The sequence below is a fragment of the Bos indicus genome, chromosome 1, assembly GCF_029378745.1.
Source record: "Bos indicus isolate NIAB-ARS_2022 breed Sahiwal x Tharparkar chromosome 1, NIAB-ARS_B.indTharparkar_mat_pri_1.0, whole genome shotgun sequence".
In the NCBI taxonomy this organism is placed as follows: Eukaryota; Metazoa; Chordata; class Mammalia; order Artiodactyla; family Bovidae; genus Bos; species Bos indicus.
The window spans coordinates 43,731,604-44,019,961 of NC_091760.1; the positions used below are offsets into that span (position 1 = coordinate 43,731,604).

At 40.3% G+C, this 288,358-nt stretch overlaps 3 protein-coding genes and 1 non-coding gene across 13 annotated transcripts; 1 reads left to right on the forward strand and 3 right to left on the reverse strand.

Annotated features, from left to right (window-relative positions):
* Positions 1 to 29,802: 29,802 nt before the first annotated feature.
* Positions 29,803 to 45,572, reverse strand: LOC109564771 (uncharacterized). The gene is made up of 3 exons (XM_070797067.1): positions 45,557 to 45,572; positions 44,879 to 45,433; positions 29,803 to 29,986 (listed from the first exon to the last, which is right to left on the reverse strand). Exons 1-3 carry the CDS (start codon positions 45,570 to 45,572, stop codon positions 29,919 to 29,921), a joined length of 639 nt encoding a protein of 212 aa, XP_070653168.1. The 3' UTR covers positions 29,803 to 29,918.
* ST3GAL6 (ST3 beta-galactoside alpha-2,3-sialyltransferase 6) lies at positions 44,843 to 131,206 on the forward strand. Of its 10 annotated transcripts, XM_070786986.1 has the most exons (14): positions 44,843 to 44,982; positions 68,909 to 69,061; positions 84,727 to 84,815; positions 86,994 to 87,093; positions 91,766 to 91,843; positions 96,299 to 96,402; positions 97,374 to 97,437; positions 119,789 to 119,884; positions 123,244 to 123,430; positions 123,533 to 123,670; positions 127,724 to 127,876; positions 129,036 to 129,151; positions 129,756 to 130,163; positions 131,005 to 131,206. In XM_070786986.1, the coding sequence occupies exons 4-12, from the start codon at positions 87,005 to 87,007 to the stop codon at positions 129,120 to 129,122; spliced, it is 996 nt and encodes a 331-aa protein (XP_070643087.1). In that variant the 5' UTR covers positions 44,843 to 44,982; positions 68,909 to 69,061; positions 84,727 to 84,815; positions 86,994 to 87,004; the 3' UTR covers positions 129,123 to 129,151; positions 129,756 to 130,163; positions 131,005 to 131,206. The 10 variants fall into 10 exon arrangements, with proteins under 10 accessions (XP_070643087.1, XP_070643056.1, XP_070643095.1 ...); XM_070786955.1 differs by having other exon boundaries at positions 129,036 to 130,163; XM_070786969.1 differs by lacking the exon at positions 44,843 to 44,982 and adding an exon at positions 45,267 to 45,406 and having other exon boundaries at positions 129,036 to 130,163.
* Positions 130,797 to 215,979, reverse strand: DCBLD2 (discoidin, CUB and LCCL domain containing 2). Its single transcript, XM_019968390.2, has 16 exons — positions 215,398 to 215,979; positions 192,534 to 192,761; positions 174,248 to 174,385; positions 160,027 to 160,078; positions 157,668 to 157,740; positions 157,240 to 157,373; positions 155,576 to 155,616; positions 153,964 to 154,179; positions 152,453 to 152,577; positions 149,878 to 150,028; positions 148,974 to 149,060; positions 148,703 to 148,828; positions 141,312 to 141,405; positions 137,400 to 137,449; positions 135,216 to 135,353; positions 130,797 to 134,555 (listed from the first exon to the last, which is right to left on the reverse strand). Exons 1-16 carry the CDS (start codon positions 215,612 to 215,614, stop codon positions 134,086 to 134,088), a joined length of 2,340 nt encoding a protein of 779 aa, XP_019823949.2. The 5' UTR covers positions 215,615 to 215,979; the 3' UTR covers positions 130,797 to 134,085.
* On the reverse strand, positions 208,385 to 208,457 carry TRNAE-UUC (transfer RNA glutamic acid (anticodon UUC)). Its single transcript has one exon. It is a non-coding gene; the product is annotated as a tRNA-Glu (tRNA).
* Positions 215,980 to 288,358: the final 72,379 nt, after the last annotated feature.

Consider the following 288,358-nt stretch of genomic DNA (forward strand, 5'->3'; position numbering starts at 1 on the left):
TTTTCTGTTCTGTAAAATAAAGGTTTAGGCAATATGTTTGGGAAAATCCTATGAATGTTTAGCTTGTTAAAAAAAAACAAGGCAAGGAGCTCTCTTGTGATTAGAATTAGAATAAGAAGAACTCAGAAAGTAATACTTTAATGTCTCTGATACTTTGTTAACATTTTTTCATGTATTTAATCATGACTGTTGACTTCTATTTGGTGCCATAAATGAAGAAGGACTTCCCTGCTGGCTCCGTGGTAAAGAATCTGCCTACAATGCAGGAGATGTGGGTTTGGCCCCTGGGTCAGGAAGATCCCCTGGAGGAGGAAATGGCAACCTACTCCAATATTCTTGCCTGGAAGATTCCATGGACAGAGAAGCCTGTCAGGCTACAGTCCATGGGGTTGAAAAGAGTCGGACATGACTGAGTGACTGAACACACATAAATCAGGAAAACAGAGGCACTGTACTCTTAAACATTGGTTTCAATGATTTTTTTTTTTTTGGAAATGTCTCTTAGGGAAGGGAAACAAAAGCAGAAATAGACAAGTAATACCACATCACACTAAAAAGCTCTTGCACAGTAAAGGAAGCTATCAATAAAACAAAAAGGCCACCTGCTGAATAAGAGAGGATATTTGCAAACAGTCTATCTGAGAAGGGTTTAATATATCCAAAATATACAAAGAAGTGATACAACTCAACATAAAAAAAAGAAACATGATTCAAAAATAGGAGGATCTGAATAGACATATTTACACAGAAGACATACAGGTGGCCAATGGACACAGGAAAAGATGCTCACACTCACTAATGATTAGGGAAATGTAAATCAAAAGCACTGTGAGATATTACCTCAGACCTGTTAGAATGGCTATTATCAAAGAGACACCAAATAACAAGTGTTGGCAAGGAGATGGAGAAAAGAGAATCCCCATACACTGTTGCTGAGAATATAAATTGGTGCAGCTACTATGTAAAACAATATGGGGGGATTCCTCAAAAAATTAAAAAGAGAAGTACCATGTGAGCAAGCAATTCCACTCCTCAGTATTTATCCAAAGAAAACAAAAACAGTAACTCAAGAAGATATATGTATCCCTGTGCTCATTGCAGCATTATTTACAATAGCCAAGATATGCAACCAAATAGATAAATGAATCAAGAAGTTGTGGTATATATATATATACACACACACAAAAATAATAGTATTAAACCGTAAGAAGAATGAAACCTTGCTGTGTGCAGAAACATGGTTGGACCTAGAGGGAAATATGCTAAGTGAAATAAGCCAGACAGAATCCTCATGATTTCACTTACATGTTGAACCTAAAAACAAAGCAAATGAACAAACATAACAAAATAGAAACAGAGTAATAGATTAGAGGAGTAAGAGGTGATTGCCAGAGGGTAGTGGAGAAGTGCGAAGTTAAGAAATAGATGAGGGAGATTAACATGTACAAACTTCCAGTTGCAAAATAAATGAGTCACAGGTATGAATTGTGCAATGTGGGAAATACAGTCAATAATTATGTAATAACTTTGTATGGTGACAAATGAGAACTAGTCTCATCAAGGTGATCATTTTAAAATGTGCAGAATTATTGAATTAGGAACTGATTATATCAGGAACTAGCATCATATTGTAGGTCAATTATACTTCAAAAATAGACAAACAGAAAAAAGATCATAGTTTTGGTTACAGGGGATGGGGGAGGTTGGATAAAGGCAGTCAGAATTTCTGGTTTTAAATAAGTGCTAAGGATGTAACATACAGCATAATCAATATAAGTAACACTGCTGTTAAGTATGCAAGCTGAGAGTAAATCCTAAAAGTTCTTATCACAAAGAAAAATTTTTTCTATTTCTTTAATTTTGTATCTATGTGATATAATGTTGTTTTTCAGTTGTTCAGTCATGTTCTGACTCTTTGCAACCCCATGGATTGCAGCATACCAGGCCTCCCTGTCCCTCACCATCTCCTGAAATTTGCCCAAGTTTATGTCTATTGCATCAGTGATGCCATCCAGCCACCACATTTCATATGTGATATAATAGATGCTCACTAAACTAATGATAGTAATTTCACAATGTATGTAAATCAGATCATCATGCTGTACACCTTAAACTCACAGAGCACTGTGTTAATTATAGTTCAATAAAACTGGAAGAAAAAAATAAGACATATTACTGGTAGGTGATAACGCTAAACCTAAAAAAAATAATAAGCCACCAATTTAGTGAATGCTAATACCAATTTGGTGAATGCCATTCACCTTTATCATTTTGTAATAATTTGGTTAAGATATGCCACAGCCAATGGTTTGGTCAAAGCTGAGATAATTGCATGCATTTTACTGATACACATAGTAGGTAGCGATCAGAGTGTTGACACCCAGTTAAAGAGTGTCACAGGGGCATGGAGGAAGAGGGGAAATAATTACTCAATAGCCCTTGGAAGCCATCCTCAATTAAGGTCAAATCGCACTAATAAATCACAACATTAAGATTGTATAGCTTACTATTTATGATACTTTTTCTCAGTTGAAAGATTTCAAAATCTTCAAAAGTGGAAGCCTTGAGAATTACAATTGTAAGTAGCTACAATTACAATTGTAAGTAGCTATATTTTTCAAATCACTTAGTGTGTATTTGGCTTCAAGCAATACATACACTACTTAAAGTGGCTTAAAAATAAAAATATGTTGCTTTACATTCAAGAAGTCTGAAGGGAAATGTTCCCAGATTTCTTAAAGCAGCTCAACAATTGCATTAAGTGGCAAACTCTACAACCACCAGCCCTGGTCATTGGCTCAATGCCTTCATGCTTACATAATGGCCTCCCGTGTTCCAGGCATCACAGGTCCATATGACAATATTTGGACCGCAAAACGATTATTTCTCCCATATGTCTTTTTTATTTTATTTTTTTTTACAGAGGAAATTCTTCCCTAGACTCCTTATTTTCCACTGGCCAGAAACGAATCTCCTACTAGTTCCCCAGCTGCAAGGGGTTTTCCTTGCAAAGCAGCACCTGCCTTTTCCAGGGCAAAAGGCAATACACGCTCACTCTTCCGTGTTGGTATGTGTCCTCCCAAGCATGTCTTTCTTGTGGAGTTTTAATCTACTTTGTTTAAATCATATTGAATATCAGGTTTTGCAACCTGTCTTTATATTTTACCGTAAGCATTTGTTCCACAGTAATAGTCTTTGGAGATTTATTTTAAATGATGACATGATATTCCATGCAAAAAGAGTACATCCTAACTAACGTATAATAAGCAGCATTCTTTTTATTTTTGGAAATCATACTGGGTAAAAAGCACTATATACCAGAAGATTTACACAAGTACCTCTAATCCTTAGAACAATCCTGCAAGGAAGCTATCATCATTCCAAAATAGGAAACCAACCCAGAGTTTAAAACTTACTGGCCAAAGGCGATTCAGCTCTATTTAAATAGAATTAAAGCCACAATGTATCATCTTGCTTTTAGTAAACCATCAGCAGGTATTCAATTCCTGTCAGTAGTTACACTGAACTTACTCTGACATCCTGTGTTTCACAATTCTTGGTAAGGCTTACTCTGATGCTTCATCCTTCATAATTCTTTAACAGTACTTCCTACAGTTGCCCTGACAGTTCATCTAGCACATACAATTAGTTATATTCTTCAACATTCTTAAAGTTAAGTTCAGTCTCTTATAGTACCAATAATAAAAATTCCTGGTTTGATTCTGTGTAGCAAAGTAAATTTCCTTATCCAATATACAATTCTGTGAACAAGATATGCAGATGCTTGTAGAGCAATATAGACAAAAGTATGTAAAGTAAGATTAACAAGTAAAGTTTATATTAATACATCTATATATGTGGGTACTTCCTATAAAAGGCTTGGTCCATATCCTCAAACAGGTGACAGTGTTTTTCTTCTGAAAACACTATAAACAGCATCTGGAGGTGTCAGTCATTTAAAGGGAATACCTAAATAAAAAAGGAAAAATAAGGAGTGGGGAAAGCAGGGAAAGAAAGAAGGAAGAAATGTATATATAGGGCTGCTGCTGCTAAGTCACTTTGGTCGTGTCCAACTCCGTGCGACCCCATAGACGGCAGCCCACCAGGCCCTGCCGTCCCTGGGATTCAACAGAAGGGAAAAACCAACATTGCCATAATTATTGTCAATTTTGCTGTGACAATGAATTCTAGAGCAGACTGGAAAACAGCACAGGGCAAATGTTTCTGGCCAACCAATAGGACTAGCAGAGATTAACCCAAATTCAACTTTGTCACTGGTTGCATCACTGCAGTTTACCTTCTCTGAGTATACACCCTCCTCCCCTCCCATCCAGGCACTTGAACTCTGCATCACAACATACTCCCTGTGCAGTTTCGGGCACTTTGCATGATTTGACTTATTTCCCTAGGCCATACACCAGGGGCTTTCCCATATACCACCGCCTTTCAATGTTCAGGCCCTGCCTCCATGTGCTTCCCCTCCCCACTTGCCATTTTGGCTTTTGGTGAGGGTGGTTCCAGGACAAAGTTGACAGAAACAAGTTTCTTCTGGACTCCACACAGCAGAGCCAAATAGGAAATGATACTGGCAGCTTCACCTGTGAGGCCAGACACTGAAAAGCAGACGGGAACGCAGTCCCTTAGAGGAACTCACAGATCCACCCATGCGAGGAGCTGCCTGTGAGAACGGGGTCCTTTGTCCGAAGGACACAGCTCTGGGAGCTGCCTCAGTCCTTGAGGGTTTGCTTGCAAACATAGCTCTCTGTCCCGCCACCCCAGAGATTAGGCGCTTATTTACTGCAGGCACCTGGAGTTCTGTGCAAACTTCTCACGCACAGGGAAATGTTATCTGGTGTAAGAAATAATAACAGGGAGCCATTCCCATGTTCTCAAGATTTCTTGTGACTTTTTGTAAGATGTATAGGTCAACCAAGAAAAAATGTCAACTGTCTTGTCTTTCTCACGCTCTTCTGTATAAATATAAGATGCTGAATAAAGTTGGTGTCAGACTGCGTCCCTTCGTGGAGACGTGTCTGAACCTCTCGACCCCATCTTTATTGTAGTCTCTTGCTTTAGTTTCTTTCTTAGCCCCGCCGTGCACGTTCTCAGGACCTGATCGACTTTGCCGGCTAGCACCGGCACACCCAGCCACCCTGCTTTGCCCTCTGGCCTAGTTCCCCAGGCTGCTTCAGGGTGAGTGAATCAAAAAGTTCTTCTCAGTTTGTCTGATAACATATTGAATTAGGCTTCCTGGTGGTTTTTTTGCTCTATCCTAGTGGGATTTCTTTGGAAGGAATGATGCTAAAGCTGAAACTCCAGTACTTTGGCCACCTCATGCGAAGAATTGACTCATTGGAAAAGACTCTGATGCTGGGAGGGATTAGGGGCAGGAGGAGAAGGGGACGACAGAGGATGAGATGGCTGGATGGCATCACTGACTGGATGGACGTGAGTCTCAGTGGACTCCGGGAGTTGATGATGGACAGGGAGGCCTGGCGTGCTGCGATTCATGGGGTCGCAAAGAGTCGGACAAGACTGAGTGACTGAACTGAACTGAACTGAGTGTAAGCCTCTGGGAGGGAGAAAGAAATTCAAGAATTTGCTGTGGTTTGATCTATGTAACTAACCAAGAAAAGTTTTGGTTTTATCTTTTCTTCATTCTAGATTACCAGTGTGGTTACTTAGTATCTTGTTAATAATCCAGTGCTACAGATTTAGCATTACTTGAGAGGAAAAAATGATGACTGAATGAAGACATGAAAAATATATCTTATTGATATGCATATTGATTAATAAGTAAATTTTATAAATTTATTAAAAGATAGACTTTTGATAAATATAGATCTGGTTTTCATTCCACCTTCTATATGTCCTAGCAGAGTGGCTTAGGACTAGTTGGCTAACTCCTTCAAGCATCATTCAATTTCTTCATCATTGAAATGAAGGTTATGGTTCCTACCTCAGAGGGATGTTATGTTTGATAAGAAAGGATGTCTATGAAGTGTAAGACATAGAGTGATGAAGCAGAAATACTAGTTCACTTTCCTCTCTCTTTAACCAATCATCCCCAAGAGAATATAGATTTTTTTTAAGTTTTTGAAATAATAAACAAATGCATTGCAGCATTAAAACAAATGCATTTTGAGCATAAAACCCTCAAAAAGTTTATAAACTAGTTGGGGACTTTAATGCTAGTTCACCTAGAACAATAAAAGAATGTTACAGGCTCATAATTTGATTACATGATTGTGTATTTCTGGTTATAAAAATATGATTGTTAAGAAAAAAATGAAGTAAAAATGGACTAGAGTTTTCTGTTAGGCAGGCCTTCTCCTAGAATTTTCTAGGTATTCTGGGGAGTAAGAAATAGATCTGGCGTGAGGTTAATTATGTAAAAATAGTAATTATATTTTTCTATTTAAAAAATGACTAACATATACCTGATGACACTTTTAGGGGTGTTCCAGACAAGGTCCTACTAATCCTCTGAGAACTAGTCCAAAGTCTCTTTCAAAAACAAAAATTCTTTTAAGAGCTCATATTAGAATTAACCTTTCCATAAAACTCTCTTATAAATCCCTAACACTTTGTTGCCACTTTATACCTATCATGGTGATTACAAAAGTATTTCACATGGCCAAATTTCCCCAGGCTTATTCACATTCAATAAAAGAACCATCAAAAATGTGTGACATAAGTAAGAATTCCCACCCTCCTTCCTGCTCCTGCTTATCAAAGAGGTAGATACTGTATCAAATACCAAGAATGACTTGAAAATACAAATTCCCCTTTCATACTTGTTAGCATTTGTCTTACGTACTGTGGTGCTCCCATGTTGGGTGCATATATATTTATAATTGTTATATCTTCTTCTTGGATTGATCCTTTGATCATTATGTAGTGACCTTCTTTGTCTCTTTTCACAGCCTTTGTTTTAAAGTCTATTTTATCTGATATGAGTATTGCTACTCCTGCTTTCTTTTGGTCCCTATTTGCATGGAAAATCTTTTTCCAGCCCTTCACTTTTAGTCTGTATGTGTCCCCTGTTTTGAGGTGGGTCTCTTGTAGACAACATATGTAGGGGTCTTGTTTTTGTATCCATTCAGCCAGTCTTTGTCTTTTGGTTGGGGCATTCAACCCATTTACATTTAAGGTAATTACTGATAAGTATGTTCCCGTTGCCATTTACTTTATTGTTTTGGGTTCGAGTTTATACACCGTTTTTGTGTTTCCTGTCTAGAGAATATCCTTTAGTATTTGTTGGAGAGCTGGTTTGGTGGTGCAGAATTCTCTCAGCCTTTGCTTGTCTGAAAAGCTTTTGATTTCTCCTTCATACTTGAATGAGATCCTTGCTGGGTACAATAATCTGGGCTGTAGGTTATTTTCTTTCATCATTTTAAGTATGTCTTGCCATTCCCTCCTGGCTTGAAGAGTTTCTATTGAAAGATCAGCTGTTATCCTTATGGGAATTCCCTTGTGTGTTATTTGTTGTTTTTCCCTTGCTGCTTTGGTGCACTGGGACGGCCCGGAGGGATGGTATGGGGAGGGAGGAGGGAGGAGGGTTCGGGATGGGGAGCGCATGTATACCTGTGGAGGATTCATTTTGATATTTGGCAAAACTAATACAATTATGTAAAGTTTAAAAATAAAATAAAATTGGAAGAAAAAAAAAAATAAAATAAAATAAAAAAAAAAAAAAAAAAAAAAAAGAAAATACAAATTCCCCATTTGAAATTCCACATGGAATCAAAACTCCATAGGAAAAACTTCAAACCTAGACTTTTCATCTTGTGTCTTACCTTTAGAAGCAGTTGATGAAACACATTTGCAATTTTTAAAGTATTTTCAAATGACTCATGAATCATGTTCCTTCTTGGCTATCTAATACAAATCCAGGGTGTTAATTACCATCTCTGTGGAAACTATTCTTCTGTCTCTCTCTGGCCGATTCTTTTGCCACGTACTAAGGGATTTTATGATGCTTTTCCTCTCAAGAATCAGACAAAGTAATAAGTATACAGAAAGAACTGAAAATATCTGGATAAAAAACAAATAAGCTCAGTCAAAATTAAAGAGAAGAATAAAAGAATTTACATATCCTTCCTCTACTATGTGCCAGACACTGTTCAAAACATTTTCTAATTAACTCATTTAATCCTTACAACAGACCTATGGGGTAGATATAAGTGTCTTCACTTTGAAGATGAAAAAAATGAAGTGAGAGAGATGAATTCACTTACCCAATGTCAAAGAGCTGGTGAAAAAAAAAATGTAAAATAAAATTCCTTTATTTAAAGAATTGGCTCACACAATTACTCAGGCTGGTAAATCCAAAACCTACAGGTTGAAACTGGCAGGCTGAAGACCCAAAAAAGAACCCATGTACCAGTTCAAGAACAAAGGCCTTCTAAGGCTGGTAGAACCCCGTCTAGATCTGAGGAGTTCAGTCTTTTCTTTTCAGGCCTTTAGCTGATTGCATGAGGCCCACTCACACTACAGACGGCAATCTGCCTTACTCAAAGTCAGCCACTTTAAATGTTAATCTGATTGAAAGACACCCTCACAAAAACATCCAGAATAATGTCTGCCTACATCTACATATCTGGGCACCATGGCCTACACAAGTTGACATGAAGTTGGCCATCGTTACATATATACTTCTTCATGAAAGAAGATATTTTGATGGTACCTTGGGGATCATGAGTTGGAATATTTGAAGTTCCTGCTTAAGGGCTAAATATATACAAGACATTGGGCCAAATTCTGTACTGACCACTGAACATAACTGAAAATTTGGTATCATAAATAAATCTTGACTATTATTAATAGCTTCGCTTGCAATTAGCCTCTTCCTCCTAAAACCTGAGGGTAAACCCAACAAAAAAAAGAGATTCATCAAGATTTTCAAATAAAATGATGTGTTTCTGCATATAAGTATTCCATCTATCTGAGAGAATTAGAAATGGCTCTACAGTCTACCCAAGTCTGAGCTGGAAATAGGGCAAACTTGGACAAAGCATTCAGACTTCTTTGTTTTCCAAAAGGACAATGACTAGAACCATCTCTCCCCACCTCCTGCCTGAAACACACACACACACAAGTTATGCACAGTGATTTAAAATTAAATTTAAACAAGTTAAAATTAAAGTGGTGTGATTTCTTCCAGAATGTTATAGGTAGCCCTGGTGATAAATTATCTAAAGCAGGGGATATATCAGACAGCCCACTGGGATGCAGGTAGCAAATATCAGAACCTATTAAATCTCTAATGAGAATGAGTATATAGTTTTTAGTTTAAAATAAATATCTAAACAATAGTCATATCTACATTTGTCCTTGGGATAATCTACCAATCGTTTGTCACATACAGTATTAAAGGGGACCTAAGGAAGGAGTGAGGAGAAGGCAATGGCACCCCACTCCAGTACTCTTGCCTGGAAAATCCCATGGATGGAGGAGCCTGGAAGGCTGCAGTCCATGGGGTCGCTGAGGGTCGGACACAACTGAGCGACTTCACTTTCACTCTTCACTTTCATGCATTGGAGAAGGAAATGGCAACCCACTCGTGTTCTTGCCTGGAGAATCCCATGGGCTGCCGTCTATGGGGTCACACAGAGTCAGACACGACTGAAGTGACTCAGCAGCAGCAAGGAAGGAGTGAAAGGTGTAGAAGGCCAAGGGGTTGACAATGGCACTCTTCTTTGTTGGTTTCCTGTGTATGGTAGACCACATGTACCTGGTTCAGTGGATTTATATATCCTGGTTCTAATTTCAAACTAACACTCACAAAATGAACAGATGACTGAAAAAAACATATCCTGGCAACTAGGTGAAAGGGTGAATAATGCATGCACAAATGAACAATGAGAAAACTGTAGAGATGACACTCATTTGCAAAACAAACTTGTCGGGCACATTATCAAAATATATTGAAATATCAGTTCAGCATTACGTTGTATGATTAGCATTATGTTGTATGGTTAACATAAGGACTACTATTTTTAAACTATTTCATTTTTATTTCATTGTATCAATTTATTGCAAAAGTGGCCACAAATTGTATCCATTCTGTATGCATGTTCCTTTGCAATATGACTACAGTTACTCCCATGAAGAAGGAAAGTCTATTCTTCTATCCATTGAATCTACACTGCAGAAATAATTACACAAGGAGAGACTTAAAAAGTGGTTGTCCACTGGGGATTTTTCCCTTGCTGCTCTTTGGAACCATGAGGCCCCTGCATGTAAATAAGTCTAAGTTAGCCTGGTGGATGATGAGGTGTGGCCCAGTCCCCATAGGAGAGCCAGCTAACTTAACTGTGAAAAGTTGAGAGGTGGAGCATCTAAGAATTTTAAGGCTGCTATCCCACAACACACTGACACACCCACATAATTCGACTTCTAAAGAATTGTGGATGTGGCTTTCCTTACACTGAATAGACTCCAGTCAGATTCAGAGACAAACCACAAAGTTTTAAGAGTTGTACTAATGAACCATGTACTTGGGTCAAAGAAATTAGATTGCTCAAATTACAAAATATGAGTCTTATGGTAAAGGAACAAAGTCTCAGAAGACAGCCAAGAGCTTAGAAGATAGAGCTAAGAGACTTGGAGGACAATGACACAGGGAGATGAAACTAGACTTAATCCAGAAATATTTCCCACCCCCAGAATGGGCAGACCTAGTAACAAATGTCCTATTGGATCTCAGAATTGCTGTAAACCAACGGCTGCTATGTGTTTCAGATACCTCCCCTTTGTGATGGCAGTGTTTCCTGTCCGATTCTGTCTGCCCAATCATGTATATTACTGGGTGTACTGACAAGCAATGTATGATCTAGAAAGCCACAAGCTCTGAGGAGCCTCATCTGATCTGATTTAGATCACAAGATTCCACACTAGCCTGATGCCATAGTGAGACGAGATTTGGGGGATCTTACACGTGGATGAAATGGTAATTTTTTCTGAAGGATAGACTGCTAGATTGTAAAAGTGGCTATAATACATCGTAGCTTCTTCCACCAGGAGATGTCTATTTTTCCACCCTTTGAATCTAGACAGATATTATGACTCATTTCACCATTCATGTACAACAAAATTGATAGCACACCAATATAAGGCACCTTTCATTTCATAAACAAAATGAAAAGACAACCTACAGAAGAGGAGAAAATATTTGCAAATGATGTGACCAACAAGGGCTTAACATCTAAAACAGACAACTCATAAAACTCAACAACAAAGAAATTTAAAACAAAGTTAAAAATTGGGCAGATGGCCAAAATAGACATTTCTCCAAAGAAGACATACACTCTGGGCATGTATCTGGAAAAGATGAAAACTAATTTCGAAAGATACATGCACCCTGATGTTCATAGCAGCACTATTTACAATAGCTGAGACATGGAGACAACCCAAATGCCCATCAATAAACAACCAGTTTAAGAAGATGTGGTACATACACACACACACACAATGGACTATTACTCAGCCATAAAAAGAAATGAAATATTGCCATTTGTTACAACATGAATGGACCTAGAGATTATTATGGGATTTCTTTGGAGAGAATGATGCTGAAGCTGAAACTCCAGTACTTTGGTCACCTCATGTGAAGAGTTGACTCATTGGAAAAGACTCTGATGCTGGGAGGGATTGGGGGCAGGAGGAGAAGGGGACGACAGAGGATGAGATGGCTGGATGGCATCACCGACTCGATGGACGTGTCTGGGTGAACTCCAGGAGATGGTGATGAACAGGGAGGCCTGGCGTGCTGCGATTCATGGGGTCGCAAAGAGTCGGACATGACTGAGCGACTGAAGTGAAGTGAAGTAAGTCAGACAAAGATATATGATATTACTTACATGTAATCTAAAAGATAATACAAATGAATCTGTATATAAACAGAAACAAACTCACAGGCATAGAAAACAAACTTATGGTTACCAAAGGAGAAAGGGAGAAGGAAGGGGAAAATTAGGAATGTGTGATTAATAGATACAAACTATGATATATCATTTAGGTAAACAACAACGATTTACTGTACAGCCCAAGGAACTATATTCAATATCTTATAACAATCTATAATGGAAAGTAATCTGAAAAATCTATATGTATATATAATTGAGTCACTTTTTTGTACACTCCAAATTAATACAATATTGTAAATCAACTATACTTCGATTAAAACAAAAACAATGTAAGCTTTTAAAAAAATTTTATGTATTTTAATTGGAGGAAATTGCTTTATAATGTCATGTTGCTTTCTGCCATACATCAGCATGAATCAGCCATACATATGTCCCCTCCTTGAACTTCCCTCCCACCTTCCACCCCATCCCACCCCTCTAGATTGTCACAGTGCAACACGATGAGCTCCTTGTTTTATACAGAAACTTCCCATTAGCTATCTGTTTTACATATGGTAAAGGCTATATTTCAATGCTACTCTCTCAATTCATCCCACCCTCTCCTGCCCCTACTGTGTCCGTAAGTGTGTTCTCTATGTCTGCATCTCTATTCCTGCCTTGCAGATAGGTTCCTCAGTACCATTTTTCTAGATTCCATATATATGAATTGATATATGATATTTGAAAAACAATTTAAACTTTATGAAATAAAGCATAAGATATATTTCATGTTTCTCTGAGATGTCAAGGAAACTAAGGTATCCATAAGAACCAATATCAGAGTAAAAGTAAAAATGGGCTTCCCTGATAGCTCAGTTGGTAAAGAATCCACTTACAATGCAGGATACCCTGGTTCGATTCCTGGGTTGGGAAGATCCGCTAGAGAAGGGATAGGCTACCCACCCCACTATTCTTGGGCTTCCCTTGTGGCTCAGTTGGTAAAGAATCCGCCTGCAATGCAGGAGACCTGGGTTCTATTCCTGGGTTGGGAGGATCCCCTGTAGGAGGGAAAAGCTACCCACTCCAGTATTCTGGCCTAGCAAATTTCATGGACTGTATAGTCTATGGGGTCACAAAGAGTCAGACACACCTGAGTGACTTTCAGAAAGTAAAAGTGGAAAACCTAAGTGGTAATCAAGAACAAAACCTAGCATTGTTCTGAGGCCATCTCCAGAAACCCTGGTGGCTTTGAGTTTCAGTTTTCATGTCTGGTTAATTCTGGTGACAGATAACAATGCTCAGGGACCTCTGAGACTGAGAGTTTAGTTGGATCACACCCTGCATTGCCTAGGCCCTGTGGACAAATAATGGCCCTCCAAAGATGTCCATGCCACTATCTCCTAAACCTGTGAGTAAATTGTTACATGGCAAACGGGAACGAAGGATGCAGCAGGAATTAAAATTGCTAATCAGCCTACTTGAAGGTAGATTATCCCAGCTTATCCAGTGGATCCAGTGTAATCACAGAGCCTTTTAAATGTGGAAGAGGGAGACAGAAGTTGGAGTCAGAAAGAGGTTTGAAGATGCTATGCTGCTGACTTCAAAGACAGAGGAAAGGGCTATGACTCAAGGAATGTCTATGGCCTCTAAAAGCTGGAAGAGGCAAGAAAACAGATTCTCTCTCACAGACAGAAGCAGTGTAGCCCTGCTGATATCTTGAGTTTACCTTGATGAAACTCCAGATTTCTGACCTCCAGAACTGTGATTTTTTAAACCATGAAGTTGGTAATTATTTGTTACAACAGCAACAGAAAAGTAATACAAACCCTAAAGGGATAATATATTTCCAGAACATTTTCAAACAAGATTAAACATTTTCAAAATAGGATTGCTGTGGGGAAATTATGCCTATGGAGATGACTGAATAATTTCTATAATAAATGTTAAAAATGAAACACCAACATATTCAACCCACTCAGGAATTTAACAAACAGACTCTTAACTTATTGAATTGGATTTAATCAAATGAAAGGTGTTATTTGCCTCTGGGAAAATCAAAGCAAGTTTCTTCAAAAATTATATTTACTGAAAAAGAAAGAGCTGCATCACCATAAGCCTGAAACATGAAAATGACTTCAGTCCTTCTGCTGATTTCAAAGCCATAAGTAGAAATAGATGCCCTTGTCTGAAGTCGTTTCCTTCCTAGTCTTTCATCTGCCCTAAGCGGAAGAAGTGGGTTTTATAAGTGAAGTACAGTGGTACCTTGCTGTCTGAGGGGGATTGGCTCTAAGAGCCCAGAAGATACCGGATCTGCAGATGTTCAAGTCCTTTATATAAGACAGTCTATGATAGCCCTCTGTATAGGCAGGTGCAGAGGACCCACTAACAATGATTCTAATTTCATGGCATTCAAAATATGAATCATGAGGGTTATTTTGGGGCACACTGTACATATAGGAAATGCAACAGACCCAAAAGCTGCCAGAGTGAGAGCCCAGTACTGCTTCTGTCTCTTTTTCTTAAGGGCCACTGCTTCCAGGTGAGAAATCTTTTCATCTCCTTTAAACTCCACAGGGATTTGCTACTACAGCAGTAACCTCAGAGTTTAATATTTTCCTTTCAGAGTTCTGTCCTGTGTTTTAGAACACTTTTGCTAAAGAAAAGCTTTTATGGTGGGTGTGTGTAGTTACTTCAAAAACATTTGAAGCAAAGATAAATTAACTGACTGGGTTGAAAGGGATTCAGTGTTGGGGAGAAAGGAGCTAAAGATAGGATGCAACCAAGAGAACATAATATTGGCTTTATCCAAAGCTAAGAAACAGCAAATTGTATTCCTCCTTAATGCCCTTACCCTTCACTTCTATCCGTTGCTAAGTACTCAGGAACTAATACTGAGCCCTGGCAGCCTTATATCCTGCACAGCTAATCTGCAGAACCCTATCGGAGTGTAGTTTCTTTTTAACATCCTCACATCTCATCAAGACTCAACTGTTATGATTTTTTCATTCTCCTGCTTCCATGCTAGCTCTTACCAGGAAGGAGCTCACAAACTAACATGTGTGCAATAGTGCACATACAAGATTCTGGTATTTTCCTTCCCACACAGAAGTGGGTGATGCCTCGGACTACTCAGTTTATCTCCTCCAGGAATCCATCCACCCAGGGAGTATCTTTTCTGTCCTTGTCAAATCAGTTTATGGAATTGACGTTGAAAAGTGGCAATAAAGGTAGAACCTGAACTATGGGAGGAGAAAGAAAAGATATTATCTTCAAAATAAAGACAGAAAACAATTTTGGAAATTTAGAGTAAATGGAAAGTGCTAGAATGGTGCAGGTACCAGATAAGTGGGAAAAAGGTAAGAGAGTTATTACTGGGGAGGGTTAAAAAAATCAACCTTAATGCATTTCTAAACGCATGAAAATTAAAACCCAACTCCATTTTTACACCTAATGAATATTTGATCTGTACTTTTGCGAATAAGACTATACATAGACTGGTATGTGTGTGTGCTCAGTCGCTCAGTCGTGTCCAGCCCTTTGCAACCCAATGGACTGTAGCTCTGCATAAGCTGTTTGTATATTTTGGAGACTGAGCCTTTGTCAGCTACTTTGTTTGCAATTATTTTCTCCCATTCTGAGAGCTGTCTTTTCATCTTGTTTGTAGTTTGCTTTGCTGTGCAAAAGCTTTTAAATTTAATTAGGTCCTATTTGTTTATTTTTGCTTTTTTTTTCCATTACAATAGGAGGTGGGTCAAAGAGGATCTTGCTATGATTTAAGCCAAACAGTATTCTACTTATGTTTTCCTCTGTTTAATAGTTTCTGGCCTTACATTTGAGTCTTTAATCCATTTTGAATTTATTTTTGTGTATGGTGTTAGGAAGTGTCCTAATTACATTCTCTTACACATAGCTGTCCTTTTCCCAGCACCACTTACTGAAGAGGCTTTTTGCCATTGTGTATTCTTAACTCCTTTGTCAAAGATAAGGTGACTATAGGTGCCTGGGTTTATCTCTAGGCTTTCTATCTTGTTCCATTGGTCAATATTTCTATTTTTGTGCCAGTACCATACTTGATGACTGTAGCTTTGTAGCATAGTCTGAAGTCAGGAAGGTTGATTCCTCCAGCTCCATTTTTCTTTCTCAAGATTGCTTTGGCTATTCAGGATCTTTTGTGTTTCCATACAAATTGTGAAATTTTTCATTCTAGTTCTGTGAAAAATGCCATTGGTAATTTGATAGGAATTACATTGAATTTGTAGATTGCTTTGGGTGACTTTTCTGGTAGCTCAGCTAGTAAAAAATCCACCTGCAAGGCAGGAGACCCCAGTTAGATTCCTGGGTCTGGAAGATCCGCTGGAGAAGGGATAGGCTACCCACTCCAGTATTCTTGGGTTTCCCTTGTGGCTCAGCTGGTAAAAAGTCTACCTGCAATGCGGAAGACCTGGATTTGATCCCTGGGTTGGGAAGATCCCCTGGAGAAGGGAAAGGCCACCCACTCCAATATTCTGGCCTGAAGAATTCCAAGAACTGTATAGTCCATGGGGTTGCAAAGAGTCGGGCACAACTGAGTGGCTTTCACTTTCACTTTGGGTAGTAGTGTCATTTTCAGAAGATTGATTCTTCCAATCCAAGAACATGATGTATAATGCACACACATTCACACATATGTATTAAATATATGCAGCAGGCACTGTCCTAAGCTCTTTGCAGATATTACCAGATTTAATTCTCAGCCTTATAAAGGTAGGCATTCATATCTCCATTTTGTAAATGGAGAAACTAAGCTTCACAGAAGTAAAATTCCCTCTCAGAACTCACAGAGGTCACATAACAAGTAGCTATTAGACCCAGAAGATGAATTCATTATGCTGTCAATCCCCACTAATACTATTTCCCTTAATATGGACAGAGTAAATATTAAAAAATGAGTGGTTATATCAAGCACATGTCATCAACTCCATTTTGTACCTAAGGAAATTGGGATTTTTTTTTTTTTAATTTAGCTGCTCTGCACTGCTTGCAGGATCTTAGTTCCCTCCCTAGGGATTGAGACTAGCCACCCCCCCTCCCCCAACTCCACCTGCAGTGAAAGCTCCTACTGTTGTACTGACTACTGGGCCACCAGGGAATTCCCAAAACTGGGATTTTAGACAAGCTAAATGAGTTATCTAAGATCACAGAGTTTGTTAGAGGCCCAAACTGGGAAAATTTTACTTCAGTCTTCTATAATTCAAGAAATCCAAAACATAGTAGTCACATAAGAAGGATAATACAATTTCTTTGTTCATCCAAGTTAGGGATAAAGTGGCTAGTATAAATGGGAAGGGTTTTCATTTTCTCCAGACAAAATATATAGACAAATTTTACTTTTTTTTTTTCCATTTTGGTTCAAAGTCATTAGCTAAAAGTTCATATTTTAATAAGGAAATGCTTGCACACTTAAACATGCATGTAGAAACTGGCATTTTAATCCTCAAAAATTTTTATATAAAGGATTTCATAACAGCAAAAAAAAAAAAAAAAAGGAAGAAAAGAGAAAAACCTTCCTCACTCAAGGTTTCTTTGTTAATGAGTCAAAATAGACAAAATCTAGAAGAGTTTCATTTATGTGCTGGTCAGATCTTCACAATTTTCTTTCACTGGTAAAGGCAGCCTTTCAGCCACAGACTCTAAATGAAGTGTGGTTCTATCCTGAGCTTCTCAATATATAACCTCCTGGGAAGTACCTTGTATTGGGTTGCTAGAGGCTTTCCTGATTCAATTTTACGACTTCAATATATATAACCTTCCCCTGATGAGCTAAAGGCCATTTATAAAGTTACTGAAAACAGATCAGAATGAGCTGTTTCCTTTACTTACACCTTTTAAAGCTACCATTTTAGCAAGAATCTCCAAATTCTCTATTCATTATTCATGGGTCCTCATTATTCCGAGAAAGTGATCATCTGTTTTCTTCTCCCTTTGTGGACTCTCCCCTTGCTCTCATGGGCCACACATGGGGTTGACCATTGTTTCTAATGACACACAACACTCAGGTCGTCTTCTCTCTTCTTTACTCCCAGCCAGTGTTGTCTACCAGTGAATGAAACTCACCTCAGTGTACCATGACCTCAGAAACCTGCCCACAACCACCTCCCTGCCTTCTGTTATGGTTATTCACCCTTCTGCTTCTTGTATTTGTAGAGAAGGCTATCTGTGCCTCTTCTGGAGCGTGAATTTCTATTAAATTTGCTTTTGTGTCTGGAGCATGAACTCCGTAACGGCAGAGATCTGTTTTTCATCCTTGCTTCCCCTGCACTAACATCAGGGTCTGATGTGACACAGGTGGGCCTGTAGAACTATTGGATGCAAACTGTTTGCTGGGCCAATCCACTTCACTATGTTACATTCCTTCCAAACATGTAGGAGACAGGAAGAATAAAAGAAAAGCAGGCCCTGGCAAGGGCCGCAAAAGAAATTTATAATTATTGATAAACTGGATGCTATAAGGCGTGAATGAGACTCTTGGAACAAGTCCAGAGGGAACAGTTCATAATCTTGAAAACAAGATATGATCCTGGGGTCGTAAAACCGATCCCAGACTGTTTCTCGACTGGTGTCTCAGAGTCACATGTTTTACATATCTGGTGGAAAATCTATAGATCAGTATATTAATTTTAGTTACTGATTTGTTATGATTACTGTTTCCTATGAAACAGTTTATGATTACTCAGTGGTTAATGATCACTTTGTTCTTCGGCCCCGAAGGCCACATGAGTTAGTTTAATTTCCGCATATTCTTTGATTCATGACTGAAAGTAAAATAAAGCCGGCTTGGATTCCGTTTCGGCACCTTCACTTTGGAGCGGTGTCGGTCCCCTGATCCTCGCTTTTCTCTGAATTCTTGCGTCTCGTTTCTCATTCTCTCATCGTATCGCGCTTTCGGAAACCCTGCTCGTCGAGCTGGTCTCCGAACAAACCAAAGCTTCTTAGTCTAATAGAAAGAGGGAAACCTGGGATCCGTTCTCTGGTGTGCTAGATATAGGCCCTTCAGTTCAGTTCAGTTTAGTTCAGTCGCTCAGTCATGTCCGACTCTCCAAGACCCCATGAATCACAGCACGCCAGACCTCCCTGTCCATCATCAACTCTCCGAGTTCACTCAAACTCAGGTCCATCAAGTCGATGATGCCATCCAGCCAGCTCATCCTCTGTCGTCCCCTTCTCCTCCTGCCCCCAATCCTTCCTAGCATCAGAGTCTTTTCCAATGAGTCAACTCTTCACATTAGGTGGCCAAAGTACTGGAGTTTCAGCTTTAGCATCAGTCCTTCCAAAGAACACCCAGGACTGATCTTCTTTAGGATGGACTGGTTGGATCTCCTTGCAGTCCAAGGGACTCTCAAGAGTCTTCTCCAACACCACAGTTCAAAAGCATCAATTCTTCGGTGCTCAGCTTTCTTCACAGTCCAACTCTCACATCCACACATGACCACTGGAAAAACCATAGCCTTGACTAGACGGACCTTTTTTGGCAAAGTAATGTCTCTGTTCTTTAATAGGCTATCTAGGTTGGTCATAACTTTCCTTCCAAGGAGTAAGCGTCTTTTAATTTCATGGCTGCAGTCACCATCTGCAGTGATTTTGGAGCCCAAAAAATAAAGTCTGACACTGTTTCCACTGTTTCCCCATCTATTTGCCATGAAGTGATGGGACCAGATGCCATGATCTTAGTTTCCTGAATGTTGAGCTTTAAGCCAACTTTTTCACTCTCCTCTTTCACTTTTATCAAGAGGCTTTTTAGTTCCTCTTCACTTTCTGCCATAAATTATTTAACCTTTCAGCATCTGTGTTCTGTGAGAGTTTTGGAAAAGTAATAAGTAGTGTATTGAAAATATATAAAGTACCTACCATTGTAACACAGTGTCACACACATTGTAACACAATGTGACACAGTTCAGTGAAGTGTGACTATTATTATAATGATTTTGTTCTTGTGGCCCCTTATGGTCACACCCCTGCTAAAAGATTGTGTGTGTGCATGTTACACACCTAGCTGGAGAGGACAACTCTCACCTGGTCAGCATGATGTGTTCTTTAGAAAATTTCCTGACCCTCACTTCCCACTGGGATCATTCATCAATCAATGCCACTATTTGATCTTGCCGTAATCCCTGTGCCCTTACTTCAGTGATAGTCATAACCTATGGAGGTTATATTTTTCTTTCTTTGTCTGGAGATTTTTTGTTCTGACATGTGTGCTACTTGTGGTGGTTTAATCACTAAGTCATGCCCAACCCTTGCAACCCCATGCATGTAGCCTGCCAGGCTCCTCTGTCCATGAAATTTTCCAGGCCAGAATACTGAAGTGGGTTGCCATTTCCTTCTCTAGGGGATCTTCTTAACCCAGGGATAGAACATGGGTCTCCTGCATTGTAGGCGGATTCTTTACTGACTGAGCCACCAGGGGAACCTGTTTGCTATTTTACACTAAAATATTCTGTACACTTATAAAAGAATCACACTTTAAAATATAGGAAATATTCTCTTTTTATAACCAGCCCTTGAGCACTCACTAAATGCTGAAACTTAAATTTTCTCATCATTAAAAATATATAGTAGCACTCTGTGTGTTAATATATATCTCCCAGTCATATAAAGTGAAGAAGTTTCTTTGCTTTGAACTGAGATACTTTAGTTAAAAGCATCAGTTGTTAGGAAACCTTACTTGCTTTCACAATGCAAGGAACCATCTGGACCTCCAGTAGTTTAGATGGCTTGATAACAGATCACTGATTAAATGTTGAGGGCAAGAATATGATCATTTATTGCAGCTGCCAGATCAGAGAAGAGTGTTTGTCACGAAACAGATAAGAAAGATTGAAGGTATCTTCACCAGGACCAAGCTAGTACTGAGGCCAGCAGGAATTTGGACCTAGGCCTGACTGACCAAAGCCCTCAAAGCTTGTGCCTAAAGCCCGCGATCGTTTTACCATTGCAGGATGCAGTGTGTGAATGATCCTTCTAACATGTCCAGCTGCCATCCCTCCTACCACAAAGTACAAAACCCATAACCTATTCCCCTTCTCATGCAATATAGGTAGCCCAATTTGTCACTCTACTAGACCTACAGAAGAAAGGGAAGGCTTAAAAGAAATCATCCCCCCTAAAGAAATTTCCACCATCTCAAGAATATTTGGAGCTAATTGGAATCTAGAAAGGTAGGTGGTTTTTTGGTACATCTGCAGATAACAGCGACCCTGGTAAACCATTTCCTAGAAATAATTCTTTGGTGGTTATCTGGAAGTGAGTGATTTTGTTTGGTTGTGTTTGGTTTATGGGTGGTTGGTTTAGGAAGGGATGAATAATTTTATGGTTAAGGGGTTAGGGTTAGAGTTAAACCCCCTCCTCAGGCTCGTCAGACCAGTTGGAAGAAATGAGCTTGTCAGTTTCAGACAGTTATTTACAGGCTGTAGAAACCCTAGAAGGAATTTGAGTCAATCCATTATTTTCCAGATCTGACCTCCCTCTGCCAAACTTCTTTCTGGCTAACACTCTAATTTCCCTTGGGCTTTTCCTTCTTTAACAAGATGTCTTTGTTTTGATTTAGCCTAGGACTAGGCTGGGGTCTTAGGGAGGAAAAAATTTGCATTTGAAATGAGGAAGTGAAAACAAAAAAAGGAAACAAAAAATCAATGTTGTGGCCAAGGCAGCTGTTTCCTACAGAACCTTGATAACTTGCAGCTGTTCACTGTCTTTTGGAACCAGTGGAAACTGGCTTCCGCCCTGGCCTTGCCTGCTGCTTCTCCAGCCTCCCTCACCTGTCTGATAGCTCTGACTTCCCCACTGTCATTTCCACTGCAAGGTGACATCCTGGGATACATGTATGAGCTCTGGTACAACTCAATCAGTTCTTCGCTCACTTATGAGCAAAGCTATGCTTTTCTTACAATGGCGATGACAGATGACACTTTACAAATACTCCCTCGTTTAATCCTCAGAGTTCCCCAGTGAGGAAGACTGTATTATTATCCTCATTTCATCGAAGAGGAAAGCAAGACTTCAGCCTTGTGTCCAAGTTGCTTTTCTAACTCCAACGTCTGCTATCTGAACCAAAGGGTTTCAAAATATCTTCCTATCAGCAGAGTGCTTGTCTGGAGCAGAGATTTCCAGGCAGCCAGCTCAGAGATCCTAACTAACTGAGTAAACGTGGAGTGAAGCCCAGTAATCTGTTTTCAACAGACATCTCTGATGAAGGCAGGGTTTAAATCTTCCCAGTGAGCTTCTCCATTTTTATATACCCTTCTTGGCACAGCCCCATCACATGTCTCACTTCTGATTAATCACTCCCTCTGGTTTCTTAGAGCACATGGCTCTCATGGACAGTACAGCAGGAACCACGGTGTGTGTTAAAATTAGCTGGTTTTATTTCTGTCTCCCTCACGAGCTGGGAGCTACTTCATGTCCAGGATACTGTTTCTTTTTGACTTCCTCTTCCTGAATTGCTCCCTCCGCTGATTTTTACATAGCTGGGTTCTCTTCATACTGGGGCTTCAACTTAAAATTCCCTTCAGAAAACCTTTTATAATAATCTTAAGAATTTAAGTCAGAAGCCCACCACTAATTCACTGTTGTATCACTCAGTTTTCATGTAGAGCAGAGCACAGGACTTTGCATAGTCAGTGTTGTTAGAATTCTTGATAGATTATCCAAAGGTAAATTAAGTACATTCTTAGGGCACCAGGAGAAGAGGTACCCTATTTTTCTTTTTAATAGAGGTTGGCGTATAATTATATTTTTAAACTTTAGAAGTCAAGTGCCAAAAAAAAAAAAAAAAAAAGGTTCTTGCTGGTCTCTTCCACTTATATTATGGCTTAGAATTATTTTTATATTGAATTATTTATTGAAAATGAGCTCTGTAGCATGTGGGGCCTTTGAGTTTCTAAAGGTTTAACCTGGCACTGGTATATATTTAATATATTTGTCTTCCAAAACATTTTGAAAATAAATTGGACAGATATTATTATCTGGTCCCATGTTGAAGAACACACTGCTCTCCCCAAATCTTCATGTGTTCACCAACCAGGAAGCTATCTGAACCCTATCTTGTTGGGCTTTTACAGTAGGCACGATTGATTAAATGATTGGCCAATGGTGACTTAATTCACCCTCCAGTCTCTCCCCACTTTGGGGAGGTCTGGGAATGAATCTGAAAGTTCCATCCCTCTAACCACAGAGTCAAACACCCTCTTCCAACACCACAAGAGAAAACTCTACACATGGACATCACCAGATGGTTAACACTGAAATCAGATTGATTATATTCTTTGCAACCAAAGATGGAGAAACTCTATACAGTCAGCAAAAACAAGACTAGGAGCTGACTGTGGCTTAGGTCATGAACTCCTTATTGCCAAATTCAGATTTAAATTAAAGAAGGTAGGGAAAACCACTGGACCATTCAGGTATGACCAAAATCAAATCCCTTATGATTACACAGTGGAAGTGAGAAATAGATTTAAGGGACTAGATCTGATAGACAGACTGCCTGATGAACTATGGACAGAGGTTTGTGATGTTGTACAGGAGACAGGGATCAAGACCATCCCCAAGAAAAGAAATGCAAAAAAGCAAAATGGCTGTCTGAGGAGGCCTTAAAAATAGCTGTTGAAAAAATGAGAAGTGAAAGGCAAAAGAGAAAAAGAAAGATATACCCAGTGGAATGCAGAGTTCCAAAGAGTAGCGACGAGAGATAAGAAAGCCTTCTTCAGTGATCAGTGCAAAGAAATAGAGGAAAACAATAGAATGGGAAAAACTAGAGATCTCATCAAGAAAATTAGAGATACCAAGGGAACATTTTATGCAAAAATGAGCTCAATAAAGGACAGAAATGGTAGGGACTTAACAGAAGCAGAAGATATTAAGAGGTGCCAAGAATACACAGAAGAACTGTGTGAAAAAGATCTTCATGACCCAGATAATCATGATGGTGTGATCACTCACCTAGAGCCAGACATCCTGGAATGTGAAGTCAAATGGGCCTTCAGATCAGATCAGTTGCTCAGTCGTGTCCGACTCTTTGTGACCCCATGAATCGCAGCACGCCAGGCCTCCCTGTCCATCACCAACTCCCGGAGTTCACTCAAACTCACATCCATCGAGTCAGTGATGCCATCCAGCCATCTCATCCTCTGTTGTCCCCTTCTCCTCCTGCTCCCAATTCCTCCCAGCATCAGGGTCTTTTCCAATGAATCAACTCTTTGCATGAGGTGGCCAAAGTACTGGAGTTTCAGCTTTAGCATCATTCCTTCCAAAGAAATCCCAGGGCTGATCTCCTTCAGAATGGACTGGTTGGATCTCCTTGCAGTCCAAGGGACTCTCAAGAGTCTTCTCCAACACCACAGTTCAAAAGCATCAATTCTTCGGTGCTCAGCCTTCTTCACAGTCCAACTCTCACATCCATACATGACCACAGGAAAAACCATAGCCTTGACTAGATGAACCTTTGTTGGCAAAGTAATGTCTCTGCTTTTGAATATGCTACCTAGGTTGGTCATAACTTTCCTTCCAAGGAGTAAGCGTCTTTTAATTTCATGGCTGCAGTCACCATCTGTAGTGATTTTGGAGCCCAGAAAAATAAAGTCTGACACTGTTTCCACTGTTTCCCCATCTATTTCCCATGAAGTGGTGGGACCGGATGCCATGATTTTCGTTTTCTGAATGTTGAGGTTTAAGCCAACTTTTTCACTCTCCACTTTCACTTTCATCAAGAGGCTTTTTAGTTCCTCTTCACTTTCTGCCATAAGGGTGGTGTCATCTGCATATCTGAGGTTATTGATATTTCTTCCAGCAATCTTGATTCCAACTTGTGTTTCTTCCATTCCAACGTGTCTCAAGATGTACTCTGCATATAAGTTAAATAAACAGGGTGACAATATACAGCCTTGACGAACTCCTTTTCCTATTTGGAACCAGTCTGTTGTTCCATGTCCAGTTCTAACTGTTGCTTCCTGACCTGCATACAAATTTCTCAAGAGGCAGATCAGGTGTTCTGGTATTCCCATCTCTTTCAGAATTTTCCACAGTTTATTGTGATCCTAGGAAGCATCATTACAAACAAAGCTAGTGGAGGTGACGGAATTCCAGTTGAGCTATTTCAAATCCTGAAAGATGATGCTGTGAAAGTGCTGCACTCAATATGACAGCAAATATGGAAAACTCAGCAGTGGCCACAGGACTGGAAAAGGTCAGTTTTCATTCCAATCCCTAAGAAACACAATGCCAAAGAATGCTCAAACTACCGCACAATTGCACTCATCTCACATGCTAGCAAAGTAATGCTCAAAATTCTCCCAAGCCAGGCTTCAACAGTACATGAATTGTGAACTTCCAGATGTTCAAGCTGGATTTAGAAAAGGCAAAGGAACCAGAGATGAAACTGCCAACATCTGCTAGATCATTGAAAAAGCAAGAGAGTCCCAGAAAAAAACATCTATTTCTGCTTTATTGACTATGCCAAAGCCTTTGACTGTGTGGATCACAATGAACTGCAGAAAATTCTTAAGGAAATGGGAACACCAGACCACCTGACCTGCCTCTTGAGAAATCTGTATGCAGGTCAGGAAGCAACAGTTACAACTAGACATGGAACAACAGACTGGTTCCAAATAGGAAAAGGAGTTCGTCAAGGCTGTATATTGTCACCCTGTTTATTTAACTTATATGCAGAGTACATCATGAGAAACGCTGGGCTGGAAGAAGCACAAACTGGAATCAAGATTGCCGGGAGAAATATCAATAACCTCAGATATGCAGATGACACCACTCTTATGGCAGAAAGTGAAGAGGAACTCAAAAGCCTCTTGATGAAAGTGAAAGTGGAGAGTGAAAAAGTTGGTTTAAACCTCAACATTCAGAAAACTAAGATCATGGCATCTGGTCCATCACTTCATGGCAAATAGATGGGGAAACAGTGAAACAGTGACAGACTTTATTTTGGGGGGCTCCAAAATCACTGCAGATATTGATTGCACCCATGACATTAAAAGACACTTACTCCTTGGAAGGAAAGTTATGACCAACATAGATAGCCTATTAAAAAGCAGAAACATTACTTTGCCAACAAAGGTCCGTCTAGTCAAGGCTATGGTTTTTCCAGTGGTCATGTATGGATGTGAGAGTTGGACTATGAAGAAAGCTGAGCACTGAAGAATTGATGCTTTTGAACTGTGGTGTTGGAGAAGACTCTTGAGAGTCCCTTGGACTGCAAGGAGATCAACCAGTTCATTCTAAAGGAGATTAGTCCTGGGTGTTCATTGGAAGAACTGATGCTAAAGCTGAAACTCCAATACTTTGGCCACCTCACGTGAAGAGTTGACTCATCGTAAAAGACTCTGATGCTGGGAGGGATTGAGGGCAGGAGGAGAAGGGGACGACAGAGGATGAGCTGGCTGGATGGCATCATCGACTTGATGGATGTGAGTTTGAGTGAACTCCGGGAGTTGGTGATGGACAGGGAGGCCTGGCGTGCTGCAATTCACAGGGTCAGAAAGAGTTGGACAAGACTGAGGAACTGAACTGAACTGAAGAACTAAAGAGCCTCTTGATGAATGTGAAAGAGGAGAGTGAAAAAGTTGGCTTAAAGCTCAACATTCAGAAAACTAAGATCATGGCATCTCATCCCATCACTCATGGCAAATAGATGGGGAAACAGTGGGAACAGTGACAGACTTTATTTTGGGGGGCTCCAAAATCATTGCGAAGAGTTGACTCATTGGAAAAGACTCTGATGCTGGGAGGGATTGGGAGCAGGAGGAGAAGTGGATGACAGAGGATGAGATGGCTGGATGGCATCACTGACTCGATGGACGTGGGTCTGGGTGAACTCTGGGCGTTGGTGATGGACAGGGAGGCCTGGCATGCTGCGATTCATGGGGTCGCAAAGAGTCGACACGACTGAGCAACTGAACTGAACTGAAAATCATTGCAGATGGTGATTGCACCCATGAAATTAAAAGATGCTTGCTCCTTGGCAGGGAAGTTATGACCAACCTGCTGCTGCTGCTGCTGCTAAGTCACTGCAGTCGTGTCCGACTCTGCGAGCCTGTGGATAGCAGCCCACCAGGCTCCTCTGCCCACAGAAATTCTCCAGGCAAGAATACTGGAGTGGGTTGCCATTTCCTTTTCCATATGACCAACCTAGACAGCATATTAAAAAGCAGAGACATTACTTTGCCAACAAAGGTCTGTGTTGTCAACACTATGGTTTTTCCAATAGTCATGTTTGGATGTGAGAGTTGGATTGTAATGAAAGCTGAGCACCGAAGAATTGATGCTTTTGAACTGTGGTGTCGGAGAAGACTCTTGAGAGTCCCTTGAACAGCAAGGAGATCCAACCAGTCCTTCCTAAAGGAAATCAGTCCTGAATATTCATTGGAAGGACTGATGTTGAAGCTGAAACTCCAGTATTTTGTCCACCTGATGTGAAGAACTAACTCATCGGAAAAGACCCTGATGCTGGGAAAGATTGAAGGTGGGAGAAGGGGACGACAGAGGGTGCGATGGTTGGATGGCATCATCGGCTCAATGGACATGGGTTTTGGTAAACTCTGGTAGTTGGTGATGGACAGGGAGGCCTGGCATGCTGCAGTCCATGGGTGTCTCAGAGTCGGACACGACTGAGCGACTGAACTGAACTGAATCACAGAGTTGGTTCCCCTGGCAACCAGCCCCTGTCCTTAGGTTAGGCACAAAATTCACCTCCTTAACAACAAAAGATGCCTTTGTCACTCTAATCACTTAGGAAATATGTGCCAGAAATGGGTACTGAGACCAAATATATATTTCTTATTATAAATCACAATGTCACACTAGTCAGTGAGGCCCCAAATGCAAGAGCATCAAAAGACAGAAAATATAAGAAAAATATAGTTTATTTTGTTTAGTGCTGTAAACTCCCAAAAGATGACTGAAACATAGGTGCAGGTTTCTGGAAATCTTCACTTTCTAACTGGAAGAGTGGCTGAGAGAAGTGGAAACACCTTTTCTTTTTCCATTGTCTTAGATCTGTAATTAAAATTTGACTTGACATTCTTCCTTAGACTTGGGGTTGACAGACCAAATTTTCTTGCTCTGTCCAGTTTTAAAAGAAAAGATTCTTGTAAATGTGTTGTACTTTACAGATATTCTTAGTAAACTTTGGCAAGGATGTGGCTCAGAATGAAACTACTCTGTTCAGCTGTAAATGCAGACTTAAGACTTGTAAAGTAGTTGAAGAAAAGCTATGTGAGAAGAGAAAATATGCACTGTTATCACTGGTGAGCTGATCCTTTCTGGAACCTAAAACTGGCCAGCAAACTGTTTCAACTCATCCCAACTGAAAATGAGAATGAGATGGATGGGATAAAACTGAAAATGGAGAAGTGAGAAGCTTAAGGAGATTGTAAGGGTATGGCAACCCACTCCAGTACTCTTGCCTGGAAAATCCCATGGACGGAGGGGCCTGGTGGGCTGCAGTCCATGGGGTCGCTAGGAGTCGGACATGACTGAGTGACTTCACTTTATGTTTTCACTTTCATGCATTGCAGAAAGAAATGGCAACCCACTCCAGTGTTCTTGCCTGGAGAATCCCAGGGACGGGGGAGCCTGGTGGGCCGCCGTCTATGGGGTCGCAGAGAGTCGGACATGACTGAAGCAACTTAGCAGCAGCAGCAGCATTCCTAAATACCCTTGCTGCTGCTGCTAAGTTGCTTCAGTCATGTCCGACTCTGTGCGACCCCATAGCCGGCGGCCCACCAGGCTCCCCCGTCCCTGGGATTCTCCAGGCAAGAACACTGGAGTGGGTTGCCATTTCCTTCTCCAATGCATGAAAGTGAAAAGTGAAAGTGAAGTCGCTCAGTCATGCCCAACTCTTAGCGACCCCATGGACTGCAGCCCACCAGGCTCCTCCGTCCATGGGATTTTCCAGGCAAGAGTACTGGAGTGGGGTGCCATTGCCTTCTCTGGTATTTAGGAATATATGGTCCCAAAAGGACATTTATCAGAAATCAAAGGGACAATTCTCTTTTCCACATGAGGGAAATCATCTTTTGCTGCTGTTGGCATATTTTTCTGAGTATCTCTTGGCTAAATTTTCAAAATAGCAGAAGAATCAGTTTATCAATATATAGTGGGTTTAGCGCATTACTTAGAAATGTTGATATCATAGACTCTTAGACATATACATTTTAGGAATTAGAAAATTAATCCTATATATATGTAGAAACTGATTCTGAAAACAGTTATATTGCTAATACAGTCAAGTTATTCCATTACTAGACACCATGTGGTGTTAATTTGAATGGCTAGATAAGTATACTGCCCCTTAAAGAAATGCGTGTGTGCTAAGTCACTTCAGTTGTGTCCAAATCTTTGCAACCACATGGTCTGGAGTCCGCCAGGCTCCTCTATCTGTGGGATTCTCCAGCCAGGAATACTGGAGTGGGTTGCCATGCCCTTCTCCAGGGGATCTTCCTGACCCAGGGATCGAACCTGCAGTCTCTTACATCTCCTGCATTGGCAGGTGGGTTCTTTACCACTAGTGCCACCTGGGAAGCCCCTTTAATGATATGGTTTGGTCCAAAAGATAAAATTAAAGATAAGTAGAGAAAAAATGAACTAAGAAACATGTCTAACAGAATTTTCCACCTGGAAATCAAGCAGTAATCTTAATTTAAAATTAGTTCTCAAAGCCTGCATTTTTATAAACTCTATAGAGGGGCCAGGAAGGGAAAGGCTACCCACTCCAGTTTTCTGGCCTAGAGAATTCCATGGACTCATGGGGTCACAAAGAGTTGGACACGACTGAGTGACTTTCACTCACTCACTCACTCATAGAGGGTCCATGGTTATTTTCTGATGAGAGCCCGGATTGTCAGCATACTAGGGTGCTAGTTGTACTGCAAGACGCTTTTCAGGCTGTAAGATGAAAAATGTGACTGACTTTAACAGTGAGTGTATTTTAATATATTACATATTAATATAATATATGGCATACACAATTCGGTAAATTAACTGTACAACAATTCCAGAATTGGATAATTTAGCAGCTGGTCCACCTCATGAAGGATCCATCCTTTCTGTCTTCTTGTTCTGCCATCTCCAGATGCTAACTTGATGGCTCATTCCTGGAAGAAAGACAGAGAGAACACTCATTTTTTTCATTTACCTTCTGAAGAGATAAGAAAAAATTTCCAAAGGCATGCCTGCTATTGACCTCCTCAACCACAGTGGTTACATGGTTGGTTCAAGCCAATCCTGATTTACACCCCTGGGGCTGGAAAAAGTCCAATCTCCCTTAAAGTTTATGGCCCATTGAGTTCTCAAAATACTTGGGTTTTGAGAGCAGGGGAAAATGGATTTCAGACCAACCATTCCTTCAAGAAGGCAGTGTGTCTGACAGTCAGTGGGGCACAAAGAAGGGTTTGTATCACTCCTTCTCCCACCATTTATATCAGCTTCTCCCTGATAGCTCAGTTGGTAAAGAATCCGCCTGCAATCCAGGAGACCCCAATTTGATTCCTGGATTGGGAAGATCCCCTGGAGAAGGGAACAGCTACCCACTCCAGTATCCTGGCCTGGAGAATTCCATGGGGTTGCAAAGAGTTGGACACAAGTGAATGATTGTCACTTTCTCCCACCCCATTATAAAAAGGAATCCTTATTATTCACAAGTTGTTCCAAATACTGAGATGAATGTTGCTTTTGTCATTTTCACTTAGGCTTGGCTATTTTTCTGGATAGAAGTAAAATAAGTAATTACTTTCTGTTGCTTTAACTGCAAGAGGATTTAAATGCAGCTCTCATGTGACTCCGATCCCTATTCCCGAAGCTACTAAGCTTAAATCCCTCAATCGGCTCAGCCAGTCCTTATGGTTTCCAAATCCTTTACTATGTCTTCTCACTACACATTCTTTATTTCTTGTTGATGAACTAGGAGAAACTCAACTTTCAAAACCTACCTCTGGAAAGCCTTTTCAAATTCCTTGTGGTCATTCTGCACCCCCTTCTCTGGTGTTGTCCTCTCATGCCTCCTCAGTATCAACATATACTGAACTCAACATGCAGTCATTATGCCAAAGTCTTCATCGAGTGTCTCACTTAGCCTTCACAGGAACCCTATGGGACAGTTAAAACTTTATCTCAGTTTCATAAATGACAACACTGAGACACAGAGAGGTTAAGTCATTTGTGAGGTCACACAGTATATAAATGGTGAGACCCGGATTCAAAACCAGATGATTAGACTCCAGGGTCCTGGCTCATAAGCGTTAGATTCTACAACCTGCTATGCTCTTATCTCCAGAGTTCTTCTTGCCAAGTGACTGGAACATAGTGAACACTTTACAAATGCTAAATGAATGACTGACGATTTTTCTCTTCTGTAGAATATCATTTATTATGTGATGCCTGGTATTGAAAACACTGCTCCAAATGGCTTTTGACCAGAACAAAATAAATAGCACATGTGGGAAGCCAGATAATGCTCCCTCCCAAAACTGTCTATATCCTAATCCCCAGAAACTGTGAATGCTGTGCTACAGTCCATGGGGTAGCAAAGAGTCAGACAGGACTAAAATCACTCACTCAATGACAGCTAGCCGTCTTCTCGTCCTCTTGATGTTCGGCACGTTGAGTTTTCAGACTACAGACAGATTAATCTACAAATATAGATGCTCTCTTCTCATTTTTTAAAGGCTCTTAGTTGGCATCTGCCCCCACATGTTGTTCAAACCCTCTGGATTGTCACCGCCATCCTATGCCTGTTGTTTGCACTCACTGATGCTGCTACCTTAGAAGTCTGTTTCCCAAGAGCCCATTCACAAGAAAAAACAAATTCCCCCATAGGCTTGGGACTGTATTCTCATCACAGAACCTAACATTATGCATTTGGATGTAGTTAGAAATTGTTTTTAATCTAAATTTCTAAAACATCTGTGTATGGGAGAGAAAAAGAAAATTTATCTGAAGTTAAACCATAAAGCACCTTTAAAGTATTTTGAATCCTGAAAATCAGTGATAGAATGAAATTTCTGACCTCAAGCTAATAGATCCTTGCGTTTATTAAATAGGATATAAAATATTTATTGGATGACTCAATGGACATGAGTTTGGGTAAACTCCGGGAGTTGGTGATGGACAGGGAGGCCTGCTGTGCTGCAGTCCATGGGGTTGTAAAGAGTCGGACACGACTAAGCGACTGAACTGAACTGAAAATATTTATTATTGTGTCTTGCCTACCTATCTACATTTGTGTTTTGTTAAGAACCTTGTTATTCCTCCTATGAATCGGAGATATCATCTGTCTCACAGTCCTTTAATAAAGTCTTTAACTTGGGAAGTCGGTATATTTAATTCCCTAAACCGTTTTTGAAGTGGCATCAGCTACTTCTGGAAACCTATTAGAAATAAAAATTCCCAGGCCACACTCTAGTTCCACAGAATTAGAAACCCTGAGGTGGGGATGACAATCTGGAGCAATAATTAGGCTATTGAGCTATGTTAGGCGGCCAGGGTCAGAATGTAAGAACTCTAAAGCTCTTTTAGGAAAAGTCATTCATATTTCAGCGGCTAAGAAACTTGGGTAAGATTGTCTTCTGGCAAATTCTAAGTAAGTGCATGTCATTTTAAGCAAACACTAGAAAAGAAAAATATTTAGGAAAAAATAGACCAGGAAGATTATTTTTTGCATAAAGCAAATTTCCAAAGTTATCTCTCCAAGTTCTCCCAGGAAGTTGTTTCCTCTAGTTTCCACCAGGCTGTTTATCTCCAGCAGTTACAAAACCCTGATAAACAGTGTTAGTCTACAAGTATGCTCATTTGCAATCATCATCATGTTGGGAATTTTGGACATTCACCACTGTGTTCTTTGAACTTAGCCAATGTATGACACAGAATCTCAGAAAGTGTTTGTAGTCTGAAACTTATGAGCCTATTTCCCTCATATCACTTCACAAGGCAGAAACTCCAGTGTCTAGGATTCTGTATGTTTAATGCCTCAATTGTCATTGTGCTGGGCATACAGTAGGTTCTCGATAAACCTATAAATGACTAAATCAATGAAACCCTGATTGTTCACTTGCTGTCATGTCCAACTCTTTGCGAACCCCATGAACTGCAGTATGCCAGGCTTCCCTGTCCTTCACTTTCTCCTAGGGTTTGCTCAAACTCATATCCACTGAGTCAGTGATGCCATCTAAACCATCTCATTCTCTGCCACCCCTTCTCTTCATGTCCTCAATCTTTCCCAGCATCAGAATTGACTGGTGTGCAGAATGGCTGCGATCCAAAAGTCTACAAATAATAAATGCTGGAGAAGGTGTGGAGAAAAGGGAACCCTCTTACACTGTTGGTGGGAATGCAAACTAGTACAGCCACTATGGAGAACAGTGTGGAGATTCCTTAAAAAACTGGAAATAGAACTGCCTTATGATCCAGCAATCCCACTGCTAGGCATACACACTGAGGAAACCAGAAAGGAAAGAGACACGTGTACCCCAATGTTCATCGCAGCACTGTTTATAATAGCCAGGACATGGAAGCAACCTAGATGTCCATCAGCAGATGAATGGATAAGAAAGCTGTGGTACATATACACAATGGAGTATTACTCAGCCATTAAAAAGAATACATTTGAATCAGTTCTAATGAGGTGGATGAAACTGGAGCCTATTATACAGAGTGAAGTAAGCCAGAAGGAAAAACATAAATACAGTATACTAATGCATATATATGGAATTTAGAAAGATGGTAACAATAACCCTGTGTATGAGACAGCAAAAGAGACACTGATGTATAGAACAGTCTTATGGACTCTGTGGGAGAGGGAGAGGGTGGGAAGATTTGGGAGAATGACATTGAAACATGTAAAATATCATGTAAGAAACGAGTTGCCAGTCCAGGTTCGATGCACGATACTGGATGCTTGGGGCTAGTGCACTGGGACGACCCAGAGGGATGGTATGGGGAGGGAGGAGGGAGGAGGGTTCAGGATGGGGAACACATGTATACCTGTGGCGGATTCATTTTGATATTTGGCAAAACTAATACAATTATGTAAAATTAAAAAAAAAAAAGATTGCATGTGGAAATGGAAAAAAAATAATAATAATAATTGACTGGTGTGATCTCCTTGCAGTCTAAGGGATTCTTAAGAGTCTTCTCCAGTACCACAGTTTGAAAGCATCAATTCTTCCATGCTCTGCCTTCTTTATGGTCCAACTCTCACATCCATACATGATTACTGGGAAAACCATTGTTTTAACTAGACGGACCTTTGTTGGCAAAGTGATGTCTTTTCTTTTTAATCCTCTGTCTATGTTTGTCATAGTTTTCCTTCCAAGGAGCAAACATCTTTTAATTTCATGACTGCAGTCACCATCCATAGTGATTTTAGAGCCCAAAGAGAGGAAATCTGTCACTGCTTCCACCTTTCTCCCTTCTATTTGCCATTAAGTGATGGGACTGGATATTGTGATGTTAGTTTTTTTAATATTGAGTTTTAAGCCAGGTTTTTCACTCTCCTTTTCACCTTCATCAAGAGGCTCTTTAGATCCTCTTTGCTTTCTGCTATTAAAGTGATATCATCTGCATATCTGAGGTTGTTGATATTTCTCCTGGCAATCTTGGTTCCAGCTTGTAACTCATCATGCCTGGCATTTTGCATGATGTGCTCTGCATATAAGTTAAATAAGCAGGGTGACAATAAACAGCCTTGACCTACTCCTTTCTCAGTGTTGAACCAGTCAATTGTTCCATGTAAGGTTCTAACTGTTGCTTCTTGAGCTGCAAACAGGTTTCCCAGGAAACAGTTAAGATGGTCTGATAAGAGTTTTTCACAGTTTGTTATGATTCATACAGTCAAAGGCTTTAGCATAGTCGATGAAACAGAAGCAGATGTTTCCTGGAATTCCCTTGCTTCCTTTATGACCCAGCAAATGTTGACAATTTAATCTCTGGTTCCTCTGCCTTTTAACCCAGTTTGTATATCTGGAAGTTCTTGATTCAAGTACTGCTGAAGCCTAGCTTGAAGGATTTTGAGCATAACCTTACTAGCAGAGGAAGTGAGTACAGCTGTCTGGTAGTTTGAACATTCTACAGTCCTGTCCTTCTTGGGAACTGGCATGAAAATTGACCTTCTCCTGTCCTGTGGCCATTGCTGGGTTTTCCAAATTTGCTAATATATTGAGTGCAGTGCTTTAATAGCATCATCTTTTAGGATTTTAAATAGCTCTGGTGGAACTCCATCACTTCCACTAACTGAGTCCCTTTTAATTCAAAAATTGAGAATAATAGAAACCCTAAAACACCATCACTATCAGGGTTCTGATGAAAATGGTGTACAATCACCCTTTACAACAGAGTTTTTATTGTCACTTCTCAGAAAAACTACTGGAGGAGGGTCAAGCATTCTAAGTATTTTGATATGCTTCTAAGCAAGTTTCTACTGCATGTAAAAAATCCTAAAACATGTTTTGAAATTTTGGTTACAAATAAATAGGTGCTTATTGTGCAAATCAAACATTCAGAAATTTATAATTTAGAAAGAAAAGTCCTCCATGAATACATCCTCCAGAGGTGGTTCATGTTCATGGCTGGTGTGTATCCCCTTAGACACCTTCTGTTAGTGTTCTAACATAAGTTTTATTATAACCATCATTATTTCTATTACTTTTTTTTTTTTTTACATCTCACAATAACAGGATCCTACTAGGCAACCTGTTTAGCAACTTGCTGCTAAAATTTAATAATATCTTAGACATTATTCCAAGTCATTAGATGCAGGACTAGTTCATGGTTTTAGTGATTACACAGAAATCTCTTGTATATGTGATCCCTACAACTCCAATCCCTTAGCAATGGTTGTTTGACTCATTCTGGTATCTCTTCATTATATTTAATAAGCAATAAGAAAGTGAAGTCACTCAGTCGTGTCCAACTCTTTGCGACCCAATGGACTGTAGCCTACCAGGCTTCTCTGTCCATGGGATTTTCCAGGCAAGTGTACTGGAGTGGGCTGCCATTAATAAGCAATATCTAAATGGCAATTCTTAAACACAACTTTGCATAACTATGTAAGGTGTCTGCAACAGAAGTTTCTATCAGTGGAACTGCTACAATAAAGTATACATTGTATACATAAAGTATATATAATGTATACATAAAGTATATATTCTACAGTAAAGTGTTCATGTTTAAAATTATAATTGACTTTATTAAAATATCCTTTGGAAAAACCTCACCAGTTTGCATTTGCACCAAAAGCACGAGAAATTATCTTCACACTAAGTTTTAATAATCATGATTTTCACCAATAAGTGTAAATGATATATAGCTTTAAATTTGATTAGTGAAGTCAAGACTCTTTTCAAATTTACTAGAATGTAAGCTCCAAAGAGCCAGAAATTACTGTCTGTTTTCTTCACTGCTATTAATATATACCTGTTTAGAATGGTATCTGGCACATAGCAGGCATACATATTTGTTTAATTAAGTAATGTTTATTTTTCTCCTCAGACTGCTGTTCTTTCCATGTAGTTTCCCTATTTTTCTACTAAATTCTTGATTTTTTTTTTTTTTTGCCTCCTAAGAGCTCTTGGCCTGATAAGAAGAGAAACCATTTGATATGTGCTGCAAGTATTTTTTCCCAGCTTGTCTTTTTATTTTTTGGTGTATTTTATCTTTAGAAACTGCATTTTTGTGAAGTCAAATGTATTAACCTTTTTCTTCAAGCTTCTTTCATGCCTAGTTTTTCCCACTTCAAAATAAAAGCAAGATTCACATAGATTTTCCTCTTGTTCTTTCAATGTGGGCTTAAGGGTTTTATTTTTGTTTTCATCTGATATTTTTATCTGGTCTCTATTGATTGGAAAAACACACTGTATAGAATAAAGAGCATACAGGTAAGGAATCACCAAGTTAAAGAATTCAAATTTGTACCTAAACACGGATGCATTTTTATTTGACACTTTTTTTACTGTCTTTCCCAAACACAAATAACTTTGTTAGTGTCTTTTTAAAAATTACAAGTATTACTCATATACATTATAAATATCACAAGTTAGAAACATTTAGAGTATACAGCAAAAAATCCTCCTTCCCTTTCTTTCTCTGCCACTGTAATTCTAGAAGAAATCTCTGTCAACATTTTGTCGTGTAGTCTTTAGGACCTTTTCTTATGTACTCACAAATATATACACACGTCAGTGATCCTTTATTTTTTCTGCTTGATATAAATGAATTGCACAATATGTTTTATGAATGTAGAACTTCTAAAGCCAATATAATGGCTGTCATCATATTAGTATATGTATATGCAGATTTCTAATAGTTTTGCAATAGTTGCATTCATTTTTCCAGGCCAGAATACGGAAGTGGGTAACTGTTCCCTTCTCCAGGTATCTTCCCAACCCAGGGATCAAATCCAGGTCTCCCACATTGCAGGCAGATTCTTTACCAGCTGAGCCACAAGGGAACCCCAAGAACACTAGAGTGGGTAGCCTATCCCATCTCCAGCGGATCTTCCCAACCCAGGAATCAAACTGGGGTCTCCTGTATTGCCCATGGATTGTTTACCAAAGGAGCTATCAGAGAAACCTAGGATATACTACCATAATATAATTAATCACTTTCTATTCTTTCTATTATTTTCCTGTTTTTAAACATTACAAGTAATGCTTCTGTGACCAACCCCATACATATTTTTGTGTTCTTATGTAATTATTTCTGCAGGATGGAGTCCTAAAACATAAAATTGCTGATTTGAAAGGAACATGCATTTACAGCAGACTAGAGTTTGGGACGGAGAAAGCAATGGCAACCCACTCCAGTACTCTTGCCTGGAAAATCCCATGGGCAGAGGAGCCTGGTGGGCTGCAGTCCATGGGGTCGCTAAGAGTCGGACACGACTGAGCTACTTCACTTTCACTTTTCACTTTCAGGCATTGGAGAAGGAAATGGCAACCCACTCCAGTGTTCTTGCCTGGAGAATCCCAGGGACGGGGGAGCCTGGTGGGCTGCCGTCTATGGGGTCGCGCAGAGTTGGACACGACTGAAGCGACTTAGCAGCAGCAGAGTTTGGGAAACACAGAGAAGCCTTTGTGCCACTCATAGCCCACTGTAATGACTCCACCTTGCACTCTGCTTCAGGAGTGCTATGGAAAATATTTTCTTTTAAGTATAAATTTTTGAACATAAAAATATAGTTAATTATTTGAGTGTAGGTTTATGTACACTTTGCCCAGCAATTCCGCTTTTAGGGATCCATCCTATAGCAAAACTCCCATGAAATGAAGTAGCAAAAGTTCAGCTCTGTAAACCAGTTATGAGACAAATGTGTTAGTTTAAAATGTCATAATTTTTATCATTAATGGTCTGAGAGCTCTGAGTGAAGTGACCTGTATATTTTGCTTGAATTATCAGTCACAGGACTGGATATTAGCAGAGCATCTTCATAGATAGATGGGGAGAGGGCATATCTGCTAGGACAGTGATCCAGGCATTGAATGCTTCTCAGAATTGAACAAGAGCTCTGAGCAAGCTGCTCTAAGATACAGCAGCTTTGTGCACTGCCCCACACAACTCCGGGGGTGGGGGGTGGCGGGGGGCTACTATCTTGGGGGAGGGGCTGTCCTGCCATCAGGGGGTGCTGTGAAGGGAGTTACCCAGCAATCAGGAAGGCCAACCTCTTCATTGATGGGGTAACTGGGAACTGGTTGAGAGATTTCAGGTCCTTTCCCTTCCGATCCTCATTCCTAAATCACTTGGCTTGAGGCCAGAACTATCTTGCAGGGAGAAAAGTCAAGGAACTTTAATGAGGGTTTCGAAATTCAAATCCCAAACAACTTTTTACATCTGATCAGCTCAGTTCAGTCATTCAGTCCTGTCCGACTCTGCAACCCCATGGACTGCATCACACCAGGCCTCCCTATCCATCACCAACTCCCAGAGGTTACTCAAACTCATGTCCGTTGAGTCCGTGATGCCATCCAACCATCTCATCCTCTGCTGGCCCCTTCTCCTCCCGCCTTCAATCTTTCCCAGCATCAGGGTCTTTTCAAATGAGTCAATTCTTCCTATCAGGTGGCCAAAGTATTGAAGTTTCAGCTTCAGCATCAGTCCTTCCAATGAATATTCAGGACTGATTTCCTTTAGGATGGACTAGTTGGATCTCTTTGCAGTCCAAGGGATTCTAAAGAGTCTTCTCCAACACCAGAGTTCAAAAGCATTAATTTTTTGGAGCTCAGCTTTCTTTATAGTCCAACTCTCACATCCATATATGACCACTGGAAAAATCATAGCTTTGACTAGATGGACCTTTGGCATAGTAATGTCTCTACTTTTTAATAAGCTCTCTAGGTTGGTCATAGCTTTTCTTCCAAGGAGCAAGCATCTTTTAATTTCATGGCTGCAATCACCATCTGCAGTGATTTTGGAGCCCCCAAAATAAACTCTCTCACAGTTTCCACTGTTCCCCATCTATTTGCCATGAAGTGACGGGACCAGATGCCATGATCTTCGTTTTCTGAATGTTGAGCTTTAAGCCAACTTTTTCACTCTCCTCTTTCACTTTCATCAAGAGGCTTTTTAGTTCCTCTTCACTTTCTGCCATAAGGGTGGTGTCATCTGTATATCTGAGGTTATTGGTATTTCTCCCAGCAATCTTGATTCCAGCTTGTGCTTCTTCAGCCCAGCATTTCTCATGATGTACTCTGCATATAAGTTAAATAAGCAGGGTGACAATATACAGCCTTGATGTACTCCTTCCCTGATCTGATAGCAGCCACCAAATTGCCCTCTAAAAAGGAAGTAGTTCTTTACACTTACTTGAATAGATTCCTTGCCACCTTTGCCAGAAATTCATTAACTCACTTATTTAAAAAAAAAGATTCACTTATTTTATTTTTGGCTGTGCTGGGTCTTTGTTGCAGTGTTCAGGCTTCTCCTTGTGGTGGCTTCTCTTGTCATGGAGCATGACTCTAGAGCAGTTGAGTTCCAGTGGTTGCAGCATGTGGGCTGCATAGTTGTGAAACCCACATCCCCTGCACTGGCAGGAAGATTCTTAAGCACTGGATAGCTAGTGGAGCTCTCATTAACTCTTTCACTGCCCCCCCCCCCACCTTTTTTTTTTTTGCTTATCTGATTTCTCATTACTGTCTAGATTTTTTTCACATAGTTTTATTATTTAAAAAAGACACTAAAATTTTTGCAAGTTTTTGGATAATTTGTATTTCTTCAGTGAATTGCTTGCTGATGTTCTGTGCTCTATTTTTAAATGGGTAGTCTTATTTTTTGTTTTTTGATCCATAGGAATTCTTAATTTATTCTGGATATTAACCATTTTTAATAATATCGCAATCATTTTCCATCAGCTGTCTTAATTGTGCCTCCCATCATATAGATACTGACATGCTCCTGTGCTTAGAACACTTTGAGCCCCAGTTCCACCCTCCTCTGCTAGCTTGTTGAAGGAGAGTAAATACAGTCCCTGATAACTACTGAGCCACTAAGACCTCTGAAACCTTGACAGGACTAGCACAATCAGGAGACACTATCATTTATGAAGTGGCAAATAAGCTTTCTGGTAGACTTGAATTCCTTTCTCATGCACTCACAATTCTGGGGAAAACAATACAATGTTTATTTATGTATGCAAACATGTAGCTGATACCCTGCTCTGGAATAGAGATGTTGGAGAAGTTAGGGTTCGCTTGAGAGTACTAACTGCCCTTTTCTACATTGCTGGCAGAGTCATAGCTCTAAGTTAAGATTTACATTCCTTACACACTGGTTTATTATTTTTGAGATCCACATATCCTTGAATTCTTTGTCTTTTTGGCTGCACCAGGCAGTGTGATAGGTCTTAGTTTCCTGTGCTCAGTCACTTGGTCGGCTTTGACTCTTTGTGACCCCATGGACTGTAGTCCACCAGGCTCCTCTGTCCATGGAAGTCTCCAGGCAAGAATACTAGAGTAGGGTGCCATTACCTGCTCCAGGGGATCTTCCGGAATAAGGGGTGGATCCTGTGTCTCTTACATATCCTGCACTGGTAGGCGGATTTTTTTTTACCACTGTGACAAATAATTGCTTGTAGGAGATAAAACCACAAGATAATCAGAAGACAGATCTGGCAGGATCTTTACCTAGAGTTGGAAGAAGGACTGTATGTTGGTCAAGTTCAGTCTTGAGCCAGGTACTGTTCAAAACTAAATCCCCCAAGCCTTGAGAATGTTAAGTTCAGTTCAGTTCAGTTCAGTTGCTCAGTTGTGTCCTACTCTTTGCAACCCCATAGATTGCGGCACACCAGGCCTCCCTGTCCATCACCAACTCCCCAGGGCTGATTTCCTTTAGGATGGACTGGTTGGATCTCCTTGCAGTCCAAGGGACTTTCAAGTCTTCTCCAACAACACAGTTCAAAAGCATCAATTCTTCGGTGCTCAGCTTTCCTTAGAGTCCAACCCTCACATCCATACATGACCACTGGAAAAACCATAGCCATGACTAGACAGACCTTTGTTGGCAAAGCAATGTCTCTGCTTTTTAATATGCTGTCTAGGTTGGTCATAACTTTTCTTCCAAGGAGCAAGCGTCTTTTAATTTCATGGCTGCAGTCACCATCTGCATGATTTTGGAGCCCACAAAAATAAAGTCTGACACTGTTTCCATTGTTTCCCCATCTATTTCCCATGAAGCGATGGGACCAGATGCCATGATCTTAGTTTTCTGAGTGTTGAGGTTTAAGCCAACTTTTTCACTCTCCTCTTTCACTTTCATCAAGAGGCTCTTTAGTTCTTCTTCATTTTCTGCCGTAAGGGTGGTGTTATCTGCATTTCTGAGGTTATTGCTATTTCTCACTGCACTCTTGATTCCAGCTTGTGCTTCATCCAGCCCAGCATTTCTCATGATGTACTCTGCATATAAGTTAAATAAGCAGGGTGACAATATACAGCCTTGATGTACTCCTTTTCCTATTTGGAACCAGTCTGTTGTTCCAAGTCCAGTTGTAACTGTTGCTTCCTGACCTGCATACAGGTTTTTCAAGAGGCATGTCAGGTGGTCTGGTATTTCCATTTCTTTCAGAATTTTCCACAGTTTATTGTGATCCACACAGTCAAAGGCTTTGCCATAGTCAATAAAGCAGAAATAGATGTTTTTCTGGAACTCTCTTGCTTTTTTGATGATCCAATGGATGTTGGCAATTTGATCTCTGGTTCCTTTGCCTTTTCTAAATCCAGCTTGAACATTTGGAAGTTCATGGTTCGTGTGCTGTTGAAGCCTGGCTTGCAGAATTTTGAGCATTGCTTTGCTAGCATGTGAGATGAGTGCAACTATGCAGTAGTTTGAGCATTCTTTGGCATTGCCTTTCTTTGTGATTGGAATGAAAACTGACCTTTTCCAGTCCTGTGGCCCCTGCTGAGTTTTCCAAATTTGCTGGCATATTGAGAATGTTAAAGAAAACATTTTTTTCCCCCCATAAACTTAAAAGAGGATATTGTGTGAAAGAGGTCTCTTGTCACTTTGTATCTCCAGTCCTGGGATTCATCTACTATGATCTGATGTGACCTGCTGAGAGTATGCCCCTACAAGTAGGTATCTTCTGCATAGAGTAGACAGTCCTATGTCAATCATGCCAAGAAAGCCTGCTCTTGGTCTAGGGTGTGAGAATTTGGAAGGCAGATCATATATTGGGGTCAGGAAGAAATACTACTTTCTTGAACTTTAGACTGTGATTCTCCAGAGTGCTGAATGGCACTCCAGGCTGGCGTGGGGAACCTGGCTTTCACCGGTCCCTGGATACCCTGGGATACATCCCATCAAACAATATCATTTTAATTCAAAGAGATCACACCATCTATAATTAAAAAACAAACCTAGCAAACTGGTCCAACCCTATGTGTACACTGCCTAAATATTATGGTTTCAAGGACCTTTAAAAGACCCTGCATGTCCCAATAGTTCTCTATTTCCTGGCCCTTCCCCTCCCGCTTTATTAGAATAAATCATCTATACAAAGGCTGAGTTAATTATCTTTACATTGTGAAAACATTGTAGCCCAGAGACTGCTACAAATTTACCCTGCTTAATTCTTTACCACCTTCCACAAGAATTCAAAAATTTTACATAGTTGCAATCATGTTCCCATGAAATAATGTATTCTGCATTAAAAAAAATCTTTGACATGTCAAAAGCACCTGCCCAGATAGTTACATAATAGGTAAAGCATTCTGGAAAGAGAGCTGATTTTGGTTCTAGGTACTTTCATTCAAATCACAGCTCCAAAATGGGTTGGTATGATCTTGGGCATATTATATAACCTCCTGACTCCACTTTGTCATTTCTGGGATAAGATTATTCTGGTTTGCGTGATGAATTGGAGGAACAGACATGATACATGAAGGGTAGCTGACTCATGGTAGGAAAGAACTGGTAGTTAATATCCATACTTCCTGATTTTTTTTGTGATAAGCATTGTGCCAAGAACTCTCTACCTCATCATCTATTTTAATCCTCATCACAACCCGTGAAGAGAGGTTGTACTCTCTCACTTTACAAAAGGAAGCACGTTGAGGTTAAGTCACTTGTTCAAGGTCACACAGGCCAGAGGAGGCAGTGGAATTTGAACTAGGTCATGGTGAGTAGTGTCTTCTTGGCCAATACTGACTATGAAGAAGCACAAATGTCACCTAAGAATAATGGACTGCCTCTTCCCTTAGCACATGACTTTGCAGATTCAAGAATCCTAGGAAAGGGACTTCCCTGGCAGTCTACTGGTTAAGACTTCACCTTCCAATGCCTGGTCAGGGAGTCAAGGTCTCATGTGCCCTGGGGATGAAACACTAAAACATAAAATAGAAGCAATATTGTAACAAATTCCACAGAGACTAACAAAAAATGGTCCACATCTTAAAAAAAAAAAAGTCCTAGGAAAGCTAGAGAGTAGGAGGTAAAATCACTGCTTTAATTCTGAAGATGATGAACATAAGAAGGGTAATAAACTCAGCAGAACCTAAAAGAGCATAGTAACTTCAAGAAAAATGGGCCCAGTTGGACAAATACCCTCTTCCTTGTGGTTCAGTCAGTAGAGAATTTGCCTGCAATGCAGAAAACCACCTAAAATGCAGGAGGCCCAGATTCATTTCCTGGGTGAGGTGAGAAGATTCCTTGGGGGAAGGAAATAACCCACTTCAGTATTCTTGCCTGGAAATTCCATGGACAGAGGAGCCTGGAGGTCTACAGTCCATGGGGTCTCAAAGAGTCAGACACAGTTGAGGAACTAATCCATCACCACCACTCAGATGTCTGAGGTACCACCTTTGTAATTACAAAATCTGTGTGGGTTACTGCAAAGGCAATTTGTAGAAAGGGTACCGGTTGGGGAATTCCTGAACTCTTTGGGTTTTTTTGATTGTGTGTGTGTGCTCAGCCGAGTCGGATTCTTTGATAAAATTGGGAAAATAACAAGTGCTGCCTCCTAGGGCTGTTGTTAAAATCAACACCAACACCAGAAGGTCCATCACAAAGGACTTTGTTTCAGGGCCTGACACGTTACTCACTCTGAACTGCACCCAAGTCTGTGGCTCTTCTCCCAGGGCATATGATTTATTTCACAAACACTGACATTTAAAAAATACAGCTATCCAAGTATCATCACTATAGTACACGCATTTCTCAAGGGAGACCTATTTTAACAAGCAAATACACATTTCGTCTTCCTTCCCCCTAACGCATCGTTTCCTCCAAAAGACAAAAAGCACTAACACACTTGTCCTTGAAGGGCAGAGCTCAGAAATTCTGGTCTCTCTGGACACTCCCGCCCTTTCTGCTGGGGACCAACCGCCTGCCCCGCCTCGTGTCACAGAAGTCCCCGCCGAGCCAAGCAAAAAGTGTTTACTTCTGCCGCCTGCCAGCCCGGCGGGGAGGAGAAAGCTCCCTAGCCGCCCCTCTCTTTCTCCCCTGCAGCTTTCAAACAAACCGGGGCGGGAAAGGAGTGTCTCCTTGGCTGTGGAACCCGATCCTCCTACCTCGTCCAAAGCCACCCGCCGCTTTCCCCGGGCCTTCCCTTGGTGATTTTCCTGTCCGGGACGCCCGGGGAGGGCGCGCGGCTGGAGTCCCGCCAGCCGGAAAGGTAGGGGCTCGGCCGCGCTCCAGCCTCGCCCGCCCGGGGACGCCGGGCCCCAGCGGCTCTCTCTGCACCTCACTGCCCCGCACCTTCCTCGGCGCACTCGGCGGCGGCCACAGCCGCTGCCGCGAGAGGAGCTTCCCCCCGACTCCGGAGGCGCTCGGCGCAGTCGCCGAGGATCCGGCCCCGGGCGCTGTGGGCAGCGCACGCGCCGCCGGGCGCCTCGGATTTCTCGCTGGTCCCCCGCCGGGTCTGGGAGACTGCCTCCTTCCCGGGCCGCCGCTGAGCCGCGCTACCGTCCTCCGGTTTCCGCCGGCTCGATGCTGCGGCTGCCGCGGGAGAGGCAGCACCCGGCTGGAGAGAGCGGCTGCGGGCGAGCTCCCGGCCCCGGAGCCCCGCGCGCCTCTGCGGTCTTCGCGCCTGGGCCTCGGCGAGTAACTCTCCCCAGCCCGCTTCGCTGCGGGTTGGCATCGGCGGGGGGAGGGTGGGGGAGGGAGGTTGGGGGTGGGGAGATCCGCGGGCTTTGCCTCTGAGGCTGAGGATCAGGGGCCGGGGGGCGCGCCTCCATGCACCCTCCCACCCCCAGGAGCCTGCATGCGCTTGCCCGGCGCCCCGGGTTCAGGGAGTGGGGGGCGCGCGGACCCGGGTGCTCACCGGGTAAGGGCTGCTGGGGCGCTGGGCACTGGAGCGGCCGGCGGGGGTGACGGGTTCCTCGCTCACTATTGTTTCTTTGTAAAAGGGGATGTACGCGACCCGGGGCGAGAGGTCTGGAAAGTTCTCTCGTTTTACCTTAGAAAAAATCTACGAGAAACCCTTCTTCCCGCCACAGTGGAACTAGACCTAAAGAAACCAGCTCGGAGGCGATTTGGCGCAAAGTGCAGGGACGAGAAAATTGCAGGGACTTGGCCTGCCGTTAATTTGGGGGAAAGGGGAGAAGAAGCTAGTGGTTTTGAGGCCGAATGCTACCGAGCTCCGTGGCGATCTCAGCTCCTTGTGTGGTGTTATTTGGGCTTGAAAGAGAATCTATAAAAGGCAGTTTTCAAAAAGTAAAAACAAACCCAAAACACCTTTGCGGGGGTGGGGTGGGGGTGTGGGGTGCAGGTCTTCAGTGGAAGGGCGGGGAGAGAGGTTGGCGACCGGGTTGAGGGTGGGGTTGCTGTTCGAAGATGTTGTTTTAAAAACGGTACTTGGGAGTGGTGATGAAAGCGACATCTTGAATGCCAACGTATCGGAAACTACAGAAGCCGCAGATTCTAAATCCAAAAGTCACACGTGCTTTAAGAGGCCCGCCACCTGAGAACTGTAATTAGGTAGATAGTTAAGAATACTGCGAATCTACCAGAAGCTCCTTGCCCTCTGGCCCCATGTTCACGCTAGTCTCGTGGTTTCTGATAGCTGCTCTTACAAGGCTAGCTTTGATATTTGACTTTCCAGTGATAAAACTTAGTGTCCCGGCTGCAGGCTGAGAAATTATATCTTTTGACTTATATGGAGATGTTACATATTTGGGAAGATCTGGTCAGGTTGCCAGGCTGTTTTACATCTGAAACATGATGATTTGACATTTGTAAATTGATTTGTTTTCCCTTCCTTTTAGTCTCACCGCCGACTTTTAGTACGAAAATCTGTAAAGAGCCACTCTTAGATGATCTAGTTTGTTGTCTCCGAATGAGGCTGATTGGCTCGGAAGCACTTTAGATAATGGCAACTTTGGTTTATGAGAAGAGAACTTTTCTCAAAACTGTGTATCTGTTCTGGCATCAAGTGGTCCTTAAACGTGGAGGGGGAGGGCCTTCTCACAGGCCTTTTCTTGAGCAATATTTTCACCAAGTCCCTCCCTGGTTGTCACAGTTTCAGGTTGTACCGTGTCTCCGTATTACGGTGTAATAGAATGAGATTGCTGTTTTGATTGTTTCAGTAGATTTGTTGGAGATATTCAATTTGTTCTTATGCCCCAAATCAATACAAATCTTTGGAGCTCAAAAGGAATAGAAATAGTGTTGGCAGAAGAATGACTTTAAGAGACATAGCATTTAAAAAAAATCAGTCTGTCTTTTGTGAAGATTGTAATTTTAAGTTTTCTCATTTTAAATAATAGTGGCAGCTGTTTGCTTCTGTGGGAGATATTTCTGTGTTCCATATCAGATGGAATATTATGAGAGAGAAGTGAAGTAATGCTGTGCTTCCCATGTTTCTCTGATAAGCATCATCTGCTAACCATGCAGATTACCAATAGGCTTTTTTCCATTGTGATTGCATTCAGACTGGGGGCCAGAGACCTGTTTAAGTGCATTCTAGGTGATACTTATCAAGGAGGAGAGGAAAGCACAAAACTCAGGTGGTTCCCAGTATGGTTCCCAGTATTATCCCCAGTGAGTTCACCTGTGCTAGTTGATTTACTCTTCACAACCACCCTAGGAGAAAGGAATGCTTGACCTTATTTTATAATTAAAACAAACAAACAAACAAACTTGAGACTGCCCAAGGTTAAGTGACTTAGATTGGATCACAGGAGGGTCGCTTCACTTCTGCCTTGCAGGGGTCCCAGGAAGCCTCTGTAGCAGATGTTCCTCACAGGTTCTTCCATTCATTTGCTTGTCTTTCTCCTGTGCCTTCCACCCGCTCACTTGTATCCCCCTCTCCTATCTGAACACACCTTCTTAATTACCCCTCAGGCTTGGCTTCTTGAGCAGATGCTCTACATACTTTGTCTTTCCTCTTGTTAGTTTCAGACTTTCAAGGATTATCTTCTATCTTCTCCACATCTTTGACATGCCCCTTGGGTGGGTTGTGTCTGGCCAGGTTTACAAGGGCCTGTTATTGCCAATAGCTTATGTTCTGAATGTTCTTTTCATTCTGAATATATTTTCAGGGAAGTTCCTTTTTGCCTGGAAGAAATCTTCACAGGGCTACCTCCTCACTATCACTGTTGAATCTCTCTCTCCTGCTTATCCTAACTACAGTGGATAACAGCATACACCACAGTTTCCAGTTGAACCCTGATGAGTTAAAGTGTTTAATTTGGAGTGCACTTGATGTATAGAACAGGATGTGTGCATTGGACATAACAGTGTTTTTGTAGAAAGCTGTATTTATGGTTCTATGTCAGGGTGTCAGAAGCACAGTTCTCACTGTAGTGGGGTAGCAGGTGTTTTTTCTCCTGATGGTGACTGAATTGGTCAGGAACTTGGCTGCCAGACAGGCGGTCAGGCTAAGAAGCAATGATATTTTGTGGGTGAGGATATGATAAAAGAGAGTGAGGAGCAGTAGGATCTCAGTCTCTTCCCCGTGTTCATATTTCTTTTTTTCTTTTTGGATATCTTTTGGTCATCCCAGGAGGAATGGGCAGCTTACCACTTACTACCACAACCTTCTGCATCTGATCAGGGTTTTCATCTTCCTGGACCTTTGGGAAAAAGGAGAAGGAAAGCACCCAACCTTTAGGAAATTTCTTATCATGAACACTAGAAAGCTGAGTGAAGAGTCTCTTCTGTGTTCTCTCTTCTTCCCCCTTTTACCTGAGATGCAATGTGCAAGGGGGATCATTTCATCCAGTTGCACAGAGTAATGCTGGTTTTTGAAGAATTCTTTAAACATTGACTTACTTTTTATGTGATTGGGGATGGAAAGATCTGTGGGACATGAGAGAATAAGGCCTCCAGGAGAGGAAATGGCAAGGAAGCTGGCGATTTCTCTAAGGGAAGGAAGCAATGTTATTCTCACCCCCGTGGCGTGTGGAAGCAGGCCTGGAATTGGTGTGGTTGTGGGTCATGGTCATGACCATGTGCTTTGATGGGGTAACAAAAGGGGCAGAGAATGGTTTTGCAGTGGCTCTTGAGTGACTTTCTGCAGTCATCTATATGGTGGAACTTGAGATTCATCCAATATTTATTGCGTCCCTACCATGTACAGGAGATGTTCTAGGTAGGGTGTGCAGCATTGAACAAAACACATTCTTTGCTCTTACAGAGTTTATGTTTCTGTGGGAAATGGAATCAATAAATCAGATACAAATATATGGGAAAACACTTTTCAGATAGAATGAGTGTTATGAAGACAGTTCATTGTGGGGGTGTGCCAGACAGGGTCTGAGGGAAGCTGGTTTAGGGCAGTCAGAGAGCTGCCATGAGGGGGTGGTGTATGAAGAAAGATAGGAATGGTGAGAAGCCAGTCAAGTGAAGAGCATTCTAGGCAGAGGAAACAGTGGCCGCAGAGGCCCGGAGGCATAAACGAACTGCGGATGTTTGCAGAACTTGGAGAAGAGTGCAAAAGGGCAAGCTAGGAGGAGAGGAAGTCAGTGAGGTAAGCAGAAGACTGCTTGTGAGATACCTTCAAGTCTTAAGGAGGAGTTTGAATTGTGTTTTAATTAGAATAAGGTGCCACTGGAGGCGGATTTAGAGATTCAGTCTTTACCTGGTGGTTGATGGACTTTCCTCTTGGGCTTTTTCTTGCTCTCTCTCTCTCTCTCTCTCTCTCTCTCTCACACACACGTTTTCATTCTTCACATTTTTCTTCTCCCCATTTATTGGCCATCACTGATTTCCCTTCCTTGCTCTAGGCCAGGGCACAGGCATGTCCACACTGAGAAGCGGTTCTCAGAGGATTGTGTACAGTTTTCCTCTCACTCACTGAAATAAATCCTTGTACTCACTCAAGCATGAAACGCTCCATCACTAGCTTTGATTGCTCAACTTCTCTCTAGGCTGAATATCTAGTTGTCTCTAAGTCTCTGGGTTGGCTGGTGGCATCTGAAACTAGATATGAAAAACTAAGTTAATCATCTACTCAAATTGATCACAGTTGGTATCGTTTGCAAGTGTGATTGATTTGAGTAGATTAACTTAATTTTTCCCATCTAGTTTCAGATGCCACCAACCAAAAGGACAATTATCGTCTGAAGAGGGGATATTCTATATAATGGGAAACTCTTCCCTTTTCCTGATGCCAGCCCCCTTTCCCCCAGGCTATGCAGGGAGTTACAGTTTCAGTGGAAATGAACTCTTGTAATAGTTGCCATGGGACTATACTATGCCTTAGAAATTTTGTTTCTATCGTTCTTCATAGATAATCTTCTCAGTCTTAGAGTAACACTTAAATTATGAAAATTTATGACCAAGGCAGTACTTCCTAGTAGCACTGGTTTATCAGATATGAACAGAGGCATTTTATCAGGTATCCTTTGATTCCAAGATAGCTCATCATCTCCAGTATCCAACTCTCTGGGGAAACTTGGTATACTCTTAGAAAATTACTTTTGAGATTATTTAGCCAGATGCCCTGCTCATTTATTAATTTACATACTTAACTGACATATATATATATCAGTTATCTTTCAGCTTTTGGTATCTGTTTCCTTAATGGCTGATGTGCTGACATAAAATCTGGAACATGTTTCAGTTTAAGCAGGCAGCAATTATGTCTCGTCTTGTTTGCCCCGTGTCCTCCACCTGGTGTGGCGTTCAGAACTTTATAAATAGAACAGACGGTTGCCAGGTGTCTCCATCCGTGCCCATGGATTAACTCACAGTGTGAATAGCTCAGCTGTAACATCTTAATAACTCTTAGGCTTCATCTTTGTAACTATTAGGATTATCAGTGTATCATTTCAAAAACTTGACCCATTGGAGAAAATAGGTGAAATGTGCATTCATTCCTGTGGGTTTGTCTAAATTAATTAAAACTTTTCTGGCTTTGAAACTTTTTTTGAAAATTATTAGGTTGACATGTAAGAGACTGGTATGTGAATATTATCAGATGGCTATTCTCAAATTTGTTTTCATGTACAGTAAACTTTCAGACATGAGTCTGAGTGAACTCCGGGAGTTGGTGATGGACAGGGAGGCCTGGCGTGCTGTGATTTATGGGGTCACAAAGAGTCAGACACGACTGAGCGACTGAACTGAACTGAACTGAAACTTTCAGAGATGGTTAGATAGTATTACTGACTCAATGAACGTGAATTTGACCACCTCCAGGAGATAGTGAAGAAGAGGGGAGCCTGGTGTGCCATAATCCATGGGGTTGCAAAGAGTCAGATGCAACTTAGAGACTCTGTTACAACAAATTTTCAGTTTCATAATTCATAATTTATGATAATTTGAGTTGGGTTTGTAGTTACATTTGTGAGGAAATAAGTGTGCCAAGAGATTAGATAACAAAATCATTTCCCTCTTTAATAGCCCAGCATCTCACATCTATGGTTTCATGCCCTTTAGTAAGCACCGCTTGAATTCCATTGCTTATTATGATATGTCTTAGGTTTCTGTTAGATATCATTTAACCTAGCTGGAGACACAAACAGATTCACTGGGGATAAAAAGCTCTTCTCATCTCTTCTCATCAGGGCCAGAGCTGAGAGTGAGTCCCTGCCTGGGAAAGGAAACTGAGAAGGGCCAGCTGTGGACTCTTGCTGAAACTCAGAGTGACAAAGTTTCTCACGAAGAATGGCGTCTTTAGAGGGCATCTTCCTGGTTAATAGAGATACTCTGTATACATATTTTAAAGGTTCTACCTTTTAGATTTTTTTCCCCCTGTCCCTCAAGGACATGCTGCTATAATACCAACAATATAAACAAAGTCTTCTTGTCTTTGAGCTGATTTTATGGAGTCTGCCTCCCCAATAAGATTTTAGTCCTCAGAGAAGTTATCAGCCCAGTGTTTCTGATAGCTTAGAGGAGTTTTCTTCTTAGGAAATATTTTATTGCAAATATTTAGGCCAGCACCATAGAAGGTGCTGCTTTTATTAAAATAATACAGTACAAAGTGTAATAAAATGAAATGCTTTTATTAAAATCTGTGCAGCCCTTTAGTGTGTAAGAGTCCTTCATGTCTTAAGGGATAGAAGAGGCAAAGATGGGGAATATGCGCATATTCTATGTTCAGCACAGAGCCAAAGAATTAAAAAATCAGGTTTTTTTTTTTTTAATTCCCTGGTTTGTTTTTATGGATAATATAAAGCTGGTATTAGATCATGTAATATATAATTATTATAGTATAATAAAGTTATAAACTGCACTTAAAATGGAAAAAAATGGGTTATCTTGTTGCATTTAGACAAGAGCGATGAGTTGATCCAGTTCCAGATGGATTTCCAGCTGCTTTTCAGCAACAGCAAGTAATTTAATTCATAATTTTATTTAACTGACAGACTCCGCAAGTTATAGGACTTTTTTTTGTGAATGATTTTGGTGAGATAAAGAATACTGCTGTCAAGATCCTTTTGATAGTTGAAGCCAATATCTCAAGTAAATGTCAGAGTAAGTTAGCTAATCACTCTTGTTTGATCCCAGCTATGCTACAATTAGATTAGAAATAATTGGATTTTTTCTTAAGCAGGATGTTAAGGGATATGTGTAATTTCTGATGGTTGAAATATCTGTAAATGTTTTGTAGGCCTGGGATATTTTTGGAGGACAAAACTGGCCCATCTACTGCAAAAAACCTGAAAAGCTTCCCTCCATTTTTAGAGTTGGTGTGTAGGCCTCCTCTGCTTTAACCGTAAATAATGCAATTACATTCTTCATACAGAGCTTCTACCCAAGGTCACCACCTATGACCACCAATATTCCTGTCCATGCACCTTTTATATTAACATTCCTCAAGCATGGTTTTTATTACAGAAATTTTTTTCTGCTCAAAAATCCAGAGAATTCTTCCCACAGGTCTTTGAAGTTTTCTGCTCTCTCCTGTTGCCTTTTTTTTTTTTTTTTTACTGTTCCATTTGCTCCTGCAGTCACTGCAAGCCTCCCTGTGCTGCAGATTGTGAAGGCCTTTAGAACTGGTGCCCTTCTCCTTCCACTCCCCTCCCACCCCCATCCAAGCTAGATGATAACCTGCCTTTCCAGCTTCATGGCTGATAAACTGCCTGACTCTGAACACATTGCCTAACTTCTGTGAAGATCACTTTCTTCATCTCTAAACTTGAATAATGCCCACTTCACAGTTATGATAATTAAAAAAGAAAGCATGTGCAAATAGTTCAGTATAGGGCCTGCCAAATACCTAACACTTAATCGATATTGTTACATTATTATTATAACTCTTATTATAGCTATTATCATAACTCTTGTTCACTGGATAGTTAAAATTTGACTTTCTCCAGAAAGTCTTTCTGTTTGGCCTTCTCTGGCTCTAATTTTTTTTTTTTTTTTTAACCAGTCTGAGTCCTATTAGAACCTGACTTCACTTTCAGTTCATGACTTCACTTTCAGTTCAGTTCAGTTGCTCAATTGTGTCCGACTCTTTGCAACCCCCTTGCAGCACGCGAGGCCTCCCTGTCCATCACCAACTCCTGAGTTTACTGAAACTGATATCCATTGACTCGGTGATGCCATCCCACCATTTCATCCTGTGACTTCAATTTGGACTCTATTTATCTACTCATGTTGTTATATTCTTCAGTTTTCCTTGAACAGTAATAAATATTTGGACACCTTTCATGTGCCAGGCACAGTACTAATTATAATATAGAGATCCATGGGCAAACAGTGGAGGGATGCAGTGTGCAGTGTATGTGTGTACACAAGTGTGCGTGTATGTGCATGTACGCATGCTTCAGGTGGAGTTGGGAGATGAAAATCTGTTGATTGGTACTGTGATTTTTCAGAATAAACTAGGGTTGAGAACAAAAACTACTCTGTTCATTTGTCCATTAAAAAAATGAACATCTGTTCATCTTTTTCTGTAGTTTAAAAAACCTGATAGTTGTATCTTGAAACATATGTTCTTGAAACACTTTACATATACTTTCTTTCTTAGAATCTTCTCTATCCTTATCTCAACATGGGTAGAGGTAGAGAAGGAAGACTTTCTTGAAAAGTGGAATCCCACTAGCTGCCTCCGATTTATGGCAGTTTTCACGAGAAGATGATGAAAACATTTCATGAGAAAATGATGAACATTATTGAACATAATACATATTTGATATTTGATCTCTCATTTTTAATAACCTAAGTGTTTGAAAGAAACGTGAGGGAGTTCCTTGGTTGCCTAGTGGTTAGGATTCCAGGTTTTCACTGCCATTGCCCAGGTTCAGTCCCTGATTGGGGAACTGAGATCCTGCAAGTCACACATAGCACAGCCAAAAAAAAAAGAAAAAGGAGATGTGAAGTATCATTTGAGACTTCTGAAACCTGGGTTTCTATATGAAGTTTGAGAGTGGAGATATCCAAGGAAAACAGTCCACAGGACTACTATAAATGCATGGCCTTGAAACTTCCAGTACCTCCCTATTACATTTCACACTCAAGAAAGCCACAGCTTCCTCTTCTATAATTATTTGCTTGATAATTTTTATGTGCAGTTTGATTAAGATTTTATTTTTATTTGTTTCCTTTGCAGTTAAAGTTTGGCTTCCTTTCCTCCTCTCTGTTCCCCTTTCTTATTCCTCTTCTCCTCCCCATTCCCATTTTTAAGACATCATTCAATTTTTAACACATCAATATGTTATTCAGAGCTTCTTCAATTGTTGTTGTTCAGTCACCAAGTTGTATCTGACTCTTCACCACCCCATGGACTGCAGCACTCCAGGCCTCCCGGTCCCTCACCATCTCCCAGAGTTTGCCCAAATTCATGTCCAATGAATTGGTGATGCCATCCAACCATTGCATCCTTTGTCACCCTCTTCTCCTTCAGTCTTTCCCAGCATCAGGGTCTTTTCCAATAAGTCAGCTCTTCGCATCAGGTGGCCAAAGTATTGGAGCTTCAGCTTCAGCATCAGTCCTTCCAATAAATATTCAGGGCTGATTTCCTTTAGGATGGACTGGTTTGATCTCCTTGCAGTCCAAGGGAGTCTCAAGAGACTTCTCCAGCACAACAGTTTGAAAGTATCAATTTTTTGGTGCTCTGCCTTCTTTATGGTCCAGCTCTCACATCTGTATATGACTACTGGAAAAAAACCATAGCCTTGACTATATGGACTTTGTTGGCAAAGTGATGGCTCTGCTTTTTAACATACTGTCTAGGTTTGTCATAGCTTTCCTGCCAAGAAGCAATTGTCTTCTAATTTCATGGCTATGGTCACCATCCCCAATGATTTTAGAGCCCAAGCAGAGGAAATCTGTCACTGCTTCTACCTTTTCCCCTTCTATTTGCCATGCAGTGATGGGACTGGATGCCATGATCTTAGTTTTTTTAATATTGAGATTTAAGCTGGCTTTTTCACTCTCCTCCTTCACCCTCATCAAGATACTTTTTAGTTCCTCTTCGCTCACTGCCAGCCTGAATTTTAATACGAGGAGCTGATGATTTGAGCCACAGTCAGCTCCAGGTCTTGTTTATGCTGCTTGTATAGAGCTTCTCCATCTTTGACTGCAAAGAATATAATCAGTCTGACTTCAGTATTGACCATCTGGTGATGTTTATGTGTAAAATTGTCTCTTGTGTTGTTGAAAAAGGGTGTCTGCTATGACTGGTGTGTTCTCTTGGTAGAACTCTGTTGGCCTTTGCCCTCTTCATTTTGTACTCCAAGGCCAAACTTGCCTGTTACTCCAGGTATCTCTTGACTTCCTACTTGTGCATTCCAGTCCCCTGTGATGAAAGGGCCATCTTTTTTTGGTGTTAGTTGTAGGTCTTCTAGGTCTTCATGGAACCGGTCAACTTCAGCTTATTTAGCATCAGTGGTTGGGGCGTAGACTTGGATTACTGTGATGTTTGCCTTGGAAACAAACCAGGATCATTCTGTCATTTTTAAGGTTGCGCCTAACTGTTGCATTTCAGACTCGGTTGTTGATTCTGAGGGCTACTCCATTTCTTCTATGGGATTCTTGCCCACAATAGTAGGTATAAGGGTCATCTGAATTGAATTCACCCATTCCTGTCCATTTTAGTTCTCTGTTTCCTAAGATGTCCATGTTTATTTACTCTTGCCATCTCCTGCATGACCGTGTCCAATTTACCTTGATTCATGGAATTCCAGGTTCTTATGAAATACTGTTATTTATAGCATCAAATTTTACTTCCATCACCAGACACTTCCACAACTGAGCTTATGCAATATCTGATGTTAAATGTCTGACTTATATTTAATTCTAGGAAATCCTACATATTTTTACTGCAGAAATACATTTTCTACCAAATCTGAGTGGGGTCCAGTGTATTTTAACTCTGTCTTTTGGTGTTAATCTCTCTTGCTTAGAAATTAGGCAAGAGGATGGAAAACTCCATAACCACAAGAGTTTAAAATTCCCAGAGGAGAATTAGATGTGAAAGAAAAAACATTGGAATATACTTGAGCTGTAATTAGCCTGAAAATGGAATGTGTGGCAGAGGTCCCCAAGAAGGCTAGGAAAACAGGGCAGAGCAAAAACTGTTGTAGCTCATTTCTGGCACTGTTTTGGGAAGCCTGTGCCCTTATTGTGGGTCTGTGGTTGTCAAACAACTTTTTTTAAGACACCCAGAAATTTTGCCTCTAGAAATTGTCAATCTTTTAGTTCAAATATATGTACTCCTTGGCCCTTATATTTTTCTCATTATAAGTGTGTTACTTTGGCATTTCCATTTATACACCAGCACCTGGGAGTTGAACATCTCAGGTAAACTGACCACTCAAATGTCTGAACCAGCAGGGCTGAGTGGCTGACTGTTGGGTTGGGGCTTCTCCCAGGTAAAGCTCCTTTCTGAAGTTACACCTGGGCTGTCAACACCTTTATGGCTTGGACAGCACCAAGTTCTCTAAAAGTAAAGCTCTTATGGAAATTCATCATCCATGCAGAGGAGCATACAAACCATGTACATATGAAGTGAAAGTGAAAGTCGCTCAGTTCAATTCAGTTGCTCAGTTATGTCTGACTCTGCGACCCTATGAATTGCAGCACTCCAGGCCTCCCTGTCCATCACCAACTCCCGGAGTTCACTCAAACTCACGTCCATTGAGTCGGTGATGCCATCCAACCATCTCATCCTCTGTCGTCCTGTTCTCCTCCTGCCCCCAGTCCCTCCCAGCATCAGAGTCTTTTCCAATGAGTCAACTCTTCGCATGAGATGGCCAAAGTACTGGAGTTTCAGCTTTACCATCATTCCTTCCAAAAAACACCCAGGACTGATCTTCTTTAGAATGGACTGGTTGGATCTCCTTGCAGTCCAAGGGACTCGCAAGAGTCTTCTCCAACACCACAGTTCAAAAGCATCAATTCTTCGGCGCTCAGCTTTCTTCACAGTCCAACTCTCACATCCATACATGACTACTGGAAAAACCATAGCCTTGAATAGACGGACCTTTGTTGGCAAAGTAATGGCTCTGCTTTTCAATATGCCATCTAGGTTGGTCATAACTTTGCTTCCAAGGAGTAAGCGTCTTTTAATTTCACGGTTGCAGTCACCATCTGCAGTGATTTTGGAGCCCAAAAATATAAAGTCTGACACTGTTTCCACTGTTACCCCATCTATTTGCCATGAAGTGATGGGATCAGATGCCATGATCTTCGTTTTCTAAATGTTGAGCTTTAAGCCAACTCTCTCACTCTCCTCTTTCACTTTCATCAAGAGGCTCTTCAGTTCCTCTTCACTTCTACCATAAGAGTGGTGTCATCTGCGTATCTGAGGTTATTGATATTTCTCCTGGCAATCTTGATTCCAGCTTGTGCTTCTTCCAGCCCAGTGTTTCTCATGATGTACTCTGCATATAAGTTAAATAAGCAGGGTGACAATATACATCCTTGACGTACTCCTTTTCCTATTTGGAACCAGTCTGTTGTTCCATGTCCAGTTCTAACTGTTGCTTCCTGACCTGCATACAGGTTTCTCAAGAGGCAGGTCAGGTGGTCTGGTATTCCCATCTCTTTCAGAATTTTCCGCAGTTCACTGTGATCCAAACAGTCAAAGGCTTTGGCATAGTCAATAAAGGAGAAATAGATGTATTTCTGGAACTCTCTTGCTTTTTCCATGATCCAGCAGATGTTGGCAATTTGATCTCTGGTTCCTCTGCCGTTTCTAAAACCAGCTTGAATATCTGGAAGTTCAGGGTTCACATATTGCTGAAGCCTGGCTTGGAGAATTTTGAGCATTATTTTACTAGCATGTGAGATGAGTGCAATTGTGGGGTAGTTTGACCATTCTTCAGCATTGCCTTTCTTGGGATTGGAATGAAAACTGACCTTTTCCAGCCCTGTGGCCACTGCTGAGTTTTCCAATTTTGCTGGCATATTGAGTACAGCACTTTCACAGCATCATCTTTCAGGATTTGAAAGAGCTCAACTGGAATTCCATCACTTCCACTAGCTTTGTTTGTAGTGATGTTTCCTAGGGCCCTCTTGACTTCACATTCCAGGATGTCTGGCTCTAGGTGAGTGATCACACCATCGTGATTATCTTGGTTGTGAAGATCTTTTTTGTACAGTTCTTCTGTGTATTTTTGCCACCTCTTAATATCTTCTGCTTCTGTTAGGTCCATACCATTTCTGTCCTTTATTGAGCCTATCTTTGCATGAAATGTTCCCTTGGTATCTCTAATTTTCTTGAAGAGATCTCTGGTCTTTCCCATTCTGTTGTTTTCCTCTATTTCTTTGCATTGATCGCTGAGGAAGGCTTCCTTATCTATCCTTGCTATTCTTTGGAACTCTGCATTCAGATGCTTATATCTTTCCATTTCTCCTTTGCTTTTCGCTTCTCTTTTTTTCACAGCTATTTAATAGTCACTCAGTTGTGTCCAAGTTTTGACGACCCCATGGACTATACAGTCCATGGATTTCTCCAGGCCAGAATATTGGAGTGGGTAGATGTTCCCTTCTCCAGAGGATCTTCCAAACCCAGGGATTGAACCAAGGACTTCTGCATTGCAGGCAGATTCTTTACCTGCTGAGCCATGAGGGAAGGCCATGTACATATAGTTCAATACATTTGCTCCCAAGACGCACACTTGTGTAACCTGCCTCCAGGTGAAGAGGCGGAACATAGCCTGCCTTCCAGGAGTGCACGGAGCACTCTCACTTGATCACTGCTCCTCTCCTACCATGTAACCACTACTCTGACTTTCACCACCATAGGCTATCTTTTTTTTCTCTTTCTCTTTAATTTGAAATGGCACCCATGGTGTTCTGAGTGACTCTAGGATGTCAGAAGGGCTTGCCAGGTGATGCTAGTGGTAAAGAATCCTGCTAATGCGGGAGACCTAAGAGACACAGATTGAATCTCTGGGTTGGGAAGATCCCCTGGAGGAGGGCATGGCAACCCATTCCAGTATTCATGCTTGGAGAATCCCATGGCCAGAGGAGCTTGGTGGGCTACAGTGCACAGGGTTGCAGAGAGTAAGCCACGACTGAGCAACTTAGCATGCACGCAGAGAATCAGAGTCCCTCTAGCTCAGAGGAAGGACTGGGCGTCAAGAGATGTGTTATGGGTTGAGTCGTGTCTCCCTAAAAAGACATGTTGAAGTTATAACTCCCAGTACCTCAGAATGTGACCTCATTTGAAAATAGGGTCACGGAGATGTAGTGGTTAAGATGAAGTCATGCTGGAGTAGGGTGGCCCCCTGGTCCAGTGTGACTGGTATCCTTATAAGAAGCATGTGTGTGAGGACAGAGACACAGGGAGAGCACCATGTGAAAACACTGGGTTGGAGTGATGGCATCTATCAGCCATGGGGTGCTAAGGAGTGCCAGCAAACCACCAGAAACTAGCACGAGGCAAGGAAGTATTCCCCCCTACCAGGTTCAGATGGAGCATGGCCCTGCCAGCACTTGGCATTTGGACTTCTAGCCTCCAGAACTGTGAGATAAACACCTCTGTTATTGTAAGCCACCGTGTTTGCGGTACTTTGTTGCTGCAGCCCTGGGAAATGAACACAGAGTGTCCGTGGTGGGCCTGGTGCCTGAACCCTCCTGTCTCCATTCCCCAGATCCCCCCTAGGCCTTGGTTCTGGAATTTTCCCTGTCTTGCCCCTGGCTGCTGCATGTCTGTGATGTGCCCCATAGGAGGACAGAGGTTTCATGGCAATGATATGGCTTTTTCTTTATTTCTCCACACTATTCTTCCCTAGTGTTTTTGGACTGAACCAGTTTGGTTTCCTGGGATATCCCAGACCAAGCTTCGCACGTCATCTCTCTAGACTTCCCACCAGTGCCTCTCTGGCCCTCTGCTGTGGTGTCCTTAAGCCATTCTCCCAGACCTGGCCTGAGCCACCTCCTCGGTTCAGTTGTCCCCAGTTACTCTGATTCACAATCATCTTTGATAGGGGAAAAAAAAAATAGAACTTTATGCTTTAAATGAAATCTCTATTTTTCAAATAGTACAGCATGCTGTAAATAAAGGTTTCATTTTGCTCTACTTTGACATATCAAAGGCCAGTTCTCATTTTAGAAAGTAAAAAAAAGCCCTCAGATCAAAAAACAGTCCAACAGTTAGGCTTCAGTTAGTAAGAAGGGACTAAGCAGAGGGTAGCAGATGACAGAATGCTTTTTTCTTCAGCAAAGGATTGGGTTTAGACTGCCTGACAGTAACTTCTCTTATTCTGGGCTGAGTTTCTGGGGTAAGGGGAATGCTAAGAACCATACTGTTTTGAAGTCCCCAGGGTGACTTCACATGCCCGGGCCACTTGCTTTGCCCTTCTTTCGTACTCTTGTTTCAGGACCCAGAGATTTGCTGGGGACGTTTGTCTGGAATGCTCTCGGCACAGACTCGCCCTTCACCTTACATGTCCATAGCCTAGCGTGGTTGCAGAGGGCATGTGCCTGTCATGGCCCCTGCTTTCTGTTCAGAAGTCACTGCTTACTGCTAGTAACACCAGGGGAAGCCACCAGACATTTAGAAAAATCACAAAGGTGGGGAAGTTTGAAAAGTTTAAGCAGTTCTACTTTTGGTTTCTGACCTCTTGCTGATTCTCATTCTCTTTATAACTAGTTTCTACTGCTCATACAATATATTTTGTCTTTTGAGGGGGAATGCAAAAAAGTTGCATGTTTTAGGCTTCTATGTTTTTTCTATAAGATACATATTACTTAATTGAAAAACAAGAAAGTAGGGCACTTTGAAGTTATAGTTTGGAAAAGGAAATGGCAACCCACACCTGTATGCTTGCCTGAAAAATCTCATGGACAGAGGAGCCTGGCGAGCTGCAGTCCATGGGGTCTCTAAGAGTCAGACACGACTGAGCAACTAAGCATGAAGCTATAGTTAAGAGGTCAGCATGGGGCAAAGGTTATGTTTGGTATGTCTGTGTTTTTGTGGACTTGCCTTTAGAGCATCTGTGCTCTCAGACGGTTTTTTCCCCCCTGAGATTTTGTGCCATGTGATAAGATGGGCAATAAGTATCTGTGTTGGATGGATAAATGGATAATTGAGCTTCTCCATTTGCTTGGCCAGTTATTTCACTAAACTACTGGTAGGATGAATTGCAGTTGAGTTCTGAGCTGCCTCCTGAAGCCTGGAGGTTTTCCTAAGCCCAGGGGGATTTCTTGGACTGGAGACCAGGAATTTAGAAGTGATATCCCCTTGGCTCTGGCCTGTGAAATGTGCTAAAACATTTTGGCTAATTGTGACCATGGAGCTGACTGCATGGTGATCCCCAGTGCACTGGAGTTACTTCTTTCATTGGAAACCCAGCTTTGTTTACCTTCTTAGGAATGTTGAACACTTCCTTGGAAATCTGCTAAGAGAGGAAACATTTCTCCCCCCTCTCTTCAGAGAAAATACTCTTTCTTGAATTTCCTTTACATCTTCTAGACTAGGGTGGTTTATTTTTGTCTACACCTAGCCTTGTGGAATCTTAGTTCCCAAGGATTGAACTTGGGCCACGGCAGTCAAAGTGCAGAGTCCTAACCACTGGGGCCACCAGGGAACTCCTGAGACTAGGTTATTTTAGCGTGTAAAGAATGCAGCCATTAGTAAACATTTATTCATATTTTAAAACATCTACCTTTTGTGGTTTTCTCAGATTCTTTATATAAAGTGATATTAAAGGTAGAGGAATGCCATTGATAAGTCTTCACTTATTTGTAGACTTGACTTCAGTTTAGCCTGGATAATAAACTTTGTTACAATATCCTTGAACTAAACATTTCCATTAATGTAAATAGATCATTGTGTATGGTCACACTGTTTATGGGTCTAAAGACTTCAGGGTGAAAGACTTGGTGTTTTATTACTTTGCTTCGTTGTCCACTTTATCCATCCTTGACTCTGGTACATGGGAGTACCTCCTAATTGCTCGATTCTAAAGAGAAATTTGAAATTTGAAATTCTGTGGGGTAGTGTCTTGGATTATTTTCTGCCTAAAACACTGAACAAAGCATTCCAGGGAAAGCTTTGGTTTGTTTACTTGCTCAAGCACTCAGAGTTTTCTGCCTAGTCACTGTGGTTATCAGAAAAAGAAAGTGGTTATAAGACTATTTTCTGCATATGCTTTTTCTTCAATATGTTTTGTTTTCAACAGAATGATTATAGATTTACTTTACCTATAAATGTATTTTCTCATTTAAAATACTATTAACTTTGCATTTGCAAAGAGTCATCAGTTCAGTTCAGTCACTCAGTCGTGTCCGACTCTGCAACCCCATGAATCACGGCACGCCAGGCCTCCCTGTCCATCACCAACTTCCGGAGTCCACCCAAACCCATGTCCATTGAGTTGGTGATGCCATCCAACCATCTCATCCTCTGTCATCCCCTTCTCCCACCTTCAGTCTTTCCCAGCATCAGGGTTTTTTTCAAATGAGTCAGTTCTTCACATCAGGTGGCCAAAGTATTGGAGTTTCAGCTTCAACATCAGTTCTTCCAATGAATATTCAGGACTGATTTCCTTTAGGATGGACTGGTTGGATCTCCTTGCAGTCCAAGGGACTCGCAAGAGTCTTCTCCAGCACCACAGTTTAAAAGTATCAATTCTTCGGCACTCAGCTTTCTTCACAGTCCAACTCTCACATCCATACATGACTACTGGAAAAACCATAGCCTTGACTATACGGACCTTGGTTGGCAAAGCAATGTCTCTGCTTTTTAATATGCTGTCTAGGTTGGTCATAACTTTTCTTCCAAGGAGCAAGCGTCTTAATTTCGTGGCTGAAGTCACCATCTGCAGTGATTTTGGAGCCCCCCCAAAATAAAGTCTGCTGCTGTTTCCCCATCTATTTACCATGAAGTAATGGGACCAGATGCCATGATCTTAGTTTTCTGAATGCTGAGCTTTAAACCAACTTTTTCACTCTCTTCTTTCACTTTCATCAAGAGGCTCCTTAGTTCTTCTTCACTTTCTGCCATAAGGGTGGTGTCATCTGCATATCTGAGGTTATTGCTATTTCTCCCAGCAATCTTGATTCCAGCTTGTGCTTCTTCCAGCCCAGTGTTTCTCATGATGTACTCTGCATATAAGTTAAATAAGCAGGGTGATAATATGCAGCCTTGACATACTCCTTTTCCTATTTGGAACCATTCTGTTGTTCCATGTCCAGTTCTAACTGTTGCTTCCTGATCTGCATACAGGTTTCTCAAGAGACAGGTCAGGGGGTCTGGTATTCCCATCTTTCAGAATTTTCCACAGTTTGTGGTGATCCACACAGTCAAAGGCTTTGTCATAGTCAAAGAGTCATAACTGGTATGTTAAATATCTAGGTATTTTTAAACAGCTTGAGTTATCAAAGTTTATGCTTTAGAAAAAAAGACTATGTGGAAGTGAAATTTGAATTTTAAAGTATTTCTAGCAGTTTGTAGGGATTCCCTGATAGCTCAGTTGGTAAAGAAACCACCTATAATGCAGGAGATACCTGTTCCATTCCTGGGTTGGGAAGATACCCTGGAGAAGGGAAAGGCTACCCACTCCAGTATTCTGGCCTCCATGGGATCGCAAAGAGTTGTTGGTAAGATTATCTTAGTAAACTGCTTTTTTTTAGATTGGAAAAAAAAATATTTGGCTCCAAAATGACATTTAGATCTCTGAAAACAGCCTAAATATCTGCTGATAGGGAATGGAAAGAGTTGTGGTGCAATTGATTAATAGGATACTGTACAGAATTTGAATGAATCAGACCTTTATGCATTGGTATGGATGGATCTCTGAGCGTGAAGTGTAGAGTGAAAAAATTCAAATTTCAAAACATTCTGTATTTCGTATGTAAATGTTAAACCATTACTTAAAACAGTATCATATACCACGTATGTGTGTACATGTATGTGAATAAAAAGTAGGCAAATTCATGATTGTGGTTGGATCCCAGAGAAAAAGAGGAGGGTAGGGAGAGGAACACAAATCTCCATTAAAAAAGAATCCCTGAGAAGATAATGGTTATTTTGGTTAATGGGTTTGTGAGCATTTGGTATATTAACATTTGGATTTCTGTTAGTGCTTCTGTAATGAAAAACTTCATGTACTATTTCCTAATGAAATAGGTTTCAACCTAGGAATCTTACATTTATCAAAACTCTGGGAATGAAACTGAAGATTTTCCAATACATCCATATTTCACTATGTCATTCTGTGAAAAATGAAAATTGGCGTAATGAATCTTGAAGATGAGGAAGGCTTCAAGTTGATCTGGTTCCTGGAAAGACAGAGTAGCTGATGGGTTCAGAATAAATAGACCAGCAGCGGATTACCTTACCCAACCCTGGCTCGACATCTAGCTTTGAGACACCCTGGACAAGTTAACTTCTCTATGCCTCTCAGTCTCCTCATTTACAGAATTAGAAAAACAGGCCCAACTCCGCACAGAAGTCCAAATGTTAATATACCAAATGCTCACAAACCCATTAACCAAAATAACCATTATCTTCTCAGGGATTCTTTTTTAACGGAGATTTGTGTTCCTCTCCCTACCCTCCTCTTTTTCTCTGGGATCCAACCCCAGTCGTGAGGATTCTGTGAGTTCATGCATGTGGTAGGTATGCAACAAAGATGAGCTCTTACTTTCATGCTCACTTCTATTAGCAGCAGCCTCAGTCACAAATGCCATTTCCTTTGCCGGGAATGCTTTTCATTTTTACCCTGATTTCATCTGTTTACTCCTCAGAGGAGTTCTCTGTGAATTCTCTCAAATTCCTCTGAGGCTCTCTGTCCTCCCCTACCTAGGTTAGTGCCTTGTCCAATCACAGTTGTAAATTTAATAATTACTACATAGTAATAACACCAAATAGTATTACTTAATAGTAATAACAACTGCTTGTTACTTTCTCCGTCTCTTCCTGGATTGTAAACTAATTTTCTTCTTCACTACTGTGTCTTTGGTGCCTGGAACAGGGTCTGGCATTGGGAAATAGTTTTTTGTTTTGCTTTTTAAAATTGATTTTTGGCTGTGCTGGGTCTTCGTTGCTGCACAGGCTTTTATGCAGTTGTGGGGAGCGGGGGCTACTCTTCATTGCTCTTCATGAGCTTCTCACTGAGGTGGCTCCTTTTGGTGTGGAGCACAGGCTCCAGGGCCCGTGGGCTTCAGCAGTTGCAGCTCCTGGTCTTGAGAGCACAGGCTCAACAGTTGAGACTCACGGGCTTAGTTGCTCCTCGGCCTGTGGGATCTTTATGGATCAGGGATCCAACCTGTGTCTCCTGCATTGGCAGGCAGATTCTTCACCACTGAAATACCAGGGAAGCCCAGAAATTGGTTATTGCCTAAATCAGCAAAGTTATAGTAGAGGTGAAAACTTCCATAGTTAATTTTACCAGGAAATGAGTTGACTCCCTTTGCCTAGAGGATTAATTTAGCTTGCATTCGGAAGTAAATCTAGGATTATATGATTTAATAAAAATATATATCACATGTATGATGGTTTCTTTGTAACAATAATTATACCCCAAGTTAAGATTAGCATCGTATTTGTAATTTGATTTTGAAGGATCCTCTGGTGGATGGTAAGCTGGAACATTTTCAACACTTTAGCCTTAAGATTTGATAGATGCTCTTCTGATTGTTTATCCTCAAGCTTACTTACTTTTTTCCTTTTATTTTTTTTTACTTTTTTCCTTTTAAAAAGAGCAAAAGGGGAATTAAACAGGAAATGATGCTTCTCAGGGAGCAGAATAAGCTTACATTCATTCAGAATACACTGATGTAATAAGTAGCTTGAGGAAAAGGGCTTTTGTAAATCAGATGAAATGTTACTTATAACTTTTAAGCAAACTATAAAACAATAAGCCCTTTGGAAAGGGGACTTACTGAGTAGGAGGAAAGACAGGAAGCTGGTTCCCTCTTAGCTGTGGGCTTATTTATTCTGGGAGAGAAACCTATGAAGGATTTAAAATTTGAGGAAGGGCTGTGTGTTCAGATACCAGCATATTTCTCCAGGAAATACGTCACTTAGGATTTTGAACTGATTAAAAGCCCAAGTTTCTTAGATAAGGAGAGAGCTAAGCAAAATCTGAGCAAGAAGGAAACTTTCAAACCATTGAAGGGATTTTACCACCCAAATGGGGTGGAGGAGAGGTGAAATGTCAGGGCAGAGCCCTACATGGAAAAAGAAGACCACAAGTGTCGCCTTGGGAGTCTTCTGTCCGCATACCCTCACTTTGGAGACACATGATTTTTAATACAAATCACTAGGAAAAAAAGTTATAGCTATGTTTTATCTTATCCTACTTCTCTGTTAACTGTTGTATACGGAAATCATAAGTAACTGCATTTTAAATGCTGAGCGTGCATTCATTCATTCACTGGGACACACTTACTTTGTCAAACTTGGAGTAAAATTGTCCTTTTTTAACTTTTTTTTTTTTAAAGGAAGTTAAAAAAAAAAAGTATTGTTTAAAATTGGGCAAAATTGGTTATTGCTTTAAAGTATCAGCTGGGGGGATATTGGAAGGTACCAACCCATAGCTTTATTTATTTATTTATTTTTAATTTGAAGGTGTGTGCCTGCAAAATTCCAGTAATAACTACTTAATATATAAAATGTATTAATCATCTGCCCCCAAATCAGGGTTGGAGAGTACTTTTGAAGTCATGTTGTTAGAAAACTTTGGGAAATACTGGTTTAAGTAACATTCTAACACTTGTAACCACACTGCATTAGCATGGACATCACCTTGGAGCTTGCAAGAAATGCAGAATCTCATGACCCTCTGACCTTCTGACAGGAACCAACAGTTTACAAGGTGCTCAGGTGATGATAATGGACATTAAAGTTTTTTAAGGACTACTATACAAATCCATCCCAAGCAGTTTTTTAAAACAGTATCTTTAGCAATGAGCGACTCATTGTCCAGAAATGGAACCTGTATTATCTTTAGGTAACCTAAGCGTGTTCTTCCATGCCAACTTCAAAGTTGTTAATTCCTTGAATTTTGCACTCACTGGCCTTGGATTAACCCCCACTAGCCCTCAGAACCAGGCTATGCCTCTTTTTCATGAAGGTCATTCAGACTTGAGAATAGCCATCTTGTTTGCCTTCCATGATTTAAGCTTCTCCAGGTGTAACTAAATCCCCATCCTCTAGCTATTCCTGGTGTGACATTGTTTGAGGTTTCTTGCCTAACCTTCCAGCTTCAGATTTTTGATCGCTTCTTGACTCTAGTAGATAGTAACTAGTATAGGTTGAAGACAATAGAAACCCAGGAGTTGTGCTTTCTATACATTTAGGGAGAATGATTCTGAGGTGCAAGTTTATCATTATCTGCAATTTCCTTAGCTTCAAAATTCTGTCTCATGGTGGAGACTTCTATTATCATAGAATTAGGATAGAATAGAATGGTGGTTGTTTAGTTGCTAAGTTGTGTCTGACTCTTGCAACCCATGGACAGTAGCCTGCCAGTCTCCATTGTTCATGGGATTTTCCAGGCAAGAGTACTGGAGGCAAGAGATCCAGGGGATCTTTCCCACCCAGGGATTGAACCCTGGTCTCCTGCATTGCAGGCATATTCTTTACCAACTGAGCTACCAGGGAATTCCCTAATAGAATAGAATAGAAGTCTTCTATTATAATTGCCACTAAAGAGCACCCCTTTGCTTTTGTTCTGATTTCTAAATGCACAAACTGCTTAGCACTTCACAAGTGAAATGTATATTGAAATATATGAAAATAAGCATTTTCTGTTTCTCCATAAATTTTGAACTTTAGAGAAAAAAAAAATCCCATGCAGTCCACAACTCAGCATATCAACTGATTTCTTTTTTCTCTCTCTTGCAGTCATGAGTCACCACACATAACATCTCACGTATGGAAATGTACTCAGCTTTTTAAAACTTTATTTGGTAGAATCTAAATATTTTTCATGTTACTCTATGATTTTCATAATTAAGTGTAATCATTTTCTTATTGTAGGATATTAGAGTCATAAATGAGTTCTGAAATAAATATTTGCTCTATTTTTAGTGGTTTTGTTTTTGATATTTGTTTCCTAAGAGTTTTTATTAAGAAAAAAACACACACTTTCTACTAACACAAGAAATACAGAACATGCAGGGTTTTATGTTTTATTTGTTTCTGTATCAGAGTTTTTAGTCTTGTATAAGAAAAACGGTAGCAGGAGCAATTTGAGATTTTTTTCTTCCAAAGTTTTTTGGAGAAAGTAGCCTACCACACATTGTTAAAGCAGTTGCTGTTCTCACTAATTTCCCACCCTTCCTTCTGGATATTTTTGTTCTTGATCTCTCCTCCTCCTCCTATCTCCCTCCCTCCCCTTGCTCTTCAGAGTTTTCCAGCAGCTCCTTCTCTCACCTCTGCATTGAACAATAAAGCTGTGTGTATGTGTAGAGAGGAGCTGAAAAAGGAGACAGATGGTTCTTTCATTACCAGGTTGCTCCGGATTAATTGAGTTGGATCTGTTATTTTTTTCAAGGAGACTGAGCTGGATCCCGTGGATAACCAGTCATGAGCTACAGTCATGTAGTACATGCAGCCGGTTTTGCTGTTGGGTTTCTTTGTTTTTGGTAATCACGTCATCCTGTGGAGAATTTAGGGAGGGGCCTGTAGTGACTTTACTAAAGTAGTGTTTTCATTAAGACTTTTCTTTTTAATGGCTTAAGATTTTTCTTGGGTTGCTGAGCCATCCTTGTAAGCATGCTGAATTTGTGTTTTGTTTCAGCACTTGGAAGTGAAGAAGCAGCACAACCTCTTATCTTGGATAATTTCTAGTGGACAGTATAGCAGCAGCCTTCTGGGCCTCTGGCGCCCTTACCACATTCTACACCCTCACAAACAGAGAGGACCTCTGGGAAACAGATTCCTAAAAGTGCAGGTGAGCAAAAGCACCAGGACTGTCATCTCAGACTTCTTAGATGTTTGAACACTTGAAATGTTCTGATACAATTCTTATACAGTTTAAACTGACTTTATTGGTATATAATTGCTTTACAATGTTGTGCTAGTTTCTGCTTTAATAACAAAGTGATCCAGCCATCAGATCAGATCAGTCGCTCAGTTGTGTCCAACTCTTTTCGACCCCATGAATCGCAGCACGCCAGGCATCCCTGTCCATCACCAACTCCCAGAGTTCACTCAAACTCACGTCCATCGAGTCAGTGATGCCATCCAGCCATCTCATCCTCTGTCATCCCCTTCTCCTCCTGCCCCCAATCCCTCCCAGCATCAGAGTTTTCAAATCCAATGAGTCAACTCTTCAGCCATATGTCTACATATATCCTGCTTTTTGTGAACCTCCCTCTCACCCCACTCTCCATTCTACCCCACCCTCTATCCTACCCCTCCAGGTCAGCACTGAGCACCAAGCTGAGCTCCCTGTGCTTTACAACAGTTTTATGCTGGCTGGTGACTTAAAATACCCTCTCCTTCTATGTATACAGCTACCTGTTAATTTATCTCTTACTAGTTTAACATGTAGCCAGAGGGCCTTTGAAACTATGTTATTATGTAACCAGTGACTCTTTCAGTTCAGTTCAGTCCAGTTGCTCAGTCCTGTCCAATCTTTTGCCTCTCCTCGGACTGTAGCACTCCAGGCCTCCCTGTCCATCACCACCTCCCCGAGTTTACTCAGACTCCTGTCCATTGAGTTGGTGATGCCATCCAACCATCTCATCCTGTCATCCCCTTCTCCTCCCAATCTTTCCCAGCATCAGGGTCTTTTCAAATGAGTCAGTTCTCTAGCATATCCCAAAATTGAGCTATGAAAGCTTTAGTTATTATTTTTATTCTCAATCTTAATGGCCTTCTTTGGGACTGTTCTAAACCAACATAAAGTGAAAGAGTAAGTAAACTGAAGTTACAACTAGAATATTACATGCATCACAAGTGCTGTTCACCAGCTGTGTTAGAATGAACTCTAGTTCCTTCTCTGCCTTTATGGTACAATTAATAATATTCACTCAAGTATTTTAATATAGTTTGTAGTTATATTCTCCTTACATTCCTAGAATCCCATTACAAATATACACCAATTTATAAATTTATTCTGAGAAAGCTCTGGAGCTCAAATGTCTACTAGGAATTAGCTCTGTGTTTTACCCATGAATCCATCATCTTTCTGATACGTTGAGATTTGTCAGAGAACTATTATTCATCTAGCAAATTTGTCATCACTTTGTTTACAAATCATTTTGTGAAGGACACTTATTGACTGACAACATTGTGCTTTATGGGTACTGGGGAGTTTGGGCATTTACAGTGGTTTGGGGATTTAGTCCTTGGGAATCTCTTGAGATCTTCATTGTTCCCACCAAAATTATGAGTGGATTCAAAGCCTATTCCTCGTGTCCCAAGCCACTGGGCTTGCAGAACTCTTGAGCATAGGCTGGAGGTAGGGCTGGGTCTTTAGTTTCTTCCTGCCAGAATATTTATGTTTGGCTACATTGGGTCTTCGTTGCTGCATTCGGGCTTTCTGTAGTTACACTGAGCAGGGGCTACTCTCTAGGTTTCTCATTACAATGGCTTCTCTAGAGCATGGGCTCTCGAGCACAAAGTAGTTGTGCCTCATGGGCTTAATTGCCTTAAGACACGTGGAGTCTTCCTGGAGCAGGGATTGAACCTGTGTCCCCTGCACTGGCAGGTGATTCTTAACCACTGGACCAGCAGCGAAGTCCCAGAAACATCTTAACTGAATGAAATCTGGGCTTTAAAGGGCTTCCCTGTGGCTCAGTGGTAAAGAATCCATCTGCAGTGCAGGAGACAGGGGTTCAATCACTGAGTCAGGAAGATCCCCTGGAAAAGGAAATGGCAACCCACTCCAGTATTCTTGTCAGGAGAATTCCGTGGACAGAGGAGCCTGGCAGGCTACAGTCCATGGGGTATCAAGAGTCAGACACGACTTAGCAACTAAACTACCATTGCTGGGCTGTAATCTCTTGGTGATTTGTGGAACTGCCTTTCCTGTCTGCCTATATATCTCCTTCTATCAAGAAGATGGAACTATTTTGAGTCTTTATAGCCTAAGTGTGAAGAGCAGAGATTCTGGTGTGTGCCTGGGTTCAAATTCCAGCACTGCCACTTACCACTTGAGCATCTGTGGGCACATTATAACTTCTCTGTGCTTTAGTGTCTTCATCTCTATGATAGGGGTGGCCTTTCTTAAGGGGTGGTTTTGAGGATTAAGTGAGTTATATACCCAAAGCATTTAGTTTTATTGCCCTCTGTTGCGTTGTTTCTTCTTCTTTCTCCATTCCCAGTCTAGGGCTGACAGATATTCAGCTCTTCATCCTTACCTTATTAGGATGAAGGTGTTAGGTGTTGCTGATTGACCCCAGCATTTGCTTCTGAGCCTCGAACATAGTATTTGAATCCTCAGCATTGTAATGGATCCAAATCAGAGTGTAAGATGAAAACTATTTTCCAAGTCAGATTATCTGTAAAGCTCTTGATTTCATTTCTTGCTTCAAGACATAAATTTGGGGTCGCACAGAGTCGGACACGACTGAAGTGAATTAGCAGCAGCAGCAGCAGCTGATTACAAATCTAGGTTGTTTGGTTTTACTAGTGCTCGGAGCAGTTTTATTATGAAAAGCATAAAACGGTATGGCTTCTATAGCCAGAAATATGGTCTGAGTTTTGCTAATGATTTACTATTATCTTAAATGCCTTTTTATTTTATAAGCAGATGAGTAAGGCTTTCTAATACAGATACTTTGAAATGTTTAAATGAATGTAGAGAAATAACAGCTAGCATACAGTAATGGAAGCTTAACTTTTTTTTTTTTTTTGGTTTTTGTTGTACAACGTCATGAGTTCTGTAGTATATTTACAAGGATGTTATGAAGTTAGTTTTTTAGCGACGTCTTGGTGTATGGGCAGCTGATACTTTATTAGTTTTAAAAGAAGAATTAAAAACAAGATTAGGAAAGTCCTTATCATGCGCCAGACATTTTTCTAAGTGCTTTATATTTACAACTTACCTAGCTCTATTAGGTACTATCTTTATTCCCATTTTACAGATGAGGTATAAAGAGATTTTAAAACTTCCTAGGGTCATATGACTAGACAGAGGTAGAACTGAAATTCAACCGAGGGGTCTGATCACCACACAGGCAACTTTAACACCCAATTGTGCTGCTACCTACGAAGACTAAATTGTATGAAGATGAGAAGGAAGATGGAAGAACCAAATTAAAGATTCTTAAATGCCAGGCTAAGCGATTTTATGTGTATTTGGCAGACAATGGAATGCCACTGAAGGTTTTCCTGTGGGGCAGGTGACAAAATGCGAGCTGGCCTTTGGGGAGTTTATGCCAGCGAGCACGTGGGCTGGTTTAAAGGGAAGATAGCTTAGAGATCATTGCTAGTGGTTTGAGAAGTAATGAGAACATGGGTTTAGGAACAGGATTGAGATAAGAGCTCTAGAACACCTGTATTTAGGTGTGGTGAGGAAGAAGAAAAAGGCGTTAGAAGCTCAGGTAGCAGGAGTGAGACCCTGTGCTGCCCAAGGGAGGCATTTTAGGGACTGAAAACTGTAGAGACTGGAGAGGACTGGAATGAAATGAAGTTCAGTTCAGTTCAGTCGCTCAGTCGTGTCCGACTCTTTGCAACCCCATGAATCGCAGCACGCCAGGCCTCCCTGGTCTATCACCAACTCCTGGAATTCACTCAGACTCACATCCATCAAGTTGGTGATGCCATCCAGCCATCTTATCCTCTGTCGTCCCCTTTTCTTCCTGCCCCCAATCCCTCCCAGCATCAGAGTCTTTTCCAATGAGTCAACCCTTCGCATGAGGTGGCCAAAGTACCCGAGTTTCAACTTTAGCATCATTCCTTCCAAAGAACACCCAAGACTGATCTCCTTTAGAATGGACTGGTTGGATGTCCTTGCAGTCCAAGGGACTCTCAAGAGTCTTCTCCAACACCACAATTCAAAAGCATCAATTCTTCAGCGCTCAGTTTTCTTCACAATCCAACTCTCACATCCATACATCACCACTGGAAAAACCATAGTCTTGACTAGATGGACCTTTGTTGGCAAAGTAATGTCTCTGCTTTTGAATATGCTATCTAGGTTGGTCATAACTTTCCTTCCAAGGAGTAAGCGTCTTTTAATTTCATGGCTGCAGTCACCATCTGCAGTGATTTTGGAGCCCCCCAAAATAAAGTCAACCATTGTTTCCACTGTTTCCCCATCTATTTGCCATGAAGTGATGGGACCAGATGCCATGATCTTAGTTTCCTGAATGTTGAGCTTTAAGCCAATTTTTTCACTCTCCTCTTTCACTTTCATCAAGAGGCTTTTTAGTTTCTCTTCACTTTCTGCCACAAGGGTGGTGTCATCTGCATATCTGATATTTCTCCCGGCAATCTTCATTCCAGCTTGTGCTTCTTCCAGCCCAGTGTTTCTCATGATGTACTCTGCATAGAAGTTAAATAAGCAGGGTGACAATATACAGCCTTGACGTACTCCTTTTCCTAAGACTGCAGGGTTATTACTGTGTACCCACGATGGGCCTGGAATCAGGCTGAAGGAAAACCCACATAAAAATGTTCTCCTGAGCTGCCAACTCTGCTACTTATGAGTGAGGTCACTTTTGGCAAGTCTTTACTTTTTTTCTAAATCCTGTCTGCTTCTCCTGTTATGTGGTGACATAAGACCTTACTCTGCCTGAATGCCCTGAACTCTTGCAGTTTTTCTAGCTCTAAGATCTATAATACTTGGGTTCCAGTTGTGAATAGCAGTCATTGGAAATGTTGTTGTGATTGTTTGGCAATTCAGTTGGCCCTTTTAGGTAAATAAGGTGATGAAGAATGAAGTGTCTGTCCCTTAGGTGTAATCTGAGAGAAATCCTATATATTTTCTCTGAGGCTGTAAACAATATAGGAAAGAAAATGTCTGGGAATTTACAAAGAGACTGCAAACATCTCCTAGAATGGTGAGCAAAATTTTTCTCAAAGCCATTTGTTTTCAGAGAGTCCTCTAGTTTGTTCAGACAAAATTCTGTTGATTAGAAATTTTCAAAGATCAAGCCCAAAGGACTCTTAAAAGTGGTATTATGGAACTTAGAATGAGCTTCCAGTTCCTCTCAGACTGCTTTTTGTGAAGCCCTGATCCTCTTCATGGGATCTAATTCCTTTTTCCTTGGACCTACTCCAGCAATGCTTCTCAAACATGCAGATCACTGGGGATCTTGTTAAAATGCGTATTTGATTCTGTGGATCAAGGAGTGGAGCTGAGATTCTGCATCTCTACCAGGTTCCCAGGTGATACTGAAACTGTTAACCAATGAAGGTTCATGAGCCTATAGTGATACTGAAACTGTTAACCAATGAAGGTTCATGAGCCTATAGTGAGGCCAGATAACTAAATGTCAGATTTTGGAGCAGAGAAAGGTTTATTGCAGGGCCAAGCCAAGAGAATGGGTGGCTTGTGCTCAAAACCCCTGACCTCTCAGTTTATTTGGGGGGAGAAGTTTTTATAGGTAAAATATGGGATGAGAGAGGCAGGGTATGTGACTTTGTTCTGATTGGTTGGTGCTGAGGTAACAGGGTATGTTCCAGAAATCTTGTGCTGAGCCTGAAGTTACCATCTTATGCCTGGGTGGGATGCTGTAGTTTCTGCAGAAGAACTCAAACATGCATCAGTTCAGTTCAGTCGCTGAGTCATGTCTGACTCTTTACAGGAGTGAGACCCTGTGCCACCCAAGGGAGGCGTTTTAGGGATTGAAAACTGTAGAGACTAGAGAAGACTGGAAGGAAATAAAGTTCAGTTCAGTTCAGTTCAGTCGCTCAGTCATGTCCGACTCTTTGCGACCCCATGAATCGCAGCATGCCAGGCCTCCCTGTCCATCACCAACTCCCGGAGTCTACTCAAATTCATGTCCATTGAGTTGGTGATGCCATTCAACCATCTCATCCTCTGTCCTCCCCTTCTCCTCCCACCTTCAATCTTTCCCAGCATCAGGGTCTTTTCAAATGAGTCAGTTCTTCACATCAGGTGGCCAAAGTATTGGAGTTTCAGCCTCAGTATCAGTCCTTCCAATGAATATTCAGGGCTAATCTCTTTTAGGATGGACTGGTTGGTTCTCCTTGCAGTCCAAGGGACTCTCAAGAGTCTTCTCCAACACCACAGTTCAAAAGCATCAATTCTTCGGCTCTCAGCTTTCTTTATAGTCCAACTCTCACATCCATACATGACTACTGGAAAAACCATAGCCTTGACTAGATGGACCTTTGTTGGCAAAGCAATGTCTCTGTTTTTTAATATGCTGTCTAGGTTGGTCATAACTTTTCTTCCAAGGAGCAAGTGTCTTTCATTTCATCGTGCAAGCACCATCTGCAGTCATTTTGGAGCCCCCCAAAAATAAAGTCTACCACTGTTTCCACATCTATTTGCCATGAAATGATGGGACCGGATGCCATGATCTTAGTTTTTTAATGTTGAGCTTTAAGCCAACTTTTTCACTCTTCTCTTTCACTTTCATCAAGAGGCTCTTTAGGTCTTCTTCACTTTCTGCCATAAGGGTGGTGTCATCTGCATACCTGAGGTTATTGATGTTTCTCCCAGCAATCTTGATTCCAGCTTGTGCTTCATCCAGCCCAGTGTTTCTCATGATATACTCTGCATATAAGTTAAATAAGCATGGTGACAATATATAGCCTTGACGTACTCCTTTCCTTATTTGGAACCAGTCTGCTGTTCAATGTCCAGTTCTAACTGTTGCTTCCTGAACTGCAAACAGGTTTGTCAAGAGGCGGGTCAGGTGGTTTGGTATTCCCATCTCTTTAAGAATTTTTCACAGTTTGTGGTGATCCACACAGTCAAAGGCTTTGGCATAGCCAATAAAGTGGAAATGATGTTTTTCTGGAACTCTCTTGGTTTTTCAATGATCCAGCAGATGTTGGCAGTTTGATCTCTGGTTCCTCTGCCTTTTCTAAAACCAGCTTGAACATCTGGAAGTTCATGGTTCACATACCGTGAAGCCTGGCTTGGAGAATTTTGAGCATTACTTTACTAGCATGTGAGATGAGTGCAATTGTGCGGTAGTTTGAGCATTCTTTGGCATTGCCTTTCTTTGGGATTGGACTGAAAACTGACCTTTTCCAGTCCTGTGGCCACTGCTGAGTTTTCCAATTTTGCTGGCATATTGAGTGCAGCACTTTCACAGCATCATCTTTTGGGATTTGAAAGAGCTCATCAAGCGTGCATAATGACATATATTCCTTGAGGAGGAGCCAGGACACTGCCCTGAGGCTGCACTGTTGTTTCTTAACTGCTCCTCCCCTCTCTGTCCTGATTAGCGACTGTTTGCCCTTTGAAACTCAGGGAAGGTCTGCTTCCTACAAACAGAAAGTGGGAGACACAGGAAGGATTTATACCAGGGAGGGCCCCATGGGGTCCTGCTGGTTTTTGAACCACACTCTGAGGAGCTGGGATCTAAAATGTTTCATTCTACTTACCACAGAAGATAATCATACTCCTTTTGGAACAATGTAACTTCTCTCGCCAGACCAGGAGCTCTGTTCACCATGTCTTGAAGTAGAGCACACATCAGTAATAAGTGTTCAATAGTAGTAAGGTAATCCGTTCTTACCCATGTCAGTGATTTGTATGGTTCAGTGGCATCAGTAATGTGAATTGTTTATAGATAGAGGATTTTCCTTTTAACTGAGAGATTGAAGCAAATAATCTTCATGTAAGTTAAGAAATACATTTACTGTGTGACCCATGATAACATGTGTATACCCAAATCCTTAATTTTTAGTGTAGTGATTCTGAAAACTGAAGTCTCTGTGCACCAGTGTCAAATTGAATCTGAGAGACAGAGATTTGGGTGAAGTTAAAAGGAAGAGCTTTATTACTTTGCCAGGCAAAGGGGAACAGAGCAGTCTTGTGCTCTGAAAAACTGTGTATCCCCTCCTGGAAGGGTTTGGTGAAGAATTTTACAGCAGTGGTCCAAGCGTATGGTTGCTGATAAGGGTCTAGATGTGTGCAGGTCCTTCGCTCTTTTAACCTGGTCTCAGGGTCTCCTTTGTATCTGCATCCTCTTCCTTCCCTAATTAGCAACTGTTTGAATCTGCTCTTTAAAACTCGGGGAAGGCCACGGAGGCTGGAGGGTGTTCCGTACAAACAAGGAAAGGGGTGGGGGCACAGGAAGGCCTCTGTGCCCACAAGCCCACAGGGTCCTGCTTGGTTTCAGTAGCTGTATTTATATAATAGTAACTAAATGTCTGTTAACTGGTGAATTGATAAACTGTGATTATAGTATAGACATAAAATGGAAGTGATGTCATCTAATTTAAAAAGTATACAACCTAAAAGTTGAGAATTATGTTTTATTTGGTGGCCTCTCTGAAGACTGTAACTGGAGAGACAGCCTCTCAGATAGCTCTGAGGAACTGTTCCAAAGAGGTTAGGGAGGAGCTAGGATATAGAGGAGTTTTTGCTAAATTAAAGGACTTCCCTGGTGGCTCAGATGGTAAAGAATCTGTCTGCCATGCAGGAGATCCAGGTTTGATCCCTGGGTCAGGAAGATCCCTGACCTTGCCTGGAGAATTCCATGGACAGAGGAGCCCTGTGGGCTATAGTCCATGGGGTCACAAAGAGTCAGACATGACTGAGCAACTAATGCTTGCTTTGCTAACCAAACAAACAAACATAGGTGGACATCAGAAAATTACTGCTAATCACAAAAGGGACATCTTAAGTTAATGATTTTGGTGCTTCTCTGTGTGTGGGAAGATGCAAAGTCTGGGCTCATTGAAATTACTCCTTTGATAGACATCTTAACTGTTGAGGACCCATATCCTGTTTTTCTCCCTCTCAGGGTGTGCTGTCAGAGGTTTTAGGGGTGATAGAGGGAGTGGGGAGAGTGGCTGCAGTGGCCGATGGTTTGATGGTGGGCAACCGTGTTGTTTATTGGGATGGCAAGCAACATTTTTTCCCTCACAATAAGGAAAAGGAAGGAATTCCTGGTAGAAATAATGACATGGGCAATTTTTTTCAAAAGCATTATGCTAATATACATAAGCCAGAAATAAGATATGACCTATCTGATTCCATTTATATGGCCTTTTAGAGAAGTGAAACTACAGTGGTAAACAGATCAGGGGCCAGAAACTGGGGGAAGAGAATTGCCTCCAAAGAGGGACGCAAGAACTTTCAGACTTGATGGAAATGTTAAGTATGATTTTGGTGATTGTTACACGACCTTACAGGTTTGTCAAAGCTCATGAAATTGTATACTTAAAAGTGGTGGATTTTATTATAATTTTTTCCCTGTACACAGTTAATCTTAAAAATTGGCCACATCATTAACCTGTTAACAGTACCTCTTACTCATAGAGTCTACCAAGTCAGTGGAGCACTAATATAAGTAGAGAAAATTTCCACTCTGGGAGAAGAAATGAGTCTCTGGGAGAAAATATGAATGAACAGTAGGAACATAAGAAGTTCCCTTAAAAACTTCTTTGTTTATTTTCAACAAAGCTGAGTCTCAAAGGAGAAATCTTGAAAACAGGAGCTTCAGTTCATTTATTTTTAACATCTAGTATAGTATACTATTAGCTGAATGATTTTGGTGTGTCCTGTTACACTATTAAAAACACCAAAATTCTGCTGATAAGTCATTTCTTTTTATATTCTTTGCAGAGAGCATACCCAGTTTAGGGGGAAAGATTTGGTCATCTGCTTTGGCACTGAGGACTTAGCTTTTATTGGGTAAAAAGATATGTCTATACATCCTAGGGATGAAATCTGGGGAAAGCATTGGCTTTTTCGAAGGATTGAAAGAGGAGGTATGTGTATGCATATAGGAAATAGCTGCATAGCATTGTATAGCAGAAGAACCGAGGGGAAGAAGAGAAAAAAAAATGATACATATTCTTCTTCTGCTATGAACAAAATGCTGTTTAGAAATCAGCCAAATGTATACAGTTGTTCCAATTTGTTGAAACTATACAAATCTTTTGTAGGGGGAAGTGTGCATAAATCAAACTATAATTTTCTGTTTATTTACTCAGTAATATCAGATTTCCCTCCTTAATTTGTTTTAAATAACAGTAGCTCAGAACTTCAGATTTCAGTTTAGCTTTTTAAGGTGATATAATATTACTACTTAATTTTATAGGTATTATTCTTTATTTTAAAATTATGGCCTATTGAAAATTTTCAGATCCTTCTAGTAGAAATCTGATCAACCAGATTTACTAATTCCTTAAGATTTATCTCTTTGTGAATTGAACAGTTTTTCATATTATATTATTTCTAAGTATATTTTAATAGATGCATACTTTATCATTCCCTTGCTTAAAAAGTTAAGTGACTATATTAAGTTCATGCTGTTATAGTTATAAAATACAGTGATTATAGTTTTTCAGAATGTACAATTTAGAAGTTTCCCATAATGTATAGAAAGATCTCTTGAGTGGGAATGCTATCATCCCTGCTTTCATCATTGTGTGTGGAAAGAGCTTAGGGCAAGGCTGGCCATTTTTTAAGTACTTAATAAAAGTGAAAGTGTCAGTTGCATCGGACTCTTTGCAACCCCATGGACTACAGGAATCCATCAGGCTCCTCTGTCCATGGGATTCTCTAGGCAAGAATGGAGTGAGTAGCCATTCCCTTCTCCAGGGGATCTTCCTGACCCAGGGATCGAACCCAGGTCTCCTGCATTGTAGGGAGATTCTTTACCATCTGAACCACCAGGGAAGTTTCTTAATGAAGTGTGCTGTTATTTATACCATCATCAGCGCCAAAGGGTGGAGCTTCTTGGTGTATAAATGAGGGGACACATTTGAATTGTGCCATTCATAATAAGGACCATTACTTGAAAGAGGGGCAGTAAATGAGTTAAAGAGAACTGAGGCCTTTCCGCCCATCACTACAGAGTCCTGTGTGTCTCCTTTAAGGCTTGGACTCTGTGGAGATGGCTGGATCTAGGAGGCTTTGGGGGCCCATGGGGCTGGAGTCAGAGACCTAGACATCAGGGCAGAGATGGAGCTGCTACTCATGCTCACAGGGACATGTAACCGCAGAGGAGTTACAGGCTGAGCAAGCAGTAAACACAAAGAGGAAGGAAGGAAGGATGTAAGATCTGTTGTCAAGTTGAGACGGTCTTGGGTGTCATCGTGAGCTGTGGTCTGGTGGAGCCCTGAGTGAAGAAGGACCTCTCCCAGGGTTGAACGGACACAGGCTGAGAGCAGGGCCAGTTGGTAAGATTGTTGAGACGAGCCTTGAACAGGGGCAGGCAGCTGAGAGGAAACTTGTGGTTGAAATTCTGTCTGCACAGGGTTCTGCGGAGCCAGAAGGGATGTCCTTTTCTAACTTGCACAAGGATGCAAGTTATTTAGTGTTTTTGTTGAGCACTAGTATGCTGGGTTAGAGCAGAGGCAGAGCAGCAGCACAGCAAGACATTGGTCGCTGGCGAAACAGAGGGCGTCGGGACGAGAGTGGATGAGGACACGGTTTAGGATGCTACTTACTTAAAATTGGAAGTTTGGTTGCTGGGCTCCTGGGTTAGTTGTGAGAGAAAGAAGAATGCAGACCCTGGAAAACTAAGGTGTAATTCAGGGACCTGGCAGCAGGAACTCAGGCCTGGTGAATGACATGTTCAAGGTCAGCGTGGGATTAGTAAGAACCTGACCAAACTGTTGAGCTGCTGCTGAAGGCTTCTCAAGTTCCTTTGGGCCAGAATCAGTCTCAGAGGTTGGGGTGGGACTGAGCCTCAGATGGGCTCAGGGATGTGTCTGCATCTGAGCCTGGAGGGCACTGGGTGTACAGAGGCCAGACAGGCTGGGTCCATCCACATGGGGAAGCATGATTCTTCCCTGAAGTCATATAATATTGATTGAGATACCCACGGGGTTTTTGTACTTAGGGAATAGAATGCTGTGTCCAGAATTACTGCCGAATATGCTTTTATCTAACTGGTGGTTGGAAAAACAAGCCCCTTTATATTCGAAAAAACATTAGGAGAGTCTAAAAAAAGAAGAATCTGACATTTTCAAGTGTCATTCCGTAGGGTTTTTGTTCAGTTTTTGTAAGCAACACTGTTATGGTTCTCTGGGGCTCAAGGAAGCACCTTGAAATAAAAACCCTCCAGTTTGAATCTTAAGCATACTGAAGTTTGAGAATTACTGCTCTAGGACACTTGGAGGAAAAAATAACAGGTTTACTGAAATCCAGAAGAATGGGGTAGGGAACAACAAGGTTGTGAATAGTAGAGTTTTATTTCAGCACAGCTTTTGACTATGAACTTGATCTCCATTTCACCAGTTCCTAGGATTGTCACTGCATAGGGGGATGGCAGGATGGACAGATTAGACCTTGTGTAGTGCTTAGTCTGGTATCAGAAGGATAGACCTGCACCCATTCATAAAAGCTCATATCTGGAGAACAACAGTACAGTGTGTGAACTCTGGTCTGATAGATATGGGTTTGAGACCTGTTCTGCAGTTTATCAGCTCAGGAAAGTTGCTGTTTCTCTGAGCTTCAGTATGCTTATTTGTGAAATGGGAGATACGAGTTTACTATAGCCCTTACAAGGTGATTGTGAAGATTACATTAGATAATATACCAAAAGCATTTTATCAGGGGCCTTGACACATATATAATACATATATATCTTAATGATTCTAATCAGCCATTATTCACTGGGCATTGGCCATTTGCTGAGCATTTTGGGTAAAAAAATTAATACAGAACATCTAGTTATGAGACCTGGAACTCCATTCATTGACTGTCTACTTAGCGTCTTCTGTGTAACATGTTTTGTTAGATGCAGATACATACATGGAAATAAAATGATGGGCAAGTCCTGCTCTCATGGGTCTTGCCATCTAGCGGGGTCATCATTGTAACGTCTGTTATGGTCTCTGTATCAGTACATTTGTTATTTGTTTCCTCTGTGGTTACCTTGAGAATCCTAGAGCAATGATTCTCAAATTTTAATTTGGGTCAGCATAAGAATCAGACTGGAGTGCGCTTGTTTGAATACATGTCCCCAAGCCCCAGAAACTCAGGTGTAGTAGGGGCTGAGGAAAGTGCATGTTAACAAGTTGTCAGCTGGTGCAGACCCTTGAACCTGCCATATCGCTTTGGGGAGCCTGCCCTGCAGCCCTCTCCCATCCACTGTGTCTGAATTTGCATTTTGGAACTCTGCCCACCAATGGAGCACTCTCAGGAAGCTGTGTGTCTGAATTTTCTCGTTTGGGTTCCCCTCATGCCTTTTGTCTTGATAGATAGGCATAGAACTGTGAAAAGCAATGGCCACACTTAGTCTGCTTCTGTTTCTTACACCATGTGAGCTGGGACAACTCACCCCGAGAAACTTTCAGTTCCTTCATTCATCAAGGAAATGATACCTGCACATCCATTTATCAAGCTTGTTTTGAGCCTTAAGTGAAGTGATGGCATACAAGCTTTTTATGAACTTAAAAAATATACTTTAATTATTAAAGAGAAGGAAAACCTGTTGCCAAGATTGAGCCCACTTTGGTATATGTAGTGTGTGCTCAGTCACTCAGTCCTGTCTGACTCTTTGCGACCCCATGGACTCTAGCCCACCAGGCTCCTCTGTCCATGGGATTTCCCAGGCAAGAATACTGCAGTGGGTTGCTGTTTCCTACTCTAAGGGATCTTCCCAACCCAGGGATCGAAACCCAGTCTCCTGTATTGGCAGGTGGATACTTTACCATTGAGCCACTGGGGAAGCCTCTGGCATATGTAGATTACTCATCCATTCAGTTATGTATCATGATTTGAGAAGAAATAAGCATTTGATCTCTGCCAGCGATTCCTGCTCTCCCTTGAAACTCTACTCACACTGTAGGTGAATAATTGATTTATGGTTTAAACTTTGTAAGGGTATTTTAGGGACCCTGGTCTTATTAATAGTGGCATCTGCAGCCAAGAATCTGCTATGTATTGTTTAATGTCAGGATTTTGAAACTTGTTTTGGTTATTGGAGCTATGTTGAAGGGCTTTGTTTCCCTTTAAACCAGGCACTCTGTGTTAAATCCTAACTGGTGTTGCTTTGAATCTTTGGCTTAAAGCAAAATGGTTGTGTCATTTATAGACTTACAATTAGAGACTTCACTTATTTCTGCAAGTTTTTTCCTGTGAGCAAGCAGAAGAACTCAACATGCTTATCACACGGATATCCTGGCTGTCCCCAGTTTGCTTCGCAGCTTGAGTATGGATGCTGTGAGTTGCCCATGACACAGGAGAGAGTGAAAAAGCTTCCAAAATTTTTCTGAGTTGGTGTACACAGTGACCCTTCATGAGTAGATTCATTTTACATTTTGAAGGGAAAAAAATGTTTCTCACCCTTCTTTGGTTTCAACTAAACAACGAACTGGTGAGGCAAAAACAACAATCTCACTTACTCATACTTCCTTGTTCTGTAAAGTAATAGGTAAAATTTCCAAGGAATATATTTTGAGGGACAGGTAAGCAAACTGAATTGAAAATACTGAGTTCTTCCTTTAGACTTTAATGTGCTGCTTTACCTTAGATGCAAATTTTTTTTGATTAATTTTAATTATATTTGACTGTGCTGGGTCTTCACTGCGTGCAGGCTACTCTCTAGTTGCAGTGTTCAGCTCTCTGATTGCAGCGGCTTCTTTTGTTGTGGAGGGTGGGCTGGCTTGGACTTCAGCAGTTGCGGCTCCTGGGTGCCAGAACACAGGCTCAGTAGTTGTGGTGTGTGGGCTTAGTTGCTCCACAGCATATGGGGTCTTCCCAGATCAGGGATCGAACCTCGTGTCTCCTGTACCAGGGAAGCCCTAAGTATGTTTTTTTAAAAAACTGCTGTTACTGGTAAGTGGTATCCTTGTTGAGTGTTTGCATAACTGATGTTACTTTGGATGGAGTCTTAAATATTTGAGTATTTAAACAAATTGTTTGGTGATTATTTTGGCCCATGGTAAAATGCCTTCCAGGACAGTCTTAAGCCTGGTATTCGTAATTTCTAAAACTTTCTTGGTCCAAGTCTAATTTGTGCATTTTAGAACTTAGTTGCTAAACATCGCTGATAACTGAAACCATCAGATATGCAACAAAAAAGGCTTAGTTGCGGTGTATTTTTAGATGAGTCACAGGATATATAGAGTTCCTCAGTGTTCTTTGGAGTTTTTTGTATTTATCCTACATTTGTGTTTGTGTGACGCATGAAAAAAGAAACATTTGCCAGGGCCAGTTCAGTCCGAGGCATGAGCCAAGGCCAGTCCAAGCCAGCTCCCTGTATCCTGTCCGCATGAAGCCTGGCTCATGGCCTCTGGCTAAAGGGTTTAATATGATCACTTCTCTCACATGGGCTTCCCAGGTGGTGCTAGTGGTTAAGAATCTGCCTGCCAGTGCGGGAGACGCAAAAGACACGGGTTCGATCCCAGGGTCTGGGACCCCCTGGAGAAGGAAATGGCAACCCACTCCAGTATTCTTGCCTGGAAAATTCCATGGGCAGAGGAGCCTGGCAGGCTACAGTCCACAGGGCCGCAAAGAGTTGGACACGACTGAGCAGACATTATTCTCTCACACAGGAAGGGGAAGAAGTGGAGCCAGCATTTGCTGCACATGTCCTAAAGGTCAGGCTCGCTGTCTCGCTGTCCTTGTTTCCTCAATAAACTAGGTAAGTGATGCATCCACCATCTTCACTGCCTCATTTTCTTGGACTTTCACTCTGATCATCCAAAACCTGAGTTTTCTCCATTCCTTGGATTTTTTTTTTTTTGCCAATTATTTCTCAAGAAACCCAGAACCATACTTTTTTTTTTTTTTACCCACTGGATGATCATGCAATTTATTTCTTGCTTTTTACCAAAAACTTAAGATGATTTCTAAAATAATGCATAATATGTCAAGACATATATTACAGAGGGATGAGGAAGACTGAATAAAGTGGACAGGGAGGCCTGGGCCCAGGAAGATCTGTGCCCTTCCTTGCTTTACTCTCTCTGCCAGCAGAGGGTGTGGCCTTTGTGCCATGGCTGTGCGCAGTTGACTCTTCCCTTCAGTCCAATAGGAATACTGCTCAGGCTGCCCAATGGGTGGGCCAAGTCTCCCTTTGGTTTTCTCAAACCCATGCACTTGACTGTGTAGGAAACAAAACTCAGAGCTGGCTTTAGTTTTAGAAAACAAACAACCATAAGATATACACGCTTCTTCAGCACTCACTTTCGTGTCCTCAGTTATGCCAGATGCCCATCCTTTTGGCTAATGTGTCTACTGGCCCAAAGAGGATGCTTGTGTGCTGTCACTCCTCAACATGTGAGAACAGTCGGGCTGGAAGAGGAAGACTAATTTACCTAAGGCCCTCCCACCCCCAGGCCAGGAATTATGTGGAGTTGGGCCATGATTTCTGTCCTCTGATTTCCAACCAGTGTTGATTGGGGATTTTGTTGCTAAACTGGAAGTATGTGTAAACTAAAGTTTGCTTGTTTAAGGCATTCATTTGCTTCCTCCTGACACAGCCTTTGCTTCTAATTAGTTTATAATAGTGGCATGTGGGGGTGGTGGCTGCATTCATTGCAGTGAGAAGCAACAGCTGACGGCGAGGGTGGTGCGCCTAGCAATCTCCATGGGATCATCACTACAGTTGAGGATCACTTCCAAACAGCCCCGCTCCCTCAATAGCTCCTGAGAGTCTCAACTCTAATTGTGCCCAGAACAATTAATGACACTTGTTATGATGACCTCACATTATCAAGAACAGTTTCGAGTGTAGTCGATTATACCTATAAAGGCAATGGCACTCTTTAAGAATCTAACCGATCACATACATTTCAATAAAATTACAAAAAGAAAAAAGAATCTAACTAGACTCACATGTTCTACACTGCATCGCCCTAATTGAGGTTAGCTTTCTTGGTGGCTCAGATGGTAAAGAATCCGCCTGCCAATGCAGGAGACCTGGGTTCGATCCCTGGGCCAGGCAGATCCTCTCTAGAAGGAAATGGTTACCCACTCCAATATTCTTGCCTGGAGAATCCCATGAACAGAGGAGCCTGGCAGGCTACAGTCCATGGGATCCCAGAGTCAGACATGACTGAGTGACTAAACACTTTCACACTTTGGACAAGAGTGAGTGGAGTGGTACGTTCAAGTCTAGATGGACCAGAAACCTGGTAAGAGATGCAAAGATGCACTGAAATAAAAACATTTTTAAATTTGTCTTTCACATTTACTTACATGTAGAAGTGAGAACATATTCATATCTGCCTATGAAGCAGAAGTGGAAACTAAAGAAAATGTTTTAGGCTTAAAAAAAAATCTATTTTGTAAAGGTGTTAAACTTACCTATGCTGTGACATGGTGCATATAAAAGTGTGTAAAAATTGAGGCTATGGTAAATATTTTTTAGTAGTTTTTTCCCCAGTCTTTTAAAGTGAGGAAATGACTTTTAGCTTATATAACATTTAAAAGTCATTTTGAGCACTGATGAAACAAAATGTTTTTTTTACATCTTAAGGTATATATTCACTTTCTCTTGAGAGAGAGAAAATAGATATTTTTTTAAAAAATGGGTATTAAATGGATGTGTAAAATTTTGTTCTGAATGAATTTTTTACTTCTTTAATATGGGAAAGTATTGTTCTAAACATGGATCGTGTTGTGTTGTTTAAAAAAGATGAGAGACAGAAAAAAAAAATTCTCTTTCTGCATATTTAGTAGGTGTTTCCAAAATAACAGGCTGACATCAGTTTCTTCTGTTCTTCCCTCTATATGTTTCTTTATTCGCTAATGCTTGTAGGTAGGTCATTGTGTAAATCATCTGTGTAATGATCTTGGCTTCATTCCCTGTGTTCAGGTGGGCCAGCCATGAGAGGGTACCTTTTGGCCATCTTCCTGAGTGCTGTCTTCCTCTATTATGTGCTGCATTGTATATTGTGGCGAACAAATGACTACGGGTAAGTCTTATTTTTGCTGCTTAAAAATGGCCCCCGACTGGGTCTTTCACATGGACACACAAATGATATTAGAAGGACCTATTACAAAGCAAACAAACAAACCCTGTAACATTTTGAGCCTTTTCTAGCTTTTCCATTATAAGTTAGAGTTTTACCATCCTAGTATCTTATTCATTACAAATAACCGTTTAAATATTGGTAAGCAACATTGGGTTTTCTTTTTTTTTTTTGGACTTTTCAGTGAAGCAGTGCTCTTGATCATCTTTGGGTTTCTGATTTATGTAATTCATCTTTTTGAATTGATGGAGTAATTCTTAGACTCAGTGGCATTTGAGTCTTCAGTTCAGTTCAGTTCAGTCGCTCAGTCGTGTCCGACTCTCTGCGACCCCATGAATCTCAGCACACCAGGCCTCCCATCACCAACTCCCAGAGTTCACTCAAACTCACGTCCATCGAGTCAGTGATGCCATCCAGCCATCTCATCCTCTGTCGTCCCCTTCTCCTCCTGCCCTCAATCCCTCCCAGCATCAGAGTCTTTTCCAGTGAGTCAACTCTTCGCATGAGGTGGCCAAAGTACTGGAGTTTCAGCTTTAGCATCATTCCTTCCAAAGAAATCCCAGGGCTGATCTAAGAGTCTAAAATACTGGGATAAGATTGTTGATAAATGTGGACACTTACATATGGTTTCCTTTGTTTAAAAATATTTGCTGAATAGTGATATAGGCAGAATTTGAAGTGACTTTGACTTGAAATATTACATGCAAAATTTGGAGAGGCACAGATAACTTTATTACAGAGAAAACTCCTATATTAAGCTTTTTATCCTTTTCCCTTTTCTATTTTGAAAAGTATTTACTTAGTTTGAATAAACAGATTACAAATAAGAATAAACTACAATATGTGACCTGAATAGAAATGACTGGAACAAATACAACACAGAACTTGATTTCCTTGCACTAGTCGCAGAGCATGTAACAATTGAGAAAGCTTCAAAATCAATTATATTTCTTTGAAAAAGGAGTAACGGCAGTTCCTGATCTATCACAACTAATCAACTTAAATACAAGCTTCCGGACATGAATTTCATGAGTGAACCCACATGATCATTTTTTAAAACAAGGAAATTTTGACAAGTTGAAGTAAAGTAAAATGGTTCATGGCTTCTAAGCAACAGGTTTTGTTTTTTTAAAAAACAGAAGAAAATTCAGAGCAGCATTGTCACAGGATAAATTAATGCTATACTACCATATACAAAATTTTGCTAGAGCTGATTAATTACAATGCAACTTTTCAAATTAAAGCAAAAGAAATCCAAAGATTAAAAAAATGATTCTGTCTAATCTGAAAGTGTACTGATTTCTGTAAGTCACAGAGCATGTGATGTAGGGCAACTGTCTATACTTTCCTTGGGATGTGTTTAAAAAAAAAGGGAGGTGCATCTAAAAGCAAAGAACTTACTGGAATTTGAGACTAAATTGACCATGCAAGTATGTCTCTCCATATGACTGTTGCTGGTGCTTATCAGTGCCAACCAGACATTTCCTTGAGTCACTCTATGACAACTGTCCTTTTGGGATTCAAGTTCACAGTTAAGGCTGGGCTGTTAGGTTGAAAAAAGAGCACTGTTGTCATTTAAGCTTTTATACCTCCCTCAATTTCTTAACACCTGAATAAGTCCAAATACAGGATAGTTAATCATTTCTTTTTCTAGAAACAAATGAAGTCACTTGTCTTTCTTGTTAATTGATGTTTTTTCTGCTTTTTCTCCTGGGAATGATTTTTTTTACTTGAAACAGTGAACAGATGAACCTCAGTTTATATCTAAAAAATAAACTTGCCAAATGTTGCTGATACTAAAAACAGATTAGTTATTGTGGGAGAAGAAACAGATAATCTAGTTTAAACAGTGTATTAAACATTTTATAGCATATAAAATGTTTCTTAGCATTAAGTTTTTTGTTATGATGCTACCCTAGGGAGAAACGTTAAGGAAAAAAACTTTCCCGATTTTCTTCAATGTAGTTAACAACAAACACCTCTTATAATGGTAATTAATATGAATTTGTTTTTTATGAAGTATTCTAATTTACCAAATTTCACATTTAGGTGGGGTGGGGAGAGAGGCTCTCTCTTCCTAACTTTCCAAATTCTTGAGCTATACTTTGCTTAACTACCATTCCCACCAAGAGTTTCAGACCATTGATAACCATGCTAGTCTATCAAGAACATTCTAAAATATTTTCTATAATAAAGATAAATAGAAAAGTTAATATACATATTGCTTTATTTTGCAATGTTTGCAACAAACCATGTAAAATTACATGCTTTGAACCAAAAGTATCCTCGGTTACACGAAACTGTTTTTTTAACACTGAGGATGGGTTATTCAAAAATACTAAAATGAAAGCATCAAAATAGATTATGTCTTTTTCTCCTCAAAGTATATCTTTAAAACTCAGAATTCAGAAATTACTTTGCTTGAGTTTCCCAGAGTTCTGCTCAGAAATTGCCTACTGTTTAGTATAAATGTTTAAAAAAAAAAAAACAACTCTTCTGCAAATGACTAGAGCAGAAAAATTGTGATGTGGACAGCAGGTTGGAAAACCCAATTACTTAGCTTGTAAATGTATAACGTAGTTCTGGAGAACAGCTGTCTGTTAGTCTCGAGGTATCCTTTCTTCCTATTGCCAGTCCTTTGGCAAGGAATCAAGTCTTAATGACCTTTAAATTCTGAATGGGTGGTATTATAAGACGTCAAATAAACCACAAAAAACTCCTTCACTTAGACAAAAGTTCAGTATTTTTTGCCAGTGTTTGAATAGTAGATGCTAGATCGTGTTTCTAGGTTTTGTTTTACTAAATTAAAAAAAAAATGGTGCTTCTGCATTTGATTTCATTACTGGTTGGTTGAAAAATCATTGTAAGGCTCTTTATGGAAGGAACTTAGGCAAATCATTGTAATGCTCTTTATCGTCGCTGGAAAACTCCAGTGCCAGGTGCATGGGTTTGGCTGTAAGTTTTGAGGTTTTTGGACAACCCGGCTTTGATCCCTGGGTGGGGAAGATCCCCTGGAGAAGGAAATGGCAACCCACTCCAGTATTCTTGCCCGGAGAATCCCCATGGACAGAGGAGTCTGGCGGGCTACAGTCCATGGGGTTGTAACAGTTGGACTCGACTTGGTGACTAAACCACCACCACCAATGAGTCAGAGATCTTAGAAGTCTGATCCTACACCACGTGAAGCTCCTACAGGCATCTCTCCCTGTATCTTTGCTCCTTCCTGTCTCTGTTCCACACTTAGTAATGGGAGATAAGAACAGAAGAGAAAGCACGAAGTTGGCTAGATTGCTAATTCCCAACAAAGCATATTCTGGCTCACAGGGGAAATGATAAAGAAGACAATGAAAAGGGTCCAAATTCAGCACATTTTTTGGTCATTAGAATTCGAGGCATGTTCATGTCACTCCTAAACTAACACATTACTCCACAGAAAATATCATGAAATTACTTCAGATGCTGTGAACTTGCTTCCTTAAGCAATAATGAATAATTATTTCTTTAAAAAAAACACTCAAAGTTTGGCTTCACTGTATCCTCAAATAGTTTGTTTTCTATTTTAATAGACTTGGAAGCCAAGTAATATTTTATACTTTATTTTGTCCTCTGACTATAATTTGACTTTCATGGCTTGGTGTCATATCCCACCATATTTATTTATCTTCCTTACAAGTAAATCAAGAGGTTTTTGCCATTTGGGGTATTTACCAAAGATGAGTCTCTTCAACTAGCCTTATAGTACGGAAACCTAGAGTTTTAACTGGGAATTTTGTACTAAAAAAGTTTAAAATTGAGTCAATCCCTGAAGGGGTTAGGCTATTTCTGTCTGAATCTGATGATTATAGAAGAAAACTGATTGGTTTTCTTTTTTAGGTTAATTCTCCGTACAACTGATGATCATTCCTAGTTTCTCATGTGAAGCCGTTTTCCTCTTTTCTGGCTGCGTCTGGATCCTGCTGCCCTGTCCCCTTCATCTAGCTTCATTGTCATGCTCTGTCTTGTTTCACAATACCCTTTCACATGGTGGAGACAAGTGTTCCATTCAGGAGACACACAAGCACCTAACCTGTGCCAAGAACAGAGGAGAGTTCGCTGTGATGCCAAATAGTGGGATGGTTGAGTCCCCAGGTCACAGGCAGGGGCTACGGAACCTGCCCAGGGCAGCATCTCTCTGGCATTTACTGCCCATAGGTATCCACGCAGGTGGCATGGAGGACCTTGACAGCCGTGTGCATTTCTCAGGAGTTCAGGAACTTCTAAAATATGAGCCAGGTCATGGCTTCCATACTGTGGGCGTCCTAGTTCTTCTTTCTTTATTTTTTTTCCTAGTTCTTCTCGAAGGGTCCTTTGAGTCGCTGCTCTCTGACCCTTCTGGGTCACTTGTCACCTCAGCCTTTTTTCCACTCTCTCTTGCTTTATATCCATGAATCCTCAGACATGTCCAGGACTAGGAGAAGTTTCTGTCCTACCTCAGGGGCTACAGTGAGGATTCCTATCCCCTGTCTGAGAAGCCTCTCCCTGGTGATACCACTTGAGTTCCCAGGATACCGTTTGCTTCCCTTTGGGCTGGCTGCCCAGTTCTACTTTCTGACTGACACTATTTTTTGTCTCCTAGGGTGACACCTATGGAAATGAAGCAGAGAAATAAGATCCGGTCTTGTTTATCAAAGCCAGCTTTTGCCTCTCTCCTGAGGTAAAAATACAAAAGAAACCGTGGCACACAAAATGTTCAAAAATGTGTTTGTAATTGTTCTCCACACTTGTTTGCTTTTTTTTCTGTGCAAATCTTAACAATGTAAAATGGATACCCTACATTTAAGGAAGAGCTTGACTGTCCTATGTCTTTTTGTGCTTTTAGTCAGAACTCTGCATATATTTTAAGAAAAGGCATTGAAGAACTCAGTCAGACCAGTTTTCTTTTCACACAGGTGAGATTAGAGAGGTCTGGTTGTCTTTGATCATAAGCGTGCACTGTCCTTTTAGGGTTTTATTTTCCCACCCTTGTTCCCATGTTATTTTCCGCCCTTTTTATTTTGTGGTTTCTTCTGCCTTACCTCTAGGTTAAAGTTTACAGCAGAAATTTTCCTTTCACAAACTTTTAATGAACTTCATAGAATATAAATAATGATTATTGATTATGGTTATCAGGACTTGAAAAGAATTTACTTTTCCATCCACAAATATTCTCTTATCACCACAGCTTTGATAGAGTGCTGGTCAAAATGCTTCCAGAAATAAATAACAGTCAGGTCTAGGCATGTTGAATTGTGTCAACACATACAAGCTTTTCAGCATTTTTGTCTGTTACGGATCTAAAATTCACATTTTTTTTCCCCTTATTTCCTTATATTACTGTACTGTCCTGTCAGCTTAAAAAATATTCACAGCCTAAAAGTTGAGAGTTATGCTTTATGTGGTGGGCATTTTTAGGACTTCAAGTCCAGGAGGCAGCATCTCAAGTAACCCTGAGAGAACTGCTTCAAGGAGGGAAAGCTAGGTTATATAGAAGTTTTGCAACAAAGAGCAGGTAGTCTGAATGTTAAAAGATTATTGCTAATTAAAGGAAAACCAGACATCTCAAGGAATTTAGTGCTTTTCTATGTATGGGAAGATGCAAGAGTCTGGGCCCACTGAAATCATTCCTTTGACATACACCTTAGCTATCTGGGGCTAATGTCCTGTGTTTTCACATCCTGAGTTCCCAGGGGCTCACCAGTTCACTGTCAGTGGTGGCTACAATCACTGATGACTAAGACAGTATTTACTGGTGTGGTAGGAAATATTCCATTTCTCAGTACCTTTCCGTGACTGGTTCTTAATCTTTAGAGGCTACCAGTTCCTTTAAAATCAGCCAACTCTGGAATGCTTTAGAAACATAAATATTTTTATGTCTAACTATGGGTGTGCCATGGCTGCTTGTAGTCAATCCATGGATGTGTGTCCGATTAGGACCATTGCAAAACTAGAAGAGTGATTAAAAAAATTTTTGTTTACCATGACCCATAGTAAGAAGTATATCTTGCCTTGGAACTTAGTGTTTGTACTAAGTTTATTTATAATAAAAAATAAACAATTTTTACCTCTCCTACTCCAGATACCCTATAATCTGTTCTATTCACTTTTTAAAAATGAGCTGATCTTGACTTGCAAAATTGACTTCATGAGCCACGAACGGTTGCAAACAGCAGGTTTGGAATGCTTCTCTAGAATCAAGGTACCCTTTTATCTCTAGCTTTAGGGAAGAAAGGTATTTCCTTTCTGAGAAAACCCAAAGGGGTTAAAGTATTTATGAAAGACTGCTCAGCAGATGTGTAAGTCTGCACACCTGTCCTTTGAATAGCATTCCTTGGAGGCAGGGCTATCCTTTGCCAGTAACCACTGGGAGAAGCTCTGCTGGGAAACCTGGCAGTGTTAACCTGTGGTTAACGTGCTAGGACTGGACAGCTTTCCTTAGTGTTGAAGTTAGGCGTAGTTTCAGCTTTGTTAGCTGAAACAAATGGGTTAGTAACTCCAGATAATAGTTACTTCACTTTTTTATAGCTTCTGTTTCTTTATCTTGTCAACTGAATTAAAAAAAATCACAACCTAAAAGTTGAGAATGTTTTACTTGGGAACCTTATTACCTTACTCTGGCTCAGCAGGTAAAGAATCCACCTGCAGTGCAGCAGACACAGGAGATGTGGGTTCGATCCCTGGGTCGGAAAGATCCCCTGGAGGAGGAAATGGCAACCCACTCCCGTATTCTTGCTTAAAAAAATCCATGGACAGAGGAGACTGGTGGGCTACAGTCTATGGGGTCACAAAGAGTTGGACACGACTGAGCGATAGAGCAGAGCACAAACACTAAGGACTGGAGCCTGAGATGGCAGCCTGTCAGATAGCGCTGAGGAATTCTTCCAAAGAGGCAAGGGAGGAGCCGGGACACAGAGTAGCTTTTACTGAAAACGACAAACAGACATGTTGTCAAACATTAAAAGATGACTGCTAAGCACAAAAACAGACATCTCAAGTTATTGGTTTCCATGCGTTTCTATAGATAGGAAGATGCAGGAGTCTGGGTTTATTGAAATTATTCTTTTTGTTATGCACCATAACTGTCGAGGGCGCCAAGACCAGTATTCTGTTTTTCTCCATTGTGAATTTCCCTCTGGGGCAGCTGTAGTGGCTGACGGCTTGCTGGCCTCAGCATCCTTTGTTTACTGAAATAGCAGGTCACCTTTTTTGTCGACAGTCTAAATTGACTAGTAGAATTTACTTTTCTTTCCAGGCTTTCGTAGGAGTACCAAGAGCAGATATGTAATATGATTATTATAATGTAATATAACCCACTGTAATATAATACAATGTCATGTATAATTATTATAGATAAGGGTGATACTTATTGAGCCCCAACTATGTGTGAGACATGGTACTATCAACTGGAAAAAAAAAAAAGAAAAAACACACAACTAAAAGTTGAGCATTATGTTTTATTTGGGGTGTTACTGAGGACTTAAGCTGGGGATACAGCCTCTCAGATAGCTCTGAGGGACTGTTCCAAAGAGGTATAAGAGAAGCCAGGATTTATAGGAGTTTTTGCAAAAACAACAAACCAACATCAGGGAGTCAAACATCAGAAGATTAGTGCTAATTAAACCAGACAGACATCTCAAGATAATGAATTCAGCCCTTTTCTATGTGTGGGAAGATGCAAGAGACTGGATTATTGAAGTTACTCCTTGGATATGCACCATAGCTATCTGGGGCCAGTATCCTGTTTTTGTTTTTCTTCCTCAATTCCCGATAGAGTGCAGTTGGAGTTCAGATGGAGTAGCTGAAGCCTTTAAGGCTTCAACATCCTTTGTTTACTGAAATGGCAGGCCACATTCTTTGCCCACAGTGTTGAACAATTATTTCATTTAGAAATTTAAAATCAAAAGACCTGACACTTTTCCCAGAGCAGATCCCAAGCTTAGAGATCAACCCTGATACAGATAATGACCTTTTGAAATTGGCTGGGATCCCCCTCTCCAGGCTGCTAACACTTGTCACAACTGAATCTGACATACACACTCTTCTCAGGTAGGAAGGGATGGTCTCTCAACTCTTTGCCTCGTTTGAATATGGTGTCAGTTCTCAGTTCAGCTCTGGAGATCTTGAGCTCCTCTGACTTGCCCAGGTTAGTAGTTCCTGAGAAGCAAAACCAGGATAAAGCTGAAGCTAATTCATCCTTATTTGTGCATGCGTGCATGCTCAGTCGCTTCAGTTGTGTCGGACTCTTGTGACCCCTGTGGACTGTAACCCACCAGGCTTCTCTGTCCATGAGATTCTCCAGGCAAGAATACTGGAGTGGATTGCCATGCCCTCCTCCGGAGGATCTTCCCAACCCAGGGATCCAACCCATGCCTCCTGCACTTGAAGGTGGACTCTTTTCCACTGAGCCATTGGGGAAGCCCTCGTTCCTATTCTAGTGCTTCTTATTTCCATTTGTCATGTGGCCTCTGAAAACCCAGGGGCACTCTGGTCTCTGCCTGCAGTTTATTTAGGAAGAACAAAACTGGTAAAGGCGGAAAGAAGGGACCATTAAAAAAACAGAGATGCCTCATGAAGCATTCTTGTCTGAGAGAGTACCCGAGTATAGCAGCGGGGTAGAGAAGCAATAAGACACCCATCATTCTTGAGTATATTTTAATTTAATGACATCAGGAGAGAGTTCAGTTCTAGTTACCTCTAGCTTTTAGTGTATTTTAATTTTCACTGCTGACAACAGCTTTATATATATGGTATCTTTTCTTTGGGGAGTGGGTCAGCATTTATACTTTTATTTTCCCTCCTTTGTTCTTTTGTTTCTTCCTGTAGATGGCTGTCTTTGGGGTTCACTTGTATTTAAATTCTGTGTCCCCTCCCCCAAGCTGTTACATAATTTTGGTTTTACTACCTGGAAAGCATTTCCATTATGGGTGTGTGGTTCCATTGCCCATCCTATTCTATGTAACATTTAAATAGTGTTTAAGATGATTTTGAAAGAATCTTAAAAATAATTATATGCTCATTTTATAGTCAATATAATGATAGGAATGACATACTACAGTTTTTTACAGTTGTGATTTTAAAAACCTGCAAATATTATACACATTTGGGAAAGTCATTCTTCATCCTTATCTTCCAGGTATCATCAGTTTCACCCTTTTCTGTGTGCAGCTAATTTTAAAAATACTGCTTCCTTCTATGGTAGCGATAAGTTTGATTTGCCCTATGGGATGAAAGCATCAGGTCAGTAATATTACTCTTACCCTGCCCTAATACTGTGACTGGTGTTTGATGTGAACCATATGTTTGTATATAATTTTAAGGTCTTTTAATCTTTTTGTTTCATAGTGATTCCTAAGGATGTGATTTTTGAGATTGGGTGAAAGGAATTATATTTTAATATGTAAATCCCCATTCCCTTTGAGTCAGTGTAGAATAAAAGAATGAAGAAAGGTAGATTTTTGTTGTTGTTGTTGAGAAACTGTTTTTCCCGCTTTTGTTTTACCACGGTAATTCGTGAGTTCGATGCCTTACTTTATTCCAGTTGAGAATTAAGAAGACAATTCTGTGGATTAACTTCTTCCTGTCTCCCATTTTGCCTCTTTACCTAGGAGTTTTATGTCATCAGCAAGCTCTAGGTCCTTGGTCAGTCTTTTAATTTAATCAAAGGATATTTTGTTTTTGCTAAATTTAGAGAGAATTGCTCCATCCACTAATGATGAAACAATTTTCCCTCTGCTTACTGACCACTGCTTTGCTTTACATTCTAGATTTTTGAGAAATCCTGAAAGCCTTTTAGGTGACAAGTCTATAGTTTCCTGAGTTAGATTTTCCTTATTCAGCTGATCCTGTGTGTATTTAGAATACATTGTAGAGAGTTCGATAAGTTTAAACTTGCAGAATATTGAGTTCTATATCAATATCATTTTCTGAATCATCTGATATGGTAATTTTTGGTTATGATTGTTTTCAGATTAAGCATATTATTTTTCTGAGATTTTTGCAAAGTGTCCTTAGAGTGTTTATATTTTAGGTGCCCTTGTTAAGTAGTGCTGACTAGTTGCAGTTATATCATGAATTTTCACCAGGGAATAAATCATAGGTAATCATACCAGTTTGAAGTGGATTTGGGGGAGGGCAGAGGATAAAGTGGTTTACCATGTACCTAAGAAGTCATGATTGCTTTTATTCCTAACAGTCCACTTGTTTTCTAGCCACACACTTTCGACTGGCTCTTTGGAAACTGCCGAATTGTGATATCTTTGATGAGTTTGACAAGTGAGTTTGTTTTCTTGCTTCTGTTTTACTTTTAGCTTTAGCTAAATTTTAGTACAAAATATGTACTTCAGTGTAACATATATTCACTCAGGAAGATTCCATAGCTTTTGTGCATAACTAAAATGCCTAGGAGTTATTTCTGTGGCACTTGAAGTAACAAACTACAAATATAATTTAGACATTGCATAATTGTTGGCTCAAAATTGCAGACAGTCTTGATTACACACCACGCTAGTGCCAAGTCAGGACATTTTTAACCCACAGTCATCTTTTCTAAGTTGTTGTTACTGAAGAATTAATTCACACTCCCTGTTGATCAGCTCACAGCCTCCCTCCATGGTCCCCATACCTTCCCATACATACTCTAAATTGCTCAATCATGAGAATCTTTTCTGTTTCACTTGAATATTGGATTTCAGAAACAGCTCTCTTCCTTTTATTCAGAATTATATTTGAGGGAAGTTAATGGTGTGCTTAGACACATTTTCTGGCAACAAAAGGCAGTTTAGTTTTTGGAAAATTTGGGGGTTCAGTTACCTCTTAGGAACTGAGTTGCCTAAGACAGACTTCTTAGCAAGTCAACTTATTTTACAGAGATGGGCTTATTTCCCTCAGTTTTAAACTGAATTTTGGAATTTAGCTGGTTGTCCAGTGGGATGAAAAGGGTGACCTGCAGATGTGAGACCTCTATTGAAAAGGAAAATGGGCAGAATTCCCTTCTTATCCAGGAGAATAGAGGCACTTTTTGGTACATACAGAACTTATGGTAGTGGACAAAAGTGTGAAATTGGAGATAGTTCGCAAGACAGCACTGGAGGAGCAGTGCCAGATTTTGTCTGAATTTATCTCATTTTTCTCTGTCAGGGACCCAGATTCAGTTCAGTTCAGTTCAGTCGCTCAGTCGTGTCCGACTCTTTGCGACCCCAGGAATCGCAGCACGCCAGGCCTCCCTGTCCATCACCAACTCCCGGAGTTCACTCAGACTCACGTCCATCGAGTCAGTGATGCCATCCAGCCATCTCATCCTCTGTCGTCCCCTTCTCCTCTTGTCCCCAATCCCTCCCAGCATCAAAGTCTTTTCCAGTGAGTCAACTCTTCGCATGAGGTGGCCAAAGTAGTGGAGTTTCAGCTTCAGCATCATTCCATCCAAAGAAATCCCAGGGCTGATCTCCTTCAGAATGGACTGGTTGGATCTCCTTGCAGTCCAAGGGACTCTCAAGAGTCTTCTCCAACACCACAGTTCAAAAGCATCAATTATTCAGCGCTCAGCTTTCTTCACAGTCAAACTCTCACATCCATACATGACCACAGGAAAAACCATAGCCTTGACCAGATAGACCTTTGTTGACAAAGTAATGTCTCTGCTTTGTTGAGGTGTAATTTATGTAATAATGTTGATTCATTTCAGATTATACTTTTTTATAATTTAAAACTATTCTATCAACCTAATCACTTTCAATTTTTATTGCATATCCACAGCAGCCATATATATTCTTTCCTGACATTTATATAACTCTTATCTGTATTGTTTTATGACGACTTTTGGCATGTGTGCTTTTTATCAGTTCTCTCCAATTTTTACAACCACTCAGCAGAGTATGCTTGATGATTTTCATTTTTAAAATCGAGAGACTGAGGCTAGGCAAATCCATGTTGTTTGTTATAGTTGGTGAATGTCAGAGCCAAGATGTGAACCTGGATGGGTCTATCCAGGGCTGGATGTTTAAGAGTGATAGTGGTTATGTCTTAAATAATTGTAGCAAGTATCTGCAAATCTTTGAAAAACTCTTTGTCCCTGTAAATGTGAGATACTGTCAGGATTGTAGATGGTACATGACTGGAGGTTTTGTTCTGGCCTGGTTTCTGTCTCAGAACTGTTGTTTAGTTGCTCAGTCATGTCCGACTCTTTGTGACCCCATGGACTGCAGCATGCCAGGCTTCCCAGTCCTTCACTAGCTCCCGAAGTTTGCTCGAACTCATGTTTATTGAGTTGGGGATGGTATCTAACCATCTCATCCTCTGACACCCTCTTCTCCTTTTGTCTTCAATCTTTTCCAGCATCAGGGTCTTTTTCAATGAGTTGTCTCTTCTCATCAGGTGGCCAAAGTATTGGTGCTTCAACTTCAGCATCAGTCCTTCCAGTGAATATTCAGGACTGATTTCCTTTAGGATTGACTGGTTTGATCTCCTTACTTTCCAAGGGACTCTCAAAAGTCTTCTCCAACACCACAGTCTGAAAGCACCAATTCTTTGGTGCTTAGCCTTCTTTATGGTCCAACTCTCACATCTCTACATGACCACTGGAAAAACCATAGCTTTGACTAGACGGACCTTTGTTGGCAACGTGATGCCTCTGCTCTTTAATACATTGTCTAGGTTTGTCATAGCTTAAAACTATCTATGCTTTATTTAGTTGCTTTCAGAGCCACTCTCTACACAAGTGTTCATCATCTGTACTTAGCTCAGCCAGGCTACTTCCTCTCTTCTTGCTGACTTGATCTGGCTCTTCCCCACACTTCCTCTTTTCTCACAGGGAGTGCCCCCCACACCCACCATCAATTCACATCAGGTTCTTAGTGTCACCAGCACTGGGAGGGAGGCGAGTGTGGGTGGTGATAAAGGATTGCAAATCATGCTGATGGTACAAGGGTTCTTGGATCTGAACTTGTTAAGAGATAGAAGTCACATCAGTGTACAGACAGAAACCATTCAGGTGTGGAGTGAATGGCGAATATCCATTCGCCATTTGGGGCCTCCCAGAGCGAGCACAGTGATGCACTGGACACTCAGCACTGCTCAATTGCTTGTTTGACACGTCCAAAGTTGGTCCCTAGAGATGTCAGAAAAAGTGTTTTGAAAGTAAATAAGAATATACTTGTGACAAAATTATCTTCATTTACATATTGACTTTTAGGAGGAGCTCACATGTAATAATAAATTTGACCTACGTTCTAAGTATGGGCTTCCCTTGTAGCTCAGTTGGTAAAGAATCTGCCTGCAGTGCAGGAGACCCGGGTTCAATCCCTGGGTTGGGAAGATTCCCCTGGAGAAGGAAATGGCAACCCACTCCAGTATCCTTGCCTGGAAAATCTCATGGACAGAGGAGCCTGGTGGGCTGCAGTCCATGGGGTCGCAAAGAGTTGGGCACGACTGAGCGACTAACACTTACTTACTTACATTCTAAGTACGTCCTTCTACATTTGTCTGAAACCCACAGTACAACCCAAAGATCATAGCAGGCCTCAGCCCATGCCCAAGTTTATATTTTAAGTAAACTCCAGCAAAGCAGAATACACTAAACTGCCAACTGCTGCCTCAGAGTCCCCTTAGTCTGTCCCCCGAGTGACCTTTATATGGTTCTCATTTCTCCTCTTTGCCTGGGAAAATGCTCTAGAAGAAAGAGGTCTGAGAACAGTCGGGCTTCTCAGGCTGAGGACCTGGACCCCCTCTTAGTTGAGGAGTCCTCCCGGAACCTGCTCTGTGGATCTGGGAGCTGTGGCCCACGTGCATTAGGAGGGGTCTGTGGGTGCACTCTTTGTAGGATTCTGTGAGTCAGAGAGGAGAGGGGCTCAGGTGGAGAGAGGCAAGAACCTCCTTTTCAAGTCCCTTCCCCCTTTGGCTTTTCTATTCACCCTCTGTCCTCTTTGTCCTCCCAGAAAGCTTCAGATATTTTTTCATTGTTTCAGATCTGAATTCTTTACTTACCCATGTAGCAATCACGATCTCTTAGTTGGGGTAGATTTCTGTTTTGTTTTTTTGGCTGCTCTACCTGGCTTGCAGGATTTTAGTTCCCCAGGGAGGGATTGAACGTTCACCCTCTGCAGTGCAAGCACTGTTCTAGGGACATCCTGGGATAGATTACACTGTGAATGAAGAAACTCCAAATATTAGTTCCATTTATAAGATACAAATTTTCCTCTTTCTGACAATTGTCATATAAATGAAGTTTGCATATAAGCATTCTCAGACCAGCTCAGTGACCAAGGCTTCTCTATTGTGACTGTTATTCCTCCCTATGGTCCATTCTGATGGTTGGACTTTGACCAGTCGTATGTCACATTCTAGCAGTAGAGGGGACAAAGGAGGAAGGGCATGCCCCTAGCCATTGAGACTTGCTTCCTTCTTTAAGGCTATTCCCCAAAAATTACATACAACCCATTATTACATCCAGTGATGTGCTGGAGCCAGTTGGTACCAACTTGTGAGAGCTGCTGCTCTTCCCAACTCTGTGTTCAGTGCCATCAAGGTAGAAGATTGAAGTTAGCCATGGTGGGAATGTATACCATTGAAAATGGCAATGCTACGAACCAAGGCTCCCCATCATCTCCCTGTCTCCCAAGGGGGACTAATTGTTAAAAAAAAAAAAAAGCTTGCTAGCAGCCACCAATTATATCCCACTGGCTAGAGGTATAATCACAGGGCCACACCTCACTGGGAGGTGGACTGGAAAGTGTAGCCTCTATTCTAGGTGGCTATGTGCCCGCCTAATGAAACATAATTATTGAGTGGCAAGTAACAGTCTTTGTCAGTGTTGTCTACCATCTTCTGTTTCTGTGCCTGGAAATATTCAAGATTCTAAAGTCAGTTATGTAACACTATACCAACCTAGCTCACTTGAAGCAGCCAATTGTGGTTTGTCTCTTGGAGATGAAAGCTGTTGAAAAATGTTGGTGTTGCAGATCATTCGGAGGTGGAGTTTCTTCCAGAGGTCTTTTTTATGCCATCTTTGTAGGTAACGTGAGTAAAGTAACTCAGTGAGGCAGATCAGCCTTTTTCTAAAGTTAGTACCATGAAGAACTTGGGCCAGAATTAGAGGGGAGGGAACAGGAGTGTGTGTTTGGCCATAACTCTGTGTGGAAGAGCCTTGGAGTTGTAACAATTCCACGCTTGTTCTTTGTTCTACCTCCATGCTTCCCTAACCTCTTTGCCCCCACCACCAACACTGCTCCCCACCAACCCGTTCTGTTTCAGAGTTTTTGGTCACTTAGCAAAAATTGTGATAATTGGCCTCTCCTCTTATAATTACATCTGTTATATTTTTGTTATATGAAAAGTATTCATTTTAGAAAAAATGTTCATTCTAGAAAATTGTCTTTCTCTGTGCTTTTGTGACAGTTCTCAGTTTTTTCCTGTGAAAAGATGAGAACACACAATAGGCCATTTGCATCCCCCATTCTTATTTTATTTGTTTATCTCTTTGGTACGTGGTTTTTTTAATTGAAATATAATTGCTTTACAATGTTGTGTTTCTGCTACACAATATTGTGAATCAGCTATATGTATACATATATCCCCTTCCTCTTGAGTCTCCCTCCCACCCTCTCCCCTATTCTGCCTCTCTAGGTCATCACAGGGCACCAAGCTGAGCTCCCTGTGTTATGCAGCAGCTTCCCACTAGCTGTCAGTTTATACATAGTACTGTATATATGTCAACACTATCTGTCAATCTGTCCCACCCCCACCCCCTTGCTGTGTCCACAAATTCATTCTTTACGTCTGCATGTCTGTTTCTGCCCTGCAAGTGTGTTCATCAGTACCATTTTTCTAGAATCCATATATATGTGTTAATATATGATGTTTGATTTTCTCTTTCTGACTTAATTCACTCTGTATGACAGACTCAAGGTTCATCCACATCACTTCCACTGACTCAACTTCATTCCTTTTTATAGCTGAGTAATATTCCATTGTGTGTGTGTGTGTGTGTGTGTGTGTGTGTGTGTGTATATATATATATACACTGCATCTTCTTTATTCATCATCTGTTGATGGACATCTAGGCTGCTTCCATGTCTTGGCTATTGTAAATAGTGCTGTAATGAACACTGGGGGTACATGTGTCATTTTGAGTTGTGGTATTCTTAGGGTATATGCCCAGTAGTGGGATTGCTGGGTTCTATGTTTAGTTTTTCAGGGAGCCTCAATACTGTTCTCCACAGTGGCTGTACCAATTTGCATTCCCACCAACAGTGTAAAAGGGTTCCCTTTTCTTCACACCCTCTCCAGCATTTATTGTTTGTAAATTTTTTTGATGATGGTCTTTCTGGCCAGTGTGAGGTGATACCATAGTGTATTTTTGATTTGCATTTCTCTGATAATTAGTGATGTTGAGTATCTCTTCATTTGCCTCTTGGCTATCTGTATATCGTATTTGGAGAGATATCTATTTAGATCTTCCACCCATTTTTGATTGGATTGCTTGGTTTTTGATATTGAGCTCCATAAGCTGTTTGTATATTTTGGAGATTAATTCTTTGTTGCTTCATTTGCAAATATTTCTCCCATTCTCATGGGCTTCCCAGGTGGCACTGGTGGTAAAGAATCCATGCCTTCTAATGCAGGAGATACAAGAGAAGTGGGTTTGATCCCTGGATCCAGAAGATTCCCCTGGAGAAGGAAATGGCAACCCCTCCAGTATTCTTGCCTGAGAAATCCCAGGGACAGAGGAGCCTGCTGGGCTACAGTCCATGAGGCTTCAAAGAGTCAGACATGATTGAGCAACTACGCCTGCACACACTCCCGTTCTGAGGGTTATCTCCTCATCTTGTTAATGCTGCAAAAGCTTTTAAGTTTAATCAGGTCCCATTTTTTAATGTGTGTTTTTATTTCCATTATGCTAGGAAGTTGGAGAAGGCAATGGCACCCCACTCCAGTACTCTTGCCTGGAAAATCCCATGGATGGAGGAGCCTGGTAGGCTGCAGTCCATGGGGTCGCTAAGAGTCGGACACGACTGAGCGACTTCACTTTCACTTTTTACTTTCATGCATTGGAGAAGGAAATGGCAACCCACTCCTGTGTTCTTGCCTGGAGAATCCCAGGGATGGGGGAGCCTGGTGGGCTGCCGTCTATGGGGTCGCACAGAGTCGGACACGACTGAAGTGACTTAGCTGACTCTGGGAAGTGCGTCAAAAAGGATCTTGTTGCAGTTTATGTCAGAGTGTTCTGCCTATGTTTTTCTCTAAGAGTTTTATAGTTTCCAGCCTTACATATAGATATTTAATCAATTTTGAGTTTATTTTTGTGTATGGTGTTAGTATTCTAATTTCACTCTTACATGTAGCTGTCCAGTTTTCTCAGCATCACTCAGTGAAGAGACAGTCTTTTCTCCATTGTATATTCTTTCCTCCTTTGTCATAGATTAAGTGACCATAGGTGTGGGTTTATCACTGGGCTTTTTATTCTGTACCTATTTCATAGGTCTGTATTTCTGTTGTGTATGTGTGTGAGTACCATACTCTTTTGATTACTATAGCTTTTTCATATAGTCTGAAGTCAGGGAGCCTGATTCCTCCAGCTCTGTTTTTCTTTCTCAAGATTACTTTGGTTATTTGGGGTCTTTTGTGTTTCCATACAAATTGTAAATTTTTTTGTTCTAATACCATGATGAATACTATGGTAATTTGTTATGGATTGCATTGAATCTGTGGATTGTTTTGGGTGGTGTATTCATTTTCACTATATTGATTCTTCCAATCCAAGAATATGATATATTTTCCCATCTGTGTCCTCTTTGATTTCTTTCATCAGTGTTTTATAGTTTTCTGAATATGGGTCTTTTGCTTTCTTAGGTATATTTATTCCTTGATATTTTATTCTTTTTGTTGTGATGGTAAATGGATTCTTTTCTTAATTTCTGTTTCTGATCTTTCGTTGTTAGCATATAAGAATGCAAGAGATTTCTGTGCATTAATTTTGTGTCCTGTAACTTTACCAAATTCATTGATTAAATCTAGTAGGGTTTCTGATGGAATCTTTAGGATTTTCTATGTATGGTAATGTGTCACTGCAAACAGTGAGAGTTTTACTTTCTCTTTTCCAATTTGTATTTCTTTTTCTTCTCTGATTGCCACAGTGAGGACTTCCAAAACTGTGTTGAATAGGAGTGGAGAGAGTAAACATGCTTGTCCTGTCCCTGATCTTAGAGGAAATGCTCTCAGTTTTTCACCATTAAGAATGATGCTTGCTGTGGGTTTGTCACAGCAAACAGAGTGTGTGTGCTAAGTTGCTTCAGTCATGTCCAACTCTTTGTGACCCTGTGGACTGTGGCCCACCAGGCTCCTCATGGGCCACATGGGGATTCTCCAGGCAAGAATACTGGAGTGGATTGCCATGCCCTCCTCCAGGGTATTTTCCCCACCTAGGGATTGAACCCAGGTCTCCTGGTCTCCTGCATTGCAGGCAGATTCTTTACCACCAGCACCACCTGGGAAGCCCTGGCCTTGTCATATGTTGCCTTTATTATGTTGCCTTTATTATATAGATTCCCTATATGCCCATTTTCTGGAGATTGTTTTTAAAATCAGAAATGGGTGTTGAATTTTGTCAAAAGCTTTTTCTGTATCTATTGAGATGATCATATAATTTTTATTCTTTAATTTGTTAATATGGTGTATTATGATTTTGGGTATTTGATTTTGTGTATTTTGAAGAATCCTTGCATTACTGTGATAAATCCCACTTGATCATAGTGTATGATCATTTAAATGTGTTGCTGGATTTTGTTTGCTGGTATTTTGTTGAGGATTTTTGCATCTTTGTTCATTAGTGATATTGGTCTATAATTTTCTTTTTTGTGATAGTTTTGTCTGGTTTAGGTATCAGGGTAGTGGTCTCACAGAACAAATTTGGGAATGTTCTTCCCTCTGCAATTTTTGGGGAAAGTTTTAGAAGGATAGGTTTTAGCTCTTCTTGAAATATTTGATAGAATTCACTTGTGAAGCCATCTGGTTCTGGACTTTTGTTTGTTGGAAGATTTTTCATTCGTTTCAATTGCATTACTTGCGATTGGTCTGTTTATATTTTCTAGTTCTTCCTGGTTCAGCCCTGGAAGGTTGTCCCTTTCTAAGAATCTGTCCATTTCTTCCAGTTTGTCCATTTTATAGGCATATGGTTGCTTGAGGTAGTCTCTTGTGATCCTTTGTATTTCTGCAGTGTCAGTTGTGATTTCACCTTTTTCATTTCTAATTTTATTGAGTCCTCTCCCTTTTTTTCTTGAGTCTTGGCTAAGGTTTATCAATTTTTTTTCGTAAGAACCAACTCTTAACTTTTATTGATGCTGTTGTTTTCTTCATTTCTACTTCATTTATTTCTGCTATGATCTTTATGATTTCATTGCTTTTAATTGACTTTGGGTTTTCTTTGCTCTTTCTCTAGTCACTTTAGGTGTAAGATTAGATTGTTTATGTGAGAGTTTTCTTGTTTCTTGAGGATTGAATTGCTGTAAATTAGAACTGTTTTTGCTGTGTCCCATAGGTTTTTGGTCATTGTTTTTGTTGTCATTTATTTCTATGTACTTTTATTTCCTCTTTAATTTCTGTAGTTATCACTTGGTTATTTAGCGGTGCATTATTTAGCCTCCATGTTTTTGTGTTTTTTATAGTTTTGTTCCTTTGATTAATTTATAATCTCATAGCATTGTGGTCAGAAAAGATGCTTGATACTGTTTCAGTTTTATTAAATCTTCTGAGACTTGATTTGTGACCCAAGATGTAGTCTATCCTGGAGAATGTTCCATGGCACTAGTGTAAGTTCCATGGCACTAGTGTAAGAAGTGTATTCACCGATTTCAGGTGGAATGTCCAAAATTATCAATTAAATCTATCTAGTCTGTTCAGGAAATGGCACCCCACTCCAGTACTCTTGACTGGAAAATCCCATGGATGGAGGAGCCTAGAAGGCTGCAGTCCATGGGGTCACTGAGGGTTGGATATGACTGAGCGACTTCACTTTCACTTTTTACTTTTTTGCATTGGAGAAGGAAATGGCAACCCATTCCAGTGTTCTTGCCTGGAGAATCCCAGGGACGGGGAGCCTGGTGGGCTGCCGTCTATGGGGTCTCACAGAGTCGGACACGACTGAAGTGACTTAGTAGCAGTCTATTGAGTCACTTAAAGCTTGTATTTCCTTATTTATTTTGTATATATGATCTGTCTGTTGGTGTAAGGGTGGTGCTAAAGTCCCTCACTATTATTGTGTTAACTGTTGATGTCTCCTTTTATGCTTATTAGCTTAGCATTTGCCATGTGTATTGAGGTGCTCCTATGTTGGGTGCATAAATATTTGTAATTGTTATATCTTCTTCTTGGTTCGATCCTTGAGGTATGTGTATCCTTGAGGTATGTGTTTTTAATGGAAGGTTAGTAATCTTGGGCTTTTCCCTTTATATTCTTTCTGGGTTTCTCCTGAGCAGTGGTCCAGCAGGTTGGGATGGGGTGAAAGTTGAGGCTGCTGAACCATTCCCTGAGAATCCCAGTTACCCAGCTCCCTGTCCCTGTTCAGTTGTGTGGACTGGGTCTGTGCTGTGCTCAGTCGCTTCAGTCCTGTCTGACTCTTTGCAACCCCGTGGACTGGAGCCTGCCAGGCTCCTCCATCCATGGGGATTCTCCAGGCAAAAATACTGAAGTGGGTTGCCATGCCTTCTTCCAGGGGATCTTTCCCACCCAGGGATTGAACCTGTGTCTCTTGCATCTCCTGCATTGGCAAGTGGGTTCTTACCACCTGGGAAGCCTGTGGACTGGGAGCCAGACCCCAAAGCATGGTAGAGTCACAGAGTGGGTCAGAGGCAGGAAGGATGGAGATCACTAGTCCAGTTCCCTCATATGAAGATGAGAGGACTGAGGTCCATTAGAGGTTAGGAGGTCTCTAGAGTTGCACTCCTCTCTATTTCCTCCCTCTGCATTTTAACAAGCAGAGCAAAAACAGAAGACTCCACAATTAGTGTCTTAGATTGAGCATCATCTAAAGAGGTAAGGGAAAGAAAACACTGTAACTGAATTCCATTTGAAACATTCTTTAGAATTTCCAGGGCTGTAAGCAATCCCCCACCATTATTTAATGTGGCTTCTGTCTTTATCCTTAACCCCAAACCATTAAAAAAATATATATTTAAGACTGCATTGGGTCTTAGTTGCAGCTTGTGAGGTCTTCTTGCATCATGCAGGATCTGTTGTTGTAGTGCACAAGTTCTCTGGTTGCAGTTCACAGGGCTTCAGAGATTGTGGGCTTAGTAATTACAGTATTCAGGCTTAGTTGCTCCATGGCATGTGGGATCTTAGTTCCTTGATCAGGGAATTGAACCTGGTCCCCTGCATTTCAAGGCAGATTCTTAACCACTGGACCACCAGGGAAGTCCTGACCTCAAACCATTTTTAATACTTTCATAGGGTTAAACTAAAACATCTCTATGTTATATATATATAATCGCAAGGGATTTGATTGAGATCATACCTGAATGGTCTAGTGGTTTTCTCTTCAATTTAAGTCTGAATTTTGCAATAAAGAGTTCATGATCTGAGCCACAGTCAGCTCCCGGTCTTGTTTTTGCTGACTGTAAGGAGCTTCTCCGTATTTGGCTGCAAAGAATATAATCAATCTGATTTTGGTATTGACCATTTGGTAATGTTCACGTGTAGAATAGTCTCTTGTATTGTTGGAAGAGGGTGTTTGCTGTGACCAGTGCGTTATGCAGGAAGTGAAGAAGAACTAAAGAGCCTCTTGATAAAAGTGAAAGAGGAGAGTGACAAAACTAGCTTAAAATTCAACATTCAGAAAATGAAGATCATGGCCTCTGGTCCCATCATTTCATGGTAAATAAATCGGGAAACAATGGAAACAGTGAGAGACTTTTTTTTGGGCTCCAAAATCACTGCAGATGGTGACTGCAGCCATGAAATTAAAAGATGCTTGTTCCTTGGAAGAAAAGCTATGACCAACCTAGACAGCATATTAAAAAGCAGAGATATTACTTTGCTGACAAAAGTCCATCTAGTCAAAGCTATGGTCTTTCCATTAGTCATGTGTGGATGTGAGAGTTGGACTATAAAGAAAGCTGAGTGCTGAAGAATTGATGCTTTTGAACTGTGGTGTTGGAGAAGATTCTTGAGAGTCCCTTGGACTGCAAGGAGATCCAACCAGTCCATCCTAAAGGAAATCAGTCCTTAATATTCATTGGAAGGACTGATGCTGAAGCTGAAACTCCAATACTTTGGCCACCTGATGCAAAGAACTGATTTATTGGAAAAGACCCTGATGCTGGGAAAGACTGAAGGCAGGAGGAAAAGGGGATGACAGAGGATGAGATGATCGGATGTCATCACTGACCTGATGGACACGAGTTTGAGCAATGTCCGGGAGTTGGTGATGGACAGGGAGGCCTGGTGTGCTGCAGTCCATGGTATCACAAAGAGCTGGACACAACTGAGCAACTGAACTGATGTTGCATGTGTAAATTAATTGAAATAGAACTATATTCAAGTTTTTTCCTCTTAAAGATAAATGATCTGGATAGAATCTTCTCTGAATAGATACTACTGAAAAAGTTTTCTCAACTGTCATTCTGAAGATCATGCACAGAAAATATATCAGTTGGCCTTCTCTGTAATTTCACCTCCAGCCAGAGAATCCTAAATGTGGGAAAGAAAAACAAAGAAATATGTTGAGAAACCATTTTTTTTCCTTTAAGGTGAAATTTACATAAGATAAATGAACCATTTTAAAGAGAACAGTTCAGTGGCATTTAGTACAGTCACAATATTATGCAGCCACCACCTCTAGCTAGTTCCAAAAAGACAAACCATTTTAAAACAATTATTAGAGTAACCTTTTGTGTTTGCTTTGATTTTTCATGTTCCTCCTTTTATGGGAATACTCAAACTAGCTGTCTGACTAGAACTTCGGCAGCAGAGAGGTGATGATAAGGACAGAAAAGGATAGGTTAAGAAACAGTTTGTTTTATTCTTTTGTGAGGGAGCGGGGAGGGCAGGTGGTGGGCATGGTCCATCTAAAACAGGAGACAGCATAGTGAAAAATTGCTAGAGCCAGCAGGTCAGTTGTAACTTTCCTGTGATCTTGGGCAAATTTCTGAATTTCTGAACCTTGGTTTCTTATAAAAGAGGAGGCAGAACTGCATATGCACATTATACCAGGGTCAGTTTTGCTAGTTAATCGTTAAGTGAGGGTGACCATTATGCAATAGTTAAGTCAGTGTAGCCGCTGGAAGAAACTGGGTGAAGGGTACGCAGGACTTCTCAGTACTATTTTTGCAACTTCCTGTGAGTCTAGAATTATTTCAAAATAGAAAGCTTAAATTGAAAACATATGACCACCTGAAACTTGTACATGAATGTTCATAGCAGCACCATTCATAATAGCCCGAGTGGAAACAGTCGAAATGTCCAGCCTCTGCTGAATGGATGAATTAAATGTACATCCACATGATGGAATATAATTCAGTCATAACAAGCAGTGTAGTACTGATTCATGCTCTAGCATGAAGGAACCTTGAAAACATTTTGCTCAGTTCAGTGAAGGAGCTCAGTCACAAAAGATCACATATTTGTATGACTGCATTTACTGTACATGACTACCATTTCCAGGTGGTGCACTGGTAAAGAGTCCGCCTGCCAATACAGGAGATGCAAAGAGATGAGGGTTTGATCCCTGGGTTGGGAAGATCCCCTGAATAGGAAATGGCAACCCATTCCAGTATTCTTGCCTGGAAAATTCCATGGACAGAGGAGCCTGACAGGCTACAGTCCATGGGGTTGCAAAGAGTTGGACACAACTGAGCTCAAGACATGTCAACATGTCTACTGTACAGGAAATGGGCAGAATAAGCAAATCAATTGTAGATAGAAAGTAGATTAGTTGAGCCACTGACAAGGGTGAGTGACCCCTACCGGCTATGGGGTGTCTTTGTAGGGAGGTGAAAATGTTCTGGCTTGGATAATGGTGATTGTGGCACAGCTTTGTTAATATGCTAAAAACCTGCTGAATTTTATTATTTAAAAGGGTGAGTTTTGTGGCATGTGAATTATATTTCAATTAAAAAAAGTTTTAAAAAGGGGAGATGGTTGAGATATCCTCTAGATTCCTTTCCAGCTGCTTTGTTCAGAGGGCACAGTGATGCCCCAATTAGAACAAATGTTTAGGAATAACACACTCTAGTTCTCTTGCCATATTTGCCCTGTGCTGTCACTGTTGATTTCTCAGGACTCAAGTTCCTCATTATTCTTCAAAGCACAGCGTGTGCAGGGTGGCTATATATATATTTTTTTCCCCATAAATGTCAGTAATTGAAGATATTTTAAGGGAATTACATCACAAAGAAGCAATACTTAGAATGTGCCCATGTAATGAGGTCCTGACCCTTCCTGGCTATCTGTGGAGCTCCTTAGCACTCGCTTGAACCCTGGCCTTGAGGGCTGTTCCCTTTTCCTCAGTGGGAGTGCCTCCTTCCACAGCCAGAGCAGTGGAAACCCTGAATTACAGAATCTTAGCCCTCACTTAAAGTACATGAGCCAGCTCTCCACTCCCAACCATCACCATCGCATTCTGCAACCATGCCAGATTCTGCAAAGAGTGCCTGAGTCCTGCACAGGTGGTTATAGAATAATTCAATATAAATATCTCACTTAATGGAAGCACTGTGTTAAGTCAGTTGCTTGTTAAACGGATGGGGGATTTGTGAAAGTTTCCTAGTTGCTCAGTCAAGCAGAATGAATTATGTCAGCATCAGCAGAGCTGGGTTAGATTGGCAGTCAGCCAGGACAGGAGCATAGCCTTTGACAACTTAAGATGTCAGCAGTGTATTTATTAAAAAACAAAACAAACAAACAAAAAAAAAACAAGCTCTATAAGAAATATCAATGTCTGCTTCACTACTCTGGACATCTTCCAGTCTCACAGTATCTTTACATGGCAGCATTTTCAGCCAGGAGGAAGACTTGAGACTGAGGGGAGGTTGATATTCTGCTTTAACAAAGTGAACCATACATGGCAAAGAGAAACATAAGTGTGTTTCATAGCAGCTACTGTGGTCAGATGTTGGATAGAGAGAGATACAGAAACCATGGTATACATGCTAGGGGTAATGGCTCCATGCAACATAGATCAGCAACATTCCAGACCTCAGTAAGGGGGCTTCCCTGGTGCACTAGTGGTAAAGAATCTGCCTACCAATGCTGGAGGTGCAGGAGATGTGGGTTCAGTCCCTGGATAGGGAAGATCCCCTGGAGGAGGAAATGGCAACCCACTCCAGTGTTCTTGCCTGGAAAATTCCATGGATAGAGAAGTCTGGTGGGCTACATCCATGGGGTCATGAAGAGTTGGGCTTGACTGAGAGACTGAGCATGCACACAGACCTCAGTGATTTCCTTACTTCATAAAGGCATACTGAGACCCAAGAGGTTCCATCACAAGACCAGGGTCCCAAAGATGCTGACTGAGGGGCCAGAGCTAGCAGTGAGCGGTCCATTGCACAGGGTTTTAGAATCTTCAGGCTTGCAAGTGACACTCTTCCTAAGAGTGATCTAAACTCAGCGGATGTTTATTATATCCCATATCTAAAGATGTGTGGGTTCAGGTCCACAGATTTGTGGATCCGGCTCATAGGGCAGCCACTTATGGCTGCACACACTGGATTGCACGAACCCGGGGGTGCCGACGTGCACATGTAGTTGTCTGGATGGTACCTGTGTATTTGGACTGTGTACCACCTTACATCTGTGTGGACTGGCTCTGGTTACAGGATTGAATTTGTGGCTCAGTGATGTCAGGGCAGCTTCTTGGTGGTTCTCTCTATCTTTTTATCTCAGGTTTGAGATGACTACAGCTGCTCTAGCCTTGTCATCATGTGTCAGTATCTAAGCGGAAAGGAAGGGATGGCTAAAACGAAAGTGTTCTGTTCAAACCGTTCTCTTCCTAAGGGTAAAGGGTTTCCCAGAACATCTAACAGATTTTCCTAATATCTGATTGCCCAGGGATGGGTCACATGGCCACATCTAAACCAACCTTGGCACAAGAATATACTCACCCCTGTTAGACTTGTGAAAGCAAGGTTCTGCCAGCAGGCACAGGGGTAATGGGAAGATGACAAGTGGGATCTGCCAAAGATTGTTACATTGAAGATGGAATGATACATTTTAATGTATATGATGCTGCTGAGGGGACAAATGAATATCGAAAACCATTCAGAAAAGACAGATCATAGATCACTAGAAGTGGACAGTTCAAATTTACTTCCCCTATATTGATAGCTGATGTTTCACTGCATAAGTTAGTAACTTTTCTGGATTTGCCTGACTGAAAAATATGTCTTTTACCTACAGGAAGTGTAAGCTCTTACCATTACTGTCTCAGCAGTTTTCTAGATTTTTCATTAACAGGTTCAGGCAGTCCAGAATTATTTTGTTTTCTGGGTAAGCATTTTGAGGCACATGGATTTCTCTGTTTCCAGGATAGAGGAAGGAAGAACAGATATCTGTTTCTCCAGATACAAAGTCATGCTTAAAGTGACAACCAAAGCAGTTTCTAAAATGTACAACTTGTGAATCAGGAAATTTCAGATTAGAGGATGCAGAAATATAAATGATACTATTCTTGCCCTTTAGGGATTCACAGTTCACTGCAGCTGTTTGTGCATGGTGTGCTCAGTTGTGTCCGACTCTGCGGCCCCAAGGACTGCAGCCCGCCAGGCTTCTCTGGCCATGGAATTCTCCAGGCAAGAATACTGGAGTGCATTGCCATTTCCTCCTCCAGAATCTTCCTGACCCAGGGATTGACCCGCCATCTCTTGCATCTCCTGCATTGGCAGGTGGATTTTTTAACTACTCGCACAACCTGGGAAGCCTGTGTTAATTAAATAGCGTAAAGTTAATAGTCTCCCAAAGGTCACTGAAAATTATTGATTCATGCCTCGGAAACAAGGGAGGCCAGGAGCCCAGGCCAGGGGATGAAGCCATGGAGAGGGCGAACCACTCCTTTGATAACATGAGGGTACCTTCTGGGGAGAGAGGGAAGCGGGGAGTAACAAGGTGTGTGGTTCAGACTGTATCTGTTCCATTGTGCATTTCCTAGCGTCACGGGAGCATTGTGAGTCACCGCTGCAGAGAAGATGTTATTGCCAAAGAGAAGTCTTAGGCACATCCCTAATGAAGTTTCTAGTGTTATATTTGATATGATATTAAAAAAAAAAAAAAGTGTTGATCTTTGCTGTATCCCTTGCTGGGAGGAAAAGGAAAATTCCATTGATAAGGTTTGCTTTTAAAGACATCAGTAAACTATTCCCATGGTGAAGGACCTTCCCCCATTCCACCTGCCCTCTGCAAAGCCAACAGAGAAGAAAACAGTGAAATTTCTAAAATGTGTGACCTTGGCAGTATAAAGCGTCTTTGTAACTGGAGTTCTCTTGGGTGAGGTAGTGTCCATATGATTTGTTTCCATTTTTCCCAAGTGGGAAGAGGCTGAGATGATTGGGTAGCAGAAATGACTGGGGAGGGGAGTGGCTTGCAGCCTTCTTTGAAGGAAAGAGGGTTGGTCTAGATGCCATAAATTATAGATATTCTTCCTTCACCTCTCCACACAGGTGACCTCATAGGAACAGAGCGGTTATTCCGATCCTGCCCATTCCTAGCCACTCCCTCCCCGGTGCCCGGCCTTGCTTAGTGTTCTGATGGGGAGGTGAAGCCAGTGTCTGGAGTTTCAGCATCTCACTTGCATTACTGGCCCTGAGGTTACAGAAGGAAAAGCCATGCAAGCTGTGTGTGTAGGAGCTGCTCACTGCCATGGAGCCCTCATGGGCTAGATCTGCCAGGGAGGATGGCCACAGACCCAGAGAGGACAGGGTTGACCAGCGAGCAATCCCATCTTCTCCAGGCCACCTAGCTGCAGACCACTGTGGACAGAGTGGTTTCCTGGAATTGGGGTTTATGTCAAACGTGTATATTAGAGCAACTAGAAATGTTATTTTAATAGTTGAAGGCAAGCAGATTTAGAAAAGAAACACGTCTAGAAAGTTTAAGGTGTAAAACCATCAAATAGAAATAGATGAACTAAACAAATTCTAAATTAAAAAGGTACATTTACATGTATAGGAATGTGTATCTTGTCTCTTGTTAACCCAACAGGGCCAATGCCTGGCTCCTTTCAGTAGTTCCTGTACTGCTGTGTTCTCTGTGTTTAAGAATTCTACAGCGTTTATGCAACTTTGCTACTTATTAGTTTCCTAAAGCCCTTAGGATCTGGAGTTCATCTGGTCTGCTGATTTCATGGTACTTAGAGAAGCAGTTTTTCCCTCATAGTTCCACGTCATGAGGGCCCTGCAAGGACAATCTCAATAGCCTTACCCTCTGTAGTTTTGTCCCTTGGAGAAGAAGGACATTATCTTTTGTCATTTCTCTAGGCCTAGCCGAGTGGTGGTGAGAGCTTGGAGCTGGATGGGCCAGGCCATAGTTTTTTGTTTGTCGGTTTGTTTTTAATTAGTTTTTATTGGAGTGTAGTTGATTTACAATGTTGTTAGTTTCAGGTGTTCAGCAGCGTGAATCAGTTCTACATATATCCTCTGTTTTTAGATTCTGTTCCCATATAGGCCACTGAAGAGTGTTGAGTAGAGCTCCCTGTGCTATATGGTAGGCCCTTGTTGCTTATACGCTGTTGCTGTTCAGTCTCTAAGTCATGTCTGACTCTCTTGCTCCCAATATTTCCCCCTTCTGTCCATAGTTTGTTTTCTGCATCTACGGCTCTATTTCTGTTTTGTAAATAGGTTCATTTGTACCATTTCTTTAGATTCCATATATATGAGCTATCATCTGGTATTTGTCTTATACTGACTTACTTCACTCAGTAGGCAATCTCTAGGTCCATCCATGATGCCACAAATGGAATTCTTTCTTTCTTTTTTTTTGGTTGACTAAAATTCCATTGTATATATGCACCATATTGTCTTTATCCATTTCGCTGCTGATGGACATTTAGGTTGCTTCCATATCCTTGCTCTTGTAAACAGTGCTGCATTGGGGTGCACGTATCTTTTCAAATTACGGTTTTCTCCAGATTTATGCCCAAGAGTGGCACTGCTGAACCATAACAGTAGCTCTGTTTTTAGTTTTTTAAGAAACCTCCATACTGTTTTCCATAGTATATACCAATTTATGTGCCCACCAACAGAGTAAGAGGGTTCCCTTTTGTCCATATCCTCTCCAACATTCATTATAGATATTTTGATGACGGCCATTGTGGCTGGTGTGAGGCGATACCTCACTGTAGCTCTGATCCTTTCTCTACTAATTAGTGATCTTTAGTATCGTCTCATGTGCCTGTTTGCCTTCTGTGTATCTTCTTTGGAGAAATGTCTATTTAAGTCTTTTGCCCATTGTTTGGGTCTTTTTTTGTTTGTTTGTTTTTTGATATTGGGCTGCATGAACTGTTTGTATATTTTGGAGATTAATCCTTGTCTTTTTGTTTTCTTCATGGTTTCTTTGCTGCACAGAAACTTTTAATTAGGTCCCGTTTGTGTGTTTTTGTTTTCATTACTTTAGGAGGTGGATCAAAAAAGATATTGCTGTGATTTATGTCAATGAGTGCTTTGCCTATGTTTTCCTCTAAAAATTTTATAGTACTGGGTCTTACAATTATGTCTTTAATCCATTTTGAGTTTATTTTTATGCATGGTATGGTGTTAGGAAATGTTCTAATTTCATTATTTTACGTGTAGCTGTCCTGTTTTCTCTATACCACTTATTTCTTCTTTGTAATAGATTAACTGACTATAGATGCATGGGTTTATCTCTGGGCCTTCTATACCATTTCATTGGCCTATATTTCTGTTTTTGTGCCAATACCATACTGTTTTGGTTTTTTGGTTACTATAGCGTTTTAGTATAGTCTGAAGTCAGGGAGCCGTATTTCTGCAGCTCTTATTTTTCTTTCTCAATATTGCTTTGGCTATCTTGAGAAAAAAGAATGAAACTGGAGTGGTCAACCTCCACATGAAAAGCACGTGAAAAGATACTCAACATCACTCATTATTAGAGAAATGCAAATCAAAACCACAGTGTGTTATCATCTCATGCTGGTCAGAATGGCTTTCATCAAAAAGTCTATAAACAATAAATGCTGGAGAGGATGTGGAGAAAAGGGAACATTCTTACACTGTTGGTGGGAATGCAAACTGGTATAGCTACTATGGAAAACAGTGTGGAGATTCCTTAAAAAGCTGAGAATAGAACTGCCACATGACCCAGCAAACCCACCCCTGGACATATACCCCGAGGAAACCAGAATTGAAAGAGACACATGTACTCCAGTGTTCATTAAGGAAAGGAAAGGAAAGTGAAGTCCCTCAGTCGTGTCCGACTCTTTGCGACCCCATGGACTGTAACCTACCAGGCTCCTTTGTCCATGGGATTTTCCAGGCAATAGTACTAGAATGGGTTGCCATTTCCTTCTCCAGTGGATCTTCCTGACCCAGAGATGGAACCCAGGTCTCCCGCATTGTGGACAGACGCTTTACCGTCTGAGCCCCCAGGGAAGTCCAAATGTTCATTGCAGTACTGTTTACTATAGCTGGTACGTGGAAGCAACCTAGATGTCCATTGGCAGATGAGTGCATAAGGAAGTTGTGGTGCATATACACAGTGGAGTAATACTCAGCTGTAAGAAGGAATGCATTTGAGTCAGTTCTAATGAGGTGGATGAAACTGGAGCCTATTATACAAAGTGAAGTGAGTCAGAAAGAGAAAAACAAATACTGTATATTAATGCATATATATGGAATCTAAAAAGATGATAATGATGATCCTACATGCAGGGCAGCAAAAGAGACACAGATGTAAAGAACAGACTTTTGGACTCTATGGGAGAAGGTGAGAGTGGGATGACCTGAGAGAAATAGCATTGAAACATGTATATTAACATGTGTAAAATAGATGACCAGTGCAAGTTTGATGCATGAAGCAGGGCACCCAAAGCCAGTGCTCTGGGACAACCCAGAGGGATAGGGTAAGGAGGGAGGTGGGAGGGGAGTTCAGGATAGAGGCCACATGTATATCCATGGCTGATTCATGTTGATGTATGGCAAAAACCATCAAAATATTGTAATTACACTCCAATTAAATATCTGTTTTCCAAAAGATTGTTTTGGCTATTTAGGGTCTTTTGTGTTTCCATACAAATTGTAAAACATTTTTGTTCTAATTCTGTGAAAAATGCTATTGGTAATTTGATAGGGACTGCATTGAATCTGTAGATTACTTTAGGTAGTGTAGTCATTTGCACAATATTGATTCTTCCAATCCAAGAACATGGCATATCCATCTGTGTGTGTCATCTTTGGTTTCCTTCATCAGAATCTTGTAGTTTTCTGGGCACAGGTCTTTATTTCTTTAGGTAGGTTTATTCCTAGGTAATTTATTCTTTTTGATGTGATGGTAAATGGGATTTTTTCCCCTTAATTTCTCTTTTCTGATTTTTCACTGTTAGTGTATAGAAATGCAAGAGATTTCTGCATGGTAATTTTGTATCTTTCAACTTGATCAGATTCATTAATGAGCTCTAGTAGTTTTTTGGTAGCATCTTTAGGATGTCCTATGTATAGTATCATGTCATCTGCAAGCAGTGATAGTTTTACTTCTTTTTCAATTTACATTCCTTTTATTTCTTTTTCTTCTCTGATTTCTGTGGCTAGGACTTGCAAAGCTATATTAATAGCTTTGTGTGGACATTCTTGTCTTGTTCCTGATCCTAGAGGAAATGCTTTCAGCTTTTTCTTTCTACCGTTGAGAATGATGTTTGCTGTGGGTTTGTCATATATGGCCTTTATTATGTTGAAGGCTAGGTCCTGTTGGCTGAGAGCTGAACAGTAGATGATCCACTGGCTGAAGCTAATACCTGCCAGCAACAGGAAGTTCCACCACATGTCCTACTTTAAAGCTCTTTGGCAGGAATACAGAGTAAACTTTTCATTTGTATACTGGCTAAGCTTTAAGGACCAGTACCTGTTTGGGGAACTGAAGTGAGCATGGGCGGATACAAAGAAGTCACACTTTGCCCACCAGGTTCTATACTGTCTGTCTCCACACTTACAATACATAGCCATAATTCAAAGCTGGCATCTCAGGGGAATGGGTAACGCTGATGGAAAATACATACACTTCTAGTATAGAACACACTTGTATCAATATTAACATGGAGAATCTTATGTTGAGGCATATTTTTGTAGTCCAGAGGCCTGGACTCAATCCTAATTCTACCTCTTTGGAGTATGACTTTGAAATGTTACCTAAACACTTTTTAAAAAATCTTTTCTTCTGTAAAATGGAAATATCAGTCTTACTTATCTCCATGGGTGGTTATGAGAAGCATAATGAAGGGATGTATGTGAACTGATAAGCATTAATAGTTGCTAACAATGATATAGTTCCTATGGAACATGATTTCTTGAGTCTTACTATATCCCTAGACCTGTGAGTTACAATTGATTCTTTTTCTGGGTTCCTCAAAGTATGAACAGGTTGTTGGAATCAGCCAGTTTTGTAAAAGATGTCTCAAGCTCTCACTTATCTATTTGTTCAACAGTGTGCCATGTAAGAAGTGTGTGGTGGTTGGTAATGGAGGAATTTTGAAGAATAAGACATTAGGAGAAAAAATTGACTCCTATGATGTAATAATAAGGTAAATATATTTTCTATTTGCTAACACAGAACTGTTTTAAAAGAACATAGTTTCCTGCTTTAGTATGACCTTTTTAAAAGGAAGTGGAGTTGCTTTAGTATGCTTAAGTACAGTACATATTACTCAAGTTGTTGGCTGGAGTAGACTTCGATTTCAGGTCATTCATTTAGCAAATATTTATGAAATCCCCTGAACATTCTGGGCACAGGTCTAGCCCCAGGGAGCTATTGCAGTGAATAAAAATAATGTTCTTCCTCCCTGTGAAGCTTACATTCTAATGGGAAGAAGAAAACAGTAATTAAGAAAAGAAATATAATAAATGTCATGTAAACAATCAAAACAGTTAAATCATCAAGAATGAATGAATGGTTGTTTTTGAATGGATGGCAGTGCTGAGGCAGAGACATCTTAAACTAGACCTAAGTGGCCATATGAAGACTAGGGAAGAGCAATACAGGCAGAGAAAATGCTGGCTGAAGGTCCTCCGGAAGGCATGACGCTGGGTTTGAGAGCAGCAAAAAGAAAACCAGTGAGGTTGGAAGGCAGCAGACTGGGGAGAGGGGTGCAATTGGCAGCTGAAGATGTAGTTAAGGAGTGGGCTTTGTAGGATTTTGTCAACTTGGATTTGGGCTCGTGTTTAAGTATAACAGAAAAGTTTTGAAAATCATTCAGCAAGAATGCAACTCTATCTGGTTATGTCTTTTTTTTTTTTAATTGTATTTATTTATGACTGCACTGGGTCCTTGTTGCTGCATGCAGGCTTTTTCTAGTTGCAGTGAGCAGGGCCTGCTCTCTAGTTGCGCTGCATGGGTTTCTCATTGAGATGGCTTCTCTTGTTGTGGAGCACAGGCTCTAAAGTGTGCGGGTTCAGCAGCTGGGACGCATGGGCTTAGTTGCCTCAGGGCATGTGGGATCTTCCAGAGCAGGGATCAAACCTGTGTCCACTGCATTGGCAGGCAGATCCTTAACCACTGGACCACCAGGGAAGCCCTGGTTTTTTCTTTAGAATATGCTGATGGTAGCATGGAGAATAAAACATGAAGGACAAAGGTGAAAATGAAAAGACCAGTTAGGTTGCTGCATTTGGATAGAGAATGGTGGCTTGCAATAGGATTGTCATGGCGGGGACAGAGATAAGGGACTAGATTGAGGCATGTATTAGAGTTACAGTTATCAGGATTTGCTTTTTATTGAATGTGAGCAGAGATGGGAATAAAGGAATGCAGGATACTTCCCAGGTTTTCAGCTTAATAGACTAGCTGGATAGTGGTACCATTCATTGAATTGGGGAAGACTAGGGTAGGAACAGGTTTAGGGGAGAATCAAGATTTTGGTATGAACATACCACGTTTGAGATGCTTATTAGATTTATAGTATATACATCAAGTAGGCAGTTAGATAAAGCGGTTAAATCTTATAAGTTGTATGTAAACCATGGACTGGGTGAGATTTCCCAGGAGCAGACAAAGAGGGCTCAGGACTGAGCTTTGAAGTACTGAAAGGTTGTGAAAGGAGTAAAGGAGCTGGAGAGGATCTGCTACTGAAGTAGGAAGAAAGTCAGGAAAACGTGGTCATAAACGCCAAGCCAGGTGATCATAAATGCCAGCCAGACAAAGAGGGCTCAGGACTGAGCTTTGAAGTACTCAAAACTTAAAGGTTGCAAAAGGAGTAAAGGAGCTGGAGAGGATTTGCCACTGAAGTAGGAAGAAAGTCAGGAAAAGGTGGTCATAAACGCCAAGCCAGCACAGTGTTTTAAGACAGGGAGGTTTCAACCATGACAGATGCTGGTGAGAGGTCCTGTAAGATGAGGACAGAGTTCACATTGGACTGCCAAGTTGAAGCTCACTGATACTCTTGACAGAAGACTTGGAGGCGTGGTGCTGGGGAGAAGCCCAAGTGGAGTGGTTTGAGGGAATGACAGGTGAGAAAGCAGAGAAACTAGTAAACTAGTATAAACAACTCTTTGGAGAAATTTCACTGTGGTGTTGAGACATAAGATGGTCACTGGAGATAATTCCAGACTCCTAAAGGAGATTTTCTGTTTTGTTTCCTTTTATAGATAGGAGATTCTAAAACATTAGTAAACTGATGGAAATGAATAAAGAGATTGGCATGGTAACGAGAGAGGGCATGGGGCCCAGAGCACAGTGTGGTTATCTCTGCAGTGGAAGGGAAAGTTGGGGTTGTGGTCACAGCTACCGAGAGTCCCATAGACCTAGTGGTGTGGTAATGAGAACATTTCCGTCTCTGTTTTCTTGTAGTAAAGGCTGAAGTCAGGTCATTCAGTGTGTATGTGTTGGGAATGGCTATGAACAGTCTTCTGAAGAGTGGGAAAACTTCCTGCTGGGCAATGCATTAGGGTGACCTGGCAGTGCTTGGGCGTTTTGCTGGGTTACAAGTTGCCGAGGGTTTCTGCATAGTATGGTCACCTCATTTTCTGGTGGTTATCCATTTTGAGGAAGCTGTGAAGATTTATCCACAAAACAATGTTCAAGGACTCACAGAATTCTTTGTAATTGTGTAAAATCTGCTTGCCTAGAACCACATCAGGCCCTTGTGGGAAAATGCCACTGGCAAGACATTATGAAAGTCATTTCAGGTGTTATTAAGGCTGCTTTATATTACATAGTGCCATAGGGTCAAACAGGATTTGTCTCCTGGGTGACATTATTTTGGCAACAAAGCATTCCTTTTCATACCACACTTTCATGATGTGTCATAAATAGTGCATGTCTAACCTTGGCTTATTTTGAACATCTGCAAACCCAACACTGGATCATTTGTAGTTCATTCACCCCAGCAGTAGTTACTCTTGGTTATGCTTAGGTATAAATATAGCAGTTTTGTTGTTCCTTTACTTCAGAGCACATCAATTCTGATGGGTCTTCAAATCACCTTAACTGTGACTCTTGCCTGTTAGTCACTTAGGCACACATCCATGTGCTCCATGATGGTGTAACCCTGGGCACGGAACTTTATCTCTATGGATGTCAGGGCCCTTACCTACAAACACAAGGGGTTTTATCGAGCTGTCCTCCAAGGTCTGTTTTGAGTATCCTGGGGTTTTATGTTCCCATTTGTTTCATTTTGTCTTCAGTTTTTCTGGAGGTAAGAATGAACTATTGGTGGCCCCACAGTTAATTTTCAAACACAAATGAATGTTTCTGCCTTTGATCAAGCAGCTGTTTCAGGAAGGGGAGTTATTTCCTTGGCTGTGAAAGACTTGGTGGATTGCCACGTGGCTTTAGAGCCCAGCTACGTGGCTGACGATGTTTGTCTGGCTCTGAAATCTGAGAACTGTGATGGAAATGACCCTGACTGCTCTTGGTCTACATGTCTTGTGTGTTTACTACCCACAGAATGAATAATGGTCCCGTTTTAGGACATGAAGAGGAAGTTGGGAGAAGAACTACCTTCCGACTTTTTTATCCAGAATCTGTTTTTTCAGATCCTAATCACAATGACCCTAATACTACGGTGATTCTCACTGCTTTTAAGCCGCTTGATTTAAAGTGGCTGTGGGAATTGTTGACAGGTGGAAAAATAGTAAGTTGGCAAAATCGATCTGTCTTCTGATTTCCTTTATTTTTTAATATTAAAAAAAAGACAACAACAAATTGTATTTTCTATATTCTTACTTTATTTCAGAGCCCTAATGGTTTTTGGAAGGAGCCAGCCTTAAATCTGATCTATAAACCTTATCAAATCAGAATATTAGATCCTTACATCACCAGAATGGCAGCTTACGAACTGCTTCATTTCCCAAAAGTATTTCCCAAAAATCAGGTATGTATTTTCCTTCACACAGTTTCAAACTAAAGACATTACTGCGGTGGAATAGAGGGTCCCTGGGAGTCTTAAAAACTGGGTGAGAATCACAACTCATGAGGTGACTTCTGAGGGCCACATCTGAGTTAGTGAGATTAGGTTATCTGTGGATTTTATCTGTATGTTGTTCAGGTTGCAAGGAAAACAGCCTTTTAAATGTAGTGTTTTTCCTGCTCTTGCAGGGCCCTTCTGGGGTCTCCTTTTAGATGTCCAAGTGGCCCATCTCTCATCGCCTCCTCTTCACTGCTCTGCAGGGAGGAGAGTATTGATGGGGGAAGGGGGAGGGGGTGTGTAGCGCTGATGGCCAGGCTGTGTGCAGACAGCAGGATTCTTTAATTCTTTTTAATTACAAGGAATCTCATTGACTTTGACTCTTGTATCCCTGTTTGTCTACATTCCCTAGGAAAAAAGTAGTTTAGATCCATACAGTGACAGGCTGTATTTTTCATCTGAAGCTTGAGTAAATGTGTAATGTGATATCTCAGCTGAAAGGAGGCTTTCCTTTTTGTAATTGGGGAAAATCCAAAGAAATAAACTTGTATTTTGTTCCTTTTCATTAGCACAATAAAAAATTCTGAAATATTACATGCTTAAACAGCTTTTACAAGGGAATATTTTTTTAAAAAGGAAATCATCCTTTTTTTCTCTGTATAATTCAGATTATCTCCCAAGCTCTTTTGCATTTTTTATATCCTTCTAGACTCTTGTCTGTGCATTTACAAACACAAATACTTTTTTTAAAGTTAATTTTATTGGATATAGTTGCTTTATAATGTTGTGTTAGTTTCTGCTGTACAGCAAAGTGAATCACGTATTCGTATGCCTATATCCCTTTCTTAGACTCCCTTCTCATTTAGGTCACCACAGAGCACTGAGCAGAGCTCCCTTGCTGTACAGTAGGTTCTCATTAGTTATCTCTGCCATACATAGTGCTACTAGAGTATATATGTCAATCCCGATCTCTCAATTCATCCCATCCCTCCTCTCTCCTTGGCATCTGTAAGTTTATCTGTGTCTCTATTTCTGTATAAGTTCATTATACCATTTTCCCAGAGTCTACATACAAGCAATATTTTTCTTTCTGAATTCCATCTGTGGGACAGTCTCTAGGTCCATCCATGTCTGCAAATGGCACTATTTCATTCCTTTTTACAGCTGAGTAGTATTCCACTGTGTATATGTACCACATTGTCTTTATCCATTTCTGTCAGTGGACATCTAGGCTGCTTCCATGTCCTGGATATTTTAAATAGTGCTGCAATGAACATTGAGGTGCATGTATCTTTTTGAACTATGGTTTTCTCCGGGTATACACCCAGGAGTGAGATTGCTGGGTTATATGGTAGTTCTGTTTTTAGTTTTTTAAGTAATCTGCATACTCCTTCTCCACCGTAGCTGTATCAATTTACATTTCCACCAAAGGTGGGAGGGTTGCCTTTTCTCTGCATCCTCTCCAGCATTTATTGTTTGCGTCAACTTTTGTCTATGCAGTTACAAACACAAGCACTTTTTTTGTTGTTGTAATTTGTGATTATACTATATTGTTCTGCTGTTTCTCCTCTCTAACTCTTCCCCTATTTACAGACCTTTAGTTTTCTAGCCAGCTTTTTTTCCTCTATAGGTAATGTAGAAATGCATGTGCTTATAGGGATTTTCTGCACACTTGTGTGATTTCTGTAGGAAAGACACCTGGAAATGGATTTCCGAAGTCAAAAAAGCATAAATGTTAAGTCCTGTCTTGCTAATTTTGAGGGGAAAGGACAGCTTCTGAATGTGTATTTTGTGAATTTTCAGCTCTTACTTTCCTAAGTGAGGTAAGATCAGATTTATCCCTTGATTTTTGCTTTAGGTAGTGCACAGGAAGCCTCTGGTCTTTCTTAGAGGTGGTACTAGAACTAGTTGTAAGTGCACTGAAATTCCACTAGGGCAGTGTCCGAGAAGCCAAGTGAGGGGCACAGCTGTATTTCAGAGGTCAACTGTGTCAGATGCCACAGAGACTGATGGGAACAAGTATAGGAAGAGGAAGAAAGCCCGATTGAACTGGGTGAAAGAGAAAGAACGTGGGACATGAGTGAATGGAGGCAAATCTTCAATGGAGTTTTGCTAGAAAAGAAAGCAGAGGAATGGCGGGAGACATAGGCTCAAGGAAGGGTTTTTTTGTTGTTGTTATGGCTTTTTAGATAGATATGTTTGTATGCTGAAGGGATGATTCATTAGAAATATTGATGATGAGACAAAGGGGATACTTGTAGAAGCAAAATTGTTGAGAAAAAAGATGGGGTAAAATGGAGCGCATGAGTGGAGAGGCTGGCTATGGGTAGAAACAGGGACAGCTCATCCACATAGGAGTGAACACTGAAAATATGGGTCAAGACAAAGGTAGATTTGGGATTGGGAAGATGATGTAGCTCTTGTCTGATCGATTCTGTTTTCTAAGAAAAATGAGGATTAAACTGGCAGTTTAAAGTAGGAAGGAAGTAGAGCTGTTGGATAGAAAGGTATGAGATTGTCATCTTGCAGAGTAGAAATGGAAGTTTACTGGGGGAGTATAACTGGATTGTTGGACATGACTGAATGCCCACTGGAGGTGGTCATAAATGTAACCTGTGACCAGTCAAGTATGCCGTTTTCTCTGACCTTAACCAGGGTTAAGATTCTGTCAGGGACAATATAGGTTCTGTGGGTGATGGGTGCTAAAGGAAATTGAAGGCCTACATAAGGGAATGACTATAATGGTGAATGGAAAACTCTAAGGTGTGAAGAAAGGAAAGAGTGACCTTGAAATGTGATGGCATCAGTGAGGTGGGATGACTCCTAGGTTTTTAACCCTACCATTAGCTTCCTTTCACAGCAGATGGAGAAGCTGTGGTGGAGTCACTAGTGTCAGGGGTAAAGAAAAACTTAGGTAAAAGGCTGTTAGGCTTTCAGACAAATTTGCTTCCTGGAGTTTACCTGATTTTATTATGCTGCTCTGATTTTTCCTGAAACCATAATAATCATATGTAATGTCCATGGGATCTGTAGGAAACATTTAATCAAAAGAAAATCTCCTTGAATTTTTGTGTTAAAAAAAAAAACTTAAGATATATTTTGTTTTCGCTTTTGAAGGCTACCCTATGAGAATTAAAGCTTAGAATGCCAAGACCCTTCAAACATCTATGATAGTACTTTTTAGGATATATGTACATGTGAAGGGGGTGTTTGGTTTCTTTTAGTTAAAATTTAAATTTATCAAGTTAAAAACAAAACTGAGTGTGACTTTACTATGTATATACATTTGGAATCTTTATTTTCTAGTCAGATCCTCACCTTGGCAGTTTGTTATTGAAGTTACTCGATTAAAGCCATCTTTCCCTAGAGCTGAATTATCAGCCTTATGAAACAGAACTATTTTCTGGCTAAATGATTTGAAGCCTTTTCGCATGATTCCGTGGGCTTCCCTGGTGGCTCAGAGGTTAAAGCGTCTGCCTGGAATTCGGGAGACCTGGGTTTGATCCCTGGGTCAGGAAGATCCCCTGGAGAAGGAAATGGCAACCCACTCCAGTATTCTTGCCTGGAGAATCCCATGGAGGGAGGAGCCTGGTGGGCTACAGTCCATGGGTCGCAAAGAGTCAGACACGACTGAGTGACTTTAGTGAATTAAGTGGTTCTTACATTTCATACATGGGTTTAATATGCTCAGGCTTTGCTTTTTCCACAAGTCGCCGGACTTGATGTGTTTTTTAAACAAGGCGGTACATCCTTTTCCTCAAGCCTTCATCTGATAGGTGTCTTCTGGACTAGTACTGCAGTTAGGTTTTACTTGAAAGACTTTCTAAGATTTCAACCAACACTTTATAGAGTCAGGATATTAACTTGGCACTTGAGCCTTGGGGCATGATGAAGGTTGAACTTAAGTTTTTGTCTCGATGAAATGCTCAGAAGATGCTGTAAGATGGATCACGGAAATAGGCTTTGGAAACAAGTACCTTGTGTGGACTTTTTTCCCTAAATTTTCATTTCCTCCCCCAGAAACCCAAACACCCAACCACAGGCATCATTGCCATTACACTGGCATTTCACATATGTCATGAAGTTCATCTTGCTGGCTTTAAGTACAACTTTTCTGACCTCAAGAGCCCTTTGCACTACTACGGGAACGCCACCATGTCTTTGATGAGTGAGGTAAGCTTGTATATTCCGCCATCTCACCCTGTCATTTTACTGAGGGAACAGGTTTTGAGAGGTTGATGGCTTAATAAGGGTTTACAGAGATAGCACGTGCTGAAATTAGGAGTGGGGTCCAGAGTTCGTACTACAGCAGCAGCTCCCAATCTGTTGGCCTCAGACCCTTGGAAGAATCTCATCAAACCGACATAGGGACCAAGCCTTACCTTAGATGCTGTATTTGATGCACGGTTTGAAAAGACAGAAACCTGTTGTTTGAGATATGACAAATTCACCTAAAAGCATGGCCGTGATCATGCTAATTATTTTTATGCAGTTTTTCAGTTAAGTAGATGGGAAGGTCTATAACTTTTTAACCTCATGAATGAATCATCATGGTCAGAAAAGTAGTAAACTTTTATACTAGATCATTTTTCTCTTGAATAGGGATTAATAATGGTAGATTTGATCCTTAAATTTTTACTGTGAATGGGAACGAATGTCCTATTTTCCTAATAGATTAGTGGCACAAGAGATAGGAGTTAAATATGACATGTACATTTTAACACTGAACAATAAATGATTTATTGTTAAGTATATGGATATATCCCATGAAATGAAACCAATCCCCTTAAATCCTCATCCCTAAATACTATGTAAGCTGAATACGTGGAATTATTCAGGTTAGATCTTGTCAATTTGGTTTCTAGATTTACACCATAATTCAGTAGACCAGGGTTGGGTTCTTTACTGGCTCAGAGGTTAAAGCGTCTGCCTGCAACGTGGGAGACCTGGGTTCTATCCCTGGGTCGGGAAGATTCCCTGGAGAAGGAAGTGGCAATCCACTCCAGTATTCTTGCCTGGAGAATCCCAAGGACGGAGGAGCCTGGTGGGCTACAGTCCATGGGGTCACAAAGAGTCGGACACGACTGAGTGACTTCACTTCAGCAGACCAGAAGATGATGTGAGGGAGCCTCTTAAGTGATGGTTTAAGTGGAAAGAGTGGGCTTTTAGGGAAGGCTCTGGCAAAAGAATGAGCAATGAAAAACAATAGACAACAAAAGTTCAAGTCCATGTCACTTGTTACTTGAGTTTTTTTTATATAGCATATTCCATTGCTGCCACTGTTAATATCTTCAGATTGGGATAGACGGTGACTTTCGTTTTTCTTCTTTAGAATGAATATCACAATGTGACTGCGGAGCAGCTCTTTCTGAAGGACATTATAGAAAAAAACTTTGTAACCGACTTGACCCAAGAGTAACCCTACAGACTCAGAAGATAATGCTAACAGTATTAGTTTTATTTTTATACTGCAATTTTTAGTTTATTTTTAAATATGTTGGATGTACTTGTCAAGAAATTATGTGTATTAAGTCTGTTGCTGCCTGGTGATTCATAACCACCAGCTTAATTTCTGTGAATATATTTAATTTATGGAAACCAAGATGTTAAGATATCAGGGAAAGTGAACTTTTCATTGCCTTGTTTAAAAATAAGCTAGTTTTCTGAGGTGTTTTTAACTATAGTTAGTTCATCTTAGACTTCTGAAGGGACGTTGACTTCCTAGTAAATAAGGGGGGGTTAGTTTCCTACAACAAATTTTGAATGTAACAGGACATTTTGCGAGGTTCATCTGGCTACTGTAAATTGGTAGGGAACTGGTGTGCAGCAGTTCCTTGATGTAGTGTACTGGACCCACTTCAAGTGTATAACTCTAGTTCCTTTTAGTTATATCTGAGGAACTGGACTGGAGTCTTAAACCAGACCTGAAGCGTGGATGGTTATGGAAATCTAAGATCATACTGGCTGAATTAAGCATTTTTCTCCTGCAGTTAAGTAAACAATGATTATGATCAGTAGTTTGGTAGAATGAAGATTTTTTTTTCTTTTTAAGTCAAAAGAAACAAGATAAACATGAAACTCTGGATAAGTAGATAACCAAAGACTGCAGTTCTTAAAGCCTGGTGACTTCATTATTTTAAAGAAATAAAGTTTATACAAAGAAGCTGAAGTAGGCAAGCTCAAGAAGGAGAAAATTTGTAAGCAGTATTTTTTGCCTGGCTTATTCATTCATTACATTTTCGAAGCTTATTTGAAGTAAAGTAAAAAAGACAAGACAAGAAACAAAGAAGACAAGAACGAGTAGACCTTTAGAAGAGTCAAGCTGTTTCTGGATTTCAGTGGCACTTTCATGACAAAACCAGCTGTCCACATGATTCAGTCACATCTTCAAATGGAAAGCTTACCTAGGGTGCACCAGAAAAGACTTGTGGGATGCAGACAAGCCAGTTGGACTAAAGTGGTGAGCCAGTCTCCCTTTTCACTTGAATGACTATAATCAATGGTTATGGGAAGGGAGGAGGACAGTGGGTGAAGAGAGCAGTAGAAGTTACATGGCTAGAATCAAAAGCTGTCAGAAGAGGTATGTGTAGAAAGAACTGGTATCACTGGGAGACAGTGATAATTATCACTGACAACCTGCCTCCCTAAAGAGGGTGTATAAATATTAGGTCAGAAACAGGAATAAATGACATACTTGAAAGTGGTGTTGGGGGAGAAAACTAGTAGCTGGTTGAACTCAGACCTACATGTTGAATATGGACTCTGTGCTGTTAATCCCAGCGTATGTTCACACATACCTCTCATTTGATCCTTCTGATAACTCAGGTGGAAAAGGCATAGCTGATCATCCCCTCATACCACACAGCCAGGGGCCACAGCTAGACTGTGGATGCTGCGTCTGGCTTCAGAAAGGATGGTGCTGGCTACAGAAAAAAGTCAAACACTAATGGTGGCATTTTCAAATGTTACTGTGAATACTATAACACTGGCCATAATATTTCTGGCTGATCTTAAAATTGAGGAATCTGGTATTTTGTATAGTACGGGAATTGTTACAAACCTCAAGGTTTAAGAAAAAAAAAAAGGAACAAGACACATATATACAATTTATTAAAAACACATGAACACATTAAAATCTCACTATTTATACAATCAAATTCTAGCAACATATACAAATATTGAGTGACTACAGTACATGCCGAGGTAAGAAAAGTACATTCTGGGAGAATATCACTGACACTCAAAGCCATTTTTATTTCCAATACGTATTTCAATATATGTTTTGTTTCTACCTTTCCCAGTGCCAAAAAAGAAGAGGAGGAGATGAGAAGAAGAAACTAGTTACAAGTTGGATTATATGAGAACTGGTGCCACAGTTGACCTAAAAATATCCAACTCTTACTTAGATATTGCAATTTAGGGATTTCAAGTTCAGAACCAAAAGGCAAAGCCAGTAGGTAATTTTTTTCTTTAAATAAACAGAACTTCACTGATTTCTCTTAAGAGGGTTGAAAAGCTTTTATTGTCCCACCTAATCTAGTTGTTCTTTCTAATCCTATTATCTGACATGGTGTTTTCCCATAACCCTCTTGCTCTCCAGGTAACAATTTGGAGCCCAGGGAAAGAGGTTCAAGCTTTATTACATTCCACAGAATTATGGCCACATGTATATTTAAATAAGCTCATTTTCTGCTCCCTCTTGTGGATGGGAGGGAGAAGGGCAAATGTATACATAACATATTTTCAATTACTGTATAAATCTTCTACTCGAACCATTTCAACAGCAAATAAACCCATTGTTCAATGCAAAGTGCAAATAGCGAAACGTGAACTTAAATAATTGGGCTAGACCCTGCATACACAATAGGATCTATTTAGATTTACAGCTTTTAATACAATATAAATCAGCATTCACAATATCTTACCTTTAACTGTGCTGGTTCCTAAGATCAAGTAACAGCGAAGTCAGTGTAATTTTATGAAACCTTAAGGGCCACATTTCCTGTACCACTGTCTGATTCTATTTTTATAACTGCATTAACAGGAAAAAATTTAACCCAGTAAGTCACAGTGACTTTTTTTTTTTTACATGTTTCAAGCAAAGAATAAAAAATCAAGGCAATTTTGTAAAAAAATGGTTACCTTCACATTTTCAGTTGTTACTTGATTGTCTCCAAAGCTGTATATATATCAGACATAGTAACGTTAAAAAAAAAAAATTGTAATATGAAAACGAATTAAAAAGTACAAACCAGAACAACCTTTTGTATCAGGCTCAGCTCAATTGGAAAGTAAAATATATAATAGTAGTTAAAAACTAGATATTTTATAAAAATTATTGGTAGTTCAGGGACAGCACAGTGGCAACATATGAATCAAGTCTTAAAACATGCATTATTTAAGAAAACATTTGCTTCTCAAAAAAAAAAAGTTCTATGGGAAAACAATCAGGTACGCACAATTAAAAATAGCAAGCATCTTTGGAAAAAAGAACTAGTTACTGAACTCATTTCTCTTAAAGCTTCAAATAGGCATATGATTTTAGAAAGTAGATTTTTGTATACTAAAGATGAATAAAAAAATAAAGCAATTGGTTTACTCTCTTCCCACCTGGAGGGGGATGACTATGTGCTTTACACATTCATACCTGTTTTAATAAAAGTTCAACATCTGTGCTTTTTGTTTCAAATATTTTGAAACAAAATGTGTATTGGTTTTTCAGTGAATAAAATTATGCCTCAAAAGTCTGTTGGAAAAAGGAAAAGCAACTGAAAATAAGACCAACAAAATCATACAACTAGAACGCAGGGAGGCTGTAGAATTTGGCAGTTCTGTTTTGGTTCAACGTTTTACAATACTGAAAGACTCATGGAAGCAAGCAAAATGAACACTGTACATAGTTGGTTAAATTTAGCAAATTCTGCCATCATCTGGCGGTACAGGCTAAAAGAAAAGACTAGAACCTGCTGGGGAAGTACATTTCAATATTAACTATAAACTAGGGGATGTAAAATTGATATATTTTAATTATATGGTTAGCTTCTCATATCATCTTACCAATCTGAAGACTTCTAAAGATGGTTTCTACACTAAGGCTAGTAAACTGCAGATGATTTCTATTTCAGTCATTTAGACTACTTCTGGGTGACCGAAGTTGCCCAGAGGTACCAAAAACAAGATAGGAATTTTCCTTTGCTAGGATGCTAAAACATTTGTTCCCTCTGTTCCCTGTGATACACGAGACTACTCACACCCCCGACCACATAGATGGCATAATCACACAGAGCCGAAAAATACATGCTGGGTTTGCATTTCTTACTGTGGGAAAATATTTATTTATTTCACTAAAAATAATAAATACCTTGAGATTCAAAGAGTCTGTATATAAAACCAAAACAATTTGGTTATTTTTGTGGAGGGGAGGTAATTTATACGATTCCTGAGGAATAATTTTGCCTTTCACGTTGAGAAATATTAAGTGGGTATTGTTTACAGTGTTCACGTTTACAAGTCCTTAACTTTTCACACTCTCCTAGGAAGAATCCCATTGCAAATAAAGTCTGGAGCAGAGGATCTCCTTTATAGCTTTTTTAATTTATAAAATTCCTGTTTCCGCATGAAGACACTAGGGGATCTAAATTAATGAGATTGATAGAGCAAGCATCACGCACTGAAAACACTCAGGCATTTATAACATGAGAATGGGGCAGGCCCCAAGGGCCCCAGGTGGAACAAGCCAGGGATGAGACCAGGTCATGTACTATGAAATGTTTACGTTCATTAGAGTGTCAGAAAGTGAAAAATCACTCTGCTCTCTACAGGTCAGTTTCCCAGCTACAGCTCTTCCTAAGGAAAAGATGGTTAAATATATAATGCTGCAATCAAAACCATGATTATATCAATATATATTTTTTAAATTCAGAAAGCAATACAGGAATAGAAGAGGAAGAAATCACAATAGTACCCACCTTTCACAAATTGCTGAATTTCAAGCCATTAGACATTTTAAGAACAGTACCATGCGTTATTGCCAAAAAGGCTTACAGAGCCATCTCGAGTTCATCAATGTACCTGCAGCATCAGTAATAAATACTCAGTGATTTTAAATTTCTTTGAAGTGCATAGTAGGGAGCCTTTTCTGTATAAAATAGTGTTTTACAGTAGTAACAAACAAGATGTTTGAAATTTCATAGGCAAGCAGTAACTGTGCCACAGTAACCCTTTTAAAGCAAGATGGTAAGATTAGTAGTTTTTTGTACCTCGGTCATCGCACTTCCCCTCAACCACATCCGTGACAGATATGTAATACGTTCTACCACTAATACAACAACAACAAAGGCCATGTGCTTTAAAATGACGCTTTGTAAAAAGCAGCATCACCTTCAAAGGACTTCTTTAAAAACGTCACATTCACCCTCCCTCCCTGCTTCTGACACCTCCTGCGTGCTCTGCGGCACCTGGTACACCAGTTCGTCCGGGGCGCTTGGGCCCGGCTTCCCACCTTTCGGGGTATCATACTGGGCCTGCGCCGAGGAGCAGCTGTCGGTCCTGGAGAGGAGAGTGTTGTATGTTCCCACTGAGGGGGGTGGTTGGTTCCCTGCAGCTTTGAAAGTGGAAGTTGAGGGCAGGCCAGCTGCAGCTGAGGGGTGCCCGGACATGTCCATGACGATTGGTGTTGCGTACTCAGGCCCGGTCACTGGCAGTGGTTCTGCATAGGCGTGGTAAACTTCTTGCATTGGGGAGCTGTAGGGATCGAGGTCAGCATACCCTGCTTCTTTTCCTTCTTCTGGTTTAAAGGTAGACCTCTGATGGAGGGGGCCCACAATTCCTCCCACAAGTGGCTGCGCATACTCTGGGTGTCGCAAAACACAAACAGAAGAGTTCTCTCATTAATGCCACAGGCTTACCCTGAAAACACACACATCTTTATGGCACCTGTGCTATCATGGAGACGGATGGATTTTCCTGTAAGAATCAACTTCAAAATTAAAAAAGATGTTATCTCAAGGTAGTATGTCAATGTGCCAGAAAGCTTCATTCATGGAATTCTGCATAAAGAGTGTATGTGTTCTTCAGATTTACAGATAACTATTTCATTCGAAAATAAATAGTCCATTACTGTATTGGTCTTGAAAAATAATTTCATGTTTTTCTTTTTCAAATATTAGGACATGTTTAAAATATACACTGGGTTAACAGGATAAATACTGAGGCCACTGTGTCTTTTTCCTGCTCTCCTTTTAATACCCCCAAACTCCCAATAAAACCAAATGAAATTCCACATAAGCAGACAAAATACCCAAAGTTTTTAAGAAATGAATACCCTGATTTTATGGATAGAACATCTGAGACACAGAAGTGACTCTCTTGAGGTCTTTTTTAAAAAGTGGTTCTACATTTGGAAACTACCTCATCTCCTACACGTGGAAAAGATAAAGGATACTGTGAATACCCAAGCACTTTACAGCAAGCTCAGCGGTGTGCCCTCGAGCCCGGGCTGTGCTGTGATTACCTGCGGAGTCCGCCTGCAGCATGGTGGGGACCTCTCTTGGACTCAGGTGGTTCACCTCGCTACTGCTGTAGCGAACTGGGGTTTCCTCGTGCTCCACTGATTTGGCGGGAAGAAACTGCTTCATTCCTTTCCACCAACCTTCATGGTGATCATAAGCAAGAGAGACCATTAAAGAGAAAGCTATGTTTGAAATGTAACAGTATACGAAGGGAGAAATTCTGCTGCATTTAAGCCATTTCTGTAACAAAGATATATAAAATGAGCCTTGATGATCAAGAATTTTTTTTAAAAAATGTGGTAAAATACACATAACATTTTCTATCTTACCCTTTTTTTTTTTTTTGGCTGCACCCACACGGCTTCCAGGATCTCAGTTTCCTGACCAGGGATTGAATCCAGTAGTAGGAAAAGCCTGGAATCCTGACCACTAGGCACCAGGGAACTTTCTGAACCACTAATTAAGCAGCTCAGTGATACTACATATGTTTACATTGTTGGGCAACCCTCACTCCAGCCATCTCCGTCTTGTGAAACTGAGGTTTCACATCCATGAAACCGTAATTTCTGATTCTCTCTTCCCCTCAGTCCCTGGAAACCAGCACTCTACTTTGTCTTTAGAATACTATACATAAGTAGTACCTTGTATAAACGGAGTCATATGTTATTTTTCTTTTTGTGACTGGCTTATTTCACTTAGCATCAAGTCCTCAAGGTTCATCCACATTGTAGTATATAGTACAGAATTTCCTTTTTTAAGGCTTAACATTCCATTTTATGTGTATACTGCATTTTGCTTATCCATATACTAGTGGATCGATACTTGGGTTGCTTCCATGTTTTAACTATTTAATACTGCTATGAAGATGGAAGTAGACACATTTATTCAAGACTCTGTTTTCAATTCTTTTGGGTATACACCTAGAAGTGGAACTGCTGGATCATACAGTAATTGTATTTTTAACTCTTTGAGGAACTGACCAAAAACACACACCTACTTTCCAAAGAAGCTGTACCATTTTACATTCCCATCAACAGTGCACAATGGTTCCAATTTCTTCACATCCTTGCCAATACTTGCCATTTTCTGTTTTTCCCCTATTCTCTATTTTCTCTCATTTTATTATTTACTTCTTCCCAGTAGCTCTGGGTTTAGTTTGTTCTTCTTTTTCTAGTTCCTTAAGTTGTTCAAGCTTATTTTCTGCTTTGATAGACTATCCAATGCAAAGCAGAACACGGTACAAATCTCTATCAAAAGCAAACTGAAACAAACCACTGCTGTTACAGTGCAGCCAGACAGTTGTTACAGCAGTGGTTTTTAATACAGTAATAAGTTCAAAGAATTCTAAGATTAACCCTGGGCGGGGGGTGGGGGGAAGCGGCACAGGATCTGACCCCACCACTGCTCTTTTCTGCCCTAGTCACAGTGAACTCTCTGGGCTCCGAACAGTCATTCCAGTGAGGCTGGGGAAGAGGGAGACCCGCAGAAGGGCCCTGCTGTGACCTGCAGCAAGCTGCCACCTGCCACACACAGTAGGAATCAGAAGGAACGACAACTCATGGCAGAGATGGCAGACTAGCTCCACTGGGACAAACAGCCACAGCAGAGTGAGCCACGCTGTCACCAGAACTGCAGTCTCCCACCTCTTGCCTAGCGTTCACGTATACCATGCAGAAAGCTGGTCTCAAGACAGAGACGTACATGGAGGCAAATCAGACACGTTTCCAGAAGGAAAAGAGCAAAGCGTGTGTTATGAGAAATTCTTATAACGAAATTCCATTTCATTACTCAGCGACTACAGGAGATTTTTACAGAAAAGAAAAAAATCAGAACAGAAGAGGAATGCCATTTTTCTAACAGTGCCGGGGAGTTCATGTGGGCCTGAAAATGGCTTTCCTCTTCTACTGTCGCCCCCTACAGGGCAGGGCTTCCCTCTGCTGCTGCTGCTGCTGCTGCTGCTAAGTCGCTTCAGTCGTGTCGGACTCTGTGCGACCCCATAGACAGCAGCCCATCAGGCTCTCCCGTCCCTGGGACTCTTCAGGCAAGAACACTGGAGTGGGCTGCCATTTCCTTCTCCAATGCATGAAAGTGAAAAGTGAAAGTGAAGTCGCTCAGTCGTGTCCTACTCATGGACTGCAGCCCACCAGGCTCCTCCACCCATGAAGAGATATGAAGCTGTAAATTACCTGCCCGGTCCCAGTACGGTAAGTCATAGGTGCCTTTAGTTTTTTTCTTTCTGGAAAAATACAGGAAAAAAAAAAAGCAAATAGAGTGAACTCACTAGTAAGAAAGCTCTGAAACAGTAAGATAAACACTCAAAAGTTAATAATTAGTCAAGAGTACACACTGCTACTTGCTGATCTACCCGGGGGAGACCTCTTTTTCATTTGACTTTCAAAGTTGCCATGGTTGAATTCTGGACTCTCAATAAATATTAAGCAACTATCTGCTGACAGAGTTATTTTGTTAACCAACTCTTTCCCACTCAAAACGGATAAAGAGTTGTTTTTTTTTTTTTTTTTTTTTTAAAGACTGATTCTGTAGATAAAAAAGCTGAATCAAACCAGAGACCCAACCCTGACATGTTAGGTTTATTTTGGTTTCAAATACAAATTTCACAAATCTGTTGATTCATCAAGTTCACAGGACAACAAGAATAACAAAACCCTTACATTTTCTTCTCCATTGTTATTATTTTCTCAACTTACTGTTTTTTCCCTACGGTCCTTTGCCCCTGAGAAGTTTAAAGTGTCACACATACCCTTAACTGCGTAGACCTGATTCCTCTACCCTGCCCAGGACAAGCCACACCATCACTAACAGGGAGAGAGCTGAGGACCATGCGGGCTGTGGAGAAGGTTCTCCTTAGCCCACTCCTCAGAATTCAGAACATCTTTCCCTGGGGAAACTTCCATCCCTCCCTAGCATTAAGAACTGCTATCTACAGAGAAAAATATCAAGCACATGAAAGGACATTTTCTGGTTCAAGAATGTAAATCTAATTAAAATAATGCTCTGCAAGCTAAAGAGAAAGAAGCTGTTGCATTGTTATAAATGAGCTCCAGAGGGTTATGTGATTTGCTCATGATCACAAATGAGGCTTCCTCAAAAGCCCAAGGTATGCGCCTTTCCTACTTGGACACATTCTTCTCCAGTATAAGACTGTGTTTTTATTATTGATACTAAGAGCTTCCTCACTTAAAAGTATGGCTGTATTTAAAATATAATACTTCATTATTTCAAGGAAGTAAAGTGTAAAATTTGTGGATAAGAAGATAGGTGCTGAAGCTGTCCAATGGTTGTACTATAAAATAGGATGGCATATTCTTGATCTCAAATGAAAAAGCTTCAGGTTATTTATTCATGACATGTAAAGTACTTAGAACAGTGCCCGGCATGGGTCAGGGAGTCAGTAAGTGGCAGCTGTTTTTATTATTACTTTTCTCCTGGCTACCTTCCATAAGCCCCTTAATGGCAGTTCCTCTTTGCTCCTTGTCACAAAGCCAGTTGTCTGCAATTTCATTCACTAAGTTCTTAAAAGTAACCTTAATTCTGCAGCTCAGACCTTCTGTCCTGAACAGGATCGTGTTCCATCTACCTCTCTGTGGAGTCTGAATACCCACAGAGTCCTCTAGACACCATCCCAAACTCATCCCAGGACTTGTCTCGGGGCTCTCAAACAGTTCTGCTCACCATTCCTCACCCCCCGGCCCGGGGCTTTAACCGTAGATGATTAGACCTGATCAGCTGATTGTCAGAGGCCTGGACCAAATCCCCACCCTGCCATGTGCTGACCAGGTGACCTCGGCAGGTTACTTGTGCCCTCTCAGTCTCACTTTCCTTTTCTGTAAATGGGATCTGTAACAATACCTGCTTTACAAACTGGTTAAATGAGTTAAACATGTAAGGCATTTAGAATAATGTGTAAAGTCAGCATTTCATTTGATTTTGTATAAAGATTTGCCATTGATGTTCTCATCACCACTATTGCTGGAGAGCAGCATAAACTTCCCTTCCTGGACTCTCCAACAGCCCTGTTCCCTCCTTCCCCTCCTCACCCTCCCCCGCCATGCTAAGCTGTCAGTCCTGCAGACAGGGTCCTTCCTCCCATGGAACACACTGTAGTCAGTCCTGTTTTGATGGGATTTCTTTTGTGTTATGATTCCTACTCCTCTTGTGTGAAACTTACGGGATTTAAGCTATTTATGATGTGTGTGTGTGTGTGTGTGTGTGTGTGTTATTTGCTCAGCTATATCCAGCTCTTTGCGACTGCATGGACTGTAGCCCAGCAGGCTCCTCTGTCCATGGTATTCTCCAGGCAAGCATACTGGAGTGACTTGCCATTCCCTCCTCCAGGGGATCTTCCCGATCTAGGAATTGAACCCAGATCTCCTGCATTACAGGCAGATTCTTTACCAACTGAGCTACCAGGGAAGCCTGTACGACTTGCTACCTAGTTCAAAATGGGAGTCCCAGTGGCCAAGGTGAACTTTCCTAAGAGTTGTTTTGAAACGTCTGCTGTAGGGTTGCCAGTGTCTTAGCATGGTAAACTGAGAACATTACTTTAGATCAGAAGTTTGATGGGCCATGTATAGCACAGGAACAGACAGAGAGACCAAAGGAATCAGGACTCCTCCCCTGGGTAACAGTTACTCCATAAGAGGAGACCACTGAGCTGAGTGACCTGAAGGCTCTTGGCTGGAGGCCCTGACCCCATGCACATGGACGTTGCCTGTGGCCCTGCTGGGGCCAAGGCCTGCAGTTGGACCAGAGACTGCTGCTGCTGGTGCCAAGACGCCTCCTTCCAGACTGCTCCTTGGAGTGGTTCGTTACCCCACTTTCCCTACTCTGCCCAACCTGAGTTCTGTGCTAATTACGTGTAATAAACCCAGTGACTTGTTGAACACGGGCTACTGTTTTATCTCCAATCTTGTGATTCCTATCTGCCCTGAGAGCTCGGCCCTGTGACAAGCAGGTTCCATGGTGGATGGTTATCTGCAATGTATTCTCTCCCACTGGACAGACTTTGGGGCTCACGAGAGGATTCCCACCAGATGGCTCAAATATTTGGTACAGAGTCAGAGCGCAAATATTTAATGGCTAAACAAATGAACTCCCTCCAAACCTGTTAAGTCACCAAAGCTGTCCCCGCTGCTATGTTATCCCTACTGGTCTAACTGCACAAGCCAGAAACTGGAGTGAATCCTAGATCCTCCTCCTCCTCTGGCAAGCAGCCCATCAAGCCCCCCACTGACACCACTGGCAAACTCTCCCCCTCATGTCTGCCCCCTGTCCTAGAACTGATGTGTTATGTTCTTGCCTGGCCTTAGTAGATTCCTAACTCATCTCTCTCTTTTCTAGTCTCTTGTCTCTTCAATCCACCCTCACCAACTGCTGCCACCATTTACCTACAGTCATCTGAGAGTATCACCTGCCCGCTGAACACTGGTCAATGTCTTCCCCATCTACAGAAAGCCTTCCTGGTCCAGACCCAGGCTTCATTTCTATGAGTCTCCCAGTGCTCCCCGATGCCAAGCCCCTGTGAGACAACTCACTATTCTGCCTACATTCCACATCTCTGTGCCTTCTCCCAAGCCATGCCCTCAGTCTGGGCCATTCTCTCTTCCTCTATCTAGCTAAAATCAACTCCTCCTTTAAGGGAAAACTTGTCAAATATGAGGATTACTCTTTTCTGGAAAGAAGGTTTCAGGTAACTCTCAAAGTTCTTGCATCTGTGTTCCTCTGCACTTCACATACAACTCATCAAGCCAAAGTACAGTGGTCAATCTGCCAGACAATCTGGAGATAAGAATGTGTTTCATTCTCTCAGTAAATGTTACTCAGTGTCTGTTATACCTTACTACTGTGTGTAACCCAGTGTGTAACACAAAGTTTGATATAATAAAGGTACTCAATAACTTTTTACGGGATTGAACTTACTCATTTTTTACGGGAATAAAGGAGAAATGTACATATTTTTATTTTAATGACCACCTTAACTCTTCCTCTCAAAAGGGTTCATCTTCTATATTTAGTTCTATTTCATATTTGGAAACATCCCCTCTAGGACCAGTCAGGTGAACTGGTTTTGCACTAACCTGTTTCTCCAATGCCAAGCACACACTAGTATGAGAATGAGAGTGGTGAGCACCATGACCAACACAGGGACAAGGACCGCGGCCAAGGCTACATCTGAAAAACAGCAGCAGACAAAAACACATTAACACCAAAGAAAGAATCATTAAGGAGAAGAGTAAAGATTAACCGTATCATCATTCAAAGTTTTTCTAGCTCAAAAAAAAAAACAACCCCATAATTTATGTCATGAGAGTGGGCACAGGTGGTAACTGTAGAGATTTCACAGATACATGGAAATTTGTTGCATTATTTGCTCCACCATTCTATGTTTTTAAAACACCAAGACAGATTAAAAGACAAATGATAAACCAGGAAATATTTTCTGCATATGTGATAAGAGGTTAATAATAGTTAATCTATTACAGAGTTTACAGTAAAAAATAAACAGGAAGGTCAGTAGAGATAATAAAGCAATGCATTAAGAAGCTAAGAATTCAGTGCTGAGGTACACTGAAAGCATATCGTGGAGCACAATGCTGCAGATTACATGCGTTACCTGATTGAAGAATATGAGGATGCTTACAAGAAACAATTCTCTCAGTACATAAAGAACAACGTAACTACAGCCATGATGGAGGAGATGTATAAGAAAGCTCATGCTGTAATATGAGAAAATCTAGCATATGAGAAGAAGCCTAAGAAAGAAGTTAAAAAGAAGAGGTGAGGTGGAACTGTCCCAAAATGTCATTTGCTCAGAAGAAAGATCAGCTTCCTTCAAGTTCAGGAACAGGCTGCCAAGAGTTAATAAACCAAACCTCAATTTGCTATCAAAATTTTTCAGATAAAGACAATAATAAACTTATTGAACAAGCGAAAAAAAAAAAAAAAAGGGAGCATTAAACATGTTCACCTCACTAGTAATCAGAGAAGTAGAACTCAGACAAGAATAAGATGCTATGTTTGCTTATCAAGTTGGCAAATATTTAAAAGAACAACTAATTGCTGAAGAGGGTCTCAATGCCTATTGAGATCATTCTGATTGGCATTTTGGGGCAAAATTTATAAAAAGGTGTTACTTGACAATTCTCTATGCAGAATTATTCTTAGGAGAAAACTATGATGCCATTCAAAGATGTACCTTTAAAGATCTTTGCTACTGTGTCTGCAGAAGAGTGAAAACCGGGAAGTGATCCAAATGCTCAACAATGAGGGGGAGGAAGTAAATCACTGTATCCTCCTTATAATAAAATATTACCTAGGTACTGGAAGTGACTGCAAAATAGTTACAGATGTGAAAAAATAACAACATAGTACCAAGTTGTTGTTCAGTTGCTAAGTTGTGTTCCACTCTTTGGGACCCCAGGGACTGCAGCCGCCAGGCTTCCCTGTTCTTCACCATCTCCTGGAGCTTGTTCAAACTCATGTGCATTGAGTCAGTGATGCCATCCAACCATCTCATCCTCTGTTACCCATTTCTCCTCTTGCCTCCAATCTTTCCCAGCATCAGGGTCTTTTCCAATGAGTTGGCTCTTTGTATCAGGTGGCCAAAGTATTGGAGCTTCAGTATCAGTCTTTCCAATGAATATTCAGGGTTCATTTTCTTTAGGGTTGACTGGTTTGATCTCCTTGCTGTCCAAGGGACTCTCGAGAATTTTCTCCAACACCACAGTTTAACAGCATCAATTCTCTGGCACTCAGCCTTTTACTGTCCAGCTCTCACACCTGTACATGACTACTGGAAAAACCATAGCTTTGACAATACACATCTTTGTAGGCAAAGTAATGTCTCTGCTTTTTAATACACTGTCTAGGTTTATCATTGTGTTTCTTCTAAGGAGCAAACATCTTTTAATTTCATGGCTGCAGTCACCATCCTCAGTGATTTTGGGGCCCAAGAAAATAAAGTCTATCACTGTTTCCATTGTTTCCCCATCTATTTGCCATGAAGTGATGCAAGCAGATGCTATGATCTTCATGTTTTGAATGCTGAGTTTTAAGCCAGCTTTTTTACTCTCCTCTTTCACCTTCAAGAGGCTTTTTAATTTCTCTTTGCTTTCTGCCATAAGGGTAGTGTCATCTGCATATCTGAGGTTATTGATATTTCTCCTGGCAATCTTGATTCCAGCTTGTGATTCATCCAGACTGGCATTTCACATGATGTATTCTGCAAATAGTATTAAGTATTGAAACCAAATGCATGTATGAACAAGGCAGAAACCAACACAATGCTGGAGCCTGCGGGAACTTGGAGATCACTTAATAAGGGGATTAAGTGATCTCACTCTATAGATAAAGAATCCTGGGTAGAAAATGGTCTGCTTAAGGTCATCTGTATGGAACAACTGATCAAGAAAGGAGTAAGACAGGGCTGTCTGCTGTTGCCCTGTTTGTTTAAGCTATACACTGAGCACATCATGAGAAATGCCAGGCTGGATGAGTTACAAGCGGGAACCAAAATAGGCGAGAAAAACATCAACAACCTCATGATAAGCACATGATACCACTCTAACGGCAAAAAGTGAAGAGGAACTAAAGAGCCCCTTGATGAGGGTGAAGGAGGAGAGTGAAAGAGCTGGCTTAAGACTAAATATTTAAAAAAAACTAAGATCATGGCATCTGGCCCCATTACTACATGGCAAACAGAAGGGGAAAAGGTGGAAACAGTGACAGAATTCCTCATCTTGGGCTCCAAAATCACTGCAGATGGTGAGTCCAGCTATGAAATCAGAAGACAATTGCTTCTTGGCAGGAAAGTGATGACAAACCTAGACAGTGTGTTGAGAAACAGAGACATCACTCTGCCAACAAAGGTCCATATAGTCAAGGCTATGGTCTTCCCAGTGGTTAGGTACAGTTTTGAGAGCAGAACCGTAAAGAAAGCAGAATGCCAAAGAATTGATGCCTTCAGACTGTGGTGTTGGAGAAGACTCCTGAAAGTCCCATGGGCACCAAAGAATTAATGTCTTCAAACTGTGGTGCTGGAGAAGACTCCTGAAAGTCCTGCGGGCAGCAAGGAGATCAAACCAGTGAATCTTAAGAGAGATCAACCTTGAATAGTCACTGGAAGGACTGATACTGAAGCTGAAGCTCCAGTATATTGGTCATCTGATGTGAACACATGACTCATTGGAAAAGTTCCTGATGCTGGGAAAGATTGAGGGCAGGAGAAGAGGGCATCAGAGGATGAGATGGTAGACGTGAACTTGGGCAAACTCTGGGATATGGTGAGGGACACGGAGGCCTGGTGTGCTGCAGTCCATGGAGTCACAAAGAGTTGGACATGACTGGGAGACTGAACAACAAGGTCATCTGGTTCAAAACTGGGAAAGGAGTATGTCAAGGCTATGTATTGTCACCCTGCTTATTTAACCTGTACGCAGAGTACATCATGCAAAACGCTGGGTTGGATGAATCACAAGCTGGAATCAAGATTAACGGGAGAAATATCAACAACCTCAGATATGCAGAGGTTCACCCTTATGGCAGAAAGTGAAAAGGAACTAAAGAGCTTCTTGATGAACATGAAATAGGAGAGTAAAAAATCTGGCTTAAAACTCAATGTTCAAAAAACTATTAAGATGATGGCAAGGCATCTGATCCCATCACTTCATGGCAAATAGATGGGGAAACAATGGAAACAGTGGCAGATTTTATTTCTTGAGCTCCAAAATTACTGTGAACAGTGACTGCAGCCACAAAATTAAAAGATGCTTGCTCCTTGGAAGAAAAGTTATGACAAAACTAAACAGCATGACCTATAATCTTTGAACCACTTTCGTACCTCATGTTTTTATCCAGCACTCTTATTGTAATATGTACTAGTCTGTGAACAATGTCAAATAAAAAAGAACGAACAGGTAGTGTGGTGGAGCTGAGCTAGTGTATTATACACTAGTTGTAAAAATAAAAATGAAGTGAGCTATCTTTTGTTCATTTAAAATGGTGTTTTGAATTTCGTATGCAGAAAACGTTTTGTTACATTGCAGATTTTAATGTATTTAATAAATGCAACATGCAAAAAAAAAAAAACTAAACAGCATATTAAAAAGCAGAAACATCACTTTCCTGACAAAGGTTCAATAGTCAAAGCTATGGTTTTCCAGTAGTCATGTATGGATGTTGAGAGTTGGACCATAAAGAAGGCTGAGCGCCGAAGAGTTGATGTTTTTGAATTGTGGTGCTAGAGAAAATTCTTGAGAGTCCCTTGGAGATCAAGAATCAAGGAGATCAAACCAGTCAATCATAAAGGAAATCAACCCGGACTATTCATTGGAAGGACTGATGCTGAACCTGAAGCTCCAATACTTTGACCACTTGATGTGAAGAGCGAACTCATTGGAAAAGACCCTGATGTTGGGAAAGTTTGAGGGCAGAAGGAGAAGGGGACAAGCAGAGCATGAGATGGTTGGGAAGCATTGCCAACTCAGCAAACACAAGTTTGAGCAAACTCCGGGAGACAATGAAGGACAGGGAAGCCTGGCATGTTGCAGACCTTGGGGTCGCAAAGAGTTAGAAATGACTGAGTGACTCAACAACAGTAAAGGTCATCTGGGAAGTTGGTTTTTTCCCCCACTCCTTAACCTCCTCCTGGCCATGAGGGTGACGATAGCAACAACTGCTGATATTTACTGGGTGGGAAGCTCCAGACCTGCATCTCCTTTACTCCATATCATCATAACCCAAAGAAAGAGCGAGCCTGAAGATTCAGGAAGGGAGAAGATAATCCATAACACCAGGCCTCTGAGAAGTAGGATGGATGGGAAATGGATGAGTATGCAGGTTCCAGAAAAAGGTTCCATTGAAGTGCCCTTCAAATGGCTTCTACTTTGTGAAGTGGAAGATGTAACTGAGAGTGAGTGAGGATCTCTAGGTCAAGGGTTTGAAAAATACAGAGAATGTTTTTAACAACTACTGTTGGGAACAGACAGAAGAACTAACCAGGGAAACAGAAAGACCACCAGCTGGTACTGAGGGAGGACCCTGATGTTAGAGCAGCACAAATCTGACCATGACGTGATTTTCACCAGCATCACTCTTACACTGGATGTAAAAATGGAGAAAGGAGACGGGCATACAACAGAAATCATGACTCAGGATAGAAAGGACTAAGACATTAGAAAAGTATAAGTGCTTTATCCCTAAAATGTGTGAAACTGTAGAGAAAATAGGCTAAGATGGATACTGTTTGACTTAATCAGAGGTATTATTAATACAATATATGCTTAGGTTCAAAAAATAATAAATTCTATACAGTACTATTTCAAAGAAAAGGAGACAGGAGGTCTTCAATCAAAAATGCTCTTTGATTAGTATGCTCTTTGTTAGTCTTTTAAAGATTACATGGACCCTAGTTCCAGAATAAAATGCTTTAAGAACAATTTTAGACCTAAGATTTTAAAATTCTATAATCAGATTTTAAGATGAGCAACACTTAAAAATGACTATTCTTCCATATGGTATGTGGTCTGGGATTCCACCCAAACGCATGGTTTCTGTAAACTGAAGGTCTTTGTGGGATGCTGAAATTTCTTGTCTCTGTCAACTCTTGCTTCTTTCTAAAGTGGACAAAATAAATGTTGCCCGCAATTTCAATAATCAGAGTGTTGCCTCAAGTTCTCAGCCACTACCCCCTACCCATGACCATGTACCCCCAGAGGAATTTAGGATGGAGAAAATTGGAATACCGACTCTAAACAGTTAAGATACATATTAATGAGTAATTTCAGTGAGCTCAGACTCTTGCATCTTCCCCTACATAGAAAAGCATTAAAACCGTTAACTTTAGATGTCTTGTTTTTTTATCTTTTTTTCCCCAGCAAAAATTCCTATATATCCCAGCTCCTCCTTTATGTCTTTAGAACAGTTTCATAGAACTACCTGAATGGCTGTATCCCAGACTACAGTCCTCAGTAAGAACCTGCATAAAACACAATTCTCAACTTTTAGCTTGTAAGTTGTTTTTTTTTTTTTTTCAATCAACACTAGCCTTTCCTGCAGCATGAGAAAGACACAGGTCTCTTTGGGAATACTTTAGAAGATACGAAGGAAACTGATGTGGAAAGTTGTAGAAAGCTATCTGAATCCAGACAAATTTTCAGAAAATTAGAATGATTAAAATTGTATTAAGTTACTCTGAATGAATGCTTTCTCTTCTCTGCACTGTCCCGAAAATTAGGGTGCTTTTTATCTGTCAACACTGAAATCAATTCCTTAATGGCATTGATGTGATGTTTTTGTTCCTGAACTCAACTGAAATTTTGTTTTCAACTAGTAAAATCAAACACTAGTATGCTTATATATTTTAACATTTTATATAACAATAATAAGCAACAAGCTTGAAAGTAAATTGGAAAACAGTATTTGTCATCTTAAAAAGTAACTATAAGCATTTAAAAAAAGAGACCAAATTTTTAAAATAAATGTTAACAGTATCTTTTATTTTTTTTTTTTTAAAAGTATATTAATTTTCACCAAACCTTTTGTTATTTTTCTTCTTCCCTTTTTGCTACCAAATCCCTATCTAACAAATTAATATACAATCAGAAAAAAGTTTGCTTCTTGCTATGGTTTTAGTTATTTTTAGAAAAATTTTCTTTGTAAGGTTGAGGCTCCATGTATTTATAGATATAGAAGGGAAAAAAAATCACAAAATGAATTTTATGATTCCTTTATCATCTAAAGTTAATTATTTTAGATGATAACTTTATCATCTAATTAATGATTGTAATGCTTTTCTATGTAGGGAAAGATGCAAGAGTCTGAGCTCACTGAAATTATTCATTAATATGTATCTTAACTGTTTAGTGGAGAAGGCAATGGCACCTCACTCCAGTACTCTTGCCTGGAAAATCCCATGGATGGAGGAGCCTGGTAGGCTGCAGTCCATGGGGTCGCTAAGAGTTGGACACGACTGAGCGACTTCACTTTAACTTTTCACTTTCAGGCAATGGAGAAGGAAATGGCAACCCACTCCAGTGTTTTTGCATGGAGAATCCCAGGGACGGGGAAGCCTGGTGGGCTGCTGTCTATGGGGTCGCACAGAGTCAGACACGACTGAGGTGACGCAGCAGCAGTAACTGTTTAGAGTCAGTATTCCGTTTTTCTCCATCCTAAATTCCTCTCAGGGTACATGGTCATGGGTGGGGGTAGTGGCTGAGAACCTGAGGCTGAGAACCTAGAATACAGCAGCCAGCTCTAAATATTTAAAGAATCATTTTACATTGTAACAGATAAAAGAACTTAACAATGCAGCCAGTTTTTTCTATAAGGTATGGAGTTGAACTTTTTGCAATACTTAAAAAACAAGGGGGAAAAAACTTTGAGGGTTTAAAAGCTGGAGATGTTCCTGAAAACTTGTTAAAAACAAACAAATTCACTCCTATAAACAGGTGTTAATTTTCGGTCTGCATACCTTTGGTCACACTTGGAGTTACGGTAGTGTTTTTGATTTCAGGAGCGGCAGTTGTCTGCTCTGTCTGTGTAGGAAATTCATTGCTACTTCGAGGTTGTAGTGGTTGAGTAAATTTGGGGGCACGACCTTGAAAAAAATTTTAAAACTCTTTATTCTTTTATCTATACCAACTTGATTAAAACAGTTACTTTATAATGCTTTTAACATATTTATGGAAAATTATACCACAAAACTAGGGAATACTGAATGCTCACTTTTAAAGGAGGCATACCTTTGGCTATTTTTGGAGGGGTTGTAGTATTTCTGAGGTCATTGCTGCTCCGAGGAGGCGGAGGTTGAGTAAGTTTTGGAGGACGACCTTGAAAAATGGTTTAGAAAAGTTTCTACATTTTGCTTATAAAAATCATTGTTAAAAAATAGTAATTTTAAATGTCTTTAACATTTCCCACAGTACTTAGTTTTGCACAGTAACTTTAAATCTCAGAGAAAAATGTCAGAATGATAAATGTACTCTGCAGTAAATGCACAAATATACTTTGATTTCTGAGTTTTTTAAAAAATTAAATTGTCTGAAAAGAATCTTCTTAGGAAGGAGAATATCAGATGATATTGAAAGGATAGAGAACATTGAAAGGATAAAGCTATAAAAATGTTGTCACAATATATATGCTTACTACTCATTCAACTCATTTAATAAATATTTATGGAGGGCGTACTATGTGTCAGGCACTATGGTAGTTTGGGGGGATATAACAGTAAACAAAGTATTAAAATATTATATAATTTTGGTGGAAGTTATTCCTACTTTTAATTTATTCAAAGTAAAATGTACTTAGGCTAAGATGAGTGTTACAATCATCAGTGCTTAAATGATAGAAATATTCTACTACATGAGACCTGATTATAAATGATTAAGGTTGAGACTACATTTGGAAATCCAACTCTTTTCTTTGTCTCATCAGTGATGCTCTTTCTTCTTCCACCTGTAACTTTAGAAACCAGTTTGATATCTAATATGATAGTTAATAGGGATAACTATTTCTTTTTAAAAATCCCTTTAAGAAGATATGATAACTACAGGATAAGCACATTATTATTAGTTTCTCAGAGAACAGCGAAGTCATTTTTAATTAATGCAATGAAAACAAGATGCCTTAAACATATTGTTGAATTACCTTTAGGAATAAATTGACATCCAAGCAGTTCCATTTTCATGGCAATTTTCTGCTGCCATTGGGTAGGATTCACTCTAATAAAACGTGCAATAATTGGTGGCAAAAAGTTATTACGCACATCCTGGTGATAATCTTTGTTTCCTTGAAATATCTTTAAAAAACAACAAAAAAAATTGGTACTTTACATCAACAGAGGCCAGGGCTAAACTGCTCCACTGAAACATGTTTTTGAATTTTGCTCTGGGCCTTAAATGAGCTCTGCAAAGTATGACAAGAAGCATTAATTTGTATGAAAATAAATAATAATTTGGAAAAACTATTAAGAAGCTGCACATTCTTCATAAAAATGTCATAAAAGGAAATACTGAATATAAAAATCATTTTAAATGACTTAAAAACATAACAAAAGTTCTAACTTGGCAATTTGAGGAGAAGGTTTTAGTTGTAGTGCACAATATATTGTATTAATAATTCCTGTGGAATCATCAGCTATTTAAATAAATTTATTTTTAAAGTAAAGAATAATTGAACATTTGAGGTCTTAGAGGAAATGCTTTACTGTATACTTTTCATAATTTTTCTCTCAATAAATTGACTGAAAGTGAACACACTAGTAAACACATAAGGGATATATATCTCCACCTACTGGAGAAACTGTATAAGCACAGTTCCCATTTCTCTGCCAGCGGAGAGTGGGAAAACCTCACAGACAAAGGATACCGGGTTGAGTTCTTAGAACTATACTGTCTCAGAAAGATGAGAACTAAAGCTGCTCAGATCTTGCCTAACAACACAAAAATGTAAGCCTTGAAAAGATCACGATTTCCAAGTAACCTAACTGCATCCCAGAATAGCTATGTGTGCTACAGCAGAAAAGCAGGTCAGAACTGATAAACCAGACCACTTCCTCATTTTACAGGTAAGAACTCTGATCCTATAGGCAGTGGTTTAGTTGCTAATTCGTGTCCAGCTCTTTGCCACCCCATGGACTGTAGCCAACCAGGTTCCTCTGTCCATGGGCTTTCCCAGGCAAGAATACTGGAGTAGGTTGCCATTTCCTACTACAGGGATCTTCCCAACCCAGGAACTGTACAGATGTATCCTGCGTCTCTTGCATTGGCAGGTGGATTCTTTACCACTGAGCCATGTGGGAAGTCCCAACCTAGAACTCTAAACCCAGTGAAATTATCTTTCAAAAAAGAAGTCAAAAATATTTTTTCAGAACTTTGTTAAGACGTTTTTAAAATATAAGCATTGATAATACTTATGATTATAAAAATTATTTCACAAGTATAACAAATATTACTATACAAATAAATATGGATGTGTTAATAGTAAAAAGTTGTCAAGTTTGGGGGCATTAAGCAGAAATAAGTTACATACAGAGACAATATTGTTATTTGCTTCAAGGGGTGGAGGCTCACTAAAGGTGAAGTTCATGTAACATCAAGTAGAAGAGAAGGGGGAAGGCCTTGAATAACAGCTGAAGAGTTTAGATCCAGATGAAAGACTAAAAGGAACCCCTGGAGTTTTTTGAACAGAGATAAGTGGCAAGTGAAAATGTCAGCATACCATATATATGACAGAGAACTGGCAGTATCGTAAAATCAAAACAAAACTCATGAGGAGTTTCATTGAAAAAATGTGCTCGTAATTCAATTCCAGATGAGAGGCAGTCACCTTCCCTGGGGACAGGGACCCCTTGCGGTAGGTGGATCAAGACCGGGAGCCCTGGTGAAAGAAACTGACCTCCAGTTGAGAGCCACCTCTGCTGTTCTCTCTCTACCCCTTAGCATCTGTTCTGGCACACAACAGAACTGCCATTTTTGGCTAACTAAAAAATAAGATGAGGAAATTCTCTAGGTAGGAAAAAAATAGTTGTTTTTTTTACAACAAATGTTGGTAAGATCTTGAAATGATCTTTCTATAATTTCGTATAATTTAATGCCCTTCTGCCTTATCCTCTGCACCCCCCTCACCTTGCCTAGAGAGTAGAAATCTAGGAACAAATTAGGATCTCCACATTCTGTGGATTGATAAGAAAAGTTTTTTAAAGATAAGAAATTAATTAATTGTAATAAATAATAAATTATTTAAACACTGTAATTAATACTGGAAAAAGAAATCAAGAAAGTACTTACCCTTATAATCATCAAAAAGGACCCAGAAGCCCTGAGAATGTCCTAACCATGTTAGAAGGGTAAGGCTAATAATTGTGCTATGCTTAGTCACTCAATCGTGTCCAACTCTTTGTGACCCTATGGACTATAGCCCTCCATTCTCCAGGCAAGATTACTGAGGGGATTCTTATGCCCTCCTCCAGGGGATCTTCCCAACCCAGGGATCAAACTCAGGTCTTCCACATTGCAGGTGGATTCTTGACCAGCTGAGCCACCAGGGGAAGCCCAGTAACCAACACTACCTAAAATAACCAGGAGAGGGCAGAGTAAGACCAAACGATATTTAATTGTTAGTATCACAAAGGAAGAGCTTCTGTGGCTTATTGCAAAGGCCACACCTACCCATCACCCTCTTCTGAAAATGCTCTTTCGAAATACTTTAGTGATCATTTTACCTTATCCTGGTCCACACCAGGCTCTCTGTACACAGTCCACCTCTGCCCATCAGCACTGTATAGAATCTTGTAGGCTGACACGTAGTAATTGTGCTCCACCATGGTGGAGCCAGTAGTCACAATGCCTAGAACAGGAAGGTCATTCATTAGAGCTCACAGTCTGATCCTTGAAGTTTGTTCATCACTGAAGCATTAACACCTAAAATGTACTGTTCAAACAGTTCTGTCTGTGGCACAGGACCATACCTAAGGGCAAGGTTTCATCCTGATAGGAACTACTCCTTGGCTTTGTTCCCTTGGAGGGACAGGAAGAATTATGACCACATATAAGGAAAGGACTATTGTATTTTGGCAGCCTGTATTCATGTCACTGCAAAATACTGCTCACTTACTGAAAAAGAATGACTTCCTGGGAATGAATAAAGATTATTGGCATTATTTTTAGTACCAAAGCAAAATAAATTTTAACAAGCAATCCTAACCAAATATTCTGACCATTTGTTCAGTTCAGTTCAATTCAGTTCAGTCGCTCAGTTGTGTCCGACTCTTTAAGTTGCTGTAAATAATTAAATTTATACTCGGCACGTGGGATATTATCTGTAGCACTTAAAATGGACTCATTGAACACAAACTTCTCTTAATGACTGTTGTTGCTGTTTAGTCACCAAGTCGTGTCTGACTCTTTGTGACCCCACGATTGTAGCCCTGCAGGCTCCTCTGTCCATGGGATTCTCTAGGCAAGAACACTGAAGTGGGTTGCCATTCCCTTCTCCACTTAATGACTGTAGGAGATGGTTATTTCAGATGCCTCAAGATCCCTTTACTCTAACACTACCCTAAAAAAAAAACTTACTACAACAAAAAGAAAAACTAATAAGAATCAAGTACCAACTCCTCTCCTTTGCAATGTTTTATAAAACCTTCTTTGGTCATATTAATACCAGTAAAAGGAATTCTTTGGGTGTTCTTTGGAAGGAATGATGATAAAGCTGAAACTCCAGGACTTTGGCTACCTCATGCGAAGAGCTGACTCATTGGAAAAGACTCTGATGCTGGGAGGGATTAGGGGCAGGAGGAGAAGGGGACACCAGAGGATGAGATGGCTGGATGGCATCACCGACTCAATGGACGTGAGTCTGAGTGAACTCCGGGAGTTGGTGATGGACAGGGAGGCCTGGCGTGCTGCGATTCCTGGGGTCTCAAAGAGTCGGACACGACTGAGCGACTGAACTGACTGACTGACTGAAACTAAACCTGGTGGTGGTGGTTTAGTCGCTAAGTTGTGTGTGACTCTTGTGACCCCATGGACTGTAGCCTGCTAGGCTCCTCTGTCTGTGGCATTCTCCAGGCAAGAACAGTGGAGTGGGTGGCCATTTCCCTCTCCAGAATTAAACTTAAAATCATATAATTAAATTTGCAGTGACCAAATTTTCCATGAAATTCTTACATGTCACCAGGTTTTCAAATGAAATCAGCATTATAAATTGTCTAGAAAATTCTGTCTCTTTTACCTGTGATCTTCTTTTCCTTATTCAGATCTACTTGCAACCACTGATATTCATCAGTGGCAAAAGCAGCCCAAGGAGGTCCAGGTTTTTTCAGCCTGGCCTTTTCAGGTTTCCAGCTGTTCTCTTGTCCTGTGTGGTCCGTCCACTCCAACACAGATGATGCTGTTATTTGAGCATCAGCGATCACGCCAGATTCCATGCCTAGTGTTCCATAACAACCTGAAACAAAGAAGAAAGTAATTCGGTTTCCAGACATAAATTCAAAAAGCTATAAATACTTATTCATTGGAAACTCTGAATTGTACCTTTAATTAACATTCACTATGCTGACAATAGCCTATACTAGAGGATTTCAAAAGCAGGCAAATGCTTCTTGGGTCTGTCTTTGTGTTTCATCAGAGAACATACAGATGTATTTATTCACAGCAATGCATGTGAGTGTGCTCGGTCACATCCGATTCTTTGCTACTCCATGGACTGTAGCCCACCAGGCTCCTCTGTCCATGGAATTCTCTAGGTAAGAATACTGGAGTGGGTTGCTATTTCCTCCTCCGGAGGTTCTTCCTGACCCAGGGATCGAACCTGCATCTCCTGTATCTCCTGCATTGGCAGGCATATTATTTATCACTGAGCCACCTGAGAAGCCCATTCACAGCAATAACCACTAGTTACTGGTGACACCTTACCCTCTCCCTGGGACACTTTCCTCAGTGGGCAACAGGCTCCCCTACTCAGATGTCACCTTCTCCATGAGGCCTGCCCCAACCCACTTCAAACTTCCAACCAGTCCCTCCTGCACTGCCTGTCCTCTCTCCTTGCCTTATTTCCTACATCTTCTATAATGTTATAGACAGTACATTATAAACATTCATTTACTTATCCACTGTTCATTGTCCATATCTCACTACCAGAATGTAAATTCTGCTCACTTTTGTTTCACTAGCACCAGAAGAGTGTCTGGTGACAAATGAAAAAAGGCACTTAATATTTTCTGTTGATTAATTACTTCAGACATATTAAAAAAAATCCCTTTTTCTTAGGAAACTTCCATGGTCACTTGATCATTTCTCTATTAATATAAAACCTCCAGTTTATTCTATTCATTAAATTATTATCTATTTTATCCTAAAGGAAATCAACCCTGAACATTCATTGGAAGGACTGATGCTGAAGCTCCAATAATATGGCCACCTGATGCGAAGAAATCGACTCACTGGAAAAGACCCTGATGCAGGAGATAGAAGGCAGGAGGAGAAGTGAGTGACAGAGGATGGGATGGTTGGATGGCACCCCCAACTCAATGGACATGAGTTTGAGCAATCTGTGGGAGATGGTGAAGGTCAGGCAAACCTGGTGTGCGCCAGTCCATGGGGTCACAAAGAGTTGGGCACGACTGAGTGACTGAACAACAGCTACAATCTATTTTCTCTCCTAGAGTTATTTGTGGTAACTAAATGAGGAAGTGCAAAAAAAAAAAAACCCAAAAAAAACCAAAAAACCCAATACAACAAAAAACAAAACCTAGAAATTGGCAAAATGCCTGACATACAGTGTTCAAAAAAAAAAAAGGCTATTATACAAATCATAATAGTTATGAAGTCCATGAGAGGCTTACCACTTGTCTTAAATGTAAAAAGACTTGTAGATAAGTGTCCCCTGAAAGAGAAAAAGGTTTTTGGGTGACATTCATATACAACACATTACTTGCTCATATTTGTCTTAGCAAAACTTTCTTGTTTTTATTTTACTAAGAATCATCTATGGCTATATATTAGTCAACTGCTATTGTTCCTAGCAAAAAAGAAGTCACATTTCTAATTAAGCAGAACAACTACTGAAATCAGCATAAATAATTTTGTCTTCAAGTATCTAGTGCCTAGTTTCATACATGATTATGCAAGTGTATCCATGCAACCTTTAATAAATACTTATTCTATTTCTTTCTCATATTAACATAGGAGATTAACACATTCCTAAAATGTTTCTACAGAAATTGCTTTTTGGGACTATAAAACAAAAGGTGACCTTCTCAGAGAAAGAGGCTCAAGTTTCCAGGGGCAAACAAGAAAAGCTGGCTACTAAGAAGAGACTGCATTTGTTACAGGAAATCAATGTTTCAGTGCTACAAGGTAGCACTGCATTTGGGTTTTGTAACTGGCAGGAAGGTGCTTGGGGAGAGCACATGGGTGGACAAGTGATTAGTTCACCACATGGCAGGTCCAGGGGTCCTGAGGAACTTGCAGGGATAAAACCATCCAAATCAGCAGTGTATATGTCTGCCTTCAGCACAACATTCAAACCATTACAAGTGGATGTGACTTGTCCTTCATTAAAAAAAAAAAAAATGAAAGAACTCATGAAAAAAAAAATTCTTTCTAAAAGTAGAACAGAGGAAAGGAATGAAACAACTTGCATAAAATTATCCAGAAGAAACCAGAAGAGAAAAGGTAGCTGACTCCATCTATATCGTGGATGGACCAATGACAGTCCAGGTGTCGCCCGCTTTGTGTGGTCAGACAGCTTAGAATGGTTTTTACATGGTTAAAAAGTTGTCAACAAAACGAAAAAGAGTAAGCGACAGAGACGCTGGCTTTCTACAGTAAAACTCTCCACTGTCCGGAGTGTGGAGCTCTGGACTTCTGAAGGAAACTGGCCCAGGACCTACAGAGAAGCTGGTTTCAATTATACTGCAGGATCGGGCGTGTCTGAGATGTAAGGTTTAGGGACAGATCACCCATACTATGTTTCTATTCAGTGTTTCAACTCCTCCCACTTTTGATACCTAGTTTAGGTTTTGTGAAACAGTAGATCATAAATACAATGAAAACACATTCCTACAAAATTCTCTCGGGATGGCAGGGATTCATAATAGTACTATCTCTGATTTATGTCAAAATTTGACTTCTATTCAGTGTATTTCAAATATCTTAATCCACCTTGGGCCAGACAGGCATAAGGAACAGAGTAGTTATGCCTTCTCATCTTTAAAATGAAGTAAAGATTTGGCAGTAAACTTCTAGGCTCATTCTGGGCTCTTTCTACGCTTAGAAAGAAACAAATTACTCCCCCAAGTGACTACCACCCTCTCAGCTGGAGAACAAGCCAAGAGAGCACAACCTTGGCTGTGCGCGTCAGTGCACTCAGACGCGGATATAGCCGTGAGTCCTTATCACACAAACGTTATTTCATGAACACCATCACCAGCAATACCGCTCAGGCCTCATTTGGCCCTAGCCCGCCCCATGCAGCACGTTTATTATAAACAGCACAGGTACTTACACCACGGACGTTACGTTGTTAGCCAGGGAGCTTTCATAGTATGGGATGCCCTTGCTAATTACGACACTGATCTGGCCACCCAAAGTGTTTGACACGACGCCTGCATGCACACCGGCCATGCACAACGGGGAGGACTTCAGGAAGGAAAGGAACAAGATGGGTTCCACATTTTCTTTTGATAATTCATAAACAAGACAGTTACGCTGCCTCTAGAAATCATTTAATCTGGGCAGTTTTCTTAATAAACATGGGGTAGATGACTGGTAATATAACACAGAATAGATTTTTAGCAGAAGAAAAAGAACAAACATTACGTATTACTACAAAGAAGTAATTGTCAGAAAATAAAAGTCACGATAAACAACAGTTACACATCTGTCTACGAGAAGTTGTGGCATCACTTTAACTTAAGTCTACAGCCGACTTACATCTCTATATCCATGAGGGACGGCTCCTGATATCTCAGCAAAGGGGAGCAGGCAACCAGCTGGGCAGTACTTGCTGTGAAATACAAACAAGTTAAATGGTACACGCTGCTGTACTTTCTGGGGAAAAAGACCAAAAAATAACACTTACCATTTTTTAGTTCACTGTAAACACCATAATCTCACCAGCCTGAGAGAACCACCACTTCTAAAAGGTCCTTAAGACTTTCTTCCATCCATCTACACACGTCTTCACCCACATATATACAAAAATCACCTCATATTCTACATGTTGATTTTATTATTTTATTTCATAATGAATGGCAGACATATTTCTACTGTAAAAGCAATTCACAATACTTAGTAGCTACATAATACTTGATTTTGTGGATGAACTGTAATTTGATTCACCCCATCCTCTACTGATTAAATTAAGGTGATTTAAAATGGCATTCATTCACTTACTCACTCATCCACCCACACACTCCACACGTTTACATGTATGTCTGTAACTCTGTCTATTAAGTGCTGGGCTGTGCAAGGGGTGGGGTTCACGAAGGTCAACCAGACAAATGGTGGCGGTCCTCCCTGGGTTTACATGCCCAGGTAGGAGAAGTATTAGGTATTGAGCCAATACTTCATGAAATCAAAGAATGAGATTACGTTTCTGCTGTAAAGAAAAGGTAGTCTGTGAAATAATCAGGACTCTAACTTCACAAAAGTACGATGAACATCTGGCAAACCTGCTATGCGCCAAGCAGCATTCTGAGTTACACTCAGGTCATCCACGTAAAGACCCTACGTGGGGTGCTAGGTACCATCATTGTCCTCATTTTACGGATGAAGAGGCTGAGGAGCTGTGTTTCCACGTCACACAGCAGTGCCGAGGCAGCTGGGCTCGTTTCTGTGTTCACATGTGGGGCTCTGCAACTGCCTCAGCCAGGGGATGGGGCTCTGAGGAAGCGGAGCCTCAGCAGGGAGCCAGAGACCACCACCGCAAGACAGCAGGGACATGCGCCTCAACCAGAAGGGACAGCCTCTCCCTGGGGCAAGGTGGCTCACGTGGGTCTGGACCAAGGACAAGCCACGCAGGCCGAGCGCGGTGAGAAAGGTGCGGCTGGTCTGAAATAAGCCTGGAACAGGAGCCAGGGATCAGATCACACAGAAGCTGGGGGGTCTGTGGTGAGAAGACTTGGGGGTACATTTCTAAAAGAAGTCATTAAAGGATTTTGATGGTGTCTACACATAACCTGATTCATTGTGTTTTATTTTGCCTTTTTTTTAAGTTCTTCTGGCTCCTGGAAAGAAAAGAGACTGTAAGGACCATGAGTGGAGGATAAGACACTGTTAGGTAGTCCACGCAAGAGAGGATGGCAGTGTGCACTTGGGTGGTGAAGATGGAGCTGGTGCAGGGTGGGGTTCAAGACAGCTGACCCTCTGGCAGGGCTGCGTGACACACACTGACACCAGGATTACCTCTGCTGACCAGGATCCCCCTGGAGGGCTGAGGAGTACCCCCAGCTCACACAGAGAGAATCATTCTTGAAGACAAAATGAAACCATTCTTGAAGATAAAATGAAGTTTCTTTGGGAAGTAGTAGCAAGTTGGGGGAAGTAAGTGAGATGGGTCTTTGAAGATAAGAATGAATTTACTAAGCAGCAAAGAGTAAAGTGGTTCCAGACAAAAGTTCGGAGAGCTCAGAGCAGTATAAATAATCCAGAGACGTTTCAATGTAAGACTAGAAAAATGGCCTACAGACTATTTGCAAAGGACCCTGAGAACCAGGCTAAGGAACAGTGATGGTGTTTTGTCATAGTAAGTTTTGAAATAATATTTCAAAGCAGAGGAGTGATAGAACACAGACTTTAGAAAACATCTTGGCAGAATGTGAATGGCAGAAAAAAGCCAGCAAAGGTTAGAAATGGGAAACCAATTATGAGTTCATCCTAGTCCAGGCAAGAGTCAAGGGCGTAATGCAGGGAAATGATAGTAAAAATGCCACCGGGGTGAGAACAGTGAGGAATTCTCTAACAGCCTCAATTGTCTTCCTAACTCTTTTTGAGTAAAAATAAATAGCTCTTCTATCTTTCCAAGGAGTTTTTACTAGATTTTGAAGAGTGACTAGTTCTACTTTTAAAGTATATCCAAATTATATTTCCACTGTGGAGAAGATTTAAATGCTACAGGTAAAGCAAAATTTAAACATGGCAATTGAGTGGCTTTAAATAAGCTCTGATTTATTGATGTTTTAGAACAATGGTTATGAGTCATACAACATACATTATAATCAAGTGCGTAAGATGAGGATAAAGTAGATGAACAGTAACATTTAAGAAAAAAAAGTCACAAATACAGTCATACCTGAACTCAGGTTCCAAAAATTTGGATGCAGTGTCTAAACAAGTAATTAGATCTAGAAAAACAAACAAACAAAAAAATGATTCAATAAAATTAGGTTTACTCTTGCAGAAATACCAACTGTTTTTCCAAATCCAAATCATGTTGTTTTAAACTTCAAAATCTTAACAGGTTGTACTTTTAATTTTTTTTAAAGTTTTTGTTAATTACGACTTATTTCTGATTTTAAGTATCCTGATTTCTGGGGCTATGTCTGCTGCTGCTAAGTACCAGTACTAAATACTGCCACATCACCTCATACAATCACATACCATACACATGGATGGTACACAGAAAAAGTATAATTTATAGCCCTGAAGTAGCTTCTATAATATACAGCTCATGAAACAAAAAATGTTTGTTATTACAAGACTAAAAATGATTCTTTGCTGATTACACATAAGGAAAACAGTAACAAAAGAGAGGTGAAAAAAAAAAAAAAAAAAAGAGAGAGAGGTGAGTTAGTTCCATGGCTCTAAACAATTGCTATTCAAAATCTGGTCCTTGGGTAGACCAGCAGCAGCAGCAGCATCTGCTGGGGTGTTACTAGGAATTCATATTCTTGAACACCATCCACAGCTACAGAATCTCTGGGAGTGGGGCCCCAAAATTTGTTTTAACAAGTCCTGCAGGTAATTCTAAAGCACACTCTGCACAAGATGAAGCATAAAAGTTTTAACATTTTCTATCTCAAAATCAAATCTGTGTAAAAGCTAACCTTGTCCAATTAAGAACTGAGTCACATGCTGTGTATGAGAGGCTTCTGGTCCAAACACTTCAGTGGTTTCCTTCTGCTCTTAAGACAGACGGCAAAATTCTCAACATGGCCCACAAGGTCCCACCTCAAGGAACAACATCTCAAGGTCTGGTTTTGTCCCCATCTTGCCTTCTTGCCATATGAGCCTTCTTTCTGTGCCACGGTGCTCTCTTGGCCAGGAAGGCTTTCCTACTATCCCTTTACCTGGCTGACCCTCTCTAGAGCTCAGCTCAACCATCACATCCTCTCAGAAGCTGTTACTGATCTTTTCAAGTCCAACTGTGATAGCATATAGTAGGCACTTACAGGTTTTCTGGTTTAATGAATGGATGACTATATATATTCTCACAGTCTTATGTAAGAATGGTCTGTTGCAATTCTAGAGTTAGAAGCAACATCATCTTATGTCTAGAGACTGAGGCTGTTGGTCTCTATCTTGGTATCATCAGCAGCTATCAGAGCATACAGTTTTAAGAGGAGACTTTCTACCAACATTTACTGAATAAATGGAAAAATAAAAGTTTGATTGCTAGCATGTTTGGCTAAGTCCAATCATAGACTAACCCACAGGAGGAAAACCTAGAAGGTCGTAAGCCAATCAAAAAGGTGAGACTTCACATACAATATAAATGATGAGGCCACCCAAAACACTGACAGAAGTAACACTTCACATGCTTCCTAGCACAACGAAGGGACACAGATATCTGTTAAATCAGTAGAAAGCACAAAATAACTAAGTATTCTTTTTTACAATTCTGAAGGAAAATTATGTATTTATTATCCAACTGATATGTGTCTTGAAAGAACTAGAGCGTAATAACTGTTAAACTAACAGGAAAGTAGTATTTTGAGAGCGAGTACATGGATTAATATTTACATACCACAGGTACTTGAATGACAATTAAGGTAAATCTGTGTTTAAGGAGTTTGAGGGGATACATGCCTGGTTAGAGTTTCATGACCACCTGGTTGACTGACTGGGAAAAGCAGACAAACTGAATTACCTGTACTTTATAGCTATTCAAGGCAATCTTTACACAGCCTCAATAAGAAATTATTTTCCATTTTCCTGCTCCGCCAAAAGACTTTCCAACTTCTAAGATTAGAAAGTGAACTTCTAAGATTAATAGCCCGGGATGAAAAGGTAGCTGTGTGGTCCAGCATGGTATTCAAGCCACAAGAGGACTGCCAGCTGGCCCTATTACCTTCAGGCCACATGCCAGAACGCTAGTCTACTATGGATATACTTGATCAGAGCTGGGCTTTATTATAGTAAAAGTCCACGCAGTGCTGAAAGTCCAGATTATGCTCGAATGAATGTAACTCACGTGACCTTGCTCCCAAATGCCCTGGGGGCTCAAAAGCGCTCCTAGGAGGAAAACATGAATTCAAAACAGAAGGCTTTATAAGGAGAGTTACGAAGACAACAGACAGAGAAAGGAAGTCATGATTTAGAGATTTTGACCTTTACAACTCCACAAAGGCAAAGGAAATAGCAATTAAGCAGAGAACTGAGAAGTTTTAAAATGTGTTTTTTAGAAAGCATTTCCCAAGTAAATAGCCTTCCAGAAAAAATCACTATTACTCTAAGGCTCCTAGTTAATAAGTACACAGCCTGGGCAAGATGAATACAGCTCAAAGAAAACCATCTGACTCAGGAAAGACTTCACATAGCAATGTAGGAAGTTATCGTAATGAATGGAACAGAACTGAGGGTCCAGAAATAAATCTTCAAATTTACAGTCAATTGATTCCAACAAGGATGCCAAGACAACTTAATGGGGGCAAAAATAGTCTTAAACAAATGGTGCTAGGACAACTGGAATATCCACATGCAGAAGAAGGAAACCAAACCCCTATCTCAGACCATACACAGAAGTTAACTCAAGGTGGAGTCAAATTCAAGACTTCAAACTATAAAACACTTAGAAGGAGATATGGGTATAGATCTTGACTTTGCCTTAAGCAATGGATTCTTAAGACATGACACCAAAAGCATAAGCAAATAAACTGATTTCCTGATTTCACCAAAATCTGAAACTGTTACACTTCAAAGAATGCTATCCTGAAAGAGAAAAATAAGTCAAAGAATAACACAAAATATTTGTAAATCATGTATCTGGTAAGAATCTAGTATTTAGAATACACAAGGAATTGTTACAACTAGACATTAAAAAGAAATCTCAATTTTAAAAGGATCAAAGGATCTGAATAGTCATTTTTCCAATGAAGATATACCAAAAGGCCAATAAGCACCTGAAAAGACATTCAACATGATTAGCTATCAGGGATATAAAAATAAAAATCACAGTAAGGTCTGATTCTGATAAATAGGTACATATATACTCAGAGAGGTGGTTGATGGATGTGAGGTTTGAGACAGAGTCAAAGATAACTTGAAGGCTTCTGATCTGTGCTAATTAAAAGTATGCATTCCAAGTACAGCATATGGGCAGTGGGTTTTCCCGGTGGCCAAGTGGTAAAAGAATCCACCTGCCAGTGCCAGAGATACAAGAAGACGAGGGTTCCATCCCTGGGTTGGGAAGATCCCTGGAGGAGGAAATGACAACCCACTCCAGTATTCTTGCCTGGAGAATCCCATAAACAGAGGAGACTGGCAGGCTACACTCCATGGGGTCAAAAGAGACCGACATGACTGAGCACACATGCACAATTAGTCCCTCAGTATTATCCAACTCTTCGCGAGCCCACACACTGCAGCACACCAGGCTTCCCTGGCTATCACCAACTTCTGAAGCTTGCTCAAACTCATGTCCATTGAGTCGGTGATGCCATCCAACCATCTCATCCTCTGTCCTCTCCTTCTCCTCCTGCCTTCAATCTTTCCTAGCATCAGGGTCTTTTCTAGTGAGTCAGTTCTTCACATCAGGTGGCCAAAGTACTGGAGCTTCAGCTTCAGCATCAGTCCTTCCAATGAATATTCAGAACTGATTTCCTTTAGGATTGACTGGTTTGATCCTTGCAGTCCAAGGGACTCGCAAGTCGTCTTCAACACCACAGTTCAAAAGTATCAATTAAAAAAAAAGTATCAATTCTTTGGTGCTCAGCTTTCTATATGGTCCAACTCTCACATCCATACATGACTACTGGGAAAACCATAGCTTTAACTAGATGGTCCTTTGTCAGCAAAGTAATGTCTCTTCTTTTTAATATGCTATTTCAGTTGGTCATAGCTTTTCTTCCAAGGAGCAAGTGTCTTAATTTCATGGCTGCAGTCACCATCTGCAGTGATTTTGGAGCCCCAAAAATAAAATCTACCACTGTTTCCACATCTATTTGCCATAAAGTGATGGGACCGGATGTCATGATCTTTGTTTTTTGAATGTTGAGTTTTAAGCCAGCTTTTTCACTCTCCTTTTTCACTTTCATCAAGAGGTGCTTTAGTGACTCTTTGCTTTCTGGCATAAGGGTGGTGTCATCTGCATTTCTGAGGTTATTGATATTTCTCCTGGCAATCTTGATTCCAAATTGTGCTTCATCCAGCCTGGCATTTTGCATGATGTACTCTGCATATGTTAAATAAGCAGGATGATAATATACAGCCTTGATGTACTCCTTTTTCAACTTGGAACCAGCCTATTGTTCCCTGTCTGGTTCTGACTGTTGCTTCTTGATCTGCATACAGATTTCTCAGGAGGCAGGTAAGGTGGTCTGGTATTCCCAACTCTTTAAGAATTTTCCACAGTTTGTTGTGGAAGTCAAAGGCTTTGGCGTATCAAGCAGAAGCAGATATATTTCTGGAATTCTCTTGCTTTTTCTATAATCCAACGGATGTTGGCAATTGGATCTCTGATTCCTCTGCCTTTTCTAAATCCAGCTTGAATATGTGGAAGTTCTCAGTTCATGTAGTGTTTTGATGTCTAGCTTGGAGAATTTTGAGTATTACTTTGCTAGCGTGTGAGATGAGTACAATTGTGCAGTAGTTTGAACATTCTTTGGCATTGTTTTTCTTTGGGAGTGGAATGAAAACTGACCTTTTCCAGTCCTGTGGCCACTGCTGAGTTTTGAGTGCAGCACTTTCACAGCATCATCTCTGAGAACTTGAAATAGCTCAGTTGGAATTCCATCACCTCCTCTAGCTTTGTTTGTAGTGATGCTTCCTAAGGCCTACTTGACTTCACATTGCAGCATGTCTGGCTCTGGGTGAGTGATCACACCATCATGGCTACCTGGGTCATGAAGATCTTTTTTGTATAGTTCCTCTGTGTATTCTTGAGACCTCTTCTTAATATTTTCTGCTTCTATTAAGTCCATACCATTTCTGTCCTTTATTGTGCCCATCTTTGCATGAAATGTTCCCTTGTTATCTCTAATTTTCTTGAAGAGATCTCTAGTCTTTCCCATTCTATTGTTTTCCTCTATTTCTTTGCATTGTTCACTGAGGAAGGCTTTCTTATCTCTCCTTGCTATTCTTTGGAACTCTGCATTCAGATGGGTATATCTTTCCTTTTCCCCACTGCCTTTCGCCTCTCTTCTTTTCTCAGCTATTTCTAAGGCCTCCTCAGACAACCATTTCGCCTTTTTGCATTTCTTCCTCTTGGGAATGGTCTTAATCATTGCCTCCTATACAATGTCACGAACCTCCGTCAATAGTTCTTCAGGCACTCTATCAGATCTAATCCCAATCTATTTGTCACTTTCACTGTATAGTCATAAGGGATTTGATTTAGGTCATACCTGAATGGTCTAGTGGTTTTCCCTACTTTCTTCAATTTAAGTCTGAATTTGGCAATAAGGAGTTCATGATCTGAGCCAGTCAGCTCCTGGTCTTGTTTTTGCTGACTGTATAGAGCTTCTCCATCTTTGGCTGCAAACAATATAATCAATCTGATTTTGGTATTGACCTTCTGGTGATGTCCATGTGTAGAGTCGTCTCTGGTATTGTTGGACGAGCATGTTGGACATGACCAATACGTTCTTCTGACAAAACTCTGTTAGCCTCTGCCTGCTTCATTTTGTACTCCAAGGCCAAACATGACTGTTACTCCAGCTATCTCTTGTGTCCATGGGGTCACAGAGAGTCAGACACGACTGAGTACACACACATAACAGTTAGGCAATGATAACTGCAAGAAGAAGCACCAATAAAGCACTCATTGTCAGCTCAATTATGCTGGGTCCACTTTAACATGTCTGGTAACACCAGAAAATCAGTAGTTTGTTCACAGTGAACAGCAGTATATAATTCACTCTGTTCACTAAGAGCTTCTGCATGGGAAATTTTTTTGGTAATTTTAATCCTTAATAAATACAAAAGAATATTTATAACATACACATTACTACACAAAACACCAAATATATGGCGTACTTCATCTTGGTGCTCTGGACAACAGAGTAGCAGCAGTAGCAAGGAGCATGCCACAGGGGTTCTTCCAAAGCCCATAGCACCCAATCCCTCTTTTCTTGCACAGCCCAAAGGACAGGTGGTATCCACAGGGCAGAGTCTACACTGGTCTTAGCAGCAGTGTCTACCCCGAAGTGAGTGTGATCATAATGTCTACACGAAGAGCTGCTGTAACATCTGCCTTCCTTAACCTCAGAAGGCTTCATAGAGGAGGAAAGGGTCAGTGGGGTTTTGCAGGGAGGATAATGTGATTGCGAGGAAGAGCATGAGAAAATTAAAAAAAAATTAAAAGGTGAGCCAATATTCAATAACAGGATGACAGATTCAGGGTTTTCTTAACGAAAACATCAACATCAGATTTTCTAAGACAGCTCTGACTTAGCAATATCACTATGAGCCATAATTGATATCTTATGCATAGGCCTTTCTTTAAATTACAATTAAAAATTTTTCCAATACATAATAACTGAATAGGCTTGGGAGCTTCATAATTATTTCATGAAATAATTTTTAAAAATGACATCTAATGCTAATCCACATAAAATACTATGAAAATATGATAAATATTTTATAAGTTCACATACAATAAAAAGTATCAGCATATTGGTTACTAACTTAGAAATATTTTTGATTGACAGCACTGGTTATTCCTGAGACTACAGACTGTGAAAGAGATTTAGATTTTCCTCCAATTAATACTGTTATGATCTTGAATATATTGAAAATGACTCGCAGCAGTGTTAGTATCTATCACAAGAGTATAACACAAACTATATTAGCTGCAGGGTGTAAGTTTTGTTCACTTGATGCCATTTACTCCTGAGGGAAGTGATGCTTGAGTGCCTGTATTTATTCTAACTCAAGAAAGCATGGAGTAGGAAATGGCAACTCACTCCAGTATTCTTGCCTGGGAAATCTCAGGGACAGAGGAGCCTGGCAGGCTGTAGTCCATGGGGTCACAAAGAGTCGGACATGACTGACTAACACTTCCACTTTTCTTTCAACAAAGCATAAAGCACTATAACTAATTATATTTATTTACCAGAAGTAAGAAAATACATGAAGCAAGACAATGTAGACCTACAGATTCTCCTCCTTTATTTGCTTGAAATTCTTTTAACTAACAAACTCCCCAGAGCCTGAAGGGACATGACACCATGCTTTCCTAATTCTCTCTGTCAGCAACCTTGCACTGTAAGTGTACAGATAGTCCCTCCATTCAAGAGCTAGCGGACTAGGGACAGATTCATCTTTCTACTTGATTCTCATGTCAGTATTATTGCGTGACCCTGGGCATAATTCCTTGTTTCCACAATAGGAACCTGGCACTGATTTGTACCATCTGCAATGTAGTGTCAGGGAAATTTACATATATAATAAAATGTAATTTATCGTGATTGAGAGTCTAACATTAGCAAACCAACATTTACTAAGTGGGAGATAACTTCTGTAGTATTTTACATGGAATCTCCTTTTACATACTGAGAGTAGAGTAAGTCTTATGTTTCTCCTAGAAAGATTATTAATACATCACCATCTATGGAAGCTGAGTCCACAACAGGAGCTCAGGGGAAATTTTCTCAGATGGAAATATTAAAAAAAAAATTTTTTTTTAAACAGACAATGTAGGCATGGCTCAGTTGCCTAAGCAGTAAGTGATACAGTTGAATAGACCACAGACTACTTATGGATAAATCAAATCCTCTTCACACCTAAATGCCTATATACTAAAAAATGAATTATAAGACATGTTAAAATGACATAAGACATTGTATATTAAATATAAAAGACATTTAAAAATATTAAAAATTATAAGACATCTTTTGTAATCTAGTATCGAGGACACGCATAGTATCTAGTGAGAGTTGCAGTGAATGAATTTGTCCCCTGGATGGCACAAGTCAGCACAAATATATATGCAGCCCCTTCAAAGCACTTCTAACTTACTAAAAAGAAAAAAAACAAAAACAAAACCCAAACCACATAGAAAACACTTAAAATCATTAAGGTGCTCTTCAGGTTATCTGTCAGCTTGAAATAAACTTTATCTCACAAAGATAAACTGCCTCTTTGGGTTATATCATCTTAACAAACTAATTCTGTTTATAAATGCTCTTTCTCTGCAAAACTGGTAAAACTATTCATCAGCACCTTAGTTCTACAAATTGACAACAAAATACAGATATTTTTCTGCATGTATACAAACACCATACATACTGATTTGTGTACAAGGACAAATTTTAAAATATGCATGTCAACTGAGACTTCATTAATAAAATCTTACTGAATAGCTTAAAAGTTTTAAACTGCTTGCCAGATACAACAGAAACTAGGTACACAACAGAAAAACTAAAAACAGAAACGTAGCTAACATAGTACTCAAAACAGAAAGGATCCTATAAAATTACTGTACAATTAAGGTAGCAAACAAGGAATTCATGCTCTATTTTCAAAACCAAAAACATCCCAAGCAGGAAAAAAAACAACCAGTTACAGAAATCTGGACTCTATTAGAAAGGAGCTCTCTATTCTGCCCCTATGTTTCATTTATAAGTTAATATAATCTGATGGAAGATGGAAGAAATGGAAAATATCTGCCAAAAAAATGTGGTTAAAGAATGTAGCAATTAAAACTTTTTATACTATTGTTGTTAATTCTAAAAATAATCTAACATATAGCAACAATAACCCTGTCAAGTGGGAATATTTGCCAGGCTCAGCTGTTCCCAAGTCTTATGCACACTGTCATCAGATTCGAAGGTGTTGGCAGACAATGAATAAACAAGTGTTTATGAATTCCACTTAGGGAACAGGTTAATATATCTTCATTGGATTACTTTATTTCACATGAAATTTTAAACTAGTTCCTGTTTCTTTCTAAAAAAAAGAAAAAGGCAAACTTTGACCACTATAAAACTCTGGATTGATGAAATCTGAAGTAATAAGCTTTAAAATTACTTTTCAAGTGATAATTCACATTTTAAAAAAGGAATATCAGACTATCACTTTTCAGCTGGCCATGTACCTAGATATGTGTACACACAGAGAGTCACACACACAGACAACTAATTGATGGCACATGACAAACAGAGGCTGCCTTAAAAGACCTGAAGCTACTGATGCAAATGTAGACATGTCTTCTGAGCTCATTATTCAGTAACTAAAATTACCTAAAAAATTATTGCCCAGAGTCATCCTAGAAATGTTGAGCTTTACTTAGAAACTGGCTAATGTTGAACAGATTCAAAACCAGGAATTGAGAGCACTCATCTATAAAATTTATTTTATTTTCAAGTCCCATGGTAAATGTTTTTTACATTTACATTTTAGGATAAAAATGTCAGCATCATTTATCATTCTGAATTAAAAGACCTAAGTGCATCTGGACCTGTGCAAGGCTGGCTGTGCCTCTCTTGGTAAGACCAGCAGTAACAAGGAGTTTCGCTCTACAGAACTTCTAACCCCAGGATACCTCAGAATCCATGAATATCTTCAACTGTCAGAAAAGGAAAAAGTGTTAGTTGCTCAGTCGTGTCCGACTCTTTGCAACCCCATGGACTGTAGCCTGCCAGGCTCCTCTGTCCATGGAATTCTCCAGGTCAGAATACTGGAGTGAGTTGCCATTTCCTTCTCCAGGGGATTTTATAGACTCAGGGATTGAACCCGGGTCTCCTGCATTGCAGGCAGATTCTTTACTGCCTGAGCGACCAGGGAGTCCCTTCAATTGTCAGATAAAAATTTCAATTTCAGAAAGTCTAGTTCCATCCCTGGGTTGGGAAGATCCCCTGGAGGAGGAAATGGCAACCCACTCCAGTATTCTTGCTTGGAGAATCCCATGGACAAAGGAGCCTGGCGGACTACAGTTCATAGGGTCGCAAAGAGTTGGACACTACTGAAGTGACTTAACACACACACCAAGTCAGAGTAGAACTACCAATCTTCTAATTATCACTGAAGTGCTGATTCATATATTTTTCTGTCTTTCTATGTTACCCAGTGGAAACAGGGAAACTTCCTTTCATTGGTAGATAAAATCATTTACAGGTGAAAATTAAAAGTGGTAACTGGTAATGGGAAAGATTGGAAACTTCTGCTCAAAGATCTTAAAAATAACAAAGAGGAATAAGACCATAAATTACAAAAATTAGACTCTGAAGGGAAGAGGACACCAGGTACAGAGCCCAAGACACCACAGCAACTCAGCGCCTCACCCAAGAGGCTTCTTTGTGTCCAAAGCCTCTTACTTCAACATGAATTTGTGCAGACCGAATACTAACTCTTTGAAATGTTTCCCTGGAAAAGACACGCCTGTTCAAGTCTTTAAGAAGAATTAAATTGGAATCTGGCCTAATTCTGGAGCTACTTTTATAACATGCATTGTATACACGCACGCTAAGTCACTTCCTTCTTGTCTGACTCTTTGTGATCCCATGGACCATAGCCTGCCAGGCTCCTCTGTCCATGGGATTCTCCAGGCAAGAATACTGGAGTGGGTTGCCATGCCCTCCTCCAGGAGATCTTCCCAAACAAGATCTTAATTTGATCATCTCTGATCCAGGTTCCTCTGAATAGCCTTTTAACTGGCCTCCTTACAATTATTTTCCCCTCTCTTTGGCCCATTCTTTACAGATCTAGGAATTGCAAAAACATAAATCCAGTTACATCACTCCTCTGCTCTAATAGCTTCCATGCAATTTTTTTTTTTTTTTTTGATAAAACTCTAACCCTTACATCTTCCACAAGGTCCTGAATAATGTGACTGACTTTCTACTCATTCACTTCACCTCAGCTGTGCTGGCTGTTTCTCCAGTTCCCTCAAAGTTCCTGGCCTGTGCATCTGCTATTCTCTTCCTTGTAGTGTTCTTCCTTGTTTGTCTGGAACCTCCAATTAATCCTTTGATTCTGGGCTCAGGAGTGGTTTCTTGAAGAGAGCTTTAATCTTCATCTATCTCCTACTACCCGTACCCCTATGGCCTCTTATTGTTTGAATGTTTCCTTCATCACGCTTATTTTAACTGCAATTAAGCAACCACGTGTTTAATGCCTTTTTCCAACCCTTTACTGCAAGTCCTATGAAGGTGTGATTGCCTCTGTCTCATTTACTGCTGTCTTCCCAGTGCCAGGAATATGGCAGGAAATAAGGTACTAAAGGGAATATAATTTTGCAATGGGCTCCTGTAAGAAGTAACGAAAACTAGTCTATCTCACACAAAATCATGCTATCAACAACACATCACACTATAACATTAACAAGTCTTTGAGACACTTTAACACATGAGGAAGCCAGTGAAGCAAGGTTTTCACCACTTTTGCATTCCCAAATACTCTCAACCTTCACCTAGGTTATGAAGCTGGGCACATGTGATGTTCCTTGAAAATATTCATGGAATTCAGTGTGGCAGCTAGGTTTCCTGGATGGTAACAAACTGAGACTCTAAACCAAAGCCAACCAGCCTTCAAATGAACAAGTCATTACAAGAAATTATGCCTGAAAGGCCACCCAAGAAGAAGTAATATGAGATTCAACCAGTGCCCTCTTGAATCTAGCCAATTCACTTCAAATAAAACAAATGCTTGATGGATGGGCAAGAGCACACAAAAAACATTAAGAAAAAGTCCAAGAGCGAGCTGTGAAATAAGGAATTCCCAAGATGATTATGACTTTGGACAGTGTTACTATAAAGAAGTTCCAGATTATGGTGGATATTTCAAAAAATCTTTGGAGCCTAAGATTCATCTAAAATAGTGACACAGCTATTTGAAGCTTAGCACAGACAGTGCTTCTGGTATCTGAGATGACTATTAAGTTCTTAAGAAACTCTAGTATAGGACATTCAGGTCCCTGTGGATCAAAAGCTCTGTAATTTAAATATCCAATGTAAGAAACTTTTTTTTTTTTTAAAGAGGAGATACTTATTTTCCAGAAACTTTTAACTCAATGAATGACAAAGAGAGAAAGGGGCAAATGGGAAAATGTAGAATAAATAATTTAAACTGACACGGCGACAAGAAACTTAAGGAGAATAAGAAACTAATTATCTTCTATCCTTTCACCCAATAATCCAAGACTTTCACAAAGTAAAACTGAAAAGGACAGGAAGCTTATCATTTTACTGTGTTTTCTGCCTTATTCTCTTGATAGTGGGAGGGTGGGCAGTGGGAAAAATGAGATACATGTTTGTACAGTAGTGAAGGGGTGAAACTAACATTTTTTTCTGCCTACTGTGATATGTGCCTAAGACACTAAACATGTATTATTAGATTTAGTCCTCATAACTAACCCACTTGCAGATGAAGCTCACCGCGGTGACGTGACCGGTCAGAGGTCCCCTGGCTGGTGGCAGAGGCAAGCTCTTACTCCAGAGCTACCCAGTGCCCCTTCTACAACACCCCGCTGCCTTAGTCTCCTTGTTCTGTCAAATACATTAACTATTTATTTAGCAGAACATTTCCAGTTCATTTCTTTCCATTATTCCATTCAAATGAGCTTTCTTTTTCACTCTGAGGGATTCTATTAGCCTTCACACCTTTTCCCATAGCTTAGAGATTAAGGGAAAGCAGATCTTCCTTTACATACAGCAGCTCCCCTCTATTATACTCTTAACGCAACTTTTTTTTTTTTTTTAAACTTTACAATATTGTATTAGTTTTGCCAAATATCGAAATGAATCCGCCACAGGTATACCTGTGTTCCCCATCCTGAACCCTCCTCCCTCCTCCCTCCCCATGGGTGTGGAGAAAAGGGAACTCTCTTACACTGTTGGTGGGAATGCAAACTAGTACAGCCACTATGGAGAACAGTGTGGAGATTCCTTAAAAAACTGGAAATAGAACTGCCTTATGATCCAGCAATCCCACTGCTGGGCATACACACTGAGGAAACCAGAAGGGAAAGAGACACGTGTACCCCAATGTTCATCTCAGCACTGTTTATAATAGCCAGGACATGGAAGCAACCTAGAAGCCCATCAGCAGATGAATGGATAAGAAAGCTGTGGTACATATACACAATGGAGTATTACTCAGCCATTAAAAAGAATACATTTGAATCAGTTCTAATGAGGTGGATGAAACTGGAACCTATTATACAGAGTGAAGTAAGCCAGAAAGAAAAACACCAATACAGTATATTAACGCAACTTTTAATGAGGCACAGAGCGTGTATCTCAACTCAAACCCAGCACAGCCGGGAAGGAACAGCTGGCACCGCCCCGAATCCTTCCCAGGCTCATTCATTCCCAGACATTCTCATGCCGAGGAGGTTCTTAACGATTTTCTCATTTACATAACATAAAGTAGAGGCTAATTTTTAATTTTAAATGGTCAGCCTAGATAAAATCATTGTTGAATATCAAAATAATTATCAATTTTCTACTTTAAATGATTTCTTTGTATTAGTAAAATTAAAAAAATTTTTCTCGCCACAAGAACCCAATGGCAGAGGGGAATGAACGAATGCTACAGTGACCAAAACTTGAGAGAGATTTCATTCAAGTCCTGCATTTTAGCTTACAGAGATTTGAGGTAATTTTCCATTCTATTCCACTAAATAGCCTTGTTTTTAACTCCCCCTTCATATTGTAAATGTTAACAATTTAGAAAATATCTCATACTTATTTTGCAGTGTCTCAGAGAGCACTTTCCCCATTACTCCTGCTAGTATGCAACACACTTTTTTAGGAAAGAATGGTAATACGGTTTTTAACACAGTAAGATGAAGCGGTAACCTGTGGATAATAAAGCTTTAAATTGATTATTTCAGTAACTGACAGATTTTTTAAAAGTTATTACTTGTGTTCCAGTCTTATAAAAGTGGAAAAATCAGTATTTCTTCTGCCAAGGAAAGGTAAGTATATAAAAGGACTTTATAAAAAGTTAGTATACTTAATTTTTAAAATTCTGAAACTGATTTAATTTTATTTGTCAGATTTATGTATGTGTTATAAACTGTTCGATCTTCCTACTCTATTCCAATCTCAGATAACAGGTACTCAAAGAAAATACCGCATTTCTGTTTTCAGAAATTGTAAAATGTGGGAATCATCGTATAAAGTGAAAATTACCTTGCTTTTCTATAACTGAGTATGAAGCCAAAAATCCTCGTCCAGAAACATGAATTCCACTCATGAACAGCACTGTGACTTCATTGCTTTTTGATTCAATTGAATGGTTCATTTGCAAGCCCAGACCACAGTATTTGCCTAGGATGAAAGAAAAGCAGATATTTGGTATGATTCATAAAGTCAACATTATGTACGATGTAGGTAACAGAATCATAATAATACACCAAGCTGACCAAACTAGGTATTACATTAATCTAAAATGATGACTAGAATATTACTCTGGAGAGAGAATAAAAAAAAACCGGAAGTAATAAACTGTTCAAATGACTCAAAGGCAGAAACAGTGTATTCAGACATCACTGACCTTATAATGACTCAATTTCCTGTGAAACACAAGTATTCCCTTTTAAACAGTGACAAGGAATTAAAAAACAAAATTAAAGTATTTCAGGTAGGCAAGTGGCTCATAAATGAACCAACAGTTAATTGGTGGTATTCTTAACATGTTTCCCATAGGGTTACCCCAGATTTCTGAGCACAGGGACCCCTCCAAACTTTTACAGATCTTCTCAAGTTTTCTTCCAAGAACTGTTGGACTTCTGTCAACCCCTTTAGGTGGTCATGTTCAGTCCTACAGTTTTAACTATGATAACGACAATTCACATTCATGCCTCTATAAAGCCTTTTCCTTGAACTTCAGAAGCATATATCTAACTGCCTAGCAACTTTTACTCTTTAAGGTTTCACAGACATGTAAAAAATAACAGATCTTCTGTCAGAACAGATCTAAGTTTATTAAGATAAAAGAGAAGAAAATAAAAGAATTAAAAGAAAAGATATTGAACCAATAACTAATAAAAATGAGTTTTTCTTATGTGCATGGTAACTTTAACAAATTCTGAATAAAAAGTTCTAAAAATATTTTAAGTTGAGCAATATCACTTTATGTGCTTCCCTTATAGCTCAGTCAGGAAGGAATCTGCCTGCAATGCAGGAGACCCGGGTTTAGTTCCTGGGTCAGGAAGATCCCCTGGAAAAGGAAATGGCAACCCACTTCGGACACGACTTAGTGACTAAGCCACCACCAAATCACTTTAATAAGAGTAATCTGTACTTCCATAGACATCATTTTCAAGGACTATATATTATCATATGAGTAGAAAATGCTAAATAATTCACCTCTATCACCACGACCACCACTCCAACCAGAACTGGTAAGGGAAGTAAGGTCTCTTATATATACAGAAAGTGAAGTCCACTCAGTCGTGTCTGACTCTTTGCAACCCCATGGCCTGTAGCCTACCAGGCTCCTCTGTCCATGGGATTTTCCAGGCAATAGTCCTAGAGTGAATTGCCATTTCCTTCTCCAGGGGATCTTCCCAATTCAGGGATCGAACCCAGGTCTCCTGCATTGTAGACAGACACTTTCCTGTCTGAACCACCAGGGAAGTCTATATATACAGAAGTCAATTGTAAAAAATAACCTAATCAAAATGGACAGAAGACCTAAATAGGCATTTCTTTAAAGAAGACATTCCAATGGCCAAGAGGCACATGAAAAGATGCTCAACACTGCTAATTACTAGAGAAATGAGGTATCACCTCAAACCTGTCAGAATGCTATCATCAAAATTTTACAAATAATAAATGCTGGAGAGGGCGTGAAGAAAAGGGAACTCTTCTATATTGCTGATGGGAATGTAAACTGGTGTAGCCACTATGGAAAACCGTAAAATAAAGCAACCATATGATCCAGCAATCCCACTCCTGGTAATATATTCATAAAAGACAAAAACTCTAACTTGAAAAGACACGTGTACCCACCCCGCCCTGTGTTCACAAAGACACGTGTACCCACCCCGCCCTGTGTTCACAAAGACACGTGTACCCATCCTGCCCTGTGTTCACAAAGCACTATTTACAACAGTCAAGATACAGAAGCAATCTAACTGTCTATCAACATATGAAAGGATAAAATAAAGATGTGATATATACATACATACATATATATGTGTATGTATGTATATACACATATATACACGCACAGCCATAAAAAGCGAAATATTGCCATTTGCAGCAACATCAATGGACCTAGAGAAGTAAGTCAGACAAAGACGATATATGGTATCATTTATACAGGGAATCTAAAAAATAATACAAATGAATTCATTACAAGATAGACTCACAGACACAGTAAACAAACTTATGGTTACCAAAAGGGAGAGAGAGAGGTGGGGAGGGACAAATTAATATGTTTAAAAGGGACTCAGTAATATCACTAAGAATAGATTTGCCTTTCCTTCTAAAGAAGGAAAGATTAGGACTACTTAGTCACTGTTCACTTTGATTTCAGGGAAAGTGGCTATTTCAACATTATTTTGTTCATGAATAAATGACAGATCCAGTATTTGCACATTTTAAGATGAATAAGGTTCATGAGAACCCCATGCTGCTAAGTCACTTCAGTCGTGTCCGACTCTGTGCGACCCCATAGAGGCAGCCCACCAGGCTGCCCTGTCCCTGGGATTCTCCAGGCAAGAACACTGGAGTGGGTTGCCATTTCCTTCTCCAATGCATGAAAGTGAAAAGTGAAAGTGAAGTCGCTCAGTCGTGTCCGACTCTTAGTGACCCCATGGACTGCAGCCCACCAGGCTCCTCTGTCCATGGGATTTTCCAGGCAAGAGTATTGGAGTGGGGTGCCATTGCCTTCTCCGGAGAACCCCATGAACAGTATGAAAAGGCAAAATGATAGGACACTGAAAGAGGAACTCCCCAGGTCAGTAGGTGCCCAATATACTACAGGAGATCAGTGGAGAAATAATTCCAGAAAGAATGAAGGGAAGGAGCCAAAGCAAAAACAATACCCAGTTGTGGGTATGACTGGTGATAGAAGCAAGGTCCAATGCTGCAATATTGCATAGGAACCTAGAATAGTCAGGTCCATGAATCAAGGCAAATTGGAAGTGGTCAAACAGGAGATGGCAAGAGTGAACATCGACATTCTAGGAATCAGTGAACTAAAATGGACTGGAATGGGTGAATTTGACTCAGATGACCATTATATCTACTACTGTGGGCAGGATCCCTAAGAAGAAATGGAGTAGCCATCAAGGTCAACAAAAGAGTCCGAAATGCAGTACTTGCATGCAATCTCAAAAACGACAGAATGATCTCTGTTCATTTCCAAGGCAAACCATTCAATATCATGGTGATCCAAGCCTAGCCCCAACCAGTAACGCTGAAGAGGTGAAGTTGAATGGTTCTATGAAGACCTACAAGACCTTTTAGAACTAACACCCAAAAAAGATGTCCTTTTCATTATAGGGGACTGGAATGTAAAAGTAGGGAGTCAAGAAACACCTGGAGTAACAGGCAAATTTGGCCTTGGAATACGGAATGAAGCAGGGCAAAAGCTAATAAAGTTTTGCCAAGAGAACACACTGTTCATAGCAAACACCCTCTTCCAACAACACAAGAGAAGACTCTACACATGGACATCACCAGATGGTCAATACCGAGATCCGATTGATTATATTCTTTGCAGCCAAAGATGGAGAAGCTCTATACAGTCAGCAAAAACAAGACCAGGAGCTGACTGTGGCTCAGATCATGAACTCTTTATTGCCAAATTCAGACTTAAATTGAAGAAAGTAGGGAAACCATTAGACCATTCAGGTATGACCTAAATCAAATCCCTTATGATTATACAGTGGAAGTGAGAAATAGATTTAAGGGACTAGATCTGATAGACAGACTACCTGATGAACTATGGACGGAGGTTCATGACATTGTACAGGAGACAGGGATCAAGACCATCCCCATGGAAAAGAAATGCAAAAAAGCAAAATGGCTGTCTGAGGAGGACTTACAAATAGCTGTGAAAAGAAGAGAAGCGAAAAGCTAAGGAGACAAGGAAAGATATAATCATCTGAATGCAGAGTTCCAAAGAATAGCAAGGAGAGATAAGAAAGCCTTCCTCAGCGATCAGTGCAAAGACATAGAGGAAAACAACAGAATGGGAAAGACTAGAGATCTCTTCAAGAAAATTAGATATACCAAGGGGACATTTCATGCAAAGATGAGCTCGATAAAGGACAGAAATGGTATGGACCTAACAGAAGCAGAAGATATTAAGAGGTGGCAAGAATACACAGAAGAACTGTACAAAAAAGATCTTCACAACCAAGATAATCACGATGGTGTGATCACTGACCTAGAGCCAGACATCCTGGAATGTGAAGTCCAGTGGGCCTTAGAAAGCATCACTATGAACAAAGCTAGTGGAGGTGATGGAATTCCAGTTGAGCTATTTCAAATCCTGGAAGATGATACTGTGAAAGTGCTGCACTCAATATGCCAGCAAATTTGGAAAACTCAGCACTGGCCACAGGGCTGGAAAAGGTCAGTTTTCATTCCAGTCCCAAAGAAAGGCAATGCCAAAGAATGCTCAAACTACCGCACAATTGCACTCATCTCACACACTAGTAAAATAATGCTCAAAATTCTCCAAGCCAGGCTTTAGCAATACGTGAACCATGAACTTCCGGATATTCAAGCTGGTTTTAAAAAAGGCAGAGGAACCAGAGATCAAATTGCCAACATCCACTGGATCATCGAAAAAGCAAGAGAGTTTCAGAAAAGCATCTATTTCTGCTTTATTGACTATGCCAAAACCTCTGACTGTGTGGATCACAATAAACTGTGGAAAATTCTGAAAGAGATGGGAATACCAGACCACCTGACCTGCTTATTGAGAAACCTACATGCAGGTCAGGAAGCAACAGATGGAACTGGACATGGAACAACAGACTGGTTCCAAATAGGAAAAGGAGTACGTCAAGGCTGTATATTGTCTCCCTGCTTATTTAACTTCTATGCAGAGTACATCATGAGAAACACTGGGCTGGAAGAAGCACAAGCTGGAATCAAGATTGCCAGGAGAAATATCAATAACCTCAGCTATGCAGATGATACCACCTCTATGGCAGAAAGTGAAGAGGAACTAAAAAGCCTCGTGATGAAGATGAAAGAGGAGAGTGAAAAAGTTGGCTTAAAACTCAACATTCAGAAAACGAAGATCATGGCATCTGGTTCCGCATCTGGTTCCATCATTTCATGGCAAATAGATGGGGAAACAGTGGAAACAGTATCAGACTTTATTTTGGAGGGCTCCAAAATCACTGCAGATGGTGACTGCAGCCATGAAATTAAAAGATGCTTACTCCTTGGAAGGAAAGTTATGACCAACCCAGATAGCATATTCAAAAGCAGAGACATTACTTTGCCAACACAGGTCTGTCTAGTCAAGGCTATGGTTTTTCCAGTGGTCATGTATGGATGTGACAGTTCAACTGTTAAGAAAGCTGAGTGCCGAAGAATTGATGCTTTTGAACTGTGGTGTTGGAGAAGACTCTTGCAAGTCCCTTGGACTGCCAGGAGATCCAACCAGTCCATCCTAAAGGAGACCCATCCTGGGTGTTCATTGGAAGGACTGATGCTGAGGCTGAAACTCCAATTGTTTGGCCACCTCATGCGAAGAGTTGACTCATTGGAAAAGACCCTGATGCTGGGAGGGATTGGGGGCAGGAGGAGAAGGGGACGACAGAGGATGAGATGGCTGGATGGCATCACTGACTCGATGCACATGAGTTTGGGTGAAATCCGGGTGTTGGTGATGGACAGGGAGGCCTGGCATGCTGCGATTCATGGGGTCACAAAGAATCGGACACGATTGAGCGACTGAACTGAAGTTTCACGTGAGAAAATGTACCTTGAGACCTTCACTCTTACTTCACACATTCACAAAGAACAATCTGGATGGACTGAGGATTTAAATGTGGAGAAGGGGAAAATTAAAGCATTTAGAGGAAAACCCTGAGAACATCTTCATAACCTGTAAGGGGGCAAACATTTTAAAACAGAATGTGAAAAGTATTAATACTAATCATGAAAAAAAAAATTGTGAACATTAAAATTAGGTTAAAATTAATGTTTGATTATCAAAAGATACCAATATAAAGGAATAAAAAGGAAAGGTATATTAAGGGAGAATATTTGTAACATTTATATCTAAAAAGAACCCATAACCATTTATATCTAAAAAGAACCCATATATTTAGAATATATAAAAGAACCCCTACAAATGAGAAAATAATCATCCAATAGAAAAAAATGCATTAAAAACTTCAAGATTCTTCACAGAAGACATTCAGTGGCTAATAAATACATGAAGAGAGAACAATATCATTAGCCATTAAATAAGGCAAAGCTACAACGTGATATCTGTTCATACAAACTAGAAGTGTGATCAAAGAAAAAAATAGAGAACAATAACTAGAACTCTCCTACATTGGTGGTGGGTGTGGAATGGCACAACCACAGAGGTTCTTGGCAATATCTACCAAAGCTGACCATATGGACACTCAGTTTAGTTCAGTTCAGTTGCTCAGTTGTGTCCGACTCTTTGCGACCCCATGAATCGCAGCACACCAGGCCTCCCTGTCCATCACCAATTACCAGAGTGCACTCAGACTCACGTCCATTGAGTCAGTGATGCCATCCAGCCATCTCATCCTCTGTCGTCCCCTTCTCCTCCTGCCCCCAATCCCTCCCAGCATCAGAGTCTTTTCCAATGAGTCAACTCTTTGCATAAGGTGGCCAAAGTACTGGAGTTTCACCTTTAGAATCATTCCTTCCAAAGAAATCCCAGGGCTGATCTCCTTCAGAATGGACTGGTTGGATCTCCTTGCAGTCCAAGGGGCTCTCAAGAGTCTTCTCCAACACCACAGTTCAAAAGCATCAATTCTTTGGCGCTCAGCTTTCTTCACAGTCCAACTCTCACATCTATACATGACCACAGGAAAACCCATAGCCTTGACTAGATGGACCTTTGCTGGCAAAGTAATGTCTCTGCTTTTCAATATGCTATCTAGGTTGGTCAGGGAACCAACAATTCCTCTTCTAGATACAGAAATATGCATTAATGTTCACCAAAAGATAGGTGATAGAACATTCACAGCAAACAATTAATAACAGCCAAAAAGGGTTATTCATATAGTGGATATATCTTAGTTTCCTTATTGTCAGAAGTTTAGCTTGCTTCTGATTTTTCTACACAGTGAATAATATTGCAATAAACATTTTCCTAACATAGCTTCTATCTTTTAAAATATTTAAGAGTGATTTTTAGAGTGATTTTTAATATTTGCTTCTACACTGCTACTTAAGTGAGCTATGCCAGTTAATATAGCCTCAATATTAAAAAAAGACAAATTTCATCACACCACTATATTAAAAGCTATGTTTTTAACCAATCCAAGAGTAAGGGAGGTCATATACTTAGCTCTAAAACTTTTACATTTCTCTGATTATAAGAAAAGTTGCCTCCTCCAATATCCTCCTTCATAATGGCAGCATGGACAAAAGAGCACCCAAATTTTTATCAGTACCCATGATGGTGACCAAAGGGTCCTGACTGAAAATGTTTTTGCGATCATGCGGATCAAAATATCTGCAAAGCAATACCAATCTTCCTCATCAAATTTTTCTAAGTAGGCTTTTCTTCTCTCTTGTGAAACTTTCTACCTGAACTGAGAACTCTAAGACTTTTTCTCTGGAAAATCAGCACATTTCTGGATAGAGGAAAGCTCCATACTCAGAAAAGGTAAATGACTCAAGGCACTGGCTCTTATTAAGTTGACAGCTTCTTTTAGGACAGCTGGCAGAGTTTTCTTATACTAAGTACACTAATGTGAAAAGCAATGAGTTATAACTGTGTGGACTTCAGCAAAACCAAATGTGCTGCCAAGCATCACAGGTGAGACATACATAGCATACCAAGAAATTTCTTTCAAAGATTTTCTGGAAAAGTAAACTTTTTACCACTAATAAGATGTCAAAGACTTTTTAACATTTCCTGTAAGGGTTCACAAATAGGAGTTCTTGGGCACGGTCAGCATCACATGGCCTAGTTTTATCCAGCTGAATGACAATGAGAAATGGGACAGGTGTCAATTCCTCACTAACCTGTCTCAAAACATTAGAAAAAACATTCCGAAGGACACCATTTACAGAGACAAAGCTTTAGCATTTCTCTGTTCTTGTCCACAAACCAGCTTGACCATTCTAGAGTACACAGATTCACTAAGGCCTTTTGAAATGCATGTGGCTTCTGTACTTTCCAATGCAACAAACAACCTCATACAACTCTTCTGCATTAGGAACAAATCCAAGTTAAATGTGGGTACCCATCCAGCTTCTAATTAAAAAAAATTCACAGTAATCAATGTATTTTTGTGGTAAACACATATGAGATGACTTTAGCCTTCTTGAGATCATGTTTTCACAGACCAGGACTTTATCTCACATGAAATTCTTACATGGCTCTTATGTCTACTACATAAGATGCCCATAATCATTAAGATTAGAGATCACTTCTTTAACTCCTGCCCATAAATAAAATGTTAATGATGATTTTATTGTAATAACTTCTTTCAAATCAAATAATTTATACTTTAACTTGATGTAAAATAATACTTTTTTTTTGACAAAGAAAACTTTAAAAGAAACTCCAAGAATGAAATTTATTTTATTTTTGTTAGGGTCACAAATCCCTAAAACATATCAAGAGATTTCATGGAGTCTAAAAGTAATTTAACTGGCAAAGGTTAATGAAAGACCCATCAGGGGAGACAAAGACACTTAAAGATATCCCATGCATAGCTAGAAAATACTGAAAACTAAATCCACTGGTAGATAAGATGACTGACCTCAGAGAAGGAACTTAAAAGCAAAGAAATCCTGAATAGGGGAATTTTGGATAGGAAACACTTCGGTGGGAAAAGTAGGTTAAAAGTAGCAGAGAGATATGGAAACTGTATGGCAAAGATGGGGACGTGATCAAATAAGAGCAGGAAATTTAGGATCTTGCAAGATTATATATATATATATATAAAGGATATACAATCCCTTCCCTTCTATAGCCTCTTCTCTTGAGGGGAAAAAAAAAGTAGGAAAGAAAAATTTACTACACTAATAGAAGAGGGCTATCATGAACTTATGATAAACTACAAAACTTGTAAACCATATAAACCACTGCAAACTGCCAGTATTGTCCACAGAAATACTTAGGCATTGTCTTTATCTATTTAAACAAAAAAGGTAGGAAAAAAAATGAGAATCTCAGCAATTCAATTTATGGAAACCCCCTCATCCCCCAAAATGATGGTAAAACAGAAAGAAACTGGAACACAGCACTAAACTTAATTAAATGTCCTCAAACAAGCAACTGGGGATATGGCAAAACACCTCGAAACAGAAACTCAAAAACTAAGAACAGAAATGGACCAAAAGTAGGGAAAAAAAAGAGTTGGCTGATCTCAGAAAAGAAATGCTTTAAAAAAGTGACAAAATTATGTCAGAAATATTACAAGGTGCACAAGGAATAATATTCGAATGCAAATATGATAATAAATGTTGAAGAAAAGAACAAATACAATGAGAAAAGGAAACTGAAAAAAGTAAAAAGTATCAGTGAGAACGTGGCTTAAATGAATGTGATTGAAACAGCAAAGAAGGCTGTTTTCTTACAATTAAGGTATTTTAAAAAGATACACACAACAATGGAACAGAAATAACATTAAACTATAATTCAAGAAAGTTTTCTAGAATCTAAATAGTGAAAGAGCTCATTGGATACAGTGAAAACTAACCCAATGATAAACTTCAATACATATCCTTGTAAAACTGTTTGACTTTAAAGGAATCTTTACGTAAGCTTCAATACAAAAATTAAGTATCTTATAAGGGCAAGAGAATTCAATTAGTATCAAACTTCTCGAAAAACAACAACATAAAAAAGCCAGGCAATAATGGAAGAGCATTTTTTTTTAACTCAAAGGATGAAAAAAAAAAAAAAAATCAAAGAATGAACATATGAACCAAAAACTTACATATAAGATCAAACTGATACTCAAGGTAAGAAAAAGTTTTAAATTAAGCAGCTCTAAACATGCAAGATAACTGTACTCAAGTCTCTTTTAAGGAATCAATCTATTCAAAGATGAACTTCACTCATTTAAGATACATTTGGGAGAACTTAAGTAAAAAGACTGCCAGTGAGCATTTAATATATTTAAACAGTGATAAAAGTTGGATGAGTTGAAGATTAAGATACTATATGATACAGGCTATATGTTATAAATTTTGTTCTGTCAGAGTAGAAATGAGGAAAGCAGCAGGAAGGAAAGAGGAAAGAATTAGGTTGGTACAAATGTAATTGCAGTTTCGGACTGTGAATTTTATATCATTATAAATAGGCTCCAACACATATTTATTAATCGAAATAGGAACCATTACAATCAGTACATTTTTGCCCATGAGAAATATGCTTTCTTATTCTTGTAGCATAAAAATTGTGCTTCAGGATTTGATAAACTCTTTTAAAACATTTTCTGCCTCCTGCTGGTTGTGGAAGCATTTTCCCCACAAAAAGTCGTCCAGATGCTTGAAGAAGTGGTAGTAGGCTGACGAGAGGTCAGGTGAAAATGGTCAACGAGGCAAAACTTTGCAGCCCAATTCATTCAACTTTTGAAGCACTGGTGTGAGACATGTGGTCAGGCTTTGTCATGGAGAGGAAGCGGGCCCTTTCTGTCGACCAATGCCCGCTGCAGGCATTGCAGTTTTTGGTGCATCTCATAGATTTGCTGAGCATACGTCTCAGATGTAATGGTTTTGCCAGGATTCAGAAAGCTGTAGTGGATCAGACCAGCGACAGACCACCAAACAGTGACCATGACCTTTTTTTGGTGCAAGTTTGGCTGTAGGAAGTGCTTTGGAGCTTCTTTCCAGTCCAACCACTGGGCTGGTGATTGCCGGTTGCTGTATGAAAGCCACTTTTCATTGCAAGTCACAATCTGATCAAGAAATGGTTCCTTATTGTTGCACAGAATAAGAGAAGACGATACTTCAAAACGACAATTTTTCTGATTTGTGGTCAGCTCACGAGGCACCCACTTACTGAGCTTTTTCACCTTTCCAATTTGCTTCAAATGCCAAACGACCATAGAATGGTCGACACTGAATTCAGCAACTTCTCGTATAATTATAAGAGGATCAGCTTCGATGATGCTCTCAATTGGTCATTTTCAACTTCTGATGGCTGGCCATTACGCTTATCTTCAAGGCTCTTGTCTTCTTTGCAAAACTTCCTGAACTACCACTGTGTTGTATGTTTGTTAGCAGTTCCTGGGCCAAATGTGGCAAGTTGTCTCTGCTGCTTTTTGACCCATTTTGAAGTCAAATATAAGAAAATCACTTAAATTTGCTTTTTTGTCTAACATCATTTCCATAGTCTAAAATACATATAAAATACACAGCAAGTAATAAGTCATTAGCAAAAAAAAAAAAAACACAGTGAAAGACATGTAGTAAAATGAGGTATAACATAACCATATTTATTTCAGAATGTATTCAATATCAAATGGTAAATTTCAACAAGGCAAAAATCACAATTACTTTTGCACCAACCTAATAGAACAGTTCACTGAATGTTATATGAATAAAAGATAGGAGTTACAGGCAACTGGTAGGAATGAAAAGACACCATGAAAAATAGACAAATCAGATAATAAAACATGAAGTCAATGGGATTAAAGGCATTTAAGAACATAAAATCAAATAAATTGGAAGGTAATACTTAAAACTACAAAACTTATTTAAACTCCAAAAGGAGTTTAAATATAGATGAAAAGAAAACAATACAAAGAAATAAACACAGCAAATATAAAACACATGACTGATTATACCTTAAAATAACATGAGTTAAGCCAAAAAAAAAAAAAAAAACAGTTTTATAAACAGATAAAACAGGTCTTAGCTTTAATTATTTAAAAAAAATATTTTCAATTTGGTTCATAAAATGAGACCCTCAAGTATGTAATACACAAGAAATACATCCCAAACAAAATGATTCAGCAAGGCTAAAAGGAAAGGAATGAACAAAGACAGGAATGCCAAGCAAATGAATGTAAAAAGAGATGAGGAGGAAGGTGTCTATGTGATACTAATATCAGACAAAGAAAAATGCAAACTAAAAAGTACTAAATATGACAAAGGAGAAACTTTTTAATGCTAGAAGTCACTATTTAAAATGAAGACATTATAATTATGAATAGCTATGCAACGACATTGCAATCACCTTTATAAAAGTAAAAACCCAAAGATATGCCGAAAGAACAAAGACACTAGAAACAGATCAAGTAGATAAAAATATGAAAACCTAAACAGCATAATAAGATATTTTGGATGCATATTAAACTTTATATCTTACTATTAGAGAATAAACCATCCTCTCAAGCATACATCAGACAGTCACAAAAAAAGATATCTTAGGTTATACATAAAAGCAAGTTCCATAAAGAAGAATATTATAATTTTTCTACGCACAATGCAATAAAACTAAAACACTATTAACAGTAACAGTATGTGTACAATGTTTATTTTAATACTAACTACCTGAGGATCAACTTGGAGGCAGTGAGCTGATACTCTCAATCTAAAGCAGCACTACTGAGAATTTGGGCCAGACAGTACTTTGGGGGCCTCCTAGATGCCAGGAACACTGCCTGTCCCCGGTGGGACAACCAAAAACATCTCCAGACATCTCCAGTGTCCCCTTGGAAGGCAAAATACCAAACTTTTGAGAACATTGTCCAAAGAGAAAATGACAAAGCTTGCAAAAAGAAAAATCAGTTGACTGAGGTTTAGAGAGTTAAATTAAGCATGAGGCTGAAGCTAAATACAAGAGTTACAGGTCCAGCTAGGATTTAGAGAGAGAGAAGGGTAAGGATTAGGATAATTTGTAATAGAAATCTGAGCGAGTTAATGAAGGAAGATATTACCTCTGGGTGGTTAGCTTTCATATAAGTTGTGTTTGTTGTATAAAAAGTTTGTCTCTCTTATGTTTGTGCATCAGTTAACATATTCTAGTCACTGTAGAAAACAGATTTTTCAGGGCTGACATTTGTTTTGATTGGTCAATACCTATGTTGAAACTACTATTAAATATTTTATAATACTGACTGTAAAGAAAAAATAATGTCAGAATAGGGAGTTCCCTGGTGACCCAGTTGTTAGGATTCTGGCCTTTCACTCTTGTGGCCCAGATTTAGTCCTTGATCAGGGAAATGAGATCCTGCAAGCTGCCACGTGCCCCCCTCACCCCCCAAAAAAATGGTTATTTCAAAATAAATAAAGGAAAAAGCTAAAAGGAAAAAGTTAATGTTTACTAGAAAGTTGCTAGTTTCAACAGTTTAGGGTAAGTGGCTGCTGCTGCTGCTTCAGTCGTGTCCGACTCTGTGCGACCTGATAGACGGCAGCCCACCAGGTTCCTCTGTCCCTGGGATTCTCCAGTCAAGAATACTGCAGTGGGTTGCCATCTCCTTTTCCAATGCATGCATGCATGCATGCATGGTCGCTTCAGTCGTGTCCGACTCTGTGTGATCCCACGGACAGCAGCCCACCAGGCTCCTCTGTCCACAGGATTCTCCAGGCAGGAATACTGGAGTGGGTTGCCATTTCCTTCTCCACAGGGTAAGTGGACCATGTAGTAAAAGAAATTAAGGAGTAATGTCACCACCACCATGTGTGCATGCTCAGTCAGGTCCTGCTCTTTGCAACCCCATGGACTGTAGCCCGTCAGGCTCCTCTGTCAATGGAATTTTCCAGGCAAGAAATATTGGAGTGAGTTTGCAATTTCCTATTCCAGAGGATTTTTCCAACCCAGGGATAGAAACCATGTCTCTTGTGTCTCATGTACTGGCTGGATACCTGTTAATACCTGCCAATAGATACCTACTAATAGCTGGTATCTATTACTCTATAGCCTAGGGGTTGAGGTTATAGACTTTACTGTTAGCCAGACCTTAATTCAAGTCCCAACTCTGCCTATACGACTTTGGGCAAGTTGCTTACTTTTTTAATTTATCTGTTTTATGGGAATAATGTGCAGGATTCTTGTAGGACTCAATACAATCAAGCATGCCAAGGGCTTACAGTAAGAGACACCAATTCTGAAGCCAGGCTGCTTAGGTTTGAATTCCACACAGCAATTCGCCAGCTGTATGACCTTGGGCAATTTATTCAACCTCTCTGTGCTGTAGTTCTCTCATCAGTAAATGGGGGTGATGAAAGTACCTATCTCAAGAGTTCTTGTGAAGACTACATAAGTTAATTGACAAAAGAGATTTGAATAGTACCTGGCACAATGCAAGCACTGCATGCATGGTAGTTATTTTCAATATTAAACTGAGCTTCTACAGAATAAGAAATAAAAAAAATTAGAAATCATTATCATCATTACATACCTAATATTATCATTACTTTAGCTTTTTCAAAAGGTTTGGTGGTAAAGAGAAAGAAAACATATTTACTTTTTCTCTTAAACAAGGAAGACCTAAGCATATTATAGAGAAAGGGGACAAACAATACAGAAAGAGAAACTTCTCTGAAAACATAATAGACACAGAATCATTTACGAGATGAAGCCCTGAGGACCTCAGTTTCCCTCTTTGTAAATATTATCTGAAGAATCTAAGAGACACAATTTTTAAAGATACTTTGGATGAAGGTTTAAGACAGAATATATATCTTTAAATATACCTTTGAACACAGACACACATTTACATTTATTTTACAGAATGCATTTTCCTTTAATAGCTACTAGGTTTTAAAATATTTAGCTTCTCTTTTAGAGATCTACCCACAAATTACTTCATCTCCCCAAAAGTTCATTTAAAATGGAAATTTTAAGCAAAATCCAGGAAGAAAATATATACAATAGAGTGGGAAAAGGACACAAGTAAGCAAAGATTTTTCTCTTAAATATTTGTTTTTAAATTTCACGTTTGGACTAATTATCAACAATATCCATCAGGGAAACGATGCTGCTGCTGCTGCTGCTGCTACTACTGTGTCGCTTCAGTCATGTCTGACTCTGTGCGACCCCATGGACTGCAGCCCACCAGGCTTCTCCGTCCATGGGATTCTCCAGGCAAGAACACTGGAGTGGGTTGCCATTTCCTTCTCCAATGCATGAAAGTGAAAAGTGAAAGTGAAGTCGCTCAGTCGTGTCCGACTCTTAGCGACCCCATGGACTGCAGCCTACCAGGCTCCTCCATCCATAGGATTTTCCAGGCAACAGTACTGGAGTGGGGTGCCATTGCCTTCTCCAGAAACGATGCTAGTAGATGTCTATGAACCAAAATAAAATATTGGAGTTATATACGTATAGAAAGTTAAGATTAACAACAAATGAACTTAATTTTCACCTCCATGATTGTGGGGCAACCACAGAGCAACCACTATGTCTCAGACACCAAAGATTAAAGAATAATCAAAGGGGAAAAGCCACAATGAAAGTTTTTCTCATTCCAACACAATCTGCCTATCAAAGGAACAGATCTGGAGAGCCAGTCTTAACTCTATCATTAAACACATCCTTTTTGTCTGTGAAAACAGGTACCGCTACACTAATTTCACAAAGATTTCTGGACAGTCTAGCTACTTAGAAAGTTGTTATATAGTATCATAAAACACTCATATGTTTAAATAATGTTACATATTACTGCCCACTCTTTAAAGAAAATAGAAAATAACCATGTAAGCCAAAAGTGCTTTATCAATTAAGTCACATTCTAATGATTTACAATTTAAAAAGTGATTCCTTGAGAAACATTCCTTTCGCTTTCTTGATTATTCCATAATACAATCTTTCAGGGGATAAAAGTCCCTAAAATTAACACTTACAGGGGGAAAAAAAAATCTAAGCTTTATACCAATGTAGGAACCATATTTATAGGAAAACACAGCTCATTTGAAGCTGCCTCTGTTCAGAAGGGACCCTGAGAAAAGATAACACAGAAAACAGGATTCTTTACCATTGTCACTGGAATCCTAATGCCCACATATATTTGTTTCTATCCTATAATTCCTGGCATATCTACCTAATCAGAATATTAAACAGTTATTCTTGAATGACCTTTATTTCTCTGCCAATCAGGAAAGTTACTTTTCTACCCTTCCCCTCCCCTGCCCCAAACAGCTCCTCAAATGGAGGACCAGAGGATATATGGTAGGTGGTGATGGGAGGGGTAGGGAGGTGGGGTGGAGCAGAACTAAAGTCCAACAGGAATCATCATCACTCAGTCCCCTTGACCTTTCTGCATCTTTCCACTCACCTGTGTGAAGAGATAGCAAGGGAAAACAAACCCCATGGAAATAAGGGAGAGCTGAGCACTGTAAAGTATTACTTCATTTAAGCTTCCTACAGTACAGGTGATGACTTTGCAGTCTGGACCGAGGCCCTTGTAGAAACGATTCTCAGCAAGTAGGTCCTAGAACTGGTATGAGAACCTGGTGAGTGATTTAAAACCTGTGCTCCATTTCTTTCCCATGTCACTCTTCCTCTTTAGCAGCATAACCCTATTGTCCAAATACATAATCCTCTTGTCTTTTTTTAATAAAAAGCACTTTCATTATGGAAATTAAAAAAAAAAAACAAACACGAAAGTAGAGAGATGCACTCCCATGTGCCCGGTGTGCCATTCTGGTTTCACCTGCCCTCTTCCTACCACTTTTTTCTCTGACATATTTAAAAACAAATCCAAGACATTTTTTTTGAACTTCAGAATGTCTCTAACAAACCAGATCTTGAACAAACCAATATAACATTACCACATCCCAAAAAATTATTCCTGACTATTGCTGTATGCCCAATTACTCTTATCTTACCCTAAAATTTCTCTGCTTATCTTAAAAATGTCTTCTTGCAATCAATTTGGATCAAGATCCAAACAAAATCACAAGGGCCACACATTACTTTTGGAAGACATCTCTCTCTAATGCATGCCAGTTATCTTGATCTCCTTCCTTTTCTTTTTTTAAAAAATGCCACTTATATATAGTCTTTATGGTTGATAGAATGTGTTTCTCTAGCTCCTTTATTTCCTAGAAACTGCTAAGGGCTTGATCAGATCATGGTTCACATTTTTCATCGTTGTCTCAAAGCTGCTCAGGTGGTACTGCTGACTCCCTACTGCATCACCTCAGGAGGCAGTTAATATCCAGCTGCCTTCTATTAATGTTACAGTTATAGATAGTTCCTCAGGCAATTTGAGTTTCTAAAAGTTTATCTGAGACCATATATTCAAGGCAACATGCACATGGTGATCAAGAACCCAGATTAATTGAGAGCTGACTGGGAGACAACAGTGGTTATCGCTCAATAGACCAGGAACTGTTCCTCTTGGTAGGTAAGAGGCTGAAAAGTGGGGAAGAGATGAAGGGTTTGACTCGAGATGGAGAGGAGCCCAGGAGATGCACACGATGCTCAAAAGAACAAGATACTAAGTTCCAGTTATAGTTCTAAAAGACATTTTACATACCTGTATCAGTAAGTCTTTCCAAATAAAGTCACAGATAGATTTATTTATTCTATGATATTAACTCACCAAGATAGTCCTAGGAATTTTTCTACCTTTCCTGCTAAAGAGAAAGGTGCTGATCTCTAACCAAAGGTTCTCAACTTGACCTCAAAGTATATTCTCCTGGGAAGCTTTAAAATTCCCAAGGTGTGAGTCCAACCCAATCCTGATTCAACTGCTTTAGGTTGGGGACCAGAGATCTGGCATTATTTAAAAATCTATCCAGGTGACTCTAAAATGCAGCCGTAATTGAGAACCATTGTTCTTAGCTAAAAGTAAGGACAACAGCAGCTAATATTTACTAAGCAAATATTATGTGTCAGGTACCCTTCTAAGCACTTCACATGTACTAGTCTCATTTGCTATATTACAACTGAGGAAACAGAGATCAGGTAACTTGCCTGAGGACACAGAGCAAGTTAAAAGCAGAGTTAGTACTTTACTAACAGGAGGTTTGAATCCAAAACCCGTGCTCTTAATTACTATGATATACTGACTCCTAAGCATGACTTATATTTAACTGCAGATAAAATTATCAAAGAAAAAAACCAATACAAAAAGATAATTGACTTTCTCCTCCTTAGAAGCAGTAGAGTGGTATCTTGTTGCAAAGGAACCAACACAAGCTTATTAGAAAAGTGGACAAGACAGACAAGAATCTTCTTTTCCAAAAGATTCAAATTTAAGATTTCCAGACATTCCAATAATTTCCCACATATCCTATGGAGCATAATTACTCAGTGTTAAGTATCTAATACGGCTTCAGTTTTAAAACTCTGGCCACTGATATATTGAAAATGTCCTACCTATTTCGGTTCTACCAACTCCAATTCCATTGTAAATTCTCAAGTAATTAAAGTGACAAGAATCAGAATCTTCGATGTCAAAGTCACCAAATTTGATGCGCACTCTCTCTCCCGTCTTTACACGAATCTCCCATTCGCAAACAGTGCTGTTAGGATAGGTGTGTGGGTAGTTTATAGACGTCAGGGTTCCACTTTCAGGACCTAGTACAGTATGTCCACATCCATCACCTTTAAAAAAAAAAAGTTAAAAAAGTGATATATTATTCTTTATATCTTTAGCTTACACTATAAATAATCAGGGTTCTGTGAATATTTTAAAATACGTATGACATCAGATATTTTATACCAACCACCAATACGTCTGGTACACAAGATATACTAGATGACATGGTTCTTGGTAAATCTAGTTGTGTGAGCCAGGTGAAGCCAGGTTAGGTCAAAATAATCAATGGTTAGCTTTATGAGTTCAAAGAACTTTCCACTCAGAATAAACAGAAGTAAACATAACTTAGCAACAATTATACCATATTTATATATACATATCATAATAAATCCAATCTTTAAGAGTATTCACAGTAATTGTTCAAAATAAATAAAACTATAAAAATAAATCTACATGATCAGTTTCATCTATTTACTTACAAATACCACAAGCCTTTTCTAAAATCTCTGTAAGAAGTTGAATGATTTCTAAAAATACTTAAGCTATACTAAAGACAGGCTTCCCAGGTGGCACAAGTGGTAGAAGAACCAGCCGGCCAATGCAGGAGACTTAAGAGATGGGGGTTCGACCCCTGGGTGGGGAAGATTCCCTGGAGGAGGGCACGGCAACCCTTCACATATTGGTAGCAGCATTATTTGTTCCAGAAATTCCCTCAGCAACTGAATATGGAAACCTAGGTAACTTAACACATAGTAAAAATCCAATATCCGCATTCTTCCCTCTATCATAAAATGTGCTATTTCACTGAGCACCTAGAAAGAGACAATAATACTGATTAAAAAGTTTCAGCTGCTGCTCCAATTGTATCATTTAGCATTCCTTAATGATGGGATTCAAATAAATGTCTAATAGGAAAATGAATACATCCTTTCAAAATGATACTATTTTCTCCTTCAAAAGAGCTGTTTATAATCACCTTCTCGAATTGTTCAGAACTTCAAAAAAAACTATTAAAAGTGACACTTCTGAGTTTTAACCTCAATATGGATACAGATGAATTTAAGAAAACTTTCTATTATCTTGATTTTTTATTTTTAAGAACAATGCAGGGCTGATTTTATTTACTAGAACAGAGTTTTAAAAGCCTATGAATAAGAACATAGTATCTAGCAAGTAGCAGTTGTAAAATAAATGTTTATTTGCAAGGAGATCCAACCAGTCCATCCTAAAGGAAATCAGTCCTGAATATTCATTGGAAGGACTGATGCTGAAGCTGAAACTGCAATACTGTGGCCACCTGATGTGAAGAGCTGACTCATTTGAAAAGACCCTGATGCTGGGAAAGACTGAAGGTAGGAGGAGAAGGGGACGACAGAGGATGAGATGGTTGGATGGTATCACCAACTCCATGGACATGAGTTTGAGTAAACTCCAGGAGTTGGTGATGGACAGGGAGGCCTGGTGTGCTGCAGTCCATGGGGGTCACAAAGAGTTGGACACGACTGAACTGAACCGAATTGAATGAATAAAGAAACTGTACATTAACCTATGAAAAAGTTATCTCTAACTAGTCCCACAACTAGCTTCAAGGAAGGAACAACAAGTCTGTACCTAGATTCTGAGGACAATACTTAAGTGTCTTTTGCTAATAAGGAAATTTTACTCTCAAATCCACATTAGTATTGTTACTTAGTCTACTAAGGTCAATGCCAACATCCGGCTTCTTAAATGAATCTCCCTCTGTTGGTAGGTTTTAACCAACATTGTGCTTAGTCACTCAGTTGTGTCTGACTCTTTGTGACCCCATGGACTGTAGCCCGCCAGGTTCCTCTGTCCATGGGGATTCTCCAGACAAGAATTCTGGAGTGGGTTGTCATGGCTTCCTCCAGGGGATCTTCCCAGCCCAGGGATCGAACCCATCTCCCTAATTGTGGGCAGATTCTTTACCATCTGACCCACCAGGACTTCATTTGTCTTCTATACCTGCCTTCACTCCACACGCAAAAATGAGGCATTGTGGCTCAATAATATCATAATACAGAAAGGCACCATTAAATAAACCTGTGAGTTTTTGTGATACATCCACTGATCTTTTACACATATAAAATTTAGAACGTTATACAACTCAGAGGAATAGAAAATAACCACAAAGTTCCCCTGAAACTACCATGAAAATACCTTTAATATCACTACTGGATATCACCTAAATTAAAAAAACAAAGATACAAAAACCTCCCTTGTGAAAATAAATGAATTATAATTTAAATAACTTTTGAATAATCACCAATGTTTTTCCTTAGAGAAAAAGACAACCATCCTAAGAGAACTTCTATTAATAGCAATATGAAACTAGTCAGAAATGTACTCTTACCACTGAAAAGATGAAACCAAGCTTTCTGGAAGCGTTTCAATCTTTAAAAAGTACCCTGAATAAATGAAGTAATTCAAAATATAAGTGTATTTTCTTTAGTATGTATAAAACTAAGGCAGTTTTTTAAGTGATTAGAAGTGTTGATGGATTTCAGAGCGCCAAGAATTTTGCTATTAACAGCTGAAGTCAGAACTTAGTAATGGCAGACTGTGGCATTTCATGTATTCCCCACAGGCTATTATTTAACCTAAGGTTGTCATGTAAAAATGATTTTTTCAAAAGGACAAGTAGAGTGTTAGGAGATACCTGTTTTAGATATCAATTTTTAGATATCTTTATGTACATATTTGTTTGATTCTTCATAAATACACAAAACGTCTTTTTGCCTTTTCCCCTATGCAGTGTAGTTCTTACAAAAGTTAACAAAATAAATACTAACCGATGAAAAAACAGGATTTTTGCACACGTGCTGATGAAGAAAACAGTTAAAATGGAGCTATCTTTTTTCAGTATCTTGTGTAGGGGGAGGGCATGAATAGTCCACAAGTTACGTGCCAAGAATGTTCTAAAATATGTGATGGAGTTCAGAGCTTTTCTCTTCTTGCAAACAAGATGATATGCACCAGAAACTAAAGTTAAAAGAAAGTCTCAAACCTACTGCAATCCACAAGCTTGAATGTTTCATATTTCCAAGTCTATTTGATAAGTTTAACCTGATTTGGCTGGGCTGACCAAATACCAACTGCTATGAAGAACATGTTTAGAATATTCCAGTTGAAAAGGGACACTAGACCAGCAGTTTTCAAATGTTTTTTTTCTGTTATTACAAGTAAGAAATGTTTTTACACTGAGACTCAATATTGTTTTAAATATATATTCCTGACCCACAAAAGGGTCCCCACCTGCACAAAAAAAAACACTGTACCACGCACCCAAAGGTGACAGTGCTGAATTCTCAAATCAAAGAAAGACCCTGCGCTCATTTTTGCCCAAGTTAGAAAATGTGCTTTCAGTTTATTTCTACAGTGCCTAAAATACTTGAAATGGGACAAAATATTTAAAAAATAACACTAAAATCGGGAAAATATTATCAACAAATCACCTAACACATGACAGCAGAGGTTCTCAAATAGGGGTGGGGGACATTGGAACAATTCTACCTTCCACTTGGCAGAGCACAGAGGTGGGTGGGAGAGATGCCCTGGAGGAGGGCGTGGCAAGCCACCCCCCTGACTGAGGGGCTAAACAACAACAAGAGACAGGTCACCACTGGAGGGGGAGGGCGCTACCAGCATCCAGTGGGTAGAGGTCAAAGACACTGGCTAAAGTATCTTACAAGGCACAGAACAGCCCCCAAGAATAAAAGGGTGATGGACCCGAAGTGTCAGATAGTATCAAGGCTGAGATGGGCTGACTTGGAGAAAAGGCTAGGACGTCTCCAACAGAAGATCTGAGTTAGTTCCTTTTCCTCTGGCTAAGGGTACAACCCAGGGAATAGTTCTCCCCATAAGGTCAAAGAAATAAGCAGAAAGCTTATTTTTCTTTAAGCCAACAGGAGAAGGAAAAAAAAAAGGTTCTTCTTATTACTCTACAGCCCTCAAGTATTTTTCTTGGTCGAGGCCCCTTACTTAACACGAGGGTTTGAAAAAGGACGGTAATAGGGTCAGGAAGTAAGAGTCTCCAGATTTTCTGCTTAGCTTTGTAACTGGAAAGAATAATAATCTGTGACCAGGCTAACACCACCTACTATTACTCACTTTCACAAGGTAGAATTGACAGAGAGTGTAACCACTACTGGAAAAATAATTTTCAAAATGGGTATCGTAGGACCAATCCATATACTCCCTCTCATCAGTAACTCCACATGTCCAGCTCTTTCTCCCTCTCTAACTCCATCATCACCACCGTGCTTGTCAGCCACTTCTCCTTCTCCCCTAGATGGTCTCTACCAGACTACAGTGGGCCATAAAGGGTAGAAAGCCTCTTCATGCAACTTTTGAATTTTAATTTTATTTCAGTGGAGAGAAAACACTGGAATTTGATCTCACTGCCCCTTCGGCTGCAGATTTATCTAGGGGATTACTCAGAGAACATGTGTTCACTTCCTCTGAATACTGTCAGGTCAGATGTGTTAAGCCAGATACAAATTTTGATACTGCTCCAGGAAAATAGCTGAGTAATTTTTTTTTTACTATACATCTCAAGAGAAAACACAAGGAATGTTAATTTAAATAGCAGTGAATTAATACAGCAAAGAACACATGCTTATTTTAGGCTGCTTTCTAAACTTCAAGTGTGTTTTTCAGATAAACATGTGCTCATGATGCTGATTTTATGTAACCTTCCAGCTAACCCCATATTGTAGTCACATTACTAGTAAAAATAATAAACATTATCTTATTTAATTTTATTAACATGAACACGAAAGGACTTCAAAAGACACTTTCTTTAACAAGAACAAACACAAATGTAAGAAACTTTCATAAATATGCCAAAAACGTAGAGCAAGGCAACTTTCATTACAATCATCATAAACTAGGAGAGGCTTATATTTTTCCAGTGGACTTTCACGGGTTTTTGTCAGAGTGCACGGGTGAGTCTGACTATATACTTCCTCTAAATAAGAGTCACTTCTGTCACATCTTGTAACACATCTGTGAGATCTTATAAGAAATGGAGAAGAGAGGCATTCAGAGTAGGAAAGTGTTCCGAAGAACGACTTGCAAGTATCAATCAGGATATCCTATTTCATTATTTCATTTGACTTCAATGAAAATTTTTAATGCATTATTTAGCACTAAGAATTTTCAGACTACAAAGTACTGTATAAATCCTATTACTCTAAGATTTTTAAAGCTGCATCACGACAATCTCAAAAAGATATTTCAAGGCCATACTTTAATTTCATTCATTTTTTGAAAAAATATTGCAATAAGATGGATACGTGCTGAGAGCTGCAAGAGGGTTATGGTGGCAATTTTAAGGAAAAGAAACAGCTCCCAGCTCGATCTTTAAGCCCAAACTCCTGCCTGCATGTAATAATAATTTACAAAACTGAATCACATGAAGGAAAGTGAGATGTTTAAATCCTCTTCAATCCCCACCAAGCACACACTCTACATAGAACATAATGGTTAAGCAAATGGGCCCTGGGGTCACACGATGAATGTAAATGCCCTACCACTCACTGTGATCTTGAGAAGGTTGTTTACTGCTGCTAAAGGTCAGTTTTTCTTCAAATGGGTATACTACTATCTCAAACCACATAGGGTAAGAATTAAATGAGGTACTGTATGAAAACACCTACTGTCAGGCTTCCCTAGTGGCTCAGTGGTACCCTACCACTCACTGTGATCTTGAGAAGGTTGTTTACTGCTGCTAAAGGTCAGTTTTTCTTCAAATGGGTATACTACTATCTCAAACCACATAGGGTAAGAATTAAATGAGGTACTGTATGAAAACACCTACTGTCAGGCTTCCCTAGTGGCTCAGTGGTAGAGAGTCTGCCTGCCAGTGCAGGAGATGCGTGTTAGATCCCTGGCCCGGGAAGATCCCACATGCCACAGAACAACTAAGTCCGTGTGTCACAACTCCTGAGCCTGAACTCTAGAGCCGGGAAGCCAAAACAACTGAGCCAGCGTGCCCTAGAGACCGTGCTTTGCAATAAGAGAAGCCACCACAGTGAAAAGCCCATGGGCTGCAACCAGAGAGTAGCCCCGCTCGCAACTAGAGGAAAGCCCACAGGGCAACAACATCCCAGCACGACCAAAAATAAATAAATATATAAATAAATAAAAAGATAAAACAAAGCAAAAAAACCCTCCCTACTGCTGCTGCTGCTGTCGCTTCAGTCGTGTCTGACTCTGTGTGACGCCATAGACGGGAGCCCACCAGGCTCCGCCGTCTCCAGGCAAAAACGCTGGAGCTGGTTGCCATTTCCTTCTCCAATGCATGAAAGTGAAAAGTGAAAGTGAAGTCGCTCAATCATGTCCAACTCTTCGTGACCCCATGGACTGCAGGCTACCAGCCTCCTCCGTCCATGGGATTTTCCAGGCAAGAATACTGGAGTGGGGTGCCACTGCCTTCTCTGACCCTCCTTACTATCAAGGGCCTAATCCACAATAATGTGCTCAATAAATGTCTGAGGGTATTTATTACAGTCATGAAGACCAGAATCATATGTGGATCTGGTGCGTTTGGCACAGCCTCGCTAAGCCATCAGAACAATGGCTCATTACTTTAGAAGATTTACAGCAGCTTTAAAGCTTCGACTACAGTGTCCTGTGAAAAGTATAAATCATGAGAAAGTAATTCTCACTAATCTTCTCCCGGATGACCTCTACTTCACTTCAGTGACTCATGAAAACACAACCTAGACTTTGTTTTTGCTATTACTGTAGACTCCTCCCACCTGTGAATGTCAAAAACTTTAATGTCTCACTCCTTTGGTCAGTCTCCTGACCTTTCGGCTCTCTTACACCCACTGCTGGCTTTCTGTGAACTTCTCTCTTTCCTCCCCATCTATTATGTGGCCCTTAGCCTTACTTCTTTCCCCACCCAGCCTGGATCTCACATCCAGTGTGTGAACTACACTCTTCCTGGTACCTTCACTTTCTGGCCACTATGCCTTCTTGAGGATCTCTCTGCCTGGGAAACCCTCCACCTGGGATCAAATGATCTCTCTGCCCAGGAGCCAAGCACGGTTGGAAAAAAAAAAAAAACCACCACAGTCTAAGGAACAGCTATCATTACAATAATGGATCCTGATCTCAGATGGGCATTGAAAGTCACCAGTATTTTTACTTAGTGTTTCTCAAAATTTCGTCAACATTAGAACATTAGGTTCTCAGGCCCCCATCTCTGTTTCAGTAGATTATAATAAATATGGCAGAAAAATTATCTGAAACTTGGAAATACGCTAAAAAAAAAAGGTGAGCAGTAGAAACTTTAAATGCCATAGAGACCAAAAGCTGCCCAAAAATTACAGAGCAAAGTATTTAATTGGACTTGTAATTTATCATCAACTAAAGGCCCTAGTCTTCATTGGACATAAACTTGCAGTTTTTTAAAATTAATTTATTTTTTAATTTAACAGCATAAGGTTGGGGTACTGGTGAGAGCCTGGCCTCTGTGTCCATCTGCTTACAGACTAATGCTGACCAAGCCACTAAGACATTTCAGCTCTATGAAATGCTTTATTTACTACATAAACTCCGAGACCAAAATAAGGGTTACTGAGAATGAGGTAGCATTCAATGTAAAGGGGAAGCTTTCATCAAGTTGTTGTCTTCAAATTTAAATTTACTCTTCCTATTAACAGAGTAAGTAAATTGTAAGAGTAAGCCAAAGGACAAGCAAGAGTGAGTCCCTGTAACCAAAGATGAACAGCATCACCCCGGATTGTTAGATAAACCACTGTTTATACTAAGAAGTGTTTCCTTCCTGGTGGTGAAGGGCAGGTGGCTGGAAAAGAGCTTTATATCCTGTGTATCCCCGTGTTGGTATCATGGATGCACTTACACAGGGTACTAAGCTTGACTTAAATTCCTTATTCAGTTGTATATTTTTTGCACTACTTCAGTTGTATCATGTGCAATCTCTTGACCAAGCCTATTTTTAAACTCTGGTAGAGTACCATTTTATACATATTCCCAGCTGCAGAATTGGTATTGCTTATTCTCAGCAAGAGAGATTGTTTGCATGGAAAGATTAATAGCACTGATTAGCTTTCTAATATTTTGCACTTTTTGAAATGTTTGTTTTTTATGTGATTATATTTAAAACTTTAGTAAATAATGAAATAAAACCAATTTGACCAGTTGAAAAAAAAGTTAATTTATTTTTTAATTGAAGGACAATTGCTTTATAGTATTGTGTTGGTTTCTACCAAACATCAACATGAATCAGCCATAGGGTTTACCTATGTTCCTCCTCTCTCCTTTGAACATCCCTCCCACCTCCTTCCCTATCCCACCCCTCTAGGTTGTTACAGATTCCCAGTTTGAATTCCCTGAGTCATACAGCAAATTCCCACTGGTTATTACTCCTTGGAAGGAAAGTTATGACCAACCTAGATAGCATATTGAAAAGCAGAGACATTACTTTGCCAACAAAGGTTCGTCTAGTCAAGGCTATGGTTTTTCCTGTGGTCATGTATGGATGTGAGAGTTGGACTGTGAAGAAGGCTGAGAGCCGAAGAATTGATGCTTTTGAACTGTGGTGTTGGAGAAGACTCTTGAGAGTCCCTTGGACTGCAAGGAGATCCAACCAGTCCATTCTGAAGGAGATCAGCCCTGGGATTTCTTTGGAAGGAATGATGCTAAAGCTGAAACTCCAGTACTTTGGCCATCTCATGCAAAGAGTTGACTCATTGGAAAAGACTCTGATGCTGGGAGGGATTGGGGGCAGGAGGAGAAGGGGACGACAGAGGATGAGATGGCTGGATGGCATCACTGACTCGATGGACATGAGTTTAAGAGAACTCCAGGAGTTGGTAATGGACAGGGAGGCCTGGCGTGCTGTGATTCATGGGGTCACAAAGAGTCAGACAAGACTGAGCGACTGATCTGAACTGAATGTATGTTTCCATGTTACTGTCTCTATACATCCCACCCTCTCCTTCCTCCGCTCAAGCTGTGTCCATAAGTCTGTTCTCAACGTCTGTCTCCACGGCTGCTCTGCAAATAGGTTCAACAGTACCATCTTTCTAGATTCCATATCTATGTGTTAGTATATGATACCTGTTTTTCTCTTTTGACTCACTTCACTGTGTTATCAGTTCAGTTCAGTCCCTCAGTCGTGTCTGACTCTTTGCGACCCCATGAATCGCAGCACGCCAGGCTGCCCTGTCCATCACCATCTCCCGGAGTTCACTCAGACTCACATCCATTGAGTCAGTGATGCCATCCAGCCATCTCATCCTCTGTCATCCCCTTTTCCTCCTGCCCCCAATCCCTCCCAGCATCAGAGTCTTTTCCAATGAGTCAACTCTTTGCATGAGGTGGCCAAAGTACTGGAGTTTCAGCTTCAGCATCATTCCTTCCAAAGACATCCCAGGGCTGATCTCCTTCAGAATGGACTGGTTGGATCTCCTTGCAGTCCAAGGGACTCTCAAGAGTCTTCTCCAACACCACAGTTCAAAAGCATCAATCCTTTGGTGCTCAGCTTTCTTCACAGTCCAACTCTCGCATCCAAACATGACTACTGGAAAAACCATAGCCTTGACTAGACAGACCTTTGTTGGCAAAGTAATGTCTCTGCTTTTCAATATGCTGTCTAGGTTGGTCATAACTTTTCTTCCAAGGAGTAAGCGTCTTTTAATTTCATGGCTGCAGTCACCATCTGCAGTGGTTTTGGAGCCCAGAAAGATAAAGTCTGACACTGTTTCCACTGTTTCCCCTTCTATTGCCTATGAAGTGATGGGACCAAATGCCATGATCTTCATTTTCTGAACGTTGAGCTTTAAGCCAACTTCTTCACTCTCCTCTTTCACTTTCATCAAGAGGCTTTTTAGTTCCTCTTCACTTTCTGCCATAGGGGTGGTGTCATCTGCATATCTGAGGTTATTGATATTTCTCCCGGCAATCTTGATTCCAGCTTGTGCTTCTTCCAGCCCAGCGTTTCTCATGATGTACTCTGCATATAAGTTAAATAAACAGGGTGACAATATACAGCCCTGACGTACTCCTTTTCCTCTTTGGAACCAGTCTGTTGTTCCATGTCCAGTTCTAACTGTTGCTTCCTGACCTGCATACAGGTTTCTCAAGAGGCAGGTCAGGTGGTCTGGTATTCCTATCTCTTTCAGAATTTTCCAGTTTATTGTGATCCAAACAGTCAAAGGCTTTGGCATAGTCAATAAAGCAGATGTTTTTCTGGAACTTTTGCTTTTTCGATGATCCAGCAGATGTTGGCAAGGCTCTAAATTACAAGCCCATCTACCTCATTAGGACTGACTCAAATGGGTTCCTTTTTATGGCTGAGTAATATTTCATTATATATATGTACCACTGTGTCTTTATCCATTCATCTGTTGATGGACATTTAGGTTGCCTCCATGTCCTAGGTATTGTAAATAGTGCTGCAATGAACATTGGGGTACATGTGTCTTTTTCAGTTTTGGGTTTTCTCAGGGCATATGCCTAGTAGTGGGACTGCTGGGTCATATGCTAGTTTTATTCCTATAAAATTGTAGATTTTTGTCCTGTGGAGATGTATATAATTTCTGGACAGTTGAAAAAAAATCCAAATATTACAGTTTAGAGCCCTAATAGCCCACTTTTAGTCATCTAATCTAGCAATCACAGCCTAAGACTGCCTATCTAAACACCTAGTCTCTCAAATACTCTTTGGACACATTTTAACCTCTTACTGATTCCTTCACTAATTAATGAGTTGAATAAAATCTTTGATGTGTTAATTTTACATTTGCACGACAGGTACAATTTTGCTACAGTGGCGCCTAGGAAGGGTCCACGCTTTTAATAAATTTCGGAATTCTAACAATGAGAGCAACAAAAAAAACACACAATCTTTCTCCACCCAGTGTTCCCCAATATCTGCCACTTTTTCCCACTTTTTTTTTCTTATAGAGAGAGCTTTGTCAGTTTTCCACGTTTGCTGTCTTATTTCTTTTCCTCCTGTACGCCCTCCCATTCTAGGCTCAAAACACAATAATTCAGTTTCTAGACAGTTGTGGGATGGATTGTGCTCCCCCTAGACCCCATTATCCCAACAACCAAATTATATGTTCCTAATTCCTGGAACCTATGAATGTCACCTTATTTGGAAACAGGTCTTAGCAGATGTAATCAATTTAAAATGAGGTCATACTGGATTAGGACAAATCCTAATCCAGTGTCTGGTGTCCTTATAAAAAGAGGGAAAGTTGGACAGGGATACAGACATAGGGAAAATACCATGCCACTTCAGAGGCACAGACTGGAACGATGCAAAGGGATTCCAAAGACTGCAACTCCCAGAAGGAGCAAGGAAGGGCCCTCACCTAGAGCCTTCAGAGACAGCACATGGCCCAGCCGATACCTGACTTTCCGAAGTTCAGCCTGCACAACTGTAAGACAATAAATTTCTGTTGCTTGAAGCCGTCTAAATTTGTGGTGATCTGTTATGGCAGCACCAGGAAGCACAGACCTACCTTCCCAATGGGACTATTCACTAAAGCGGTCAGTTTACGAGCTGCCAAGTCAACAGATATTTTGCCATCCTTATCATCTGTGACCTTTCCACAGCATCTGGTATTGCTGGCTTTTCCTTCCCTCCCACCTTCCTTCCTTCCTTATCGGCCCTCCCTCCTTCTTAGAACTCTTCTTCCCCAACTTAGTTCTTCTTTAAACTCTCTAATTGCCACTTCTCCAGCATCTTAGCTGACATCTTTTGACTACAGATAACTGACTCTGCGGTTCTCCAGCTCTTTCCCCTCTCTCTGTATGCTGCCAGGGCCATCTCTCCACCCTGACTTCAGTTACCACTAGGTGGAGAATGCTCCAAAGTTTCCAACCTTTCTCCTAATTCTCAAATCTGTCATCTACTTCTATATTAAGCATCTCCGCTCAGAAATTCCACAGTATTCAAACTCATGTACCAAGATTCAATGAGCATCTTCCATGTGCCAAGTACTGAACCAGGTTCTAACGAACAAGAGAAATGACAAGGCCCTTGTCCTTACAAAATTTACAAAATAGTAAGACAGACATAGTATTAATGAATAATTTCTGGAATGTTGAGTACTGCAGGGAAGTAATGGATGTGATACAGTGTGTGCGTGCGCATGCATAGGATAAATAGCAATTAACTAGACAATTACTTGTGGATGAGGGAGGTGCTGAAAGCAGAGAGAAGACAATTCCAGAAGGAAAAAACCAGCATTTTTAACTGACCTTTGCTCTCTCAGATTTAACTGGTCATTAAGTTTTATACTTTGTTTCCTTAGTATCTCTAAATTTAGTCCCTCTGAACAAGTGCAGGCCCTTTCAAGAGTTCTCTAACAGGTTCCCTCCACTTCCTTTTTTTCCTCTCCAATCCACTTGCCCACACTCCTGCCAGTTTCTTAGACTGGGTCATGCAGGTCGCTCATTTTAAAAACCTTCAACTGTTCTCAAACTCTTCGACAAGAATACAAAGTCCATTATAATCTGTCCCCTGACTCCCTTTCCCATCTCATCTCAACTTTTCCCACAAACTCTCTGCCCCCGCTCTGGAACGATGGGCTCTCAGGTAACTCCCCCATGCTCCACCCACTCTCTCCTCTGCACTTCTCAGCTCTGCCAACAATAATGTCCTTACTCCTCAGAGCCACCTGGCAAATACCTACTCAGTGTTCTCTTGGGAAACCTTTCTGAAAGTCCAGGTCTTTCTCTCCATTTCCATTATTAAAATCTCTTTATTGAATGTGCTTAATTATGCATATTTATGTCGGTTTGCCACACCAGCTGTAGAACTCTGCTAGGCAGGCAAGGTATTCTGTTTGCCTGGGTAGCCACAGACATAGAAACAAGGCGCACTGGGTTCTTAACATATGCTGCCAAATTTAGAAAATAATGAACTCAAAACACAAGGGTAGGCACAATGGTAGATAAGTGATACAACAGAAAGTACACAGACTTTCCAATGTAAATTCTAGCTATGCCAACTTCTGAGGTGATCCTAGCACTTAACCTCTACATCCTCAACTATACATGGGAGTAATACCACCCATCTCCCAAGGTAACTGTGAGGGCTTGGTAAGAACTTACATAAAGCGCACTGGATTCTATAAATGTGAACAATCTCTCTGAAGATGATGTCTACGTATCTAGTACCCTCCCTTCCTTCTGGGAACTACTCTGTAGTTTGCAACAGTTTTCATATGACCACATGCCCCCTGGTTAGCTAACTGGTCCAAGGGTGGGTACTGACTCACACTGGGCCCATCTGAGGCCAACTTACCCTGCCCTCCCATTTCCTGCCCTTGTATGTCAGGGAAACCCCAGAATCTCTCTAGTGCTGAGGCCATAAGCCTTGAGGATTGCCAGCAGCCATGATCTGCTACATACAGAGAAAGCCTGACTGTAACAAGACAGAGCCCTTGGTGTCTGAGGTCTGGCTGCATCTCTGCTTTTCTCAGAGCTTAGTCTGGCTAAGTCCTTAAGAAGATTCTGCAAACTACCTCAAAATGCTCCCCAAAATTACCTTTTACTTTAAGCATGTGTAATTTTCAGTTCCCTATAACCCTCCTAACTAAAACACTCTTCCTCCACCCATGCAACAGAATGTCTCACATCCAGACCTATAAAGTTAGCATCTAGGATAAAAAGAGTAACCAGAAATAGTTCATGCTTGGAAGAGAGAGAGGAACCATGAAGCTGAAAATGATCTGAGGGTGGAGATCAAAGAAAGTTGAAGTCTATCAACAGGTAGGAAGTTGGAGAAAGGGGAGGCCAAAAGCGAGGGGCCAAAACCTGTATTAAGGTCTCAGTGGGCTGGAGGCCAAGTAAGGATATTTCACATGAACAATCACATCCTGCTGTCTCATTTCTTCACTACACGGCCTGACCCCTTCACTAAGCTAGGGGTGGAACTTTCCTATACAGTAAGTGTAGGGAAAATGGGAAGAAGGACCAGAAGGATGGAGAAGCACTGTATCTCAACAGAAAGCCAACACTTGAAAATGGAAATCTTAATTGTAGAGTAGGGAAAGAGAAACAAAATTTTCATTCACATGTTGTTTTACTCACTGAATCAAAATTTAGCAACTGCCTAGATTTGGTCACAGCCTCATGCATTCTACAGAGGTGAGTTATACATTAAAAAAAAAACACTGAGCGTGACATGCCTAGTATTAATATTTAAACCCATATATGTCTGACTCCAACATCTCTATACTTTCAAACTCCATCCAAGTTAAAAAATAATGAAGACAAAGAAACCTCTTGGGTTTAAAAGAAAAAAATAAAAAACTCACAGTTGAAAAGACACTTTCAGAAGAGCAGAAGCTAGACTGCAAGGAAATCATCATTTAACAAATATGTGTGCTGACACTAAGAAAATGTACAGCACAAATTTAGTCTACTTGTTAGTTGGTCATTGAAAAAAAGGAGAAATATAAGCTGCGGGCAAAGCAACCAGTTGAAAGAAAAGATGTATATATAAGCCAGTGGCGTCTTGACTGTGTTTCCAGATACACGGTTAAGAAGCACCATGGAAGTTTAAATTATACTAAAAGCACAACTTATATTCCCCAATAAAGCAGGGTTCTGGACAAGGTGGAAGAGATGATTTGAGGAAGAAGAAAAGGCGAGGCAGGAGGTAGTTTTACTTGCAGGGATGAAGAACAGGACAAGGGTTTAGGACAAGACAGGTCAGTCACGATGCTGTGGCTGAGCAGAAATCCCATGGGAGGTTCGACCAATGGTCCTTATCTGAGGCAGATCTAGTCACAAAGGTCACACGCCTTTCTCCAGCAACCTTGAGCTATTCAGAACAGGAGAAAGCGGTGGGGACTGGCATGTGGGCCAGGTTTAGGATCTATCCAGGACATGGAGAAAAGCATCAATGGGATGATGGACCTGGGCTGAGACAGGTGATCCAGAAATGGGCAAAGGGACTGGGTAGAAGCAGAGGTAGCTAAGGGTGATGTCACTGCTAATATCACATAGGTACAAACGCTTCAGTCTGCCCTGCAGTGGAAGTCCTCCACAATCTTGTCCCCACTGACTTTTCCAGCCTGTTTCGCATTACTTTCCTCTGACACCAGATTAGTGAAGCTACCTGAATGTGCTCCAGGAATTTCAGCCAGCAAAGAAAAAGGAGGCAGGCAACAACTAGAACCAAAACTAGGGAGTTTTATAAAGCTGGAGGTGACTATTCAAATCAAAATCTGAATGAGAGGGCAAAGGAGTGCACCTCACTGGCTTTCATTGATTTTGGCTTAGCACAGCTCTTAAAGACCAACTTATTTGACAGGGCAACACAGCAGTGTTCTCTAAATAGCAGCCGTGGCTTTGTTCAGAGTTCCAGTTGAGGGGGGACTCCTCTCATTATGAAAGCAAAAGAGTCTAACTCCTGGGAAGAGGGTGGCTGGGAGAACACTGGGCAGAATGTCAGGCCCTGTGCAAGCAGGTTAAGGTTCAAGAAAAGGCTCTATTTCCATGGAACTAAGAAGCCCAGGCTCTGAGGGAATCAGACAAAGGACAACAGTGTGAAGGACATGCAGGTGCCCAGAGACTAATGAATAACATGCTTGGGGCAGCAAATTCACTGCAGAAATGAGTTCTGAATTTTTTTTTTTTTTTTGGCCCGGCTGAGTGATTTGTGGAATTTTAGTTCCCTGACCAGGGCCTGAACCCAGGCCCTTGGCAATGAAAGCACCATGTCCTAACCACTGGACCATCAGGGAGTTACCCTAAATTCACATTTTTGAATGACGGACATCATGGTAAGTATTAGAATTTAGAAAGTAAATAAAACTCTGCCAGATATAAATATTTAATATACATTGTGATTAATGACTGAACAGAAAAAACTAGGAATTACCATCTGGAGATGAGTGCATGTGGTGACAAGAGAACTCTTCTCAGAGAGGATGATACTGAGGAAGGTTTGAAGGATGATAAGAGGTTACTGCTTCCCAGGGGGCTTAATGGTAAAGAGTCTGCCTCCCAAGCAGGACACATGGGTTCAATCCCTGGGTCGGGAAGATCCCCTGGAGAAGTAAACGGCAACCCACTCCAGTATTCTTGCCTGGGAAATCTCATAGACAGAGGAGCCTGGCGGGCTACAGTCCATGGGGTCACAAAGAGTTGGACACGACTCAGCAACTAAATAACAAGGAGGTGACCAAGCAGATAAGGAAAGGGGCTCTTTCTCTTCAAGTAGAGAAAATGATACATGTAAAGAGATCAGTAGAGAGAACAAGGTAAAACAGGATCAAATTACATATGAGAGGAATAAAAATCTCAGTTTTACACAGAACTATATATATATATATATATAAAGGGTGAGGGATGAGATAAAGTCAGAGAAGGAAGGGAGGGGCCAGATTCTGAAAAAATATATATAAAACGCAAAGGACTCCTCTCGCTATAAAAGCACAGGAGTCTAGATACTGGGAAGATGGTAGATTTTATCTTAGGTGGTAAAGGGGCTACTGGACATACTACGGAAGTATTAACAGAGCTCCAAGAGGGCAGTGCCCCAGTGCACAGAACCATAGCCCTCAGAAAAGAACCAACAAATATTTGCCCAAATATGGGGCAAGAGTGCAGGGTATGGGGCTTGCGGAGGAAGCAGTGGGCCAGGGCCAGAGGCTGAGGCATGCTACTCACCGCAGCAGGGCTGGCTTTGACACTCACAAGTTTCCTGACTCCTTGCTGTTCTGATGCTGTGATCTTACTCCTTAAATGTCACTCATCCCTGTGAACTAGGAATCTACTGACCCTAACAGCTGATCTGCTTAAAACCATTTTATCAGCAAGGTTTCTCCTACTTCCCTAGGCACTGTGAGCTTACCCTCCTTTTCAAACTCACAGCACTGTGCAACTTTCCCTGACTATTTACACACACGCTCCAACTCGAAGATGATTATTACCCCAACTAGACTGCAGGATCCCTGAAGACAATGACAGTATTTTACTCGTTCATAACTATCTTGGGGCTGTGTTAACATATGTGCACACACCCTGGGAGTTTATAGTTGGAACTCTCTCATGCTGAGAGTTGATCCCAAGCAATTAAGTCCTGACTGCAAACTCCCAGAAACTGTACTCCACAGAAGCAAGGAACGCTGAGCCTCCTCTCCTTAGAAAGCAGTTGAGGGACTGTGCATCTTGGTCTTTCCAGTAACTCAAGCAGCTAGCCAAAGATCTTCTTCCAACTACGTACCTTCAGAGTGCAGGTGGATCTAGCAGGCGATGCTTTAGCAGCCTGTTAAGATCATTCCATTATCCGTCTGCTTCAGTGGACACTGGCATTCATTAAGTTCGAGTTTATGTGACTATTTGTATTTTTTTGTACTAATAGAGTATACTGATTCAATCCACATAAGGACCTGGAAAATTAGCATTATGTGGGTTTCTAAACTAATCGTTTGAACTGACATACTTTCTTAAAGATCCTATCGTAAATGAAGAATTTAATCAAATGGATTAAAGAAAATAATGTAATAGCAGTTTTTGAACAATATAGTAATTACTTCATAAAGAATAAATGTCCTGTGAAAAAATTTTTAATTTCAAAATTTTTGTCTTGCCATATTTTCAAAGTAGCCTTCTGTTTACTAAATCAGCCTATATTAATTTTAACATGTATGTTTGCAGAACATAACACCACACTACTAAGATTACAACCACATAAGATTATGTAGGTGTGTGAACATGGACTAGAAAGGAAGATGAAGTAAAGTGAAGTGAAAGTTGCTCAGTCATGTCTGACTCTTTGCGACCCCATGAACTATACAGTTCATGGAATTCTCCAGGCCAGAATACTGGGAAAGGAGTATACTCCAGGGAAAGGAGTGGGTAGCCTTTCCCTTCTCCAGGGGATCTTCCCAACCCAGGGATTGAACCCCAGTCTCCTGCATTGCAGGTGGATTCTTTACCAGCTAAGCCACAAAGGAAGCCCAACAAAAATTATAAATTGATAGATTAGAGGTAAGACTGTAATTATTAGTTAAATTTTTGGTTTTGAGTAATTGTTATATAATTGTTATCTGTATGATATTTTTAAAATAAATAAAATGCTAAGGCCATAAGGTTGTTATAAAATAAACTGAATCTGTGAGCCACACAAGAAAAACTGCCAAGTGGTCTCACTTCCTATATCAACAATCACATTTAGCAAATATCACTCCCTCTACAAAGCTTTTCCTGATCTATATAGTTTCATGTTATCAGTCCACATTCTTCCAACTAGTCAAGAAGTGGAAGTGAAAACCATCTATTTGCATGCATTTAATTAATACCTAGGATTACCACCTGAACTTTCATACCCTAGGTTTATTTTGTAAAGTACAATCTTATATTTAAAGTCTAACTCTATGTAAATCAAGACTTTCCTCATCATACTATAATCTGATGCTTTCTTTTTGGAAATTAATTAATTCATTATCTTTTAAATTCTAGTACTGATACTTTAACACATTTTGTTGGTCTTTTAGAATGAAACTTAAATGTTCACACAGAACTATTCAATATTTCCAGAACAAAATAAAGTTTCCTCTCTGTTGATAACATTGGGAAATCTACCTAAAAATCATTAACCTGTAATTTTACAATTAATTTTTAATTTACAAGCTTTTAAAATATGGATTTTAAATTTGATCATTAACACATGGAATATGTGCTATATTTCTAATCTCCACTATGCAAAATTCATCAGAAATAGAGAAGAAAAAGCATGCTTTGATTTTTGCCTCTCAAAAAAACTATATATAAGAGCCCTAGTGTTAGTTGCTCAGCTATGTCTGACTCTTTGCAACCCCATGGACTGTAGACCTCCAACCTCCTCTGTTCATGGAGTTTTCAAGGCTAGAATACAGGAGTGGGTTGCCGTGACCTCCTCCAAGGGATCTTCCAGACCCAGGTATTAAACTTACGTCTCCTGCATTGCAGGCAGATTCTTTACTGTTTGAGCCACCAGGGAAGAACTTAAGAGCCCTAATGTTTCATCAGACCAAAAATAATTAATTAGGTTAATTCTAAATTAACCTAATGTCAATATTAGTAATAATTATAAATGTTCTTTGCACTGGGACGTGTTCATTTCCAACAATTCACAAATACTGCTCAAAAACTATTTCCCTGCATCACAAGCAAATAAAGGCACTACTGACAGACTGTACATTTTTTTCACACATTAGTTCAAAAATCATTGTGAAACTGAATGATTCTTTTTAAAAAAGAATTTGACAGATTTATTAAATTAGCTAACAAAAATAATTACTTTCATGAATATTTTCTATTCATAGGCATAAAGAAGTCAGTCTCAATGGATTTTTAAAATTTATTCCCCTGATATTTTACCACATTCAAATAACATTCTAATCTACGGGCTTCCTTGGTGGCGCAGTGAATAAGATTCTGCCTGCCAATGCAGGGGTCATGGGTTCAATCCCTGCCTGGTCTGTGGAGCAACTAAGTGTGCGTGCCACAACTACTGAAGCCCGAGCCCCCTAGAGCCTGTGCTCCACAGTAAGAGAAGCCACCGCAAAGAGAAGCCCATGCACCGCAACTACAGAAAGCTGCACAAAAGCAATGAAGGCTCAGCGCAGCCACAATGAAAAAAATTCTAACCCAGAAGGTAGGCAAACCTTCCATGACACAAATGAGGAAGCTGAGCTTTTGAGATGAGGCGACACAAATTCCTACAGTCATAATGTAAACCAAAGACTTAAATTCATTCAGTTGCGGAACTTCCTATTAAGTAAACTTATTACAGTAACAAATAGGCAATCAGCATAAGTTCCACCAATTTAAGTTTTTTAGAGAGACATACACTTTATAGGTAAATAATGCTTTCAATAAAAACAAGAAAGACTTTGAAGATGAACTTAATATCAAACTCAGAACTCAAGACACAAATATAAGCCATGTCTAAAACAGCATCATAGTCAAACAGATGTGAATAAACAGAAATTACAAATATATTAATGAAGTAAGATTAAATACATCTCTGTTGTGAAAGGTTGACAAGTTTTCAGACCAATGACAAATTTTATTCTAGACCAAATAAAAAGAAAAAAAAAACATTTGGTCAGCAGAAAATCTGCTGAAGAATGGCATTAATGTGTGGCATTAACTGGAATGAGTGTAGCATCTTCCACTTCAAAATGAGGTCTGAAAGATTAAAAGAAAAAAATCCTGAAATACATTTCTACCTCAAAATACATATTAAATGCATTTCTACCTAGGATGGCTAAGGAAAAAAAAAAATCTGTATATCACAAAACACTTTCTCACAGCTTACTTTTATTGCAATTTGCAGAACACTGGAAAATGCATAAAGAAATTACTTACAACTCTACCATCGAAAGACAACTTTTATCATTTTATTATCTCCTTCCAATCTTATTATAAAGACTTCTGATAGAGTAAAAACTCCAGCTTGTAACTTAACATTACAATATAGTAGACATCCCCATTAGAAAAAATTCTATAAGCATCTTAAAGCACTGCTTCTCATTTCAAAGTCAGACTTCCTTCCAGGTTATGTGAAGAATCCCAGAGGACCCTAAAGCACATCTGTTAAGACCGGTAACACAGACGGCACCACAGACTGCATCCGGATCCGCTGAGTAAGAAATACAATTTTTTTAAAATTGGGGAATTCAAATGCCATACAATTTCTGGGTTTTCAGGTGATGTATACCTAAATGACCCTTACTTTATCAATTTAGTAAGCTCATGATAACAATGATAATCAGTTATAGCTGTTTGTACTTTACCCTTTGCCAGACTCCTATGTACTAGCATTTCATTTTTATCAAGCTAAGAAACAGGCATATACTCATTTCACTGATGTAGAAAACTGAGGTACAAACAACTTAAGTGATTTTACAAAATTTACCCAATCAACTTGGGAGAACTAGAAATCAGGTCTTTTAAATTATCAGGATCATTTCTATTTGTGTTAATCTATACAGATGTTTTTATAAACATGACACTGTGAAAGAGAACCAGATACCCTAGTTGTTAAAATGCTTGGTAAAAACTAAAATTAAAAAAAAAAAAAGGTAATGTTGCATGTTTAATTAGGCCAGGCTTGAGAAACTCTAAAAACAAGGCAATTGTCTCATTTGCAGAGGAGACATTTAATCAGTTATAAACTATTCAAAGATCTTTTTTTTTAAACATGACATAAACACTTTCAGATTCTGAAATAAGTAAAAGTGGTCAGAGTATCCTGCTTATGTAGTTATACTTTGTATCAACATAACTTATTTTATGGGTGTCTCAGTTTCCTTATGTTTGAAATGGGATAACAATACTTAACTCAGAGGGCTGTGGTGAGGATTAAATGAGTTAATAGATGTAAATCACTAAGGGTTGTCACAAAATAAGACCCATTCAATCAGTGTTAGCCATATGTTAATATAATCCTGTTTTGCTTTTTCTTTCTACCAGGAGGAAAATAGAAGCATAGGTTCTAAAACTTTAATGAAGGAAAGGAATTTCACTCTAATTTATTAAGTGCTGATGTTCAAGAATTCGATTAAGAAGATGATCTAACTGAAACCTGAATGCTGCCTAGAGCTGAAAGAGGTCAGTTTACCAAATACATTGTTTCCATTTACATTATATTTCCACATGCCTGTCAAAGTTTTAGCATCTTCACAATGACCTGCTTAAGACCATGATTCCATACTCTACTGAAAACTACATGAAAGCAACATTAAGCTGGACTTAAACGTGGAGATCAACCTAAAAACAAACAAACAAATATCTTCCAAGTGTTAAGCAACAATCCAGTTCTTATCTCTCTCAGTGTAATAAAATGGAAATTCAATGGAGAAATGTGTTCAATAATTTGATGTCAAATTGTTTTCAAAATTGCTGTTCAATGCCTGAAAAAAGTACTAAAAGGGGGAAGAAATCAGCCCAGCATTCTCTTTCAACCATGATTATTAAGTAAATAGCTTTATACGCTCTGGAATAGGTTCTCGAAGGATTGTAGTAAGAAAGAAGTTTTGTCACTTTCTGTAAGGGCTTGCCCATTTAATACGGATCGCTCCGTCTGGGCAATAGAGCACGCTGCCTTGGGTCCCAGACGCAGAGTCTGACCCAAACAATCTATCTAGACCACCATCCTGAATAGGCAGGGGTTGCAAAGGGCATGTTCTAAATCCAAGACTCAAAGATAACCAGAATAAACTCTATTCGATTTTGAACTTGACACTTTCACAAAAGATAATCGTCGTCAACTCCCTTCAATGGATTTAAGATGCTATTCAATTACCTGGCCGTTTTACTCTGTCCATCCATCCACTTAGCTTAACATTAGACAGCGCATCTCCAAAACCTCTCCTTTTCCTCACAAATACTTTCCCCAGAACAATCCAATGCCCAAAGGAGGTCTTCATAGCAAGGTCTCACTTCCCTCTTTTCAAAAAAAAAAATGAATGGGCTCCCCCAAAAGTAAAGCCTCGCCAACTTGGGGAAAAACAGCCTGCCAAGCTTTGCAATTCAACCCAGCGAGTGCGGGACCAGGCACCGAAGCGCACAACTACCCTGCGCGTCTGCAGATTCCGTAACGACCCGGACACCCTGCGCCCCAGAGGCTCCCACGGCGCCCCCACGGCCCCCGGGGCCCCGCGCGCACCGCACTCCTTGGGAAGAACTCACCTTGCTGGGCTCCGGCGTCCTCGAGCAGCAAGAGCAGGATAAGTAAGAGGAGGAGGAACAGAGGCCTGGGGAAGGAGGTGGAGGAGGAGTTGGAGCGAAAAGGGAGGGGGTAGGAGCGGGAGAGGGGGAACGCGGCCCGGGCGGGGGCGGCGACCGCGGCCCGGACTAGGAAACGTTGAGGGCTGTGCCCGGCTCTCACCACCGCCCGGCTCGCCATCGCGGCGGCCGGCAGTCCGCCTGCATAGTGCGGCCGCCCCGGGGCCGCGGCACCGGGCGAGGAGGCAAAAGCAGCGGCGGGAGAGCAAGAGGCAGCGCGCGCTTCGCCCCACGCCGCCCGCACTCCGCGAAACCTCCTTCTTCTTCGTCCCTTCCCTCCGCTCCCCTCCCCGGGACCCCAGGCCGGAGCGCTAGGGAGGGGAGGGAGAGAAATGGGGTGCTCGAGCCGCGGAGGACAGCTGGGGCGACGCGCCTCCAGAGCCGCGTTCAGCAATCCGACCCCTGCCCACCGCGCTCGTCCTGGGCTCGGGCTGGCTGGCAGGCAGGCCGGCCGCCCGCTCCCTCGCGCTCCCTCTCGCGCGTGCTGGCCACGCCTTCACAGCCCACCCCGGCCAATCCCCGGGCAGCTCTGGTCCGTCTCCCTCTGTGCCACCCAATCAACACTCGTTCGCCTCGGTCGACCCGTTAGCTCCCCGGCCCACTCCTCGATCTCCACCGCCCCTCATCTCTCTCCTCCAATCCCCTGCGGCCTTGGGAAGCGTCCCACCCGCCTCCCCCAAAACGGGTTCCGCCCCCAAACTCTAGCCCCCGACAGCCCCCGCCCGACCCGCGCGCCTGTTATTGTTGGGACTTCAGCCCAAGCTGATCCCGGAGAGGCGGTTGCTTGCTCTGGTCAATGACTTCCGGGACTTCCCCTAGCCCGCTCTCCCTGCTGCTCTGGCCCAACTTGCTCATTGCTCCTCCCACGTCGCACATCAGGCCACTGGAAGGGGTGGGAAACCTGGATTCTGGATGATTTTAGCTGGGAGCTGAGTCTGAGGGACTTTTTTTTCCTCAATAGCAGAGCATTTTTTTTTAAAAATTACATCCAGTTGTTGCAGCAACTCCCAGTTACAATAACAGATACAGTGTTCAGTGTAAGATATATATGTATTTACTGTTTCCTATGCCTTTTACTATGTTAATGTGGGCCGGAGGATGGCCGGAAAAAAAAAGTATATGACAAGATCCATGCCCCTAAAGCAATTTAAACCTGACTTCCTAACATTCACTAAGCCATTCTACCAAGACTTGTTGGTCACCTGCTGTGTACCTGCAAACGTACAAGTTGTGGGATTTGCAGTCATAATACAGAAATCTTCCAAGATCTTGTGTTGGGACAGAGATGGAAATGCATCATGAAAATCAGAATAAAATAAATACTAACTAGAGTCGCGAGTAATCAGATGGAGGCTGTTAAGAAGATGGAGTAACCAAAAGAAAAAAAAAAAAAGAGAGAGAACAGGCTTTGGGAAAGGGGAAAGCAAAGGACTAGGCAGAACTGGTTTTAGGAGAAAGATGCCATTTAGGATGTTTTTCTTATCTCTCCTCACTTTTCTTTGGAACTCTGCATTCAGATGGGTGTATCTTTCCTTTTCCCCTTTGGCTTTCGCTTCTCTTTTTTTCCTCAGCTTTCTGTAAGGCCTCCTCAGACAAACATTTTGCCTTTTTGCGTTTCTTCCTCTTGGGAATGGTGTTACTCACCGCCTTCTGTATAATGTCACAAACCTCCTTCCATAGCTCTTCAGGCACTCTATCAGAGCTAATCCCTTGAATCTATTTGTCACTTTCACTGTATAGTCATAAGGGATTTGATTTAGGTCATACCTGAATGGTCTAGTGGTTTTCCCTACTTTTTTCAATTTAAGTCTGAATTTGGCAATAAGGAGTTCATGATCTCAGCCACAGTCAGCTCCCAGTCTTGTTCTTGCTGACTGCATAGAGCTTCCCATCTTTGGCTGCAAAGAATATAATCAATCTTCTTGATTTCTGTGTTGACCATCTGGTGGTGTCCATGTGTAGAGTCTTCTCTTGTGTTGTTGGAAGAAGGTGTTTACTATGACCAGTGCATTCTCTTGGCAAAACTCTGTTAGCCTTTGCCCTGCTATATTCGGTACTCCAAGGCCAAATTTGCCTGATCATTGCATGCAAGATGGGCACAATAAAGGACAAAAATGGTATGGACCTAACAGAAGCAGAAGATATTAAGAAGAGGTGGCAAGCATACACAGAACTGTACAAAATAGATCTTCACAACCCAGATAATCACAAAGGTGTGATCACTCACCTAGAGCCAGACATCCTGAAATTCAAAGTCAAATGGGCCTTAGGAAGCATCACTACAAACAAAGCTAGTGGAGGTGATGGAATTCCAGTTGAGCTATTTCAAATCCTAAAAGATGGTGCCGGGAAAGTGTTGCACTCAATATGCTTCAAATTTGAAAAACTCAGCAGTGGCCACAGGACTGGAAAAGGTCAGTTTTCCTTTCAGCCCCAAAGAAAGGCAATGCCAAAGAATGCTCAAACTACTGCACAATTGTACTCATCTCACACACTAATAAAGTAATGCTCAAAATTCTCCAAGCCAGGCCTCAACAGTATGTGAACCATGAACTTCCAGATGTTCAAGCTGGATTTAGAAAAGGCAGAGAAACCAGAGATCAAATTGCCAACATTCGTTGGATCATTGAAAAAGCAAGAGAGCTCCAGAAAAACATCTACTTCTGCTTTATTGACTATGCCAAAGCCTTTGACTGTGTGGATCACAATAAACTGTGGAAAATTCTTCAAGAGATGGGACTACCAGACTACCTGACTTACCTTTTGAGAAATTTGTATGCAGGTCAGGAAGCAACAGGAAGCAACAGTTAGAACTGGACATGGAACAGTCCAAATAGGGACTGGACTGGTTCCAAATAGGGACTGGACTGGTCCCAAACAGGGAAAGGAGTACATCAAGGCTGTATATTGTCACCCTGCTTATTTAACTTATATGCAGAGTATGTCATGAGAAACGCTGGGCTGGATGAAGCATAAGCTGGAATCAAGGTTGCTGGGAGAAATATCAATAACTTCAGAAATGCAGATGACACCACCCTTATGGCAGAAAGCAAAGAAGAAATAAAGAGCCTCTTGATGAAAGTGAAAGAGGAGAGTGAAAAATTTGGCTTAAAGCTCAACATTCAGAAAACTAAGATCATGGCATCTGGTCCCATCACTTCATGGCAAATAGATGGAGAAACAGTGGAAACAGTGACAGACTTTATTTTTTAAGGCTCCAAGATCACTGCAGATGGTGACTGCAGCCATGAAACTAAAACACGCTAGTTATGACCAACCTAGATGGCATATTAAAAAGCAGAGATGTTACTTTACCAACAAAGGTCCCTAGTCAAAGCTATGGTTTTTCCAGTGGTCATGTATGGATGTGAGAGTTGGACTATAAAGAAAACTGAATGCCAAAGAATTAATGCTTTTGAACTGTGGTGTCAGAGAAGACTCTTAAGAGTCCCTTGGACTGCAAGGAGATCCAACCAGTCCATCCTAAAGGAAATCAGTCCTGAATATTCATTGGAAGGACAGATGCTGAAGCTGAAACTCCAATACCTTGGCCACCCGATGCAAATAACTGACTCATTTAAAAAGACCCTGATGCTGGGAAATATTGAAGGCGGGAGGAGAAAGGGATAACAGAGGATGAGATGATTGGATGGCATCACCGACTCAATGGACATGAGTTTGAGTAAACTGCTCCGGGAGTTGGTAATGGACAGGGAATCCTGGCATGCTGCAGTCCATGGGGTCACAAAGAGTCGGACATGACTGAGTTACTGAACTGACTAACTGGGATGTTTTTAACATGGGACCCTAAAGACGGATGGTGTCATTAAAAAACTGGAAAGGTGAATTAGGTTGTATGAGAGAGCGAGTCAGTTTTGGACATACTGGACTTCCATTATGGTCCAGTGTTTAAGAATCCACCTGCCAATGCAGGGGACATGGGTTCATTCCTTGGTCCAGGAAAATTCCATATGCCTCGGAACAACTAAGCCTGTATGAGACCACTGAGCCTGTGTGCCTCAGCTACTGAAGACTGCCTACCTAGAGCCGGTGCTCCATAACAAGAGAAGCCACCATAATTAGAAGCCCGTGCATTGCAACTGGAGAGTAGCCCCAGCTTGCTGAACCTAGAGAAAGCCTGAGTGCAGTATCAAAGACCCAGTACAGCAATAAATAAATAAATAAAAATTCTGGACATACTGAACTTGGGATGTTCACTCAGCTAGTACATTATGTTATATAACAGGCAGGTTAACATTTTAGTCTAAAGCTCAGGTTGAGGAATACCTTGAAGTTATGGGTGAGGGTCATAAGACTAAGATCCTCAAATGAAAATCTGAGAATTCAAAAGGACTTTGGAGGTCATCTTTTTCAATTCCCCTGCTAACCCCTCATACACTAAAACCCTTCCACCAGTTTTTATTCAATTAGCATTTATTGAATGCCTATAAAACCCGACTGTGCTTAAGGCCTAACATGGACAGTAAGCAAACAAAGTTCAGTCAAAGGAGCCAACATTGTATGGGGGAGGCAAACATATAAAGAAATTTGTTGCTATCAGTGCCATGTTGGAAGTATGGACTGATGACCCAATATCAAATGGAAGGAGTTCAAGGAACCCGTCATGGCAAGGATGAACCTCTACCAAGTCCTGAATGAGAAGACAAAGTGAGGAAGGTGGTCTCAGGCCAGCTGTAAAGTAGGCTGGCCCACAGACCCCATGGCAAATGGCGCTGATGGAGCTGAATGAGGGTAACTATTGCTGACTTAGTGGGAGCAACTGGAGACTAGTGTGGAAAAGTGGGTAGGGACAAGATCTACAAGAGAATGAGATGGTTGGATGGCATCACTGACTCGATGGACATGAGTTTGAGCAGGCTTCAGGAGTTGGTGATGGACAAGGAAGCCTGGCATTGCAAAGAGTCGGACACGACTGAGCGACTGAACTGAACTGAACTGAAGAAGTCAGAATTTTATTCTGTAGTATTGAGAAGCAACTGAAGGATTCTAAGAAAGAGTGACATTATCAATCTTTACTTTAGAAAGCTCAACCGGATAGGTAGGTGAGGAATGGACTGGAGGAAGAGAGACTGTGGAGACAGGAAGAGCCAGTGCAGAGACTAGCCCCATGATCTGTGTGATTAAAGGGAGTGATGGTGGGTCTGAACAGCAATTCCAGTGGGCTTTGGAAAGGGGAGAGTTTTCAAGGAATGTTTATGAATGTTTTACTGCCTCAATATGGTGAGTAAGGAGGAGTTGAAGAAGATGCTCAGGTTTCTAAGTAGAAGGCAGTGCCTATCACACAGCAAGGGAAACTGGTTGGATGAGAATGTAGAAGACAAGGCTATGAGTTCAGTACGGGGACAGTTGAATATGTACTGATGTGACAGGCAATCAGTCATGTGCTAAGACTTCCAGGTATTGCCGTTCTCTCTGAGACAACCTGTCTTGTTTGTTGGACAACTCCTTTCATCAGGCATTGAGAGATAACCTTGAGGTCACAGAGGTGGTGGACAGAGCAAGATTTTATGAATCTCAGGATGGTGTTCTATCGACTACACAGAGCTGCACCAGAGGCAGAGTCTTCCTCTGTGAGCTAACAGGTTAGAGAAGCCTTCCTGGAACAGGGAAGCTGGGCTGTAGGTTCCTCGACTCCTTGTTATCATAGGATGAAAAGATCCTGGCAACACATACCTACATATGCCTAGCACAAGAGGTAGGAGCACTTACATTCTTCATCTCTTTTTTTCATCCCTGTTTTACAGACTATCTGGAATTTTAAAGGGTTATTAAAAGTGGAGAATAGAGAGCTAAAGAGGTTCTAACTGAGGTCAATGGCAGGAAGGGGATGAGGGGGAAAGGAGCAACTCAGAGTTATATAGAGAGAGGTGAAATCAAAATATCTTGATGACTGAGATCATTGAACAACTTCAGTATGTATTCTTATGCTTCCATTTCCTGGGATTTAGGAAATACAGAGTACAGAACTCTGGCTGAAGACCATCTGTGGAGGCCCCATTACTGTCTGAATGAGGGAACTGTAAGCAGAGCAAGTAGGTAGAAATTCTTTCTGCCTCTGTTCTCTTCTCACTTCTGAACATTGTTATTCTACTAAGTTTGCAAAAATGACCACAAAAGACCACACTGAGAGGGCCAGAATCTTGGAACACCTCACACCAGTAGAGTATAACAGATACTCATTTCTAGGACAATGCCTGGGGAGGGTAGAATTCTAGTTTATATGAGGTTTCTCACTGCCTGCATGTTACTCAGGCCAATTTTGTCATCTTCCTCATCTCTGGGGCTTGGTGTGTGTGGGGGTGGGGGTGGGGGTGGGGGGTTGACATCTGCTGAGGCATTACTTGTCCAGGACTATTAACACGCATGACTCAGATGGCTGGGCTAGATTAGAACTGAGGATTCTAAGCAGGACCCAGAGTAGATGGTTCTAGAGGGCCATCATCTGAGCAACCCCTGGAAGCTAAAGTGCTTCCACAAAGGAGACCCTGGTCCAAGCTCCTTCCTACAGAGTCTCAAAAAGGCATGTACTTTAGGGGTTCCCATGGGGACAAGACCAACATAGAAAACACATACTGAGTAATTAATGCCTTCACGACACAGGAGCTCACTGACAACGCACTAGGACTTGTAGCAGTCACGGTGACTCTGTTCATGGACTGGTAAGTGAATGAATACTTTGGATGGAGGCTCTGGGAAAAGGCATGCATGGGGTAGTTGTATATGAAATATAAGAAAACTGAAATATATATCATTTTAATATATTTATGTTTGTTTAATCCATGTTAAGAAATTTAAAAATAAGTAGAGTCTCACCTTAAATTTTAATTCCAAGACCTTACTCCCCTTTTTTGTCCTCTCTCTGTTCCTCTCATTCTTTCTTCCTTAATTGATAAGTGGAGGAATAGTGAAAATGAAATTGACCTGTAGAGAAAAGGAGAAATATGAAAACAGAGGTAACATACCACTATTTCTGCTTTCAAATGAATCCCAGATCAGCCACTTCTAAGGAAATAAGATGGAGGAAAAGAAGCTGGGGGCTGGTGTATTTGCTTCTGACTGTACCAGAACATCTGGGTTTTAATGGTATGATACAGTAAGAATCCTTGGCACCATCATTGCTATTAAATGTCTGTTATGCATTAATAAAACAGAAGAGGCTCATTTAATATGGCATTTATACTGGAAACCTTGGGATGATGATATGTAATGAATCACTGGTGGGTTTTATCAGTGAATGTGTATTTTTGGCAGGATAACAGAAAGAGAGAACAAATGAGAATTTACTTTTGTGATCTTCTAGAGGAATGGGAGAAAGAGAATGTGGCAGTTCTAGGGAAATATTTCAAACTTCAAAGACCAGAGCCCTAAGATCTGGTTACTGTTTTCACAGGAGCATTTTCTTTGTCCTGTTGACTGTTTGGACAAATGTTTACAACCAAGATGGTTGCTAAATGTCTGAATTCTGCTGAGGAGACTTTCTTCATTTCCACAGAAGGAAGTGGTTTGGATACATTTTTCTCCCTCTCTTGTAAGTTTCTTTCAGTGAGCCTTGTCAGTCAAATGTAGCGCTCAGGTTTATTGCTCCAATTTCCTTAATATGTATAAATTATTTCTTTAGGTATTTATTTGTTATAGCAAATATAAGTGTTGGGAACCTAATTTATTATAGAAGATATTGAATTTCTACTGGTAGATAAAGAGGTTAAATATTTTTTCTTGTCCTATTTCAGCAACATGATTAACCATGATAATTTTCCATTTGCCTCTTCCTCTATTACAAGCATCTCTCTCTTTCCCCACCCTACCCTCCTTGGTTTTTCTAGGAACATAAGAAATTTAACCAATTCACTTTCTTGGAGGTCAAAAGAAGAAGGCTTCAGCTTGGTATTTTATCTCTAATGGAAGCTGCAAAGGATTTGTGTACACACTGACCTCCATAAGAGCAATATCATGCCTAGAAATTAGAGAATTAATTACACATGCATGGTTAGCAGAGAAGTGAAAATTGAAGAGTGAACATACCAGAGTACTGGCAATAATATGATTTAGGTATGTAGTAGCTGCACGCCTCCCCCTGAATTCTTTCCTCTGGGACCTTGGCTGGCAACGCAGCCCAGAATTAAATAGACAAAGATGAAATGCTGTTTGGCTTCTGAGAAATTGAGTTGTTTCATGAGCTCATGGAAAACTATAACCAGATAGTTCTATCCAACTGAAAAGTGCTGTCTAGCCTCCAGCAAGGCTCCTGGCCTCTTTAGGTATCAGTTTCCTTGTCTGGAACAGAAGATATTTAGATATCAGTATATGCATCTGTTTGGGTGAGTGCTCAGTTGTGTCCAACTCTTTGTGACCCCATGGACTATAACGTGCCAAAGCTCCTCTGTCCATGGGATTTCCCAGGCAAGAATATCAAAGCATGTTGCCATTTCCTTCTCCAGGGGATCTTCCTGAGCCAGGGATCGAACCATCTTCGCTTACATCTCCTGGATCGGCAGGCAGATTCTTAAACACCTCACCACTTCATTTGGAGCTTCTGCTCCAAATTTTTGCATGATTCTTTTCTAATTTGTATTTCCTATAGGGTCCACGGGATTCCCTGGTGGCTCAGAGGGTAAAGAGTCTGCCTGCAAAGTGGGAGACCTGAATTTGATCCCTGGGTCGGGAAGATCCCTTGGAGAAGAAAATGGCAACCCACTCCAGTATTCTTGCCTGGAAAATCCCATAGACGGAAGAGGAGCCTGGCAGGCTACAGTCCATGGAGTTGCAGAGATGGACACAACTGAGCGACTTCACTTCATAGGGTCCGTAGTAATAGGATGCATGCTTGCATGCTAAGTCGCTTCAGCCATGTCCAACTCTTTGCAACTCTCTGGACTGCAGACCACCAGGCTCCTCTATCTGTGGAATTCTCCAGGCAAGAAAACTGGAGTGGGTTGCCATGCCCTCCTCCAGGGGGTCTTCTTGGATATATGCATAAAGTTAGACAATTCTTCCAAATTCTCATTGTCTGCTGCTCCCTTTCATCTCACAGCCAGATTCTAAATCCTTAATCCCTATATCACTTCCTATTATAGAAGGGAGAGGAAACTGATGACTACAGAATTCCTATCTGTGAAAGCATTGTTTGTGCTGAGCAGGAGTGGCTTTACAGGAGTTGCTTCACACACCCTCACCCTGCCCAGCAGTGCCCTTATAAACAGGGGCTGGATGAAGAGTTTCAGTTCTGTTCTGTGAAAGGAGCAGATGGGACCTTGGAGGGGGAGGGGACCTTATCAGGAAGGAGATGGGGGAGGTCAGAGAAGATAAAGCTGGCCTGCAATTTGAATGGAAGCTGGAGTTGAGGAAAGGCGAGAAACAGTGCAAATTCCCCAGTGATTGGAATGCTAAGATTGTTTGTGGCATATGCCACTCCCACCCCTCTTCCTCCCAAATTCTTCATTAAGTTTGCTCTAGTCACAGCCTAGACCGGGTGAAACTCTGAGAAAAGCGGAGTTGTACACAAGTTGTGTAGGGGACAATCAGGTTGTAGAGTTTATTGATTCTATATGGAAAAGGAGGGATGCTTCCTTAAGAGGTGAAATGACAGCAGAGATCAAAAATTCAGAGAAATCAGAAAACTCCTAGAACCAGAGGCCCGGAGAAACCGAACCCTCTGTGCCACTCACCATTTCTTAACAAGAGACTCAGATTCCATCCCTAAGTACGTCAGGATATTTGAACTATTTTAAGTATTAAAGGACGACGTGATTGTTGCAAGCTAGAAGATTTGGAATCATCCAGGTAGCTGACATCTGTTATACTAGGACAAGTGAATAATAATAACAATAATTCTACTTTTTATTTTCTAAGATTCAAGAGAATAGAATTAGAGATTGTTTTTAATGTGCATATTCTTTCAACGATTCCTTTTGGATCTTTTAATTAAATTTAATTTAGATCCTTTAAATGTAATAAGTCAGTAAAATAGGAAGCAGTATTTTCAACAATCAGCCTTTAGAGATTCAGTGTGTAAAATGAATACCTAAGGCTTTTAAAACAAATAAGTATATCATCTCCTTCATATCACATTCACAGACTAGCTAATGTTAGCCTGCCTTTCAGTACAATAAGGTATAAATGAGATGCAAAATATACATTTTCATTTAAATTGATTTTTTTATTTGGGGCATTCTATTAACCATAGTTTGTGAAATGACAGACTGTAGACTAAAAGGAAATAATATATTGTTCAGATTAACCTGACTTGCCATGAGCTTCTGCATTAATCATCAGGTTTTAACACCAATAGAAGTCATGCTTTACATTTGACTGACATACACTATCATTTTGCTCCTAGTTAACATACTGCACAAAAGTGATAATGTGAGGGATTTTTCTGAAGGATTGATTGCAGACCAAGATAACTCCTAGGAGGGGAAAAAAGCAGAATATAATTTCCCTTGCTTGGCTAATTTCTTTTTTTAATCTTGAAGGACAGTACATGCCTAGTGCTCACAGAATTTTGAATAAATAAAATTATTTTCTCATCATATATCTGGCATTATATACTGGTAATCCCTTTAAATCAGAGCTTAGTTTCCATTTGTAGGTCTGAAAATATGTAGATTCATTTTTGATAAATATAGTCAGTATATTTGATACTACTGATGACTAAAATGGAGGGTGAGAGAAGACCTTGATAAAAGATATAAATTATTGTCACAAAAAGTCACATAGTAACAAAAAATCATGGATTTCCTATTTGCCTAGGTGTCATTTGGAAGATGCTCAGATATTAACAACAGTTCCACCTTATAACAAAATTTAACTATTTGTTTAGCTGCTTGATTTGAAACAGTAAAAGTGATTTTATTTCCCCCAAATCAAATACCAGACAAAGCAATTCAGGATTCAATTTGGTCTTTTTATCACATGTTATTATACACATATACAAAAATAAGATTAACAAAGTACTTCCTATCATAATATAAATATATCCATTCACTCTAGATACTGTTAGATGTCACATATGCATAAAATTAATTAAAGCACCTACAAAATAATATCCCCAACAGAGAGCCATGCAATATGTATATAATTCAATTGAACTTCTCTACAAGTTAACCAACTCTTAATAGCCATACATACATGCTTATGGCAGCTGTCAATTTAGAGAAATTATAGTTGTGCATGGCCCAGAATAAAATCTTTTAATACCATCTATGTCCTAATGGAAAACAAAATGAAACAAATGAGCTGTGTTTAAAGATACATTAAAATATTACACTCAGATACTTCTCTGGTGGTACAGGGGATAAAAATCTGCCTGCTGATGCAGGGGACATGGGTTCGATCCCTGGTCTGGGAAGATCCCACATGCTGTGGAGCAACTAAGTTCATGTGCCACAACTCCTAAGCCCACATGCCCTAGAGCCCGTGCTCCGCAGTAAGAGAAGCCACCGCAATGAGAAGACCATGCTCTGAAATGAAGAGTAGCCCTCACTCACTGCAACTAGAGAAAGCCTGTGTGCAGCAACAAAGACCCAGCACAACTAAAAATAAAATATAAATACATTAATTAAGAAAATATTATACTCAAATCCTATCTGTCATCACATATTCTCTCCTGAAAGTAAGTTTCCAACATTTATGTCCGTATACTATGTGCGCAAAACATTTAAGCTCTTCTTTACCTTTCAAGATTTTTTTCCTGGTCCTAGAATCATTTTCATAGTTGTGAATTTCATTCTATTCCATCCTGTGACATTATCCCCACCTTTATTTTCCCAAACCAAATTAATCCAAGAGGTGGCTAACATCCGTGAAAGATAGAGTAACCTCTAAATATCTTTCTTTAAAAATTATCTTCATGGCCTTCATGTAGCCAATAAATGATAAGAAAACTGTATTTAGGAGAAGACAGTGTGAATTGTCTCTGATGATATCTTGAGAATGTAAAATATCCTTGAAAAAAAAAAATGTAAAGAAACTCAGAATTCCACACTTTACCCAGTGAATGTTCATTTTTTTTCTCTAACAGATTTCCAAATTAATTTAAAACAAGCTGCATAAAAATTATGACATAATTTTCTGGACTGCAGAATCAATGAGTTGCTCTCCTGAGATGGTGAGTACCAACTAAGTCACCTGTGGTCTCTTTTGAGTAGTGATGGGAAAAATACTGAGAACCACTGGGCTAGAAGATTCAGTTCTGACAACCAGGCAGTTTGAGTTCATTTGGGTCTCTGACTTTTTCAGATTTACAGTTAAAAATCCTTTTTATGTCTGTTTCTGCCAAGCTTATGTCCCTTCCAAGCTGTATATCTTCCATATTCCTTCTCCTTTTCTATGAGTCTAAAAGAAAACACTTTGATCCATTAATGGAATGTAGTTGACCCAATGCCCTCTCTGTCACAATGTTGATTTACAGCCGCCAGGAGCAACGGGCAGCAAGCCAGGCTGCAGACAGTGACTAAACCCCAACAACAGGTCAGATGCGGTGCTTGCTTAATGGGCCCCTCTGTCTCCAGTGAGCAGCCCGTCTGTCACAGTGGGTGCAGCTTTCTCATGGTAGGAATTAGTTGCACACATTTTCCTGCCTCCAGGATTTGTCAGAAGGCTGTCTATGACCAGGATGAGCCACTGAAGAATCATGCTCTAATACTGGGTCCCCTCCTGTGTGTGGGGAACCTGGCCAGAAGGGGAAGGGCAGGGCACTCACGTTTAGTGAGCATCTACCTCTGCTAGGTATTTGACACATGTGATGTTACTGATGTTTTCTGGCATCTCAGTGAAGTTTAATTATTCACACATGAAAACACTGGTTCAGTGATTAGGAAAGGACTCAGCAGGGTTGAGATTCCAGGCCTGCCTCACATGAGCAATGATGGTGTTTTTTCAGCCTAACCACACTGCCTCCATATTATTCTGAGAAATGCTTATATCACTCAGTAACCTAGACGTTTTACAAAACCTGCTACCAACAGGCAACGAATACCTAATAAAAGTGCATTTTTTGTGTTACAAAATTATCATTTGATACAAATGGTTATTTTGAAAACCATGCTAGGAGATGTCCATTTTATCTCTTGTATTTTCTAAAAGCTCATAAAATTTTTGTCTTGAGTATTTTGATAAGTACACAAGCCCAGGTCCTGGAATTGTATAGCATTGAATTTGGGGTTCAGAGAATGTACTGGCATTCTTCATCTTTGCTGAATCCCACCAGAGATCAAAGAATCTGAGAGATTAGTTTCCAGTTAAAAATGGTAGATTGACCACAATGTTTATTCCCTCCTCAAAATGATGTCAAAATGATATTAAAAGAATTCGGAAAGTATTAATATATACCAATAAGGACAATGGCTAGACCTGAAAATGGAGGGGTGGTGGTGGTGATCAGTCAGTGAATGTACCTATTGATCTGCAGGTCTCTGGTGCCCTTTTGCCTTCCTACTCTCACAATTCCAAAAACCAAACCACAATGTATATCTATAAAGTAAATGAAATGCTGTGAAACTTTCTGAGATTCTGGAACATTCTCCTATGCCAGAAGTATGCTGCTTATATTTTGTCTTGGGCCCATTGAAGGTCTCTTGAGGTAGGCTTGGTCAGTGGGTATTTTCATCTCATATCTCTGGAAGTCCCAACATTCTGTTTGCATTTTAACAGCTACTTACTAGATAGGCAAGAGCACGAACTGACTTGGTGCCAAGCTAATTGTCAAGCTCTTTTGCAATGAGCCAGTTTGGCAACATAAAACTGTAAATTTTATAGTGAACCATATGATAATTTTGTCATAAACTGGGTTCTGAAGGCATTTCTTTTCAACCACCAGTGTGTATTAAGTCACTTCAATAGTGTCTGATTCCTTGCGACCCCATGGACTCTAGCCCATGAAGCTCCTTTGTCCATGGGATTTCCCAGGCAAGAATACTGGAGTGGGTTGCCATTTCCTTCTCCAATAGATCTTCCTAAGGAAGATTCAAACCAGGGATTGAACCTGCTCTCTTGTATCTCTTGCATTGGCAGGTGGGTTCTTTATCACTAGCGCCACCTGGGAAGTTCCAACTTCCAGTAAATCTTAGAATAACCCTTTACCACCATAACCCCAAACATGAGAAACAATTGCTCTGCCGAAAGTCATGCTTGTGTCTCTACTTTGCTTCACTTCTTCCCCTCCTCCATGCTTTCAGCTGCTTTGCTACATCCACTTGCGTGAAGTCCACCTACAATGGACTTGGTACAAACTATTAAGAGTAACTGGAAATCACAAATATTGCTTTACACTGTTGGACTTTCTTAGCTTAGGTTAAAGGTTTTACAGAATCCCTTCTGGAGCTTAATTTTTCCCCTCAAATCTTACTGTAAAGTGAGCCATAGACCATTCCTTTAATATCACGTGATCTTAAGATCCAGGCTTAACTGTGAATGTTGTTCCACATACATGCTTACATTTTAAGTAACTAGAGTATTTGCTGCTAGAGATCATGGAATATTTTATATTAATTTTAGTGTCTCTTGACAATAGACAGCACCATAGTGGTTTTCAATACATTTTTGATGCATTAATAATGTATCAATGAAAGAACCGTGAGTTGTTTTTTTTTTTGCTCAGAAAAATTGTCTTCTTTTTTAGATTTTATGTGCCACCCTTCTATTTCCAGATTTCGCCAGTACCTTCTGTCCTAAAACCCATGTTACAGGATAAAAATAAAAAATAAACCCCTATTTAGCAAAGTCTGTATATTTAGGTTTCTGTTATTTGCAGCCATATGCACTCTTAACTGGAGAAGGCAATGGCACCCCACTCCAGTACTCTTGCCTGGAAAATCCCATGGACAGAGGAGCCTGCTGGGCTGCAGTCCATGGGGTCGCTAAGAGTTGGACATGACTGAGCGACTTCACTTTCACTTTTCACTTTCATGCATTGGAGAAGGAAATGGCAACCCACTCCAGTGTTCTTGCCTGGAGAATCCCAGGGACGGGGGAGCCTGGTGGGCTGCCGTCTATGGGGTCGCACAGAGTCGGTCACGACTGAAGTGACTTAGCAGCAGCAGCAGCACTCTTAACTGATGTGTATGTGTGGGGGGAGGGATGTACCACACTCCTGCTGAAACAAATCATTAAGCAGGTCAATAATGAACATGTTCTAGGAGGAATTTGTATTGAAAAGGCTTTGCTGTAAATTGGCCTAACAGTCACTTTCATGGATGCTGAGCATGAAATTGGAAAAGAATAGGTGTGTGTATACGTATAACTGAATCACTTTGCTGGGCACCTGAAACTAACACAGCATGGTTAATCAACTATGGTGGTGGTTTAGTCGCTAGGTCATGTCTGACTCTTGCGACCCCATGGACCATATCCTGCCAGGCTCCTCTGTCCATGGGATTCTCCAGGCAAGAATACTGGAATGGGTTGCTATTTCCTTCTCCAGGGGATCTTCTCGACCCAGTGATCGAACCAGGTCTCCTGCACTGCGGCAGATTCTTTACAGACTGAGCTATGAGGGAAACCCTTAATCAACTATGAAGTATGAAGTGAAAGTTGCTCAGTCGTGTCTGACTCTGCCACCCCATGGAATATGCAGTCCATGGAATTCTCCAGACCAGAATATTGGAGTTGGTAGCCTTTCCCTTCTCCAGGGGATCTTGCCAACCCAGGGATTGAACCCACGTCTCCTGCATTGCAGGCAGATTCTTTACCAGTTGAGCCACCAGGGAAGCCCAGAGATGTCTGGCAAGCATACAAATACATGTGATAAAAAGTGGAGTCCAGTGCCTACCATGAAATGGGTGTAGATGCAGTGGGTAAAGACTTTGCATTTTGTTGGGGAGATCTGGAAAGCTTCATAGAAGAGGCCTTGAAGATGAACTAGATTTCAGTAGGTTGAAAGGTTAGGATATGATCAGAGAAGAGAATGGTGTAGACAAAGGCATGAACGTGGGAACATGGAAAGTATGATCTTAAATGTTACTAGCTACCATACAAACTATACTATTTTTTCCCAACTCCTGATAACTGTCAAAATAACATTTTAGATCACTGAGATCCTGCATTTATATTTTAATTCAGCTACCACTGACCCTTTTGTCAGAGAAAAAATTTATTTCTCTGTTTAGTTCTAGCAACAAAAGGATGAACTGAGGACATTGTGAATTGGTGGTATTAATTAAACAAATTCTTCATTTTTACCCTCTCTCTGTGATAGAGTTTGGAATATACTAGTACCATATTTATTTTCCATGATTTTTTGGAAGTTGCTGTTTTTAATGACCTCAGGATTATAATAAATGCAATCTCCTTGACTATCTTTGCCCACCCTGTAATGTGTGATGATCTTTAACTGGACTCCTTGTCAAGCAAAAGAACGTTCTACAAAGGAACTGATAGGGCCTGTGTACTGATAAGAATGTGTATTTTGTGAATTTTTCCACAGTGTGGGAGAATCCTTAGTGAATCTTTATTCACCACTTTAACTCCTATATTTTTAAAATCAAGTCTCTGATATACTTTGTTCCTTGATGGTGGGATGGAGAGATTACCTTTCTTCAAGGTTGCCAAGTAATTAATACCATGGACTTCTTGGCACATAATCGGAGCCAACCATCTGAATGATTGAACACACTGTAGGGTTTTCAGCAAAGAAATGTAATTAATTAAAAGTGTGCGTAACAAAAATTATATTCTCTGTGGGCACAAGGAAGCTGGAATAATGCTACTCTGAAGCTGCCACATGCACATTGTGTATTGTTCAACTCTAGACAGTGACATTCGCAGCATAGTCTGGGGAATGGCACCCTTGTTGCTGGGTGGTGCACAACCGCCAAGGCCATACAAGGCAGCCCGGGCCATTCTTTGGTTGTCTTTTGTTGTGCTGACTGTAGCTGAAGGAGTCTCTTGCCAAGTTTCCCTGTATATTTTGCCGTTCCTGCAGCTCTTACTTTTCTTGGAGCTTTGGCAGTGGGATCTGTTGGCAGCTCTGTTATCCTAGGCCGTCTTTGCCTGTGTCCTTGAGTTCCTAGACAACCTTGAAAACTGACATGCATATACCCACAGTCTTTGCTGGGCCTTTAATGGGGATATTTTCTCTGTTAGCATTTTTTCCCCTCCTTCCGGTTGACAAGGTCTTCCCCTGCCTGTGACTTTTTGCTTCTAAGAGAACCATATTTTGTTTTTGTGTCCTTTTATGAGGGTGACTATATCATATACAGCCTAACTGAGAACACTTTAAAATATTTCATATGGTCATCCTAATACAAGGACACAAAGACCAAACATGATTCTCTAAGAAGGAGCTATTGATAATGATGCTGGGATAACAAATATAAACTGGGACTATCCTGAGCACCCTGGGGTGTCTGATCACCTGCCCTTCTCTCTCTCTAAGCTGATATGCAGCAGGTTCACACCTTAAAGAGTAGGAGCTATGTGTGGGATATTTCTGGGCTTCCCTGGTGGCTCAGATGGTAAAGAATCCACCTTCGATGCGGGAGACCTGGATTTGATCCCTGGGTGGGAAGATCCCTTGGAGGAGGGCAAGGCATCCCACTCCAGCATTCTTGCCTGAAGAATCGCCATGGACAGAGGAGCCTGGCAGACTATAGTCCATGTGGTTGCAGAGTCCAACATGACTGAGCGACTAAGAACAGCACATGGGATATTTCTGTTCAGTGAATCATTAGACAAAGCACCTTCACCATTAGCACCGCTTCCAGGACTCTCCAGACCTCCCTCCAGCATCTCAACAGCATGGCTTTGGCATGGCCAGAGGCCTATAGGGCCCTTGCTTGCTTGCTAAGTCACTTCAGTCGTGTCCAACTCTGTGCGACCCCCCCATCCCTGGGATTCTCCAGGCAAGAAGACTGGAGTGGGTTGCCATTTCCTTCTCCAGTGCATGAAAGTGAAAAGTGAAAGTGAAGCTGCTCAGTCGTGTCCAACCCTCAGCGACCCCATGGACTGCAGCCTTCCAGGCTCCTCCATCCATGGGATTTTCCAGGCAAGAGTACTGGAGTGGGGTGCCATTGCCTTCTCCGTATACCAGGCCTAAGGTTTGCATGTGCTGTGATTATTAAACATAATCATAAACAGTTATTAAACACCTTGCTATTATGCCAGTTCTTTTACCAGCTCCGTAGTCTCCCTTTCTCTTACTTTGTCATCTATCAACCTAGTCTCAGGACTGTGAAGATACCCACAGTCTATTTTTCTGTTTCATCTCTATTATACTTGTATGTCACATTCAATTTTGTAGCTGTTATTTATACTTATCATAAATAGCAAGATATTTATTTAAGAGAGGAAAAAAAAGAAAAAAAGAGAGGAAGGTATTAGATTTTGTTATCAACATTACTGAATTGCAGGGTATTTATGGTTTCTTCAAGCAAGGAGCTTTTAAAGGGGAGTTCTGTCTCTTCTCATAATCACAGCATTGTAAAAAGATTGTTTCTGTGTGTGAATCCACTCCCCTGGCTGGAATGTGGAGAAGACAATTGGTCTCCATGAATAGGATTAAGAAAACCAAAGGAGAGTTTCAGAGAGTTAGGGCTAAGAAGAGGGAAGAAAAAGATTGTGTTGTTTTGCTCAAAAATCACATGGCAAATATTTCGGATTACTAGGTCAAGTTAAGGCTTTGTGAGAAGTAGAGAAAAAAAAAAAAGAAATTTTGTGACTGGTGAAAAAAAAGTTTCTTTTTTGAGAGCATCAACTATGAAACTTGGATGAAATTCCCCATATGGCAATTGTGAATTGAAGGGTGAGTTCTGGATCAAGAACCAATGTTTTCATGGCTTTATATAAATGTGAGACCTGAAATATTTAAAATGCTAATAAGCATTTAGCAAAGACTTCTTTGAAAATTTGGTATCTTTTAGGTCATGTCCAGAACTGAGATAGAGACAGGTGTAAGGGGAGCATAGAAAGTCTCACAGTGTGGAGACATATAGAAAGAGCATGTGACCCAGAGTCAAGTGAAAAATATGGGTTCAAATCCCAGCTCTGCCCCTTGCTAACCAACCTCTCTGAACAGTGACTCTTTCACCTTCAGTTCTGTTCAGTTCAGTTCAGTCACTCAGTCGTGTCTGACTCTTTGCAACCCCATGAATCGCAGCATGCCAGGCCTCCCTGTCCATCACCAACTCCCGGAATTCACTCAGATGCACGTCCATCAAGTCAGTGATGCCATCCAGCCATCTCATCCTCTGTCATCCCCTTCTCCTCCAGCCCCCAATCCCTCCCAGCATCAGAGTCTTTTCCAATGAGTCAACTCTTCGCATGAGGTGGCCAAAGTAGTGGAGTTTCAGCCTTAGCATCATTCCTTCCAAAGAAATCCCAGGGCTGATCTCTTTCACCTTAGAACAAGGCAGATAATACTTTTTCTATCATGTTGTCAAGATTTTACAACTTAATGTACAAAAACTGCCGACTAGCATGCCTGCTGCTGCTGCTGCTGCTAAGTCGCTTCAGTCATGTCCGACTCTGTGTGACCCCATAGACGGCAGCCCACCAGGCTCCCCCGTCCCTGGGATTCTCCAGGCAAGAACACTGGAGTGGGTTGCCATTTCCTCCTCCAATGCATGAAAGTGAAAAGTGAAAGTGAAGTCGCTCAGTCGTGTCCGACCCTCAGTGGCCCCATGGATTGCAGCCTTCCAGCCTCCTCCGTCCACGGGATTTTCCAGGCAAGAGTACTGGAGTGGGGTGCCATTGCCTCTCTGACTAGCATGCCTACTCCATAGTAAATGCTTAATAAATTCATGTCTTAGAACGTGGGCTATTTTAATGCAGAATGTAGGTACTAAGGTACTTGATTTTTAATAAAGAATTTAAGGCAGAGAGAAAGGAAGGATAAATGTGACCTGAAAATTGGATAAACCTCCATGTGTGGAGGGTCTATGGAATGTGTGGAGAGGTGAAGAAATACATACAATGAGGGAAGGAGAAAGAAGGAAACTGGCAATCTTGGAGGTGTTGATTTTATATATCAGGTTAAGACAGGTGACGTAGTGATACCAATATAGGAAATGCAAGAGATGTGTGTTCCATCCCTGGGTTGGGAAGATCCGCTGGAGAAGGAAATGGCAACCCGCTCCAGTATTGTTGCCTGGAGAATCCCATGGACAGAGGAGCCTGGAGAGCTATAGTCCATGGGGTCGCCAAGAGTCGGACTCAACTGAGAGAATGTGCATTCATACACACAAGACCAAAGAACTTCCTGGCATACACATGATGCCTTTGCTTTTCTGGAGGTCAGAGGGAAAACTGTAGCAATTTCTGGCTGAAGAGACTGAAGAAAGTTCTAGTGCTAGCATGACTGCAGCACAGGGTCAGTATTTTGCTGAGAAGTTCATAACCTTGAGGTCTGTAGGCTCCTAGAGGAGGTGTATGGAGAAGGCAATGGCACACCACTCCAGTACTCTTGCCTGGAAAATCCCATGGATGGAGGGGCCTGGTAGGCTGCAGTCAATGGGGTTGCTAAGAGTCAGACATGACCGAACGACTTCACTTTCACTTTCACTTTTCACTTTCATGCATTGGAGGAGGAAATGGCAACCCACTCCAGTGTTCTTGCCTGGAGAATCCCAGGGACGGGGGAGCCGGGTGGGCTGCCGTCTATGGGGTTACACAGAGTTAGACATGACTGAAGCGACTTAGCAGAGGAGGTATAAGTGTGCTTCAGGAGGCCCTGTGAACCCCTCTGAAGCTATGGGAAAATCTTGGCAGATATTTGTGTCCTGGGGAACAGGCTCCATCATGTTCTTTGGATTCAACAAGAGCCGTCCTGGGAGTTAACTCCCACAGTCTATGGTTCCCCACTGTGTAGCAATGATATAGTTTTGGAAACTAATATCTGCTCTAGGGAGGTGTGCTTGATCTAAGGATAACCCCACATCTTCGAAATACTTGGTTTAAATTAGAGAGAATAGAAAAATAAACCTGATGTACCCATCACTGAGTGTTTTTCCTGATTTTTGAGAGAGAAAAACTGCTCTTTGACTAAAGGCACAGTCAGGGGAAGCATGTGACCAGCCTACAACTATGAAGGGATGAGTCTGACACTGTGGACGGAAGCACAGAGAAATGGAAAGAACTAAAGCCCTCATGACTTCAGTAAGCCCTGGTCCAACCATTTCCTGAAGCCTGACCTCCATCTGGACTTCCCTCCTGTTACTGATAAATGTTATGTAAGTGACCTTGGGTAGGGTTTTCTGTTACTTTTAAACAGTCATAGCTGAATGGAGATGGTGACCCCCAAAGCTGAGAGCCAGTTGTTTACACTACATTAAAAGAAGAATCATAGAGAATGCTTAAATGAACTGTTTCATGGTTAAAACCATTTCAGTATAACTGGATAATGATATCTTTCTTTACTTCATCTACAGAGGTGAAATAATTTGTGCTTTTCACTTTAATATGAGTGCCCTTGAACCCTTCTATAATGGTAGTGGGAAGAAGGAGCACTATCACATAGACGGAGGTGGTAGTGTGAAACTTAGGGAGTGTGCGTGGGGGAGGGCCTTTTAATTATGCAGTGTATACACTTATGCTTTCACGATAGTTTAGAAAAAGTCATATACATAAGAAATGTAATCAGGAAGGTCTGTGATGCAACTGTCTCAAGGCATCACTGGGCATGGAGCTGTCTGCTTTCAATCTTGATCCACAGTGCTCTTTGCTAGCCTTTTATCCTGGAGGTAACTCTTCTGCTTTGGTGCCATTGGTAATTGGATGGTCTCTGGGCACCAACCTAGTCTGTGTGCTTCACTTGCCTTTACAATCTACAGAGACACAAGTAAACCCTAACTTTAGTGGAGGACTATCCTCCCTGTACCCTTCTCATATCCACTCCTCATCCACACTGAAGAACCCTGGATTGGCACATCACCTTGCTTTTCTCTCTAGTGCACACTTACTTAAACCCCATATTCTACTTCCAGCTGCTCTCTATACCACTATAGGTCATGGAAGACTTGGGAAGATGAGGAGGGTAATCTATGGCCCGCCCACGGCTAGATCACAAAAAATGAAAGTGAAAATCGCTCAGTCCTGTCCAACTGTTTCCAACTCCAGGGACTATAGCATCCCAGGCTCCTCTGTCCATGGAATTCTCTGGGCCAGAATACTGGAGTGGGTAGCTGTTCACTTCTCCAGGGAATCTTCCCAATCCAGGAATCGAACCCAGGTCTTCCACATTGAAGGCAGATTCTTTACTGTCTGAGCCACCAGGAAGCCCAGATCGCACCAGATTGCAAAAGGAGGGTAATTTATGGCCCTCTCATGCCTATATCGCAAAAGAGTCAGGTATGACTTGGCAACTAAACAACAATAACAATATGGCTGTTAATAATATAATGTCAATGGCAAGATTTGCTATCTCTATAGCCTCTTCCATAATTCTGTGAAGTTGACTCTTCTAACACTCTAGACAGAAAGTTAGGTGAATGTCTACTTTACTCTCAGAACTCAAACTTAAAGGAAAATCTAAGGGAAATTCTGTGGGTCTATCCTTACTGCTATCCTGTTTGCATTTTTATCAATTTGATTAATAAATAGAAATCATAGTACTCTAGTCTACAGATGACACAATGCTGGGAGAAACAGCTAAACACAAAATATCTGAAAACCCTTGTCTAGTGCTTACTATATCCGTTCTTCTATCTACCTTACCTGTATTAGCTCATTTAATTCTTATTTCATAGATGAGGAACAAGTTACTTGCCCAAGGCCACTTAGCAAGAGAAGAATAGAGTTGAGGTTTGAATCTAAGTGGACTGGCTCTAAAGTACATGCTCCTAGTCTTTCTGTTTTGATGCCCTCAGCATGGTGTAAGAGTTAAGCCAATAGAATGGGTATTTTAGATATGCTAAAACAAACAGCAGAATACAATAGATAAGGAAAGAGCTGATTTTACAACAGATTATATGAAAGAGGTCAAGGGTTTTTGGTTGATCATAAGCTGGATTTGAAAGGAAATAAGCTGCTTCTAAAAAGGTTAACACAACCCTAGACTTCTGACAAGGAAAAATATGATTCAGCAGAGGAAGTAAATGTTCCACTGTATTCTAACTCTGACTAATAGATTATGCTGGAATATTTCATCTATCAGGTATCAGAGTTCACGAGCAATACTATCCAACTCAAGATGTTAGCCAAAATGATGTTCAGTCCAGTGACTACTCCATGTAAAATGAGGGCATATAATAGCAGTTTTTAGATATTTGAAGAATATCTGAAGAGGTATGGTCTATGGTATGGTTAATATCTTAGCTCAAAACCAAAAGGAATCATCTAAATATTCAAAGTCTTTCACAATAGTTAGGGCTGCCTCATTAAGCAGTGAGTTCCCAGGCAATAGAAGGTTCAAAAAGTGTCTGGATGACAATTTGTTGAACATCTCATTTGTTGGAAAATAGTGTTTATTGGAATAGCATTGCAACAAAGCTGTTTTAGGAATCTGGGTTTTCTTAGGAATCTGGCTTTTCAAAGGTAATTTTTAGCCAAAAATCAGGTATCTACACAATTGTTAACTGGAAAGCATCAAATTAAGAAAGCTTTGAAGGACTCATCTTAGCATATAATAATGGGCAATATTACCATTAAATTTGAAGTAAAATACTTAAATGAAACTCCTAAACTCCTTATCATATATTTTACAAAAATGTTGGAATCCAATTTCAAATGGATGTTTTCCTGCCACTTTAGTGTTTTTAAGTGCTTTGTCTTTGAGAAAATACTGTAATAAATAAAAGTGGGCAGGTGAAGTGGCTGAATACCCTGTCAAGATGCCCTGTCCAACGAGTGCACATGTGATGAGTGAGGAAGGGAGAAAAGGTTAATGTAATTAGAGAAATGAATTCTGGGTAGCCCCAAAGAGCATGTCTTGTGAGTCATCTACATTCACATTTCTTTGAACTTTGTCTATCCTAAGGGAGATGAAGCAATTACATAGACATAATGTGTTACCCTTTCAGTACAATGCAACCCACATTCCTCCATACATTCATCATCATCTGTGGTATTTGTGTTCAGTGCTGTCACGCAAGCTAGTTGCCAACAATTATTAAAAAGAAAACCGAAAGGTTATGCATTTAGGAGATAAAGCAAGGTTAACTTTTGAAACATGCTCTATGAAGATGTCAATCCATTAAGGGGAAAAAAATCGCTAAGAAGCTCCTCAAAGATACTCCTGCATCAAGAACTATCTCCAGAGACCTACGAAGTAAATGAAGTGATTATCTGTCACTCACAATTCTCCGAAATGGAATCCACAATGGCTGTGATATAGCTGCATATGAGCTTCCCCTTGCATTTTTACCTACATTCTCATTCACTGATTGTGAAAGTCTTTTTCTCTGGACTTTCTCTCATTACCTGCTTTTTTTTTCTTTAACAACAAACAAAAATACTCTAGATTTCATTACCAGAGCCACTTATGTAGGGAGCATCCTGTCTGGCACGGTGTTAATACTACCTCTCTCAACTTCTCAGGAAAAAAAGAAACTATTTTCAACACATATTTTTCCTCCTCTTACCTCCTCCCCTCCCTTTCTCTTCTTTCCTCCTTTTTTCTCTCTTTCCCTCCATTCCCTTCCTCTTACTCCTCCTCCCACTCTTCCTCCTCTTCCTCTGGAATCCATGTTTCCCTTAAAAATGAATTTTCTTCTATCCCAATTAATTTTCTCAGACTACAAATAAAATAGCACTTATACTGTGCTTGCTATGTGCCAGGCAGTTTACTAAACACAATGCATATATTGGCTCATTGGTCTTTGTTGGTCTCTCCAACCTGAGAAAGTATGCCCTATTGTTACATCTTTCAGAGAAAGAAAACCAAGGCATGGAGAGGTTGTATAATTTGGCAACAATCACATGGTAATGAGGTCTGAACACAGGCCTTGTGGTTCCAAAGTCCATGCTTGAACCAATGACACATACCCCTTCTCGAACTTTAGGGTTTTCCAGAGCATGGCTTCCTTAGAGACTGATAAAGAAGGGAACTAACATTTACTGGGTACCTAATTCATGCCAAGCACTCAACATATATTATCTAGTTAGATCTCTGCTACAGCACTTCAAGTCAGGGATTATGATCCCAGCTTTATAGACAAAGTTAAAAAAAAGCAAACTTACCTAATGTCACACTGTAAGTCACAGAAACAGATTTCTGTCTAGCTAATTCTATACATTACCTTCTTCATATTAGATTGTCACTTGTAGCCAAATATAGAGCAAGAAGCCTGTACCTGAGACCTCATCTTTGGCACTGTCTTCTCATTCTCATACCTTGACTTCTTGGGCACTCTAGAAAACTTGAGATAGTCAGTCAAGGCTTCATTTTTCTCTTAATTAGTCCTCAAGAATGTGCTCTCTTGTCTGGTAGACTTAGGCGACCTATGACCTCAGCTGGTTCTGAGTCATGCTGCTAACTCTGATCTGCATCACACACTTTTTTTCTTTCTTTGTGGTGCTTAATCCTGAGATGGGATATCGAGAGGCAATGACTACAGAAGAACCGCATGCATTATAAGAACTATTATAAGAAGATTATAAGAACTATTAGGTTGAACCACATATGAAACAATGTTGCATACTTTTTATATGAAAAAAACTAATGTTTTTGTTGGTAAAATAAGTCAAATAGTGAAATTTAATATGGATCAGCATCTTATGTTTTACAATACCCATTTTTACTTCAATAATTTGTATAAAGTACAGAAAATAGACCAATTTTTAAGGAAAGCGTAATACTATTGTGAAAGTATACTTGTATCAGTATGTCTAATATAATTTTATTTCTTATCTAAATCATTTTTGGTGGGCCAAGCAGCTCTGGCAGCCTAGCATTTGCCATGCTGCTAAATCTCAAAGAAATTTAAAAATACATTGAGTTTCATGAAAATTAAAATATAGCGTATGTAAATTTGGGGGATCTAGTTAAAGCAGTGCTGAGAGGAAATCTATAGTGCTAGGTACCCTAGAAAAGAAGAAAAATCTCAATTGATAATCTAAATTTCCATCTTAAGAAACTAGGAAAAGCATTATAAGATACCCCCCAAGTAAGCATAGAAAGGAAATCATAAAGGAGGACATAAATAAATGAACTTGAATATAGAAAAAAAGAAAAAAATCAATGAAACAAAGACCTGATTCTTTGAAAAGATTAATAAAATTAATAAGCCTCCAATAAGATTAACAACATTGAAAAAAAGACACAAGTTACATAAATCAGGAATGAATCACTGTAACAAGGTCTATATAAGTATAGACCCTGCAGACATCAAGAGGGTAATAAGGGAATACTGCACAGAACCCTATACGCATGAACTTGACAGCTTAGTTGAACTGAACCAATTCTTCTAAAAGCACAAACTACCACAACTCATCAGATATGAAATGGACCATTTGAATAATCCTACAACAACTACAGATATTGAATTTATGATTTAGACTATCTTTTCCGCCCCTTCCCTAGGCCCAGATGGTTTCATTGATAAATTCTTCCAAACATTTAAGGAGGAATGACTGCCAATTCTACACAGCCTTTTTGGAAAATAGAAGAGGGCACATTTTCCAATTCATTTTATATGGTCAGCACTAACCTGATAGCAAAACTTGGCACAGGTATTATAAGACAATAATAGTAATAATAATAACAATAGTACTAATACTATATGACTCCTCTGCTTAGATCTGCTTCAGCTTCCTATGTAGAGGTGATAAGGAGAGGCTTATTTTATCCTATTCTTTGCAAGACACATACATTCTATGCATTCCTGATAAAGTGCTCTCCAGATGTGATTGACTATATGTGTGGCAGACCTAAACAGAATGGCTACTCTTGGGCTGATGATTAGAGTGAATGAATATATATTTAATACAAATATTTAATTAATATTTAACTTCTGTTATTGTAATAGCAATGTATTTTCCCATTAATAAGTAGTAAGAGCAAAAACTGTGCTTTTAAAATCACTGTGGTTAAAAAAAAATCAGTATGGTATGCATTCATGTTCATAACAGTATTTCTCAAAATAGCCAAAAGGTGGACATAACCCATATGCCCACTGATGGATCAATGGATAAACAAAATGTGGCATATATATATATATATATATGTTGTATATATATATATATACGACAGAGTATTATTCAGCCTTAAAAAGTAAGGAAATTCTGATACATGTTACAACATGGATGAACCATGAGGATGTCATGCTAAGTAAAATAAACAGACACAAAAGGACAAATATTGTATATTTTGACTTATATGAGGTACCTAGAGAAGTCAAATTCATAGAGATGAAAAGCAGAATGGTGGCTGTCAGGGTCTAGGGGCAGATTAGGGGGAAAGTGGAAGTGAGAATGAATAGTTGTTTAAAGGGTACTGAGTTTTAGTTTTGCAAAATGAAAAGCATTCTGGAGATTGGTTGCACAACAATGTAAAATTAATTAACACTACTGAACTGTACACTTAAGAATGGTTAAGAGAGTAAATTTTATGTCTATTTTACCACAACTAGGAAAAAAACACTATTGTAAATACTATAGTATACATGCCTTTTCTTAAAGACATTTAGGATAACTTCCTTAAAGTGTTGGGGTCACATTTTAAAGTGTTTGGTGAATATTTCCGAAGTGTTCATAGAAACATGGCACCAGTTTATGCTCCTTGCTGTTTAGTCGCTCAGTCCTGTCTGATTCTTTAGAGACCCCGTGGACTGCAGCAAGCTAGGCTTCCCTGTGCTTCACTATCTCCCAGAGTTTGCTCAAGCTCATGTCCATTGAGTCGATGATGCCATCCAACCATCTCATCCTCTGTCACCCGCTTCTCGTCATGCCCTCAATCTTTCCTAGCATCAAGGTCTTTTCCATTGAGTTGGCTCTTGGCATCAGGTGGCCAAAGTTTTGGAGCTTCAGCTTCAGCATCTGACTCTTTGCGACCCCATGGACTGTACCCCACCAGGCTCCTCTGTTCATGAAATTTTCCAGGCAAGAATACTGGGGTGAATTGCCATTTGCTACTCCAGGGGATCGTCCCAATCCAGGGGTTGAACCTGTGCCATCTGTATTGGCAGGAGGATTCTTTACCACTGAGCCACCTGGTTTCAGCATCAGTCCTTCCAATGAATATTCAAGGTTGATTTCCTTTAGGATTGACTGGTTTGATCTCCTTGCAGTCCAAGGGACTCTTAAGAGTCTTCTCCAGCACCACAGTTCAAAAGCATCAATTATTCAGTGCTCAGCCTTCTTTATGGTCCAATTCACTGGAAAAACTATAGCTTTGATTACATGAACTTTTGTCGGCAAAGTGATGTCTCTGCTTTTTAATGTACTGTCTAGGTTTGTCATAGATTTTCTTCCAAAGAGCAAGCATCTTTTAATTTCATGGCTGAAGTCACTGTCCACAGTGATTTTGGAGCCCAAGAAAATAAAGTCTGTCACCATTTTCAATTTTACCCCCATCTATTTGCCATGAAGTGGTGGGACTGGATGCCATGACCTTAGTTTACTGAACATTGAGTTTTAAGCCGGCCTTTTCACTCTTGCAGCTAGATGTGACAATATAGCTGAAGTCTAATAATGAGATCTAAAAATAATGGTATGTATAAATAAAAAAAGTTGTATCTAAAAGTAATGGTATGTGGAGTTTCTGGAATGTTTTCTTTAAGTAAAGGACTTGTCTTCTTTCCCCTTTGTACCTGCTGCTCAGAATGTAGATAGGGCTGATGGGTCAGCTATCATTTTGGACATTGATTTCCACTTGAAAGTCACATGAAGCATAGCAACAAATAGAAAAGCTATGAATTCTTGACATCTGGAACTGCATTGTGGGCTCTGGACTGCCTGCCTCCAGACTGTTAATGTTGGAGACAAATACATTTCTAGCTCATTTTGATCTCTTTGCTCCTGAATTTATCCTTTAGCTTTAGTTTTCATTCTTTTCAGTTTTTGTCACACAGGTGAAAAATACCTTAGTTTTGTTATACACAGCTCCTTGACCACTAAGAGATAAGATTTCTGGAGTTGTTGCTACTTTTAGCTAAGCAAAGGAGAGGTACCCAGGGGGAATTTTTTCTTCTTTTCGTATCTGGGATGGCATATTGCTAGGGTTTGCAATATGAAAGAGTAAATTCATTATCATTACCTTTCTCTTTAATTCAGAGACTGTCTGGAAGATAAAGTTGCTAAGATCAATAGATATTTATTTAAACACTCTATGCAATTGATACTTGGAAAGAATGCTTATATTTTGATCATCATGCTTTAGAGGATTTTAATAAGGATAAAAAACCAAGGTGTCAGATACTTCTGATTTTTTTTAATAAAACAACTGCCCTGAGAAACTGGATCTAATGTCTCAAGGCAATTTAAGCCTTGTTACTCTTGTGGGATGGGTATGGGGAGGGAGCATGGTGAAACTCTGAAACCTTTGTTGATGTTTTTTAACCTGAGTGTATTATCACATGGGGGGCTTCTAAAAACACAGATTGCTAGGCCCCATGCCTCCAGGATTGACTAGCCACTTTCTAGGCAGGAAGAACAGCAAAGTGAGCAACTCTGGTGACACTTGCCTCACTTTAGGCATTCTGCCACCCTTTTGGAATAACTCTGCCAACTCCAGGGACCAGGGAAAACAATTAGAAGGAAACAGAAATGGCAAGAAGGAGACTGTACTTATTTGAGGTCACTGCTTAGATTTCTTCAGGACTTTGGACTGATTTTCATCAAGTAGACTGGTTTCTGTCAAATTAAACTTTTCCTTATTCCCACAGTAGGAGCACCATGTAAAACCTAATCTCTGCTTCAGTGCATGAGGTGAAGTATTAGTCGCTTAGCCCTGTCCAAATCTTTGTGACCCCATGGGCTGTAGCCCACCAGGCTCCTCTTTCCATGGAATTCTCCAGGCAAGAATACTGGAGTGTGTTGCCATTCCCTTCTCTAGGTGATCTTCCCCATTCAGGGATCAAACCCGGGTCTCCTGCATTGCAGGCAGATTCTTTATCACTGAGCCATCAGGAAGCCCTCTTTGCATACAGAGGACATTCTCCTTTTGGCATTAGGGAGCAGAGCTGCACACCCTCATCTTGTCTCCTTATAGATTAAATGATGCAACTGAATTTATATCACAGTGTCCTGGAGAACATGCAACTGCTATAGTAGATATTCCTGGCTATGTTTCAGCAACAAGAGAATTGCTTTAACTACTATTCCAGACTCCACCGATCTTTTCTGCTTTACTGTGTTTAGCATTAACTCTGAATTAGGATGTATGTGGTTGAAAATAAATGTTCAGCCACAGGATGAATTTATAGATGAGGTTTCTTAATAGTTGTTTCCTTTAACAACACTTCCTTTAAAGGCATTGCACATTATCAATATTTAACTTGGTGCTTATCCACTCTAAGTATTTTGTTTACAATTACCAAGTTACTATATTGTTGTCAGTTCTATGCAAACTTTTATCAACTAAAACACATCTGAGTGGAAAGTATTCATTATCTCACTTCAAACTCTGCAGTCAGGTCAATAGCTAAAAGATAGGTGAGACATAATTGAAATTTACAGATGTGATTTATTTTCTTATGTCAGTTGGAGATCTTATTCTATGAAAAAAATAGAGAAATAAATTTGGAAAGCCATTGAAAAACTGCTCACTTTAGCAATTTTGTTTTACAATTTTTTAAAAAAAAAATCAGAGATTCAGAGAGGTTAGATAATTTATTTGCTCAAGATCATGACTAAACTCATGACTGATCCAGTACTAGAAATGGGCCTCCTAGTGCTTTGTGAAGTCAATATTAAGTGTAGTGAACTGAATCCTAGCATTTCAAAGGATGTATGAATCATTATCGGAGAAGGCAATGGCACCCCACTCCAGTACTCTTGCCTGGAAAATCCCATGGATGGAGGAGCGTGGAAGGCTGCAGTCCATGGGGTCGCTGAGGGTCGGACACGACTGAGCGACTTCACTTTCACTTTTCACTTTCATGCATTGGAGAAGGAAATGGCAACCCACTCCAGTGTCCTTGCCTGGAGAATCCCAGGGACGGGGCATCCTGGTGGGCTGCCGTCTACGGGGTCACACAGAGTTGGACACGACTGAAGTGACTCAGCAGCATGAATCATTATAATTCTCTTAGTTCTATTTTATGAGGATTTTTTTAAAAAAACAGAATATTCAAATATATTTTGAAAGAAATGCACCAGACGATTTACGTACTGATGTCCTTCCAAACAGTTCATTAAAATGTCTGATTTAAAATAAGTAATATTCACTGGAAGGATTGATGCTGAAGCTCCAATACTTTGGCCACCTTATGTGAAGAGCTGACTCATTGGAAAAGACCCTGATGCTGGGAAAGATTGAAGGCAAAAGAAGAAGGGGGCAGCAGAAGATGCGATGGACCAACTCAATGGACATAAATTTGAGGAAACTGGGAGACGGTGAAGGACAGGGGAGCCTGGTGTGCTACAGTCCATGGTGTTGCAAAGAGTTGGATATGACTTAGCGACTGAACAGCAACAACAAAAAACCCTATCATTAATGATGCATATCTGCTGACTTATGAGGAATCATAAGTAAGTGATACAGGGAGAAATTCGGAGAAGTGATAAAGATGCTGAAGAGAACCCATAGGAGAAATAAATAGTCCATGGAATGTGTTTGGAGTAAACCTTTTCCTTACTTTCTCAACATTCAACATTCTCAGTATCTCAAAATATACATCTACTATTCAGACTTATTTTTTCTTCACTCTGTATTGTTGCCATAATTACACAAGATACTTATGGATAGATAGGAATTCCCTGGCAGTACAGTGGTTAGGGCTTTGTGCCTCTACTGCCAGGGGCATGAATTTAATCCCTGGTTGGAGAACTATAATCCCACAAATGTCACAGTGCAGCCAAAAAAAAAAAAAAAACCCACACAAAACACAAAAAGCCCATACCACATATGGATAAATGATGACAGCAATACACTGATGACAGTAATCCATTTCATAGCAAACTAGTATTCTCTTAATTGAATGTAGTTAATAAAAGTGATTGAGATTTCAAAACACAATATTAAGTCCTTATTCCTTGAGGAGTTATAGAGAACAATTGGGTTGTGAAAACAAGGGAAATTGTGAAAGAAAATTGACTTTAAATGACTAATTTTTAAATTAAACTTTTTATTTTGTATTGGAATACAGTCAATTAACAATGTAATAGTTTCAGGTGGTCAGCACAGGGGCTCGCTCAGCCATACATATATATGTTACCATTCTCCCCCAAACTCCTCTCCCAGCGAGGCTGCCATATAACACTGAGCAGAGTTCCCTGTGCTATACAGTAGGTCCTTGTTGGTTATCCATTTTAAATATAGTAGTGTGTACTATATTCAGTTTTCACCTTGACAAGTTCTGTGGCCATACAAAGATATGGCTGAATGAATTTAGGACAAAAACAACCTATCAACCATGATGAACTCATTAAAATCAGCTAATGCACTGCCAGTTTGGTTAGACAAAACACAGTCAAGTCAGATGAAGTGAAGTGAAGTGAAAGATGCTCAGTCATGTCCAACTCTTCGCAACCCCATGGACTATATAGTCCATGAAAGTCTCGAGGCCAGGATACTGGAGTGGGTAGCCTTTCCCTTCTCCAGGAGATCTTCCAAACCCAGGGATCAAACCCAGGTCTCCCACATTGCAGGCAGATTCTTTACCAGCTGAGCCACAAGGGAAGCCCCCAAATGAGATGACTGGAGTGAGAAATATTGATGTCTTACTTACTCAATGTTTTATGGGTAGGCTTGAGCACGTCACCAAAAAGGGAACCTCCAAAAGAATGCCAGAAAACGATTTCTTTGCTTTCACTTGTCTTTTTGGCTTTGCCCTTCCTGTTTCTGCACTTTGGAACCATGTGGATGAAGGGAATTCACTTCTTTCCCTTTCTGTGACTAAGGGAATAATCACATTAATTAGTAATAATTAATAATTATTAATGACTAATAAATAATAACTAATAATGTGATTATTAATAATAATCACAGATCAGACTATGGAAAATATTTGTAGCAGCTGACTATTCTAGAAAAAGAATTACATCAACATCTATATGTTGCCTGATATATTTCACAAACTAGAACAAAAAAATCTTAAAATTTGTATGGAGACACAAAAGACCTCAAATAGCCAAAGCAGTCTTGAGAAAGAAAAACAGAGCTAGAGGAATCAGGCTGCCTGACTGTATATAGCAATCTTATTGCCATTGACAGACTATACTACAAAGCTACAGTCATCAAAACAATATGGTGCTGGCACAAAAAACAGATATAAATCAATGGAGTGGGATAGAAAACCCGGAAATAAACCCACACACTTATGGTTAATTAATCTATGACAAAGGAGACAATCTTATACAATGTAAGAAATATAGTCTCTTCAATAAATGGTGCTGGGAAAACTGGACAGCTACGTGTAGAAAAATGAAATTAAAATACAATTTTGTACCATGTACAAAGATAAACTCAAAATGGATTAAAGACTTAAATGTGAGACTGGAACATAACTAAAAAGAAGCAGGAGAATCTGGGCCTTGCTTTAGAGCTGCAGCATGCAAATTTGGCTTTGGAGTACAGAATTAAGCAGGCAAGGGTGAATAGAGTTCTGCCAAGAGAATGCACTGGTCATAGCAAACACCCTCTTCCAACAACACAAGAGAAGACTCTACACATGGACATCACCAGATGGTCGACAGTGAAATCAGATTGATTATATTCTTTGTAGCCAAAGATGGAGAAGCTCTATACAGTCAGCAAAAACAAGACTGGGAGCTGACTGTGGCTCGGATCATGAACTCCTTATTGGCAAATACAGATCAAAATTGAAGAAAGTGGAGAAAACCACTAGACCATTCAAGTATGACCTAAATCAAATCCCTTATATCCCTTATATACAGTGGAAGTGAGAAATAGATTTAAGGGACTAGATCTGACCAACAGAGTGCCTGATGAACTATGGATGGAGGTTCATGACATTGTACAGGAGACAGGAATCAAGACCATCCCCAAGAAAAAGAAATGCAAAAAAGCAAAATGGCTGTCTGAGGAGGCTTTACAAATAGCTGTGAAAAGAAAGGAAGCGAAAAGCAAAGGAGAAAAGGAAAGATATTACCATTTGAATGCAGAGTTCCAAATAATAGCAAGGAGAGATAAGAAAGCCTTCCTCAGTGATCAATGCAAAGAAATAGAGGAAAACAACAGAATGGGAAAGACTAGAGATCTCTTCAAGAAAATTAGAGATCCTAAGGGAACATTTCATGCAAAGATGGGCTCAATAAAGGACAGAAATTGTAGGGACCTAACAGAAGCAGAAGATATTAAGAAGAGATGGCAAGAATACACAGAAGAACAGTACAAAAAAAGATCTTCATGACCCAGATAATCACGATGGTGTGATCACTCACCTAGAGCCAGACATCCTGGAGTGTGAATTCAAGTGGGCCTTAGGAAGCATCACTACGAACAAAGCTAGTGGAGGTGAGGGAATTCCAGTTGAGCTCTTCAAATCCTGAAAGATGATGCTGTGAAAGTGCTGCACTCAATATGCCAGCAAATTTGGAAAACTCAGCAGTGGCCACAGGACTGGAAAAGGTCAGTTTTCATTCCAATCCCAAAGAAAGGCAATGCCAAAGAATGCTAAAACTACCGCACAATTGCACTCATCTCACACGCTAGTAAAGTAATGCTCAAAATTCTCTACGCCAGGCTTCAGCAGTACATGAATCATGAACTTCCAGATGTTCAAGCTGGTTTTAGAAAAGGCAGAGGAACCAGAGATCAAATTGCCAACATCTGCTGGATCATGGAAAAAGCAAGAGAGTTCCAGAAAAACATCTATTTCTGCTTTATTGACTATGCCAAAGCTTTTGATTGTGTGGATCACAATAAACTGTGGAAAATTCTGAAAGAGATGGGAATACCAGAGTACCTGACCTGCCTCTTGAGAAACCTGTATGCAGGTCAGGAAGTAACAGTTAGAACTGGACATGGAAAAACAGACTGGTTCCAAATAGGAAAAGGAGTACGTCAAGGCTGTATATTGTCACCCTGTTTATTTAACTTATATGCAGAGTACATCATGAGAAATGCTGGGTTGGAAGAAGCACAAGCTGGAATCAAGATTGCCAGGAGAAATATCAATAACCTCAGATATGCAGATGACACCACCCTTATGGCAGAAAGTGAACAAGAACTAAAGAGCCTCTTGATGAAAGTGAAAGAGGAGAGTGAAGAAGTTGGCTTAAAGCTCAACATTCAGAAAACTAAGAGCATGGCATCTGGTCGCATCACTTCATGGGAAATAAATGGGGAAACAGTGGAAACAGTGACAGACTATATTTTTCTGGGTTCCAAAATCACTGCAGATGGTGATTGCAGCCATGAAACTAAAAGACGCTTACTCCTTGGAAGGAAAGTTATTTAGGACCAACCTAAATAGCATACTAAAAGGCAGAGATGTTACTTTGCCAACAAAGGTCCATCTAGTCAAGGCTATGGTTTTTCCAGTGGTCATGTATGGATGTGAGAGTTGGACTGTGAAGAAAGCTGAGCACCGTGAACTCCGGGAGTTGGTGATGGACAGGGAGGCCTGTGTGCTGCGGTTCATGGGGTCGCAAAGAGTCGGAGATGACAGAGTGACTGAACTGAACTGAACTGAATGCAAACTCTTAGTTACAGCATGTGGGATCTAGTTCCCTGATCAAGGAGGAAACCTGGGCCCCCTGCATTGGGAGTATGGAGTCGTATCCCCTGGACCACCAGGGAAGTCCCTGACGAGAGTTTTAAAAGTGTTTTAGAGGAGAACAAGATGGTGGAGGAATAGGTGGATGTGAAGTACATTCTCTTTCCACAGATACATCAGGAATACACCTTCAGACACAGAAGTGCATGGAGAACACCAGCTGAGAGCAGACAGGAGTACCTGACCAGTGGAAAAGGATACATAGAACCACACAAAACTTAGTAGGACAAAGGAACTACGTGGGGAAACAAGAATGTTAGCAGGACTGGACTTACGCTCAGCAGGTAGGGGAACTGAAGCAGGGGTCTGATCCCCACAGTGGGGCAATTGTCTGAGTCAGAGGAGAAACATTTAAGGCTGAGAGTGAAACAGCTGATCTGTGGCAGCCTAAATGGAATGAGAATCAGACAGTCTTTGCCTCAGCCATACATACCCCAGACAGGAATGCTGGTCTCCTGGAAGGCGCAGTGGCTGGGAGCTGAAGCTTAGGGATTGTGCAGCAATTCCAGGGCAAGGGCCACTATTGACTGCAGAGAGATGGATTGAGGGGATGTGAGGGAGGAGATAGTGGTGGGAAATGCCAGTGGAGGGAAGGCAGGCAGCCACGGAAGCAAGGCAATACTGCTGAGTCACCCATAGTGGGTGGAGCCATCACCATAGCCTCTCTCTCCCCACACGCCAGTATTGGCAGCTGAACATTAGAGAGCCTGGCCCATCAAACACTTGATGCACTACAGAGTAGGACCCCAGCCAGGGGGCCCCTCTATGTGCCTGATGTGCTGAACAACAGAGAAGGACCCCACAGCAAGGGAGCCCTCTAAGTGCCGGAATGGGCAGATCTTCGGAGAAAGACTGGTCAGAGGCCATCTGATAGCCAGCTACAAGAGGCTCGAAAAAAGATTCCGATAGGGCTATAACTCCTGCACACTTGGCACCACCAGGGTCCCCACAAGCCACGCAGCTGCACCACCTTCCTACTCAACTCTCACTGGGGGCAGAGCTGCCACAGGCAAAAAAATGTCTTGAGTCTATGCACGCAGGGTCGGTTTGGTCATGTCCAACTCCTTGCGACCCTGTAGACTGTGGCCTGCCAGGCTTCTCTGTCATAGCTGGGGTTTTCCAGGCAAATATACTGGAGCATATCGACCAATACTGGTTGCCATACCCTTCTAGAACACTATATTTCCTGATGCCCTAGTCGCCAACCCCTCTGAGTACCTGGTGCTGCCAGAACCCCTGTGACCTAAGCAGCTGCACTACTTCCACACCTGGCCCTCACAGGGGCAAACTCAAGTCCTCCAGGGCAGCCTCAGGAGCTAAACCCCAGTGGACGACCCGTAGATAGAGGTGGAAATAAAACCACAATTGAAACCCAGGGGCAGTGTGGCTAAGGAAGAAGACCAAAAACCCTCCCACCAGTTGTACAAGCTGCAGATTAAATCCACACGATCAACTAAGCAGACTCTGTGTCGATGGAATATATGAAAGGCCACTGAGAGCTCCTACAAAATAAAACTCACAAGCTCTAAGAGCTGTGGACATTGGAGGAAAGAACACACAGAAATAGGACCAGATTAGAATCTGAGCTGCCCCTACAGCCGGTCCTGAGATCAGCACAGTGATGGAGGGCATCCTAGGGAGTTAAGTTGGACTGTGACTCACAGAGAGGGAAGGGACTCTGACAGCAGTGACTCCAGAAAAAACATTTATTATTCTTATATTTTGACTTGTTCTGTAGATTCTTTTGGATTTTTTCTGCCCCGCCTTCCCACCTGTTGTAGTTGTCGATTTTATTGGCACTAAGAAATCCAATTTAGCTTTTGAGCTTTTTTTTTTTTTTGTCTCAGTCACATTTTTTACTGTTGTCAAAAACCTCTGCCTCTATATTGGGCTTTTGCAGTTCTATGGAGTTTTCCTTTTTCCTTTTCTATTTTTTTAATTTTTAACGTTTTAAACCTATTATTTTTTCTACACTTATTCTTTTGTTTGCTTTTCCTACTGTTCTTTTCCCCTTGCAGTTACTCTTTAATGTATATAAATCTTCTTTAGCTACCTGTATTTAACTTTGCATATCTATTCTTTCTTTCTTTTCTTTCTCTCCTTTCCTCTCAACATATTTGTTAACTTGTTTTCATTGCTTTATTCCCCAATTGGCACCTTGCTTTAGTTTTGTTTTCCAGTTTGTGCTTTAATTAGTTTTGTTTTGGTAGATATAATTTTTGGTTTCCTTTGTTTGCCATGTCAATCTATTGTACTTTATTTTTGTTGGACTGTTTTGATTTTGATTATGGGTGTATATGTATATGCGTATATGCAGTCACACTTCCTATTGTTATAAACCTCTGCCTGTTCATTGGACTTCTGCAGTTCTGTGAAATTTTCCTTTTTCCCCCTTTTTTCTTTCTTCTTCCATTTTTTTTTCTTTTCTCTTTTTAAAAATTAATTTTTAATTTTTAACACCTATTATTTTTTCTACATTTATTCCTTTTTTTGCCTTTCCTACTGTTCTTTTCCCCTTGCAGTTAATCTTTAATGTATATAAATCTTCTTCATCCACCTCTATTTAACTTTGCATATCTATCCTTTCTTTTCTTTCTTTCATTTCCTCTCAACATATTCATTAGTTTTGTTTTCATTGCTTTATTCCCCTCTGGGTACCTTGCTTTAGTTTTGTTTTCCAGTTTATCCATAAGTTAGTTTTGTTCTTAACTGGTAAATATAATTTTTTATTTCCTTTGTTTGCAGGGTCAATCTATTGTACTTTATTTTTGTTGGACTGTTTTCACTTTGCTCATGGATGTATATGTATATGTGTACATTTCATTATTTTAATTATTATTTGCCTGATTTTGTAACTGCCATTTGTCTGGGGTTCATCTTTGGTTTCTCATTTTTGGATATTTGTTTTCATCTCACTTAATGGCCCAGAGGTTAAAGCGTCTGCCTGCAATGTGAGAGACCTGGGTTCGATCCCTGGGAAGATCCCCTGGAGGAGGAAATGGCGACTCACTTCAGTATTCTTGCCTGGAGAATCCCATGGATGGAGGAGCCTGGTGGGCTACAGTCCACAGGGTCACAAAGAGTCGGACATGACTAAGCGACTTCACTTTCACTTTCAAAGCCATAACAAACCATTTGTGGAATCTTTGTTCCTGACCAGAGATCAAGTCCTGAGCCTTTGGAGTAGGAGCACTGACTCCAAGACCCTAGCCTACCAGAGAACTAACCCTCAGTTCAGTTCAGTTCAGTCACTCAGTCGTGTCGACTCTTTGCAACCCCATGAATGGCAGCATGACAGGCCTCCCTGTCCATCACCAACACCCAGAGTTTACTCAAACTCATGCCCATCAGGTCGGTGATGCCATCCAGCCATCTCATCCTCTGTCGTCCCCTTCTCCTCCTGCCCCCATTCCACCCGGCATCAGGGTCTTTTCTAATGAGTCAACTCTTCGCATGAGGTGGCCCAAGTACTGGAGTTTCAGCTTTAGCATCAGTCCTTCCAATGAACACACAGGACTGATCTCCTTTAAAATAGACTGGTTGGATCTCCTTGCAGTCCAAGGGATTCCCAAGAGTCTTCTCCAACACCACAGTTCAAAAGCATCAATTCTTCAGCGCTCAGCCTTCTTCACAGTCCAACTCTCACATCCATAACATGACCACTGGAAAAACCATAGCCTTGACTAGACAGACCTTGTTGGCAAAGTAATGTCTCTGCTTTTGTATATGCTATCTAGATTGGTCATAACTTTCCTTCCAAGGAGTAAGCATCTTTTAATTTCATGGCTGCAATCACCATCTGCAGTGATTTTGAAGCCCCCCAAAATAAAGTCGGATACTGTTTCCACTGTTTCACCATCTTTTTGCCATGAAGTGATGGGACCAGATGCCATGATTTCAATTTTCTGAATGTTGAGCTTTAACCCAACTTTTTCACTCTCCTCTTTCACTTTCACCAAGAGGCTTTTTAGTTCCTCTTCACTTTCTGCCATAAGGGTGGTGTCATCTGTATATCTGAGGTTATTGATATTTCTTCCAGCAATCTTGATTCCAGCTTGTGCTTCCTTCAGCCCAGTGTTTCTCATGATGTACTCTGCATATAAGCTAAATAAACAGGGTGACAATATACAGACTTGACGTACTCCTTTTCCTATTTGGAACCAGTCTGTTGTTCTATGTCCAGTTCTAACTGCATATAGGTTTCTCAAGAGACAGGTCAGGTGGTCTGGTATTCCCATCTCTTTCAGAATTTTCCACAGTTCATTGTGATACATACAGTCAAAGGTTTTGGCATAGTCAGTAAAGCAGAAATAGATGTTTTTCTGGAACTCTCTTGCTTTTTCGCTGATCCATGTGTATAGTCACCCTGCTATCTAAGGCCTACTTGACTTCACATTCCAGGATGTCTGGCTCTAGGTGAGTGATCACATCATCGTGATTATCTGGGTCATGAAGATCTTTTTTGTACAGTTCTTCTGTGTATTCTTGCCACCTCTTCTTGATATCTTCTGCTTCTGTTAGGTCCATACCATTTCTGTCCTTTATCGAGCCCATCTTTGCATGAAATGTTCCCTTGGTATCTCTAATTTTCTTGAAGAGATCTCTAGTCTTAGAGAAGTGCAAATCAAAAGTACAATGAGATATCACCTCATACCAGTCAGAATGGCCCTCATCAAAGAGTCTACAAACAATAAATGATGGAGAGGGTGTGGAGAAAAGGGGACACTTTTGCACTGTTGGTGGGAAAGTAAATTGATACAGCCAATATGGAAAACAGTATGGACATTCCTTAAAAAACTAGGAATAAAACCACCATATGACCCAGCAATCCCACTTCTAGGCATTTACTCTGAGGAAACAAAAATGGAAAGAGACACATGTATCCCATTATTCATTGCAACACTATTTACAATAGCTAGAACATGGAAGCAATCTAGATGTCCATCAACAGATGAATGGATAAAGAAGTTGTGGTACATATACACAACGGAATATTACTCAGCCATAAAAAGGAACACATTTGAGTCAGTTCTAATGAGGTAGATGAACCTAGAACTTATTATACAGAGTGAAGTGAGTCAGAAAGAGAAATATTGTATTCTAACACATATATGCAGAATCTAGAAAAATGGTATGAAAGAATTTATTTACAGGGCAACAATGGAGAAACAGACACAGAGAATAGATATGGACATGGGGAGAGGGCAGGAGAGGGTGAGATGTATGAAAAAGTAACATGGGAACTTACATTACCATATGTAAAATAGATAGCCAAGGGGAATTTGCTGTATGGCTCAGGAAACTCAAACAGGGGCTCTGTATCAACCTAGAGGGGTAGGATGGGAAGGGAGATGGGAGGGAATTTCAAAAGAGAGGGGATATATGTATACCTATGGCTGATTCATGTTGAGGTTTGACAGAAAACAGCAAAATTCTGTAAAGCAATTATCCTTCAATAAAAAATAAATAAATTAAAAAAAAATGTGAGGCTGGACATTATAAAAATCTTTGAGGAAAACATAGGCAGAACACTCTCTGACATAAATTGCAATAATATCTTTTCAATCCATCCCCCAAAGTAATGGAAATAAAAACAAAAATAAACAAATGGGACCTAATTAAACTCAAAAGCTTTTACACAGCAAAGGAAACCATAAAGAAAATGAAAAGACAGCCCAAAGAATGGGAGAGGATGTTTCCAAATGATGTGACCGACAAGGAATTAGTCTACAAAATTTACAAACGGTTCATGTGGCTCAATATAATCAAAACAAACAGCCCAGTCAAAAACTGGGCAGAAGACCTAAGCAGACATTTCTTCAAAGAAGGCATACAGATGGGCAAGAAGCACATAAAAGATGTTCAACATTGCTATTTATTAGAGAAATGGATTTCAAAACTACAATGAGATATCACTTCCTACCTCAGGATGCCTATCATCAAAAAAATCCACAAACAATAAATGCTGGAGAAGACAGGAAGAAGGGGAACACTTTTACACTGTTGGTGGGAATGCAAATTGGTACAGCTACTATGGAGAACAATATGGAATTTCCTTAAGAATCTAAAAACAGAGCTACCATATTATCTTGCAATCTCACTCCAAAGCATGTATCAGGAGGAAAACGTGGTCTAAAAGGATAAATGCACCCTACTGTTCACTGCAGTGCTTTTTATAGTAGCCAAGACATGGGAGCAACCTAAATGTCTATCAACAGAGGAATGGATAAAGAAGATGTGTTACATATACACAATGGAATATTACTCGGCCACTAAAAAGAATGAAACAGTGCCATTTGCCACAACGTGGACAGATCTAGAGATTGTCATACTGAGTGAAGTAAGTCAGACAGAGAAAGTAAAATACTGTACGATATTGCTTAAGTGCAGAATCTAAAGAAGTGAGACAAATGAACTTTCTTTACAAAAGAGAAACAAACTCACAGACTTAGAGGATGAACTTATGGTTACCAGGGGAAAAAGGTAGTTGGAGGAATAGTTAGGGAGTTTGGGATTGACATATACACAATGCTATGTTTAGAATGGATAACCAACAGGACCTATCATATAGCATAAATAAATAAGTGTTTAGAGTAAAAAAATGATTCATTAAAAAAATCTATATATTGTTTCCATGATTGATTCTTAGCCTACATAGAAATGATTGATAACAATAAGATCTAGCACGTATTTTTTGTTAACTGCTGCTGCTGCTGCTAAGTCGCTTCAGTCGTGTCCGACTCTGTGCGACCCCATAGACGGCAGCCCGCCAGGCTCCCCCGTCCCTGGGATTCTTCAAGCAAGAACTTTGGAGTGGGTTGCCATTTCCTTCTCCAATGCATGAAAGTGAAAAGTGAAAGTGAAGTCGCTCAGTGGTGTCCGACTCCTAGCGACCCCATGGACTGCAGCCCACCAGGCCCCTCCATCCATGGGATGGGGGGATTTTACAGGCAAGAGTACTGGAGTGGGGTGCCATTGCCTTCTCCGTTTGTTAACTATGTATTATATAATTACTGCTTAATGTACATGTTATTTGATCCTTAATACCATCTAATCAGGTTGATTCATTTATTATTAATATTTCTATTTTACAGAAGAAGAAATAAAGGTAAAAAAAGCTTAAGCTACTTGCTTACGATGTGCAACATATCATTGATAGAGTTAGAATTTAAACCAGGGCTTTAAACCCAAATCTTAATCATTCCACTCTTCTTCTTCTTGATCAGAGGTCAAGTTCGAAGTATTTGAAAAGAAGACAATTTTTTTGTGAATCAAGACAAATTATTCATGGAAGTTAAAAACCCATGCAAAATGAGAAATATAGCAGATGCATTGATATTATAGTCCATCTGGTTGTTTGGAAACAAGAATTTTAATTATAATTTCCATAAACAAAACCCTAAAAGTCTAGTATCTGAGGAAAAAAAACAGATAAAAAACATTTTATGAGATAATCTAGCCCATTCTTTGTCTTAACCCAAGGATGACTGGAACGAGAATCTTAAACGTCACTTGAATTTCTGGGTTCTTCTTTCAACAGGTATACTTGTTAGTATTATGAACAGCTTAAAGAATTTTAAGATACAGTTCTTGTCTCCCTAGAACTTACCATTAAGAAAACTGGTTATTCACATTACAATTTAGATGACCATATGTAGCCTCACAGAGCAATTCTATTTAGTTAAGTATTACAATGAATACTACAAACAACATCTAAGTCTTTGTCCATGGATTCCTGGAGGGGTGCTCTGTGCTTAGTCCCTTTGCTAGATGTATTCAAGCAGGGGTAGAGCAATGTGGACCATTTATGAGAAGTTTCATGAAGGAAGTGAGCTTGAGTTAGGACCTGAAGAATTAAGAGAGTGGCAAAGTGGGTGTAATACGTGGGAGGAAAGATCAGCTTGGTATGTTCTGGAGAGAGTGAAGAGACAGATGTGGCTGGAACAAAGGAGTGTAGAGAGCAGTTAACTGGGTAGGGGCTTCCTTAATGGTTCAGTGGGTAAAGAATCCACTTGCAGTGCAGGAGCCACAGGAGGTACAGGTCTGATCCCTGGGTCTGAAAGTTCCCTTGGAGAAGGCAACCCAGTCCTAGGAAATCCCATGGACAGAGTAGCCTGGTGGGCTACCATCCAAAGGATTGCAAATAGTTAGACATGACTGAGTGACCATGCACTCATGCAAGGTACTCTTAGGCTTAGCAGTTTGTAGTAGATCTTAAAGCAGCATGGAATTATGGAAGGTTTTAAAGAGATGTTCAAGTGTTTTAGGATGAAAATAACAAAGATATGGAGAAAAGATTGGAAAGGGACAACTTCAAGTCAGGAGAATGGTTAAGAAACTAGAGCAGAACTCCTGGTATGGTGCAGGAGATGTGAAATCGGATGGATTGTTTCTGCCTCCTGAAGGTATGGCAGGGCTATTCCCTGGGATGGTAAGATAAGATGGAGCTGCAACAAACTATTAGAGAAGATAAGATCCATAACTCAAAATTCAAGAGAGTAAAATCCGTTCTTCAGGTTATAGGGGCAAGCGTGGGGCTGAGAAATAAAGATGAAGCTAAAATGAGCTGCATAAAGGCAAGATCTGACCTGCAGGAGAGGAGATAGTATGGGGCAAAGTAACAGGTTGTAAGAAGGTGAGGTTTTGTAGAAAGTTGTCTAAAGCTCTTTGAAGGGGGTGCCAGTCCCATGGCCTAACTAAGTCATTCTAAGCAGAGAATGAACAGATAACCATCACTGTGGCTTATGAAACATTAGGAAGTGTATTGCAGTTGACAATAATCTTGTTGGACATCAACCTGTCACAGTTTTGAGGACCTTGGGGAACCTACATCAGCACTAGGCGTTTTCTCAGAATTATGTCTTTCTCTGAAATGACAGAATATTTTGGATGACCACAGATTTTGCATGATCCAAGTCCTGAACCTTGGAGAAGATTGCAAGATGGGAACGAATTCAAGAAATTTATAAAACTGAATGAAAAAATTTTTGATGGAGTAAGATCTAAAATTATATGACTTATAAGATCTAAAATTATGTAGTTTTAGATGAGAAAGAGACTTTAGAAATTTTTTATAGTTCCCCACCTAAGCTGGAGTCTCAAAAATAATATTCACTATTGTCCTTTAAAAGTTTTTATATCAATAATATATCTGTATACTTTATAGCATTTAAATTTCCCCCTTTTATAATAGTAGGTTGGACTCACAGACAAATATTAACATTTGAACTACCACATACTTTATTATAAATCCTACTGCTGTGATCATATTCATTAAAAGATAAAATAAATTGGGATATTTAGATGATAGTTTTTAAAAAAATCTAAAATCTGTTGCCCAAAACCCCCAAAAGCTGTTTTAAATGATGTTGTAGAGAATTCCATTGAGAAATTTCTAGCCTAGTTAGTAATACCATCTATAGTTGCACCCTACATATAAGTAGGTGAGAAATGTTTAAAGTATTAAATCTCACCTGCTGCTGCCAGGGAGAATAGTTGACAGAGCTACAGGAAGTCACAGAAAGCCAGGGATATATGCCCCAGTTGGGAGACATTTTCAGGGGACATTGAAAAAAATTTTTTTTTACTCAGAATCTGAACATTGACCATGTGAAGAGAAGGACAAGGATGTTCTGCTATTATATTCATAGTCCAGCATGAGAAACTGAACAATCATAAAAATCAGGATGATAAAAATCAGGATGATCCATGAAGGATCAGGGTGTATTTTCTATAGTGACAGCTGGCTAAGCTTTGTGTCAGATCTCTAGAGAAATAGTGATACTAACACCAGGATTAAAGAAACTTACGAATTGGTTCACACACATGTATTTATGTTATAAAGTATTATGTTACTGTTTATATTATAAAGTAATAGAATTATAATCTTATTCTATTGTCACTTTAATTGAGAGTTTTTTTTGGTAGCTCTTTTTTCTCCATTTTCTTCTTTTGTTCTCTTGTGATGTGCTGGCTGCCTTAAGTGTTATATGTGTTGTTGTTGTTGCTAAGTCGTGTCTGACTCCTTGAGACCCCATAGACTGTAGCACACTGGCTTCCCTGTCCTTCACCATCTCCCGGAGTTTGCTCAGAGTCATGTCCATTGAGTTGGTGATGCCATCCAACCATCTCGTCCTCTGTCATCCCCTTCTCCTCCTGCCTTCAGAATTTCCCAGCATCGGGGTCTTTCTCCATGAGTCAGCTCTTCGCATCAGGTGGCTAAAGTGTGGGAACTTCAGCTTCAGCACCAGTCCCTCCAATTCAGGATTGATTTCCTTTAGAATTGAGAATTGATGCTTTCGAACTGTGGTGTTGAAGAAGACTCTTGAGAGTGCTTTGGACTGCAAGGAGATCAAACCAGTTATGAGTAAGAGGTAGTATTATGAGCCAAAGACATAGGATTTGTCTTTGTAACCAGTTCTTCTTCACCAAGATGAATATATCCTGGCTCATTTGCTTCACTATTTCTTCTCACTAGTTTGGGCATGAAGAATGTTCTTAAAACCATATTACAAAGGCAATCAAAGAGATATATTCTGAAATAAAATCATACTTTTCTCTACATAAAAAAAGACCACAGCAATATAAACACATCCTAAATAATCTGTTTTCTCTGGAGAATAAATTTTCTGCTCTCAAAACAGCTGTACATCCCATCTTGTTCTTATTAGAGTTTAAGTCATATAATGAACTGTGAAAAGAATGTTACGTGCCAGTGTACCCTGTCCTCACACTAAACAGCTTCGCAGTAAAGGCTAGTTTATCATTCCTTGTTTAAAAATGCAATTCCTGTGGTTCCTTCAGAGGTAGCCAAATTCAACTTGAATGCTACCAAATCATTCCTTGTTTCCTCTTTTAGCTACCCTTGGGTGTTTTCAAATGTGTGTCACTTTTCAATAAAAGGTCTCCTATATTGCAAATTTACAGTAGCATTCTTTGATTTTTTAATAATAAAATATGGAAGTAAATTTAGGAATTGTCTGCTCGGTATACAAGGCGGCATGATACATTTCAATTTTGCACTGACATCAGTGACTAACTTTTTAGTAAGGTGCAAAGCTGTTGTAAGACATTTTCTAAAAAAAAATCCTGATCTGGATATGTCTGTGTTTATGAATTAGCTAATTTAGGGGAATCATGCCAAGAAAGTCAGATGAGTAAGAGGCATCCCCAAGATGACAGAAATATGTGAACCATTTCTATAAAAGTGGAGCCTGTGCCTCTAGTCTTGCGAACATTCAAGGCTGATTTTACATGGGATGCATGAAAACATTTGTGCTTCACTGTTTTAAAGTAAGAGCTACAGATTGCAATGGCAGGCTCACCGCTACAAGGTTTCCTCATTAGAAATTCTCACTTATTGAACAATCCAGCTATACACCTAGACTTGAATTAGTCTCCTGGAGGCTGAATCACAGATGATAATTAGTCAGGATGCACTCTTATAGGAAATGACTATGGATGTTTTGGATTTGTAAGAATGAGAAAAAATGACCCTGGCTAAAAATTAGTGATGAGTAAGGGATATGCAAAGGAAGGTGTCTTCTGGTGAGAGGCATGCTGGGGATATTTGATCTTCTTGCCTCTGTACTGTATTTAGAATTGGTTATTCCATCAATATGTGTCTAACCTCTACAAAGAAAATATATGAAGCCTGAAAATCAATCATTCTCCATCTCCAGCAAGGTGGAATGAATTAATTGACATCGATGTTGCTCACACTTGTTCAGTTGTGAATCCTTGAACTTGTGTGGATACATCTTATTATAATAACTGAGATGAGAAATACTGATGCCTGAAACACAAATGCCAAAAAATGCACAGAAAAAGAGGAAAGGAGAATTTGAAATAATTCTAAAGGAAATCAGTCCTGGGTGTTTATTGGAAGGACAGATGTTGAAGCTGAAACTCCAATATTTTGGCCACCTGATGTGAAGAGCTGACTCATTTGAAAAGACCCTGATGTTGGGAAAGATTGAGGGCAGGAGGGGAAGGGGACGACAGAGGATGAGATGGTTAGATGGCATCACCAACTCAATGGATATGAGTTTGGGTAAACTCTGGGAGTTAGTGATGGACAGAGAGGCCTGGCATCCTGCAGTCCATGGGGTCGCAAAGAGTCGGACAGGACTGAGCGACTGAACTGTACAATCAGGAATGACACTTTATCCTGTGATTATTTTTTTTCTAAAGTCTTTTTGATTATAGATGTAAACATTCTGGAAATCCCACTCTGCACTGACCATTTTTCTTTGCTAACTGTCTAGGAATGCAAACGTTTGGAGTTTATGAAAATTCTTGACTTTGTTAATTCTGTACTTCCTGCTTTGCCTATAGAGTATGAAATTCATACTACGTATTCAAAAAAACATTAATTTGAACAATTTGGCCATTTTCATTGATGCAGAAAGACAATTCCAATATTCAGAGTGTCTGAGGTTCAGTTTGATTTTATTCATCTGTCCTAACCTCTATCACCAGAGCTTTATTTCTCAAGTACCTGATTTCCTAACTTGTAACAAAAACTTTGTCCACAATTAATAGTTCCTGCAACTCATTCACAGAAATGAATAAGATAGCTATGAGTGATTGTAAAAGAATATAGTTGTGAGAATAGAGTGAGTAATGATCTTGATGACTTATATGGCAGGAAGAAAACACTGACTTTGAGAAAAGTCCAGATGGATGTTTTTACTTAACACTCATTCTAGTCTGGTTTAACATAGTTCAGTATCATTTGTTACTAGTTTGATGCCATCTAGCCTCTAGTTACTTTTTTATTTTTGAAGGGGTCATGTGGGTATTGTTTTGTGGAGTTTCTCTAAGGAGCAGTTTATAAGAAAGGTTTTAAGATTAATGAACATGAATTTCCTCCAGTGATGTGAGTAGATAGGAACTGTGGGAAGCAGATCTATGAAGAATGCAGTGCTGAGTAATTTAAGCCCATACTCTCCCAATGCTTACAGTGAAAATTCAAGGATCACTTACAAATCTATTGTAATTTAGGCTAGAGTTTCATAATTCACTCAATAAATAATATCCATCATCTGTTATATGGATACCATGGTATTGGGCACTGAGTAGAAAGTGAATATGAAGAAACTGTGATCCTGTATTTAAGGATTTCACATTCTAAAGTTAAATTCTAGTTTATAATCTAGGTTTATCACAATATCAATATCACAAGGTGCCTGAAGAGAGGCTAAAATAAAGGCTAACAGAATTTTGCCAAAAAAACACACTGGTCATAGCAAATACTCTCTTCCAACAACACAGGAGATGACTCTACACATGGACATCACCAAATGGTTCATACCAAAATCAGAACGATTCTATTCTTTGCAGCCAAAGATGGAGAAGCTCTATATAGTTGGCAAAAACAAGACCAGGAGCTGAATGTGGCTCAGATCATGAACTCCTTACTGCCAACTTCAGACTTAAATTGAAGAAAGTATGGAAAACCATTAGGCCATTCAGGTATGACCTAAATCAAATCCCATATGATTATACAGTGGAAGTGAGAAACAGATTCAAGGGATTATATCAGATGAGCAAAGGGCCTGAAGAACTATGGATGGAGGTTTGTAGCATTGCACAGGTGGCTTAAAGCTCAACATTCAGAAAACGAAGTTCATGGCATCTGGTCCCATCACTTCATGGGAAATAGATGGGGAAACAGTGGAAACAGTGTCAGACTTTATTTTTCTGGGCTCCAAAATCACTGCAGATGGTGACTGCAGCCACAAAATTAAAAGACGCTTACTCCTTGGAAGGAAAGTTCTGACCAACCTAGATAGCATATTGAAAAGCAGAGACATTACTTTGCCAACAAAGGTCCGTCTAGTCAAGGCTATGGTTTTTCCTGTGGTCATGTATGGATGTGAGAGTTGGACTGTGAAGAAAGCTGAGCGCCGAAGAATTGATGCTTTTGAACTGTGGTGTTGGAGAAGACTCTTGAGAGTCCCTTGGACTGCAAGGACATCCTACCAGTCCATTCTAAAGGAGATCAGTCCTGGGATTTCTTTGGAAGGAATGATGCTAAAGCTGAAACTCCAGTACTTTGGCCACCTCATGTGAAGAGTTGACTCATTGGAAAAGACTCTGATGCTGGGAGGGATTGGGGGCAAGAGGAGAAGGGGACAATAGAGGATGAGATGGCTGGACGGCATCACTGACTCGATGGACATGAGTCTGAACTCCGGGAGTTGGTGATGGACAGGGAGGCCTGGCGTGCAGCTATTCATGGGGTCACAAAGAGTTGGACACGACTGAGCAACTGAACTGACTAACTGACTGACAGGAGGCGATGACCAAACCATCCCCAAGAAAAAGAAATGCAAAAAGGCAAAATGGTTGTCAGAGGACGCCTTAGAAATAGCTGAGAAAAGAAGAGAAGTGAAAGGCAAAGGAGAAAGGGAAAGATATACCCATCTGAAGGCTTTCCTGGTGGCTCAGCAGTAAAGAATCTTCCAGTAATGGAGGAAACCTGAATTCAATCCCTGGGTCAGGAGGATCTGCTGGAGGAGGGCATAGCAACCCACTTTAGTACTCTTGCCTTGAGAATCCCATAGACAGAGGAGCCTGGCAGGCTGCAGTCCTTAGGGTCGCACAGAATCGGGCATGACTGAAACACCTAAGCAGCAGCAGCAGCATACCCATTTGAATGCAGAGCTCCAGAAAATAACAAGGAGAGATATGAAAGCCTTCTTAAGTTAACAATACAAAGAAATAGAGGAAAACAATAGAATGAGAAAGACTAGAGATCTCTTCAAGAAAATTAGAGATACCAAGGGAAAATTTCCTGAAAAGATGGGCACAATAAAGGACAGAAATGGTAAGGACCTAACAGAAGCAGAAGAGATTAAGAAGAAGTGGCATGAGTACACAGAAGAACCATATAAAAAAGGTCTTAATGGCCAAGATAACTATGATGGTGTGGTCACTCACCTAGAACCAGACATCCTGGAGTGTGAAGTCTTAGGAAGAATCATTATGAACAAAGTGGGTGGAGGTGATAGAATTCCAGCTGAGCTATTTCAAATCCTAAAAGATGATGCTGTGAAAGTGCTGTACTTAATATGCCAGCAAATTTGGAAAACTTAACAATGGCCATAGGATTGGAAAAGGTCAGTTTTCATTCCAACCCCAAAGAAGAACACCACCAAAGAACGTTCAAACTACCACACAATTGAGCTCATCTCACATGCTAGCAATGTTCAATATCTTTCAAGTGAGACTTCAACAGTATGTGAAACAAGAACTTCCAGATATACAAGCTAGGTTTAGAAAAGGCAGAGGAACCGGAGATCAAATTGCTAACATCCATTGGATCATAGATAAAGCAAGGGAATTTCAGAAAAACATCTACTTCTGCATCATTGACTATGCTAAAGTCTTTGAATGTTGGATCACAACAAACTGTGGAAGATTCTTAGAGACTGGTATACCAGACCACTTTACCTGCCTCCTGAGAAACCTGTATGAAGGTCAAGAAGCAACAATTGGAACCAGACATGGAACAATGGACTGGTTCCAAATTGGGAAAGGAGTACATCAAGGCTGTATATTGTCACCCTGCTTATTTAACTTATACGCAGAGTGCATGTGTGCCTGCTAAGTTGTTTCAGTCATGTCCAACTCTTTGCGACCTTAACATCATGCGAATGCCGAGCTCGATGAAGCACAAGCTGGAATGAAGATTGCCAGGAGAAATATCAGTAACCTCAGATATGCAGATGACACCGCCCTAATGGCAGAAAGTGGGGAGGAATTAAAGAGCCTCTTGATGAAGTGAAAGAGGAGAGTGAAAAAGCTGGCTTAAAACAACATTCAAAAAATGAAGATCGTGGCATCTGGTTCCATCACTTCACGGCAAGCAGATGGGGAAACAATGGAAATGGTGACAGACTTTATTTTCTTGGGCTCCAAAATCACTGTGGATGATGACTGAAGCCATGAAATTATAAGACACTTGCTCCTTGGAAGAAAAGTTATGACAAACCTAGACAACTTATTAAAAAGCAGAGACATCACTTTGCTGACTAAGGTCTGTATAATCAAATCTATGGTTTTTCCAGTATTCATATATGGATGTGAGAGTTGGACCATAAAGAAGGCTGAGCACTGAAAAACTGATGTTTTCAAACTGTGGTGTTGGAGAAGACTCTGGAGAGTCCCTTGGACAGCAATGACATCACACTAGTCAATCCTAAAGGAAATCAACTCTGAATATTCATTAGAAGGACTGGTGCTGAAGCTGAAGCTCCAATACTTTGGCCACCCTTAATGCGAAGAACTGACTCATTAGAAAAGACCCTGATGCTGGGAAAGATTGAGGGCAGGAGGAGAAAGTGGCGACAGAGGGTGGGACGGTTGGATGGCATCACCGACTCAATGGATATGAGTTTGAGCAAGCTCCAGGAGATAGTGAACGAAATGGAAGCCTGCCATGCTGTAGTCCCTGGGCTTGCAAAGATCTGGACGTGACTGAGTGACTAAAGAACAACGGGTTTGAAAGGAGGACATATTTTGTTTGGTGACCTGGGGATATGAGTTTTGAACTGAACCTTGAAATTGGGTTAATTGTTAGCACAGGTAGGAAAAGAAGATGGAGAGGAATCCTAGTGAGAGTGAATGGCATCTGATTATCTCCAAAATTCTCTCTTCAACTTGCCTCTAAACATTACTGCCACTGTATTCATCAACACGTTTGTTATGTCTTACTTACTCTATGGCAGTTTCCTCTTTGGTAGATCTTCCTATCTCCAGTCTCACCTCTTTGAAATGTATCCTCTGAAAATACATTGCCACATGTAACTCTCCCACTAGAAAACATGAAGTATTTCTCATTGCATGCCTAGAAAACAAGTCCACATACAAGGTCCTTTATGATCTGACCAAGTTCTACCACTCACGACTTTGCACCTTTCAGGGGACATTTAACAATGAGTGGAGACACTTTTGGTTTTCACAGTTCAAGAGAGGGTGCTCCTGGCATCTTCTGCAAGAGGTCAGGGATGCTGCTAAATATCCTAGAGAGCACATGATGGTCTCCCAGCACAAAGAATTACTTGGCCCAAAATGTCAATGGTGTGAGATCAAAAACCCCTGGTTTACATTACACTTAATTCAATTGTGTAATTATAATAACAACAGATTTGGGAAAAGGGCCCACTGACTCTTAATAAATGTCAAATTCACCCAGCAGCTATAGAATTCTACGGGTAAATAGAAGAGTTTAATATTAATTTATAATCATTTAGCATGTCCTATGCATCAGCCAAATCAGTGCAAACACAGCCAACACAGGGAAATCAGTGCATTATTTAATCTCTAGTGTTTTTCCAGGGTCATGTATGGATGTGAGAGTTGGACTGTGAAGAAAGCTGAGTGCTGAAGAATTGATGCTTTTGAACTGTGGTGTTGGAGAAGACTCTTGAGAGTCTCTTGGACTGCAAGGAGATCCAATCAGTCCATTCTGAAGGAGATCAGCCCTGGGATTTCTTTGGAAGGAATGATGCTAAAGCTGAAACTCCAGTACTTTGGCCACCTCATGCGAAGAGTTGACTCATTGGAAAAGACTCTGATGCTGGGAGGGATTGGGGGCAGGAGGAGAAGGGGACAACAGAGGAGGAGATGGCTGGATGGCATCACTGACTCGATGGATGTGAGTCTGGGTGAATTCTGGGAGTTGGTGATGGACAGGGAGGCCTGGCGTGCTGTGATTCGTGGGGTCGTAAAGAGTCGGACATGACTGAGTGACTGAACTGAACCGAACTGAGTGTTGTTTTAGTGAACATTAATTAAGGAAGCTTCTACTCAGCTTGTATTCTCCTGAACAAGCTGCCTATCTTCGTATTGCTAGATTCTTGGATGCCTTCTTCCTGTCCTGGAATTCTCTTTCTTATTCCTTCACTGAATAAACGTACACCTATTGCCTGGAGAATCCCATGGACAAAGGAGCCTGGTGGGCTGTGGTCCATAAGGTCACACAAAGTCAGACCTGACTGCAGTGACTTAGCATGCACGCACGCATCTTTTAAGTCCCAGATTAAATATACCCAAGGGGAAACTTTTCTTAATTCTCCATACAGTGGATTGGTCTAGCAATTCCCTCATAACCCACTTTTGACATGGTTCACAGATTATTATAATAATTTATCATGTGTGATTCTTCTATAGTCCGTTGAAGATAGGGTTCATGTTTCATTCATCTTTGCACCACTGGTACTTATGACAGTACCTGGCACACAAGAAAGCAATCAATATATGTTGATTCAAAAATGAATAAAGGGCTTTGCAGGTGGTGCAGTGGATAAAAATCTGTTTGCCAATGTAGGCAACACAGATTTGATCCCTGGTTCAGGAAGATTCCACCTGCCATGGAGCAACTAAGCCCATGTGCCACAGCTACGGAGCCTAAGCTCTACAGTGTGTGAATGAAAAGCCCACTCACCACAACTAGAGAGTGGCCCCCGCTCTCCCCAACTAGAGAAAGCCTGCATGCAGCAAAAAAGACCCAGTGCAACCAAAGATGAAATAAATAAGCAAAAATGTTAAAATGAATGAATGAGGAAGGATGAAAAAATTATATGTACACTAGAAACAGTTCATAGCCTGTTTTGCATGGAAAGAAGACATGAATAAAAGACTTGTAAAAGATCAGACTGCAAAGATATTTAGGACTTAGATTATAGAGTGCTTTGAAGGCCTGGGATTTGTGGTTTATATTGTAAGGTTTAGAGAAAGTAGAACTTTTTTTTTTTTTTTAATAAGGGGTGACACAAAGTGGCACTGTAGAAACATTAAGCTGGTGGAGGTATTAGAAGGTATTTGGTAATTAGAAAGCATTTAGCCACTTAATCATAATGTATGTGAGGCTTATGTAAATATTGTGGGTTTTAGTGCTGAAGAGAGCATGTGAACTTAATCTTGGGTCACTCCCAAGCCTGAAAGAGAAGGAGGCAGAACATCACTGTAATCATAGTACTTGTCCCATGAGATCTGTGTATTCCACTGAAGAATGGGAGTGAACAGCAGTGAAGAAATTGACAGGGACACAGGGTAACTGCTAGAACTGACCAAAGTCAGATGTGCCCTGGAGGTGTCCGTGCCTCTCTCGGTAGGCATACTTCCTAGGTATATATCATGGGGGACTTTGCTCTTGGTATTTGTTATCTTAGAGGAATCTGGTAGCTTTTATTCCTGCCCACTCATCTTTTCCATTTTCCTTTTTATAGCTACAGAATCCTTTGGGGGGATTCTTCTCCATTTTCCTTTTTATAGCTACAGAATTCTTTGGGGGGATTCTTCTCCTCTTTTACGTGGTCTTGGTATACAGATTGATCATGCCATTCCTGTCCTCTTCCTTTCCAGGCATATTTGAGCACATGACTCAGGCTGAGCTAATCATAGTGCCACACCTACCTGGACAGTTCTTTCCAAGGGTCCGTATATCAGTCAAATCAGGTCCATCAGAATTCTTCCTCATAATCTTACAGCTGGGGAGGAATCACTTCCTTTCACTTAGTAAACCATAAGGATATGGACCTAGACTGTCATTGGCTGTGCCCTCCAATGCATGGAGAGGCCTTGCAAGGAGTAGAAAATAGAAGCCAACATGCAAAGTGAAGCAGAGCTCAACAGAAATAAGAATGGGATGGAGACAAACATTGTGGTGGCAATGAGGCCCCAATCCAATCTCTGAATGACTGGTTTCTGTGGCTTCTTGTCTAAGTTCATGACCTGTCTCAGTATGGTTCCTAATCAGAGGAGTCAACTCACTTCCTTTTCTGCTTAAGTTAGTTTTTGCTGGGTTGTGGTCATATGGAGCCAAAGGAACCTCAACTCATAGAGTTTCCTATTACCTGCTATTTGCCTGTATTATTACTAGCAGCAGTCTATGATCCAAAGTATCAGCTCTTATTGCTATATAAAATTTCTCTTACTCTTGATCAGAGAAACTAGGGATATTCCTCCTTGGTTCTCTACCACATCTAAATTTGATCCAACAAAATTATTAAAAGTCAAAACATAAATGTTTTAAATTCTAGTAGTGTAAGTGCTCAAAACAGTTAAAATTTGAAGGAGAATTTTGCTCTTTCTCTGTATCGCCGCAGCCGTGATAGAGTGAATTTCATTACAGTGGAGTCTCCGTCAGGTCCAGATGTGGCTCCTCTTGTTTGGAGACTTAGGAACTTCAAAGACCGGTTTTGTCCCCTCTCTCCCTACTCTATAATAGATAACAATGGAAGAAAAGGGACACACTGATTCAGAGAGTGGGGAATGGTGACAGATAGCGGGCACTGGGCTATGGAAGTACTGAAATCCCACTGAGTAGACATTGTGAGTATCCTGGGTGAAAGAGCTCCCTTAATTCATTGGGCTGTGATTCTGTTCTCAAGAGGAATCTCTTTTTCTGTAGGTCTTCACAGGATGTCTTTTTCTCTTTAATCTTTGGTGGATCTGAAGTGAGCATTGGGTGGGTATTCCCTCCTTGGGAGCCGAATAGCTTTCTCAACCCATGCTTATCAAGGAAGCTCTGAGGTTTTAAGACAAATGCTTTTTTGGTCAAAGTTCTTGTTTCTCTGACAATTAATTCCCCTAAGAGGAGAAGGTTTCTGATATATTTCATATACCAGTAACCTTCCTCTTCTGAAACCTAGTTCTCAGATCTGCTTTATTTCTATGCTGATTCAACCCTAAACCATGTTTTATCTAGATCACTTTAGGGCTATTAAGTTTAAATGGCCTTTAATCTGACTTTGCCTAGGAGCACTTTGACCAACTAGGAATTTTAATTGTGCATTTGTCACTGAAAGCTTTTGTAAGTCCTGTTTCTTACTTTTGAGATGTAGAAGATAACTTTCCAACCTGAAAGGACTTGAATTTCTGGTCTTTTTCTACGATTTCCTTCCAGCCTGCTTTCAAATGGTCAGTTTTCTTGTTTTTGTTTTTTTCCTGAAATTCATTTCTCCTTGGTAATGCCTTGCTAAATGCAACAAAAATCACCAACAGATAGCACTAAAGATCTATTTTCCATTGTTTCACTGAAACTTCTGGCTGAATATTAATGTGAGCTGACTTCCAAGTTACTACACATGACAGTTATACCAAATATTTTATCACTGCAAAACACATATCATTATCTTTTTAGCCTCTGATATCAGCTTCCTTGCTGTTCATCAGCCACTAGGCAAATTCACATATGTTAGGTTTTGTTACACCAACACCCTGCATTCACGGGTTAGTTTCTTTATTGGGATGATTAATGCTAGCTACCACAATAAATATGTTGAAATCAGTGCTTTTACAACCAAGGGTTCATCTTATTTGTCTATGTCCAGAAAGAATTATAGGCAGGGGATGAGGGAAATTTTCCTCTACACTGTCATCCAGGAAACCAGGCTAATGGAGGTTATAATATCTTGTAACTATATGACCCAGGGATCAAACCCAGGTCTCCCACATTGTAGGCAGATTCTTTACCACTGAGCCACCAGGGAAGTTCCCTAACACACAAGCACTACCGGTAACACTTGGCTTTTGAGATTTCCCTAGCACAGGAAAGGAAGGATGGAGTGGCCCACCAGTCTTAGCTCTATAGGCCCAGAAGTCATAAATATCACTTCTACTCAATGGCCTGTTGCCTTAACTCATCATCCTGCTCTAAAATAATTGCAAAGGAGGCTGAGAAACATCAGGATGCACATGGAATAGTTGGTGAGCCCTGACTGTCCCTGTCCCTGGGAGCTGTTATGGAAGTTAGACAGCAAGGTCTTGGCAGGAAAGTGTCTGGTAGTCATTAGTTCTGTTCAACAAATATTTCTGGTTCTTTTTCCCAGCAGATTTGTACTTCCCTATTTCCCTGGAATTAGAGTGGTCATGAACTTTGGTCATTCATTGCTTTGGGGAATGAAATGTGAAGAGAAGGTTATGTATTTCTTTCAGATGGACTCTTTAAGACCAGTGTGCAATTTGTTGTGCACTCTCTTCATCTGCTGCGAGGACCAGCAGTGTTCCAGACAGAGTTTGCTTCCCTAGCGTGGGTCCCAGAGAGGATGACTTGAAGCAGAGATCCAGACAAATTGCAATAGACATGCAGTGAGAGCACAAAATTAATCCTAGTTTTGAGTAGGAAGTGGGTGGCTGTTTATCGCTGAAATATATTTCATTCCATTCTCATTGATATCATACTTTCTCATCTTTGTTTCTTTAATGCCAGGGATTCAACAAATGCCTGACTTTTTGGCTTGTGTTACTACTGTTTTCCCCAGTAAATCCTTATCTTTTATTAGCAATGATGTTCCCAAGTAGTAGAACTGAATTTTCTGATGGTTACGTGAATAGTATTCCAGCCAGTAGCCGTTCATGGGATGGAGTTATAGTCAAGAATATGAAGAAAGACCACCAGTGGCTGTTAGCCTTGCTTTCAAAGTAACGCTTTCTGCAAGTGAATTTTAGCAGAAAGTCTTTCAAATACAAACTTTTATATTCCTTCCCTTTCTTTCTCATTCTCTCTCTCCCTGCCTCCTGGGTTCAATTTAACTGGAGGAAAATTCTTCTTCATTATGATGACAGAACAGTGAATCTTAGAGTGATCACAGAAAATAGGTGAAGTGGCTTGATTGTACTTCTGGGTTTAAATGTAGGTAGAATTATATAATGGGAAGGGCTTCCCTGGTGGCTCAGATGATAAAGGATCTACCTGCAATGTGGGAGACTCGGGTTCAATCCCTGGCTTGGGAAGACCCCTTGGAGCAGGGCATGGCAACCCACTCCAGTATTCTTGCCTGGGAAATCTCTTGGCCAGAGGAGCCTGGCAGTCTACAGTCCATGGGGTCCCAAACAGTCAGACAGGATTGAGCAACTAACACTTTCACTTCACTTCATATAATGGGAAAGTTACTAGATTTGTATTCAGAAAATTTGAATTTGAATCCTGTCTCTGCTACTAACTAGCTATGGACACTTTAGTTAATTTCTTCACATAAATTTGGGCTAGTGTAGACTGAGTATTCTACAGTGTTGCTATGAAAATAAAAATATTATAAAAAGATATATAATGATTGTAAATTCTCTTTTAAGATGACCATAAAGGCCAAAGTTACTATTATCAGAAAATTTTTTTTTCCTCTTTGACTTATTTGCATTAAAAGCTTTTTAAATATGAGGAAACCTATGAGACAGACTTACCTGATTGCAAACTGTTCTCGTTCTCTGCACCTGTCTGCACTTTACATGCAGAAGGTTTGTGTGATGACCTAGAGGGGTGGGATGGGCAGAGGTTAGGAGGGAGGCTCAAGAGGGAGGGGATGTAAGTATACATATGGCTGATTCACATTATTGTACAGCAGAAACTAACACAAGCAATTATCTTCCAAATTAAAAAAACATTTTTTTTAAAAGAGCGTTTGGCACAGTCAGCCAGGAAGAAACCTTGTTAAGACTTCATTTTTGAGAACAGTCCTTTACCTGTCCTTTAAAGTCCTTTACCTTTACTTGTCAATTTGGGGTTTAAAAAAAAAAACCTATTGACTGTAATTTAAATACGACATTTACTCGATTCATATTTACATACCTGGAGAAGTTTTGACTTTTGAACTTTATACAGCAACAAAAAGATTAAATGGAAAGGACTGCATCTACACAAAGGTATGAGAACTCTATGCAGTTTACCAACGGGTAATTCAGGCAAAATTGTGTCTCCAAACCATTTTGATATTTGCTTTCAATTCTTCTCAGTAGGGAGCTGGTAAACCTTGTGGGCAGTTGTGCTTAAAGGAAACATGGCTCATTGTTGCTTCCTGATGCTTTCCAGATTCTCTTCTCTTTCAATCATACTTCTTTGTACAGTGTTGAATCATCTAGTGATTTCTGTGTCCCTCGCTTGGATGACCCACCTAATTATACTGGAGTAGTTGTTTTACTTACAATTTCAAAGAATTTTCAGTCTCTCTGAAATTTTATCAAAGATTTTAAATGCAGCCTTTATTGATTGGTACTTCTACAGAGCTAAATATTGCTGGTCTTAATTTCATGTATTTAAGACAGGCAGGCCAGATCTCTTCCACTGACCCCCACTGGCCTCACTCTCAACTATTCTGTACCTTGCCTTCTGCCCAGACAGGGAGACTCATACAGACCACACCAGGGGCTTCCCACGGGGTTTCTGGTTGAGTCTTTCCAATGGAAAGTGCTGGGAGTAGATTGGAGGCAGAGAAAGGGGAGGGAGGCCCTGGCACCCTTCCTGCAAGGTCTCCTCCAGCCAGCTGTGTCTCTCCAGCAGTCATGGATTCTCTCAAGGCAGCAGGCATGACTCTTTCCCTGGTTTCCAGTACTACTCCCTCCCCTCTTAATAGCTTAGGTATTAGGCTATTATTATGAAGTCTTGGATGCATGGTGACCCTAGTCCACTTCATTGAAAATGTCTCTTTGTAAATAAACCTTCATTGAATTACTCTATTTTGACCCACCAACTGTTTCCTCTTGGGACACTAAGTAATTCAGTGGACATCTCTATTTGAACCTACTCCTCATATTCCTACTTTCTCTTTCATGCTGCTGTTATTGTTGGCACTTTACCTGTGTATGATGTATACCCTTTCTGTGTATTTCTATTTAGTATTCTATGTCTCTGAACTGCCTTTATATTCTCTGCCAAATGAGATATATAATTTTCAGGTCTGTGGTGTATTTCTTTTTTTCCCTTTTCTTTCAAAATAATTGAAAACCTACAAAAAGGAGCAAGAATAATTTGAAGAGTTTTTTAATTTTGAACAATTTGAGCAAGTGGTTGACAAGATGACTTATAATCTTCAAATACTTTAATGTGTATTTTTGACAAATAACATTTTTCTGCCTAACTACAGTAACACCACTGAAGACAGGAAATTTATGTTGATATATTGTTACCACCTATATCACAAATATTATTCAAGTTTTGCTATTTGTCCCAAAATGTCTCCTACAGTAAAAAAAATTTAACCCAGGGTCACATGTTATACATAGGTATTTCATCTCTGTAGTCCCCTTAAAATCAAGAACGATTCCTCAGTTTTTGTTTTTTTTTTTAACTTTCATGGGTTTGACAGTTTTTGAGTTAATTTATAAACTGTCTCTAAGTTTATCTAATGTCCCCCAAGGATTAGATTCAAGTTGTGCTTCCTCTAGGGCTGGAATACCATCATAATGATTTTGTGTTCTTCTTATTGCATCCAATTACATGGTACATGTTTTCAATTTATCCCCATAATACTGACATTAATTTTAACAATTTGTTTAGGTGAAAGTGAAGTTGCTCAGTCGTATCCAACTCTTTGCGACCCCATGGACTGTAGTCTACCAGGCTTCTCCGTCCATGGGATTTTCCAGGCAAGAATATTGGAGTGGGTTGCCATTTCCTTCTCCAGGAGATCTTCCCAACCCAGGGATTGAACCCAGGTCTCCCGCATTATAGGCAGACGCTTTACTGTCTGAGCCACCAGGGTGGTTGTTTAGGTGGTGTCTGCCAAATTTCTCCTTTGCAAAGCCATTTTTTTCTTTATTGCAATGAATAAGCATTTTGTGGATAGTTGAGACTGTGTAAACATTTCATTCTTCATCAGACTTGTACTCACTAACTTTAGTATCTACTGATGTTTCATGGCTAAATTCATTATTACTATGATGGTTGCCAATTGGTTATTTTCTAATTAGACCATTTCTCCTACACTGATTAGTTGGCATTTTATGGTAAAGAATTTATTCTTCCAATTGATTTTTTCACTTATTTGTTTGTATCAGTATAAACTTATAAATTCCTTAGAGAGGCCAGTGGGAGCCCTTTCAGGATGATTTCTATAATTGACCATTTCCTGACTAATAAAATATTCAGACTCATCTTTAATTTTTCCTTGCCTTAACCCTAAAGTCAGCCATTTCTCCAAGGAACGCTGGCTTCTTTTAGTGGAGAATTGTGTTTAGAAACTGGGCATCTGGTATGCTAACTAGTTTCAAAGTGTCATTGCACCCAGGTGCTATCAATGGAAAGGATTAGGCCATATATGTAAGTAGGTGCTCTCTATATGTGTATTGTATATGTTGCTACGTAACTAACATAGTAGCTTAAAACAATGGGTATTTATTACTTCACAGTCTAGTCCAGAATTCAGAAGGGGTTTAGCTGGGTGATCCTGGCTCTGTCCCTCTCATGAGGTTGCAGTCAAGATGTTGGCCAGGACTGTAGTTTTCTTAAGGCCTGACGAGGACTGGAAAACATACTGACAAGGTGGCTTACATGTTTGGCAAACGGACCGGTTGTTGGCAGGAGGTCTTTTTTCCTCATGTCATTGAGCGTCTGTCACCTTAGTGCGGTGGCTGGCTTTCCCCAGACGGAGGAAGCCCAGATGTCTTTTATGACCTAGCCTCAAAAGTCTCACTCTTTCATTTCTTTAACATTATTTACACAACTGAACCTTATTCGGTATAGGAGAGGACTTCACAAAGGTATGAATAACTGGATTCAAAAATACTGGAGGCTGTTTTAGAAGCGGGCTACAAAAACATCCATATCTATCTATTTATCAACTTACATATCTCCCTGCCTACCTAACATCTAACTACTGGAATCTATGTGTTTATACTGGTTCTTCCAAGTTCAATCCAGCATCACAGGATTCATCCTAGCTTGTCCTAGGCAGTGAAGATGCTGATCCCCACCATTCTTAAAGTTCCAATATATCTACTTATTTCATCAACACCCATATATGTAATCAATCTCCTGGCCCAATGCCTAGCAATAGCGACACCATGTATAAATACCCTCCTCAACAAGCATTTGGGGAGAAGGAAATGGCAACCCACTATGGTATTCTTGCCTGGAGAATCCCAGGGACAGAGGAGCCTGGTAGGCTGCAGTCTGTGAGGTCGCACAGAGTCGGACATGGCTGAAGCAACTTAGCAGCAGCAGCAGCAAGCATTTAGGCTTTTACTCCTTGCCAGGCCACGGCAGCCCCTGCTCCTACGCATAGCCCCCATGAACTACTGGCTTGATGACACCCCACCTAATGTTTTTTGAACTGAGCTATTCAGGAAGTTATTCCTTTCTATTCATGAAGGAAGATAAGGAAGTGTGACTTTATTTTGTTGTTGTTGTTGTGAATTGTAATGTGGCAGTGGGAAAAATGTACAATACTTAGATTTGGCCTAGAGAACTAAATCTCTGGCTCTCGCATCTACACAGAGGTCCAAGAACTATGTCACATTTCCTGCCTATATGGGCTAGGCATCTCTGCCTCTGTGAACAGTTGCTTGTTTAGTCTGTCAAGGACACTTCCATGCAGCCTACATTTATAGTCTTTTATCTCCTCCTTTTCCCCCTTTCCTTTTCACTTCTTTTCCTTTCCTTTCATTCTGTTCTTTTCATCTCCCTTCCCTTCTCTTTCTTCTTCACTTCCCACAGCCTTTATCCTTGTCAATCTTTTTTTCCTAAGTGGCCTTTGCTTCAAGTTTGTCACTTACATCTCATGGGCACAATGATGTTTGTTTATCACATAGCAGTCCTAAAGGTATTACTTGTGTGGTGCAAAAGGGCAACCTATACTGCTCCTTTATTAGAATGATTTTGATGCATCTTAGCCTTCCATTCATATAAGAATGCTTATTTTGAGATCATGGCAATAGAATTTCAAAGTCACCGTTATTTCTATGCTCCTGCTGAAGAGTTTACTAGTGACCCGAGGACTTCCATATCTGAATAAGAATACAGAGAAGTGAGACAGGATTTCATTCTAACATTTACTTTCTCTTAACTACAGGCTGAAGAATCACATGAACATCTTTCCTGCTCTGGTCTTTTCATCTCCCCAGAAAGTTAGGATTTACTAGATGAGATGTTTTCTGTGGGTTGTAAGACTCATGGAAGGCATGGAAGGACGGATATTAAGACTGAGCAAGCTGTTAAACTGTTACGGGCTTTTTATAAGGAGGGCTAGTGGGCTCCTCTCCCCCACCACACCCAAGATTTGGAACTGGAAATTGGGCTTGGTTAAATCACCCACAGAATTGCATGAGGTTTGGGGAATTTGGATGGGAGCTTTCTCTCTATTCATAGAAATGTATCAACATTATTTGTTCTGCCCTGCCTGTGGAAAGATGCCTGGTAGGGGAGATAACACACGCAACATGTCAGAGCTGGGGGACTGACACCTCTGAGCTCAACAGGTCTTACACCTCACTTGAGAATAAGATGTGTGCACTTGGGAATGCAGGCTCGGTAGGGAGCCAGGACAGTGTGAGCAGATGAATATTTAGTACATTTCATGGGCTCCAAGGTTATCATCACACAAAGCTAATATGTCATGGCGGTTTCGTGCTGTGAGGAATTCACTGTGGCTTGTAAAATGGCCTACATTTTTTCAAGTAGGGTCAATGCCAAATCTTATCTAAAGTAACTCTTTAGAAATATCATTCCAGTGACTTAGGAAAAGGATGAAGCAAACAGCTGTACAAGATAAACATTTTAAAATGTGACGACTGACACTTTAGAGGGGCACAGAAAAATTCCTAGATAAGACAGTATGACAACATTAACCACATTATAGAATACAGGGGGTTCCCAAATACCACTTATATCTTGTGCTTCTGGTAAACTATACTAAGATTTCATGGAAAGAAACTGAAACCCACTTTTGATCACTGTTCCTTATGATTTTAAGAGGGTAACAGAATAGCAACATTTCTCTTAACATGAATTTTGACATTAAAATCTCTTTGTCTATTCATTCTAATGCCAGTTTTTCTGGATGCATTTAATGTGTTCATTTGAGTAGAAAGAGAGCATTAATTTAAAGAAAGGTACAGGACAGAATAAGCTGTTATCTCGCTCTGGCAGGAAGGATGGAAAGGAATATAACCTTTAGAGATACTTTTCTAGAAGTCATCATGGTAAATTAAATTAAAAAACAAAACCAAAAACTTTTTGCTCTTTCAACAGGTCTGTTGGACTTTTCATGCTTTCCTTGCTTTTATTATTCATTTGTCTTTATAAGAGAACTGAAAGGAACAAGGTTAATGGAGTTTTAAAATAAATTTGTAAATAGTTAAAACAGAGTGAAAACATATTAATTCGTTTCTGTTTCTGAAATGCATCTTTCTTCTCAACAGGTGGAGAATGCCATAGGGACAAAATCATTTAAGTTTCTTAACTTCAGCGTAAAGAGGCTGTCACTATTTCAAAATCCATAAACAATGGGAATCCCCTGGAGGTCCAATGGTTAGGACCCAGTGCTTTCCCTGCCAGGGCACGGATCGATCCCTAGTTGGGGAACTCAGACCCCCACATGCTGAGCATGGTGCAGACAAAAAGATAGGTAAACAAAGTTTTTATTTCCCAATGCAACCTTTGTGGCACAAAAGTATTATTGCCTACTATGGTGGAGATTTATTATCTTGCCTCTCTAGTGTTGATTATCACATCTTCTCATAACCACACCTTCATTTCCTTAAGATATAAGCTTTCTCCCACCTTCCATTCATGTGGTATGTGTATGTGTGTGTGATCAGTCATGTCTGACTCTTTGCAACCCCATGGACTGCTCCTCTGTCCATGGGATTTCCAAGGCAAGAATAGTAGAAGGGTTGCCATTTGCCATTTCTTCCTCGAGAGGATCTTCCTAACCCAGGGGTAGAACCCGCAACTCTTGCATCTCATGCATTGGCAGGCAGATTCTTTACCACTGGGAAGCACTTCACACAGTATGTGTGAGACCAATCAGCGCATTCAGTCTCTCAACCACAATGCACAGTGATTGGTTCCAGGATCACCATGTGACCCAGTTCAGGCCAATGAGAGTCAGTTCTGGACTTGGTTGACCATATCGGTAATTAGAATCTTTTTTTCACTGGGATTTTTAGCTGCAGGATGATAAGGGAGACCCGTGGTGACTGAAAACAACCACACAGACAGAACCAGCCTGAGAATAGAGGCAAACAGAGAAAAAAGTGCTGGTGAGAGGAGGAAAAGGACTGAGTGCTGATATTTGAGCACCAGTTGAAATATATCTGAATTCCTTTACAGAAGTTTTTTTGGCTTTTAAGATGAAGTTGGCTTTTTAGATCAAATTTCTGGTTAAAAAATTAGCAGAGGGCAGACATGGGCTATAAAGTGTTAGTACTGATTGCTAAGCTGTTGCTTAATATGTGGCCAATCCACACTAATGTTTAAACACTTTTTGCCTTAACCTATTCAGATTTTAAAAATCTATCTAAGTAAAACATTTTGGTGCTTATTATGTGCCAGCCACTGTCTTGATCACTTTACCAATAACAACTCAGTTCTCATACCAAGGCCATGGTGGAGGTCTTATTAATATCCTCATTTTACCATGGAAGAAGAAGAGGCACAGAGAGGTCAGGTAACTCATCTAAAGTCACACAGATAGCAAGGGGCAGACCAGACCTGGGAACTGAAACCCTTCAGTCTGACTTTAGATCAATTCTAACCATTACACTACCCCGCCTTTTCAGATTAGTGCTCTACCTTGTCCAAATTCATAAACAAACAATGTATTACTGTGCATTTTATGAAAATTTTTGAGACAGGTGGATATTGTCATACAGCTTGTTGGTTAAAAAAAAAAGTGAGACCAACAGGCAATATGGTGTTGTGATTGAAAGTGTAGGCTCTGCCTTCAAACAATCTGGGTTTGAATTCCAGCTATGCTAATTACCAGCTGTGTGGGTAAACTACTTTACCTCTGCATGGAGCCTTTATTTCCTCTTTTGTAAAGTGGAGCCAATATCTACCTCTCCAGGTTGTTGTGAGGGTTAAAAGTGATAGTGTTTCTACAGAATTTCACCGAGTTCACTACCTTAACTATTGCTATTATGGATAAATCTCACCTTTTTTTGTTATGCCATTCTTATGCATAATGTTTTTTCTCTTTTCCATTCATATTCTTCAATACATATGGCTACTCTGCTCTCGTTGGACCAGTGCTTTTATTATTTCCTTGCAGCTCTATTCTTTTAATTAATTTCAGTCTTTTAATCATCTCTGAACTTGCCCTAATTATTTTTTCCAGTTCTAAGAGGATTTTCTTTTGGAGCAACGAGAGAAAGCATGGAATACAGAGAAAGTCAAGTTCTGCCCTACCTTTTTGCTTCTGTCTTTAGAGAACCAAAAAAGTACCAGTAATTTCCTGTTCCTGTGTAAGTTGACAGATTTGGTGTTACTCGTTTGTTTCACCCTTCAGATCATTTTCTTTGGAGAGAAACTATCAACTACTTGTTAGGGAGTTGCCTCTGATCCCCATGATTCCACACAGAAAGCCAGGGTGCCTGTTTTCAAGGGCAAAGGCCCAGGATCAAGCAGTAGGTGAATTTCAAAATTTTGATACTCTTAATGGGCAATATGAAAGTATTTAAAAATATATGATATAATACCATTGGAAAATCTGTACAAAGACTCTTTAATCATGGTTGTTCCATTCCTGTGCTTTGTGTGTCGTGGGTAGCCACAGTTAAGTGCTTCGGAATATCCCCTCAACCCAGCCCAGTGAAGAACAATTTGCAGTCTACTACCGTGGTCTACTACACGTGGGAGCAATAAGGCAATTAAAAGCAATCAGATGACTACTGCATTCCATCCATCTTTCTCCTCTTGACTTTCTGCATTCATCAGCCATGGAGATAAATTTAAATGTAATTATCATATTTTACTATAATTACATGAGAACTCAATACATAGTTTACTTCCCCTGGACTTTTAGACAAAGGTAATGGGAGATCCAACCTAACTAAAATGACCCAGTTCTAATGCTTTGTGACTCAATTAGATCTGAAAGTTGAAGATAGAAAGAAAACTGCTTTAATATTCTGTTATCCTTAAAAATTAAATTTAATCTCCTTTATTTTTTTATGTGGTGCAGCACTGTTAGAAGGAAATATTTTCCCTCTTCACACAAAACATTATGGAATGAGCATCAGCCTTTCCTCTGAGGACTTTTATGCTCGGCCATTGCTGGCTGTAGGATGTGGCATGGAATGGACAAACATGACCTCGTGATCCTTCTGCTGATGTGGACCTTTGAGGAAGATCAGGCAGATTTTCCAGACAACTGGTTTAAGAGCACAGAGGTAGATAAACTGAAAGCACTGCTCTGCCTCGGCCTTGGCATCAGCTCGTCTTTGAAGCCATGAGTCATTTTCCTCTTAGCAAGGGAAAATGCTATTGAAACAATTCATTCCTCAATGATTCAGAAAGAATTTTGAAAAACTGATGACAATGTTGTCCATTATTTTGTGATGGTTACAGATTTCTCTGATTTTTCCCAAGCTCCAGGGGACTTTTCTAGTTATTCATCTTAACTATTGTAGGCAGTGAGCTGGCAGAGGTTGGTTTTTTGGTTGGGATGTTGTCTTAGAGGTAAGTTTTTAGTATCAAGGCCAAGACACTTGGGTCTCCAGATTCCATGACAAATGGAGCCATTGGTGAATTTTAAAAAAGGAATTCCCCAAACTCTGACTTGTTTTGGTCCATTTGATTGGGGCTTCTCTGATGGCTCAGTGCTAAAGACCATCTGCCAATGCAGTGGATGTGGGTTCAATCCCTGGGTCAGAAAGATCCCCTGGAGAAGGAAATGGCAACCCAGTTCAGTATTCTTGCCTGGAAAATCCCATGACAGATGAGCCTGGCGGGCTACAGTCCATAGGGTTGCAAAAGAGCTGGACATGACTTAGCAACTAAACAATAGATTGTTTGACTTTATGAAAAGTAAGATGAAGCAAGAGCTTAAGATTGAAACTTTCAATATGAGGAAATGTGTTGATTGACCTGTTATTTAAACTGGAAAGAAATATAAAGGGTAGAGACAGTTCAACTGACTTAAACAAAAACCACATACACACACACATACACACACACAAAACTTTAATGAGGAGTTTTAATTGTCTGCTTGGATAATTAACATTTATTTTGCCCATCTCTTTTTTGCATTTGACAGATTATTTCATGGAACCCTGATATAATTTAGGTAGTCACAGATTTTATACATAAATGGAATAGGCTGTGGTAGCATGTAAACCATTATATTTTTATAAAAACAGGTGATTTTGCTTATCAATTACTGTGCATAATTGATAAGCAAAAGACATCTGGGTGTATACATTACACTCATCAAAGTGATAGTCCAGGCAAAAATAGCCCTCAGGAGATTCTATGCAGGCTGCTGCAGTGTCCTAGCAAGTCATAAAGTCGGAGTGAAGGTGGAGCCAGAGAAAGATGGCATTTGGTGATCCAAGAACCAAAAGTTTGCAGTAGGATGCTCAAGAACAGGAATTAAGGTCTGTGTGTGAATTTCCAGGAGTGAGAAATGCAGGGCCCTGTGTCCAAGAAGAGCTACAATATTAGGAAGGTATCCAACAGGGATCAGAATAGGGACTGAGTCCCCAGACTGGTGGTGACTGGGTTTCAGCACCAAGGCAGAAGCTCAGTTTAATGAATCAGTCAGTTAGTAAGCAAACACTTATTGAGTGACTACTGTATGCCATTGGTATGCCAGGTTCTGAATGTACAAAGGAAAACAAGACACAGCTGCTGTCCTCTAATTTCTCACAATTACAGACTGGGATGCAAGTTTATGACCTAACTAGGAACAAGTATCACAAGATGATAAATGTTAGAATAGAGAGAGCTGGCATTATTTATGTCTTTTCTGCCAGTTGTCAGGAATGGTCTCTTAGATTGGGGATAAGGAGTATTTAGACGGGGATTAAGTAATTCTGTCTATGAGGAAAAGAAGGCTGTAGAGGTCAGACTGAGTCAGGGCCTGCCTCTGCTTAGATGATTTATGCAGGAGCAGCAAGATGGCATTTTTAAAGTCTTGGCAGATATATCCTTGCTCCATATACTGTCACAGCTCAAAAAGAGCGGATGAAGAACTGTGACTGGAATTAGAGTTCTCCTTTGCTCTCAGCAGTGGGCTTCATACATTTCAGCTAATCTAACTATCAAAGAGTTTCAAGGAGGAAAATATGTAGAAAGTAAAATAATTCATTTGCAGTTGAGGGGATGCATCCAAGAAAAGACAGGCATGGTAAATCATGCTTTTCCTCCATTTGCTCATTTCTCTAGAAAGGAAAATCCTCGTGATTTATTTCATCCCCTAAGTGATTCTTCAATTATTTTTATCCACATGTGATTTCTCCGTATATTTCTTCATAATACTTTGTTTACATCTATTGTTTATACTAACCCCAAAGATGCAACCAAATTTGTCATTTCATATGCTACAGGACATGTGAACAAAACATAACAAAACAATGTAACAAATATAAGCAAGTTTAGTCTAATCTGCCAAGCACTGAACTTAGTCCATTGGTAAGACATCTGTTAGGTTGCATGAGATGGTGGGAATGAACTCTGGCCTAGGAATCAGGAAATTCCGTATCTACCCTGCCATCCTGTTTCATGCATGGTGACATTACCTACTTCGGTTTCCTTATCTCTCACATGCTTAGGTCCTGCATATATTACAAGTTTTAAATGAAATGATGATGACAGATACAAGTACTTCCAATTGTGGCCTACAGCCTCCTCTAAGCCTCATTTCTACACCATCCCTCTATGTATCTTCACCTTCAGGAAAATGAACATTTGACTTGGCCTTTATCTCTTATAGTTCAAAAGTAGCTCTTCTATTTTCCCTCAGAAACACTTGGGTCAGTCTCTACTATCTAGAAAACAGTGAAAAGTGAAAGTGAAGTCGCTCAGTCGTGTCCGACTTTTTGCAACCCCATGGACTGTAGCCTATCATGCTCCTCCTTCCGTGGGATTTTCCAGGCAAGAGTGCTAGAGTGGATTGCCATTTCCTTCTCCAGGGGATCTTCCCGACCCAGGAATCAAACCCGGGTCTCCTGCGTTGCAGGTAGACACTTTACTGTCTGAGCCACCAGGGAAGCTGCTAGAAAACGGTGAATGAGGATACAAAGCGACCATTCTTGTTTCCTTGACGAGTGTGGTTTAAGCAAGTTGAGCTGGTTGCCCATTTCTGGATGATTTAGGCTTGAGCCAAAATTCAACAGTATGTGAGATTTTTATTGGTTTGTTTGTTTCCTAGTAGTTTGGATTTCTCAGAGAGAGGTTGCTCTAGTTAAGATACCTTACTTTACAGTCAGCAACTTACTTGGGGGTTTCTATGCTGGAATTAATGCTTCCATCAGATACAGATAAAAACAAAATTTAAAAGTCTAGAATGACTTCTGTTTAGTTCAACTAATTGAGGGACTAATTGGCTGTTCTTTAGCCATGTTTCTCAGGGGCATATCGTTCTAATCAGATAAATTGATTATTCTTTCTGTGTGCTTTTGAAGAAGCAATGATTTTTGTTGGAATATGCCTTTACTATTATGTTTAACTGTATTAACAGATATATGTTGCTAACAGTGTAGGCAAGTAGCATGTATTGAGAACTGCAATGATCTGCTGCAGGGATTTTAAATGTCATCCGTCTTCTTAGGTCCATTGCAGATAAGTAATCAAAGCTCAGAAAAGTTACCTAAATTAATCAGGGCAAACTATTAATATTTTTTCTTTCAGGATTGAAGCCCAGCTCTTCTTGACTCTGAAATGCAACTTTTGATGAGAAGATTACATACTGAAAATATAAGAAAGAACAAAAATAAATAACCAAAATAAAATAAAACGAACCTCTTTTTAATGCCTTGAGGCAAACTCCAAGTTATAACTTCAAGATACTGCTATGCCAGAGTAAGTCAAATTTGGCTTGTTTTAAACTTTCATGTTTAAACGAGGAGATATTTTTGTCTCCTGGGTTTAGCACATACTTGAAAATGAAAGTGTTAGTCGCTCAGTTGTGTCAGGCTCTTTGCAGCCCGCCAGGCTCCTCTGTCCATGGGATTCTCCAGGCAAGAACACTGGAGTGAGTTGCCATTACCTTCCCCAGGGGATCTTCCTGACCCGGGGATCAAACCCGGGTCTTCTGCACTGCAGGTGGATTCTTTACTGTCTGAGCCAGTGAAGCCCAGCAAATACTTGGTGCTTGATAAATATAGATTGACTGGGGATGTGACAGTTGCACTAGGAAAGAGCTTTGCTTGTACATTTCAGAAAGACACTGGCGAGGCCTTCTGGAGCATGTGTGCAGTTGTGGCAGCTCCAGAACTGGCCATGACTCCTCTGTGGGAGAGGGAAGTGGTTTCCTCTAGGAAGAGGGTTGAGCAATAAAGCCACAGAGGTTTGCTGACACATTTGCTAGGCATGACTTATGCTCATTTGGAAGTTATTCTGTGGCTCCATTAATAAGGTGTTTCCCAGTGCATCACAGCTGCCCACCATCCATCCCCTCTTCCAGTGGGGTCGATGGCGTCCCGGTTTGTGGCAAAAGCAATTATTCCCTCACTGCCAACCCTGATTATACATCACTTGACTCCAGTAATGAGCAGAGAAATTCAGCAATACCAGTAAATCAATGTTTGCCAGGTGTGGGGTATCACTAATCTTTTGACTCTGAGAATGCTGGGGATGTGTAAGTTTATCAAGCATTCTTAGGAATAACTGTCACTACTGCTTGCAGGATTAACGGATGAAAGCTAAAGTAGTTTCTTTGCATCGGGGTAATTTATTTTCTTTTTTCTTTTATAGTTTGTTGGTTTCTAATTATAAGATAATATATGGTATTAGAGAATATTCTGTAGAAAAGTTGAGAGAAGAGAAAAACATCATTTACAATTCCACCACAATAAATAAGACAACTACTGCTGACATTTTGTTGGATTTCTTTTTGGTCTTGGCAGCTGAGATCATACTGAACATATAATTAGTATACCTTTTCTTGCCTCTTCACTTAATATTATTTGACTACTTTCGTAAGTTATTAAAAGCACAAAAAAAACCTTTTAATGGCTTTTTAACTTATTATAATTATTTTCAATGTTATTATAAAGCCTCCCAAATGTATGTAATGGTTATATAATATTTTCTCCTATAAAGTGAAAGTCCCTCAGTCCTGTCTGACTCTTTGTGACCCCATGGACTGTACAATCCAAGGAACTCTCTAGGCCAGAATACTGGAGTGGGT

Excerpts from the sequence above, each read along its gene's own strand:
- LOC109564771 (XM_070797067.1), bottom strand. Across the intron at positions 29,987-44,878 it reads GGCGGGTGGCTTTGGACGAG|GAATGAGCCATCAAGTTAGC; the intron begins GTAGGAGGATCG and ends TCTTTCTTCCAG.
- ST3GAL6 (XM_070786955.1), top strand. The coding sequence starts at position 87,005 with ATGAGAGGGTACCTTTTGGCCATCTTCCTGAGTGCTGTCTTCCTCTAT. Across the intron at positions 96,403-97,373 it reads CTATGGGATGAAAGCATCAG|CCACACACTTTCGACTGGCT; the intron begins GTCAGTAATATT and ends CTTGTTTTCTAG. Across the intron at positions 119,885-123,243 it reads TCCTATGATGTAATAATAAG|AATGAATAATGGTCCCGTTT; the intron begins GTAAATATATTT and ends TACTACCCACAG.
- DCBLD2 (XM_019968390.2), bottom strand. The coding sequence starts at position 215,614 with ATGGCGAGCCGGGCGGTGGTGAGAGCCGGGCACAGCCCTCAACGTTTC. Across the intron at positions 154,180-155,575 it reads TTTTACATTTAAGACAAGTG|GTTGTTATGGAACACTAGGC; the intron begins GTAAGCCTCTCA and ends TCTTTGTTTCAG. Across the intron at positions 149,061-149,877 it reads ATGTCAATTTATTCCTAAAG|GTCGTCCTCCAAAACTTACT; the intron begins GTAATTCAACAA and ends CCATTTTTCAAG.